The sequence below is a fragment of the Ursus americanus genome, chromosome 18 (genome assembly GCF_024610735.1).
Source record: "Ursus americanus isolate L20-20 chromosome 18, mUrsAme1.1.p, whole genome shotgun sequence".
Classification (NCBI taxonomy): Eukaryota; Metazoa; Chordata; class Mammalia; order Carnivora; family Ursidae; genus Ursus; species Ursus americanus.
In genome coordinates, this window is record NC_142144.1 from 41,323,793 (window position 1) to 41,545,144 (window position 221,352).

A 221,352-nucleotide genomic window follows, 5' to 3' on the forward strand; every position below is an offset into this window, starting at 1 on the left:
ACCCAATTTTTTTTTTAAAGCTTTTATTTATTTATTTGACAGAGACAGCCAGCGAGAGAGGGAACACAAGCAGGGGGAGTGGGAGAGGAAGAAGCAGACTCCTAGTGGAGGAGCCTGATGTGGGGCTCGATCCCAGAGCACCGGGATCACGCCCTGAGCCGAAGGCAGATGCTTAATGACTGCGCCACCCAGGCGCCCCGACAACCCAATTTTTTTAACGGGCAAAAGATTTTAACATATTTTGCACAAATGCATAAATGACCAATCACATAAAATCATGCCCAATAGGGGATGACAGAACTACAGTGGATATCACTGCACAGCTAAGAATAGCTAGTTAAAGGTTGATAAGTATCGGTGAGGCTGTGGAGCAACTGGAATTCTCATACAATGCTGATAAGAATATAAAGTATTACAGGGGCGCCTGGGTGGCACAGCGGTTAAAGCGTCTGCCTTCGGCTCAGGGCGTGATCCTGGTGTTCCGGGATCGAGCCCCACATCAGGCTCCTCCGCTATGAGCCTGCTTCTTCCTCTCCCACTCCCCCTGCTTGTGTTCCCTCTCTCGCTGGCTGTCTCTATCTCTGTCAAATAAATAAATAAAAAATCTTTAAAAAAAAAAAAAAGAATATAAAGTATTACAACCACTTTTGAAAATAGTTCAGCAGTCTCATCAAGTTCAGTACATGCCATATGATCCAGCAGTTTCACTATTAAATATTTCCCCAACTGAAAGGAAAACATGACCACGAAACTACTTGCACACAACTGTTCATAGAAGCTTTATTCATAAAAGTACCAAAATGCAAACAGTTCAAATGTCCCATCAATGAAAGAATGGGTAAAAAAATTATAGTAAGTATGCAGGAATAAAAAGGAGCAAATTACTGGGATCCTTGGGTGGCTCAATTGGTTAAACATCTGCCTTCAGCTCAGGTTATGATGGGGGGGGGACTCCCTGCTCAGCGGGGAGCCTGCTTCTCCCTCTGCCTGCTGCTACCTCTTGTGCGTGTGTGCGCTCGCTCTCATAAATAAAATCTTTTTTAAAAAAGGAACAAACTACTGAAATACATAACAAAATCTCAAAGACAGTACACTGAGCAAAAGAAACATACAAAAGAGCATGGTCCAGGGTACATTGTAGGGTCAACACAAACATGAAACTGAAAGTGAATGTCTGTTCCATTTTGCATCTTAGGACCTTCCTAGTCCCAGCCAGAAAGTACTTAACTGTATCACTCCATTCATGTGAAACTACAGCAGGCAAAACTAATCTATTGTGACAGCTTATCAGTGGCTGCCTTGGACCAAGATTGGATGATATTTTACTGCAAACGCCTCAAGGGAAATCTTGGGAGTGATAAAAATGTTCAGTAGCTTGATTGGGGTGATGGTTAAATAGGTGTAAACATTTATCAAAATCCAATAAACTAAAAAAAAAAAAATTGGAATTTAACCTACCTTGGATGTCTCTTCACATTGATAACCCATTACTACAACCATTCTTCACACTGATAACAGCATGATCCTTGTACAATCTCATGATCACTTCTGTTTAACAGCCTGCGTCATTTACAAAATCTTTGCAACACAGTTTATGTTCAACTCTAACCTCAGTTCTCACTTGCTAGTGCTTTCTTCTTTTGTTGGATCTATTACACTATTCCTTTGCTTCTCTGTCTTCATGGCTAGGCTACAGAACAGGATCATTATCTTTTTCATTCTTGTATCTCAGTGCATAGCATGGTATCAGGCACAGGGCACAGTTCCCAAAAAAATGTTAGTTAAATAAATGTAATGAGTATATGAAATATGATTTTCTTTGTCCTCTCCAAAGAGAATCACTCCCTGTAAATTAAGGAAATTGCTTTCTTTATATAATCAGAAACATTATTTCGCAGAAAGTCCTTCATAAAATTGAGCCTATGCACAATGTAGCTCTAAAATTTCAAAGACGTAAAGCAGTGATTTTCAATCCTTTCAAAGTAGTAATACCCTATCATTTGTTGTTTCTTTTTTTTTTTTTTTTTTATTTATTTATTCGACAGAGATAGAGACAGCCAGCGAGAGAGGGAACACAAGCAGGGGGAGTGGGAGAGGAAGAAGCAGGCTCATAGTGGAGGAGCCTGATGCGGGGCTCGATCCCAGAATGCTGGGATCACGCCCTGAGCCGAAGGCAGATGCTTAACCGCTGTGCCACCCAGGCGCCCCTATCATTTGTTGTTTCTGCAATTCTGCCTCACGATCTCATCTCTTGCTGAAATGTTCTTTTTAAATTAATAGCTTGATAAATGGCTAAGCAGTTTTCATCAGACCAATTAGGACAATAGTAAGTATCCATTTGTGGAGTGTGGACATTCAAGAAATCTGATCCATTATTTAGAAAAATCTTTCCTGAACTCAGAGTTGGCTCAAATTGGCACCTTCTGGCATTTGCTTGTGGGTGGGGAATGTGGAATGCTTTGAAAGCTGAATGGATTTGTCAAGTTTTAAAACTCCCTTATGGTTAGAGGAAAACAACATTCATTGTTGAAAAACACCATTGTTTGTTTTTTCTGCTTTTCTGTTCTTTGGAGCCTGAATCTGCAAAAACATTCACGCCCAGCATTTGCTTCATGCGCGTCTCCTAATATGTTTCTGGAGACATGAGTGATGTGAAAAACTTTTTATTGTGATTGGAATGTTTGGGACAAATCAAAAAAGTCTATTTTAATGCTTATGCTGTATTTTATGGAGAAAGACCAGATTTCTGTCATTCTAGGCTGAGAGTAGAGTTGATAGGAGTGTGGGTCCTGGAGGTGAGACTTCCAAGGCTCAAATCCCTGTTTTCCCATTTCATGGCTGCGTGACCTTGGACAAGGTATTTAACCTCTCTGCCCTGCTTCAATATCCTCATCTATTCAATAGGCATAAGAATAGACTGGGTCCAGGGGCGCCTGGGTGGCACAGTGGTTAAGCGTCTGACTTCGGCTCAGGGCGTGATCCCGGCGTTATGGGATCGAGCCCCACATCAGGCTCCTCCGCTATGAGCCTGCTTCTTCCTCCTCCACTCCCCCTGCTTGTGTTCCCTCTCTCGCTGGCTGTCTCTATCTCTGTCGAATAAATAAATAAAATCTTAAAAAAAAAAAAAAAGAATAGACTGGGTCCAGGGTAGTCACTGATATGCTGCCACAATAGATTAGTTTTGCCTGTTGTGTAGTTTCGCATGAACAGAATGATACAGGAAGTACTTCCAGGCTGGACTAGGGAGGTCCTGCGATTCAAACTGGAACAGATGTTCGCTCTTAGTTTTTTGAAGAATGAGTGGGTTAATACATGCAGAATGCTTGAAAGGGCAACAGGCACAGAGTAAGTGATCAGTAAAACTGAGTTCTCATTGTTACCATCATTATCCTCATTAAGCAACTGAATGTAGAGTTCCCATATCTGATTATTAAACCGCACCTCACAGCTGAGATTCCAGGAGATACCACTTCAGCAGCAAGATTATTTTATTAGCGAGAACCCTGCACTACCTCTTTGCACAGAACAGAGAGCATTGCCTGAGGAGAAGGTCATTCTAGGGCATGAAAGAGTGCACGTGAGGTACTATCCAGAAGCCTCGTCTTGTTCTTCTACTCCGTCCACTTCATGGCCGTTGCCACTACCAGGACCTCTCCTTTCTTGTTTACATTAACTCATCAGCTTCCTCCCTCTGGTCTTTTCACGCAGACTGCACCCTCCCCTCCCACGTCCCCACCCCGGATCAATCCATTTCTCCACAGAGGCAGAGTAATCTTTCTAATAGAATCTCATTCTTGATCTCACTCACTTGCTTTAAAAACACCCTCGGTGATAATCTTGGGCACAATATAAGGCCAGTACCCCGTGAAGCACAAGGGCGTTTGGGATCTGACCCAGTGAACCTCTCCACCCTTTGCTCTCACTACTCATCCTCTCTTCGTCTCCAGGCAAGCTGTATGGAGTTCCCCAACTCACCTTGCTCCCATCCTTGGCTGGTGCATGTGTTGCTCCCACTGCCTGGCATACGTACCCCTTCCCCTGGATGAACTTTACTTGCCAATATGGATTCACCTATGGCTGAGGCTGGGACCATGTCTGTGCACTAGCTCATTCCCAATTGCCTGGCACACACTATGTTTACTAAATACTCTGTTGAATTAATTACCTTCTATCCAGGACTCTTGTAGGTTTCTCTGCTGGGAGTTCTAGCACGGCACTTAACTCATTATTATGCATCATTATTATGGATTTGTCTCCCATTTGACTGAGCTTCCCAAGGCTGGTCCTTGTCTTATACGCCCTTGCATCCCCAGCTTCCTGCATGGTGCATGAAGCAGGAACTGAGTAAGTGCTGAAAGAATGAACACTATCCACATACCATTAATCTCAGGTTTAAAGTTCACTCAAATTCTGAAGCAAGGGGATGTGTGGACTCCCTTGGCAGTTCTTGGATGCCATCCCAATGATGCTACCGGCATTGTAAGCAACGGTTTGCATGTATTTGCATTTTTCTGGGTAGTGGGTCCATAGCCTTCATCAGATTCTCAAAGGGGTTTCTAATTCCCCTGAAAGGTAAGAATATATTTCCTTGGGGTGCCTGGGTGACTCAACCATTAAGCGTCTGCCTTCGGCTCAGGTCACGATCCCAGGGTCCTGAGATCGAACCCAGCATCGGGCTCCCTGCTTGGTGGGAAGCCTGCTTCTCCCTCTCACACTCTCCTTGCTGTGTTCCTTCTCTCGCTGTCTCTCTCTGTCAAAATAGATGAATAAAATCTTAAAAAAAAAAAAAAAGAATATATTTTCTTAAGAGTTGTTTTTAAGGGCACCTGGGTGGCTCAGTCAGTCACATGTCGGATTCTTGATTTCGGCTCAGGTCATGATCTCAGGGTCGTGGTATCAAGTCACACATCGGGCTCTGCAGTAATCATGGAGTCTGCTTGAGATTCTCTCTCCCTCTCTCTCTGCCCCTCCCCCTGCTGGCTCACTCTCTCGCTCTCAAATAAATAAATAAATAAAATCTTTTTTAAAAAAAAGACTTGTTTTTAAAAACCAGTTGTGAAATAAGAAGTTTGCGAGGTAGTTGGAGGAGTCAGTCCGTTTGACTCAGATGAGGCAGAGGGTTAGTGCCTCTGCAGACCGACCGTCTCCAGCAGCCTCTGCGGCTGGACTGTGCGGCGTTCCTAACTGACTGCAGCGGGCGTTCTCCTGGATGAATACCCGTCTGTGGTGTCCCCTCCCACACCTGTAGGAGGAGTTTGAGACTCATTTGCATGGCCTGCTGGGTTATAAAAGCATCAAGCATTTCAACGCCAGGGACTGGCCCCACACAATACTTGAACCCAGCTTTCAGGGTGTAGAGGCTGTTCGGTTCAGGCTGAGAACCTTCTTTGATCCACTTCGATGAGACATTTTCTCGGGCTTATCAATAGATCGGCAGTTTTTTCTGACCCAGACCCACACAATCAAGAGATGAAAACTTCTCTAAGAAGCTAAGAAAAAGCACGTTTTAAAAATAACTTGAGCAAATGAATTCATTCTGGCAAAAGCAAACCAGCTCTGTAAAATAAACTTCTTTAGAGTTTCTCAATAGCAGGTCCTAAAAACGTAAACAACCCCACGGTCGGCATGAGCCGAGCCACTCACGGAACAGAAAGTTTCTGGCCCAAATTCTGTCAGAATAAAGAACACCTTATAAAACTAGGAGTCCATGACCATCATGTGAGAACAAGATGAGGGGGGGTGCAGGGTGACCCAGCCCAAGGACAATGAGAAAGTCTCACGAGTAGACCCTCAAAATGCTGGCTTTCTAGCCCAAAGCTGAAACAATGAGGGACAGGGGGCTACAGCTTATGCCTCAGGCCCTTGCTCGGCCCTACCAAATCCCTGCCTTGCCCAGGGAAAACCAGAGTCTATGCACTCTCTTGAAATCAGAGGCAGCCCCTGCAAGTTTTACCAGTGTTCTCGTGACAAGATAATGGACCCACTGAAACTGTAATAACATGCTTGTCCAAAGGAGCCCAGACCATGAAGTTAAAACTTCATCCCCAGCCATAGTCTTTCAAGCATAATAATAATATGTTCTTTCTGATGAGACCCATACTGGTCCAATGAACTTAAGCTGAGTTTATCTGCACAAGAATAATAACTTGTTATAAATAATAAATATAGTGCTTCTCATTTTATATTTGTGTAACTCTCCTTCAAAACAAAGTATTTTCTCATTGCATGGTAGTAGTCTGGTCCTTTCTATGTAGGGAGCGCCATGCTAGAATTCATATCTTAGAATGGACAGAACTTGGAGAAATTCAGAGAAAAGGCACAGGGATCATTTTTTAAAACTAGAAAATGCAACTTATGGAAAAGCATTAAGAAAAACTTGCTATTATTTAATCACAGAGATGTGGGAAGTATTGGGGTAAACCTGAGCATCATATTTCAGGGTTACCAAGAATCATGGTCAAATTAGCAGCGTGTGTTGAGTCATGGCTATGTGCCAGGGGCTTTACGAGCAATTTCACATTGAACTCTCACAACGACCTCGTCAAGTGAACGTCCCCCCGTACGTGAGGAAAACACTGAAGCATAGGTTAAGTGATTGTCCAAATGTGATAGACATTTTTCACAGATATTCTGCTTTCCTCCCTCTCTTAACTCACCTGGAAGTTAAGTTGTACTTTCTCTTTTGGTGGAACCCAGGCACGAACACACAACTCTTCTTAACAAATGAAATTTGAGCAAGCAACATGTGCTGTTTCCGGACAGAAGGTTGGAGAGCCCACATGAGCTTTGCCTTCTTTCACTCTGCCACGGTGACTATTAACATTCTGGAAAGTGGCTGCTCCACAGCCTTGGTCCTTAGTGGGGGATACAGGAACAGAGCCCCCTCTCCCACCCTCATCAACCGAAGATGAGCGTGTTGCACAAGCAGGATTGAACTTGGAGGATTGTTTCTGTAGCAAAACCTGACTGCTACCCTGTCAGCCAGTTGATTGGAACTTGACCTGCCTCTCTTACCCACAGCTTATTCTGAGCTAGCGTGATGTGCTGCCTTCCAGGTAGAGAATGATGGCTCAGTGTATTTTTCTACTCAGTTTGAGGAGCAGGAAAAAATGGTCATTACCTCTAGTGACAAGAATTGAGATTCCCCAGGGGGCAGTCAAGATGTAAATAAGAGAACTGAGGAAGACCAGGGAACTTCCATTGAAGATTTACTCACAGGAGAAAAACAGTTCATGTCTTGATGCATTTCTTTCCAGGCATGTTTAATGAACGCTTCGCAGATATTTTCTCTAAGAGTCCTGCTTAAGGGAAAAGTGTGTTCTCTGCTTCATGGTCTCTCTCTGGGTTAGTCTGGCTCATTTTCCTATAGGACTCCCCACAATAACCTTCTCCTTTATTGGTCAGCACACAAGGTGGTCTTCATTTCCAGTCCACCAGGAACCCAAATATTGCTTTGGTTTCCCCCCAAAATCAGAGCCTGAAACAAGGACTTGAGTGCAGTTAGTTTAATTGGGAGGTGAGTCCAGGAGGCAGAAAAGCAGGATGACCAGACAAGAAGGAGGAAAAGCCATTAAAAGATGAATGGTCAACTGGCCACTTGAGGCTGGGATCTCTAAGTCATGTAAAGAGTGCCTCCCATAATTGTCCATCTCAAGGGTCAGAGGATGGAGCATTTGTTCACTGGCTCTCATTCTCTGTTGGTTGACCCTAGGGGCTTGAACTAGCCTCCCTGCACCACAGCCACTGTTGTCCCTCCGGGGCTGAGCAAGCTCCCGCAGCCGTGGAGAGACTTGAGGCAGACGGTGAAATTACCCCTGATGTGTGCCTGAGATCTGGGAAACCAGCCACCATAAAGGCCCTGGCACCGGGGCCACCAGGGATGTTTTCTATACCAAACCCCATCCCTAAACACTAGTCTCAGTTCTTCCAGAGCCGATGGATACAAGGTGATACCAAACTGGGACCAAGAACATCAGAGGCAGCCTGTGTGAGTCCTGGATACGTTTCCTAATGTCTAAAACGGGGGTAATCATACCTACCGTCCGCAGTCTTTGTAAGTATTTGCTAACCTGTAGAAATGCCCAGCGCAGGTCCTAGCACATTACAGGTGCTTGATAAATATGAGTCCCCCGCCGTCCATCTCCAGTAAATGCCGTAGGGCCGTCCTAGCTGAGGCAAAGGCCGTGAGGATCCTTCCAACTCTTCATTTGTGCTTTCCTTTTGGTTTTTGATGCTGACTACAATTCGAGCAGCGATGAGCCGCAACTTCAAATGGAAACCTAGCTTAGCATCTGCTGGATAAACAGAAAAGAACACAGGAAAGCAAAAAGGCAAGGAATAGGAATGAAAGTGTAAGATCGTTTTATAGAAAAGGAGAATTGTTCTTCTCGGAGATTGGGTAGAAATCTTGACGAGTTACCGAGCTGTCATAAATCCTCTTTGGTACAAAGTCGCAAAAGGGAAGAGAAAGAAAGGAGGAAGGGAAGAGGGAGGGATATCGAGAGGGTGAAGAGAAAAAATAAATACAAGGAGGGAAGGAGATTATGCATTCATCCCTGCAGAGACTCTGCTGAGCATTAGGCAATATGACTCGGGAAAAAGTGTAACTGAAACTTTTCTAAAAACCTTTCAGAGAGGTATTTTTCCTCAAAACAGCATCATCAGGGCTGTTCAATATCCAAGGCAAGTCTTTCATATTACTAGACGTGAAACACTATCATATGTGACACTGGCCGGAGGCCATTTAGAAATTCAATAATTATTCAACCCAAGGGGCGAAGCAGCATCTTAGGAGGAAATTAATATTGAGCAGTGTATCAAATCTCATTGGAATCTTGAGGAAATGGGGTCCTGAGCAGGTAAAACAGCTGGAAGCTAAAGTAGGTCAGGACAAGTGATCCCCTCATTTTTGTGTCTTGCGTTAATTATGATGTGAAAAGGAGGATCTTGTTTATTTTTTCTGCCAGGACGGCAGGGAGTGGTTTGGAGACGCTCCTTCTTCATTAACAGCCATCTTCAGTCAGACAATAGAACAGTTTACTTCTTCCATTTCTTTCCACAGATGTTCAAGGAGAGTTGAGAAGGCGCAAAAGACTTTGTTTTGCCAAACATGGCAACTGGGAGTTCAGGACTGACATATTGGCCATGGTAGTGGACACTGGTCACAAAGACGGTAAAGCCGCGTTTTTTCCCCCTTCAAGAGAAAGTCAAAGAGAGAGAGAGAAAGAAAGTCCATCCTCCTTATTTTCCTATTTGGAGGAGGGAAGGGGTGCAATCAAGTTGGAAGCATCCGTGACACACCAGCCTCTTCTCTGTCTTCCTGTCCCCTTCTGTATGAATCACTTGGAGAACACAACTTCTCAAGCTTATTGAACACACAGTGGCCTGATTTCCCTCTCTTAGAAAGGTGCTGAAGTCTCACTCTTAAGTTGATTTGGGGGATCAGAGCTGTCCTTACATGAGAATCAGAACTTAGAGTCTGATTCTCCTGGGAACTAACTCTCCTTAGATCATATCTACTGACCTATCTTAGGACAATTCCTGGAGGACACTTCTTCTCCATTACTCCGAGTCTGAGGCAGACCACAAGTGTACTACACCTGATGTGTGTCTGGCCAGAACAAAACTGAGCTTCTCTCTGGAGAAGAGTCACTTATTAAAGAGTCAAATGATTTGAAAAACAAACAAAATCCAAAAAAACACAGTCTGGTAGGGAGATCAGAAGGGACATGGGATCACTATGAAAAATACAAATAGATAGATTCAAAGAGCAGGAGGAAAGATCACAATCTCATTTAAATAAAACTAATTAAAAAAACAACTTAAGAAAGAACATTCATTCCACTCCTATAGGATGGAAGGCAGGCAATTGTCCAGAATGATTCCAAAGTGCATCACCTTGGTTAGCTGTGCTGGTACGATTTTGAACTGTTGTCACGGGTCTTTCCCAGTCTTCAAACCCTGTGACCTTTTCATGCCTCAGTTCCACTTCCACAAGATGGGATTGATAGAATGTGGATTTCAGAGGACATGATTATAGACATCTATAGACATCTATAGTGTCATTATAAATGGTAAGAATTATGCTAGCAGGAAAGATGCTTTAATATGTGGATTCTTGTCATGGTTTGAAATTGCTTAAAAAGTTTTACATAAGTATGTACTAGATATGTATAAAAGATGTATATAAATATCTTTATATATGCCATATACATTTACATGTTATATGTATCTTTTGTATACACACACACACCTTTTATTTATTTGTTTGTTTATTTATTTATTTAAAGACTTTATTTATTTATTTGACAGAGAGAGAGCCAGCCAGTGAGAGAGGGAACACAAGCAGGGGGAGTGGGAGAGGAAGAAGCAGGCTCCCAATGGAGGAGCCTGATGCGGGGCTCGATCCCAGAATGCTGGAATCACGCCCTGAGCCGAAGGCAGACGCTTAACGACTGTACCACCCAGGCGCCCCACACATCTTTTATTTAAATTGCTGTAATTTCAATGCTTAGGGGGAGGCATACACATTCATTTCCAGGACCCAGAGATGCCCTATACAACATTGAGACAATCTCTCCAGGATTACGGTCAGTCAGGGTTTTGAAAGCAAAGTCAAAGTGGGTAAGGAGAAAGCGTGCCTTACTGCTCAAGATTTGTTAAGTAGACAGTTGTGTTAACTTTCATTGCTTGGTATGAAAAGAAGGACTCTGAGAATGTCTGCTCTTTGTTAGCAAGCTGCCTGTAATAATTATGGTTAGCACACAATGCCAATGGGTAATCAGACTACCAAAAATTAATAAGAATACCCTCTCACAAATCTAATTTGAGTGAGCACTGCTCTCCAGAGCAACGTGATTGTGAGTCTATGTTGGTCAATGACTACGCAAACATGTTTTCTCCACTTTACTCTATTGCAATGTGTTATGATGTTACTATGGTGACGCTCTTACGATATCCCTTTGCTCTTTTGGTGCCCTCTCAGTGGAAGCTGTAATGAGGTGGTTTGGCAATGGAATCTTTCTGGGATTTTTCTCATACACCATTGAAGACCAGCATAGCTTTCCTCTTACAGGAAATGCATAAAGCATGAACTGAAAATGATAGAAAGTAATTTGCACTGACTTGGGCAAAGAATGTGAATGTTATTAATTCTATATCAAACTACCCAGAATATTCTCTTTTCGTTCCCAATTCTAGGAGATGACATCCCAGGGGACAGTAAGGCTTCTAGATTGAGTGTGGAATGTCACACATGCTGGGGGCTAGGGTCTCTTGCCCTCATGAGGGAGGAGCTATGTGAGGGTGATGCGAGAACTCTGTGTTGCAAAGAAAAAGAGAGCACATAGCATGTGACAAGCACTGTGCTAAGCACATTGACTGATCATTTACCCTATATTATTTTATATTTAGCCCATTTTATATTATTTACCTATATTATTTACCTCGTTTTATAAAATGAGGTAATAGACACAGCTAACGTGGGTCTTTCAGACTCTGAAGCCCATTCTGTTAATTACCATGCCACTGTCTCCCTAAAATACATCTTCCGTTTTTTTAAAGATCTTATTTATTTTTTCAAGCTAGAGAGAGAGTGAGAGCGAGAGCACGAGCAGGGAGACAGAGGGAGAGGGAGAAGCAGGCTCCCCATTGAGCAGGGAGCCTGACTCAGGGCTCCATCCTAGCGTCCTGGGATCATGACCTGAACCGAAGGCAGATACTTAACTAACTGAGCCACTCAGGTGCCCCAAATGCATTTTTCAGACGATCCTGTCTTCTCTCTTTTCCCTAGAAGACCTTGGAAGTGAGAACCATGAGTGCCTCCACCCAAATTCCTTAGACTTATTCCATAGCTACCTGGAGAGATTTATCTGAAACAGCTTGAAATCTCACAACTTTATCTTGGACAAGTACACCCGTGGGGCCTTTTCCACTGCTATATCGGAAGACGCAGCAGTAATGGTCATGAGACCTCAAATCAACATCCCAATCTTATTAGTTGTGTAATCTGGGGCAAGTCAATTCCTCCAGCCTTAGTTATTTCACGTCTGAAATGAAAATGGCGAAAATTATACTTGTCCAAAGGTGAGGAATAACCCAGTTTCTTTCATTATCTATTTTTGCTCACTTGAGAACCTTTGGGGGCTAAGGTACACACTGTGCTCTGGACCTAGCACGACAGATCCATGATTGCCTTTTTATAATGGGGCAAACAGAGCAGCCTCCCAAAACATTTTATCAGCAAGAAGTTCATTTTGTCTTCTACTTACTGCCTCTTGAGTTATAGCTTCAGACATTGCTTTGGCAGCTCCATCAGGTAAGCTTTCTCCATTAATAACCGAATGAAAATCATTACATTTCCTTTGATCCCTAGCCTAGCGCTTGGGATCCCAGCCTTTATCATCTAACTGCACATGTAGTCCCCATACCAACTAGATTAATCTTGGTTTCAGGACACATCTAGGATTTTTCTACCTTCCTGGACCTTTACAGGTTTTCTGTACCTGAAACAACTTTTCTAACTCCAACAATGTCCACTTTATTTATTTATTTAAGATTTTATTTATTTATTTATTTGAGAGAGAGACAGAGAGAGTGAGAGAGAAAGAACGTGAGCAGGGTGAGGGGCAGAGGGAGAAGCAGACTCCCCGCTTAGCAGGGAGCCTGATGCGGGGCTTGATCCCAGGACTCCGGGATCATGACTTGAGCTGAATTCAGACGCTGAGCCACTGACTGAGCAATGCAGGCACCCCAACGTCCACCATCTTTAGGTCCAGCTCAAATGCCGCATCCTCCCTGAAACTCCCCACTGTCAACTCCATCCAGAATCAATCTTGTTTCTATGCTCCACAGAAACATATTGGCCTCTTCTATACCTTCCCCCGCATAGTCTCCTTGTATTATTGCTAGCTGTAGTTCTCTAACTAGGCTGTAAGCATCTTGAGGGCCAGATCCCGGGCAGCCTATTGCTGCGTGATAGTGGCAGAGGAGCGTGAGGGTTCCAGCTATGGGTTTAAGTCACACTGCCAAGTCTAAAACCTGCCTACATGATGTCCTAGCTGAAGGACCTTGGGTAAGTTCCCTCATCTTTCTGGTCTGTAATTTCTTCACCTGTATTTACTTCATAGGGACCTTGTGAGAATTAAATGAGACATTCCATGTAAAGTACTTAGTATTTGCAATACCTATAATGAGTTCTCTTCATTAATTAATTCAATACATGTTAACAAAATACCGTAGACTGGATGGCTTACACAATAGACATTTATTTCTCACAGTTTGGGGGACTGGGAAGTCCAACATCATGGTGCCGTCCAAGTCGGTTCCTGGTGAGAGACTTGTTGATTTACAGATGGCCTCCTTCTCACCGTGTCCTCACAGGGTAGAGAGACAACAATCTCTCTTTTCTTGTTTCTCCATATAAAGCCACTAATCTCATCATGAGGGCACTACCCTTATCACTCCATCTAACCTTAATTACCTCTTAAAGGCTCCATCTCCAAATACCATCACATTGAGGGTTAGGGCTTCAACATAAGCATTTGGGGGTGGAGGGAGGTGGGATATAATTCAGTCCACAGCAAGCATCTATACATTTATCGAGCTAGTCCAAGGATGAAGTAATAAACAAAATAGATAAAAATCTATGTACTGTGGAATTTACATTCTAGTGGAAAGTAAGACCGTGTGGTAGACAGAATAATGCCTCCCCCCCAAATGTCCACATCTTATCTCCATAACCTGTGATCATGTTTCATTACATGGCAAGGAGGAATTAGGGTTGCAGACAGAGTTAAAGTCACTAATCAGCTGACTTTAACATAGGGAGATAATCCTGGATTATCTGAATGGGCTTGGTGTAATCCCAAGGGTCTTTATAAGTGGAAGAGGGAAGCGGAAAGGTCAGAGTGAGGAAAACGAAATCTCGGGTGCTGTTGGCAGTTTAGGAGATGGAGAAAGAGAACCACAGGCTGAGGGGTATGTGGGCAGCCTCTGGACACCAGTAAAAACAGGGAAACTGATTCTCTCTCTTCTATGGACTTCAAAGAGGAATGCAGCCCTGCTGACACCAATGAGACCTGTGTCAAATGTCTAACCTCCAGAACTATAATAAATTTGTATTGTTGTATGTTGTTAAGTTTGTGGTACTTTGTTACAGGAGCCATAGAAAACTAACACAGGCTGAAAACAGAAAATGAGTACAGCCATGTGTATATATATATATTATCAGATGGCAATAAATTCTGAGAAAATTGGAGTAGGGAATATGGATAGGGAGTATTAGAAAGGGAGGGTGAAAATAATTTTAAGTAGAGTTAAAAGAGGAGCCCAAGGAGGATTTGGAGTAGCAAGTAGATAAAATATGACACCACTTTTACTGGAATCACACTGGCTGCTTTATTGAGAATAGTACAAATGGGGGGGTGGGCAAGGTGGAAGCAGGGGTCCAGTTAGAAGGTTATTGCGATAACAGGTATTTGTGGCTTGGGCTGAGGGGGTGGAAAGAGGTCTGTCAGTGTTTGGATATCTTTCTAAGGTAAAGCCTATGAAATTTGCTGATAGATTAGAAGTGGAACAGGAAAGGAGATAAGTCAAAGATGATCCTATGATTTGGGGCTTTAAGCCAATGGAAGGTTGGAGAGGCCATTCACCAAGATGGGCAAGACAGCAGTGGAGAAAGTTTGAGGGAGAGGATGGGTGTAGGTTGGGTGGACTCTTGGTACCCGAATCCTTCCCTTCCCCTAGTCTTTCCCTTCAGATTGTTTTTCCCGACAAGTAAAGAACCATACACATTAGGAATAATAGCCAGTGGGAAACAGTAGCTTGTTCAATTTGTGATGGAGCCAGTTTGCTATGTAACACTCTGCAGAGCTCTAATAAAAGCTGGACTGGAGAATGAGGTGCAGCCCAGGACGCTCTAGGTGGAACGTTTGTGTCTTCCCCAAATCCGTCTGCTGAATCCTATCCCCTAGGGTGTTGGTATTGGGAGGTGGAGCTTCTGGGAGATGATCAGTCATGAGGGTGGATGCCTTATGAGTGGGATTAGTGTCTTTATAAAAGAGGCCTGAGAAAGCTCCCTGCCCGCTTCTGCCTTGTGAGGACACAGTGAAAAGTTGTCTATGAGAAAGCAAGCCCTCACCAAACACTGAATCTGCTGGCAGTTTGACCTTGGACTTCTCAGTCTCCAGAACTGTGAAAAATATCTTTCTGTTTTTGGGAAGCCCCCAAGGTTTGTTGTAGTAGCCTGACCAGACAAAAACACAGGGGGACCAAGGAGGGCTTGAATCTAAATGCTGGCCCTTCAGAGCACATTGTGAAGGTGAAGCCATCCTTCTCCAGCCCAGCAGGTCACAGGCAGAGAAGCTGGGCCAGAGAGTGGGCAAGAGCTGGGGCATTGTTCACCGCACTGACCCCACTCACTGATGAAAATTATCCAGGAAATATTGATGGCCCCCTCCCAATCACAAGATTTACCATTCCTCCCCAGGGAAGAAGCCACTAAGGGGCTGGAAGTGGGATGAACGTTCTCTCTTCCCATAGGCAAAGCTGAAACGCAAGGAGAGAGAGCCAGTTCCATTAATGTTTATTGATTAGAATTGAATGCCCTCTTCACCCTGCACATGCCCTGCTCATCTATAGCCTGGAGAGTGAGTCCTATCTCCAAGGGCAGAATTTGGATCTCAATGTTCCGCTTTAGTTTCTGAGCCAAGAAACCTTATTTTTCCTCTCTTGACAGGACGGAAAAGATCATGCCATGGGAATTGTTAGGCAGACAACAGACTTCCCAATTAGGGACTAGCGAGTGAAAAGGGAAGGACAATTAAAGGTAAACTGGGGTAATTAAGAGATACTTCCATCCTGATTGTTCTGGATGATGAAGAGCGTTCTGATTGCCATGAGGCCAAAAGGACAAAAGGAGCTTTAAAAGCAGTGACTAGGGTTTGAGGCAGTTTGGAAATGAAATTGCATTAATAATAAAGAGAATCATTACTTAATGGCTGTATATTTGTATCTGACTATTTCCCCCTCATGTTTGAGTTTCATATTTACAATCTCCAATATCTTTGCATTGCCCAAGTGACACAGAATTAAATGTAATCACTTAGTGTTTTAATCAGTCACTTAGTATTAATATTATTAGACCATGCCTATTTGACTATTAAATATTTCTTACACTATCAGAAATGACTTGATATTGAAGATGTGTGTGGTTTTAGAGGTTCTCATTTAGGAGTGGTGGAAACCACTTTTGGGGGGAGGATGTTAACCCCTTACATATCCTAATTTCTACTTACTGTATTTCCATACTTCCCGGGTGTCTGGGTGGCTCAGTCAGTTGAGCCTCTGCCTCCAGATCAAGCCCTGCGTTGGGCTCCCTGCTCAGTGGGGAGTCAGCTTCTCCCTCTTCCTCTGCCCTTCCCCCGCGCCCCCCACACCACTTGTGTGTACGCGCTCTCAAATATATATATATGTATAAATAATTTATAGTTTATAATATATATAATTTATATATTTATAAATATATAGAATTTATATATATTTATATCATATATATCATATATATTATAATATATATTTTATAATGCATATATATAATTTATAATATATAATTTATAATATATATAATTTCCATATCTCTTTAAAGTGTGTAGTCAGTATTGTAAAATGCAATACTTAGTCATTTGGTACTCTTTAAACAATATGTATTAAGGTGCTATAGGAAAATAAAAAGATGTGGAAGACATTATTTTCCTTAGGAAGCTTATATCTAGTGACTCCGACTATTAAGACTACTTTCTACGCCTAGTTACCCTTAAAACCACTGCAAGGTAGATAGTGCTCTCCCAATTTACAGAGGAAAATACTGGCTTAGAGGTCATAGAACAAAATCACGCAGTAGGAAGTCGCAGGGCGTGCCTGGGCTTCAAGGCTATGCTCTTTCCACTATTCCCAGGCTGTTCTAGTAAATCCTCCAGAATCTCAGTATTTTCCAATGATGAATGCTCCCCCTCTGTCAGTAGTTTCCAACATAGTCTTTTTCAGCAAGTCAGAAAATCTTGGAGAAGGTGGGTTTCCCCCTTTCTAGGTGCCTTGGCTGTGTGCGGACCCAGAGCGCGTCCTTTCTGATGCGTTCTCCCGCTCCGCCCTGGTGAGAGGGTCTCCGTCTTTTCCGCAAGGAGCGGAGCGCGCGTAGACGGCCCATTCCCCACCTCTGCAGGAGGCAAGAGGAGCCTCCAGGCGACCTGACTTCTCTTCCCCCACGAAGCTGCCATTCCGCGGGCGGCCGCCAGGGGTCCCCGCTCGGCGCCCCCGCGAGATAGCCGCGCGCCGGGCGCCTGTGGGGGCTACTTCGGAGCGGCGGCGGCTGGAGCTCGAGCCCCGCGCTCGCTCGCCCGCGCGCTCCGGGAGACCGCGCGTGCTGGCCCCTCGCCGCTCGTCCCGCGTCCGCCGCGTGGATCCGCAAGCGTCGCCCGTCCCGCCCCCGGCTCACCCGCCTCCTCTGGCGCCGGCTGCGGCTGACCCGGCGCAGGAGTCAACAGGGCCGCGGGCTGAAGGTAAAAGCCCACGGTGAGTGAGAGCCCGCGCGGGGCGAGGCGAGGCGAGGCGAGGTGGCGCCACCCGGCAGCTGCTGGCCCCCGGTGGCGCCCGGGCGGGCCGGGGAGCGGGGCGCACCTGGGGGCGGGCTCAGCTAGGGGCTGGGGGGGTGGGGGGGGGGCGACGGCTCCGAAGCTGGGACCCGCGTCAGACCCCTGCCCGCGCCTCGGCTCAGGCCGGCTGCTCGCGCTCCCTTCTCGGGCGGGAACGAGAGTCCAGTCCCCAGCCCGGGCTCCGGGGCCTTGATTGTGAAAGCTCTATCAGTCAAATGCATCTCCCCGCGGGCCACAAGTGCGTCCCGGAGCCGTCCCGAATCGCGGGTGACTGCCGCGTGCGTGTCGGACTGCGGGTGGCGGGAAGACAAACTTTTGCGAAAGTGCGCCTGGGCCGGAGCACCGCGCTCAGGGCGTGTGCGGAGGCTGGACGCGGGCTGCGCGGGGGAAGCCCGCTCCGCCGGCCCGCTCGCCCCGGGCTCTGGCGGAGCTTCGGGAGGGAGCGCGTGGGTGAAGGATGGACAAAACCCTGCTGACCCCTGGGGCCAACAACTGTCAAACATCTGGAATCCAGCCCCTCCCTTCCCAAGGAAGGTGAAAACCCCTCAACTTTCCTTTGATTGTCCTCCCTGCTTTGGGACCCCTCTCGGAATGGAAAAGGGCCGACCTCTGGTGCCTGGCAAGTGAGTACCGGAGACTCCCAAGCCCCTCAGGCTCCCCCTTCACCCACCTTCCTGACCACCTCCCAGATGTCCTCCCCGCAGGACCACGCCACAGAGCCCGTGGGGATCGTGACGAATGGCCTTTTGTTTCTCCGCGTCTCCCCTATTGTTTGCCTTTGCAACATCTGGCGGGGCTGGCGGAGAGCAGGACGCCCCCCGGGTCCTCCCCGCACTCCCCCACCCCCCGCCAGCCTCACGGCCGGCTCCCGCCGGGGATCCCGACCAGGGAAGGCGAGGAGCCGGACCCCAGCGCGGCCGCCGCACCCAGGCCCTGCGGTTAGAGGGCGGAGGGAAAGTTGCTGCTTCCCCGCCTCCTCGGCTGCCTGTGGCCCGCGCGGCGCGTTTCTCAGATCTGATCCCAGACGCGCCGCGAAGGGCGCAGCCGGAGAGAGGTGCCGCTTTCCCGAGAGTGGAAGCGGCCTTCCGCCCTTCACCAGGGTGTCCTTGGGTGGTTCCAGTGGATTTAAATCTCCGCCCGAAGGCCTGTGGCTGGGCCGCTTCCAGGCCAGCGGAACGGGATCGGGGCACTTTTGGTAGGCAGAAAGCCTGGGTTCTGGGGTCTGCGAGTTTCCAAGGGCTGGAGTACAGGCGAGAATGGAGAAAGAAATAACCCAAGAAGCCTCAAGACTGTCTAGCAAGAGTGGTTAGGTGGCTCCCTCCAGACTGAACGTGGAATTTTGACTTGGGGTAGGGCTCCAAGTTTAAATCCCAGGTCCCCTGTCAGCATTTAGAAAAAGCAAACCGGAGGACACTGCACAGGCGCCGCCGGGGCAGTGTTCACGCTTCCAGGCCCTTGCCAACCAGTGTCTTGGAACTGATTACGGGTTCCCCTTGGGGGTGCGCCTGTTAGATTCTACGTGACCCTGTTTCTGCGTCTTCCCTCACATATTAGATGCTTACACATCGTGCTTCTTCTTAGTGAGTGTAGATGGTTAAGGAAGTAGGGCAAAAGCAAAGTAGCTACTCTGAGAAGGCAGGGTTCCCCTGCGGTGCCTGGTGCCTGGACGGTCGTTTTGTCTGTGAGGGGAGGCCAACCCTGTGCACCTGTTAAAACCTCAACATGCTCGGCTTTACTTATAGTGGTGTTGCCAGCTTTTTCTGATGGAGGCCCAATCATCCAAGGAAGCTCAGTTACACTCTTTTTACCCTCTACCTTTTGATCCTTTCCCCAAGCCTGAAGAGGGAGGAAGCAAGCTTCCATCGGAACACCCGTGACCTGGGTACCCACTCAAACATTTTAAGTGGGAGCTCTGCACAGTTCTAGGGGTTTTCCCTTTACCTGACTTAACAGAAATTTGACTTCCATTCAAGAAATAAATAAAGTCGACTACTAAGTCAGGAAGGTGCACACAGAGCACTTTCTCTGGCGATTTCTGGGTATTACCGGTGGCACCAGCAAAAGAAAAACAGCAAAATCTTTGAAACACTGGAAGGCACTTTACAAACGTCTCATTATGAAAATGATGCCTAAGGAAGGATTCCTTTGAAATTCAGCAGCAGTAGCAGCAGGAGAGAAGCAACCAGGCAGACCTGGGTTGGTCAAGAAGTGCCCAAAGGCATCATTGACCAAGTGAGAGGGCAGTGTTTGTCCCAGTCTACCCCAGTAAGGAAAACAGGGTAATTGTAGTGGAAGATGAGCTTGTACAGTTTCTTTAATTTTAGAATTAACCTCCCCTCCCCCGAATCATTGTAGAAAAAATAGAAAACACAGAGAGGTAAAAATGAAGACAAAAGGAAGGGGGATTTTGTAAATGAGGCTCCAGTGAACGGTCTTATCCAATGATTTCCTTGGATAAATTTCTGGAGCTTAGTATAGCTAGGTTGGAAGAGTTAATGCACTTTTTAGGATATTTAAGATTGCCATATTGCCCTATAGGAAAGTTGTGCCACTTTACTGGCTGTCTAACAATATACAAGAGAATTGTTTTTTCTGTATCCTGCAGCCCACTCACACTCTATATTATAATCACTCTTTTTCATTTCTGCCAGATGGATGGGAGGTATCCTCCTGTCTTCTTTTGTATTTCTTTAACCGCAAATGAGATTAAACATTTTTCCTGTTGTCTGTTAGTAGTTCTTCCTTTATGACGATGTCAGTTTATGTCCTTCACCTGTTTTTTTCAATGGGAACGTTCTCCTTTTTCTGACTAGAGGTGCTCTTAATAAAAGCATACTGTTCTGACTTCTGACTCTGCCCTTGTAATCGGACAATCTTTATTGACTTGAAGTGCCTATTCTCTTCCCTCTAGCATAGCAAACATTTGGCAAGACTGCAACCATAAATTGCTGAAATAACTGACATGATCTCAGTAGAGTTATTAGGGAGACTATGCAAAAGCATTATTAGAAAAAATCTTGGGAAATACCAAGTGTATACTTTCTGCTTAGTAGCGCAAATGCCCCAACACCTTTACAGTTTATGGTGCCCTTTCCCCCCCATTTAGAACAACTCCTGATGAGTTGTTTTTACTAAATGGATTTTACTAACTCATTTTATTTGCATTCCTTCCACTGATAACCAGTATAATCCAATCCAAACTTTTAATTTTTGCCTGAAATTTGCCTCAGTTTTATAAGACTCTCTGTTTGGCTTTACCATTTGAGTCCTGTACTTGAACGAACTTTGTACAGTTCAGGAGCTTGCTTTTGAAACAATATAGCAGGAGAAGTTCCCCAAGGGTGGAACCAGGTACATTCATGCATTTGTATTTGTGAGGCCACAAATCTTTATGTTAACTCTTGCTTGAAGGTACGGAATTCTGAAATGGGGAGAAGGGGAGAGAGGAAGAAAGAAATTAATTTCGGCTGGATGATGGATTAATACAGATGAAGGATCACACAAGAAAATTTAAGTAAATAATCTACATAATCTGGATACAAAATAATTTCTAGAAAGGTAAACTATATTAAGGTGTCATATATTATTATAACTAGTTTATTTAACAGAAAGGGGTCTTCTAATTGGGAAAATCCAATGTGAAAATCAATGTGAAATATGACTGCAGGTACTTCATTTTAGGCATTTAAAAAAATACAGAAAAACAATGCAAGGCAGATATTATACTTTTCTGCCGCATTTTCCATGCCCTTGAAATCAGAGAGTAGCAGTACGGATGAACTGTGTTTTCTACATTAGAGTCATTGGCTCTCAAAGGTTGAATGAGAACTTAATGGCCATCGAATTCAACCGTCTGATATCACTGAGTATCTTCATTCTCTTAAAAAAAATAGAATGCCATCCTACAGACTGTATCATTTCAAACAAACCAAACTGAGAAGCAAATAGGACAGAAATTTCTTCTTCTTCTTCTTCTTATTTATTTATTTATTTATTTATTTATTTATTTATTTATTTTGAGGGCAGGGGGAGAAAGGGAGGGTTTTAACTGTATGAAAGTTTGTATAAGCTCCTTTAACATGCTCAGCTTTATAGAATAAACAGCCTTGGCAGCATGACAGTTAAATCACTGAGGTGTTACATTTTGCAACATTCTCTCATTCATATCCTCTACCATTGGCTGGGTAAAGTTCAAAGGTCCTTGAGCAAAGCAAGTACAAAATAACAAAAGGAAAGAGGAAGAAAAGAGTAGAACAGGGAGAGGATCTTATTCCCTTAAAACGAACTTCAGAATTTCTAACAAGACTATTGGTACCCAGGGGATGGTTGGCATCACCTCTTAGAAAGGTGGATATAGCTGATGTCTCAAGGCCAACTTTTTTTTTTTTTAAGATTTTATTTATTTATTTGACAGAGAGAGAGACAGCCAGCAAGAGAGGGAACACAAGCAGGGGGAGTGGGAGAGGAAGAAGCAGGCTTCCCAGTGGAGCAGGGAGCCCGATGTGGGGTTCGATCCCAGAACCCTGGGATCACATCCTGAGCCAAAGGCAGACACTTAACAACTGATCAAGGTCAACTTTAGAGAGAGTAAATATTACCTAAATCACTGCCACTCCAACGGTGGGCAGGCTTATAGGATTGCCCAATAATTCTTAAAAAGAAGATGAAGGAGATGTTGGAGAGAAAAGGAATTTTAATTCTCAAAAAAATACCTTATTTCTTCCTGAGCAGTGCTGCAAATTTCTGAAAGTAGTAGAAACACCTTCTGATTTCCACTCGGATGATTTCCCAGGCACAATGACTGTATTTTTTTTCTTTCAGAAAGTTGTCTATCCTATTGAAATATCTCCTCAGTTCTAGGTTGCTCAGCTGGGGGACCAGAGCTCCTGACCAGTTCATCCCATCCTCTTCCAACTCTTTCGAGTCTTCCTTTTCTTTCTCCTCTTCCTCCAAGCATTGCTCCAAGTACTGCAACTGCTGGTCGAGTCCAATTTGGATTTGTTTCAGGTAGTCCTTTTCCCAAGTGGATGTGAAGGTGTACTGACTGAAGATGTTGAAGGCCTGTATGGACATTTCATAGAAGGCCTCCTTGATGTACCTTTTGGCAGGCTGGGTGTGTGATAGGATCTCTTGGGGCAACTCAAAAGCTTTGGTTTCCCTGAGGCACTCTACAGGAAAGGAACTGCTCGTACTGCTCAGAAGTCTCAGATTTTGCCAGGTGACTTTCCTCAGGTGAAAATGCAGCAAGTTACAGTCCAGAGAGAGGATGCCAGTGACGAGCAGACCCACAAGGCATGCAGACTGCAAACACTTCCGAATCACATCAGGCTTAGTGCTCATTTTTCCCCCCCAAGCTAAAAATCCACCAGACTCAAGGTTGACAGTGATGTTTTAGGTCTTAAGTATTCCTTCGCGTGCCTTTTATACACCTGAGTAATCTTCAGTGGGGAGGAGTTTTCTCATTCCTCATTTTATGTTTCTCAGGGTTTCGGCCCCTTTCCTTTGCCTCTGAGATTTGTTTTGACTTTGGGTGACTAGCCTGACTTTGGAAACGCTAATCTTTTTCTCTAAAGTGAGCAAACCATTACCATTGCATTACCTGAGTTGTCTGGATGACCCATCCCAGTACTATAGGATTGTCATAACAAGATTGATGCAGAGTATTTCAGGAAGAACTGAAAGTTCTGACTCTATACATGCACTCATCCAACACTATTACACAAGAGAGCGATCCGTTAAAGATTTTTTTTTTTCTTGTATCTGGCCATGTAGCCAAACCTCTTCTCTCATTGAGTTAATCATAGACATTGGCCAAATGACTTTAATTATTTGATTGCAAGGCCACCAGAACATAACATAGCTTAGGTTTCTCTAATCTTGTTAAATTAAGCTTCTCTATTTGGATATTTTCTCTTTTTATTTTATTTTCCTGGGTCTCAAGATGAAAAACAGAGTTGGTCGATTGAGCATGGCACTTACTGTAAGCTTGCTTGTTTTCTGTTGTCATTAGAAAATGTTGATACCCTCCAACCATGCTTTCCTTTAGTTAAACCCAAACTAACGCTTCCATGGCTGCCTAACATTTCACACGCCTCTGATACCTGTCATAGAAATACTTACTACCTATATTACTCTATGCGTGCACTCTCTAAATTCTGATTTCGCAGATTTTATGAGGTGACTAACCTGGAAAAATGATTTGGAAAATGGGCCCTTTAATATTTTATAACTATAACATTATAAGTTGACACAACCTCTCTAGAGAGCAAAATGATGATATGTATCAAAAGTCTTAAAAATGTGCATGGTCTTTGACTCAGCAGTTCTTCCTCTAGGAATTTAAACCCAAGAAATAATGATGGACATCTTTAACAACTTAGCTGTCAGGAAGTTTATCACAGAAAAAAACGGAAAACAATTTAAATGTTCAGTAGTAGGTAGGTGGTTAAGTAATTCATCAGTAGAAAATTTCTATGTGAGCACTAAGTCTTAGGTTGTGGGAGTATGTTTGGTCACTTGGATAAATTCACTTTGTAGTTTCAAACCAAGCTTACAGGGGTAGTGTATAGAGTCTGATAGTATATTTGTGAAATACCTACATGTGCACATATGTACAGAAAGAAATCTAGAAGTATACATGCTACCAATATTTTCTCTGACTAGAAAAATATGCATTTGCAATGTGACCAATATATACTACTTTATTTACTTACACATTTCCATCCTAGGATACTTTCAAAAGAAATGTGAATTTACCCCAAGACTCAGTTCCCATTCCATAGAATAACATAGGATGTGTGGGCATTCGGTGTACCATTTTTACAACTTTTCAATAAAAATATATAAGTCTATATATACATATATTTATGATTAAACATACACACAGAGTCTATAAAGTACAAAGACCATACCTGCTTATATGGCTCACATAACTTCTTCCATCTAAAACTTGTTACCTTGTCCTAGGCAGAATTGCTTGTCCCTCTTTTGGGCTTTTAAATGCTTTGTCCCCCTTCATTATGGCTTTTCTAAAGTGCATAATTGTGTAAGTGTTGATTTCCCAACTTTGTATACTTCTCCCTCCCCTACCCACTTAGAATGCTTAGACTACTTTGCACTTATCTGAGACAGTTCAACCTTACTAACCGAACTAAGAGCTTTTTCAATTGAATTACTATGCTAAGAGCTTCTGTTCATAGGTGATGGAGGTCCCTCTTGAAGGTCCCTCTGTTTTCTGCCATGTGCAGTTTTGCCATTTTATCCTGCTCACCCCAAATTTCCTCCCTGTATAGTCATTCCATATCACATCCTCGTTTATTCAGAACTGTATTTTTAGCAAGTACCACATGCCAATCACTGGGCGGGTCTTGAGGATGGAGGAGTAAGGTGTAATCCATGATCTCAAGGAGTCCATGACTGACAAAGCAGGCACACTCTGAGTGTTTTAGGTAGCTGGAGTAATTCATAGGTCTTCCCTATAGCACGGAGCTCATCCCCATGTGGTGTAAATGTTAATTGATGCTGATGGTGACAAGATTCATGACCAAGAAAAAAGATGATTGACATGTATACCTTCCTGTCTTCCACTGTTAGCTGTTTAAAAGTTCTTATCTATGCCTGATTTTGCAAATAAAAATACAGAACACCCATGCAATATTTGGGAACTACCCATACTAAAAATATCACTCATCGTTTACCCCAAATTCAAGTTTAGCTGGGTGTCTTGTTATTTTACCTGGTAACCCTATCCACCATGCAAACTCCCACTGACCTCTTAGAGTAGAGCTCTGACAAGAAACCCTTCACAGGAAACCATTCCTCTGCTAGCTGTTCACCTCATGCAGAAGTGCATTCAGTTGCATAACACTGTGCTGGCTTGTGCATTTCCCTAAAAACTTGTGCACAGCATGCTCCCAAGGAGCACCTGTCATACTAAAAATAGTACATGTGCACGCACATGTACACACACACACACACACACACACACTGCTCTGATCAGAAACGTTATTAGATGATCAGTCATTGGTCTTGCCCCTGTTCTGTAAAAGCCATGCTATATGAGTATATCTCAAAATATCAGGAAAATTGAAAAGAATGACAGTGTAAGGAAGTGTTTTTATCCCGCAGTTTGTCTGTTACAACTGCTCCATCTGTCTTTACAGTCTGGGTGCTGCCATAGCTAATGATATTTCCATGATAGCTGCTCTTATTTCTCTAGCATGTCTTGAGATCATTTGTAGTGGTCAGGCTTTCCTCAGAGGGAAAGCTGATTAGCAGGGGCTGCCTTGTTGTTGACAGAACTATGTAAAGTCCATATGGATTACAAGGTGAACAATAACGGGCAAGACAAAATTTGTTGGACAAAATGGCGATGAGACATTTCAGTCTAGACAGGATTGCTGTGATTCAGCTCAGGAGCATCTCGTATTCTCTGGTAGGATTTATTGCTCTCCATGAAAAGGCAAGTTTCAAACCAAGGTGAGTGTAACATGTTGATCATCCATGTTACTCAGTGCATGAAAGTAGGTTGTTCCATTTGTGGGGTCAGAAGGTGATTGAGCCCAGTAGGGAGCTCTGAGATGGGGAGCCGTGCATCCCTCCGTGGCGGTGCCTTCCCCGGGGTTTGCAGACCGTGGTCACCACAAAGCTGTGTGCAGCTGTTTTAGCTCCAGACCAGCCCTGAAGCTCTAACTTGGTGTTTTGCTCATTCTCCCTGCCTCCTGCATTGGGGTCAGCCTCTCTCATGGTCTTCTAGTCCTCTTCTTGGCTGTTCTTTTACTGGTGTACCTGATGTAGAAATTGATAATGACTACATAAGTAATACATGGAAATGTCTTTATAGTAAACATTTAAACATTTTAGATAAAGGGAAAGCTCTGCTTGCCAGCTCCGCCTCATGCCACACCACTGTCCTCCCTGAGATAACTGGTGATTAGTTTGATATGTGTCCTTGTTTGATACCAGTCTCCCCACAAAACATGAAGTTCTGTGAGCACAGTGCAACAACTGGCTTGCTTGCTGTCCTCTCTGGAATGTCCAGCAAGACCCCCAGTGATCGAGAGAGACCCAGATCACCTCCTTGGATGATATGTGGCCCAGTAGTGGGGAGATTTGTGTCTACTTTTGCAAATTGCCAAACCAACGTTATAAAAGTTGTGATATGCTTTAAAGTTTAATCCTGTGAGTGTATCTCTGACTGTATGATATCATTTGCATATGATCTAAACAATCTACACTGCAAACATTTCGTGAATATGAGGCCCAGGATAAATGGCTCACTAGACCCGGATCAGACAGATCCAGGTGCCTTGGCACAAAGCACCTGGCATAAAGTAGGTGCTTAGTAATTATTTGTTGGATGACTGAAAGAATGAAACTAGGTCTCGATGACAGGGAAATTGTTTGGTGGTTTAGTTCTTTTGGGGTAGGGATATGGAGAGGACAAAGTCGGGCATTGGGGAAATTGACAAGTTCACAGAATGGTGGGTAGGAGCTCAACCACCACTGCTTTCTCTTTGCGATGCCCATGGCTGGTTAGGTCATGAGCACAGCCATACCTCTACTGTAGTGGTATCACATAGTTTTGTGCTGTTTGGGTGACTCACATATCTAACTGTCCAGACAGAGTTTTGTATCCATGGAATCTCTCACATGAAGACACTAAATATTTGTTGAATAAAAAACTGCCATGTGATTTCTTATGGTTCTCAAGTTTGCTGTGCAAGCAAAACTGCTGAGAGGTTCCAAGACCATTCCTTCCTCCTCCTTCCCCCAGCATCGCCACTTCCCTATTATATTAGATGCTCCCAGTAGCTTTGTTTTGTTTTTAATCATATCACTTTTAAGGAGGCTCTTTGGACAGACTTACCCTTGGTTCTTTTTTATAGGTCAGCTTCAGATGATGCACGTAGGAACTTGGGCACAGAAATAATTTTAGCTTTTAGAAAATGATCCCTGGCAAAAGGACATTTACCATGTGAAATTTAAGCAAATACATATCCATCACCAGTAAAACATACCCTCAGTTTTGGGATTACCAGAACAGATTCCACCTGTATCTTTGTTTCTCTTGGTCTGTTCGAACCCTAATGGGGCTTTCACTTTACTCACTGAGTAAATGTGGATTTCTTCCCAGAACACATCCAAGAGTGCCCATAGTCGGGGAAGAAACAGCAAGAGTGGAATGAGTGATGGACAGACATGTCCTCTTGTCTGGGATAAATATTTATTTATTTAAAAGATTTATTTATTTGAGAGAGAGAGAGAGAATGAGTGAGCAGAGGGGAGAGAAAGAATCCTTAAGCAGAATTCCTCCTGAGCGTGGAGCCTGATGTGGGGCTTAACGTGGGGCTCGACATGGGACTCAATCCCAGGACCCTGAAACCATGACCTGAGCTGAAATCCAAAATCAGGTGATTAACTGACTGAGCCACCCAGCGTCCCTATCTTGGATAAATATTTAAAAGTGGTTACCATTGCAGAGAGGACAGGGTCTTCTTTTAATTACTGTCAGCTTACATGAAGTCATAGGTTTCCTGACATTTATGAATAACAAAGAAAGTCATTATTATGGGAAAATTTAAGTGGACTTTTCTTAGACTGACGGAAGACTCACAGGCCCCAAATTTTAGGATTTCTTTAGGGTCTGAGCAATGCTTGGGTTTGGGGGTAGTGTCTAGGAATAATCTATTGGATCCAGGGGGAGTGGGGAAGGGTCTCTTCTTGCCAAGACCCCTGCCCCTTGGTAGTCTGTGAAGTGCAGAATCTAAATCATAGAATGTAGGGTTAGATGGACTCTTAGAGATTGGGACCAGAGGGGTGAATTGACTTGCCCAAGGTCACAGTGCTACTTAGGGCCAAAATCAGGCTGACATACAGGTCCTCGGACCTCATTGCCATCAATGTAAGCCTTTCACCAGCATGCAGAGAACTCTCTGCTCTCTGCCTCCACTGAGAGGAGCAGCCCACCTGCAGTCAAAGGAAAGGGGATTGTGGAGGCTGGAGGCTGTCACTGTCTTGAGGCTGGGAAGGGAGAACCAGAACTGAAGCTCTTTCTGGTACTTCACAGGGGCTTCTCAGCTCTGTGAGAAAGGCGATAGCAAAGGAGGAAACCCTGAGTTAAGTCTGCTATCCCTAGTATTTCTCAAGGTTTTTTAGAATTCTGTAGATAAAGACTGGTTTCCCAGATTCCTGGGTCAGTTCAGGCCTGGAGAAGTGGCTAGGAATGAGTTTTCTGAGAGATTCCCCCATGTCTGAAATTAATGTGTTTATGTATTCATTACTTATATATCCAGTGCTTAACACATAGCATATGTTCAATAAATATTTATTGAACAAATAGGTGTATGTTTCACTATTTTACCTTGTGACTTAATTTTAATTTAAATTGAATTTCAGATCATTTCAGCAACCTCTTCGTAGAACTGTATAGCTTTGAGCAAGTCACTTAAACTTTCTGTACTTCATCTGTAAATAGGGATAATGAGAAAGAACCTCATCAGCTGGTTGTGGAGATAGAAATTGCTGAGAATGGTGCCTGGTACATAGTAAGTGGTCAATAAATGATACACACCATCATCATTGTTGTCGTCATCGTTGTCATCTGTTGCCTACAGTGATAGACGCAATGACAAATTCTAAGAATACACGTGCAGAAAAGCCAGATGTAGTACCTGTCCTTGCAGAGGTTCCTGGAGGCAGTGATACCCGGGGTGAATCTTGAAAGGCGGGAACTGATAGAAGTTTGAATTAGGACAGTGATAGTGGGTATGGAAGGGAATTAGCTAGGAGGTAAGATTGGCAAGTGTTGGTAAATGATTGAGCATGGGAGGGTGAGGAAGTGGAACTAGACCAGGAAAAAGCCCAGTCTTCTAACTAGGTATATGGTTGTGCCATCAACTAAGAGGTAGCATATGAGAGGAAGACCATGCTTAGGGGAGCAACGGGTGCGTTTTGTTATGACGAGTTGCTCGGAGTTGTCTATGGGATAGCCAAGTGGAGATGTTCATTCAGCAGTTGGACGTGTGGGACTAAATGAGGACAGGAGACCAATCGAGATGGGAGAGATAGATTTGAAATTATTAGCGGAAACTGTAGGTGATAATTTAAAACCATAAGAATCAGTTGGTTTATCTAAGGAGAACATGTAAGGTAGGAAGTGAGTGTGAGTGAGTATCAGAACCCTAAGCATCACCTGTGTTTAAAGAGTGGGTAGTGGAAGAGGAAACTCACAAGGATGGTCACGGGGGTGTGAGGAGAATGAAGATGGAGTATTTTGACTCTTTATCTGTCTCTGCCTCTTTGTCCAGATGACGCCTCATAATCCTTCTCAATACAGCACTCTCAGACAGCCATTCCCAATTAAATTATTTGCCATTATTGATCTAGACCTAATCCCATGTTATAGATGAGCTATTTGAAGGTCAGAGAGGGGAATTAATTCATTTAAGCCTAAGGTCAAAGTCTTTGTGCTCTTCTAGCAGATGCCTTCCATGAAATGCATCTTGTTGCCAGGTATGTATCTGTGAGATCTTGGCAGATGTCAGCTGGATTGAAGTATGGTTTGGTTATTTCACTTCTACCATTTAGAGCTATAGGAGTTGGGTATATTGGTTTCCTATGACTGCCCTAGCAAATTTCCACAAACAGCATGGCTTAAAATAAGAAATTTATTCTCTCACAGTTCTGGAATCTAGAAGTCCAATATCAAAGTGTCATCATGGCCATTTCCCCTCCAAACCTTCTAGGGAAGAGTTGTCTTTTGCCACTTCCAGTGACTGCTGGTAATTCTTGTGTTCTTGGCTTGTTAGGTTCATCACTCTGGTGTCTGCCTGCACAGTCACATGACATCGTCCATGTATCTGTGTCCCTGTGTCTTCCAGACGTTGCCTTTAGGTATTTTTGGTAGCAGTCTGCATAGTTGTTATTAATAACAGAAGACGCTATTTATTTTCAGGTTACTAAGTATTGACTGTTCATATAAATTATCATTATTTCTCATATCCATAGTACAATGCAAATGTTATTACCCTTAATTTAAAGAGGAGGAAATGGAAGCTTGGAAATATTAAGGGACCTGCCTGAGATCACATAGCTAGAAACCTACAGAATCAGGATTCAAGCCCACGTTTCTCTGAGGCCATATTGTGTTTTTACAGGATCTAGGGTTGTAACAGGTTTGGCATAAAATCCACTGTGTGTATCTATGCATTAATAGCCTATTTCATTCCCAAAAGGATTTGAAGCAGCTTATAAATATATACAATACAAGGGAATACAAAGTATTTAAATAAATCAGAGTTGAGGGAAAACATGTGTAAAAAAGCAAGATAAAGTCAGTGGTACGGTTGGAACATAAGAATGCATGTCATAATGTCCAGTGTCATTATTGAAGAGGGTTGCAAATCTGTCCCTGGGCTTTCTAGAAGCAAAGAGGAAATGTGATCTGTTAAAGTAATCACAGTGTCCAAAAGATAAAACAAACCATCAGCAAAGCTAAATCCTTAGTAGAAACAAAGCTTTTCTTGGTACTAAGTCCTGGGAGGCATTTCTCCTGTGGGCCTTCAAGAAGAGAGTACTGTGGAATTTCCTGGGTAAAGACCCCAGCAACTGCCTTACAAGAGAGACTACCACCACATGCGTTGTGGGGGTGATTCTTGTAACCTCCCTCTGTGCAGGCAGATGTCACATGGCTCCTGTGCTGTTCCTTGGCAGGCGTCCTGTGGGGGCTTCTTGAGTTTTCTCATGTTGAGTTACCGAGTGGAGTTCTTTAGTTCAGCTGGACTGGAATAGCATGTCTTCACCATGGCTCAAAGTGGGGAAAAGTGTGTTCACTTGAGAATGTTGGCATTTTCAGGGACATTCAGTGTGGAGAGACTGCCCTGACATTTCCAGAGGCCCTGCCCAGATCCAATTCTGCATTTCCTATTATATGTTCAGAGGAACGTCTGGGAAACCTATTTGTAGGCACAGCTCTCCTCCAGTTAGTCAGAACTGGGAAAACAAGCTATTCTGTCAGAGTGACCCAGTGCCATAAACCAAAGTGAAGTGTGTACTGGATTTCCATATAGTCGTCAGCTTGGTTTGCTGTACTCTAACGGTGATGGTCTAGATATGGGAATCCAGGAAGTGGCTCGTAGTTTTACTCTGTGTTGAGGTGACTTGTTTCTCCTGAAAAAGCTTCTTCAGAAGTTGGATAGCTTATAATTCACACTTGATCTTAGCCAAAAGGCCGAGAAGCGATGGATAGCTTATAATTCAAAGCAACGATAGCCTTGTGTGATACCACGGATAATGAAATATTAGGACATATCTTTTTGAGATGATCAGTTTTGGAAACCTGGGTATTTTTCATTTAACAATAAGACTCACTGTGTGGAAAAGGCCAAATGAAATTGGGATTGCTTTATAACCATGCCTGCCAGGACAGGATAGTAACACTTATCTACAAATGTGATAATACAGATTCTCATGGATGGTCCATGGGACAATGAATGCTGGAATTATCTATTGCCTATATTGTCCATCCATTCATCCACCCATCTCTGAAGATATGATGCCTGAAACAAGGTAATAAAAAAGAAAAAAGAAAAGTTCATGTCCTCATAGAGTGTCTAGATTTCCAGACAATAGAGAATAAAATTATAGGGTGTTGTAAGTGCTATGAAAGAAATAAACATGACAAGAGGGTAATTGGGGAGGTGATGGCTGAACTGAGACTTGAAGGATGAAGAAAAGTCAACCATGTAAAGAGCTGGAGGGAGAGCATTTCAGGCAGAGAGAACTGGAAGTTCTAAAGCCCTGATGGAAAAGAACTGGGGATATTCAAGGAACACAAAGGAAGTTAGTTGGGTTGGAGTGAAGGGAATGGGGAGATTGGTACTAGGATAGGTTGGGATGGGGCAGGGCATGGCAGGCCATGAGGAAGTTCCAATTCTGTCCTAAGACCAGTGAAGACACATGAAAGAATTTTAAGCCAGAGAATGGTGTGATATGACTTGTGCTTTAGAGAGATTGCTTTGGGCACTCCTTGGGGGGAACATTCAGAGAAGGGGCAAGAGTGGAAGCAAGGAACCCAGGCTGAGAGTAGATATTTCAGTATGCCAGGTAAGAGCTGTGGTGGCCTAGATAAAAGTGAGAGCAGTAGAGATGGAGAGAAGACTGATTGGAGAGATGTTTTTAAGTTATTTGGGATGCATTGGGGCCCAGGTGAACAGCTGTGATCACCAAAGGCAGTTTTCCAGAAGCACCATTGATTATCCATCTACTCAAAAGGTCTTTACTGCATTAACCGGACAGTTTTTTGAGAACCAGTAAGTAATCTTATTTGGCATTACATGTTTAACTGATGGCCTTAAACTAGGTTAGGTCCCTTATACTTTGGACAACAAAATAAATAATTTACTTAATTGGACTTTGGTTGTGGTTGAAGCTTATATTTCTCAGGTTTCGCTTGAGACTTAAATTTCTGAGAGTGTCTCCTGATGTATTTCCTATGTGTACACAGGACAAATAGATATTACTGTACATTTTAACATTTAAATAAAATAATGTGTTTTTATGATCAGTTTAAACTATGGATTACTATCAATGGTCAAATATAATCACACAATTCTGAAGTTAAGAAAGTGATCCTAATCTGTCATTTACTCAATATAGATGAGAGCCTGTAGCTCACAACTTCAATTCTCACCAATTTGGTTTTGGTTTTTTTTTTTTTTTTTAAGTCTCAGAAATGTCTATTTGCATGAATGCTGTAGCACAAACTACCCTCCTTTTAAACACTGGTGCTTAATAGGCTGAATCAAGATGTTCTTAACACTGAAATCAAGCAATAGCAGGCTTTTCTTGTGTCACAGAAAAATTAAATCAATTAAGTGAATATTCTACATTTCAAGGCGTTCAACAACATTTTTCTTAAACTTTTGGCACCTTCAATGGTTTATCTAGAGTAGAACTTAGTCTACAAGATATCCTAGTTCTACATTATTTGCTTATTTTATAAGCTAGTGTCTGATTTGGCATACAATGATTAGAGTTGCTATTTTACAAATAATCTTTGAGTATTTAATAATTTTGCAAAAATGTCAAGACCTCCAGATGCTAGCTATTCTAACAAACACATCCAAGAAAGTAGAATGGATCAAACAGGATAGAAGCATTTCTTACCTATGTAAAGTTTACGCAGAGGTACTTGAGCTGTGGTTGGCCTTTTTCCAAGCAGTGGTCATGGACACAGAAACCTGTGTCTTGTAGCTCTGCCATCGTCCATGTGGCTTTCAAGGTTTCAGAGCTTATCTTCATCAAGCTGGGGCAGAATGGCAAGAGCTGGAGGGGTGTGCAGGAGATCCTTATACGAGCCAGGCTTGGAGGGCCACACATCTCCTCCAACCATATCCTGTTGGTGGGAACTTGGCCATATAGTCATAGTCACAGCTAAGTGCAAGCGATGCCGGGGAATGTAGCCTAGCTATGTGCCCAGGATGAGGAGGGAATAGTGCGATAAACAGCTAGCCCATCTCTGCCATGCTCTTGATCTAGTAGGAGAAACAGTCTAGAAGTCGAAATGTGTGGGCATGGTATGAGTTGGCTTAGGGGTTGGGCTGGCACATTGGAACACTTTGTAGACACTCAATAAAGATTTTCTGAAATCCCTAAGCAGCTTTCTAATGAGGTGATTTTCTTTTTTTACTGAACAGCAGCAGCAGCAGAAGTACTTTTGAGATAAAAGATTTGGGTGTTTTTTTTTTTTCAAAATTATTCAAACGAGAAATTATTAATTTGGGGGCTTTTAAAAAATCATGTTTTCCTTATAAGAAATACATTTTGATAGAAAGATACTGTCATTAACTTTCTTTAGAAAACAGAACCCATATAGCACTTACCTCCCCATGGGGACCAACATGTAGAAGAAGGTCCTCAGGGTCATGGCTGGGCATCAACCATGCGTCAAGCACAATGTTACTAAGTTTGCAGATAGCATTTCACTTTATCACCAAAAGAATCTGCAGGATTTCATTTTACGGTTTTTCTTAAAGTTATTTTTTATTTGTATAATTGAAGGTAATCTATTATTTAGGTGAAAATAAGTCTTGAGTATATCATGTTCTAGATGAATGATTTCTAAGAATCACTTCAGTGGTGAAAGGAGATGATCATTTCTAAATGCTGGATGGGTACCACATGACTTTGTCACTGGTCATTATTCAAAATATATTTGTTGAGTGCCTACTGTGTGTCAGACACTTTCCAGAAGCTGGAGCTTCCTCTGGCTCACAGATCCTTTCAGCCTTGGCCTCACCAGTAGATCCGAGGGGACTCGGCAGAACAGCCGTGGTAGCTGATAAAACAAAGCGCCAGGGGACAAACCATCCAGTGTCATCCCCTGTACTGAATGCCATTGTGTAGCCGCTTCCTGAAACAATGAAGAAATCAACTGAGACCTGGAAACTCTCCATCAAAACACAGTTTGTTTTGTTTGTTTGTTTGTTTTGCCAGTCCCAGTTGCTGTAAGCTGACTTACTCTAAACCAGTTTATATTTACAGAGCCCGTGTTGTGAGCGGCATGCTAAGGAATGCAAAGTGGATTAAGAGATGCCCAGTGAGGAGAAATTAAGCTCTGTGCAGAATATGACAAGTAACAAGACTGGGATGATGAATAAATGCTCTGTGAATTTGCAGATATACAAAGGACCCCTTTGGCTAGAAAGACAACAGGGAGAAGGAGGCAGTGAAGTCTAAATAGAAGATACTCTTGGGTCCCAGTTCTACCTCTTACTAGCTGTGTGACCGTGGGGAGTGTCTTATCTCGTGGAAATCTCCCTTTTTTTTTTTTTAAAGATTTTTTATTTATTCATTTGACAGAGATAGAGACAGCCAGTGAGAGAGGGAACACAAGCAGGGGGAGTGGGAGAGGAAGAAGCAGGCTCCCAGTGGAGGAGCCCGATGTGGGGCTCGATCCCAGAACGCTGGGATCACCCTGAGCCGAAGGCAGACGCTTAACGACTGAGCCACCCAGGTGCCCCGGAAGCCTCCCTTTCTTTACCTGCAAAAGAGGAACCGTAACACCTCCTCATAGACATGATGATAAAAATGTAAAGTGCTTAGCACTTTAGTGTCTGAAATATAGAAAACACTTAGTAAATAATATCAGTAAATGCAGTAAAAGAAACTCAGTAAACAGCTTTGTGTTTTGTTTGTCTATAAAGTAGAAATATTACCTCATAGGATTGTGGTCAAGATGAAATAAGATGACATAATTAAAGGGGCTGGCATAGTGCCTACCCTGTGGTAAACATTCTATAAATATTTACTATTACTATTATGGAAGGTGTAGATAGATGAGAGAAGGCATCTCAGACGTACAGAGGAGGCACATTGCCTGGTCTGCCAGGATTCTAGTACAAAGGCTTTGTTCAGGTGAGTAGATGGTTGATGGTCATAAAATGTATGAAGCATAAATGAAGAGCCTCTTAATTAGGGATACTGAAGGAAGATTCCAGGATTCCAGAAGAAAATCCAGTGAGTGATCTCTAAGTATTCTTCTGAGATTCTGTGCTATCTCCCAAGCTTCCAGCGATTTCTGAGAAAGACTACAGGCAATCAAACATCCATACAGTAGAATGCCAGGGTCACAGCCTGGAACACACCAGCAATAAGGCAGCGAACATACTCTTCTCTGTTTTGACAATAGCAACCATTCGCTGAAAGGAGAAACTGTTTTAGTTTTCATGTGGCAATCTGCCTAAGTATTTGATTTGACAAGTAAGGGAGGGAAGCAAAACCCATAAGTGTATTTGATGAAACACCATTTCCTGCTCATTTTTTTCCCCTTGAGTTTTGAGAGCTACAGTCAAGGAGAGGGAAAAGAGAAGAATAAGGGGGGAAAAACCCACCTCACTCTCCAGGAAATGAGTCTCCAGGCAGACCTGAGACACCTAAACAATATGTCACTTCACATACTTTGTGTGTGAGTGTGAGTCAGTAAGCGGGTTCTGGGTTTGCCGAAGTGCACCTGACGGCTGCTGCAGGAGAAGGGCTGCTCCCTCATGGCAGGAAGCATGGCTTCAAGCATTAGGCTCTGAAAAGGAGCTGGAGAGGTGTGCAGACGCCTGGCAGAGCTATTTCCGTGGCTTTGACCAGATTTGGAGTCCAATCTAGTGCATCGTTCCCAAAGTGTTCCATGAAATGTTCTGTGAGAAGTAAGTTGCTTTCCTGGGGACTTCTCCAGACCCTTGAAATGCCAAGCATGAAGTGTGAGTGTCCAAGGAGGGAAAGTATGAATTCTATACTCCACAAACTTACTGGAAAGTGATCATTTTTGATGTAGAATGTACATCTAGAGGCCTGAGCAGCCCCTTGGGCAAAGCTGATTCAGGATCAGAAACACCAGGCTAAATCATTTCTTTGTTCTTGCTCTTCCCAGGGGATCCAGATATAGACACAGATGTTTGCAGGCAGCTTTGCATTTCCAGGCGCCAAATGGGGGTCACTATCCAGGAGAGCACAGTCATTTGGAAGAACCTGATGGGGTATGGTAGGGAGAATAATGGCCCTCCAAAGATGTCCACATTCAAATCCCTAGAACCTGTGAATATGTTACCTTACATGTTAAAAGGGACTTTGCACATGTGGGTAGCTTAAAGGTACTGAGATAGGCCATCATCCTAGAGTATCAGGATGGGCCCAGTGTAATCAGAGGGAGGCAGGTGGGTGAGGTCTGAGGAGATGCAAGGGCAGAAGCAGAGGTCGGAGGAATGTGGGGCCATGAGTCAGGGAATGTAGGCAGCCTCTAGAAACTGGAAGAGGCAAAGAAATGGATTCTCTCTGGAGCCTCCAGAAGGAACACAGCCCTGCCACCCATTTTAGACTTCTTCTTTTTTTTTTTTTTAAGATTTCTGTTTTATTTATGAGAGAGAGTGCGTGCATGTGAGAGAGCACAAGCAGGGGGAGCAGCAGAAGGAGAGGGAGAAGCAGGCTCCTCGAGGAACAGGGAGCCTGATGCGGGGCTGGACGCCAGGACTCTGGGATTATGACCTGAGCCAAAGGCAGACACTTCACTGAGCCACCCAGGCATCCCCATTTTAGACTTCTGACCTGCAAACTGTAAAGGAATACATTTTTGTTGTTTTAAGCCACTAAGTTTGTCTTAGGTCATTTATTATAGCAGCTGCTGGAAACCAGTACATGGATATTGGTCTCACCTTTCCTGTGCTCGAAGGTGCATGGATAACATACCCCTGTACTTTTCTAAGACACTGGCACTTGAGGGGGAGCCTGCCACTTACCACTATCTGGCCAAGGGGATCCTGCTTTCTGGCTGTCCTTCCTCCAGCTCCCTACTCCCCAGGGGTCAAACATCACTCCAGCTCTTGGTGCCCTGCTCAGATATGCAGTGACCAATCATCGACAATCGATAAGAAGTGCTGCGACTCGCTGGTCACTGGTCAGTGATGTGTACCTGTTATTTGTGGACTGGAGAACTACCTGCCCAGTCTGTATTGCAAGTACTTACTAATATAATATTCTGTGATAACTGGAATCTGAACATGGTTGTTATTGGACTGGTGTTACTTAAACAAACCATGGTCATTGAAATGCATGCCTATTAGAACCATACAAAGATGAGGACTGCATATATTTAGATGATGCCATTAATCCTACAGTAAAATTGTTATAACTGGACTGGTGGGCAGCCAGGCTGTCATGAATCCACTGAATACCAAAGTCTGAATGTGGCTGATGCAAGGGTTAGGGATGTCAGTTAACTATGTATGAATTTGAAGTTGAGCAAAGGAGGGGCGCCTGGGTGGCTCAGTTGGTTAAGCTTCGGACTCTTGATTCGGGCTCAGGTCATGATCTCAGGGTCCTGGGATCAAGCCCTGTGTGAGGCTCTGCACTGGGCGTGGAGCCTGCTTGGGATTCTCTCTCTCCCTCTGCCCCTCCACCCCTCTCCTCCTCCTCTCTCTCTCTTTAAAAAAAAGAAAGGAAGGAAGGAATGAAGGAAGGAAGAAAAGAATGAGCAAAGGATAGTGCAGCACTATTTGTACCTTGTTTCTGATGATCTCGGTTCAGTTTTGTAGGAAACAGATTCTGAGATGCTGAGGTGGAGGTTTATTGGGGACTACTTATGGAACAAAGCCTGGCAGTGACATGCGGGCAGCAGAACTGGATAGAGGGAGAGGGTGACTATGATACAGGAGTGTGTGTGTGTCGGGGAGGGGGGGCCCTGGAACTGGGATGGCACTAAGGCAAGGAGGCTGGGTCTTTGTGTCCATCAGCCAGTCATTGGATGTGGGCTGCCCAAACTGCAGTAGATAAACTCCCTCCAGAGAGCGGGCTCTCTTTGTGTGTAATTCCTGGAGAGGCTCTCAGCTGAGAGCTGGCAGGCTCTGGTACTCCTGGCAATAAATGCGCCAGTTCTAAAGGGATCTGGGCAGCACACTACAGGGTCCACTACCCTGATTATTGTATGAATGTGGTGCCATCAGACAGCCAAACTTTAGAGGGGCCTGAGCACTATTTCTAGCAAGTCTCATGTCAGAATCTGGGGCAGAGTAAGCAGAAGAGACAGCTGCACAGGAGAGCTGATAGTTGTTGGAGGAGGAGGGCAGGGCCACCACCTTCCAGGCCAGAACTTCCCCTTCCCAGAGTAAAGAACAGAGTAAAGGCCTCCTGGGCCTGGATTGGCCTCCACTTGCATTTTCACTTATGACAACTTGTTAATTTGAGAGAAGTTGAAGGTCTTGTGTCTTGGTCTTCTCTTGGCCTTTTAGGGCATTTGGACTTTGAATTGGAGCAGAGGGAAGAAATAACAAAAACTTGAAATAGAAAGTTGCTGGGTTTGACATTATATAGTCAATTTTTTCTCTAGTAAAATATAGATATAACGAAAAGGTGAAGTTTTTTTTTTGATTCCCTGCCCCTCCTGTCTTAGACCCCATGCATATGCCAGCTTCTCTGCAGTCTGGTTACCCAAGTGATTTAGTCATAAAGAACTGGATGACTGGAGTCTGGCTCGCATTTTCCTGAGCTGGGAAGCAGTGGGGTCAGTACCTCTCATTCGCTGAAGTGACTGATCCACTCACACTTAAGGTTTTGGGGACTCCCCCCCCACAAAGGAGGGGTTGGCAGATCCCTGAAGTCAGTAGGGAGATGGTCAGGGTAATAATAGAGGACTTTGTCACGAAGAGCTGACAGCATGTTTTAAAATTGCTGATCTCAATGCTAAGGCTAAATGCCAGATTAAAAAAAAGATTAGTGCATACTTCATGTGATAGTCTCATTAGAGAGACTGAAGACGCCCCTGCCCGTAAGAATTCAGTTTTGACATCCTGGTGGACTGAGCGTTGGGAGGCTACCTGACACAGGCTGTTCATCTGGAGAACCAAGTCTGACATGTTGGGGGTAGCTGCCTGGAGAGGCTGAGTTAAGAAGGATGCTGAAGGCAGGAAGAGCCCCTGGCTGACTGGCTGATGACTGCCCTGACTTTGCACCTGTAGAGGGGGGAGGGGCAGGGAACCTGCTGTGTATTTGGCCATCTGGGGACTAGAGTTTCCACCAACAGTCCTCAGTTGGCTGAAGGATGTTTTTGTTTTTGTTTTTAAATGATACCTAATGCTTGTCTTTAACCCAGGGTGGGATGTATTACAGTTCTTGAGTTATTCAGAGGTAACGTGTTGAATGTAGGATGATAAGTTAAAGAGGTAATTGTCTAGTCTCTAGGCTTTTTTTTTTTAAAGACTCAATTTATTTGAGAGAGAGAAGGAGTGAGAGAGAGAGAGCACAAGAGCGCAAGTGCTTATGCAGTGGGGGAGGGGTAAGGGAGGGGTAGAAGCAACTCTCCAACACAACTGTGGCCTCGATCTCAGAAGCCTGGGATCATGACCTGAGCCAAAGGCAGATGCTTAACTGACTGAGCCACCCAGGTGCCCCTCTGGTCTCTGGACTTTAGGGGAATAGTAAAGAATAACTAAATCCCGGAACGAGGGTTTGGATGAGGAAGAGGTAGTGGAATTAGAATGTGTAAATAGTTTTTCATGTTGATACTGTGTAGGAGACACAGATCGGTGACTCCATCAGTATAGTTCTAGGTCCTATGTGTCTGGACCAGTTGATATAAAGGTTGTTTTGGTTTCAAATGGAGAATTCTCTCATCTCATTTGATCTAATAGCAGGCAATGAACTATGACAATAGAGCTTATAGCACTGTGCTTAGCCAATGATGCCTAGAGACTGAAGATCTGATTGGTAGGGAGAAGGATTGCATCTGTTTGGAAAAATAAGAGAGCTGAACTGGTGGCAGAAGAGTGAAGGACAAACAGGGTTAGGGTCCTCGTTCTTTATGTTGAGGGTGTGCTTCCCCTGAAAGAGCATCAGGACTATCTAGAGGTAAAATGTGAACTGTAATTTTAAAATTTCCCTTTGCCCAGCAACGTCTGTTTTTGTCAAGCAAAAAACAAAGGCTGCCCGAAAATGCCAATTCTCTGACACTTTCCCTTGCTGGAAGTATATTACTTTGCTTAACATGGAGTCCTTATCTCATAAATAGCATTAAAAAAGACTTTTTTTTTTTTAAGATCGTATTCCCATAATTGGAGTTTTAAATGAGGACTCTTTTCATCTGTTCAGGAAGGACACCTGTTTGTGCTTTCTGTAATTTAAATTGCATAATAAGGCAGCTTTGCAAAGGAACTTTGTGTTTCTTACAAGATACCTTATAGGTAGAAAGTCACCGTTTTCTCAGTATAGAGAACCTGAGACATAGAAAGAAACTAAAGAAGGTGAAACAGAGTCAGTTAAAGTGACTTTGATACCTCAGTTCTGGATTTTTGGTTTCTGGTATCCTCATTTTAATGGGGATTGTTAAAATCATTATTTGGAAGTTTTTAATAGTTCTGAGGTCTAGCCAAGAATGCCACAGCATTTAAGAACAAGATGCAGTTGTTAGGTGTAAAAGACAGAAATCTAAGTTGAGACTGTCTGCTTAAGACTAATTAAAAGGTTGATTTTTTTAGGTGAAAAATTCACAAACATTTAGAGATATCTGTATATTGTGAATCAGTTCAAAGTGAAACTGAATGGTAAAATTATAATTCTATCTAATATAAGACAACTCTGAAAGTTGTAAGCAATATCTAAAAAAAATTATGCTCCAAGTTGAAATCCTTCAGTTAGAATACACTGTTTTCCTGTACACACACACACACACACACACACACACACAAAGCCATTCATTTCCTGCTTTAACTTGTCCCTTGGAAGGTAGGATAGTGGCATAATATGACTCATTTCCCTCACAAACCGGATGTTGCCATTCTAATGAGAAATGGCATGGGTGGAAAGCAAATTGTCCTAGGAAACTGTTTGTTAAGTTGGACAGTGAATGGTAGAGTTATTCATCTGAAAATGTACATGGGATTAAATGTGATTACTATTCCAGTTATTAGATAAAGATGTCTTAACCTGACACATTTCCTTTCCATGTGCTTTAAATGAGGACCCTGAGTTCTTCTTGCTGGAATTATTAGAATAGTGATTCATTTACATGATTACTTGCTTCATAAGCCTATCATGTTAATAGGCTTGCTTTCTTAGTCATCCTTTGGAGAAGTTTCTTATTTGATTGTTGAATCATAAGGAGACAGCGTTCTTGGGTTCCAGCCTCATCCTCTGGCTTAGATGTGATTTTGCTTTGTTCCTTAGTCTTTTCATACATAAAAGAAATAAACTATTAGCAGTAATTCTGAGTTGTAAAAATAAATGCATTTGCCTATTTAAATCCCCAAGTAAAATCTTTATTTAATTTTTTCAAGCAAAATCTTTAAATTGTAAAATTCTCATACATTACTTATATTTTAATAAAAGGAGGAAAGCATACCCCAAATGAATTTAGGAATTTGATTAGGGTAAATCGGTCAGACAGTTTAGAATTTAAATTCATAATTCTTTTCTAGTCCATTTTCTGGATGGTAATTGATGCATATACAGTAATAAAAATCCTGTGCTAAGATCTTATTCTTTGAATCAGAGGGTTACATCCTGGCAGTCTATTTTGGTCCTTAGAGATGTTTTATTTGTTCATAGAAAGCACTGATTTTTCTTTAAAGTTGTCAACCTCTAGAAACACAGAGACTTCACATAAAAATTAGGATTGCCAGTTACTCTTGAAAAATCAGGGGCGCTTGGGTGGTGCCGTCAGTTAAGCTACCGATTCTTGGTTTCTGCTCAGGTTGTGAACCCAGAGTCTTGAGCCCCCCACCCTGAGGGGCTCGGCGCTCACAGCGAGTCTGCTTGAATTTTTCTCTCTCTCTCCCTCTGCCCCTCTTGCTCCTGCTCTCTCTCTCTCTAAGATAAATAAAGAAATCTTTTTTTAAAAAAAGAGAAGAAAAATCAGAAAATCCAGCAGTAGTAGGTTTTATCCCCACACGAGCAACAGCTGACAGCACTAACTACCCCCTTAAGTGGTGCATGTGCCCCAGCTCTATTTGTCTCGTCCTCCACCTGACAGCTCAACACATTTGAGTATGAGACCCTGATTCTACAAATCACAGTTTTCTCCCTTGGCCTAGATAGGAAAATTCTGGTATTGAGAATAAATAAGTTAGGCATTATTAAGTGGTATTTGTATTCAAAGAGATTAGCTGACTGTCCGAAGACTTAGGGTACTGCCTCCTTGAACTGTTCTTTCCTAAGAAGTGAGTTCTGACTTTTTTCTACTTGTTTGTCCAAAGATGCATTTGCAGATGGTTTACCAAGACTGTGGCATAACCAACCCTCCCCTCCCAACACACACACATCACACGCTTACCCTAGCAACTCCTCTAATTGATGGTCTAGCACAGCTCATAAGATTCCCAAAGCCAATTAAACAATGCTCACCCTGTACCTCCCAGTAGATTGGAGAGTAGCTTGGCAAACGCTGTGATTGATATGAAAAGCTACAACGTATTCTTAAGCACTTTTAGCACTGTTGTTACTCTATGAAGCACAAGCTTTCAACACAGTGGCCTTTTATCCTCTGTGCTTTCGGAGTGTGAGAACACCATGAAGGCTACAAGCTCCACAGCATTCCTCTGGGCTAGGAATAAAGGCGGGGGAGGGGAGAAAGGGGCGGGCAGCAGGGGAGTGACAGGTCGGGGAAGGGAGTTGGCAGCTGTCATCTGAATAGTATTTCCCTCTTTCATTATCCGGTTGTCCTGAACCTCCATCCATTCATATTCATGGTTTCCACTTCTCTGCACACAGCCAAGGCTAACTTGCCTTGCACATATTATTTCCTCGTCTGTCTGGGATTTTCATTTGGATTTCTAAGAATCATTGAACTGTTTCAGGAAAAGGATCAGCTAGTAGAAACTGGAGATGGTTGGTAGAGAATCTCCTGGGAGGAATTTATTTAAATATAACAAGTTAATGCCAAGTCTATGTAGTAAATTAAGTTTATGTTCACCGATCTTCCTTTATTTTCATTTCTTTCTTACTAATCTGGTGATTAGTTAGTTCCACATGTATGAATGCTATATTCATGTCATAAGAGAAAAAAAAATGAGGAAAACATTTTATATTCTAATTACCCAAGGAATACATATTTAGTAGAGAAAATAAAATTATAAAAATTCAGGAGAATACAAAGAAGAAATTTAAAATTACCCTATCTTACCATCCAATTATTGTTAACTTTTGAGTTTATTTCTTTTCAGTCAAACATGTATCTATATTTTTTAGGAAATTGAGATAATTTTAAACACGCTTTTTTATCATCTACTTGTGTGTAATACTAAAAATAATATATATTATATATAAAATTATATAATATATATTTATATAATTATATATAAAAAATATATATAAAATAATATATAAATATTTCCTTATCTTTAGATATTGTATTAAAGTTTTTAAAATATCTCTAGATTACATTATAGGGGTACTCTATGATTTATCTATTTTTAGTAAGTATAGGTTTAAGTTAAGTTTATTTAAGTTTTTCACATCCAAGCTTTGTGCACATCTATGATTTTTCCTTTGGAAAAATTCCCAGAAGTAATTTGTGGGTCAAAAGGTGTAATTGGGCCTTATGGTGACCCCCAGGAAGGTTGAAGGAACTGACTAAACCTTCCAATGGCATTTTATGAGAGTTCTAAAGAGGGAACTTTTCTGAGGATGTCTTTTTGGGAAGCTGCTCTCAATATCCTTTGACTGCTTTTACCTAGATTTTTTTTTTTTAACCCAGATATTTTTACTCTGTGAAAAAGACTAACCATTTAAGTTTTTTGGTTTATAGGAAAATATTTGGAAAAAGCCTAGTCCGTCTTAACCATCATCCTAATTAACATTTGTTTTCTATCATGAATGGGGGACAAACTCGTGTGTAAGAAAACATGAAAGTCAGCTGTGGAACACGTATTTGCTTTGAGAACTCTTGGGACCGAGAAAATAAAATACTAATGACAGCATAATGAGGCCATAGGGGTGCTGAAAATGTTAATTAAAGAATGATTTTAAAGTTCTCCAGAAGCCCAGGGAGAGTGTGTTTTGTAGGTCACTGTGTTGAGAAAGATGCCGTTCAGAATAGGTAAATTCCTTTACTGACAAACACTAATATGTTGTGACTCCCTGGGGTGACTTAAGTCAGAGTGGAATTTTAAAACACGTCCAATTACAGTTCCCCCTCTTATAAATGTAATGCACCATATTTATTGGAATCCTATTATTCTCTTGAGATGAAACACAGCTAACCACGCCCATATTTTTAAATATTTAGGCCATAGAGCTGAAATTTTAAACATATCTGGAGAGGTTTAGAAGTAGATATTGTACTGTCTATAATTCAGTGTTCCGATCTGCAACAAAAGAACTATAGGAACACAAGACCTGCCCTGACCAACTGAATTAGAACTTAAGGCTCTAGTCAAAAGAATCATATTGCATAAATAGCTCAAATATGGACAGGTGCTTCCTGGTGTTGTCTAATGAAACTTACAATTCCCTCTGAATTTAACAAGGTCTCTAACTCCTAGTAGTAAAACTGGATGTTGCTATAGTTGCCAGCTTGGCAAATGTGACCTCCTGTTGTCCACGGAGGAGGGCTAACCATGTGAAGATTACATGACTCGATTGTACAGACTGATGCCAGTGTGAGACCCCAGTTGGAAAACTCACTATATTTTGTCATAAAAGAAATGAAGGTTTTTTGTTTGCTTTTAGTGATTCTTAATCACTTAGAAAATCTATAAATTGGAGTAATGTTGATTGGGGCGCCTGGGAGGCTCAGTCGTTAAGCGTCTGCCTTCTGCTCAGGGTGTGATCCCGGAGTTCTGGGATCAAGCCCGCATCAGGCTCTTCTGCTGGGAGCCTGCTTCTTCCTCTCCCACTCCCCTTGCTTGTGTTCCCTCTCTCGCTGGCTGTCTCTATCTCTGTCAAATAAATAAATAAATAAAAATCTTTAAAAAAAAATTGGAGTAATGTCGAGGGATAAAGCTGTTACATGCCTTAGAAGAGAATCTATACTAATTATAATGATATGTTGACAAAATGATTGTTTTGTAAGAAATGTCCCATTGACGTCCTGGAAACTATAGCTACTGGTCTCCTGAGGACAGGAGACCTCCCATGAAAGAAGAAAGGAGTTCTGGATCTTTGTTTTTGTGTTACAATAAAGGGCACTCTGAAATTTCGTATGTCTAGAGTGAATATCCAAGATTAATCTTTCCTGATGGTTCTTTTGCTTGAATATCAAGCTCAATAAAGTACTTAACCCCAACAACACTAATAATATATGAAGCTGGTCCAGTACTTAAGAAAAATGAAGTTCAGACCCATGTAGATTTTTATACATCAACCAATAACAATTCCCCTGAATTTTATTCATTCAGCACATTCATGGATCCGTTCCTTCATTCCCTATTAACTCATACCTGAATTGAGTGTCAAATTGAGTGCGGCAGACACCTGGAGCCATAAGGTTGGGCTGTTAGGCTTCTTGCCCTCAAGGGGATCACAGCCCAGTGGCACAGAGAGAAGAATTCTAAGAGTGTGGTGAGTGCTGCCAGAGAAGTGTGCCTGATGTGTGCAGGCACAGGGATGGAATGGCTAACCCTGCCTCAAAGTCTGCTCTGTCTCCCTCCGCTTCATTCATTTTATTTAACTTCTGTTTTTTTTCTAGAGCCTGTCTACTCCAATTATGGCACACTCACCAGCACCCTCTGTCTCACAGGCAGTTTGTTAGAAATGCAGCATCTCAGACCCCATGCAGACCTATTGAATCGTGATTTGCGTATTTACAAGGTCCAAATTTTGTGACGTGATCAGAGTGCCTGTGTGAATGTCAGAGAGGTATCATTACCAACGTATGCTCTTAAAAGCGTGAGCAGAGAGAGCGCACTCTTAATCAATGAGTGTTGGAATAATTGAGTAATAATAGCTTCCTTTTGATGTGTGTATTGCTTGGCAGTGTGGCTACTAAATGACTCAAATATATGATCTTACTCGTTTCTCTGTATAACTCACTTCTCTGTATAACTTCAAAAAAAGAATACTTATCCCCAGTTCGTACATTGGAAAACAGAAGCTCACAGAGCTTAAGGGTTGTGTCCAAGGCCACGTGGCAAGTAACAGCTGAGCCAGAATGTAAACCCAGGACTGCTTGCTTCCAAAGTCTTGCTCCTGTCCCTGCAATACCTGCACAGACTCCCCAGTGCTGGAGACCTATACATGAATGTTTGCTTTACACTGTTTCCTTTTATCTGTCAGTTTCATGATAGAAATTTAGTCCACCAAGCGCAAACAGCTCTAAAACTGGAGTTAATTATTTTCTGGTCCAAATGCACTTAATAATTGCTCGAAACTTGCTAGCATGGAGCCCTGGGCAGCTGCCAGTTCTCAAAGGCGGTTTTGGTCAGTGGCTGAATCCCACTGGTCTGCTTATTTACCGTTTTAGATATTAGATGAATTACTTCTCTGAAAATCTTCAGGTAGACCCCACCTTGGGGGTCATTTGGGGGAATAATTAGGGGCAGATGACCTGTCAGAAACCTGGGCCTTAACAGACTATTTCTTTGCTATGGGATGTATTTTACTCAGGAAATGCTTATTGAATCAACTTTTAAAAGATTTTTTTTCTTTTAATTCATGGGGTCTGTTTTTCTTTTCAAGTTTTTTTTTTTTTCCTATTCAGTGAAAGGAGAAGTGTAACATTTTACAATCATTGTAATAAGTGTGAACATTATGAGGATATATGAAGACAAGTTAATAATCTCTCCTCTAATTTTCCTTCCCACTTCCTCCACAGACTGGCTTGTATTCTTACACACCTTTCTCCTTCCTCACACTCATGAACACAGATATGTGCACATGCAGGGTTTTCAATTTTACAGAAAATACTCTGCTCTGTGCTTTTAATATGTCATGGACATCCCTCTCTCTGCTCTCAAATCTCACCTGCAAAATTCATTTTTCTTCACTACAAGGATTCTCAATTTGAGCAGGGGAAATGAGATTATTTCAGTTTAGGTATCTCAGACTGGAGTTTAAGGAGCTATGCCTATAAAGGTGGTGATGCAAAATAAAAGGTGCTTTTAAAGTGTGAAAATGCCTATATTGATCTGTAAGAAATTATCTTTCTAATCTAGATTATTGAAAAAGAGCGGTTTATTTTGATATACATCTTTTTCTCTATTCTCCAAAACTAAGCAGCTTGAGTGATAGTGACTCTTTCTGGACAGAAAATATGCCTTATTCTGGCAAAATTATTGCAGCACCTAAAATGTTCTAAAAGTATGCTGTACATATTTCTATTGTTGTTTTATTATTATTATTATTTTCATTATGATAAGTGTACTCTTTAATCCCAAACACTTATTTCGTCGATCCCTCCACCCACCTCCTCTCTGGTAACAATCAATTTGTTCCCTATAGTTAAGAGTCTATTTCTTGGGGCTCCTGGGTGATTCAGTCGGTTAAGCGGCTGCCTTTGGCTCCGGTCATGATCCTGGGCTCCCTGCTCAGCAAGGAGCCTGCTTTTCCCTCTCCCTCTGCCACCTGCTCCCCCTGCTCGTGCTCTCTCTCTGTCAAATAAAGAAATAAAATCTTTTTTAAAAAGAGAGAGAGACTGTTTCTTGATGTGTGTGTCTCTCTTTTTCTTAAGTTCATTTGTTTTATTTCTTAAATTCCACATATGAGTGAGATCATATGGTATTTGTCTTTCTCCGACTGATTTATTTCACTTAGGATCATAATCTCTAGCTCCATCCATGTTGTTGCAAATGGCAAGATTTCATTCTTTTTTTATGGCTTAATAATATTCCAGTATATATATATATATATATATAATATCTTCTTTATCCATTCATCTATTGATGGACACATGGGCTGCTTCCATAGTTTGGCTATCATAAATAATGCTGCAGTAAACATAGGGGTGCATGTATCCCTTTGAATTAGTCTTTTTGTGTTTTTTTGGGTAAATACCCAGAAATGTGATTACTTGATCGTAGGGTAGTTCTATTTCTAATATTCTGAGGAACCTCCACACTGTTTTCCACAGTGGTTGCACTAATTTGCATTCCCACCAACAGTGCAAGAGGGTTTTTTTTTCTCCACATCCTCAGCAACATTTGTTTCTTGTGCTATTGATTTTGGCTATTCTGACAGGTGTGAGGTGATATTTTCTTGTAGCTTTGATTTGCATTTCCTGATGATGAGTGATGTTGAGCATCTTTTCTTGTGTCTGTTGGCCATTTGTATGTTTGTTTTGGAGAACTGTCCATATAGTTATGCGCTTATTTCTGGGTTTTCTATTCTGTTCTTTGTCTCTATTTTTAATTTATGCCAGTACCATACTGTTTTAATTGCTACTGCTTTGTAATATGATTTGAAATCTGGAATTGTGATACCTTCAGTTTTGTTCTTTTTCAAGATTGCTTTGGCTATTCGAAGTCTTCTATGGTTCCATACAAATTTTAGGATTTTTTGTTCTAGTTCTGTGAAAAATGCTGTTGGTAAGTTGATAGGGGTTGCATTAAATCTGAAGATTTCTTTGGGTAGTATAGACATTTTAACAATATTTGTCCTCTCAATCCATGAGCATGGAATGTCTATTGCTTTGCATGGTCTTAAATTTCTTTCAATAGTGTTTTATAGTTTTCAGAGTACCTGTCTTTCACTCTTTGGCAAAGTTTATTCCTAGATATTTTAGTGTTTTTGGTGCAGCTGTAAATGGTGCAATTTCTTAATTTCACTTTCTGCGGCTTCATTGGTGTATAGGAATGCAACACTTTTCTGTACATTGATGTTGCATCCTTCACTTCACTGAATTCATTTACCAGTTCTAGCAATTTTGGGGGGGGGGGAGTCTTTAGGGTTTTCTATATATAGTATCATGTCATTTGCAAATAGTGAGAGTTTTACTTCTTCCTCACCAATTTGGATGAATTTTATTTCTTTATGTTGTCTAATTGCTGTGGCTAGAACTTCCAGTACTACATTGAATAAAGGTGATGAGAGTGGACATCCTTGACTTGTTCCTGACCTTAAAAGAAAAGCTCTCAGTTTTTTACCATTGAGCATAATGTTGGCTGTGAGTTTTTCATATAAGGCCTTTCTTATGTTGAGGTATGTTCCTTCTAGACCTACTTTGCGGAGGGTTTTTATCATGAATGGAGTTGAACTTTGTCAAATGCTTTTTCTGCATCTGTTGAAATGATTATATGGTGTTTATCCTTTCTCTTATTGATGTGATGTTTCATGTTAATTGTTTTGTGAATATTGAACAACACTTGCATCCCAGGAATAAATTCTACTTAATTGCAATATATGGTTTTTTTAAATGTATTGTTGGATTCGGTTTGCTTGTTGTTGTTGAGGATTTTTACATCTATATTCTTGAGAAATTTTGGCCTATAGTTCTCCTTTTTTTGTGGTGTCTTTATCTGGTTTTGGTATTATGGTACTACTGGCTTCAGAGAATAAATTTGGAAGTTTTCCTTCCTCTTTTATTTTTTTGGAATAGTGTGAGAAGAATAGATATTAACTCTTTTTTAAATGTTTGGCAGTAGTGTAGCCATCTGGTCCTGGACTTCTGTTTGTTGAGAGTTTTTTGATGACTGATTCAATTTCATTGCTGGTAATTGATCTATTCAAATTTTTTATTCCTCCTGCTCTAGTTTTAGTAGATTATATGGTTCTAGAAATTTATCCATTTCTTCTAGGTGGTCCAAATAGGTCTTCATAATAATCTGCTATAATTGTATTTCTGTGGTGTTGGTTGTTATTTCTTCTCTTTCTCAGTGATTTTATTTATTTGGGTCCTCTCTCTCTCTCTCTCTTTGCCTTTATCTCTCTCTCTTTTTTTTTTTTAAGATTTTTATTTATTTATTTGACAGAAACAGACAGCCAGCAAGAGAGGGAACACAAGCAGGGGGAGTGGGAAAGGAAGAAGCAGGCTCATAGCGGAGGAGCCCAATGCGGGGCTCGATCCCAGGACCCCAGGTTCACGCCCTGAGCCGAAGGCAGACACTTAACAACTGAGCCACCCAGGCGCCCCCATCTCTCTCTTTTTTTATGAGTCTGGCGAGAGGTTTATCTGTTTTGCTGATCTTTACAAAGAACTAGCTCCTGGTTTCATTGATCTGTTCTGTTTTTTCCCCCCTTCAGTTTCTATATCATTTATTTCCCCTCTAGTCTTTATTATTGTCTTCCTTTTGCTGGTTTTAGGTTTTGTTTGTTGTTCTTTTTCTAGCTCTTTTAGGTGTAAGGTTATGTTGCTTGAGACTTTTCTTGCTTCTTGAGGTAGGCCTGTATTGCTGTCAACTTCCCTCTTAGGATCACTTTTGCTACATCCCAGACATTTTGGACCATTGTGTTTTCATTTTCATTTGTTTCCATGTAATTTTTTATTTCTTCTTTGATATCTTGGTTGGTCCATTCATTGTTTAGTAACATATTATTTAACCTCCATGTATTTGTGGTTTTTTCAGATTTTTTTCTTGTGGTTGATTTCTAGTTTCATAGCATTGTGGTCAGAAAACATACATGGTATGACTGATTTTTTTGAATTTGTTAAGACTTGTTTTGTGGTCTAATATGTGATCTCTTCTGGAGAATGTTTTATGTGTACTTGAAAAGAATGTGTTTTCTGCTCTTTTAAGATGGAATGTTCTGAATATATCTGTTAAATCCGTCTGATCCAGTCATTCAAAGTCACTGTTTCCTTGTCGATTTTCTGTTTGGATGATCTGTCCATCAGTGTAAGCGGGGTGTTAAAGTCCCTTGCTATTACTGTACTACTATCAGTTATTTCCTTTATGTTTGTTATTGTTTTATGTATTGGGTGCTCCCATATTAGGTGCATAAGTATTTATGGATTGTCCCCTTTATTATTATACAGTGTCCTTCTTTGTCTCTTGTTACAGTCTTTGTTTTAAAGTCGATTTTGTCCTATATAAGTATTGCTACCCTAGCTTTCTTTTGACATCCATTTGCATGATAAATGTTTCTCTATCCCCTCACTTTCAACCTGCAGGTGACTTTAGGTCTAAATTGAGTCTTTTGTAGGCAGCATATAGATAGATCTTGTTTTTTGTTTTTTTTTTTGCCTTTTTTTAATCCACTCTGTCACCTTATGTCTTCTGATTGGAGTGTTTAGTCCATTTACTTTCAAAGTCATTATTGATAGGTATGTATTTATTGCCATTTTGTTACTTGTTTGTTGTTGTTTCTGTAGATTTTCTCTGGTCCTTTATTTTCTTGCTCTGTTTCACGGTTTGTTGGCTTTTCTTAATAATATACCTTTCTCTTTATTCTTTGCATATCTATTACTGGTTTTTTATATTTGGTTACCATTAGGTTTGTATGTAACATCTTCTGCACATAGCAGCCTATATTAAGTTGATGGCCACTTAAAGAAAAAGAACAATTATAAAAACTAAAAACATGGAAGTGTGCTGTACTCATTTCTCCATGCCTGTTCCTGTGCTCTCTTGCACAACTTCAAAGACCCCACCACTTGAAAGGAAAAGATTATCTACCTTAATAAATAACATAAATATACTTCTGTTTTCTGTCTTTCTAACCTTCTGATTAATGTGGAATTGGCACCAAATCCCTCTGCATGAAGGCATCTGTTTTGTATTTTGACTCAGTGATAACCTCAAATGAATAGTTATAAATAATATATCTTGGGGCGCCTGGGCGGTGCAGTCAGTTAACCATCTGACTCTTGATTTCAGCTCACGTCATGATCTCAGGATCATGAGATCAAGCCCTGCAGTGGGCTCCACACTTGGCGTAGAGTCTGCTTGAGATTCTCCCCCCCCAACTCGTGCTCTCTCTTGCTCGCTAAAAAAAGTAAATCTTTAAAAAAATAATGTCTAGTTCTTTTTCGTTATGGACTACATGTTAATTTTTTTCATTCTATATAATTATCTTATTCTTGTGATGAAATAATATATAAACGATTTTAGAAGTGTAAAGTACTAGGAACACTTTTTTGCAATTATTATTACTTTTATTTTGATTTTCCTTTGCCCTGGTATACTTTATTTTCTAAATTAAAAAAAAATGGCTATATGATGTGCTATTTGGTGCTTTGATAAATAATCTTTTGGTTCTGGTTGTTGTTGTAGTTATTATAATCCACCTTCCAGATCAGTGATCCAGACGACAGGGCAGTAGAACTTACCCAGACAGAACCCACAAAAGAAAAAAGAATTTTAAAAAAGTGAAGATAGCTTAAGGGACCCAGGGGACACCATCAAGCATAATAATATTCACATTATAGGGATCCCAGAGGAGAAGAGAGAGAAAAGGGCAGAAAACTTTTTTTTTTTAAAGATTTCATTTATTTATTGGACAGAGAGAGAGATAGTGAGAGAGGGAACACCAGCAGGGGGAGTGGGAGAGGGAGAAGCACACTTCCCGCTGAGCAGGGAGCCTGACGCAGGGCTCAATCCCAGGACCCTGGGATCATGACCTGAGCTGAAGGCAGACACTTAATGACTGAGCCACCCAGGCGCCCTGAAAAGGGCAGAAAACTTATTTGAAAAAAATAATGGCTAAAAACTTCCTAACCTGTGGAAGGAAACATACGCATCCAGGTCCAGGAAGCACAGAAAGTTCCAAATAAGATAAGTCCAAAAAGATCCACACCAAGACACACTATCATTAAAAGGTAAAAAGTTAAAGAGAGAATCTTGAAAGCAGCAAGAGAAAACCAACTTGTTATGTACAAGGGAAATCCCATAAGATTATCTGCTGACTTCTTAGCAGAAACTTTGCAGGCCAGAAGGGAGTAGCATGACATATTCAAAGTGCTGAAAGGAAAAAATTTTCAATCAAGAATACTCTGCCCAGCAAGATTATCTATCAGAATTGAAGGAGAGATTGAGTTTTCCAGACAAGCAAAAGCTAAAGGAGTTCATCACCACTAACCTGACCTTTCAAGAAATGTTGAAGGACTTCTTTAAGCTAAAAAGAAAGAGCATTAATTAGTAACAAGAAAACATATGAAAGCATAAATCTCACTGGTAAAGGTAAATATACAGGGACTATAGTGGACTAATCACTTATAAAGCTAGTATGAAGGTTAAAAGACAAAAGTAGTAAAAATAACAATAACTACAATAATCAGTTAAGGAATACACAAAATTAAACAATGTAAAATGTGACATCAAAACATCACATGGAGACTATAAAAATAGAGTTTTAGAATGTATTCAAACTTAAGTTGCTATCAACTTTAAAGAGACTATGAATAGAATATATATATAAATATAAATATATATATATATATATTTATATTTATATGGGCTGTTCTGTAAGCCTCAGGGTAACCACAAAGCAAAATTCTATAGTAGATGCACAAAAGATAGTAGGAAAAGAATCTAACTAAACATAATACTAAAGAAACTCATCAGACCACAAGCAAAGAGAGCAAGAGAAGAAAGGAACAGAGAAAAACTATAAAACAGCCAGAAAACAATGAACAAAATAGCTATAAGTATATACCTGTCAATCCACCTACTAGTTTGCTTTTCTTTGCTTCTGAGTGGCCTCTCCTTGAGGTTCCCATTGTGCCCCCAGCATCTGATGGCATTTATAAAAAGTGATTCTACTTTCACATGGCTATATTTCACTGGAAGTAAAGGCATCGAGTTCTAGTGAAAAGAGTACTGGAAGGAGCGTCAAGAAACCTGGTTAGGTGGGCCCTGGAGCTATTGCACTGTGGGACCTTTAGGCAAATCATGTAATCTCTTTAGACTTCCTGTCCCACTCCTGACTGCCATCCCCCAAGTTGTACTAGCTTGATCAAGCACTTTCCCACTACATGCCTTTGCATACACCGTTTCTTCTACCCTGAATGCCCATTCTTGCCTCCCACCAGGCAAACTCCTACTCTTCTTTAAATGACCAAGTTCAAATTTCATCCCCTATGAGAAGCTTTTCTTGAGCCTCTCTCTTAAATACTGTTAGTAGCTTTTTCCATTATGAGCAAACTCAGAATTCTACAAACACTCAAGATAACACTTTTAATATGTCATTGTGATTGTGTTTATGTATGTGTGTGTGTAGGACTAAACCTCCCTTGCTAAACCATGAGCACCTACAGGGCAGGGACTGTCTCCCATTCATCTTTGTCTCCCCAGGACCTACTGATGGAGAGTAGGTCTTCTTTACCTGCTTGTTCACTGAAGGCATGGGCCTCAGTTTCCTGATCTGCAGTAAGGGGGTTGGGCCATATGGTATTAAAGCATTGCCATGGAATTCGACGTTTAGACAAAGACCTTGAACAAGGGGACCAGGTCTGCAGACACTCAGCTAGATGATACCTTGTGTGTACAGTGCAGAGGGGAAGCGTGTCAGTGGAATGAGAATGTTTGGCCAGATTGCCATCTCACAATGGTGGGCAAAAGAGGCAAATTACCTCTTTTGAGCTTTTGCTATGCTATAGGTCCTAATGTCTTATTATACTTTAAATAATCAATAATCATTGGGAGCTATTATAATAAATTCATAAAATGAAATGTTACTGTATTCTCTGCCTGAATCTTTATCAGGTTTGAATAATCCTTGCTTTGAATAATCCAGTGATAGTTTTGAATCTGGCCTGTTAGATTTGACTAATTAACTAAAAAGTGATGATTTTAAGAAATCAAAAGCTGGTTGAAATTTTTCACTAAGTTTTTTATGTTTCTCAGAAAATAAACCAATTTTGGGCCCCTTGACATGGGACTAGAAATGACTAGGAGAGTTGATTAGTCCCATTTCTAGATCCATTTATTTACCCACTGACTATCCACTCTCCCACTCATGAACAAATATTTACTGAAGGTTCTGGGCGCCAGGCATTACACCATGTGCTAGGCATCCAGAGGGCAGCAAAATAGTCCCGGCTGACAGGGAGCTCCCTGTCTGGTGCGGAAAGGAACAACAGGGTGGTTGGCTGATGTTCAGCTTATCCATTGTAATAAGAGTTATGATATGGGGGTCACAGAGAGAGGATCCCTAACTCAGGGACAGGGATAGCTCCCCCAGAAGGGGGTCTAATCTCAGATCTGAAGTTTGAGTAGGAGGGAGCCAAGGGCAGGGGTCAGGGAGGGCCCGGCAGACAGGGTGCAGCATGCTCAAAGGCCTAGCGGTCAGAGAGTGGTGCTCCTGGAGCTCCTAAGAGGTATATTCTGAGTTGGGTGTTGAGTTCAAAGGAGTGAGTATGGTGGCATTGAGTCCAGATCAGGGTGGGTCCTCTAGGCTGTGGTGAAGCACTTCCAATATGTTATGAAGGTAATGGAGAGCCCTTGAGGACTCTGAGCATGGGCCTTGATCAGATTTGTGCTTTAGAAAGATCACTCTGGGAATTCTGTCTGGAGGATGGGTGATGTTACTCCTAAATATTTTTTTTTTAAAGATTTTATTTATTTATTCGACAGAGAGAGACAGCCAGCGAGAGAGGGAACACAAGCAGGGGGCGTGGGAGAGGAAGAAGCAGGCTCATAGCGGAAGAGCCTGACGTGGGACTCGATCCCAGAACTCCGGGATCACGCCCTGAGCCGAAGGCAGACGCTTAACCGCTGTGCCACCCAGGCGCCCCACTCCTAAATAATTTTTGAAACAGTTGTGGATCTATTTTTTACTTTGTTCTCTAATACGTTTCTCTACCGACCTCACTTTCCAAGACTTAAAGGGGAGAGCGTAACTTGGGGAATCCCGCTGTTTGTCCCCATTTCTCAGGTTTTAATTATTTATACCACAAACAGAAACACAGAAAATAATATGGTATATACGAAATACACACTACCTAGATCTTGCAGAGGTAAACAGTTTATTGCACAAGCTTTAGGTCTCTTTTTTTATTAAAGAAATAAAACATTACAGATACACCTAGAGCTACACACGCATTCTTCCCTACACCTTTCATCTCCAGAGGTAACAACTATCCTGTAGTTGGCAAGCATTGATCCCTTGCATTTTTTTTCACTTTTACTATATAAATGACTCAATCCATAAGCAATATGAAACAGATTTGTAGGTCTTTTGAACACTTACATGACTGTTTTAGAGCTACATCTGTGTTGATAGTGTAGAGAATCTAGTCTGTATTCTTTGATAGGTGGACATTACTCGTATGATAACAGCCTTAATGCCTTCCTGGACAAAAAAGGAAGTAGATTCTTTTCTTATCAGGTGTGGCAGTTCCCCTTCCAGTGGCCTTTTCTCAGCCAGGGAGATTTGTGTTTTCACTTGCTGCTTTGGCACCCCTTGCCCCACCCATAGAGACAGAGTTTGCATTTATCTGCTGATTGGGGAAATCCACACCTCACCACCTCCAATGTAAGCAGAATTCTATACCAGCAATACAGTCTTCCTCTCTTCCCATGGTAAGAGGAGGAAGCTTAGTGTTTTGGGGGAAGTTTCAAGGCAAAAGTGGTTTGAGTTCAAGATGAGTTAACTCCACCACACTTGTTTTTTACTTAAGTCCATTTTACTGCCTTTAAGAGCGAGAGCCCACGATTAGCAGCTGCTGGGTACAGGTCTAGGGTCTGACAGAAGCCTTTGCAGAGGCACCTGCTGCTTTCAGAACTGCCTGGGAGTGAGGGAATCCCCCACGCAGAAGGCTTCTGTTGGATTTCTGTGCATAACTGAGAAAGCTTAAATGACAAGGAGAGAAAACCGCAAGGGACAGAGGGACGGCCCAGGAGAAGTAAAAGGGAATACTGTTGACAAAAGGCTGTACTAGGGCAAAAAGATACGTGTGAGTATGAAACCACAGAGAAAAGCTGAAAAACGAGCCCAAAATGGCTGGAAAGAAAATCTGGTGCCAACATCCAAATTTTCCAAAATGAGGATGGGAACCAAAGTTACCTAAAATCCCAACCAGACATGATCATTTGAAGCATCACGTCTCACCCTTGCAGTCTGTACAAGTTACCCATCCTTCCAGAATAAGTAGGAGCAATTTTGAGCCCCTGCCATGGGATGGTTATAACCCTACACTGGATCTCAGCCCTGGCCCGAGATAAGCCGGCACCGGCAGCCTTGAAATGTGTGTCTTGTAAGCCACACTGCCCCCTGTGAGCCGACCACAATGTCATGGTGTTCTGCTGGACATGCAAAGGAGTGTCCCGTCTGATTAAGTCAGGGCTACTCAGTGGGTGCATCGTGAACCCACGACAGATGTGACGCCCATCTTGAATCTCTGTGTAAAACGTTACGTCTGTAGAGTACCATGCTATCTGCTGAGGTTAGATTTCTAAATAACCTGACTTTTGCTGCTACTCCAGCAGCTGCCACACTGTAGAGCGAAATGCAGGAAGATTTTGTCTTTATTACACCTGATACTCTCCCTCTTCTGCCTCCCATCCCTCTCAAAGTGGATAGGAAACCAACTGATTTTGGCATTTGCAGACTTCCAGCCCCGGCTGATACAGAGCCAAGTGTAGGCAGCCCGTGTGAGGCTGAGAGACAGCAGGTGAATAACCTAGACCAGACTCAGAGGAAGCCAGTGTGCGTATTGACAGGCCTACGGACTGACCTGGCTTGGAAATCTCTGTCCAGTCTGAGACAGGTTAGCTCAATAGGTCATTTCTCCCATCTGGAAGTAGAGATGAATAGAGAGCAGTAAAAGCTAGAGCCCGCACGGAAGAGGCCATGAGGGAACCAACGTAAGGCAGAAACCAGGATGGAAGGTGGAGAAAAAGATACATAGCATCAGAGTGAGAAAGATAGACATGGAGAACCTGTGGAAATAGTTGAGTTATTTTAGCAGCAGAAACAAGAGTGACGATGACCAAACCCCTGCTCCTGCAGGTCCAGTGATCAAGCAGTCCCTAAGTAGCAGCTTAGAGTGGGAAGATAATTGATTGATGCACCAGACCAACGAGACCAAATGCATCTAGATAGTTTATTACGCATGGTACAAGCAGTATGAGCTTCATGTTCCCATCAGTTCTCCCCTCCCCTCTGTGTCCCACGGGTAGATGTGGATGGACATGGGCCCATGTGCACACAGGGTTCTGTTTCATAGGTGAGCAACACTGAACTTAGGAAACCTCCAGTTTTATGGGGGGACCTGTCCATCCTCCTTTCCAGAAACAGTGCCATTATATTTATTACCCTAGAATGCAAACAGATCTTTGGGCTGGGGATGTTCCCTGTCTTTACTATGCTAATCAGAAAACAAATGTGCCCTGTGATCTGGAGAGGGATACGATCTGTAGTTTCCTAGGCTGTTTGCTAAGGCAAACGTCCCAGAAAAGATAGTCTGGTATAAGACTTGTAGAAACACCATGGAGAATTGTCTCCCAACGCTAAGGACTCTTAGTTACCTTGGCTGTCACTCCAGTTTGCACAAGGCCAAATCCTACTTTATCTCCTGTTTAGATCCACATGAAATTCATGTTTCCCTTATTGCCTTTACATTTTTTTAAAAAGATTTTATTTATTTTAGAGAGCTCAAGGGCGGGGGGTGGGCAGAGGGAGTAAGTGAATCTCAAGCAGATTCCACGCTGAGCGTGGAGCCCAACACAGGGCTCAAGGGTCGGACACTCAACAGTTCGCCCCATTGCCTTTACATTCTTAAAAGCACCACTCCTCCCCCTACACTAGCCTGGGTGGCTTTCTGGCTTTCTGCTCCTCCCCTCTAGAAGACCACCACTAACATAAAGCTGGAAAATTAGCTTGTAGTCAGAACGTGGGGCACTGAGTGCCAGGTAAAAGTTATAATAGTATAAGAACCCCTGACTCTTGGATGCCACAGGACCAGCATCCAAACTCATTGTCTGTGCTTGGAGCGCTTGCTCTTATTATTCTCAGCACAAAGACCATTTGTAACTCTATGCTCTGTGTGTGTGTGTGTGTTTAATGGCTTCTCCCTCACCAGACTCTATGCTCCATTAAGATAAGAATCATGTCTGTTTTGTTCACTAGACCAAACCCGGCCTGACATAGCAGGCGCTCAAGAAATATTGATTGGGTAAATTAAATGTTTTTTTACCCTCTTACTGTAAAGAGGCTTGAACATCAGCTCAGCAAGTTTGTACTTATATGGTTAGCAATAGTTAATAGTATAGAGTAAGTGATATATAGGAGTATTTGCTATGACCCTTATTGTTATTAATATTTTATCAATATTTAGATTGGATGCCAGTGAGACATCCTGTTGAAACTGTCCACCTGGCAATGGGAAGCACTGGTTTAGACTTTAGATGAGTGGTCTGTTTAAAAATAGTGGCAAGGCCGGTTTTCCAGGGTAGTTGATGTGTTGTCAGAGTTTCCATTAACTGAGGTATAATGGTCACTGTCACTGAATGTGTCAGAGTCCAAGGCTCACTTATCCAAGGTGGGGACCTGGACCTGGCTGTGTGGATGTATTTACTGGCTCGTACCCTGCTGAGCCTCATGCCTGGATATGAGCCCCTACAGAAAAAACCAGAAATATGTGGAATCCTGGTGTGTGTGTGTGTGTGTGTGTGTGTGTGTGTGTGTGTGTGTGTGTGTGTAAGAGAGAGAAAGATGAGAGATGAGCAGGTGGAGTCAGAGGAGTTAATATGTGCAACTTGGAGTCCACAGGGCAGGTGCAGGGCTCTGGAGGTGGGCACACCTGCAGTGTAGCAGGAATAAGATCTGAAGCAAATAGAAGGACCCATCCTGGGGCCACTATCCGTGGAGACTTCATGGTGACCCTTTAATGTGGACGGGTTAGAGTGACTTCCAAATTGGAGGCTAACTTTGTAATAAAAAAGTAAGCTAAAATAGGTTAACTACTTTTTTGTTTAAAGTGGAAATGAGCTCAAAATAATGGACTTTAGTCTGCTCTCTGCTTACAGCTTCCCACCCATCAGCTTTGTGCAGGGAGAAATGTGCACTTCCTATGGTTTCCTGTCCCACCCAGGTTTCTGTTTTGTTTCTTTTGTTTTAATATTGGTCCATTATAACTAGAAGCACAGAGACTACCTTCTCACCCCCACCTGGTAGGCAGCAGACTTTCGAGGAAACCCAGGGAGGATCAAGGTCTTCTGGGCAGCACTTAACTAGCCCTTCCCCCTTGGTTCCTAACGAATGTTTATCTCTGAAGGAAGCCCTTATGAAGAACTCTGATCACTTCTATTTTCACCCATCCTTAGCTCCAGAAAACCTTAACAGGTTGTGCATTTTTAGAAAAGCATACGTTATCAAATGCAGGTAACATCTCTCACTTGGGGCACCCTTGCCCCTCAAAGACTTAGGCAGAATTTAATCTAAACTCCAGTTCCTGGCACTACACGTTCAACATGGCCCCTCACCCCTGCTCTGGCCACTCTTTTGCTTCTCTCCTCCCCTCATCCCTCCTCTGGCCCAGCTTTTGTTTCTCTGTCCCTGCTCCTGAATCGTGCAGTCTCCTCATTTCCCCTCAGAAGCCAACCTGGACTCTAAGTATTATTCTCTTGCTGTAGCTATAAGGAATCCAGTGGAAATCAACATTTTCCTAGGTCTGTAGTTTTATTAATGATTTCTTAAGAGATGGGGAGCAGAAGAGGGACCACCTCAACCATGACCAGCCCTCAGCCGTGTCCCCCTGCAACACGTCATGTTCTACCAGCTGTCCCTGTCCCCTCCAGCTGAACACAGGTCCCGGTCTTTATGACTTTCTTCTACCTACACGCATACCGAACATATCAACACGCACCCACACCCCACATTAAATGTAACTTTTGCTGCAAGAAATGAAAAGCATTTTTATAATTTGCTTTTGAAATTGACTCTTAAGTTACTCATTCAATTTTGATTGGCTCTGATTTCTCAGGAGTCATTCAGCCACGTGTTCTTAAAAAGGAAGAAAATTTAACCTACCAATTGTTTTTACATAGAATAAAATATCTTTGAATACTAGATTTAATAATGAAAGACATATATATGTTAATTTTTGTGTTTTTCTCTTTGTATTCTGGAGACAATAATCTCTTTTAAGCCTTCAGATCGTTATGTACACCCAGTAAGGAGATTAGACCATAGGCACTGGAACTCTGTGCAATGGATAAGACAGCTCTGGCAGGAGGCCTGTTCACAGGGCAAGACCCTCTAGGGAAAAAAAGGCATCTAGTCACCATCATGGCTGCTTCCTTCCTTGGCCTGGAGCAGCCCCATCAGGCCAATGCACAACACACTTACCCCTCGTGCCTTCTGGAATTATCATGAGCACAGTTTTCTTTGTTCTCATTACACATATTTTTGCAGAACTCAACAAACTTTAAAAACAGCCATGTGGTGCATTCTTCATATAGGGATTGTGTCTAGAACCTCAAGCAACCTTGAGAGAATGCTTCACTTGGGAGTGGATTTGGTCTAAAGTGTGGAGGGAGAGGAAAAGGCATCCTGGCAGGGGCACCAGCCTGGGCGAAGGTGTGAAGGCAGGGGCTCAGATGGACCCGGTCTGAAAGGCCTTGGAATCCATGCTGAACGTGTGGGACCTCACCTCATAGGCCGTGGGAAAGACTGGCATTCCAGGACCTGGCTCAAATAACAGACTCAGAGTAACAGCCGGTGAATATCACTGGTTCTTCTTTTCCTTTCTCAGCTTCCTCCTCTCCCTCCTTTCAGGCATTTTTTAACACCACTGTTTTTATTAACAGCTAGATAAACCCAGGTATCCAGGAAGGCCCAAAGGAGACTTGGTGTAAGCAGAACCAATGGAACAAACATCCAGACATTATTTTGAATCTTGAGTGACCACTGGGCTCCATGTATTTTATGTTTGGATTATTCAGTGTTTTTCCCATCCTTTAATGTTACGTCTCTTCAGCCAAATGATAAGGTTGAACAGGGTGGAAATTACAGGGTGGGGATCACGGTGGTGTTTGAGTATAAGCAATCGCTTCCATTCATGTTCAAGGGTTTGCAAGGGTTGTTCTTTTTTTCTTTTGTTTTATGTTTCTGTTTTTGCATTTTGTTCACCATGCTTTTTGCCTGTTTTCTTTTTTCCTGCCATCCAGTGGAAGGATAGCATTTTCTTTTCCTTTTGCTTTTCAGTTTGCATTTATTTATTTATTTATTTATTTATTTATTTATTTATTTTAAAGATTTTATTTATTTATTTGACAGAGATAGAGACAGCCAGCGAGAGAGGGAACACAAGCAGGGGGCGTGGGAGAGGAAGAAGCAGGCTCATAGCGGAGGAGCGTGATGTGGGGCTCGATCCCGTAACGCCAGGATCACGCCCTGAGCCGAAGGCAGACGCTTAACCGCTGTGCCACCAGGCGCCCCTTCAGTTTGCTTTTAAAAAGATTAGTAGCCTATGTTTAAAAATCAGATTTGCCACAAAACTGAATTTCCAGCTTTGTTGGAAGGTTGACCTACATGACACTGGATTTGTATTCGCACATGGCAACCATCTGTGAGGGTTGTCTTCTTTAGGTAGATACACTCACCAGTTTACCCCAGACCCCACTACACCCTATTGTCTCCCTGACCCCGAGAAGACATCAGTTACCATTTCATTTGAACTTTGCTTTCTTATACTTGCTGTTTACTCATTCATGTCATCTCACCTGCCCCCAGAGACATTTGAACTTGTTACCGTCTTTTAACTGGAGCATTTGGTGGATTTACTTTTGTTACCATTGCTGATATGTTTTAATTCATGTCTGCCAAAGTCTTTTGTGCTTCTTATTTGTCCCACGGTTTCTATGTTTCTTCTCTCCTTTCTTGTCTTCTTTTGGGTTTATTGGGTTTGTTGTCTCACTCTACTTTTTTTTTTTCTGTACCACTCTGAAAGTTATATTGTCTTTTTACTCTTTTAGTGTTTAACCTAGCATGTATCTTTACCTTGCCAAATTCTAAAGTGGAATGCTCAGTATCTTTACCCTCCTCTGAAGAAAACCCTTCCCGTGTATGCTCCACCAAGTCCTATGCTAAAAAAAAGTCTGCGTATTTTTTTAAGCCCACAAGGCATTGTTTCCTTTATTTTTTTAAATAGAGTCAATGTTTGTATTGATTTGCCTCTATATTTTCCATTTTCTGTCCTTTTAATTCTTATATCTTGGGATCTTCTATCTTACATCTTCTTATATCTTCCCAATTTCTTCTTCTGTCTCCACTTATGTGTATTATATCTATGATCAATTGTCTTTTGCCTGAATGACATTCTTTCAATTTCCTTTAATGAAGATCTGCTAATGGCACATTCTTTCTGGTTTTATTTGTCTGTAAAGGGCTCATTTGGGTATTCTTTTTTATCTTTCTCTCTCCTCTACTACTTTGGAAGTTATACATTCCTTTTTTTCTCCCTCATCCCCATTCTTGTTTCCCCTAAAATTACAATACGCAGGCTTACCTTTAAATTTTTAAAAAATAATTCAGAATCACTATTCTCATACCAAACAACACAAGGACCTTAGAATACTTTAATGTAATTATCCTTCCATATTATTGTACCTAGTATTTTAGTTCCAAGTTGTTTATAACTCCTCTACTCCTTAATCTTAAAAAAAAAATTTAAGCAGTAGGGGTGTTTATAAATTTACTACCATGTTTATTAGCTTCTTTGCTCATCATTGTTTACCTTTTTTCTCAGTTTATTTTACTTCATATTGAAATATATTGTTATTGTTTAATATTTTTTTTCAGGGAGTGTCAGTGAACTGGATATTCTCTTCCTTTTTTGTATGAATATGTTTTTATTTCAGCCCCATATTTGAGCAGTAATTTAGTTAGGGATAGAGTATTAGTTCTGACAATTATTTTCTCTTACCACTTTGAATGTATTATTCCATTATCTTCTGGCACTTCTGTCACTGATTAAAAGTCTGCTGCTAATCCGATTGCCATTATTAGGTTGGTAACCTAGCTTTTTCTCTGTGCTGCTTTCACAACTTTCTGTTTCACTCCAGTATTCTGCGTTTTACCACAGTGTGTCTAGGTGTGTGTGTCTGTGTGTTTGTATTTCTTTTGAATCCTGTGTGTTTCAGATGTTTCAAATGAAGAGCATAGACATTACTTTAATTCTGTTAAATTTTCAGCCATTATCATTTCAATACTGCTTCTCTCCCAATTTCCTACTCCTTCCTCCTGGAACTCCAATTAAATGCATATTTTATTTTCTCAATTTACTTTCCATGTCTTACAACCTCTCTTTCATATTTTTCTATCTCTGCTACTTTATGATTAATTTCTTCAGACCCATCTTCCATGATACTAATTCTCTTTTCAGCTGTTTCTAATATGCAACTTAACATTGCATTTTTAATATTTAGAATTCTATTCACTTCTTCTTCTTTTTTTTTTAATCTGGCCTTTCTTTTTTCGTAGAGGTTTTTTTTCTGACAGTTTTTATTCCTTCTTTTATTTAAAAAATACTTTAAACATAATTCATTTATGTACTCATCAGATTATTCTATTATCATCAGCTCTTGGAGCGCAAATTCTTCTGCTTATTGTGCCTGTGGCCTCTCCCTTTGACTGGTTTGTTTCTTTGTCTCATTTGTTCAACAGGGATTGTTTAATCTGAGGGAGTCCTGTGAGTCCTGACTTATGAAAATATTTCTACAGAGCAATTTGAGTTTACTTCTACAGAGATTTCTTTGGTCCTAGGAACATTTTTATGGTGATTTAGTAGCTCTGGATTCTTGCACAATATAAACAATGTAAATTTAGTCCACACACTTGTGCATGCCACAGACTTGGTGTCTTGTTTTTTCATTAGTTACATTTTTTTTTTTCACCAGGAGACTGGGGCAGAATACAGACTGACTTGCCTCTTCCCAGAGCTACTGGGGAGCAGTGGAAGTTAGTTCTAGCCCTGTTTTCAGGTATTTCCTCCTACCTTGTACAGGCCCAGGGCCACATCACCTGTCCTTACCTGGGCATTAAAATCCCAGCTGTAGGCTCCTAAGCAGCTGTCTCCAGATTCAGCTCACCTCTGGGTCATTGCAGCATTTGCTGTCATGCTTATTGCTTTGGCTTTGGATTCTGTCCTCATCTCTGGCCTGTCCGTTAAACAAAAACAAAAACAGTTATATTGTCTAGGTCTGTGAAGTACATTCTCAAGAGGTTCACACTGGATTATATTGTATATATGTTTAGAACTGAAGAAGGAGCTGGGTGAGTTCAGTATGACATTTATTTTTTATATAAATTAATCTGTTCGCAAACTAATTATTGATTACCTATCATGCACCTGGCTTTGTTATAGGTACTGGGGCACAATAATAAACAAACAAAAAGTCTTTGTCCCTTTATAGTTTACATTCTCAAGGGAAAGACAAAACAATAAATAAAATGGTACAGTAAAATCAGATGGAGCTATGAAGAAAACTAAAGCAGGATAATGGGAGAGAGAGACTGAGGATAGCAAAGGAAGCCTCTCTGAGGAGATGACATCTGACCAGAGGCTTACGTGAGGTGGTGAAGAGTCATGCTGATATCTGGGGTATCAGCCTGGGTCCCCCAAGAAGCAGAACCAAGTCATGGGTTAGCTGTGTAAGAGATTTATTAAGGGAACCCTGTGAACCAAACAGTGTTCAATACAAAATGAAACATGGGTCCCCTTCTTCATAAATAACATGTTAAGAATTTCAAGTCAGCTACAACAGAACATTCAACAAAGTGCAGGGCCCTTTTGAGTAAGTATGCTGCCCCAGCTGCAAAAGAAAATGGGGAGGGAGTTGGTGGGAGCCTGGGAGAGCCCTCAGATTGTGACACAAGCCTGACTCCAGGTAAAGAAGAGAGGGGGAGGAAGGAAGGTGGAGTGGAAGCACTCTAGAGTGTTTGGTAAGGCTGTCATAGAGTTCATGAGCCAAAGATACCTGTCAGGTGAAGTTTTCATCTCCCAGGAACAGGCTTGCCTTGGTATCCTTGCCATGCTCAGTCACTGACTAGGAGTTGCTTGTGGGAAGCTTGACTTTGGCACAAATGCACAGATGGATTTCAGAGCACAGCAGCTGTGCCTCCTGGCCAATTATGCTCCTTATGTGAGACATATCCTCATGGCAACCACACTGGGTAGAGACCTTTCCAGAAAGAGGAAACAGTGATTGCAAAGGGTCTTGTTATGAGTTGAATTGTATCTCTCCCAAATTTTTATATAGAAGTCCTAAGCCCTAGTACCTCAGAATGTGACTCGATTTGGAAATAGGGTCCTTTCAGTTATCATCACTTAAGGTGAGTCATATTGGAGTAGGAGAGACTCCTAATCCATTAAGACTGGTGATCTCTTAATAAGGGGGAAGTTTAGAGACAGACACACACACAGCAAGAGCACTATGTGAAGATAAAGTCAGAGACTGGGGTGATAGGTCTGCCGGCCCAAGAACATCAAAGATTGTCAGCAAACCACCAGCATCTAGGAGAGAGGCTTAGAATAGATCCTTGCATAGCTCCTTCAAAAGGAGCACACCCCTGCTAACACCTTGATTTTACACTTCTAGCCTCCTTGTCTCATGAGACAATACATTTATGATATTTAAGCCATTCAGGCTGTGGTACTTTGTTCTGGTAGCCCTAGCAACTTAATACGGACCTGAAATGAGAGCGAACTTGGTGTGTTATAGAAACGTCAAGGAGGCCAGTGTGGATAGAGCAGGGAAGTGGGAGAAAGAATTGTAGAGGAAGAAAAAGTATCCAGAGACCAGATCTGTAGATTATGTCCTTGTGAACCAACATAGCAAACTTGGTTTTATTCTGCCTGTAATAGGAAGACTTTACAGAGTTTAGAGAAGGGAGTGGCCTGGTATCATTTGCATTTGTTAAGTACCGTTCTGGCTATTGTCTGAAAGGGTAGAGGAGCACAAGTGGAGGCAGGGCACTGAATCAGGTCCAATGGTTCTGTCCAAGAAAGAGAGGATGGTGGCGTGGATGGGAGGAGTAACTGTGGGGGTGGGGAGAACTGAAGGATATGGTGGCAATGTGAAGGCAAACGCTGTAATTTACTGATGGATTGGATGAGCAGTTAGAGGGAAAGAGGAGGATTCAGAACAATGTCTCTTCTTTTTCTCACTCTTGGTGTATATTTTGTCTTTTGCTTTTGTTTGTTTGCCTACAGCAACTAAATAACTACCGTTGCTATTTTCTGAGATGGGAACAGTGGGTAAGGAGCTTGCCTGGAGTTCACAGGAATGAAAATTTGGATATCTGACATGTTTTGGAAGTCTCACATTGTTTTGCAACTTTCTTTTTAATTTTTGTGGACTAATCTTTCCATTTCAATGTAGAAATTTCGACCTCATTCTATCAGCTACCTAATGTTTCTTGTATGGATATGCCACTCTTGATTGAACTAGCTTCCTCTGAGTGGACTTTTGGATTGTTTTCCCCTTTCATGTGCAATTACAAATACTGATGCTTCAAAGCCACATTATTTACTCTTGCTACATAACAAAATACCCCAAAATTTGGTGGCTTAAAAACAACATGCATTATCTCACAGTTTCTCTGGGTCAGGCACGGTCAGGGCACGGCTTAGATGGGTTCTGTAGTTCAGGATCTCTCACAAGGCTGTAACCAAGGTGTAGTCTGGGGCTGCAGTCATCTGAAGGGTGGAATGTGGACGGATCTCCTTCTGAGCTTACTTAGTGGTTTTGGGCAGGATTCAGTTCCGGGTGGACTATTGGCCCAAGGGCCTTCATTCTTCACTGACTGTTGACTGAAAGACACCTTCGATTCATTGCCATGTGGGCTTCTCCAAAGAAGAGCTCACAACATGGCTTCATCAAAAGGAGCAGCGAGAGAGAGGGAAGGAATATGCAAGCAAGGTAGAAGTCAGGCTTTTATAACCGAAACTCAGAAGTGCTCCCCATCTCTATTGCTAAATCTTATTCTCTAGAAGTAAGTCACTAGGTCCAGCCCTCACTCAGATGGAAAGGATTATTCAAGGGACATAGATACCAAGAGGCAGAGATCATTAGGGGCCCTCTTAAAAATCTCCTTGCCCGGGATGCCTGGGTGGCTCAGTCGGTTAAGCGTCTGCCTTTGGCTCAGGTCATGCTCCCCAGGGTTCTGGGATTAAGCCCCATGTCAGGCTCCCTGCCAAGCGGGGAGTCTGCTTCTCCTTCTGCCCCTCCCACCCAAACACTCATGTTCTTTCCTTCTTTCTCTCTCTCTTTGTCTGAAATAAAGAAAATCTTAAAAAAAAAGTCTGCTTGCCATAATAGTCACTATATTTGTCTTTCGGTAGATTGTTATGGGTGATTTGCTGAGGGAAACATTATGCATATTTTTAAAAATTCAAGAAGAACATGAGATTTATTTTCAAAAGCTTCACTCCAGATTTCAAGGTTCATTTTGATAAGACTGTTTGCTATTGCCTGTGAAAGAGAGATTGTAGATCCTCAAAGAGCCATTGCCGGCTTTTTCATAAACATCTCTTCCCTTCCTGTCTTCCTTTTCTTGCCCCTCCAAAATTTCCCAGAACAGGAAATAACTGTGTGTCTTGTAACAGAAAGGATAGAGTGTTCTAACCAGCAGGCAAATGCCATCCCCGTGATCATGGCAACTAGTTTAGGGTATGCTGACCTGGGTTGTGCCATTTAAAAAAATGTCATTGCCTTCACTTATTTCCTGACTTGGGTGAGGTTTTTTTCAGCCAGCTTGGTGAGAGGGATGACAAAGGAAAAGCAGAGAGAGGTAGGTGGAGCTGATGAGGTCTAGGGAAACTCCACTTGAATCATTTCTTCTAACTCTCAGTCTGCAGAAGTTTCTGGTAGGCCACAGAATAATGAGGTGTACATTTATTTCTTTATTAGTCAGAAAGCACCTTTACTTACAAGGACCCTCTTATGTATAGTAGGATACGGTCAGAGGAAATGCAGATCATCATCAGAATTGCTTTGTCTCCCTCCTGCACAATCTGAGGTGGCTCTATAAAATTAAATACATCCGAAAGCCATTTTATAAAAATGAAATGATTGGTGTTCCAAGTGTCTATGGCTGTAATCAGGTCAGGTGCCCAGTTGGAAAGCTCAGGCTATGTTGGCATCTTCCCAAATGAATGCCAAGATACCTTCCTCTTGTGAACAAAATGGGGTCGGGGCAGAGCTGGAGAAAGTGCAGGAACTCTGATGATGTTGAGGGATCATCTTGATGGGGTCCATCCTCTGCTTTCCCAGTTTGTGACTAGCTCTTTGGGTGGAGAAGGGTCTGGAATCCCCTTGCACTCTGCCCCCACTTTCCACTTCTGGTCCCCATGTTGCCCCTAGAAGCCACGGTGTTCTCTCTGATGTGGATCAGTTTAGGGACCTCACTCTCAGGGCAGCAACTCCATCTCCGCTTGTGATGACAGCGTGGAAAGCTTTGCTTACTGGAAATCTTGAAGGTCAAGGCCCTGCCTCCTTCCTGTCTGGGCCCTCCTGTGAGCCTGGTGCTGAGCAAGCGAGGCTTACCGAAGGTGGAGTGACTCTGCGTCCCAGCACGACCCCACCTTCCCCTGCTGCCCTCCCCCTGATGCCTGTGTAGGTTGTGCTCACGTTTCACAAGATTACTGCACTAGATGAGAAAAACATGCATTTTATGCAGGACAGCGAGCCCGGTGGTGTGGACTGCATTCCCTGCAGAAAAGAGAATCCAAGTGCGGTGGCCTTTCAAAGCTGAAATAAATCAGGGCTCCTTGGCTCCACTGGCTTGGTCTGTTGGGTTTTGTTTTTTTCTAGAAGCCACGCAGGGTTAGGGCAATTTAGGGGAGATCAAATGAGGATCAGCTCACTCTATAATCACTCACAATCTCTGGAGTGGGGGAACAACCATCTTGTGATTTAAAATATAAATATTTGCAAATGGTTGTATCTCGATCAGTTATATAAAGATCTGCATTTGAGACTTGCTTAAGTGTTGGATTTTTTTCATCTTTTTTTAATATGACAGCCTTGTCTTTGTGGAACTCTGTTATTTTTCAGTCTTCAACTATATTAAGCCTTTGAATTTTTTTTTAATTGACTAAAGTTGGTGGAAGAAATGTTTGTGGTTATGCTTATTAGAGTTTTTATAGATTCTTACACCACCTTCTTCCAAAAGGAATTTGAGTCATCTGGCACTTATATAAAATCAAACACTACCTAAACTCAGGGAGCTGCCTTTTTTCCTTTTCTGTTAAAGAATAAAATGCCGTTGAAGGGAAATAGAGCAGGAGATAGTGGCAAGCACCTGTTTTGATCTCTGCTGGGCGGGTGCTGTTTTCCTAGGAGCGGTCACTGTGTTTCTGTTTTTCCTCCTCTTTCTTAGAGCAGAGAGGAAATCTCGAATGGAGGCTTTCTCAACAAGATGTATTGATGAATGCAGAATCTTAAATGAAAAAGAAGTCCGTGGATGTGGCTTCCTGGAGTCTGTGTTTGGACCAGAAATAAAGCGAGTCCTTACCACAGGGGTTTGGCTCAGCCCAGTGCCTGCGGCCATGGTTGTTTTCCACCAGTTGACTCTAGAGTGCACTTCTCTGGGCAGCCTTTGGAAGCTTTATAGGCTCCTTTTTTTTTTTTTTTTCCCTGTAGCTTTTATTGTTTTTAAGAAGAGTGGGTCACACTTACTTGTCATAAAGAATAGTGTGGGGGAAACAAAACTACCCAAAGAATAAAACAGGAAAAACAAAACCACTCCCCTAAATGAAAGAAAAAATATACCTCCATCCCACTTTTGTGCGGTAACTGTTTCCATGCAAGGTTGATTTAGAAGCTAGGAGAAGATTTTTCTCTTCGATTTTTGGTTGTCTTCTATTTTTAACATTTCTGGCACATCTGCGCATTGTGGTTATATAAGAAAATCAGAATTAAGATATTTGGTATTAAAAAAGCACCCATTGACTCAGGATGAGTTTTTCTGGCACTGCTGTGAGAAAGTTCAAATTCCCATCATAAAATAAGAGGCATAAATGTCTAATCAACGCAAGTTTTCTGGCCAGCTTCTCCATGTGGTCCCTGGAGAAGCTTCCTAAGTCAGGCTCCTGCCCTCCTGCAAGTCTCCTCTGCCTAGTGGCTGGAGGAAGGTGCGGAGCATTAGCTCTCATGGGGGAAAGCTCCTGCCGTTCCCAGCTACCGGGGCATGGCCAAGGTGGGTCAGCCTTTTTAATAATCATGGATGATTACTGAGTACCTCCAGAACGCCAGACCTTTCTGGCGTTCTTCATTGTCTCATTCCATCAATATCACAATCCTGCCAGGCGTAATCTCCTTGGAGTGTTTTTCTAAGAGAGGGAAAGCAGAAAGCCTGTAGGGTTCCCTGTCCAGAAGGGACGGGACACACATAAACGAGGGCATTCAGGAAAGCATTGTTAATGATAAGAATTAAAAGCCAGTGCTTATTACAGACTTACCTTGTCGCTGGTGCTCTCTCAAATGCTGTGTTTGGATAATGTCCTTTAACTCTCCTAGGAATACTATGTGATAGATCATTTCATCTCCCTTTTATAGAAGAGGATACTGAAGTTTAGTGAGGTTGCATAAGCTCAGGCAGGAGTCCACAGCTCTGAAAATGATAGATGTAGGAGTCAAACCCAGGCCGGCTGATCGCAGACGCATTTACATAACCACCAGCCTGTGTAACACAGTGGCCAACAGTGGGATGCAGGGGGTGGTTCACAGAACCAGGCTCCCCATCGGTGGTGTAGCTGGTGGGACAGTCAGGGGAAGGACCACACTCCTAATCCCCAGTGTGATTCAGGTCAGCCCTCCTTCTTCCTTAGGACGTTCTGTCATCCTTACTGCTGGACAGTCAGCGTTCCAGATGGCCACATTTCTGTCCTGCCCATTGTCCTCAGTAAAGGAGTATTGGTCCAGGGACTCCTCGATAGTCTAGGCCTGCTGTGTCGAACTCCCTGCCTTAGGGAGTTCTTACACGTTGGGATGCATCAGTCAGTACATCTGAAGGTGAGGGGTGGGACCTTAGGGTCTGCATTTTAAGGAAACACCCAGGTGATTTTGGTCTTCTGTCATTTCTGAGGGTCCCTAGGAGGTCCTGGGGGAACTTGATAGTCAGTGGACAGATGGTTCTGGATGAGTAGGTGTCGAACTTTTTCCTTCAGCAGCTACTCAGCCTCTACCAGAGTTCCCAGAGCTCGAGGCGGGGGATGGGTAATGAAAGGAGAAAGAACAAAGGGGAGGCAGTGCTGGGGGAAGAGTGTCGAACTCAAGCAGAGCGAGTGAAGCCCATAAATATTTGTTGAGAAGCAAGGGTTCCAATAAGCTTAATAAGAATGAGTAGAAACCAAGCCAGATTAGGGAAGGGTCAGGAGAGAAGGCGGAGCGGTGGGCTGACCCTTCACCTGAGGGGCAGCTCGTGTTTGAAGTCTGATTTGTTGGAACCACAGGGGCTGCCAAATTGGAAGGGGGGGGATGGAAAGGGGGGTTTGAGAATAATGAATGATTCAGACTGTTTTGGTACAGGGGAAGGGCTAAAAATTCAGAGCATTGTAGCAAGGGGGAGATAGGGTTACTTCCTAATAGTATGGTCAGGAGAGGCTGCCTGGAGGTGGTGGCCGTTGGCCAGGCCTTGAAGGCTGAAGGATGATGGCAGGTGGGCCAGCCAAGGAAAGGCCAGGGCAGAGATTTAGCCACCGACAGTGCAGTGGGCATTAGGGGTCTGGTGTGTTGTCTAATTGATAGATCCAAGCCTGAAGGTCCTCAGAGAGGTTTCTTGACTGTTGGGAGAGGATAGACTAAGAGTGAGGTCCTTCTCCTTGTTTCAACCACAGAAGACAGAGTTTTTACTTATTTTTCTGTAATTGGGTGCCATGTAAGGCTTTATTTGGGAGAAATGGACTGTGTTGCTTAAAATAAAAGCCTTAAAAACCACAAGGGAGATTAAAAATATATATACTTATGGTTTATGTTGAAGTATCAAAAGAGATAGTTAAGTTGGGGGCCCTTTTGAAGGGTAGTTAGGTGTCAGGTTTGCTTAACCATTGGAGAGACTCATGGCTTTGTGTAAAGAACATTGGCACTGGGATCGAGACTTTGCTTTCAGCCTCAGCCTGTCCTAACTGTGGGCCTCACCTCACTTTCCTGGCATTAGGCATGTCTGTTTCTGGGTTTGTATTTAATACATTAAGAGGTTGAATTGAATTTAGTGATTTTCGAAGGTTCTTCCTGCTATAAAATCCTATTAGCAATGATCTTGCTCACAGGTCTCCCAACATACACACAGGGTGGGTAACAGGATCATGCTTGAGGAAAAAGAATTCCTTCGTGCTGTGCAGGATGATTAAGGGACACAGGGTGGGGACCACGATGCCTGCAGCCACGTCCCAGTGTGAAGGGATACAAAGAGGACAAGGGTGGATGCAGCAGAAGCTTGGGGATGGGCACCAAAGTCACAGAAATGGAGTTTGCACTAAAGAAAGTGACAGGATACATTTTCTTCTTATACTAGGGGGAAAATTCCCCAAGCTGATTGACTTCTTCTCTTCTGCATTCTTTTTCCTTTGAGGAATATATTTTAAACTTATTTTTTAAACAAAGCACACAGGTAGAGACTTTTGTTAGCACCATGCAAAGATCTTTACAAAGATCTACTGTGAGTTTTTTTTAACATTCTTTTAAGGCTGGACATACTTCCAAAACAGCTGATGTTTTAATGAATGCTGGAAAGTGAAAATGCGTGAGCTGTTTAGATTGGCCTGGGGAACCACATGTCCAGTGGCTGCTGTTGACCTTTGTGTGAAGTATCTCTGTTTTCTTAAAAATTTTCTTTCATTGATCAAGCCTCATCATGATTCCGGGAGTGTGGCCCTCTCAGCTGGAGAAGGAGCTGTTTATCTGTGTCGTATTTGATTAGCAATAATTTAGAGACATAGTTGAACCAGAAAACTAAAGAGTTCCTGTTTGTGCTGGTCCTGCCTTAGGTACTAGCTCTGCAGTCAAGCCTAGGGTGTGATTCGGCCCTCACAAACGGATGGAGGGGCCAGACTCTTGAGTTCAGAAATACAGCATGGCGTGAGGTCACGGGGTGTGTGTGCGCGTACGTGGTATGTACAAGATGCAGACGTCACAGGACAGGGATGAGTGGCCTCTCTGCCTTACTCCTTCCTACTTTCTCCACCTCTTTCCCTTTACTTTATACCAGAGGGTAAAGTTAACCCAGAGAGAAGGTTGAGAAAACGTATTTGGCAAAGAAGCAGCTTTATTTGCGTAGAAGTTTCTACATTCCGCATGGAGAACACTGGTGATATTTTCCTGAACAGTAGCCACATACTGCATGGGACTGTGAAGACTAGTGCTCACTGACTGTTGGGGAAGGTTTGGAAACACCTCACAGAATCGGGGGAGGGGGGACACTCTGTTCTGAACCTTCTCACTATGCCTGCAGCTGGGCGGTAACTGGGACGGATGCTCCCTGTGACTGGGTCGTCTCTCTTGTCTGGGAAAACTCGTGAGAAGACTGTGCATGCATGTTATGTAGGCACAGACTTTCTGCAGATAAATTTTAAGTGCTATCCTGTATGAGGCTCTCCTTGAATTGACGTCACAATGAGTCTCTACGGAAAAACAGCTACCTTTCAAACCAGGCTGCACAACCTAATGTTGGGGTCTCCAAGGGGCCCCCAATAAACAAATAATACCCCTCTTCTCTGCATGGTAGCAGAAGAATTTAATTGAAACAACAACAGAACAGATACCAGCTTTTTTTGCATAGGGAAGACAAAGCTCTAGGTCTGTTAACCAAATGAGCCCGCGAAATCTAAAGCCCGGACTTACCCACTTTTCCCCATGTTGTGCTGGAGAGAGCAGGCTTCCTCCATTCCAAAAATTGGGGAAACAGCAAATGGCATACTCCTTGAAGGCAGGCAGCTCCCACGAGGTAAGGCTGAGCCAGTTGAGCACGCCCACTCGATTTTTCTCAAATTTACCATTTAAGGTAGTTGCTCCCTCCGCTTCCCCTAGAGCAACATTAGTGAAAAGAGAAAGGCCAGTTGTGTACTTAGGAAAAAGTCTTCCTCACGAAATCCAGAAGTGTGGGGGGCGGAGCACATGGGTGGTGCCCATGGTTAAGCGGTTAAGCGTCTGACTCTTGGTTTCAGCTCATGTCATGATCTCAAGGTTGTGAGATCGAGTCCTGTGTTGGGCTCCAAGCTCAGTGCTGAGTCTGCTTAAGAATCTCTCTCCCTCTGCCCCTCCCTCCACCTCTCTGTGTCTTTATCTCTCAAATAAATAAATAAATAAATATTTTTTAAAAAATCCAGAGGTGGGGAAACAGAACTCTCCTCCAAAATGTTCCAAGATTTTATACATTTTAGGGTTCGGTGCTCAGGTCCTACAAGAAATTACAGAACAGACCAGGTTATGGTTGGGATCCCTATTGGTCATGAAGCCACTGGAAACCTAGTAATATGAGAAATCTGGATTAATAAGTATAATACTTGACATTTGCCCAGCTTTACTACATTACCTCACTTAACCCCAAACACACTATGATATTGGTATTAGTGCTTTCATTTATCCAAAGAAGAAATTGAAGCACAAAGAGATAGTGTTTAACTGAGGAGGGTAATTGGTTAAGAAGCAGAATTTCGACTCAAGACCATATCTTTCTGACTCTAGAGGTAGGGTCTGGCACAGTCCTCCAAGTGGCCGGATCCTTTACAATTACTTGTTTGTTTCCATTTTATTTCAAACCTCTTTTTCACTTGCTGTGGAATGTTCAGGAGTGCAGAGAGGATGGCATCATTAATTATTTGTCTCAGTTTTATCTCTGTCTTACCCTGTTCACCCATCTGCTTTCACCAAGGCAAATTGAAAAGCTCCCAGGTAGATGGTTGTCTTTTCTCTCTTGAGAGTTTCTGGAGGTGCAGTTTGAATCTTCCAGCAGAATCACTCTAGCAGAGGTCACAGCTGAGTTATAACCTAATGTGTTGTAGTAAATGTATAGCGTTTTGCAGTTTTAAATGAGAAACATTTATACTCCATTCTAAAATGTGTTTGAGAGATTAGTGGGAGGGCATGAGGGGTACAATTTGCCCTGATATATTCACATTCATGAAGTAATATTGCACTAGATTTTATTATATGCAAAAATACTGGAACTCTTCCAATCTTAAGCGAAGTGCATCATAAATGTTGGGGAATATTGACTCATCATCAGATCACTTAGATTACTATTTTTTTTTGCCTGAGAATTAGAAGTCTATCCAAATTAAGCAAGAAGGAAGCATTTGATTTCTTTGTTTCCTCTTAGGCAGGGCTCCCATTGTCCCCCTTCTCTCGCCCTATTTCATAAACACATATTTGCGTTGAATGGAATCATTTTCCATTACTCATGTACTTTTTTCATGTTCTGTCAAAAGTTGTAGTTGCCTTTGTCACCGGTCCCCGTGTCAATACTGCATAATGGTTTTCTATTGCCAGAGTGCTTTCATAGGCAGTATCTCTTCAATTTCCACAATAATGTTGAGAGATAAGCACCATTATCTTTAAAGACAAAACAGGCTCGTCAAGGGTGTCTTGTCCAAAGACACAGCCAGTTAGAATCATTGCCAGGTTCAAGAAATGTATGTTTTCGGAGTGGCACATGACCGGTACATAGGGCTAAGTCTTTGTTTCTCTCACCCCTTTCCCTAACTTCCTTAGATAGGGCCTGTAAGTTCCTCCCTTTTTGTTTTGTTTGTTTGTTTTTTTTGTGACCTACCCGATGGTCTAAAGAGAGAGTCTTAATTAAGGTTAGAGTTTTGGAGTCAGCTTGGCTACTTAGAAATTCTACAACCTGGCACAAAGTTTTAATCTTGCTATGTCTCAAGTTTCTCTAAGTTTAAAATGTGGGGGATAATAGTGATACCTAACTCATGGGGTTGTTATAAAAAATAAACTAGATTGCAAAATAAGTAAATGTTAGTTATTGTTACTGTTATATAATCAGGTTGAATAGAATTTTAGACATTCTGAGATTTCAGTGGCTGTTTGGTCTCTCAAAAATCTGACTGTTAAAAAACTTGCATCATAATATGACTCAAAGCATGATAATGATGATAGCAGACGAGGTTCCTCAGTGCCTACTGTGTTCCAAACATTTTTGCATATACCCTCTTGAATTATCACAGGAACCCTGTAGATGCTGTGCTCTTACCTACTGGGTTATACTGCTCTAAATCTTGCCTGCGATTGGTGTCAATTTTACCCATCTCCCCAAGCTTAAAATAGTACTCTTTTGAAAATTAGAACTGTATTTTCCAGTTTCCAGTCTTTTGCCCATTCAGTGGTTCCAGATGTCATACACAAGTTCCCATAGTGCCAGGGATAAAAATTTTCCAGATCCTGAGAATCAAATTCACTTAGAATGGCTAAGAGTAAATAAGTCTGTTGACAGTTACAGGAACCAACTTCCTTGAATTTGAACATTTTTCCTTTAAAGCAGGACTTTCCCAAGAAAGAATTGTCGTATTCTGTCTCAAAGAGAAAGAAGGAAATAGTAATTGACAATGACCTTTATCCCAGTATCCCACAGAGGTTCTGAGTGACCTCACACCAGCTGGTATACACCTGTGCTTTAAAAAGTAAAGATACATTTTTTACTCGCCTTAATTTTTTCTTTTTTTGGGTTAAACAACAGAAATTTATTTTTCACAGTTCTGGAGGCTGGAAGTCTATGCCAGCATGGTTAGCTTCTGGTAAGAGCCTTCTTCCTGGCTTGTAGACAGCTGCCTTTTCACTGTGTCCTCACGTAGTAGAGAGAGTAAGCTCTGGTGTTTCTTCCTCTTCATATAAAGGTACTGATTCCACCACTGGGCTCCACCCCGATGATCTCATCTGAACCCAATTACCTCCCAAAGGCCCCACCTCCTAATACCATCACACTGGGGCTTAGAGCTTTACATATGCAGTGTTGGGGCACACACTCAGTCCATAGCAGAAGCATAATACAAATACGCAATATTTGAAATCAAAGTAGGGCTACCACTACAAATCTTACAGACATTAAAAGAATTATAAGAGAATATTATGAAACTTGATGTCAATAAATTCAACAAACAGATGAAATGGAAAGCTTACTTAAAAGGCACAACTTTCTGAAACTGACACAAAATGAATAAAAAATCTGAGTACAAATGGAAATATAGCTTAGTATTATACTATATGTTAAAAGTTAAGTTATTAATTTTTAAAAATTAAAAAAATCTGCCTCAGTATTTAAATTTCAGCTATTCGATCAGCTCTGTCTTTCCCTCCTTATTCTCCATCCCCCTGTTTTTACATGCCTTACGTATTGGGTTCTCAAATCCTATGTCTTTTTTTTTTTTTAACCATAAAAATATTTTATAGCTAGTCCAAAGATTTGGGAATAATAGAGGGGTTATTAACTTGGAGAAGTTCATTTTCCCCTTTAAAAAATTAATAAAATAACTAGGATATCTTTCATAAATATCCAGTGGGTCAACTGAGCATTTATCATATAATAATTTTACCTTCATTGTTTATTTTTAAAACTGTGGCAAGATTAGATCCACCCTGCCCAAGGTTGGATCAAAGATTTGCCGTCTTCCTCATAACAGAGAATCCGAACCAGTCTCTACTGGCCTCCAGAAGGCCTATATTTAAGAGAATATTATTATCTTTAAGAAAACACTTTTTTAAAAAGGCTGCCTTTTCCTCAGCAGAATGTGAGTATGTGGTGAATTAAACCACACCAAATAAATCCCACCCTCTCCTATCCTTCTACCCTTCTCGCCGATTCTCACCCACCAAGTGTCCTCTTCCCAACGGTGGAGATCCTATGTCTGTGGGATGGTGGGTCTGTACGGGTCTCTGCTGTGAGCCCCCGTGCATTGATCCATCACTGCTGTTGCTGTCTCTGCAGTCTAACAGGGTGATGTGCGATGTTCTCCTCTTTGGAATGTTTACTCCCATTTTTAATGCTAGCATGTCTACACTGGTGACTGAGTAAAGAAGTGAGTGAACCAGTGAGAGTGTTAACTTGAATGGATATTGAAGAGCCAGAAAATGACAGGGCATGAGAGAGAGAGGCCTGTGTAGGGCCACACCTGCTTAGACTGACTTCATCTCGTTCAGAAATAACATGGGCTTTCGGAAGCTCGGAAATCATGCATGGCTTTGAAGTTAAAATGAGGCCGCCTTGTTTCTCCCAGCTAATCCAGAATGCAATGATATGGCGGCCCAAAGTTGGGGAGGTAGATTAGTTGAAAAAAAAGGAAAGAAAGCTGCCTCTCAGACAGGAATCTCTCTAATTTGGGGTTGTCTTGTGAACAAAGATAGCACTTAATGAGTAGGCAGGAGTGAAACAGTTCAAAAGGTTGATGGAATCACATTTTTAGGCACGTCCTTTATTGGAGCCTGGGAAGGTCAGGTGATGTTCATTGTATGCGTACACATACAAACACACACATACGTTCCTCGAAAATAAAAACCCGATCTGGTTTTATTCGGCTTCTGGCGTGTCAGAGAAGAGTTCCATGCACTATTCTAGCCATATAGAGAAAAATGGTGGGAAGATGAGAGATCAGACTAGTCATTCTTCAATTCTGAAGAGCTGGAATTTTAGGTAACACGTGGGAAAGGAGCAGCGCATTTGAGAGAGAAGTGGGACAGATATCTTCGTCTTTGAGGAGGGGATACTTCAGAGCAGCACAGCAGCTTGTCATTGGACCTCAGTGAGTTGGCAGTGAGCTCACAGATGCAGGTGGGAGTCCCCAGATAACTAAAGCATAGGCGTTTCAATTTGTTTTCACTTTTGTGGTTTCACTTTGATGCGAAGGGTCCTTCATTTACTGTCCTCTATTCATTCATTCAGCAAATATTCAGTGAAGTTGGCTCTGTGCCAGGCACCATCCTAGCTCCTGGGACCCCAGCACTGGAAATGACATGGAACGTCCCACATGTGGGGCACTTCAGGGGCATTTCCCTTAGCTTCCTGGGGTGAATTGCCCTGTTGGTTGATCCTGCTGGAAGGAGTCCTCCACCGCATAGATGAGATTTCGAACGTCTTTCTCCCCAGTATAGAACTTCTTTCCCCCCAGCTAGTATCAGCTTTGGTTTCTCTCCTTTCTGTCCTGTACTACCAGCATCTCTGTAGAGGTGGTCACAGCTAGAGAAGATGGATCTCTTAAGGGTGGATGGGAGAATTGCTTCATTTCTTCCTCATCCTGGCAAGGACACTTTGAATTTTCAACTAATAAGGCAGAAGACATCAATAGGAAAAGAAAAATAAGAACTTTCCCTGCCAGGGTTGCCTAGTTACCTCGTCAACATTCCCTTGCAGCCCAGCCGAGTTCTCTCTGCATATTTTTATAGTGCACATGTTTTATTGCTATAATTGATCTATTAAGCAGAAAATATGGAGAACACATGGAGCTCCTGTCAATTTTATGCTGTTTATTTGGGTTTCCATTTTTCTCTTTCCATAAGACTTCAATCTTTATTGTCCTTTTCATTCCGAACTGGAGTAATCCTGTGAAGAAATCACATCCCTATCCATGTTGGTGCATTTAACTTTGTAGCTTCTAAAGCAAAAGCCAATGCACTAACCTCAAACTAGACAGCAAATTGTGGGCTTTTCAAAGGCAGACACAAGTTTTCGTTAGCTCTGTGTCTGTGATGCCTAGCCTTGAGTCTGGCACATAAAAAGTCTTTAGTAAATGTCCATTGACTGAATGAGCAATTGGCTTCGGAGTTTTATTGAGAACCAGCATTGTCCTGGATGCTATTCATAACATAAAATTTGATTATAGCTTCTACCCAGGGGGCAAAACATATGACTTGTTCTTTCCTTTCTGGAGACTGGACAAGGACAGAGAATAACAACTGTGCTGTTGCTAGTGTTACATTTTCATTAGTCAAAGAAGCTTTTCTGCATGAGGCTGCAGCACCATTAGCGGCATCCACATTCTGTCTGGCATTTATGGAAAGTTATTCACTGGATACCTCCAGGGTTCTGGGCACTGTGCTCTCCAAATCAATCCAGATCAATAGACCTGGACATTGTCACCATCTGTCAAGGCATTTATATTCAAAACAGTGAGTTTCCCCTCATTCTTCTTAAACACACACGCACACACACACAACTGAAGACTATGTTTATGAAGCAAACTGTCGACAAAACAACAAATGGGAAGTTTATTTTGTTACCCCTTTACCCAGCCAGTCAGGCAAGCCCTCCAACTCTGTGCTCCTCAAAGGGTATACTTCTGAGATTTTGTTAAAGTGCAGGCTTAGATCTGCTAGGTCTGGGGCGAAGCCTGAGTGCCTGCATTTCTTTCTTTCTTTTTTTTTTTTTATTAAAGATTTTATTTATTTATGTGACAGACAGACAGCCAGAGAGACAGGGAACATAGCAGGGGAGTGAGAGAGGAGGAGGAGCCCGATGTGGGACTCGATCCCGGAATGCCGGGATCACGCCCTGAGCCGAAGGCAGACGCTCAATGACTGCACTACCCAGGCGCCCCTGAGTGCCTGCATTTCTAACAAGCTCTCTTAGTGACCTAAAGTGTCATCCAAGGACAGTAGATTTGGCATCACCAGGGAGCTTGTTAGAAATGCAGATGCATTCTAGGCATCGTCCCAGACCTACTGGATCTGAACCTGCATTTTAACAAGATCCCACCTTAACATCTGAGAAGTGCAGCTCTAACCATTTAATAAGCTCACTGTATAAATTATGGGCAGGGGTCGTGATGGGGCTCTGAGTTGGTCAGTAAGGCCAGGTGAATTTCCTGTTCGTGTTTCATTTCAAAACTCTTCTGAGTATCTGCCCCGATACAGCATTTGACACTCAAAGAAAGACATAGATGTCTTTTGGTTCAGCCATTCAGTGGTATGATGAAATTGTTATTATCCATCCTGGATTGCGAATGTCTTTAAACATGGGGGCCCACCCACCAATCTATCCCATCTCCAGAGAACTTTATTCTAGGTGAAAAAGTTTGAGCAGAAGAGACATCCTCATGTTTGAGCATGTCAGAATGGTTAATGCATTTAGAACAAGCATTAGAGGAGATCAGAGTTTTTGTTTCTTTATCTGTAAAATGGAGATAAAAATACCACCTGTTCTAGCTTCCTTTAGTCTTGTTGTGAGGAGTTTTGAAATCTACATGTGAAGGAGCTTTGAAAACATAAAAATGTTCATGAGATTTTAAAGCAGCTTTAGTGAGAAAAAAAGTCACATTTGTTTCAGTGCCAGAGAGTTCTGTGTTCAAAATTTAGCCTTACCATCTACTAATTTTGTGATTTCTGCCAAATCATTTAATCTAGTTGAGTCTCAGTTTCTTTTTATGCTAAGTGGTCATAAAAGCATCCACCATGCAAGACTGTAGTGAGGATTAAAATGTTAATAACATACATAAAGGATCTGGTGGATAGTAGAGTTTAATAAATGGTAGCCTGGGTGGCTCAGTTGTTAAGCATCTGCCTTCGGCTCAGGTCATGATCCCAGAGTTCTGGGATCGAGCCCCGTGTCGGTCTCCCTGCTCAGCGGGAAGCCGCTTCTCCCTCTCCCATCCCCCTTCTTGGGTTCCCTCTCTCGCTGCCTCTCTCTCTCTGTCAAATAAATAAATAAATAAAATCTTAAAAATAAATGGTAGCCAGTAGTGGCACTCTAAGGGACATGATTAAGAAAGAATCCTCCAAAGATGATTTTTTCCCCTCCAGTAAGCCTTTTACGTTGAGGCAAAAAGAAGGAATGGCTTTAAAGCTGCTTAAAGTTTTGAATAAATGCCCAGCCAGTTCAACAGACTGGTATCTTCAAGTTCATTATCTAAGTGTCTCTGGAAGAAAAATCTCTAAACTTCATGTGAGGTTTTAGTATTTACTGAAATGTTTGTGCGTACCGGCCACTGCAGGGCTTTGTGACGAGGATTTGCTATGATTATTCTGTGTTGTTCACACCCTGTCATCGGAGCTGCTAGAGGGTCTTTCGGGGTGTGCACAGTAGCCTGCCAGGGTAAGGAGGAAGGTTTCACATTGGTGTCCATGCAAGCAGATACTCCAGGCCCCAGGGAAACAGCCCAACAAGTGATGCTGAGGGTCATGTAAGGCGACGAAAGAAGATTGTTCTGAGGACCATGGTAAACTGATGGCACCCTCATTATCAGAATAACAGAACGACGAGTCTTACTTGCTGGAGACATGAAGGGGCGGCATTTGGGCGGTTGCTGCTTTTCTGTCAGCAATTAAGCATTTAGACAGAGGGACTATTGTTTTTGTTTTTTTTTTTAAAGATTTTATTTATTTATATATTTGGAGAGAGAGAGGGCTCAAGGAGGGGGAGCGGCAGGCAGAGGGAGAAGCAGGCTCCCCTCCGAGCAAGGAGCCCGGCTGGGGACTCTGTCCTAGGACCCTGGGATCACGACCTGAGCCAAAGGCAGACACTTAACGGACTGAGCCACCCAGGTGCCCCGATGTTTTGTATTGTTTTGTTTAAGATTTTATTTATTTGCGAGAGAGTGTACACGTGGGGGGAGGGGCAGAGGAGAAGGGAGAGAGAGAATCTTGAGCAGACTCCGGGCTGAGCTGAGTGTAGAGCCAAGGTGGACTCCATCTCACCATCCCGAGACCATGACCTCAGGTGGAACCAAGAGTCTGACGCTTCACTGACTGAGCCACCCAGGCGCCCCACTATTGTCTATTTTAAAAGACAAAACAAACAAAAAAAACCAACAACCTTACCATCCTTTTTCTATCTTCCCAACCTCTAGCTCATATTTTAATTTTGGAAAAGCACTTTTAGGGCCCTCAGTTTTCTCCAACGTCTTTCCAGGCAGACTAAGCCTTTGGGAAGGTATTCTTTTCAGGGAGAGATGACCCCTTTCTTTCCCTAGGGTTTGCAGAGTTTGTGTGGTGATTTCCTTCGTGGTGATAGTTTGAAGCACCCAGGAGTGTGATTTCACAGACGGTCTCAGGCAGAGAGTGCCAAGGGACCTGCTTTTCCACATGGATCTCCATGGGGGTTGGGGGTTAGTGCTCAATACCGCGTGAGGAGGGAATAAAAAAACCCTCGTCAATGTGGCATTTCAGGGAAAACCTAATAGAAAGCGAGTGAGGTAAGAGGAAGGAAGTGAGCAGATGGGGACTGCAGAGTGTGGCCAAAGGGGGCACGCACCTGAATGATCAGCCTGTGAGAGGGAGCACGGATGTCTCGGGTGTTTTTGTTTTTATGTTTTTACCTGAATAACCTAAGGTTGACTGCATCACCGAGCCATGTTTGAGTGTGGAATAGCAAAACCCCATCTAAATAGGGCAGGTGCAGTACACTGGTATCAGCTCCAAGTTCATTGTAGCAGATTCCATGATGGGCTCTTCTGAATCTGGCCACATTTGGTGGCCGGCCCATTTTGCTAGGACTTGATCCACAAGTGGGTCAGTTTTCTCCTCTCTGTTTCCAAGTCACAGTACACAATCGTTACCTCCAGCCGATCTATACCTGTGGTCTTTAGGGAATTTGTGGAACCAGCAGGAAAGACAGGTTGAAGGGCATCACTTTTTAGAATATAAGGCTACGTGGAAAGAATATTTACTAGGAGTCAAGAAACTCGATTGCAATCCTAACTATGCCCATACTAGCTATGGGACGTTGTTAGGCAAGTAAGTTTACCTCTTAGAGACGCAGGGACAGTGGTAACTACTACAAATCTACTATAAACCACACCAGGCTTTTGTAAGGGTCAAATGAGATAATAAAGAAGAGAGCACTGAAAGCCAAAGCTACACTTTCCAAAATGGTAGCCATTAGCTGCAGGTAGCTATTTGGATTTCAATTAGTTAAAATTCAATAAAATGAAAAATTCAGTTCCTCAGTCACACTAGCCACACTTCAAGGGCCACATATGGCTAGTTGGTACCATATTGGACAACAAAGATATAGAACATTTGCGTTATCACAGAAAGTTTTGTTGTACACCTCTTCCTCAGAATTCTAGGGTATGATATCAAAGATGTAAAGGATAAAGTATTATAGGGGTGATAAATGCCATCGTAGTTAAGGATTCTTGGAAAGAAACAAAACCCACTCAAGTTAGCTGAAGTAAAACAGGAGATTTATTTATTTATTTATTTTAAAGATTTTGTTTATTTGAGAGAGCACTAGAGAGAGAGAGTGAGCACAATGGGGGGCAGAGGGAGAGTGAGAATCATGACCTCAGCCAAAGGCAGATGCTTAGCCGACTAAGCCACCCAGGCAACTGATCCACCAGGGATTTATTTGACTAATTCAGGGAAAACCTATGGATCTCAAGGGCTGGAATCACAGCTAGGCTTTAGAAATAACTGGAACCAATTCCTAGAAGATTACCAGGAACTCAAGAATCCACTCTCTTCACTGTTTCTCTTTTTTTCTTGTCTCCTTCTCCCTATAGCCACTTGTGCTCTTGAATGTTTCTCTGGATATCAGTGACATTTTCCTTCTCCTCTCCCCCCTCCTCCTCTTCCCCCCCTCCTCACTCTCCTTCCTTCCTCAGTCTTCTCTCCTCCCTCCCCTCTCAGCAGAGCAGCTTTCTTAACTGCACTGCATGTGGTCCAAATAGGGCTCAACCAGGCCCAGTTTTCATTGTTTCTCAGGAACAATGCCTGACAAAGGCTGGGCCCTGATCCCAAATTCCCCTGAGAGATATTCTTATTAGCCAGCCTGGTGTGATAGCCACCCCTGATCCAATCAGTTCTATTTAAGAGCATGGGGTAGCGATTCCATGCTTACTCAATAAAGGCAGTGGGGAGTGGGGCAGATGCTCTAAAAAGGAGCATATGTGGGATGGGGATGGCGCCTTGACTAACATGTTCACATTAACATCTTGGAGAGTCCATTAGTCTGTGACCACATAGGGAAGAGTTGCCAGAGATTTGACCAAGGCCATGAAGAAAAAGAGTTGTTTGTATGGTTTGAATCACCATTACAGATGCTCGGGGCCGGGGTGGGGAGGGGCATGTCCTTGACATCCTTATACCTGGGTGGAAGTAGGTACTGTCAGAAGCAAGGTGGAAACCAGATCTAAGCTCTTGTTGTTTCTTAAATGCGACCGGGTACTAAGAAGACCCTTTTCTCTTCAGCCTTTAGAAAGAAACATGAGGTTTTCTTGGAGCCTATTCAAGAGGAAGATGGAAGGGGCCGCCTAAAAGAGATTAAAAGCTGCAGACCGCAAGCCTGGGGCCAGACGGCTGGCAGTGGAAAACCCTGCTGGGTTGTGACCTCTCCCTGAAAAGTTCTAGGTGCCTTTTTGCTTCCTGCAAAAAAAAGGAAGAGAAGGAGAAGACCATGTCCATAGCCTTGAAGCAGGTGTTCAACAAGGACAAGACCTTCCGGCCCAAGAGGAAATTTGAACCTGGCACACAGAGATTTGAGCTCCACAAACGGGCTCAGGCATCCCTCAACTCAGGCGTGGACCTGAAGGCGGCTGTGCAGCTGCCCAGTGGGGAGGACCAGAACGACTGGGTGGCGGTGCACGTGGTGGACTTCTTCAATCGGATCAACCTCATCTATGGTACCATCTGTGAGTTCTGCACCGAGCAGACCTGCCCCGTGATGTCAGGGGGCCCCAAATACGAGTATCGGTGGCAGGATGACCTCAAGTACAAGAAGCCAACTGCCCTGCCAGCTCCCCAGTACATGAACCTTCTAATGGATTGGATCGAGGTCCAGATCAACAATGAGGACATATTTCCAACCTGTGTGGGTAAGTCCGTGACCAGCTTCTTGCTTATTTTGGTGCATCCCACCCAAGCCCAGTAAGTTTGCAGAGGCTTCTTCTCGTCTTTGAATGCTGGGGAACACCATATCAATGTTTCCCTAAATTCCACCATACCTGCAGTGTGTTTTTTCCATACCCAAGAACCTCCTTGAAATTAAAAAATTTGCAGACTACTTACAATTATTTTGTGGACCTCAGTGGTACACATACCACATGCTTGGGAACATTGCCTTGGTGAAATGTTAGATTTGATCTTGCTGGCTTCCTTAGGACTAGACTCCAAACTCACCCAGTTATCCTGGTAGAATTTTCATTTTTTGGCTAATTAACTAGTTAAAGTTACATTAAGTCTGGTGCATTTATTGGTATTCATCTCTCAGGTTAGGGAATCCTAGTGTGAGAATCCATGAGCTTATTTGGGGATCAAGCAAACAGGGGTTGGCATTCTTGGGAAATAAAGATTCTGGCATTCTGTTCTGCCCACTCCTGATCATTTTTTATTAATTCTAGGCTGTACTGTTAACTGTGGACACTTGTATAGGCTGCTGGACCCACTAGGACACTTGAAATGCAAATGCTTTCATTTGCTTGGTGCTCTGAGCCATAAAACTCTTCCAGGGGAAGGACCAAACCTTATCTCCCTTTTATATTTATTTATGCTGCTGATAATTGGATTTTCCATGCACTGACAGGCTGAATTGAAAATTCAGGGGTTTTGTTTTGTGTTTTTAAGCCTGAGATTCAATAGGAAGGAACAATCCCCTACTTCTACTCTTGTGTTTCCAGTGTCTAGCACAGTGCCCTGGAACCTTTGTAGGCACTCAGGAAATATTTGTGGAATGATTGAAAAAATACTTGTGCTGTTGGACAGTAGTATTAAAAAGCTCTGAGATGGTTTGGGATATAAAAGAAGCATTTGGAACACATTGTCGAAATCCCCTCTAGATGGGATGTGTGTGTCCCTATGTGGCATATGGGAAGTTGAGGTGGGGGGGGGTATGGAAGTGATTAAGCTAATACGGGGGGGGGGGGGGAGAAACGTGTATACGTTGATTAGGGCAGTATGTACATCTTGAAATATTCCGCACACAAACCAATTCGCTCAGAACCACTGTGCTGCCTTGACTTGTCCAGCTCTCTCATGCTCTTGCTCTGTGCTGTTCCTTGCTAAGGAAGGAGGTGGTGTGTGTGGTTGTGCAAACTCTCTTGGCTCACCAGCACAGGAGGAAGAAGGCAGGGTTCCAAAACGCCCCCAGCCATATAATAGGCAACTCAGGGGGATGGGACGTTCTTAGGTTCATATCTTTTTGTAATTTTTTGACTGTCAGAGGCGTCTTTTGTTGCTAGGAGGAATTTCCCCAACTGCCAGTGCTCAGTGCAGAACATGTGATAGCAATAAAGATAAATAAATGTGGGCAAGGATATGTCCTCTTTGTCTTTCCTCTTCTGTTTCTGCTCCTTGATGCTTTGAACTCTGGGCACTTCTGCTGTCTCTGGCAGCCGTGGTTACCACATAGAATTGGTGACCAGAAATAACATCGCAGAGCTATGGTGTGTTACTTGAGAGTAAGGAAGCTTCTGGCAGTCGGCTTGGAAACTAGGACATCATAGATGGTTTTAGACTTTACTTGGAGAAAATCAGCAGATGCCGCCATATCCCCGAGTCATTGACTTTGCTGTCTTTTTCCAGACATTTCCTGAGCCATTCAATGGGCTTGCAGAACATACTCACCTGGTCAGAATCCTCTGTTTCAGCTCTGCCCAACCTTTGCTTCATAGTACATAGTTCTGAGAGATCTTAATAGGTGCACCATGATTTTTTTTTCTTTCGTCCATGGAAAATAAGTTGGGAACTGCTGAATGAAAACAATTTCTTTACTGAAGGACTTTAATATGCTAATGTGCATTATAAATGTCCAAGAAAGGAATACTTTAGTATGTAGTATTTCCTAATTTGAACCTATATCTTTTTTTTTTTTTTTTAATGAAGCACCATTAGCATCTTTGGGGAAATGTTAATCAATAGAAGTTAGAGTTGTCAAACGTTTGTTTGTATCAGAATTATATGGGCCTTCTGTTCAAAATGCAAATTCTTTGGCCCTCCCCCTTAACAACTAAATCAGACTCTCTTAGATGAGACCTGAGAATCTGTACTTGTAATAAGCACCTGCCACTACTCTGTTTAACTGCCCAGATTGCTTTTCATTCCCTCCAGAAACAGTCCGTTTCTTACCTCCCTGGTTTTATCCATCTTGTTTTCTCCTTCTGGAATCCCCCATCTTCTCTAACTAGTGAATTTCTCCTGCATCCTTTATACCATGTCCTCTGTGAAGGCTTTCACCCATTAGAATGTAAGTCCCTTAAGGGTATGGAATGTCTTTTATTCATTTGACTATTCCAGTACTAAGTCTAGTCTTGGTGCCTTACAAGTTATTGAATGGATGGATAGACAGATCAATGGATGGAAGAATGGAGGAAAAAATCATCTCTATAAAGTCCCACCATGTCTGTAGTGCTGGTGGTCAAAAGTTAAACAGAAGCACTGAATCCCTTTTACAGCATCCTCAGTCTATCCTGCACTTTGCCTTCATAGAGGCTAATTTTCTCTGTTTAATTTTTCCAACGTGAAATGTTAGGGGTCAGTAAAAACCGCCAGCTTTACCCTGAAGGTCTTTATCAGCATCCTGTGCACGGCTGTCATTTGCCCTTGGATTATATTCTTGCTCTCTTTTGAAAAAACTTATCTTTAGGAGCCACTTTCTCTGTTAGAATTCATTTCCTCCTCTTCTTCCTCCCCCTGATTCCAGCTTACTTTTCTTCTTTTTGATCTTTGTTCTGCCGTGAGTCATTATCATGGAAATGATCAAGATGTCTGTCAGGATAAAGTAAAAGAAGAATTCTCTGCAAACAGCAGACCCCGGGTGGATGAGAAATGGGGAGCTCTGCTTAGCATTAGGGCTTTGAATCCCAGGCATATTTCTGTGTTCTTGCCTGGGAACTGGGAGGGGTTCAGACTTCACCTCCTCCCCACTGCGATCCAAGGAAACAGGACCGGAAAATACTGACAGATGTGAAGTCTTCACCCTCAGTTAGGTATTAAAGCATATGAACAGCTGTTGATCTCTGCCACTGACACATGGGGGGAAATAAAATCTTTCATCTGTTCCTGGATCCTAGTTTAACTAGGATACCCGTACTATTTTGAAGTCTAGCGTTCTCAGTTGGGAGCATACCAAACAGATGTGGCTCCCTTGTGAACCATAGTCTCTTCCACTCCGCCTTGATCCCCTTCAGCTTCCTTTGTGCAAAAGTCAACAGATGTCCCTGTGAAAGCTTCTAAGACAGCAGTAACTTCAGAAGCACAGACCACCTCCTCTTCCATTGTATCTCCTCAACCACTTTTAGAGATAACAACAGAAAAATAGCTACATCCTTCTTCTTTATTGTATTGCCTGTCTAGTTAACAATAATTTTTATGTCCTAGCCCTTAGCTTCTCTGTTTTTCTGTTATATAATAGGACGTAATATCTTAGTTCTAACACTCAGAAAAAAATGAGTGGAAAACTTAGAGCTCCTCCAACTCATGTTTTTAAAAAGTCTCTGAACGGGAGGAATAAGAACATTGAAAAATTAATTACATGATCTCACCTACCTTTATGGTTTTAGAATATCTGGGTGTCAGAGAAGGAGAGAGCAGGGAAGGAAAGTGAGACAGGCGAGGGAGGGGACTCACGTCTATTGAGCTTGCTAAGTGCCACTGTTAATCTTTCTTAATTCTTGCAATAACTAAATTAATTAAATATTCCATTTTACCAGTGAGGATGCTGACATTTAAATAGGCTTTCCCAAGGTCATACAGCTAATAAGTCATTCAGAAGTCAGAGTTTGGGCTCAAGAGTAGTGAAAAATCTATGCCCTTGCCCCCCCCCCCCCCCCATTCATTGCATGAATCATTATTTTGCAAATTTTCCTTCACATGGCTAAAGATTTCTCAATCAGTGGTTCTGGGAGGTTGTCTAGGATGGAGAAAATTTTACAAAGCCTAATTCTTGTTATAACTTTTAAGAAAGTGATTTTTTCTTTTTTTTTTGGTTTTTGTTTTATTTTGTTTTTGTTTGCTCCTATTTAAAAAAATCACCTCCGAAATGCCTGAAGCGTGTGTCCAGGCATTGTAACTGTTTCCATGTTCCATTCCAAGATCGGGGAAGGGATGACTTCACCTCATGAAAACACTTTGTGAGCCCATAATGACCGTTACTACCATTTGTTTGTTCGTTCGTTCATTCATTCATTCATTCATTCATTCATTCATTCAGTAAATGCTTGTCAAGCACCTGCTCAGAAGCAGGCCCTGTTTTAGACACTGAGAGAGCAAAGCAGAGTTCATGACCTTGAGCAGCTTCCATAATGTCCAGAATGTCTAGTTGCTCTGTACGGTTTTCTAAAACGAGTAGTTCGTTCAGTGGTCAAGTGCATTGTGGGAATAGTTGCATCCCTTTGGCAACCTTTCTGATGAGGCTACAGCTGAGTTTCGTCCTCTCTCAAGATATTGTGGCAGGAGATATGAGACTATAAAAATGTCCCTGGGGAGAGCTTTTCAGACATGAGGTGTCAGGGAACTGGGCTTATAATTAGCCTTTAAATTTTAACTTTTTATGTTCTTATTGTAGGTCTCCCTCATTTTTTGGCTTTGATATAAATCTGTATAACACTGGTAAGACAGAATGTACATCAACAAACTGTATTTACCGTGGGGTAGAGCTAGCACTGGACTCACAGACAGAGACTTGAATCGATTCAAGGAGCTCTGCCCTCACAAGGTGTTATGTGACGTTGGTAAACATGGAACTGCTGTTTGTAAACTGACGATAGTAATTCAATCTCACAGGACTGTTGTAAGGACTAAAGGAGGCAGTGTGATTAGAAACACCCAGCCGAGAGCCATAATCACCTCTAAGTGGTGCTGAGAAACAAGTGTATTCGTTGCTTTTCTCTCTGTGCATACAGTTCTGCATAACTACCAACCCAAATTCATGGAGACCACCAGGCAATTTCTGAACAGTATCCCTAGAATAATAAAATGCATTGTAAAAGACTCAACAAGATTTTTTAAAAGTTAGCAGTCTTCATTGCTGAATTGCTCTGTCGTGGCGTTGTAATCTCTCTACAGGTTGTCATCTCTCAAAGACTTTGGGAAATTTCAATGTTTTTTAAGGAGCTAGAGCAAAGCCTGGTTTGGGGATGAACGCCTAACTACTTAAGGAAAAGGCCATTTGGTTGGGTCTTCTCACTTGGTTTTCAGAAGACTGCCCATGTCCAATGTTAAAGCAGCTAACCTCAGCAGAGGGTGGGTACAGGTTAGTGGAGAAGAGGGGAGATAGCCTACCAGTCTCATCTGGGACAAGCTACTCAGTAAAATCAGTGTTGGGCAAGGTTACCTTAATTCGATCTCTTAAGAGGATGGGGAAAGTGTTCTCAGGCAGCTTAGTGCCAGGAATGGAGTTCCCAAGATAACTTGTGAGCTAGCAAGTCTTCCCAAGGCTCTGGAAACATGATTTGCCTTTGGGATCTAAGAGACTGCTTGGCTTTCTAAGAAGAATTTACTAGTTGGGAGGGCCTAATAATAAAGCTGCCATCTTTTGGACAGGTACCACCACCCTAAATACTTTACCTGTATTATGTCATTTAAAATGTAAAGCAACCCTCTGAGGCACATAGTATGATTCCAATTTCACTGATGAAAAAGGTGAAGTAACTTGGCCAGGGTCACACAGGCAGAGCTAGGATTCAGACCCCAGGTGGCCCAACTCCACAGACATGGTCTCAACTACTCCAGCATCCCATGTCTGTGATATTCTTATCATACAGTCAACACCACCCTTAATTTACCCTTGCCTGTTACATCAGATGTTAAATCCTCTCTGGGAAAAGTCCTAAGACAAACCCAACATGTGGGAATGTGAAATAGGGCCTGCATCTGATAGAAATTATACCGGGTCCTTACTGATGGGAACTCCAAGGTTCTGCTTTTTTTTTTTTTAATTTGAGAGAGAGAATGTGTGCGTGAGCAGGGGGAGGAGCGGAGGGGGAGGACAAGCAGACTCTGTGCTGAGTGTGGAGCCTGAGGTGGGGCTTGCTCCCAGGACCCTGAGATCATGACCTGAGCGGAAATCAAGAGTTGGATGTTTAACCGACTGAGCTACCCAAGTGCCCTTGGTTCTGCTCTTTTTAAGAACTTGCCTCCTTTGGGGTGCCTGGGAACCCAAGTTTGTTCAGTTGTATATTCATGGAAAATATGCAGACACAGCTGAATCCACTCTTCCACACCCCCAATGACCACTGGAGAATTGATGGTCTATTGTGGGTGGTCACCGTTCCCTGCCTTGTTAGCCCAATACTGCAGTGACTCGGTGGTTCTGTTAATGAGGACAGTGTTAAATAACCACCCACTCAACAAATCCCAAGAGATGCCTCTGAAGAATGGTGAGTGCCTCCCTGTGATAAGAAGCAGAGAAGAAGGGAAGTAGATACAGGGAGCTCAGAGGACCTAGAGACTGCCCTGCAAGGGAAGGCTAATTACTGTCCCAACCTGCACCAAGTTCTCCATTACCTGTGCCATGTAATTTTAATGCGGAAGATCTCAGGTGACAAGTTGTTACATCTCAGTATCAGTTGGGAAGGCAAAGAGGATATGTGATATTCAGTGGAAAACAGAGATGAAAAAAGCTGTATTGGGGTGGGGGTGGGGCATCTGCTGCTTTAACTTGGCTGGTGAGCGTAGACATGGCGTCCTTCCTTAGCCAGTGAAGGCTACGCTGTGGCGGTCAGAGCTGCACAGAGAAGCAGGTCGGCTCAGAGCCATGCTATAGGGATGTGGAAATACATCTGGAAGTGCAACAGGATGGACAAAAGTGACTTAACCAGAACTCTTGCCCAAAACAGAGTATGGAGTTGGAAGGAACAGTGGTACAAGCCACTTGGAGTAAGGACGAGACCCCTAAGCACATACTGGAATTCCCAACTGACTTCTACAGAGTACAGGTTTGTTTATCTGAGCAGGGGTCATCGGCAGAGCCCTGACACCAGAGGCCTTCCCTTTCTACCCTCCTGGCCAGTGCTCTACCTCCCTATAGATAGGGTATAGATACTTAAATAATGTCATTTTGAAGGGAGGTCCAATTATTGGCCTCCCCTAGATCTCCATGTGTAAAGAGTGATTCACTTCCTTTAAAATACCTTGTAGGTCTAGGGACATGTGTTGCCTGTAAGGCCTCTGCAGATGGGAACTTTCTGTCATTTTAGCTTTAATAACTCATGTTAAATGTATAGTCCAAGTGATAATTCTAGCCATGTTTTCCTTCATATAATCAGCTTTTCCATTAAGTCTTCTTCTAATATAATGGATGCTCTGGGAAAATGAGCCAGTTTGGAGCGGGGAATGGGGGAGAGGGGTGGGAAAAAGGAACAAAAGCATTAGTGTCTGTATGATGTGACTTTGAGTCCCAGTAATCAACTTTTACTGGTAAATTTTCAGTCTCTCTAAGTTTGTTTCTTCATCTATGAAATGCGTGTGACAGTAGCTTCTTCACGGGATTGTTGAGGGTATTAAATAACATGCTACATTTCAAACACTTAGCTCGGGGCTGGATATGCTTCAAATGTCGGTTCCCTCAGCATCACACAGTAGCAGGGTGATGAAATAGATGCGTCAGGCGAGTTGAGGTGAAAAAGGAAAGAAGCTTGGATAAGAATCCACGAATTAGGGGCGCCTGGGTGGCACAGCGGTTAAGCGTCTGCCTTCGGCTCAGGGCGTGATCCCGGCGTTCTGGGATCGAGCCCCACATCAGGCTCCTCCGCTATGAGCCTGCTTCTTCCTCTCCCACTCCCCCTGCTTGTGTTCCCTCTCTCGCTGGCTGTCTCTATCTCTGTCGAATAAATAAATAAAATCTTAAAAAAAAAAAAAAGAATCCACGGATTAGATCAAGCATTTGACTGTAGAGTTGATTATCCATGTTCCGTTCCTCTTCTGCTACATCTCGAGGAAGCAGAGGAAGAAGAGGTAAACTTGCGAGGGATGGGATTAACTTGGCTTGGCTTGACTGCCAGGACCAGGACCAGGTCCACAGGAGGACTTCAGAAGGTGCTTCACGTGCGTAGCCCGCGTGGCCTGCACCAAGCCAACTCCACCTTCTCGTATCCGCTGCACAGTGCGGCGCTCGGCCGAACCCTCTGCACAAAGTGGGCGCCTGGAGAACTGACCACGACTGGGCCAGCGTAGACTGACTGCTGCCATGTAGTTCCGACTGCAGAACAGATGGAGTCCTCAAAAATATGAAGGAGTTGAATTTTTTGTCACTTGGCTCACATTTTCATTTTTCAGAGAAAGTTCAATATTTAAAGAAAGCTTGTCAAAGAATCCTTTTATTATGTGAATACCTCTTTAGTGGCGTGTCTAATTGATTCTCGGGGCATGCCTCTGGAAGCAAAAGTGTTTGTCTTCATGGAGAGACAAAATGAATTGTTAGTGTTCTCGCAGGAAAAGGAGAACTCATCCTTCAAAAGAAGCAATAGGTTTTCGGTGTTTCTGTCTCACTCAGTCCAGGATCCCAAGAGTGGCGAGCAGTGATGATTTAAGGGAGAAGCCGCAGCCAACTGCCGAGTGTTTGTTTTGTTGCTTACCCCCTGAGTCCTGTCATCCGGGAAACTGCAGTGACAGGCTGAAGTGAGGGAGCCCTAATGCTTGGCATGACAGCACACTGAAGCCTCAGCATCTGCGGACGACCAAGAATTACTTGTGCGTGACTTCCTTCAACATCACCTTGGTTGCTGGGCCCAGCCGGGGAGTCCTACCATGGACCCTATAAGGAGCAGAGGGAGGGAAGTTGTTGAATATTGGGGATTTACCTGTTATGGCCCCCTCATCAAATATAAACCGTCAATATTTTGCCATCCCAAAATAGGAAGAAAAAGCCTAAAGCTGAGGGCACCTGTCTTCCCATGTCTTTGAAGAGAAATGTGAGCAAATATGTTAATGACATATACCAAGGTCCCTAGGAAACTATCTGTGGGCAGGAACTGTGAAAATACATGGGATGTGTTTTGATGGTTTTATTTCTGTGTTCCAAAAGTAGTATAGAGTGAATGGCTCATTATCGGTCCAGGTTCAAATCCGTCCCTCGCTTTATGGGCTCTGTGACTTGGCAAGCCCTGAACCTCTCTGAGTCCGTTTCCTCATCTGGAAAAAGGGGGCGGGGGTTGTAATGATGATATCCGCTTTGTAAGGTTATGAGAATTAAGTGTCATAATGCACAGGAAGCTCTTCATGAGTTCCCAGCAGAGAGTTAAGTGCTGAATAAATTTGAGCTTTGTTTCCTTTTTGCAGTGATATAAAAAGGGGAGACTTGTGATTTACTGCAGCTTCTAATGCCTGATTACAGAGGAGAATTTCTCCTGCAGCATTCTCTGCACACTTCTTTTCTAACTGAAGTAAAAATTGAGAAAAGTTATTGACTATATCATAATTATGGTAGTGATCTTGGAAAAAAATAATTTCCACATCCATTAGAATCCCAGTTAAGAATCAAAAGTTGAACACCAGCTGAAAACATTAGATTCCATTTTTTCTGTAGGGCAGCAAAATTCCAAAGTTTAGAATACAGTAGTAGTCATATTAACGAACATGTATTACCTGTTCTGGGCCAAACACCGTGCTTAGTTCTTTCTGGATATTTTTTTCTAATCCTCACAGAAGCTCTGGTTGGCTGTTATTATTATTATTATCCCCATTTTAAATGAGGAACCTGAGTTGACTCTCTCTCCCCAAAGTATGGACAGAGCTGGAAAGTCAAACTGGGTTGGTGTAGAGAACAGGTAATAACAAAAGGCGCGAGCCACCATGACCCTAGGATTGGACAAAGGAAGGGGAAGGGATTACAGGTGCCTGGGAGCCAGGGTGGCTCAGAGGGAGCTGGGAGCACAGAGCAAAGACCTGGTCCACAAGCCCTAGGGCCAAGAAGATGAGTCCAAAGGAGAGAGGGTGAGGAAAAGTGTCTGGGCATCTGTTACCCTCCTCCTGTCTCCCACCAGTGCTCCTCCTTGTCTTTGGCCCAGGAGCCTGGGGATCCTGTGTTGCAAAGAGTGGGGAATGGATCTGAGAACAAATAGGCAAGTCACTGGCTTATGGAGAAAACAGATAAATAGCAAATCAATGTATGATGGAATTTTAGGTAGTGCTTAAGTTCTGGGAAGACAACTGAATTTGGAACAGGGATTTGGGATGCTGCAAGATTTGAGACAGATGTAGAACAGTGGTTCTCAACCTTTTCTTTCTTTCTTTCCTTCTTTCTTTCTTTCTTTCTTTCTTTCTTTCTTTCTTTCTTTCTTTCTTTGTCTCAGAACACTTACATACTCTTAAAAATTATCAAAAATTCCAAAGGCCTTTTGTTTATGTGGGTTATATCTATCAATAATTACCATATTAGAAATTACAGGTAGGAAAGTTTACAAATATTTATTCATTGAAAAAATAATAAACTTATCACATATTAACATATATATTTTTCATGAAAAGTAATGGTTTCCCAAGACAAAAAAATAGAGTAAGAAGAGTGGCATTGTGTGTTGTTGTTGTTTTTTTTTTTTTTTTGTAACTCTCTTTAACGTCTCTTTAGAAGACAATTGGACTCTCCTATCTGCTTCTGCATTTCGATGAATTGTAATATGTTGTTTTAAGTTCAAGTCCAGGGTCACAGATAAATAGTTGAAATGTGATGATTTTGTGTGCCCCTGAAAAGATCCCCATGAAAGAACTCCCAGGGCTCCATATAATACTTTGACACAGATAAAGCAATGGGGAGGCCAGTCCTTTGCACCAACTAGGCACTTGACATTCTGGTTGAATGAACACAAATTAAAATTGCATTGTGGGTTTGCTGTTCCTTGTGACAGTGGTGACGTCATGATAGTATAAACCAGTTAGACAACACTGTTAGCGCCCCATTGATCAGTAGGACATAAACTTTGTGATATTTACCCAGCAGCGCTGATGGCCTTTCTCCCACTGTGTTCATAGTTATGTAGGCTCTCTCTTCAGACTTTTGTAGGACCAGATGCTAATTACTCTCTTGAAAAAAATGAACTTGCTGATTTCTTTAGCACTGTGTTCACACCAACCTAAAGAGCGTCTTCAAACCGACACTTAATTGGTGATTCTTGATGTGCATGTAGGCAGTATTTTTTAAAGGAGGGCACGTATTGCACGGTGCACTGGGTGTTATATGCAAGTAATAAATCGTGGAACATTGCATCAAAAACTGGGGATGTACTGTATGGTGACTAACATAATATAATACAAAAATATTGTTAAAAATAAAATTTGGGGGCGCCTGGGTGGCACAGCGGTTAAGCGTCTGCCTTCGGCTCAGGGCGTGATCCCGGCGTTATGGGATCGAGCCCCACATCAGGCTCTTCCGCTATGAGCCTGCTTCTTCCTCTCCCACTCCCCCTGCTTGTGTTCCCTCTCTCGCTGGCTGTCTCTATCTCTGTCGAATAAATAAATAAAATCTTAAAAAAAATAAAAATAAAAAAAATAAATAAAATTTGAATGGAATTGCTGTGAAATAATTATTGTGCCATACAATGAAGAGTGGTAGGCCACCACCAGTTATTCACCTTGCAAATGTCATGGAACAAGTATTCAAGTTCAGGGTAGTGTTCTGTCTGAATCAGAGAGGTCGTGAATTTCTTCTCACCATCAATGTATATATTCTTACAGAATGCCAGTATTAGCCAAGACCTAAGTCATACTTGTGAGCGATTATGGGAAAGAAATGGAATGAATGATCTAAGAAGTATTTGCACTTTTGGTTTATCTGTGACCTGCTCTTTCCATCAGCATAGATAATTAAATTCCGCATTAACTGAGCCCCATGACAAAGGACATTGTGCTGGAGACAACTGTTTGTCAGCTTTAGATAAACATGACCATAGTGCTTCAACCTGCAAGTGGACAGATATGAGACAGATTCTGTGCATAGACTAGTTTTTAACTGGGGTTTTTAAAATATCTCATGCCAGGGGTGCCTTTGTGGTGCAGTTGGTTAAGCCTCTGACTCTTGGTTTCAGCTCAGGTCGTGATCTCAGGGTCATGAGATCGAGCCCCACATTGGGCTCCACGCTCAGCTCCGTGAGGAGTCTGCTTGAGATTCTCTCTCCCCCTGCCCCTCCCACTTGTGCTCACGCCCACGCATGCGCTCTCTCTTTCTCTCTCTAAAATAAATAAATAAATCTTTAGAAAAATATCTTATGCCAAATGAAATGTGTTTTATTGCTTTGTCAGAGGCACATCTCACGTCTGCCTTCCTGAGTGGATGATGTCATCATTATCTAGCTTTGATTTTATGCACTTGCTGTAATAATGATGTATACCACTTACTGAGCATCTACAATACATTAGGTGCTTTACAAAGTTCACTTACTTTGAATAACCTTTTTAGAGAGGTGTTTTTTGCTTGTTTTCCAAATAAGGAAACTGTCTCAGGGCGGCACGGGTCACACAGCCTGTAAAGGCCTGTAGCAGTTCTTTTTGACTCCATTGTGTTTTTTCACTGTGATATGCACATTCTAGGCATGTGCACGCATGCCTTCGCATAAACTTATAGACATAAAGATATTCAAAGACTGAGTGAGAGAGAAAAAAATGAAAGGATAACCTAAAGATGAAAAAAGTGTGACTTCTCTATGACACCAAAGTGAGGCCTTTGCAGAAGAAATCCTGCATGGATAAAATAAAGTATTTCAAGTCATGGCGTTGAATGCTGGGATTTTGACACATAGTCACTGGCAACTTGGGACATTGATGTCAATGGGACTAACCTCCCATTAATTAATAAGGTGAGACAGGTGGTTCAGTGATTTTCACGTGTGTGGTGAGGGTTGATTGTGTGTGTGTGTGTGTGTGTGTGTGTGTGTGTGTGTGTGTGTGTAAAGATTAAAAGTCTCACTGGTTAGGAAGAAGAAGAGGAAAAAAAAAAAAGAAGAATATGAGGGTATGTCAGCTTGCAGTGCCCAGTGGTTTCACCCTGAATCACTGAGCAGACCAATATAGTACAGTCTTCAGCTTTCCGTTTTCATTGCCATGTGTGCAATCCCTGTGCTTCCCTTTGCCTTCCCTCTTTTGCTCCTTGGTTGGCTAACCCTCTTTCCTCTCCTGTAATGCTGGAAGACCTAGGTCATAAGGTTGCTGTGGGGTCTTAGGATAACACAGATGTGCGATAAATATCAACTACCATGATTCCTAATAATATTGCCAGTACCGTATCTCTGTAAAGTAGTTGCTGGGTCTTTCTCCCAGAAACTGCACATCCCAATTAAGGATTGAGGCTCCCAGAAGTAAAGACTCTAGAGGCCGCAAACCCCCTGACAGGCAGGGTCGGGGGCAGGTTGCTCTACCGCCTGCAGAGGTGGGCTTTTCGGCCATGGTTTCCCAGTCACCCCTCAGACAGTGGATACTTCGGGGCCCGTGAAATTTTTTTAGCCAGGAGAAAACATGTTGACTGTTAGAACAGCCCTGGAGTCTGGCTGCCTTTATCCGTCTGCGATGACTCACGGGGCTGACTGGACGCGCTGTTATTTCAGGTGGCACAGGTGTACATTTCACCCCCCGCAGCTCCCTGGCCTCCCCGCCGTGCTCTCCAGCGCCTGGCCTTTGAGCGAGGTCCATGGGGCACTCTGTCAGCTCAGGAGAAAGACAACCAAAAGCAGGGCTCGAGTTTTTCAGATATAATAGCGTAGCCTTTACCAAGACAGTTTGAAAGGGGTTATGATCAAAGTGAACCTCTTAAATTACCCAATAAGTAGATCTATAAGGATAGGTTTCTTGAAAAAGCTAGGTTTCAGAGCCAGGTTCAGGGTTATTAATTCAGTAGCTACTTATTAAGCCCCTACACATTCCAAGTACCGTATTCGTCCGTGGGATACAAAGACTGCTCCACCCGGTCCTTGTGCCTACCTCTCAGGGGCTCTTCCACACCTCTGAGAGCCCTCGGTTCCCATAGTTGGAGCATTTAACCTGCCAGAGGCTCTGACTTTCTTCCCAGGTTTTAGTGGCAGGCTGGTCTCTCCTAATCTTATTTATTAGGCCAACCCCACATCCCACATTCCAAGACCAGCAAGTGAATTCTTGCCTGGAGCTCTACCTGGTGCCCCAGTCACTTAAGACTGGCATCCCACCTTGTCTGCCCAGTTGTGCCCATACTGGAGTCACTTCTGGTGTCCAGAGTGATAACACGGTCCACGCTACTTGATGCCAGTCCCTTCCCATGCTGACCACCGGCCAGCCCAGTTCCTCTGCTAGTCCCCTGTCCTCTTGCCATAGCACTCTGCCATCTGCCGGGGCTCCATTGGTTGCCTCCTACTGGTTTGCCCCAAGCACCTGCCTCATCCTCATGGGTCTGTTAGGGGTCCTAAACTTCCTGCCACTGAAGAGGGCCTCCTACTACCACCTTAGAAGAAGCTCAGAAGCCAGCTACAACTTCAGGCTGGGCACCGTGCTTTGAGCAGGGAGAAATGAGGGCTCCCAGGCTGGGCAGGAATGGGGCTCTGACTCAGGCTCCGCTCTAGCTGATAGTGCCCTGACTTTACTGCTCAGGCTTTTTCTAAGGTTAATGCTCTGCTCCTCTCAGTGCCCTCAACTGTCTATGCAGTTACTGCTGCTGCTGTCTGTGAATGTGGCTTCCAACAGGTAAACAGCTGGCATCAAAATGTCTAAATGGTATTTCAATGAAATAAGAAAAGGAAAAATTCATCTGACATATTGCATGGGAGGGCCTTATCAAGGTGCTCCCTTCATCTCGTCCAGCAGTCCATCTCCTTAATTTAAGAAGTAGCAATGTGATTTCTGTTCTCCCATAGCTTCTCAGTGTGTTTTTGTTTTCGATAAGATTTAGCAAAGTAATTATCCCATGCTTTCAGAAGAAGGGTCCAGACTAAAAATACTTCGATACATTGTTTTAAATGACATTTAAAAAAAAAAAAACTGAAGTCTTTTTTCCTTGGAGAATAAGCAGTTTCAGATCTAAGACAGGCAGATGTTTCCCTAAGGATGATTCTCTATTGCATAGCTCACTGCTCATAAATAATGAGTTTGACAAATGCAGGCTGCATCAGTGGATTTCAGAAGGAAGGGCCCTGGTGACAGTGTTATGCACATTGTAGTAGCTGAAGGGAGATTTTTTTTTTTATCAGAAATGACTCTACTTTTCCCCCCCATCAAATGGATCATAGTCATCAATGACTAGTAGATAAATAGATCTCATGTAAATAAGTAAACAAATTTGATAAGAGAGCCATGGCTCCTTAACTGGCTCATGTCCAATAAAATAGGACAGTTGTCCTGTTGCTGTCAGCAGGGGCTTGAAACTCACTAAAAAGGAATAAAGTTAATGAATAATTAACACACACACACACAGTCTATAAGGTGGGTGGCTCAGAAGTGATACTTAAGGTGACACTGGATGGCAAGTGCCATTCAGCGAGGGCGAGAGGGTCAGGGAGGGAGGTGTTCTGGGCAGAAGGAGAGAGCCGTGTGTGGAGGCTCCCAGCTGAGAAAAGTGTGGCATCTCCGAAGGATAACAGGAGGCAGTTGTGAGTGCTGCATAGTGAGTGAGGCAGGAGTGACACACGAGGGGCTTGCCAGGGGTAGCAGGGCCTTGGAGGCCATGCATGAAAACGTGGAGGTACTGAGAAGAGCTCCGGGCTTTATTCTGCCGTCATAGGGAGCCTCTGATGACAGATAAGCCAATGTAAGACTTGAACGTTAAAAGGATTGCCCTGGCCACAAATGGGGGGGTGGCAAGAAGGGATGCCTGGAGACCAGCTGGGAGCCCCGTGCAGTGACGCAGATAAGAGATGGTGAGACCTTAAACTCAAGTGTGGGGAGAAATTGGTGAATTGGAGAGATTTAGGAGGGAGAATCAGTAATGGAATATATGGGGATAGAGCAGGGAACAGGAGTAAAGGGTAACTCCTAGATTTCTGGCTTGAGCATCTGAGTAGAGCCACTTGGTGAGATTGAGAATCTTGAAGGAGGAGTTTGGGGGGAGTTTGGCTGGAAGTTTGGATGAATTGATTTTGAGGTGCCTCTGAGACATCCAAGTGAGAATATGCACAGGGCTAGTGGATATACAGGTCTGAGACTCGGCAAAGAGGTGGGCCATGCAAAGGGCATTGAAGCCATAGGTGTGGCTTCACTTAAGAAGGGAGTTTAAAGTATAAAGAGAAAAGGCCTAGGATAGAGCCCTGAGGGACCCCATAGTTCATGGAGCGGCAGAGTCAGGGGTATGTTGGTAAAGGAGTTGGAGAAGTCAGAGTAAGGAAAACCAGGAGAGTCTGTCCAGAGGAAAACCAGAGCGGAGAGCAGGAGGGCTGCAAAGAGTAGCATGCTGAAAGGTTCAGATGAGCTCAGAAAAGCAGACCAGCACAATACAGGTCCATAGAGCGAGAAGGGAAGGCAGCAATCCAGGAGAGGCGAACACATTTTTAAGGCAGGCCCGTTCTCCTGAAGAGATTCTGATGGACATCAGTACCTAACAGAGCCTTGCCAGCTCCGCTTCCCAGTTCCAAAGCAGAGAACCTCTGCCTGCAGAGGGAGGAGTGAGGGACAGGAAGCCGCCATGCATCTCCGGAGAGGGTCAATGAACACTGTGGGTCTTGACTTCTCAGTTCCATTTCTTGCCTCATGGTGCTGCACTGCTCCTCCTGCCCTCGTTCCCTTCCACCAGATTGCTGGCATTTGCTATGCTCACTCAAGTGGTTTTCTCTTTGGTTCAATCCAAGGCCCTTGGGTAAACCAAGAACTCTGACCCGCGGAGAAAAGGCTGCTTGCCCTCTGCAGGCTCCGTTAGAGGTCACCCCAGGCGGTGATTGAGTAGCTCAGCAGGTTTACTGCCGTAGCCTGCAATGCCTAAACCGTGCGTTACGAATACCCTGCAACTTCCACATGCACGGAAAGGCTTCATTCTCATCTATAAATCACAGGGATTCTAAAGACCTTGACAATTCACAGCACAACCTCCCTCCATTGTTTTGCTTCCAGGAACTTTTTCAGACTTGATTAACTGGAAGGGTGGAGATGGGGCTTTGCAGACTCATTTTTGGTATTTTTGGCTGTATGAAGAAGTGAGAGAAACACCTCTCTTTTTAAGGCAGAAGACATGAGATTAACTTATCTCAGAGACTTTTTGCATCTCTGATTTCTCTGACAGTAAGTGAGGTTTGTACCCCCATTTCCACTGAACATCTGACAGCGATTTCACCTCTTTGTGGTTTAATTCACTGGGAGCCTCTTAGTTTAAAATCATCTTCCTGCTCGAGGTGGGCGAACCTAAGAGCTATGGCATGGGACAGACGTGGGTGGAAGTGTGTTTGGAGCTGAAAAAGAGGGGAGCTAGGGACTGGAGCGATTTCTGGTTTAAAATTTGGGGGAGGGTGCCTAGTTGAAAATCAGCAAATCTCATTTTAAAGAAATTTCCTCAGAGGAAAATGTTGCTTTTTCTTAAAGGAAAGAGAATATTCTCAAGGAAGAGAGGATGTCCCTGGACTGATTATTCTAGCATCATTCTCTTGTTCCTGGACGAATCAAGACTCAGTGTAATTGGGAAATATTTTTGTGTTTTTAGCTGAGGTTGGAAAACAGCTTTATTTCTCTCTTCCTACTTCACCTCATCCTGATGCCTTACTTTGGTACCCCCTTTCCCTGCACAAGAAGGCATAGAATCAAGGGGGCAGGGAAAGAATACCCTCTAGGGGCACTAACTAGTTCACACATAGCTTAGAGTTGAACCCACCCTAATATACAAGCTGGGAACTGTGCATTTTTCCCAACGCTGTTTTTGGATAGGAAGGGATAAAACTCGAAGACTTCAGGGTCCTCTCAAGTGCTAACATTCTCTTACGGAAAAGGATCGTCAATGACAGAACCCATTCTGCGGGCATGACAAGGGTCAGGAGTACGCAATCCTGGCTGGGATTCAGTTCAGATCCAAAGAGACTGAGTGAATGAATATCCACCATGTACTGGGCAAGGGCTAAGGCATTGCAAGGCACAGAAAGAACAGCAAAAAGTACTCCCTCTCCTTGAGCTTACCATCTCAAAGTGAGGAAAGAGTGAAACATAAAAGCTTTACCAATATGACAACTCAAAATAGAACCTTTTAGCGTACCAGTTATTCTAATACTTCACATGGCAACCATCCTATGATGGAGTTATTACTATCCCTACTAGCCAGGGAAAGAAATTCAGTTTACAGAAAGAAAGAAAGAAATCTTACAGAATAGCAAAAGAAGGAGAGCTCCTATCTGGCTGGGCGATCAGAATAAGTTTTCTAGAAATGACTGGGAGTGAATCTGTGGATCCACTGCTCTTTTCTGTGGCCGTTTTAATAATAGGCTGCCTTCCTCTTTGTAATTAGTTTCTCTCTCAGCATTGCAAGTCGCTGCGTTATTTTTCTGAAAATGGTAGCTGCTTGCCTGATGTCTTTTGCTTTTGTGAAGTGCGTTACCTAATGGATGTTGGCCTGTTTCTAATGTTACCTTTTTTTTCCAGGCTGGTGCTCAGTTCATTCCAGCCCTGAAAAGTTTATTTAGCTCTTCTCTCAACTGCCCAGCACTGTGATGTCCAAAAACTTTTAGCTCATCTATTCTGTGTGATACATCAGCCTGGTACTCTAGAGAGTTTGGGGGAATTTTTAGCATATTTATTTATCTCTTGGTACATGGAGCTGTGTTTATGCCTCATGTTGATGCGTTGTGTACAGTTTTTAATGGGAAAAGCACGACTTTACCGACCTTTTCTGAACAAATGAATTTACTTAAGGCTGCTTGGTGTCATTTGAAAAAAAAAAATGTTCTTTCTCTTCTTCCCCTGGGGCTGCCTCAGGAGTTTGCATTTGAGAATGACCAGATTCCCAGCTTTACACCTCCCCCACCCCATCACCCCGACCCCACACTTTAAAGACAGATGAAAAGGGAAGCAAAAGAAAGTGAGGGGCGTGGAGACTCAGGAGTTGTGTGGCTGTCAGTCATCCGTGCTGTACTTTGCTTTGCGGGGAAGATTTACATCCAAGTTCTCGTGTTCTCTCCATAGTAGTTAGCTTCTGTTGCCACTCGAGGTCAAGCTCTTCCTCCCAAGGGAAGTCTTGTCTTTCTAGACAAGATGAGGCTCTCATCTTGACGAGCTTTGGTGCCCTCTGTATTCTGTGAAGATTGGGGAAGGAACAGCCAAAAAGATTCCCTGTCTCCATTTTCTTTCTTGAATCTCCTTTCAGACGTGGTTATTGAGTCCCGAAGTCTGCTGGAAAGATCAGGAGTTAGATTTAACAACTAAAATAAAACCACACATCTCTAGTGAAGTGAAGAAAATACTGTTGTTGGTTTAACTTTTGATTCTTTGGTTGTGATTCATGGATTTGTTTGTTTATTTTTTAACTGTAGGGTGATTAGCATCTCCTCCTTTGGGAATACAGAGAATGTCCTCTCAGGGGTGGAAAACCATTTTCAAAAATGGAAGTTTCTCTTCTAAGAAAAAAAAAAGAAGAAGAAGAAAGGAAAAGTTGAACTTTTCCCCAATTGCAGAAGTCAGTTTCTCTAGCTGTGCGCAAAATCCCAGTGATTTACAAGTGGAGGAACCTGTTTAAGGAATGGCTAAATTAGCAGTGGCCAAATTCTTGGGGCTTAAGAGTCTCAGGTGAAATCTGATCCTTGACTGGGAAATTTTTTCTTTCCGGCAGGCAGGATGGCAACTTCACAAAACGTGAAACAGAATCCCTGTGGTTAATGTTCTGAAGGGGAGGGTTCAGAAGGTGAACGTGGTGGTAAGAAGCAGGCATTGTTGTGCCCACTTTCACAGAAAAGACTTAAAAACAACTACCCAGAAACCCTCACTTAATATTTGGCCCAATGAGCTTTTGTGTTTTATGATGACCTCTTTGAGGAATTTCCTGTCTCCTTTGAATCCCACCTGGCCACACTCTGCTTTTCTCTTGGCTTCAACTCTCCAGTTGTTTTAACTCTAAAATATATGGTATGATGTTTGTGGTACAGACGCACCATTTTCCTGGTTTGAAATCTTTCTTTATATTTTTCAAACAGACAAAGGTATAGAACTGGAAACAAAATGAGTAAAATTGGATCTGCATTAGCTACGGTGGTGGATGAAAGGCTGAGAGCCCCCCCCCCCAAGGTGAAGTACCTTCCTCACTCATGAAATGGAACCCTAAAGCTTCAAGGACCACCGTTTGCAAACCATTGCTTCATAAGAATTTGTCACTCAAAATTTTCCCTAAGGGTCTGCCTTTCTTCTTGTTGGGATCAGGAAGGATGACTCCGATGACCGAGAGAGCCTGCCTGCTTAAAAAGGGAGGAAGAGGTTGGAGAATCAGGTGCCAACCCCTCACAGTCTCAGCAACCTCTCCAGCCTTCCCCATTTACACCGAGAAGGTGTGCCTGGCCGAAGAGGTGGATAGTGGAAGTACCTGGTCAGGGGTTAGCAGTGTCTCCTTATTTATTCAGAAAAGTTGATCAGGCAGTGTAGTTTTAGGAAGTACCCTGGGAAGCTCCTACAAGGCAGTTGCTATCTGTGGGGCCCATTGGGGAACTCTGTTGCAGCAAAGGGGCCCAGAGAGCTTTGTTGAATTCACTTCTGGGCTGTGAACACTGATCTTTCTGTCTCAGACACTATCTTAGACCCTTGAAGCCTTAATATATTTTTTTTTTTTAAATGGGCTCTATGCCCATAATGGTCCCCGATGTGGGACTTGAACTCACAATCCTGAGATCAAGACCTGAGCTGAGATCAAGAGTCAGACACTTAACTGACTGAGCCACCCAGGCACCCCAAGCCTTAACACATTCTTACTCCTCCCTGATACCTGCTTTCACAGTAACTGTTAGAGATGTCATGTGTGCCTTTACCTGGCATTTGTGCTTATTCCTTGAATGGTGACCTTGAAACTCATGGTTATGAAACTTTAGACTCATGACCTTGAACATCACCTTGAAACTGGGTACCGTTCCACCCATGGTAAGCTGGCTCAAGCTTCCCATCCATGCATCAGCCACAGCATCCGTCTGCGTACTCCTTTACTCAGGTTCCTTGCTCCCTGGTGCCTGGCCCAGCCTCTTCTTTTTGCTGTTAACAAACTACCACAGCAAACGGAGAAAACAAACCATGTTCTACCTCCCAAGAGTATTTCCTCTGCTTATTTTGATAGTTTTAAGATATATTTTTCTCTTAACTGTTTCCTGGTCTCTGAGAAATTGCTCTGAATGGGATTAAAATATTTTTAGGAGAGATTTCCCGCCCATTCTCCTTTCGTATGACTTCAGGGATCAGGTCTCAGCTGATGTCTGCTGTGAGACACGATTACTCATTCTGCATATACCATCTCCTCCCATGGGGATATTTCCAAAGATCACACACTTCACTGTGGGGCTATGCAGTTCATTGGTGTGTTGACTGCTGTATCTAAGTGGGCTTTCCAAGTGGTTCATCTTACAACATTATTCTGAAGTCCTAACCTCAACCAAGACCTGTTCTTTGAAGTGAGTATAACAACAGTGTTCCCGTGGTTGGTGAGAAGCACTCGGAGTGTTACTCTTATTCTTTCCCTTGGTGCCCTGGCATCCATAGCGTGGGTCTAAAGCCAGAGTTTCTCCCTTTGGCTGTCATCACCAGATTAACCCATTTTGAATTCTTTAAGCCTCTGAAGTGTGTATGAATCAAGAACACAAACCTGAGTGTGATTGGAATGTCATGTTTATTTTCCTTAATTTAACTTATATCTGAGTACAGTCTTTTTTTCTACCAGGTGGTGGGACACGAAGACCCAGACATTGTTGAGGCTTTCTCTCCCTCCTTAGAGCTTGGCAGAGCTTCTAGGACTTGCCTTTGTGTCAAAGGCAGCTTAGCCAGTCCTTTATCTACCCTGGTTATCACTGAGATGCCCACTGTCCCAGCCCATGTGGTCCCCTTGAGTTGTTGCATTTGTGCCAGTCTTGGAGGATGGGAATCTTTGGCAGAGTTGGGAGCCCGGGCACCTACCATCTAGACATTTAAATACACCCTACAGCTGTCACCTTTGATGGAGTGCCGTCTCCCCCACCAAGGAGTCATCAATATGTTATCTTGAAACAGTTCCTTCTGTTCGGGCTTTGGGACTTCAGTGATAGAAATTTAGCATTTTTACTTTATTTTACCTTTTGCCTCTGCCACCACTCATTTTTCCACACAGACCAAACCTATCTTTTTCTGGCCAACTCTTACTTGTCCTCTGGGTCTTGGCTGTGATATTGCTGACCAAGTTAGAGGTGCTCATGTGGGCATCCCCTCTACCTGCCCATCCATTTTTCTACTACTTTGTACTCGAAGTGTGATTTACAATGGGATTGCATGGGAAATTGTAAAAAATGCAGAATCTTGGAACCAACCCAGGAACAGATTGCTGGAGTAGAATCTTTGTTTTAATAGCATCCCCAGGTAGCCCATATGCACGTCAAAGTGTGAGAAGCACAGACTTACGAGACAGTGAGCTTCTTGATCACAAGGACATTATTTTTTTCACCATCCTATCCCCTTTCACAGTGCCTACTCCATGGCAGCACCTCGGTAAATAGCTACTGAATGCATGAAGAGCCCATAATAATGATATAGACCAAATGGTTTGCAGTGGCTGCTATTAGAAGAGGGATTGTGCCCTAGAAGCTACTATACTGGACTAAGCTGGAGATGGAGGAGGTAGGTTAGGACACCACTCAGTGGAGCTGGAAATGGAGGACTTAGCTCAGATTAGGTAGCCAGGCCCACAGGTATGATAACCAACTAATAGACCAGGTGGGACCGGGTGAACTGGGTTGGAGAACCTATAAGAGAGCGTACCCAGGAGGGAAACAAAGCAGCAGAGGAGTGGGTAGGGCAACCTTGTAAGCGTTCCTGAAAGATGCGATGGGAGGTAAGTTTGGACAGGTAGACTGACCCAGTGGCATTCATTTGCCACCCCACGTTGAAGTGTAGATTCCAGCTAGATCAAAGACAAGGCAAAAAATATCTTTACTGTTCTGTTCATTCCTTTAATGCATTTGAACTTGAGGGTGGGGGAGAAGAGTCAACAGATTGAATTAAATCCATATCTCAAGTTCGTTAGGAATCCGAGATTTCGGTGGCAGCTTTTACACACATAGTTACTGTAAAGACATGACCACCTGGATTGGCATTAAGTCACCCTTAGAGTAACTAGGGCATAGAGGTGGCTGGCTATGAAAAAATTATGCTTGTCTGTGCAGACATTTCTCTTCAGACTGGTCACTCCAAAGGAATGTTTGATGTTGGCCACGTGGGAATGGTCTGTCAGGTAAAGTGGTTCAGTCTCGCTGGCATTTCCTTTTCCCTAGGAGATAACCAGATACTCTTTTGGGATGCTTGCCCATTGGTGCAGTATCAGCTACTGAAATTTCTCCTTTCGTAGAACATTATCTGTGTGGATTATACCAAGGAGGCTTAGCACTGGATCTGGGGTGGGGGAAAAAAATAGAAGCAGCCGTGTCTTAGGGCTGCATCAGGCCCTGAACTCTACTGCAGATGGGTAAGAAGTCAAGCCTTGGAGGCTTTCTGCACTCCCTGCCCTGGAATGTCTGCATCTGCTTTTAGGGGGGCATGTAGCACTCACTCTGCCTTTGCTTTTGGCAAACTTGGATGCCCTCTGCTGAATTTGGCATCTAGGATAATCCAGTGTGTGCTTGCAAATTCCATCTTGCCTACACAGGCATGGGGTTCTGCAAGAAAAATCAAGTGTCCTTGCCCATTCCATTCTCTTCCACCTCTCTGTGCTTGTAATGAATTCGGAGAGCTTGCTTTCAAAGCACTCATGGGGGAGGGGAGACGATTCTGATTGAAGCCAGGCCTCCCTGTCTGGGCGGTAGGAGACTGCAGAAAAGGAAATCGTGCAAGCTGGGAAAAAGAGTCCTGGGGAACCTGGAGCATCTCATTTTCCCCCTGAATTCTGAGGTGGTGGAGGGTGAGAGTGTCATGTATTACTCTGAGATCAAAATTCAGCTGAGCCCAGACTTCTTTTGAAGAAGCAGCAGCTGCTGCCTAGACATGAACTAGAGCTCCGTGACAGGCAATGGCGTTGACATTCTCAAGTCTGCTTCATAAATCCCCACAGGAGTGGAATTAGTGCCCAAATGAGAGATTCGCCTGGACCTCTGTGCGCATGAGCTCGGCCAATAGGTGTGGTATCTCAACCAATAAGGGCTTAAAAAGCTGTGCTCTGCAAGCCTGCTCCCCACCTCTCAACACAAGCACCTTCCTGTCCTGTTCATGCCTAGCAAGAAGGAAAACAAAACAACCACAAAACCTATCGACCTTCTTTCCTTCCTAAGTGATGCTTATAACTGAGAAAATTGGGTTTGAGTACCACTCAGTGTGGATGACTTTATTTATACCAAGTTAAACAGATCGAGAGTGTGTGCTCTGGTATCAACGCAGTAGAGGTTGGAAACCCACTGTTGCCACTTACTGACAAGTTACTTAACCTTACTAAGTCTTTGTGTCCTCATAGATAAGATGGGGATAATAATAGCACCTACCCCCTAAAATTTACTGAGAGGCTGAAATGAGACCTTTTATTTGAAGGCTTAGCACCATCCTTTGCTATGGGAAGGATTGAGTAAATATTGGACTATTTTTTTCCTTTTTTTTTTAAAGATTTTATTTATTTTTGAGAGAGAGAGCGTGCACACGAGCGATGGCGGGAGGGGTAGAGGAAGAAGCAGAGTCCCTGCTGAGCAAGGAGCCTGATGTGAATGAATCCCAGGATCCTGGGATAATGACCTGAGCTGAAGGCAGATACTTAACTGACTGAGCCACCCAAATGCCCTATTTTTTTTTTTTTCATAGAGAAGCAGATTGCTCTTTTCCTTCTGCTACATGAATCAGCATTGTGTTGTCTAATGGACAAGCCAGTTACCAGTCAGTCTTCCTCACTTAATTCTGTGCCTTTTCTAGCCCCACATTTTGAGCTGATTTGATTGATGAATGGGTGATAAAATGTATGCTTGAAATACATTAAGTTTGGAAATACCTTGGAGGGGGTGGTAGGAAAAAGAGAAATGAAGTGAGGAGAGGACTGGTGGAAGGGCCCTCAGGCTTTCTGATAGGCCCCCTGAACTCTGTCTCCCATCCCCACCCCAAGCACGTCCAGTTTTGTAAGGCCCACCATATTGGACTTCAAGTTATAAATATGGGTTTATAATTTATTATCAGCCATCCCGGAGTCCAGAAAAGGTCTAAAAGATACAAGTGTTTTCCTCTGGCATGAGGCTACTTAGATTCTTTATGTAATTTAATATGAGCATTCTTATGTTTTGCAACAAAGATATTAATGTGTTTGATTCTAAGGTGTTGCTCTTGGCCCTGCTGGGGGTGTTATGTAATAAGCAGTGTCTGTGCCAGTATGTTGCTATTCTAAATTCTGAAAAATCCCAAATTATAGTACTAAATCTGTCTCCGATGACTTTGAATAGGGTTTTTCTTTGACCAAAGCTAACTACAAAAGTCGTTTAAGTGAACAAACAATAAATTGGGGGTGGCAGGCAAGAAATTTATTTCAAGGATTATAGGCATATCTTATAGAAGCCCAGGGCATATGTGCAGCTGCCTTGACAAGGGGATAGAAGCAGGCCTGGGAGGTCTAGGAAGGTCTAGAGCCCTTGTTCTTAGGGGCACAAGGATGGCTGCCATTGACGTACCAGTTATAACCCTAAAGCCCCAATCTATGGCAGGTATTAGGAACTTGATATGTATGCATCAATTCATGGATTGGCTTTCCAGGCTGATATATTACTTGCTTGGTGGCCAGCACACATCGCACTTTTCTATTAGCCCGTCATCAGAATTTCCTTTGTAGAGTCTCTTTACAGTGGTCTTTCACTCTCAGGCTCTGCTGGGCTCCCAGGCTTCCGAGCAGCAGTCCTGTTAACTGAGAAGCCAGCGGTCCTTGTGCGGTTTGTGACGAGCCCCTGGGGTTCCTTCACTGGGTTTGACAGTGACAGGAATCGTTCAGAGTTGATCTTCCCCACAGTTGTGGGGTTTGATTTATGTAAAAATATATGAGAAATGAAGCAAAATGGGAGAAGGATAGCAAAAAGACATCCTGACTTGAAATGAGGCAAGCTACCTTGTTCCTCAGTCTTTCTTTGGACCTTTAGTTTGAGCTCCACCCACATTAGCTCTCTTTCCCAGGCCAGTAAGCCTTGGACATGGCTTCATTTGGTCATGACTATTGGGATGAGCCTCTAAATCAGCCAAATCATTTTTCTTCTAAGTGCATTATCTTTAGTCTTAGTGTCTTTAAGAAGCCATAGAAACTTCTGCAAATGTCCTTTTCCCATTTTCCTTCTGTTATCTAACAGCATCACACATGAGCATGAGGGATGTCAAGAGGCTAAGTCAATTTGAGTGATGATTATCTGTCAGGAAGCTGGGGCACTGGACAATCACACAGTACGTAGACATCCACCCTGCATTAGTGCAGGGATTAAAGGGTACAGACTCGGGAGCCAAGCCTCCAGATTCGTGTCCTAGTTCTACCGCTTACTAGCTATATAGCCTTCAGAAAGTTGCGCAACCTCCCTGTGTCCTTGTTTTTTCATTTGTCAAGTGAGCATACTGGCACCTATTTGCTGTGGTGGTTTGAGGAGTGAATGAGTTAATATATGCAAAATCACTTAGAAAGTACCTGGCATATAATAGGTTCTGGATAAATATTTGATACTTTCCTGTTACAAGCACTGAGTCTGAGTTAGACTCTTATTCATTAAACAAATACATATTTGGGGGTATTTTGTGTCTATGTGAAGGCACTGTCTTTGAGCAGACAAACAATTCATGTATCTTCTAGTCTTGTGGTAAAGACAGATACTGAACAAGTTATTACACATGTGATGGTGCAAACATTATGCTTTCTAAAGAGAACAGAAACCAGATAATAATAAATCCAACTTTATTGTCTTTTCTCTTTAAAAACTCCTACTAACTGCTTCATCCGTTGTCCAATGATCAGGGTCTAAGTAGAGGTGAGGGTGTTTTAGGACAACAGTCATACCAATGGTTGCTTGCTTGGGACAAGGAATGATTTCAATCATGGATAAGTCTTTTAAACGATAGTGATTACTTTTACTATCTTATGTGTAGGGCCAAAGATATCTATAGAACAGGTGAAATTGTTCATTTATTTACAATAATAATAATAGCCAGAAGAGTTGTAATGCTTAGTCATTTATTTTTCACCCTTGATTTTCATAACTGTGATTTAAGTCAGCAGGGCAGGATTTATGCCTGATTTACAGATGAGAAAACTGAAGCCCAGCGTCGTATAATGACCCCAGGTCACAGGCATGATCGGTGCCTGAAACATAACCAGCCCCAGTAATGTTTGTTGGATGGAATGGCATGCAGGCATCCTGCCTCCCCAGGTCATGGTCTTTCTGGTTCTCTATGCAGAACACAAGCAAAACCTCAACTCTAGTATATTCTATTTCATGCTTATTCGGTATTGTTAGGATGATTTATACTGCTCCTCTGCAGGTGACAATTGACGGCACTTTTTTTCCTGACCCCATCAACACCTGACATCTGTACATCTCCATCTTTTTTCTGTCTACAAACTCAGAACAGAGAAAACTGATTTTCAAGGCATATCTTTTAACATTTTATAAGTACATTTAATAATTTTTAAAAATCACAATACAATGTTTCCTGACAAATTGTTTCTGTAACTGCAATTTACAGGCAAAGTAGAATTAGTGGTATGCATGCTTCAACCGGTCCTTGAATTATCTCGTCCAGAGATGATCTTTTCAAAGCCATTAATATTCATTAGAAGTTGATCTCACAAGGATCGTCATACAAAAAGCTTACGAAGTACATCACTCCCCTGAAATTTTTGGCAAGGCATAAAACTACATATTGCAAAGGCGTGAAAACAGAACGATAAAATCTGTCTTCAGCTGTCTTTATTAAATATGACGCCTTGGTTACATTCCACTAATAGCTTTCGTTTCTTCAGGGGGCCTGATGTTAAGCTAGGTCAGACTACATCAGCAGAATTAAAGAAATGACACCAAGATAGGTGTTCAGCGTATTTCACCTACACCAAATGCCTCTGTTGTGAAAGTCTCCTGTTAGAGTAGGTAATAAAGTCGGACTGAATTTAATTTATGCCTGAAATGGCCGGTGCTTGATTTATCTTAATGCACAGAGATTAAATGAATGAACTCAGGAAGCGCTAGGAAATGAAAGCTCAAGGGTGAGTTGCGCAGCCAGCCATCTCTTTGGAAAGCAGGATGAGTCCTAGATTTGGTTTTTGTTTTTGTTTTAAAGATTTATTTATTTATTTATTTATTTGAGAGAGAGAGAGAGAGAGGTGGAGAGGGGCAGAGGGAGAGGGAGAGAGAGAGACTCTCAGAGTCCCCACTGAGTGCAGAGCCGACTTGGGGCCCCATCTCAGCACCCTGAGATCATGACCTGAGCCCAAATCAAGAGTCGGATGGACCCTTAACTGACTGAGCCACCCGGTGCCCCAGCCCTAGATTTGTAACCTGAACTGAATATTTAGTCATTATTTTCCTTTTGGAACTTAGTGCCCTGAGGGGAGGCAACATTCCTTCACTTATTCCTGCATTGACTGTTCACTTACTCAGCAAATATGGGTTGAGCCCCTACCAGGTTCCAGGCACTGTTTTGACTTTTACGGGATATACAGCAGAGAATAATAAAGACTCAGTCCTCACTCTCATTGAGCTTCTATTTGAATGGAAGGGGGAGGCAGACTATAATCCAATGTGTAAGATGTCAGGGCGTGATAAGCAAAGAACAGTAACTAGAGGTGACGGAGTGCTGTTTCACCCCACGAGAACAGAAAAGCCACTCTGAGAAAGTGAGATTGCAGCAACACTGAATGGCGTGGAAGATGGAGTCCCTGGACACCTGGGGAAAGCATGCTCCATTCAGGGGAAAGAGCAAATACCAAGGCCCTGAGGAGGGACCGTGTTTGGAATGGTCGAGCAACAGCAAGGAGGCCAGCCTGGCGGCAGTGGGAAAATGGGGACAACTGAAGGAAGTCACATTCTGTAAGGCCACAGTAAGGTTTTTGGATTTTATTCTGAGGGAGATGGGGAGGTAGGGAAGGGTTTTGAGCAGAGACATGAAGGAATCTACCTCGATTTCTAAGAAAATCATTATAGCCGCTGTGCTAGAGAACACTGTGTTTGAGAGTACTTTGTGTGAGCAAAAATGCTTGAGTTAAAAAAAGAAAAGATTTGAGTTAATTTCTGTTACTTTCAGGTAGCTCTTTGACTGCAAACCTCCACCCCTCATCTGTAAAATGGGAGAGTACCTCTCTTCCCAGTGAGGAAGGGTTGGGTGCAAGGTTATTTCACACGTATGCTAAAGGCTCACAGTACAGATAAAATTATTGTTGTCAAGCTCTGGGTATATGGTTGCTATTTTCTCTTCCTATTCTCTCACCCCAGGGAGTTGTGTACAAGATCATAAGAGATCCTATATGTAAAGTGCTTGGCAGGAGCTCAGTAAACATTGGCTCCCTTCACCATCTCTTTACAATTATAGTCCAAAGTACTGGCTTCTTTCTTCTCCCCTGGGGACACTAAGCAGTAGTTTAGAGGCTAAGAGGGTGTTCCTAAAAATCCCAGAGAAAACAACTATTGGCTCCTGGAGCCAGGGGCAGGGGGCTATGAACAGAGGAGCTGTAATCATGTTGCCCAAACCTAACTTGATCATTTCACTTAAAGGAGGGGTCTCTGTCTCTCTCTGTCTCCCTCTCCTTCACCCTCCCTCCCTCCCTCCCTTTCTCATTTATTTCAGGCTTTTGTGTTAAAATATCCTAGCACTAATAATTAAAGCAATAATGAGTGTCTCAAGTCTCAATAAAATCAAGAGTCTTTCACCCCCCCAACCCACCACAATTCCAATCTCCAGATGGAACTAAAGATAATAGTTTAGTGTGTATCTTTCTTTAGTTTTTCTCTTGTCTATTCAAACAACCGTAAACACTTTAACAGATCTATGGTTGTGCTTCTCTTCTGTTTTCTTTTATGAAAATAAAGAAAAGGAGCCTCCAGGGGTTCCATCAAACCCTTTACATTCTATCTAAAGTACTTAACAATGCATTCTCTAGGTAGGATCTCTATAGCTTTATCAGATTGCCAAAGTAGGCTAGCACCCCACACCAGCCCCAAATTAAGCACCAGTCATTTTAAACTTCCTAAAGTCCCAAAACATGATAACTAGGCCAGATGTTCTCTGAAATCCCTCTATTGCTATTTTACAAAATTTGCTCATGTTGACATTCGAGAAGAATTTTTTTTTGGATATGCTACTTACTGGATTGCTCTTTCCAACTGCTGTTTAAACATGCCTTTAATAAAATCTTGTCCTTCAGGATCATGAAGGGAGATCTTAATGCTTAATAGGAATACTTAATTTTTTCTCCCACAAGTATAGTTTATTAAATTCTAATTATTCAGAATTCAACAGCACTAATATATGCTACATAATAGTTGTATCACTCAGAATAGTATCCTAACCAAAATACCTTTTTGTCATAAAATAAGAGGACAAACATATATTTGTAAGTGCAAATATCGGCCAAGTTTGAATATAGATGACTCAGAGGTGACAGCGTATGAAAAGCATATCTAATCTCATTGTCTGCATGAGTTAGCTAAAGAAATAAGTGCATGAAACCCCACATTAAAAGCTATATGAGCCGTAGAATCCACTTATGTTGCAGTTTAGAGCCAGATGGGATGAAATTGTGTTTTCCTCAACAAGGCAGCACTTGAGGAAAGCAGACAGACATCTGTTTGGTCGTCCTTGGATGACATAGTGGCTTTCAGATCTCGAGCCAGACCCATTTGAATCAGCCAGGACCTTTTCCATTTGAAAGCGAGGAATGAGGATCTCTCTCACACAGTTAGCTGCTGGTGCTCTCCTAGCATGTTGGCTCGATTACGGCGAAGCTTAGACAGAGGTAAAGTGTACTCGCCCACCTCACTGGTGCTTTCACGATCCCGTCCAAAATGGATCGGCTAAGTTCTTTCATCGGAGGGGAATAACGCACTTGGGGAGAGAAGTCATGGATGGGAAAGCCCAGAGACCGTAGACCCCTGTCCTAATTTTTAAAATTTTTATTTTATAACTTGAAATAATTTTAGACTTAGAGGTAAGTGGCAGAAAATAGTACATGGAGTTTCCCCTATACCATTTACCTCACTTCTCATGTTAGCATAACCTTAGGGCGATTCTCAAAGCTAGGAAATTGGCCTTAAGTCACAATTTTTAATAACTTTTCTGAACACAAATAGTAAAATTTTGCTTTTAGCTTATGTTCAAGAAAAAAATGATATTCTATCTTTACACATTGTGCGCACACCTAAAGCCATCTTATAAAAATTCCTTCATTCCAAAGGACTTTAAAACCGTACAGTTTGGCTAAGCGGTCTTGAAGGATTTCTTCCTCACTTTGGTTAACAATTTTGAAGATCTCAATAGCAATTCTTACAAACAGCTGCTTGGAAGACCTACATATGTTTGACTTATTGGGGGGAAAGAACTTGTGACCGAGTCATTTCATGTTTACGTTGCTGATTTCAGTAGTGAGGCAGTACTTTGAAAATTATACCATGTGTAACCGGTTCTTTATCACCAAATCCAGGGCCATAGGGAGTATAACCTCAGTAGCAGGAGCCAAGAAAAACTGCCTTTCGTTCAAGACTCTGACATTTTAAACCGAATCCCCATATTAGCTTTGCTGGGGCAGGAGGTGGGTCTTGCCTTATGTGGGGAATCCTCAGGGTCATCCTGCTGCCCAGCCCTAGTTGAATGGAGGCCATGAGTTTCGGAACAGGCTCTCAGCAGCTGCAAACATCTGTAACAATCTGGTGTTAAGATAAATGAGCCCCAGGGGTCTGCAGCTGCTTGCGTCCACCAAGGCCTTGTGGCTGTAGACAGATGTTTCTGCTCCGAACACTGGGAAATGAATGTGCAGTCTTGCTGCCTCTTGTCAGGGATGGTGGTTATTCACATCGTGCTCCAAGGTCTTCTGAAGCCACTTAATGGTACCTGTAGAAGTTGGCATCTGTTGACAAGAGTAGACAAACATGGGCTTTGAAAAGCAAGTGCTTCCCTTGGGAAGCCGCAGTGAGAGAGATCGGATGTACTTCTCCATCAGAACCCACTCCAGTTTTATAGGGCGAGGCATAGTGTGGAGATGTCACGGGATACTTTGTTGCTCCCAAGCTAAAGGAAAGCTTGACTCCAGCCAATGCATATGTCAGTTTTCAAAATACATCTCAGATTCCAGCATTTGCCTTCTGTTCTTTGAGATACCTCAACGAAACCAAAGCTCTTTGGAAGACTGTTTTAAAATAGCCTCAGGAACTTGCTAAGGCTTGGATTTATTACTCTCTCCTCCACCCCAGACCCCTCCATGTGCCAAACCTGCTTCTCCTGCAGGGCTCCCTAGCTCACAATTCGGCCATGATCTCCTACTCAATTGCTCATGCCAGAAACCTAGAAAAATCCTTGCTTCCTTCTTCATTACCCACATTTTCAGTCTAACTTTAAATACTGTTGCTTGTACCCTCTAATGCATGTTGGACTTCTCCATTTCTTTCTTTGCTGTTTCTGTCATTATCTCTCAGCTGGAATACCACAGCACCTCCAATTTTAAGTCTTCCCACTTTATTCTTGCCCCCTCTTCAATCCATTCTCTCCAAAATAGCCTAGAGAAAGCTTTTAAAACAAACCTAGCCGTGTATATAACTGGCCCATTAGTGGGGATATTTGGTGTTGCAACCAGAATGTAACTTTATGCTTTGCCTCCTACTGTCCCTTTAAAAAATGCCCCCAGTGTGGTGGTCCTCCCTTTGTTCCTAGACAAAATTTTTTCAGGTTGTTCTAGTCACTCTTAGGTTGTAACAGTTTTACATCACTTTAAATCACATAAAAGCCCCAATTCAGTCATGAGAATGAATCCAATCCAAGTTAATAATAAGATTCCAAAAGGAAGACTCCTTCTCCTACCCCGGCCCCCTACTTCTTTGTGGTGCTAAGATTTCTGGTTGGACTGTTTGCCTCAGGGGAATGGAGCAAGGGAAATGTGGCAGGATTCTACTCCTGTTCTGTGACTTGCTTCTTATCCACTATGGACTGCTCTTGTAGGCTCTGCCAAGGTTGGGTGGTTTTGTGCTCTTCCTACTTGGTTAGGTGGCTTTGTGCTCTCTTGCCCTACACATGGCTGAAGTTAACTCTTTAGAAGAAGCCTTTCAAAGGAGAATCCATCTGAGTGGATGGTCCAGCTTCGTCTGCTCCTCGTCCAATGAGCTGTAGCCCTGGAGGGATGGTATCTCAATAGATAGGGCTGCCATGGGATATATACAGCAATGGGATGTGCATGGATCATTAGAATTAAACTGAGAAATAGACAGGGATGAGCTAATGACTTAGTGACTGGCTGGAAGAAACTAAGCTAACTGGTCTAAAGCTGTAACCCTTACTCCAGTCCTATCCCGAGACAATGCTGCATAAACCCTCGGCACTGATTGTCCTCATCCTTTTCCTATGATAGGAATAAGCATGTTGGCTTCTTTTTGATTTACAGCTATAAACCTAGAAGACTTGCTTTGGGGAAAGTCAGACTTGGTACTTTAATTTAGAAGAAAAGAAGGCAAGAGAGGAAAGAGAAGGAAAAGAAAAAAAACCCTAATAACTACAGAAATGAGAAGAAAACAGGCTCCTGATGTTTAGTGCTGAATGTTGCCTCATGGCACTGAAGTATAGAAAAAGAATACATATTAAGAGTGGGTTGTTGTATGATAGTAACCCTTTTGTATCCTCTTGAAAGGATGAGGGCTTCATCATGGAACCCTGCCACCTCCCTTCTTAGAAGTCATCTAGGAGTTTTTAAGATGTTGCTCTGGAAAAGAATCTCCAGGTGAGGAAAGGGACCTGGCTAAGCAGGCTGTCTCTGCCCCCCTGGAATTTTTCTTTTTTTAATATATTTTTAGAGATTGTATGTATGTATGTATGTATGTATGTATGTATGTATGTATGTATTTGAGAGAGAGAGTCAGAGATAGCAAGAGAGAGCACAAGAGGGGAGGAGAGGGAGAAGCAGGCTCCCCAGAGAGCAGGGAGATCAATGCAGGGCTCCGTGACCTGAGCCGAAGGCAGACACTTAACTGAAGCTGCCACCCAGGTGCCCCTGGAATTTTTTTTAAGATTTATTTATTTATTTGAGAGAGAGGGAGAGAGAGAAAGAGAGGGAGAGAGAAAGAGTGGGGCGAGGGGCAGAAGGAGAGGGAGAAAGAGAATCTGGAGCAAACTCTGAGCTGAGCACGGAGCCCAACATGGTCTGGATCTCACGACCCTGAGATCATGACCTGAGCTGAAACCAAGAGTCGGATGCTTAACTGACGGCACCACCCAAGCACCCCTCTGCCCCCTGGAATTTTGAGTTACCTCTACAGCCACTGCACTGGACATGAATAGGTATGCTGCTCCTCTTTGTTTTTATTTTATTTAAAATTTTTTTTTTATCCTAAGGGCAGATGTCAAGACAAAGCTGACTTTTTTTAAAGCAAACCTTGCCCCATATTATCCTGCCGCACACTACCTGAATTGTTTCATTTTACTTTGTTAGACTACATAAAAACAGCACCAGTAATAAATGATTTGGGGGTCAATAAGCATCCTCTTTTTTTCTAAATTAATGGACTTAATTTTTTTAGAGCAGTTTTAATCTTACAGGAAATTAAGCAGATAATACAGACTTCTCAGGGCGCCTGGGTAGTGCAGCCATTAAGCGTCTGCCTTCGGCTCAGGGCGTGATCCCGGTGTTATGGGATCGACCCCCACATCAGGCTCCTCCGCTGGAAGCCTGCTTCTTCCTCTCCCGCTCCCCCTGCTTGTGTTCCGTCTCTCGCTGGCTGTCTCTGTCAAATAAATAAATAAAATCTTAAAAAAAAAAAAAAATACAGACTTCTCATATGCCCCTTTTCTCCTCACAGTTTCTCCTGCATACATTTGTTACAATTGATGGACCAAAATTGATACATTATTATTAACTGAAGTCCCTAGTTTACACTAGGGGTCACTTTGTGTTAAGGGCTATGGGCTTTGACATGTGCATAATATCACGAACCCACCATAGCATACAGAATGGTTTCACTGCCCTAATGGTTTCACCTCCCCTGCACTTTGCCATTTCATCACTCCTTGGTATTTCTTTATTTACTTACTTATTTACATTTGTCATGCCTCATGTGTGAATCAAAACCCCTTTTGTTGGTTCATTTAGTAGAATTGGCCTGCTTCAAATTTTCAAACTCTGCCAAATCCTGAGAAAGATCAACAAGGAAATATACACAGACAATTTAAAAGTCTAAAAAATAGGCAGTGTGTTTGCTCTGATGATGGCTGTCCTGCTCCTCCAGGCTGCCGTGCCCATTCAAGGCCTCACACTGGTTTCTGATCCCCACATTATAACCCCAAAAGGTTGGTACAAATCTGCAAGCCCTTTGATGGAAAATTAGAGGGCAGCGATTCACCATGTAGATACTCCTTCCTAGAAATTTTGAACCTTATCTGGGACCAGGAGAGAGTTGGATCCCTCCACTGAAATAGTATCCTTCCTTCCAACCCCAGGACTTTCTTTCTCAGGTAACAGATTTCAGGCTGAAATAGCAATGTGCCTTTTCTCCAGAAGAGAAATATCTACCAGGAAAGAAGCCACTACCAGTTAGGGGAAGACCCCACCTGGTAGATTCAAGGCCCTATGGTTAATTTTGCCTGTGCTTAATTCCAGAAAGATACAAAATATGTATTTATCCCAAGAGCAACTGTGCTCTTAAAAGAATTTCCAGAAACTCAAGACAAAAAAATCCTCTTTTGTAAGCTATTTCCTAGTCAGGTGTATCTAAAACGCTTGTATCTGGTGACTGAAATTTGCCGGTTTCCAATATCCCCTTGCCATCACCTTCTTCAAACTATAGTCAGTACATTTGTACCATACTGACTGTACATGTAGGGATAAATGTTGCCATTGGATAAAGGAAGAGCTGAGAGAGACCTTGTGGAAAGTTGGCATCTTTTCTTCCCAAAGTGTCTCAGGGCAAAAATGTTCACTTTGAAATCAAATGACAGAATGATTAGGCAGGTGCCCTAGACCCTGAGAGCCCTCGGTAATTATCTGCTGGCTTCTGGTCCTTGGGTTGATTTCCTTTATGATCAAACTTTAAAAAAAAAAAAATCAAACTATTTCTTGTATTGTGGTAAAATACACACAACATGAAATTTACCATTTTCACTATTTTAAAGAATTAAATTCAGTGAATTCACTATGTTGTGCTTTCACAGTACTGTTCAACCATTACCACTGTCCATCTCCAGAACTTTTAATCACCCCAAACATAAACTGTGTACCCATTAACACCAACTCCCCATCCTTCCTTTCCCCCAGCCCCTAGTAACTCCTATTTTGCGCCTTTATGAATGTGACTATTTTAGGTACCTCATACAAATAAAATTAGTTTCCATTGAGTAATTCTATTGTATCCGGCTTATTTCACTGGTGTAATATTTTCAAGTTCTATCTATGTTGTAGCTGGTATCAGAATCTCATTCTAAATAATGTTTAAAGCTGAATACTATTTCCTTGTGTGTATAGACCACATTTTGTTTATCCATTCATCTGCAGATGGGCATTTGGGTTATTTCCACCTTTTGGCTACTGCGAATAATGCTGCCGTGAACACTTGGGTACAAATATCTGTTCGTGTCCCTGCTTTTCAATTCCTTTGGGTAGATACCTAGAAATGGAATTGCTGTGCCATATGATAAGTCCATGCTTAACTTGCTAAGGAACTACGGAACTCCCATCCACAGTGATTGTCGTCATTTTACGTTCCCACCCACAGCACACAAGGGTTCCGATTTCCTCACAACCTTGCCAACACTAGTTATTTTCTGTTTCTTTGATACAAGCCATCCTAGTGGGTGTGAAGTGGTATCTCATTGTGGTTACAATCAAACATTTTAAAGCAAGTCTTTCCGGGTGGTTGTGACTCCCTCTGAACTGGTGTCCCATAATTTAACCATTGTTGGACTCCACCTCTGGTCAAACAGCTTTGAGTTTAAACCCCAGTAGGAAATCAGCTCCATGAGGGAAAGGAATTTTAGGCTGTTTTGTTTACTAACATGGAATCCCCAATCCCTAAGACAGTAACTGGCGCATAATAAGAGCCTAATACCATCTGTTGAATGGATGAATTTGAGCTCCAGCTCTTACTAGCTATGTGGCCTGGCTTAAGGTGATAACTTGTCTCCATTTCCTCAACCATACTGTGGGAAAAAAGATAGTATCCTCTGCCAGGTGGCTTTCATGCTAAGCCAGGGCTTTGTAACAGGAAGAAAGGGGAAGTGCTGCAAAATCCATAAAGCCCGGAGCTCCCCAGAGCAAATGCACTCCCTGACAAGGATACTGGGGGACCAGAGCAGAGGCAGAACCAGGAGGCATGCTCTCAATGGGCCCAGCAGGCAGGAACTTAAACTAGAAGAGACACACTGAGGTCCCAGCAGGAGGAACAGTCAATGGAGATTAATGACCAGTGATTGATGGTGGGTTTTATAGCTATGGCTACCACATTCCTTCAAGATACATACATAGTGCACTGGGAAAATGAAGCTCCAGGGAACGAAATGTTAATGGAATGCTAATGCCCAACGTCAGGGAGAAAGTAGACTAAAGGAGGGGAAAGCAGGGGGATTGCCTTCCTTGCTCAGGTGTTGCTAGAAAATGCATCTCCCATCTGGGTGCAGAACTGGAGATTCTTGGGAATTCGAGCCTGCTGAACACTAAGTCCCAGTTTGATCTGTTATGTGTTTAGTGAATGGATGCTGGCTTGTGTCAAGAAGATTTCTCTTAGGAGGAGGGTAATTTTTACTTTGACCCCCAGTGTGGTTTGCCTGTTTTATCAACTCGGCAGAGCCTGCTGGGACATTTCAGAAGTAGTACATGCATTATTCCAGCGGTTGAGTCACCAATATATTAATCTATACAGCTTTTGTGGGATAGAAGGTCAACAGATGGGGGCGCCTGGGTGGCTCAGTCGTTAAGCGTCTGCCTTTGGCTCAGGGTGTGATCCCGACGTTATGGGATCGAGCCCCGCATCAGGCTCCTCCACTGTGAGCCTGCTTCTTCCTCTCCCACTCCCCCTGCTTGTGTTCCCTCTCTTGCTGGCTGTCTCTCTCTCTGTCAAATAAATAAAATCTTAAAAAAAAAAAAAAAAAAGAAGGTCAACAGATCCTCTCTGTGCATGCCACATTCTTACAGAGGATCAGACTAAATCCTGGCCCGAGATCAGCAGGATACCCTGAGGCACTGGTGAGCTCTAGGTGCTCCAGGTACCAGGCTCAGTGCACAGAAATAGCCTCTAGAAATGGAGAGGCCTGGGAGGACTCCGTGAAGGTACCACCTGAGGTAGGCTTAGGTCTTCAGATGGGTTGACAACCCGTGTGATGGGTTGTCAAAGAATGTGAAGTCCAAGTTTTAGGATCAGGGCCAAAATTGAGAGAAAAGACAAGAAAAGTTGAGCGGAAGCAATATTGGGAGCAAATGGGCATTCCAAGGATCCCATTGTCTTGTCAGAGATAGCTCCTGAAACTTTGTCCCACATTCCCATTGCCAGGACAGCACCCCTCCACACATCTGGGCGCCTCTGGTTTCATGCTCTGCAGGAGAAATGAGAATGACCAGTTTTCAGAGCAGAAGGAAGTCCACCTGGGTGGGAGCTAGCCTGGTGGGAGCATAGGACTTTCTTGCCTCCCCCTCCTCCAGCACTTCTCCAAGAAGAGGGAAAGGCAGGGTAGAGCACGGGCTTTCCTGCCCACCATGAGCTCAGAGCTCCCCATACTTCAAGGGCTCATGCTTTGGCCTGAATCCATGCAGACCACTGGAATTCCATCCAACAGTGAGTGTGAAAGATTCACTCCACACCTCTGAGTGAGTTGTTTCCTCTTCCTTTGATGGAGGACTCAGACCCTCTTTATAGTTAAACAAAACCTATAATTATAATCCTGTGGTAACGCTTCTGTAAACAGTAGCTTGAGTTGAAAAGACCAGCTCCTGAATCGTTGTGAGAAATGGCAGCAATCCTCAGCCTTGTCTGGGAATGGTTCCCTGATGTTCTGCTCTAAGCACTTTTTCTAAATTCACATGGTGAAATGCAGGGCACTTCCGCCTTTCCCAGACCTGGCAGATAACACAAAGAGGGGGCCAGGCTGGTAAGCGGTGTGGGAGATCTTTGGGGATAACATCGGTGTGTTTGTCTCTGGGAACCTCAACCATTCTATTCTTCTCCCTTCTTCCCATGCTTGCATATTTGTGGTTTCCTGAAGGTTAAATAATTGAAAATGACTGATTTTCTTTTAAATGTAATTTACATTCTACCTTTCATATTTTGTTTCTCCTTTATTTGTTGTCAAAACCAGAAAGAACATTCCTCTCCTCTAAAAGTGACTTCATTTTAAATTCCAGAGACATAAACTGGCCATTATTAGAAGTTTTAAAGATAAATATATGGCTGAGTGAAGTTTTACCTTTTCTTTTTAAGATTTATCTTGGAGAGAGAGAGACAGAATGAGTGAGAGAGCACACAAGCGGGAGGGGCCGAGAGAATCTCAAGCAAACTCCACGCTGAGTATGGAGCCTGATGTGGGGCTTGATCTCACGACCCTGATATCATAATCTGAGCCAAAACCAAAAGTTGGAGGCTTAACCCATTGCACCACCCAGGTGCCCCAAGTCTTCTTTTTAGCTGAAGCTTCTCCTTTTTGTCTTCTTGATCAATCCAGCCCCTCTCCTGTTCTGGTGGTCACCAGGGCCAGATACCAGATCCTCTTTCTCTTCCTCTTCCTCTTCTTCCTCCTCCTCCTTTTCTTCCTCCCCCCTGCCCCAGGACTATTCTCCCTTGTAACCTGTTTTCTCTAGGGAAGATTGAACATTTGATCAGAGATGCAGGGAGTCAATTAAGCAGGCCTTTTGGACAAAAGCTGCATTAAGTATCGTGAGCCACACACAGTGTCTTCGGAGAGTCTTCTTCCATCCAGAGGCTTATGGCACAATTGCAAGCTGCTGGCTCTTTCTGAGCAGAGTAAAGCCAGCAGGCTTCTGGAAGCTGCACACAATAATCTGAACCTTTCCTGGCTTGTCAGGCTGCAGTTCAGCACTTTGCCTTTCTCATTTTCCTGGGAGGCCCATGGGGCCACGTGAATGTTGATAGTGTCCACATAATACCAAAGAGCCTGCTGGAAATGTGAAAATGAAAGCAAGCCACTATATGTTTTGTGATGGCACTGACCAACACCCAGCTTCATAGCAGTTTTTATTGACTTGATAGTCTCTTTGCAATTTGTAGGTATAAGCCTGAAATGCATTTCCTTGTTAACGCATTCATTCCTTCAACAGACATTATGGTGTCTCTACTGTATGCCAGGCAATGGAATCAAGGACCGCATTGTTCCAGTAGGCCGTCCGAAAGAGGTAGCTTCATCATTGCCACCATTACCATCATTGTCAACATTCATTCTCTCAAAAAATATAGATGAAACACCTACTGTCTGCCAGGGCTGTGCCAGGCCTTGTGTGGGAAGCAGGATAGGCAGCGTCCATAGTCCCATGGAGCTCCTAGTTTAATGGTAGAAACATATAAATACAAGATAATCATAAAAAGTATTAAGTTCTCTGACAGGGGGAGCATGTGATATAGTTGACCTACCAGAAGGTCAACTTCTTATGATACAACCTGATGTTGTTTATTGATTGCTCCCTAAATGGCCAGCATGGGAAGATGTGCTTTATAAGTATCATGATTAACAATACACAAGAACCCTGCAAAGTAGATTTTATTATTTCCATTTTATAGATGGGAAACTGACATAAAGAGAGGTTGGACGAAATTCTCTTGGTCACAAGTACTAAGTGCCAGAACTCTGACTCCATCTTCTGTGCGCTATTCCCTGTGGTCCAGAAACATCTGCACGTTGTGCGCCAGGCCACTGGACAGGAGCAGGGGAAACTGGTAGAGCAGAGGGCTCACCTGTTATGTGGAATAATGGATGGAATGAAGTTTAGCCTCTGGAATTGTGGTTGCCCTGTTTCAAAATCTCCTATCAGATAGAAGATAGATTGCAAAATTCACCATATGTTTCTAGCTTTTGGCTTACCAGGTGTTTTTCTTTTGCTTTCCTTCCTTTGATGTTCCTTTAATGGTTTTAACTCCTCATTACTATATTAAGAGGATTTAACTTTTGGCATCTAGATGTGCCCTGTCCAACGGTATTGATGTTGGCAGGCAGCAAAGTTGCCAGGAATGAAGGGTGAGGCAGAAAGGGGTAGGGCGAGTTTCTTGGCAGATGTTGGGGGGTGGGGGGAGTTGAAGGGGAAGTATACCTTTGGAGGTGGCTATACAGATGAGAAGACATCTGTTCATGTGATCCCACCCCTCCTTGATACAGGTGACTGAACCAGGGTGGACACCTTACCTGAGCCAAGCCAACCAATAGGTTGGCCTGTGCCATGTGACTTGTGTGCCACCTAAAATGGGACCTGGGCCAATTAGAGCTCCTCTGTTATGATCTTTTTACTGTTAAAGATAAACTGAGGCATATTAAGATTTTTAAGAGTTTATTTGAGTAAAAATCCATTTGGATCAGGCAGCGCCAAACTGAAAGTGGTTAGAAGTTCTCCCCTGGCAGGAGCTAGGGGAAAGATTTTAATAGAGAAAAGGTGGAAGCAAAGCAAGGACATTATTTGATTGGTTAAAGCTTAAGTATTTGCTATATTTGGGAAAGCTTAGTTGGCTATGCGTGATTGGTTATCCTTAGGTTTTGATTTCTCAACCTTGCGGGCATTTCAGGCTTAGGATTTGGTTTGTTTGCATAGGCTTCAAAGGAATTAGAGCCACCTCAGCCTAATGGCCTCCTTGTTGAACTGATTGAACAGTACTCAGGTCCAGAGGGAAATGGTTAGAGCCCTTGAGTTGAAAAGTCTTGGGGGCCAGGCTGAGGCTGCCATTTGGACTCCCATGAATTGTCATATGAAGAGAGAGAAAAGTCTCACAGGAGACTAGCTCCAGGGGCAGAGAAATGAGACTCCATGGCCCGTGAGAGAAGATGAGCACCAGTCCCCACCCTTGGGTTCCCTCACCCAGCTCCACTGCTGTGCTTCATTTCCTGCTCTTGGGCGCCATGTTTTAACACAGCAGATCCCTCACTTCCTTAAATAGCATCATTAGGCTTCTGTTCTTTGCAATGGATAGATCAAAACACAAGTTCTCAAAGCAGGTGAAGCAATTTGTGCACAACTAAAGGGAACAGAGGAACCCCTTGATGACCTGCTCCTGGGTCTCAGATACTTCTTCCCTCTCCACAGAAGCCTAAGCTAGATATTTCATGTCATTGCCTCCTTAAAGAAAGGCTAAAAGAAAGGAAAGATATAAAAAAAACTCGCCCTATGTAAGTAATTATCTTTGTATATTTAATGTAACGCTGGGACCATTGTTATGCTCAGGCCACTGGCCACCCCTTTCACCCACCATTCCAAGAGCCTTCTCTAACTTGGCCTCTGTCCTAGACTCTGGGTAGATGAAAGTGAGTGACATAGTACCTGTTCTGGAGTTGTTCACAGTGTAACATGAGGAGAACAGCAAACAAGTAAAACACCATAAAATATGGGAGCTACAATAGCAGAAATATAAAAATATTCCTCTGAGAAGGGAATGACTATTTTCACCTGAGTCTATTGGAGAAGATTTCACCCAGGAGGTGATTTTTGAGCAGAGACTTGAAAGGCGAATAACTGTTTGCCTGGCAGTTGGGGAACGAAGGAGGGAGACAGGTCCTCCAGGCAAAGGGAACAGAATGCGCAAAGGCAGGGAGTTGTAAAATGCCCTGTGGAATTCATGGAGCCAGGAGAAAGTCAGTGCAGTTGAAAAAGTGGGTGTTTTAGGTGAATGGCAGGAATAAGGTTGGGTTGGGGCCAGATTTTGAAGAGCTGAATATACAATTAACAATGCAACTAATAATTACAGGAAGTATTATTCGTTATTCTCTACCAGGGCCAGAGTAATCCATTTATATGTATTGTTCTCATTTAGTTAAATGTCGAGGACATGTGTTGTGGGTAATGTCCAGGCAGTGGAAAGATTTTCAGGCTAGTTTTTCAGGATGAGGACTGTGGACACCATTTGGAGGAGAGACTGGCCTGAGGGACGATGAGCAGCAGGGAATGCAGGCAGTAAGCAGCCGCAAGTCCACAGGAGAAGCAAGTACCTGATCCAGGGCCCTGGCTGCAGGCCCCGCAGGAGAAGTTGGGCCTGAGACACACTTCCGGAGTAAAATTATTTAAATACGTGGAAGGAGAATGAAAAAGGACCATGAGCCTGATGTGAAGGATTTCCTTTTTAGGGGTGGAGGGAATAATGACAGCACTACCTGAGAGAGTCGGTTCACCAACAGGAAGGGGCAGGAGGGTGTGAGTTCATTGAGGGGGTGTCGTCAATTTCAGATCGAGTAAGCGATCAAGGTGGAGATCTGTTGGCAGTCAGAGGGGAGGCTGAGGCTTGGGAAAAGAATTAGGATGACTGGACAGTTCTGGGAGTTTTGATCACTCTGTCCTTGTGACCAGTGGAAGGGTTCAGAGAGGTGTGCAAGACTGTTTTCAAGATTTGTATTAATGGGAGGGTGGCCAGGCTGCAGCAGTAAGTACAGTTGGTGTATAATACTCTCTAAAACAGCCATCCAGTGGTGCCTGGGTGGCTCAGGTGGTTAAGTGTCTGCATTTGGCTTAGGTCGTGATCTCCAGGTCCTGGGATCGAGCGCCATATCAGGCTCCTGGCTCAGTGGGGAGTCTGCTTCTCCCTCTCCCTCTGCCTCTCCCTTCTGCTCGTGCTCTTTCTCTCTCAAATGAATAAATAAATTAAAAAAAATTAAAAAAAATAAAACAGCCATCCAAGAGTCAGGTTGTCTCTCTCAGCCAAGTCCCTGGAGCTCTACCTCCCACTCCTTAGTGCTTTCTGTTCCCTAGGAGGGCAACCAGGCAGGAGTGAGCTGGGGGGTGGGATGCTCCCAGGCGAGAGTGAGCGGGGCAGGGGTGGGGGAAGCCCAAATCTATAATATAATAGCCTCAACTGCATTTCCATCTGCCATTTTGTGCTGCATGGTCCTTGTCCCTTGTCCTGCCTCCGTGTGGCATACATATGCTTCTCTTTTAGTTAATGGCCTGTTAGCAGTTTCAGATGAGTTATTCCTTCTCCCTGTGATTATTAATTCAGAGCTCTGCTGGGATTTAGGATCAAGCACCTACCTGCCTCTTTTGCCAGAGTCTTTGGGAGCACTGTAAATTTTCATCTTGAGTTTATGAAAAAAAGATGGGAAGAATAGAATTTTCACGCATAATGAGAGCACATCTCACGTGGGCTTGGCTTCCTCAGAATTTTCCACCTATAACTAAAAATAACTTATTTGACCTCTACTTGAGAAACTTTCAGATATTTGAAAGAGTCTGTTTTCCCCCAAAGAATAGATTGACCCCCAAGAAATTGCCATTTTGCAGGTTTGAAAAATAGTTGAATATCAGCAGTTTCACGTGGTTCAGCCTGCTAGCAGCAGGGCATGTGAATGGTGGGGTGGAAGCAAGGGAAATTTTATGTACTGTGTGCGCAGTTTGTCAAACCACTCACAGGTGTCTCTTTTTGGCAATTCAGGTCATACACAACTTTAAAAAAGCATGAGGATATTTAATTATATGTAACTATGTATTTGTAGAAAGACTTGGCAGTATTACACAGTGAATATTTCTGCTTCCAAGATGTTTTCTGCCTCTCTGACAAGTTGAGCTTCCCCCTGCATCCAGAGCATGGTGGGGCACATGTGTGCTTGCTTCTCCACATGGCTCTTCTGGTCTCCATCACGACTTCCAAATTAGACTGTGTGGTGGTCCTGGTTTGAGATTCCCCATGTAGAGGGACTAAAAGACCCATAATAGCCATTGTGCACATCTTCTGTATCCTAGACTCTGCGCTAAATGCTTTATGTATATACTATCTTCTTCAGTTCCAAGCAACAACTTGAAGAAGTGAGAATTATCTTGGTTTTCATGAATAGGAAAACCGAGGCTTGAAGAGATGCCATAACTTGCCCAGAATTACCTAGGAGATGTTTGCTGTTGGTTAGTTCTTGCTCTGAGCTCTGAAACCTTCCAGCGCAAAGTTGATCTCCCTGAGGGAGGAAGGCAAGAGCTGAGTTGATGATCTCAACACTCAGCTTGGGAGGGGGGATGAGAAGGAGATCACACACTGTCTCCCTCTTTTACTCTGTGGCAATGGATTCTGTTTCTCAACAGTGGGCTGAAGATAACACATGAGCTCCTCCCAGGGATGCTACATGATTAAAGGCAAAATTGCTTTAATTTCTACTCAGATAGCTTAGAAGGGTGACCTTTTGAATAGGGAGGAGGTATGCCATAAAATTTATCTTTGCATTATTTATCAGAAGAGAGAAGAGGTCAGTAAGCCCTAGATGAGTGACCTGAAGTAGGAGTTTTCAATTGGGAGTGATTCTGTACCCCAGTGATTCTAGACATTTGGCAAAGTCTAGAGACATTTTTTAGTTGTCACGTGTGGGAGAGTGCTCCTGGCATCTATCAGGTGGATACTACTAAATACCCTACAATGCATAGGACAACCTCTCGCTACAAGTATCCAGCCCAAATGTGAATGGTGTTGAGGTACAGAAAGTCTGGTATAAAGTGCACTTGCTGGAAAGACAGTTCAACTAAAAGACCAAGTTGATTTCATGAACTGTCAAGTATTTCAGAAGCACTTATTTGCACATGAAAAATTACTGTAATTATAAATTACAAAATTTCAAATCATAACAACAATTCTCAGGAGGAAGTTCAGTGATTATTATTGTTATTTCCTGAGTGTTCTATAAATTTTTAAAAAGAATATTGTAATAAGGAAAGAGATACAGTCAAATTTCACAGACTTACACTCATCAAAGCAAGAAGAGGAAGTAATCAGAATTAGCGATAACTTCAAAATACTGAGGCATTGTTGGTTTATTCCCTTGTAATGTATTGCTTTATGTAATAATCAGTGGAGACCCTATTGACTTGCATTTATTTGGTTATTCTTTCTAATGTAAGTATTAGCTATAAAAAGGCTGTGGTTCAATGGAAGAAAAGCCTTGAATTAAATGAGATTGTTAATACAGTAGACCCTTGAACAATGTGGGAACTAGGGGTGCTGTCCTTGCCCCCCCACCACACACAGTAGAAAATCCTCATGTAACTTTTGCTCCCTGAAAACTCAACTACTAATGGCTTACTGTTGACCAGAAGCCTTACTGATAACATAAACAGCCAATTAACACATATTTTATATGTGTATTATATACTGTATTCTTGCAATAAAATAAGCTAGAGAAAAGAAAATGTTATTTAAGAAATCATAAGGAAGAGAAAACACATTTACGGTACTATACTGTCTTTATCTAAAACAATCCACCTGTAAGTGGACCCATGTCGTTCAAACATTTGTTTCAAGGATCAACTATATTATCAATCTTGACCCTTTTTGCAGTGATGGTGTTGGGGGGGCACTTCTCTAAGACTCATAGTCATAAGTCTCATCTTACGCCTACCTATGGGTTTTAGTTTTACTTTGGAGGAAGATATGAAATTGAAGAGGTCAGGGCCAATGTCTTCAATGGAGGAAAAGAAATCCATTTTTTGAGCTGGAAAATGTGAAAAAAATACTACTGTCTCTTACGTCATGGTATTTTTACTTCAATTACAGAGGTGGAGTTGAGTGAGATGTTAAGGAAAGTGCTAGAGAAGATCATTGATGTGTATAGGGGTTTTCAGCACCCATCTATATATTCTTGAGAGCCAGGGAAATGAATGACCCGTGCATTTTGCACATTTTTAGACCTACTTGTAACCATTAACTGTTCTTCATTATGGAGAACCACATAATTAACGAACTTGCTAACTAGTAGAACCATGGAAATTCTAGTCATTGGATAAGCAGCATGAGTACCAGGATCATTTAATAGAGGAATGGCAAGTGGGTTTCTTTGTGTTTATCTGTTGGTTATGGCTGTTTGTTGTATTGAGTTGAGAAGATTCTGAGGCCGGCCTAAGTTGAAAAGAGCGCTGTGGGGGATCAGCCATGTCTGCTTTGGAAATGTGGTAGGGAGCATGGTGATATGTAAGCCGTATATTTGACCACTCTGCTTTATATGTTTAACAGTGAAATACTATCCCTCAAAGCCCTCAATTTAAAAGTTCTCTGAATGTGTTTAAAAGTTCTTAGAGAATCTGTTTAAAAAAATTGAGAAAGCTGTATCTGCCCACCTTTTGTCATTTGCAACTGCCTTCCACAGACATTTAATTATGTGGTTAAAGTCAAGTGTGTAGATCTAATTTCATTCATTTTTAAAGCTAATGTAATATGCCAGATGCTATGACAACCAACACCTCTGTCTAGAAAATATCTGCTGTAAAGCAGATTTTTAGATCAGAGAATTTTAAAGATACATATCATTACCATATGCCTTTGGTGTTCATACTTGGGGATCTGATATTTATATAGTGTTATCTAACAAAAAATGTTGGGGAGCTATACATATGTTATGCAATGCATTCCCAAAGCCTGTATATCTCCTTTCCCACTGCCTTCACTCTATCACTCAGGGGGTTTTAAGAGAATATGATTTTTTGTTCCTTGGGAATAAAAGAAAATTAAATATTTTTATATGAATTTAAAATAAAGAACTCTTTTATGGGTTCATTGCTTTAGGTCAGTTATCCAATGCTTATTTTTTGTGTGTGGGGAACCTTCAAATTTAAAACAGTTCACTGCACATTTTTATGTGCAATATGTGTTACGTTCAGTACGTGCTGGCTAGCGACGGCCTGGGAATGATTTCGTTTTGGAGGATCCCTGCACCTCCCTATAGAAAAAGTGATATCAAGCATTTTTCCTTAGCACCCTTCTCCCCTCTTTGTGCATTTCTTTCTTCCCTGACCTCTTTTTATTTTGAACAATTCTTACATCTCTTTGTTATGAGACTGTCTTGTAGATGTTACCATCCTATGACAGAGGCTTTTCTCCTTCACAAAGTAAATTTGCTTGGATTGGGTCCAAAATACTATTTCCTTGTAAGTGGCCCAATGAGATGGTGAAAAGACCTTACCCAAGTATCAGGAGACTGCATTCCAATCTGACCTCTGTCTGGCCGTTTGGCCTTGCACAAGTCATTAAAAGTCTCTTCCTTTGTCCTCACGGTCACATGAAGAGAGTTAAAGCAGGTGGTAGCTACTTCTCACGCATTACCATTTTAAGCCTGTGATAGTCAAGTCTTAGGGCACTTAGGATGCTGACATTAACATCTTGTTCAGCAAAATATCAGGTTGCCTTGATGGTAACTGTATTTCATGGAAGCCACTGTCCTGTGAGTAGAGGGGTGGCTCATCTTTATTCACAGAATGGAGTAAATGCTGCCATGTTCAGTAAGGAAGGAGATTGGTGGTAGATGGTCAAGGAGACATATGGGAAACCACCCATGCAGTGGGAAGGAAACATGACTAGAAAGGAAGAAAAAAAAAAAACCCAAACAGGTAGGGATCAGGTAGGGTCCTTTGGCTGCAAGCTACAGAAATTGACTCTGACTAACCTGGGTGGGAAAAAGGATTTGTTACAGAATAGGTCATCTCAGAGTCAAGTGAGGATTCTAGGTATGTGTGAATCGGGGTGGGGAGGTTCGGGTAGGGAGGATAACAGACTGGCAAACTCACCCGAACCCCAGTAACTGAAGGGAAAGCAGTTCTCCCAGGGAGGAAACTATGAAAGAGGAAGGGGGAAAGGAAAGCTATCAAAAATAATGCAAGAAAGATAAATATTCCTACACAAGAAAAAAGTAAGAAGAGAATCAGATAACCTTAACCCTCTGTCGATGATACATCTTTTTGAAGCAAGAAAAAATGTGGCTTACTATTTTGGAGAAGGAAAAAAAATAGGGAGAATGTACCAGGAAAGGAAAGTGAAATAAATCAAACTAAATTCATTTATTCTTGAGCATATGTAGAGACCCCTACCTGCACCCCTTTGGTGGAGGTACCCAGGCACCTCTTGCTGGGGATCTGAAGGGAGAGACATGACCTTGTCCTGAAAGAGCTCCCAGTCCAGCAACACAGTGTTGTGAATTCCTCACTTTTACTGAATGCCCACTGGGTGCCAAGCTTTTTGCTGAGAGCTTTACAAGCTCATTAATCCTCCAAGTGTTCTCTGGGGCTAGTCCTATTGTTACCTTCATTGGTGAGATGCTGCAGAAGGGAGCCAGAGAAGTAGCTTGGAGTTCGGAAGCAGGCAGGGCAGAGCAGGTACTCAGCCCTGTCCCGTTCAACTCCCAGGTCTAGGGCTCTCGTTACTGCTCTATGTTGCCTGTTATTAGCAAACAGAAGAGGAAAAAGAAAACAGTAAGACAAAAGGAATTTATTTGACTCAGCGCAACCCTGCAGTTTCTCCAGTTAGTGACTAGTTCACTGAGCACGGTAATGAGTAGGGATGGAATCCCGTTCACTCCCTGCTGCAGCCTGCCGTAAATTTTAAGGACAGCCATGTGCAGTCTGCCCTGAAGTCGGCCGGCAACCGCTCCAAAGCAGAGCAGGACGGAACTTGCCTCTCTTGGTCTGGAGCATACCAGTTTATCAACGGTCTTTTCCCACTGAGCTGCTGCGAGAGGCCATCCTGACTTACTCCATGGATCACCTTTTTTCCTCCCAAAGTTCAGATTTCAAGTCTAAAATTTTTATCCTAAACCAGGATAAAAATGTTACTGTGTCTTTTGGGCCTTGACCTGTCGATCAGTGGTGAATGGAAATCTCAATGCGCATGAACATTTTCAAGCTAGATGAACCACTGGCTCTAGTCATTTGTCATGAGACATCCCACGTGTTAAAGTCTGGCTCCTGAAACACAAAACGTGAAACTGTGTTCTTTGCTTTTAAGGCGACAGGATTACTTCTCCTTTTTTATGTTTTATGACTATTTATTAAAAAGTGTGCTTTTATAATGGAAAAAAAAGTCATATGTTAAGAAAAAATGCCTCACGTGCTATGGGTAATCGAAAATCAATCCCTTTTCTGTCATCTACACCATTGTTTATAAAGAAGGCTATTGTAAGTAAGTGTGACTGTTGGATGCCCCCCCCCAAACTTAAATAACCAAGAGAAATGAAGTGTCCTCATATGAGGATGTGGTATGTCCTGCTTTCCTTCCTCACCACCATCCCCACCGCCCTTCTATGGCTTTTGGACCTTTTTCTTCAAGACATCCTCAGGACAGCGTTTATTCAATGGCTGGTGCAATACAGTGTTGCCTCCCTTTATCGCCCATTTGGGGCCACTGCTTCTGGTAGTTCTGTCTTTTGAAACTCTGGGCCTCTGCCTCTGTTTTCTTTTCCTTTAAAAAGTCATTGAAGTCCGGAGTGTCGGCAGTGACCTTTGGAAATGTTTTTACAGCTTACAGAGACTTCCTGACATGTTTTATTAGCTCTTGGTGGTAGCTTATAAAGTGAGTCTTAGCAAAGCTGCATAACGTGACAGATTAGAGCCACTTCCAAAATAACCACTCACCAGAGTTGCCTTGGAGGAGGCTTGACGACAGGCTATTTGGCTACCGCTTTCTGTCCAGTTCAGCAGGGCATGAGTGATTACTGCCTGAAGAAAGGGAGGTCATCCCTTTAGGAAATACAACAACCAGTATATTCTGCAAGAGCCTCAAATATGAGAGCCTCCTACCCCCGGGAAAAGAGAAATATCATTGCTCTAGGAATTGAGGAATGAGTTATTCTGAATGCTTTTGTTTTCTGCCTTCACAGAGGTGAAACAGAAGCCAGAGCTGGTCAACTGCCTTTTTAAGAGGAATGAAAGAAAACAACCCTCCTTTAGAGTTTACAAGTGTTAAACAAGATAGATGTCTGTTCTCTACTTTCTTCTACTTTAGCCAACGGGTATAGAGTCTGGCTGTAGGTTACCACAGATCTAGATTCAATGCTGCCTCTGCCATGGACCAGCTGGGTGATCCTGAGCAAGCGACCACTTAATTCTTGGTTCCCTCGTATAGAAAGTGGGGATGGTAATTGTAGGGTTATTGTGAGGGAGAAAATATGATGATGCATAGAAAGTGCTTAGCATAATGCTTGACATAAGACTCAAAAAGTATTAGCTATGAAATTATCTTATTAAGTTCTTTGGAAGACCATGCATAGCTGCTGTTTGTGGAACAGTATATCTGTGTGCCTCCCTCCACCCAGGTCCATCGTTGTGTGTGACTTGTTGGGACACGAGTAGCAATGGGACCCCATTCACATAGACTGCTGTGTGTGTGGTATCTTGGAACTGTGCAACACAGCAGCCCCCCTCCCCTCCGGTTCCCCCCCCCCCCGTCCCCACCCGCCAAGCCTCCTCACCCTTTACAAATAATCACCTGGCCTTACTTTTGGGAAACAAGTTACTCATAAATAGGTATACCAGAAAAAGCAAAAAAGCACCTAGACAGCATTTTAAACGTGTGGCAGGAATTTACTCGTACTTCCTGTTTTATGACAAACAGGCTGGGAACCTCCATTTCAGAAAGTTGGTAACAGCCAGATACCGAGGATCTGCCTCATGCGAAAATCCAGAGAAAGAGAAAAGAAGCTTAAAAAAAAAAAAAAAAAAAAAACCAAAACTGGGACCATTAGTTAAGCAGCCCCTTTTTCTCCTTTTTGTTGGAAGCATCTTTAGCTCATATCCAACAAGATTTTTAGGAGATTAGTAGATTGTAAAGCCTAAGAAGGAAAACCAGGGAAGGAGGACATCTTTCGAGTCTCGTTCTGTGTGACAGTTGATCAATCCATGTTAGGCCATTAATGGTTACCATGACGATTACCTTTATTTTATCGATGAGGAAGCCAAGATGACTCAGTCGTGCAAGTGATGCTGAAAGCATACAGCTAGCAAGGGGCAAAGCGCGGCACTGACTTTTGGCATTACAAAAGACACCCTGGTCTCTCCGCGACGTGAAAGGTTCCCAGGCATCAGTGCTGGAGTCAGTGGTCTGTGTGACAAAATGAGAAGGAGGAAAATACAGACATCATATCAAATGATATGTACTTATTTTTCAGTATATTCTGTGTAAAGGACTGTTTTTTATTCTGAGATTCTTTTCTGCTTATTTCTTTTTTGGTGTTGAACATGTCACTTCTTTTTTAAAAAAATGCCATTTCTTTTATGAAATGATAGAACTGGAGAGGCATTTTTATTTGTCCTTGTTGGCAGAGTAAAGAAGACAACTTGTGTTGATCCTTTTGCCCAGTTTTTAAAAATTGTGCTGAATTTTGAAACCCAGAATTCTGGTATTACTATATGACACTGTTTTGCTTCCCTCAAATACACGCAAATGTCTAAAGTGCCCCTGTTTGCACTCTCGGATACTCCTTGTAACCTATGGGCCTCGTATGGGATTATGGTCTAAAGTTTTCATTAACTGTAGTGATGCTCAAAAATTACTTGCTCCTAGGTATGATAAAGGCACATTTCCTTGCTGCTTTGTTCAGAGTCTGCCAAAAAATGGTTTCAATTAAAAATTCTCTGGGAAACACTAAAACTTCAGATTCCAGAACACTGCCCTCAGAGACTGATTCAGTAGTTCTGGGCAGGACCCCAAATTTGACTTTTTAGGACCCCTTTGGGGGGATGCTGTGCTCCTCATCTGGGAATGATACTTCCAGAAATGCTCATATAACGGCCTTGGATCTCACATGAGATGATCTCTTCTCCACATTGAGAATTCTTTGTTCTTCCCATGGAGGCATGGCATCACGTCAAGCTCAATTTTGTGAATTATATGAGATTTCTACATCCATTTCTGGTTAAAATATTAGAAAACAACCTTCTGATTTGCTTTAAGCACTTCCTTCCAAAATCGATTTAAGTAGAATTAATCTTAAAAAATATTTCCTAATTTCAAATCATTTTTACACGTGATTCAACAGGCAGTACCTCCCAGCCAAATCCCGGCCGCATCGGGAAGGTCTCCATCCTGTACGTGACATCAGTCAGTTGCCATGGAAGTGAAGCCTGTGCTATAATTCCCATCTCCATGCAGATTTCTCTTTAGTGCAAATCAACTGAGAAACACTTTTTTTTTCTTTTGGATCACACTCAGAGAGGATATTTAGTATAAACACTTACTTTTATTAAAATACTTTAATAATATATGGTTTCCAAACATTTTCTGCCATCACATTTTTCACACGAATAGTACACTTCCAACAATAACCTAAGTCATCGCATATGGGGATTACTGGCCCAGGAGACATGAATCAGAGTAGCTGGGGCCTAAGTATAACTTGAAAGGCCTTTCTCTGGAGATCGTTTCAGCCCTGCTACTACACTCCAGCATTCATTTATACCAATAAACTTCACAGAGATCAGCTATGCTGCCAATATCCAAAAAGAAGATCATCATTGAAGAAGTGCCCTTGATGACAGCAGCTGGCAGCATAACCTCTGAATAGAGATTTGCTCAGCCAAACGTCATTTTACCAAAGCTCCCATCTTCCCAAATAAGACCGCTCATAAGAAAGAAGTAGCTGTGGGGGCGCCTGGTGGCTCAGTTGGCGAAGCATCCAACTCTTGATTTCGGCTCAGGTCGTGACCTCAGAGTCATGAGACGGAGCCCTGTGTGGGGCCCCATGCTGGGCGTGGAGCCTGTATAAGATTCTCTCTTTCTGCCCCACCTCCCTCCTTTCTCACCTTCTCTAAAAAAAATTATAATAAAATTAAAAAAAAAGAAAGAAGTAGTGTGAGTAAAGGGTTCATGCCTCTGCTTCCCTGCTTCTTTGCTCTCTGTGCTTTTGACTCATCCATGCCTCAGAACTGCTCCAGGAGTCCCCCTGGCACCTCCAGCTGGGCAAGGAGCTCAGGTAGCGCTTCCCACTGATGACCTTGTCCCACCTGTTATTCTCACTGTAGTGACCAGGCCATCCCGGGTTTAGATCCCCTCTTTGCCACTTACCATGGGAACTTGGGCAGGTGGCATTCTGTTGCAACTCAGTTTCTTCATCTGTAAGTGGGCATCATTATTGGATATTCTACGTAGGGTTTATAGATAAGGTAACGCTTGTGAAATATTAGCACAATGTCAGGCACATAAATAATATTTGCGATTAAATTACTGAAATACTATTTAAAAAAATGATGAACATGTTTCTTCCACGTCCACTGCAAGTAACAACTTTGATTTTTGTTTGTTTGTTTGTTTGTTTTGTTTTGTGGATGCTTGGAGTGAAGTGTCATGACATTCTGAAGCCATAACCAGGTGTAATGGGGAAGGACTGTGGAGGTCAAATGGCTATGTCTGCCTCAATCAAATGGTGGGGCGGGGGCAGATGCCACACGTTGTGTCTCCCTGTGTTCTACCGTAGGGTGATAATGCATTCAAGCCCTCTGGAGAGATCGTCTACTATGTACTACCAATCGCTATTGTATTCATTGCATATACAGTAACAAAGACATGGCCCTGGGCTCATGGAGGTTACTGACTAGTACAGGAGCCAGATAATAACAAGTAAACCAGAACAAAAAGAGAGAGAACAGCTAGTGATAGGGAGCGTTGTGAAGAAAATGATCAGAGAATTTAAGCTGGAGGCAGGAATCTACATGAGAGTGGCCAGAGGAAGCATCTGAGAAGGGGGATGAGAAGAGAGGTGGGATATGTGTTCCAGGCAGCAGAAGCAGACTGTGTAAGGACCTGAAGTAGAAAAGACCTTGGCATGGTCAAGGAATTGCAAAGAAGCGCCTTCAACTGGAGTGGAATCGGAAAAGAGTAGAGCCAGGTCCCACAAAGCACTGTTCTCGAACCGGTGTGTATCCCCATCACCCTGGGAGCTTGTGAACATCCTGGTTGCTGGGCTTCCCATCTGGAGATCCAGCAGGTCTGGGGTGGGCCTGGGAATTTGCATACAGGTTGCTGTGGGTCTGGGACCACTCTTTGAGACCCCCTGATAGAAGGCTTTTTCAGGCCATGGTAAAGGGTTTGAATTTTACCTGAAGCATTAGTGAGAAGCCAACAAAGGATGTCAAGAGCCATAGCCTTTAATTATTATTTTTTAAATGATGACTTAGGTCATGATGTGGAGGATTAATTGGAGGTTATCCAGATTAACAGTGGGAGGCAATTTAGGAAGTTCTGGACCGTGGTCAGTGAAGAGCAGCGGCAGTGGAGAGGAGGAAGCATTCAAGGTGTATTTAGAAGGTGATGGCAACAGGATCTGCCTGAGGGTTGAATGTGAGTGTGAGGGCAAGAGAAGAGGAGGGTGTCGCCTGGGTTTGGGGCTTGAGAAGCAGGGAAGATGGTGAAGGCTTTTACCGAGGTAGGGAAGAGGGGCGTGTTCAGCAGGAAGAGGAAAGGAATTTGCTGGGCGTGTTTTAGACACGTGAAATTTGAAGAACCATCTCCAGGCTCAGTATTAGCATGTACAGATGCTTCAGCCCATGAATTGAAAATATTGAAGGTAGTAACCTCTTTAGGCCTAAAAGGATAACTATATGGGTGCTTGGGGACCGGCTCTTTAGTCTTCCCTCTCTGGGAACCAGGCGTGCTCGGTAATAAATTACTACTGCCTCTCTGGAAGTAGCATCCCCAAAAGTCGTTTTCAAGTAGGCCAGGCACCTTTGGAAACTAGATTAGCTCTTGGGTAGCTGGCGGTTAACACTATATCCTTCCCAAAGTGGAACTCCTGTGGGGCCAGACTGCTTTTCTTTTCAAGGTCTAGCCTAATGTGGGGCTTCTAAGCTTTGGCACTGCTGACATTCGGTTGGATAATTCTTTGCTGGGGGTGGGTAGGGGCCACCGTCCTGAGTGTTGTAAAATGTCTAGCAGCATCTACCGACCAGATGCTGGTAGCCCCTCTCCCTCCTAACTGTAATGACCCAAATGTCTGCAGACATTGCCAAATGTCCTCCAGGGGAGCAAAAGAGCCTAGCATGTTAACCTTGCATGGTACCCCTTGCCACAAGACAAACTACTCCTCATTTAATATTCCTCCTTTCTATCCCGGCCTTTCAAAACTCCCTTTCAAGGTGACTTTCAATCAGTCTGAAATGTTAATACAGGTCAGTGATTAAGGAGATGCTATAATGATTTTCTGGAGAGGACATCCCTGGCCTTAAAATGTTCCTGTTAATGTTGCTGATGCAAAGAACTTTAGGGCAGCCCATAGGAGGAAGAATTGGAGAATCTGATGATAAACATGATAATGATAATGGTAATAATAGTAACAATAATAGCAGCTGCTAATATTTATATAGAAATGTACCATAACACAGATTTAAATATTTAAAAAATATTAAGTCACTTCATCCTTACAGCAACACCATGACTTTGATAGTATTATCTTCCCCATTTTACAGATGAGGAAATGGAGCTGTAGAGACTTACCCAAGGTCACACAGTTAAGTAACAGCTGGGTTCAGACCCAGGCAGTCTGCAACCCTCCACCCACCCACTTCTATCCTCTAACTTTACTGTGTTTCCAAAGGAGGGTAAAATGATCTCCCTGCTAAGATGCATCATCTTTAATCCTCAACCATAGTTCTAAATTTACCAAGTCTCTTCAATAGCAAATTCCCACAATTGAGAGTATCTTAGAAATTGTGATTCGCATTGACAACACATATTTTAAGTAAACAATCATTCATGCATTTTCCGCCTTTCATTCTGTTTAAAGGAGACACCTGAGTTTCATTTTCTTAGCAAACACACATTAAGGCCACAGATTTCATTAAGTCATAGGTACTCATTTTCATGGGTTTGTAACATTATTTTTGGTACCCAGAAGCAAATTTGCCACATTTTGCTATTTCCAGATTGCATGGCGAAGCCAATACAAACAAAATTTCCATTACTGTGGCAACGGCAGACAGCTGTGAAATTAGAGGTGTGCTGAGTTCGCGTGATTTAGGAAGGATGAACGCTCACACCTTTCCCCAAACCCCTCCAGCAGCCAGGAGATTGCAGTGGGAAATGTGCTTGGATGAGGGATATAACATGAATCATGAGCTGATTCTTTGATTGCTGCCTTGGCCCCTGGAAAGATAAGCTCATGACATTTTCCTTCAAAACATGTTCTGAAATGCAATTCCTGTAGCTAATAAAATATCACTGGAACTCAGGCTGACTGGGCCTTAAGGGCCGTCAAGAATGTGATGACAACCGATACAGGGTTACACCTGACCCTGTTTGTGCTACATTTATAGATTTTGAAATTCCTTCGAAAAGAGCTTCCATCTGGTGAAATTTCTCTAAGGAGAGAAGTTTCTTGCACTTATACATTTTGCATCTGAAAAAAATATTCCTTCACGTTGTTTGAAAAGATAGAGAATTGCCATCAACATAGCAGTTCCTTCAATCCGCTTTAGGTTTTTTTGTTTTTGTTTTGTTTTTGTTGTGGGGTTTTGTTGGATTTTTTTGTTTGTTTGTTTTGTGTTTTTTGTTTGTTTGGTGTTTTTTGTTTTTGACTAGCCTTGCTTCTAGATCCAGACCATCAAATGGGTCATTGCTGTGGGGAGACATTTACTTGGGCTTTATGGAGTCGTTCCTCTCAGATGTGTCAATAATAATATTAAAATACTAAAAATGGCTGAGATATTTCAGGTACCTACCTAATATGCTCACCACTTCACGTGGCTAATTTAACCCCTCAAGCCTGTGAGATAGGAGCCATACTGCCCCCGATTCACAGATGAGAAATTATAAACTTAAAGAGAGGAGTCACTCGCCTGCGCCAGGTCACAAGTAACGCAGTGGCGGGGGGGGGGGGGCAGGACTTGAACTTTGCACACAATCCGGGGCACCCACCATCTTTTACGTGCTGCCTCCTGCCTGTGAACAGCATATGCCTAAGGAGACACAGTCACAGGATGGACTGTCCCTGGCTTCTTCCACATCTCTGTGCAGCAGTCTAGGTGTCCGGAGCTTACGAGCTTGAAAGCCTCCCCAAACATGACCATGGGGAAAGTGCTTGAGAACTTTCTTCCTTCCCAGGGTGCTTTGGGGCTTCTCTCAGCAGCTGCCACAGCCAACTGTCAAAGGGAGCAAGTGGGTGCTTGAGGCCATGCCAGGCCTGGCCAGCGCTGGGGCACGCTCTAAAGCTCTCAGCAAACAATTCGCTCTAAGTGCGCTTCCTCTGCCAGAACGCATTAGGGCAGTCAATATTGGCCTCTGTCTTTGCATGCTCAATAAGAGTTCTGTTCCTGGACTGGTCCTGCAGAAAGTATCTTCAAATATTCCTGAGGGATTTACAGCTATCAAGGTATGAAGTCTCCCAAAGGCTGTCCCTGCAAAGAGACCTAGAGAGCAGGTCATAGTGGAGCTGCAGAGATTGGTAGGGAGAGCAGAAAAGAGAGAGGGCAGTGAGCAGGAGAGAACCCCACGCTCTCAGTCTGTCACCACCCCACACCCCATTGAAGCCCCTTAGGAGCCCTTATAACACCGGGACAATACAGTTTCAAAACCACTGGTTGGTCCTGTCTTACCTTTTTTAACCTCCTGTCACTCTGTCGTCACCGTCTCATGGTGCCCAGCACAGGGTCTGACACTTATTGCTGAATACATTTTTTACTGAGTTGGTACGAATTGGGAAACAAAGTCGCCGTTCTTTCGTATGTCCTGCTTTGCTTTAAAAAGTGTTCTGTGAGTGTAAGCCTTCAGCGGGGTATGTTAAACCCCATGGAGGAAACTCAGCTATGAAAATGCCTTCAGGGAAACATGGCTTATAGACTCTCCTTTTTCTCCCTTCTCCTGTGGCCGTCCTGCTTCCTGCCCTGCGGTGGGCTGTGCAGCGGGAATTACACAGTTTGGGCTTGATGCTGATTTCTAGGGCAAGATGCCTATCTCCATGCCTTAATGGTCTCCAGATGCTCGTCCCGATTCCCCTCGACTGGGACTCCCTGAGCAACCCTTGTAATTGGTGAGACATGATCTGGGTTCCTAGCAGAGAGGTGGGGGAGCTGCTGGCTGAGAACCAGGCTCACGTTCCCAGGTCCGGGCTGGTGCCATGTGGCCAGAATGACTCCCCTCTGTATCAGATGCTACTTACTGGCTGAACAGCAGGTGGGCTGCGCTGGGAGGCACTTGGCAAGCCTGGGGGATGCTTCTGTCCGACACTCAGCTGTGCGAGAGAACTGTTAGAGGGAGGTTCTGTTGGAGAGAGCACTGCTGCAGGCGTGTCCCGATCCTGCAGCACATCCGCCCCCACTATTGTTTCCTCTGGAAGAATGGGAGTTGCTGCTAACAGTCTTTTTAATGAGACTGATTATAATCGCCAAGTGGCCAAATTTTTGTTTTCATCAGTTCAGGGAGGGGTGTGCAAGCTCATTGCCAACGTGAATGGGCTGAGACTGTTTGAGCTTTCGGGCTCTGAAATAACAGCATCTCCTAGCTGCATTCCTGCAGCTCACCCTAAATGCCGTGCGAGGTCAGCCGTCGTGCCGGGTCTTAGCTCGGGCACGTGTGCGCTCGGACCGGTCATGACAAACCATGGTAGCTTGTTCTCTGTTCATAGATTTTTAAGTTAGTGAACTTAGGCTTTATCCCTTGTCCACCCCTAAGGAGCTCTGTGATGGTGGCCAAGTCACTTCGTTCTATTAACATTTAGTTTTACCCATACATTTTAAAATGGAAAGCAAAAGACATAGTACCCGTGATGGTGGCTTCTACAGCTCAGTGTTTTGGAAATGTGAGCGTTCTTATTTTGAGGCAGAGACTTGGGTGTCTAGCGGTGGCTCCTCCACCTACTGGATGGGTTTCTATTTTCTTACCTCAAAATGGGGGTAATTATCCCTTGCTTTCAGGGAAGTCAAAATTTAATCAGGTCATGTCAACGTTTCCCAAAGTTTCTATTACATGAAAAGTATTCTGTGGCCAAGTAGGCTTAGGAAATACTGAGTTAAAAGGAAGCATGTTTCTTTACCGTAAAATTTCTCAGAACCTTTATGATGCTTGTATACACCAGGAAATTTCCTGGAAGGAGCCACAGTAAACAGCATTTTATTTAACTGTGATATCTTTTAAATTTTTTGGTAAGGAACATCTAGCCGGAGGAGAGCAAACTTTGAGGAATGCTAGATAATGCATTTTAACATCATGCCAACGTAGTCTAGCCCTTAAGGGTCATCACAGCCATGTATTAGATGCCCACTAGATTTTGGGTAGAGTACAGTATAAATCACAAATTAAGAATGCAGTCTGCTAGCGCCTTAGCAGGAAATGTATGTATGTGTGTATCTCCCAGACATTCTTCGGCTCGCTGGGTTCACAGAGTTGCTCTGTCCTGATTTAAAAGGAAAATAATACGTTTCCACAGATAGGTGCCCTTCCACACCCACATCCACATATAAACAGCCGGCTGGCCCTTCTAGACTTGCCTCAGGAGCCACCCCACAACCCAGTCTGTCAGCTTCTTTGACAACATATCTGGCCCTCTCTCATGGAATGCTCATGAATCAGTATTTATTTATCTAATTGCCTTGGAATCATTTGAGGCTGAGACGGAATTCCCAAACTTCCACTTACTGCCCATGTGACCCGAGATAAATTGTGTCCAAGTTTCTTCAGCTATAAAACTTGGACCCTGCCTGCCTCCCAAAGATCAGAATGAGTGGGAGGGATTCAATGAGGAACCTTATGAATGACAGCAGGTTCAGTAGCACTTCCTGTGCACCGGGCTGTGTTGTGAGAGCACCAACCCATAGAATTTTGTGTCATCCTTAGGGAGTGCTTTGAGTGAGGCTTTGTTATCACCTTCAAGACGCAGAGAGACTATGCACCTTGTCCAGGTGACCGTGTGCCAGGATGTGAGTGCGGGCAGGCTGGGCCCCACACCCACGCTCTTACTGCTTCACCTTCCTACCTTTCCTAGAAAGAACCTGAATCGTGCCCGGCCTGGGGTAGGTATATACTGACGAACACCTTCTTCTCCCTCCACATCTGTTCTCTCTTCTGAATCCGCTTGTTCTCCCCTCCCCCAGTACCTTCTTGCTTAATGAGCTTTTCCTTATTTAATGGTTTATATGTTTTACACTAAAGGTCATGGAAGTCTTGGAGCTTCATGATATTGCTGTGGGGCTTTCAACAGGTTGGGGGTGGGGGACTGCTAATTTCACATCCCTGGGAGAAGTGCAGTAAGCACCCTGTTTCTGCCAGTCCGCTCGGTAGGGAGTACCATTCTGAGTGGCCCCTGAGTATCCTTCATCTCTCACAGGACACTGGAGAACCACATGTCACTACTGGCTCACACTTATCAGGTTTTTATTATGTCCTGGGAAGGCAAAGTCCATGGAATTCTTGGTCTTGTCTTTCCTCAGCCCAGGTAGGAGCTACGGAACTATTTGTGTGAATAAGTATGATTTATCAGGTGGTTTTCTCTGCCCTAAGCCACGAGAGTGGAGTGGAGGAGTTGGGGGACGGTTGGCCTTGATCTTCTGAACAGTGCACATACTTTACAGCTTCTAGGTATAAAGAATGAGTCAGAGCATAAGAATAACTAGGAACACTTGAATCTGCTTGGTGTGTTATGGGGAGCCTGGGAATTCAGGCAGAGAAGCCCTTGTAGAAGGAGAATGGATCTGATATCTAAAGCAGTGGGTATCCACACAGCTGGGTGACTTTGAGCCCCTTTGCTTTTTTGGCTCCTTTAAAGACTCAACACATTTTAAGGCAATCCAGGTGTTCACTTAGTGTGAAGTGGCAGCAAGAATAGATAATAACATTTAGAGTACCGGGCCCTGTGCCGCGCTATCAACACGCACAATGTCACTTCATCACCTGTCCGACCTGTGAAAGAGCTGAGGCCCAGAAACGTGAAATAAGCTAGAACGAAGGGAAGTCAGAATTACGAATCCAGTGGTTTTTGACACCAGAGCTGCAGATTGAGAACACCCGCTCCTACCAGGTTATGCCTACCCCTTGCCACCTTAATATTACCTTCTCACGGGCTTGGAAATCCCAGAGCAACACCTGAAAGGAAACTGTCTTTAATTCCATCACAAACCAGGCGGTGCCGTGAGGGGCCCAGCCGGGGTGTGATGCCTGAGGTGGCCATTCCTCCCAGACCCCTGCCGTCTGCAGCTGGCTTGCTTTGCCTAAGCACTTGGCAGGATTCCAGGGACATGGAGGCTCCGGTCTGATCCGAGGATGTGCTGAAGAGGGAGGCAGCTTCTCAGTCATTTGGCGCAGATGGATTTGTAGCCCTCAGGACTCCAGGGAAGAGGTGTGAACCCTTCAACAATTTCTGGATCAACATGGGTTGAGGTGGCAACACCCAGAGGAGACAGCTGTCTATTTCTGTGGAAGATTGCACCGCAGAACCATAGAATGTTAGGTCTGGAAGGAACCTTAGAAATCACCTAGGCCAGGAATTTTCAAACTTTAATTTTGTCCAGTGAAATTCTGCACAGCACGTGAATATCAAAATGGATAGGGAGGTGGGAGAAGAGATCGCTTGTTTCTCCCGCCAGCTGGGGAGCACCTCAGTGGCGGCAGTAAAGCGTTTGAGACACGCTGATCTCAGCCAGACCTCCTGTTTGTCAGCTGAGGACCTGAAACCCTACAGAGCTTAACCAAGTTCCTCCAAAGGATCTTAGTCTTAATCAAGTTCCTCACTCGGATCTTAGTCTCCTGAGATGTGGTGTGAATTGGTATTCCCCAGATAATTTCGGGGTGACATTGGCTATACCTCTTCCCACCCCACAGCTTCGATTGAACTTCCCTAAGCAGCAGCAAAAAGTCCAGACATCTCTGACTGCTTGATCCCATTCAGGCTGTTCCAACTCTCTCTTGCTTTAACCAATCTCACAAGGGGTTTGAGAGATGATTATTAAATAGCAAGACTAGTTTAAGAGCCCTGGGCTAGAAGCAAGAACAAAGGTGATTGACAATGCTGGAGGGAAAAGGGAGTGGCAGTCAGAAGAGAAACCAGCTCCACTCCTCCTGCCATCCACACCAGAATCAACTTTAATGAGAGGATTAGTTTAATAGGGCATTTGCCTGGAAAGTCCCCAGTGAATTCAGCACTCAGAGTATGGAGAGCCCATCTCTTTTTGCACTCTGCTCTCCTGAACCTTGAAATTGGTCCAGAAGAGGAAAGAAGAACATATTTGGTTGAGAAAGCCTCTGCACTAAAGCTTCGCTCCTGGTGGTGACCCCTGGACCCATGGGGCATGGGATGGGGAGGCGTGAGGATTTGAACGCACCCTGCAAGCAGGGGTGACCCAGCTCGTCCCAGAAAGGCATGGGCAGGTTCTGTTGAATTAACACATCAGGAGTTTCACCTGGGTTAATGTTTCAACCATTGTGTCAATATATTTATGCCATTGTGTTTGAACATTCCATGACAGAATAAAACCATTTTTAGACATGTTTTGTTTTGTTTTGAAGTGAAGGAACGGCAGTAGGAATTAGTTGGATGCCCTTTGGTCTGTGTTGAAAAGTTTAAATTTTAAAAACCCAAAATAATACATTCAGACTAAAGACATGTCTAGACTTTATACCTTGAGAGCTTTGTAACTTTCTTATGGTCATTTCAAGGTCTGAGTCTCTTTCACTCCTGGTGTTTCCTGTACTGCGCAGTTTTTGATATTTGGGAGATTAACTGCTGGCAGGTTTCATTCAGAGCCGCCCCGGGCTAGGTGGCTTGGGAGACGGGCACATTTGGTGCCTTCTCCTACGGTTAGGAGTAAAGATCTAGAGCCAGGCTGCTTGGACTCACAGCCTGGCTCCTCCAACTCCTTGTGGTGTGACTTTGGGCAGGGAAGTTAATCTGTCTCTGCCCGATTCCACATCTGTGAAATGGGGATGACTGGTGTCTGCCTAATGGGGTGGTTGTGAGGACTTAGTGGTGTTATGCACAGGTCCTGGCCCAGAGTAAACCCTCAAGCAGTTAACTAGTATTGTTGCCACAATTAACATTCCCACAGCTGGCTTTCTAAGACCAGAATCTCTACAGGCACAGGATCTCAGAGGTGAAGGAGACCCAAACAGTTCCCAAAGGCTGCTTTAGAATCCCTGAAGGTGTTTTGAAAAATTACCTGTTCTCATGGCAGATCAGAAGGGGGGCTGGGAATCTGTCCTGTTAACAAATGTAGGTGATTGTCATGCGTAGCCAGTGATGGAAACCACCTTCTCTTGCCTGGATTCCCTCGCCAACAGCACTAGCACGTGGCCTCTATTTGAACACTTCTTTGCATGGGAAGCTCACCATCACCTGTAATAATGCATCTCACTTTTGGACACTTCTGGTGAAACGGAAGTTTGTCTTTGCATCGACCTAAAAAAGGAAGGGACTGCCTCTGGCCTTAAGGAGGTGGAAGACAGTAGTGGAAAAAGAACAGAGTTGGAAGTCAGAAAGAAATGGGCTTGAATTCCACTCCAGTACTTGTCAGCTTTGTGGCCCTGGGCAAATGGCTTGCTGTTTCCTTTTCCCTTTCTGTCTTCCAAATGACAGCCTTCCAGTATTTGAACTCTATCTTTCCAGTCTTCTCTTAGCCTCCCTGTGTGATAAGATCTCAATTTCTCTTATCACTTCAGTCGCATGTCCAGGCTCTGCCTTTGCCCAGTCATATTATACCCAAAGATGCATATAGTCCCCCCTGGGTCAGGGGACAAAGCAGAGCTGGCAGGGGCCAGGTGATTGAACCAGAAGGCCAAAGAGTGAGCCAGAGGCATGAACAGACTGCCACAGAAATCCCCAAGGTCATTCAGCTGGACTGACCTCCAGTTCTGATGCTTCTGGGTCTAAAAACTGACTGTGTCCCTTTGGGGCTGGGGCTGGGGCTGGGACTGGAGATGGATGTCATCATCCTGGCCACATCCTTGAAGGTGGTTATTAGGGAACGGATAGAGGCCAACTTTCCCTTCTGTTCAGTTGGTCCAGATGGTGGGACCAGAGCTTGTTGGAGGTCAGGAGAGCAGGAATATGGGCTATGCCTCTTTTACCTATACCCAGGTGGATGTAGAGGCCATCCCAGTATCTCTGCCCCACCCCAGCTCAGATACAGGGTGACCGTATGCCAACAGTGCCTTCTTTGTTCACTGCCATGCACGTGCTTTTCAGTCTGTAAGTTATGATTCCTCTACCCACTGTGTGGATCAGAAAGAGAAAGGCAAAGATTTTGAGGTCTGATTTCTGAAGATCCTTATTACTAGCCACATGTCTTCAGAACAGTTGTTTAACCTCTTTGAGCTCAGCTCCTTCATCTGTAAAATTGGGATACAAGTAATACCTACCTCATAGGATTGTGGGAAGGATTAGATGACATCTTATATACAAACACTTAGTACGTACTAAGTGATTGGTATGGGTTGGCATCTTGGGAGAAGGAGGTGCAACTGGGAATGATTGGTATCCCACCCCTCCACTGCCACCTGTGAGAGCAGCCTAAGGGCTGCAACCGCCCATCATTCCACCTCTCCAATACCCTGCACAGGACTTGGGGTTCCAATGAAAATGTGACCATCAACATGTCTGTCAAGTTGGCCAGTCCTGTTCTGAGCATCTTACAGAGGAAATGCAAGTGTCTTGGAGAACATTTCTCCCTTTCTTAAACTTTTATAGATCACGGTTCAGTGTTGCCTTTCAGTTTCATGAAGTTTCAACTTAGCATGAGAAATGTGGTGTGACCAGTGATGTGAACATCACCTGGGAATTTGATAGAAATGCAAAACCCAGACTCCACCCCAAACACACAGAAACTCTGGGGTGCAGCCCAGCAATCTGTTTTATTTATTTTAAAAAAGATTTTATCTATTTATTTGAGAGAGAGAGAGAGCATGCACAAGCAGGGTGAGGGGAAGAGGAGAGGGAGAGAGAGAAGCAGATTCCCCACTGAGCAGCGAGCTCAAGACGGGGCTCGATCCCAGGACCCCGAGATCATGACCTGAGCCAAAAGCAGATGCTTAACCAACTGAGCCACTCAGGTGCCCCCCAGAAATCTGTTTTAATGAGCCCTCCAGGTGCTTCTTACGGCCCCCATTTGAGAACATTGGTCTAAGTAATAGTGGCGTCCTGCTCCTTCTCCCCCTCCTCCCACTCCTGGAAGTCCTCACATCCGGATGACCAAGCCTGTGTCTCTAGCCATATATTTTCAGTACTTCCACAGTTTGAAGACAGCTCTTGAGAGAATGATTTATTATCTCATCCTGGGAGACTCATCTGTTCGTGCCCATGGCAGGTGTGATTGAAATCCAAGCCTGTACTAGAGAAGAGTCAGGGAACAGACATCTGTTTTGGATGTTCCAACCACCAGATCACTTGGCTTCCTCCACCTCTGAAGCTTCTTTCCTGGCCTCCTGACCACTAATAATGGTATATCTGATGGTAATGATAATAGCAAATATTTACCGAGCTCTACCTATTTTGCAAAATACCTTTCATTATTTTTTTTTCATTTAATCCTCATAATAACCCAGTGGGGTAGGTGTATGGTTAATATTATCCCCATGTCCCGCATGATGAAACTGAGCCTTACAGAGGCTCATTCACTTGCCCAAGATCATGTGGCTAGTCAGTGGCAGACGAGAGACTTGAACTCAAGTCTGTCTGATGCCAGATTCTGTGACTCCTCAATAAGCTTCCCTGCTGGGTTAAGCAGGCTATATCCCTGGGCTAGGAATATGCACAAGGAATACGCTAGGCCAGTGGTCTTTAAACTTTAACATGGATCATGATTTTGTGGAGTGCATCTTAAAATGTACTGATTGCTGAGCCCTAGTCCCAAAGAGTCAGATTCAGTGTCTATCAGTTGGGGTCTAGGAATTTTCATTTCTAGTAAGTTCCCAGGTTTGCAGTTACTGCTGGTCCAAAGACCACACTTTAAGAATCAGTGCTCTAGGCCAGTGTTTCTCAACCAGCACTACACATTAGAATCATCTGGAGAATTTCAGATTCAGTTGCTCTAGTGTGGGACATTGCCTTTTTTTTTTTTTTTTTTTGGTAACATGCTCCCCAGATAATTCTAATGTGTAGGCAGGGTTGAGAGAACCACTGCTATACTCAAAGGAAGACTATTAATTACTGTCTATGGCTTTAGTTCTTCAGTTCATGTCAGGGTTTCTCCAGCTGAGGTATTCACACTGCCAAGGAATTCACTGGTACGCCAGAGAATACCAATACTGCAGGATAAATAGAGCCCATTAATTTTATTTCAAGATTTACAGAAAACTTAATATTCTCTATAAAACAAGTGGATCTACTCTGGAGTAAAGTACAAAATGTGCATGAACTATTAATATAAATTCGGGGAGGGCCGCCTGGGTGGCTTAGTTGGTTAAGTGTCTGCCTTTGGCTCAGGTCCTGGTTCTGGGATCCTGGGATCGAGCCCCACATCCAGCTCCCTGCTCAGTGGGGAAGCTGCTTCTCCCTCTCCCTCTGCTTGTGCTCTCACACACACTTTCTCTCTCTCTCAAATAAATAAATAAAATCTTTAAAAAATATATATGTAAACTAAATACATATATAAACTATGGGGTTCAACCCATTCCTAAGAAACTAACCAGGGAAAATTGTCAGAGACTAATTGCTGAAGATATACTCAAAGAGAGTCACCCAAACATTATTTTGTCCTCATAATTGTTGAATCTGTGACAATTCATTGCTCAAAGAATATTTAATATGTACTCATGATATAATGTTAAGTGTAAAAAAGATACAATGTATTATATGATTTTAATCTTATTTTTTAAAAACAATATACCATATGCATACATACATACATGCATACATACGTACATATGCATATACATATGCAAAGAAAAAAGATGGGAAGGTAACACACCAAAATATTATCAGTGATTATTCCTTGGTGGGATTATGGGTGATAATGATATTTATACTTGACAGCATTTTCTAATTTTTAAACATTATTACTTTTCTGATTAGACCAAAAGAAATTAGGCAGTGAGCTTCTTTTAGAAATATATATTCCCAAATACCTGTCCGATAAATAAAACAGATTTATAAGTCAGAATTTTTTTCACAAAACTAGAAAACATTTAAAATTGCTAATTACCATTTCAAAGGGTGCTAATGTGTTTCAGCCCAGGAAAGTGAGAACTTCATCAAAACTTAGGAAAGGTAGTGCTGGGCAAGGGGACATGTGCTCTGCAAGGCGGCCCTGCTGGGACTCCTAGGAGCCTCTCAAGGTGCATGGGGGTGGCATGGGGTTAGAACTTTTGTCCTCTCCAGTGAGTAAGCTGGCTGACAGTGCTTCTGCGTGACATCACCAAAGCATCGCTGTAGTTAGTTAATGTAGGATAGACCAAATGTACCAAGAAGAGGGTTTGGCAATGTCTATGTAATACCATGCAAACACGCAGGCAGTGGGGAAAATCAAGTCTATGTAATTTGAGGACCACCGATCAAAGTTAACACAAGTCTATGTAATTTGAAGACCACCGATCAATGTTAACAAAGAAGAGACAGAGGGAGGAAACTCCTGTGTTGCAAAACACCAAGCCCGTTGCCTTCATTAACGCAGGACTCTATCTGTTGATGCTCTTCCTGGAGTTGCCTTCAGAAAACGAGCAAATGGTGCCTTCTGCACATATGTGTCAAACGGAACACTAGAAAGAGGACAGTTTCACTACAGAGAGGCTTGATAAGAAGGAATCTGAAAATATTACGTACTCAGGGACAGTGTCACTAGGGTAATCATTTTCCAATAGAGCCAATAGACGTTTTCTATGCAATCAAGCCTCACCTTGCCATATAAAACAAAACCATCTGCTTCCACAACAGCTGGGATCAGTGGCCCAAGTTAGAGGAGCAGGTGGTAAGCCAGTGGGCACCATTCTGGGGTGGCCCCTTGTGGAAAGAGCCCCTTCTCCCTGAAGGACAGAAGACCTGTCCCAAGGAAGGGCACCCAGCCAGAAGAGCCTACCATTTACTGCAGCCAAATTTGCAACCACATGCAGTGTTTTCTTTAAAGGATCGAGGCTGGGACAATAAATGAATGAAATGAATGGGACTGCCCAGGTGAATATAGTATCTCCCAGTTACAGGGAGCAGACCGCACTTAGCTGTTCCCATGAGGGGATTTCAGTTCAGTTGTGCCAGATCTTCTGAGTTTTTCCAAGAGAAGTCAGAATTCTTGATCTTTGTAGTATAGTTCCCAATTTCCAAATGTTGGCAGCATTTCAAAAATACTGTGTCGTCCAAAGAAAACATGCCTGCTGGCTGGTATTGGCCTGCAGCATCAGTTTCTTACCTCTGCTTTAGAACCTCAAATCCTGAAGAGACAATTGCTTGAGTCCCTTTGTCTTCTCACTACTCTTTCCACCTACCTCCACCAAATTCCAAAAGACAAATTTCCTGAACCCTCAGACTCTTCTTGTCAAAAGTCGTGTTTTATTAAGGACCTAAAACTGGCTAATGGCCTCACAGCAATGTATTTACTGTGAAGAGGTATTTTCTGGAAGAGGAACTTAACTTAAAAAATAATTTTAACAGAAGTGTCTTGGTTTTTGAGGGGTAGATGGTGTTTTATTTGAGAAGTGTGTGTGCTTTGGAGTGGGATGGATCTGGGTTGAAATTCCAGCTCTACCACCCATCATCTGTGTCTCTTGCTCAAGTGAATCAACCTCTCTTAGCTTCCCATTTTCTCATCTGCAAAGTGGGGGAAACAACTCATGGGTTTGTCAATTTGTTTAGAGTAATCAATGCTAGTAACATATGTTAATATCTGGTGCCATTAGGTGCTCAGGAAATGTAAGTTTCTCTTAGGAGCCAAAGTCATTGCAACTTTTCATTGCAAATATTATAAAATAGACTCATAGTGTTTTTACATATTTAATACTAGAATTTTTAAAACCCGCTTTCTTCAGAAGTCTCTTTGTAGTAAGCAGAATTGCAGTTGAGATGGGAGAAAAAGAAAACCGAGAGGATGAGGAGATGAACCTCAGGGCTGTCTGCCTGGGGGAGGTTCTAGTGTCAGTTCCCAAATTCACTTAGCTATCAGGTGACCTTAAGATTTATTGGTCCAATTGAACTCTTGCGCATTGCTGAATCTCTATAGCACATCCCCAAATAAATAAATGTTTGTTAGTTATGTAAATTGGTTAGTGAACAAATAAAGAGTGTATGTGGGAGTTTTATCTGGCAAGGATAACTAACATCAGAGATCGCCTGCTTCCCAGGCATGGGTCGTGTAGTCACATGGAACCTGCGCTCAGAAGAGCCCTGTGCTTAGTTTAACCCTCTGCTATCACCATCTTGAAATTCTTAATAAGTTTTGAACAAGGGGCTCTGCAAATTATGTAGCCAGTTCTGATCAGAGTTTCATCAGTAAATATAGAAATGTCAGTGCATGAACCAAAGGGTAAAAACTCGTGGTCCCTGGGCCGAATCAAATGTTCTTGGCCCACAGAGTGGAATTTTCTGTATGAATTAGATTTTCAGTTAAAAGAGTTTTAGATTTACCCAAAAGTTGCAAAAATAGTAGAGTACCCATGTATGCCTCACACAGTTTCTCATGTTGGTAACATCTTGCATTACATTTATATCTGTAATACATGTGTCACAACTAAGGAACTAACATCAGTACTGACGGTCAGCTAAACTCCACAGTATTCAGATGGTATGAGTCTTTCCCTAATGCCCCCTTTCTGTTCCTGGATTCCATCCAGGACACCACATTGCATTTAGCCATCATATCTCTTCATGCTCCTCTGGGCCATGACGCTTTCTCAAACTGTTCTCGTGTTGGATGACTTTGACAATTTTGAGCAGTATTTGTCAAACATTTTGTAGGACGCCCCTCAATTTTGTGTTTGCCTGATGTTTTTTTCTTGGTTAGACAGGGGTTATGTATTGTTTTTTTTTTTTAATGTTTTTTTATTATATTATGTTAGTCACCATATAGTACATGCCTGTTTTCTTTTTTTTTTTTTAAAGATTTTATTTATTTATTTGACAAAGATAGAGACAGCCAGCGAGAGAGGGAACACAAGCAGGGGGAGTGGGAGAGGAAGAAGCAGGCTCATAGCGGAGGAGCCTGATGTGGGGCTCGATCCCAGAACGCCGGGATCACGCCCTGAGCCGAAGGCAGATGCTTAACCGCTGTGCCACCCAGGCGCCCCAGTACATGCCTGGTTTCTGATGTAAAGTTCGATGATTCATTAGTTGCGTATAACACCCAGTGCACCATGCAATACGGGCCCTCCCTACTACCCATCACCAGTCTATCCCATTCCCCCACCCCCTCCCCTCTGAAGCCCTCAGTTTGTTTCTCAGAGTCCATAGTCTCTCATGCTTCATTCCCCCTTCTGATTACCCCCCCTTTCTTTATCCCTTTCTTCCCCTACCGATCTTCCTAGTTCTTATGTTCCATAGATGAGAGAAATCATATGATAATTGTCTTTCTCTGCTTGACTTATTTCACTGAGCATTATCTCCTCCAGTGCCGTCCATGTTGCAGCAAATGTTGAGAACTCGTTCTTTCTGATAGCTGAGTAATATTATGTGTTCTTGAGAGGAAGACTACAGAGGTCAAGTGACATTTGCATTACATCATATCAAAGATATATGTCATGCCAATGACTTATCATTGCTGACGTTAACCTTGATCACCCAGCCAATGTAGTGCTTGCCAGTTTTCTCCATGAAGTTGTTCTTTCTACCTTCCTTTCCATACTATACTCACTCTTTGGAAGAAAGTCGCCTAGCACACCCCACAGTTAACAGCGGGAAAGGGGGTTCTACCTCCTGCTGGGGGAAATATCTACATAAATTATTTGGAATTTCACTGCATGGGACATTTGTCTATTTTCCATTTACTTATTCAATCCTTTATTTATATCAGTCTGGACTTCTGGATATTTATTTTATACTTGGGTGATAATCCAGTACTCTTCCAGTATTTTGTTGCTCCAGTTCCAGCTTTGCTGGTTCAGGTTGCCTCCAGGGAGTGTTGCTCCCCTCCAAGTTTGTGATTTTATTGAAGATATCCTTTCTTTCTGGCACTACAAGGAATGCCAGGCCATCTTTTACAGCATTTCTCCAAGGAGCCCTGATTCCTTTTATTGAAGAATGGTATTAGAAACTAAGATCAGGGTGGTGGTGTACTCATTGGCTACCAATGAGTAGCCAAAAAAATTTTTAATTTTTAATGTAAATTTTTAAAAATTAAGTTGTCATCTTATCGAAAGTCCACTTTTCCAAGCTGAGTTAACTATGTGAACATAAATTACCTTAATAAATAAAATGATAATGTTTTTTAATTCATCGTCAACATTTAACTATGAGCAGATTTCAAATTGGAATCTAGACTACTAGAAGGTTCGGCAGTCCTGGACTGATATTTCTGCTCAACAGCAGTCAGCCCTGGCAGAGGGGCTCTTTTCCTTTCCCGCAGAAAGCTCTCTCAGGTTGTCACAGTACACACCGTTCCCTACTGTGTTACACCCAGCCCACTTTACTCTTTTATTTCTTTCTGACCCTTGAAGGCATCTGATTTTGTGATTCCTGCTTCAGACTGTATTCAGGTAGGGTAATTTACAGATGCACAGCTTAGTCTGTGAATTTAGCTGGACTTTGATCCCAGAGATTGAATAGTAGAGCTATTTTTCTGGTTTCATCCCTATCTCACTAGTTTACCCTCACTGGATTTTTTTTTAAGATTTTATTTAATTATTTATTTATTTATTTATTTGAGAGAGAGAGCTGGGGGGAGAGGGAAAGGGACAAGCAGACTCCCCGCTGAGTGCAGAGCCCAAAGCCCAATGGGGGACTCCAGGACCATGACCTGAGCTGAAGTCAGACACTTAACCCACTGAGCCACTCAGGCGCCTCTACCCCATTGGACCTTACATGCAAATACAAGGACTCAACCATTTCTTGCTCAGTCCCTGCCTTCACCCTCCAGCTCAGGTGTAGTCATCTGCATCCACCTGCCATTTTCCCCTCAGCTTCAGGCTCCATGGGTCTTTGCATGCAGTCTGCCCTGAACTTCTTTGGCAAGTTTCCTTTTCTTGGGCTCTTCCTGTCTGGAGAAGATACCCCTGACATTTACACCCCTGCCTCAGATTAACTTCCTCCTGGTCCCTGCTTCCTTTTGGCTCTACAAAAAGCACCCCTCAAATTGGGTTCCAATCATCATTCTGTCTGGATCCACCACCTTTTCCAAAAAGGATCCGTTACTTTGCTCTCTTGTCCCTCTCCCCTGCCTGCCCCCATCATGTATCTCAGGAGTATTTGTGAGTCAATCCTAGCTTATTTCCAACTTCGCTAAGTTGGGAAACTACCTGTCTGACAGCTTTCTAGTTAAATGAAAATAGGCACTTCAATACAACTAGACAATATGATTTGAGGAGGTGCTTCTTACGCAGTACGAGTGAAAACCTGGTAAGAAAATTAATTTCTTTCTGTGATCTGCCAAGTATAAAGAGATAAAAGTATCAACTTTAATTTTTTTAAAGATTTTATTTATTTATTTGTCAGAGCGAGAGAGAGCACGAGTACAAGCAGGGGAGTGGCAGGCAGAGGGAGAAGCAGACTTCCACTGAGCAGCGAGCCTGACGTGGGACTCGATCCCAGGACCCTGAGATCATGACCTGAGTTGAAGGCAGATGCTTAACTGACTGAGCCACCCAGGTGTCCCAAAGTATCAACTTTCACTACAGCCTTATAGCTTTGGACATAACAAGGTTAAGTGTGGGCCTATAGCAATTCCCTGGGGAAGCATTCCACAGAGCAAGAGTTTTCAGGCTGTGACGCAGGGCCACTGCTTGGGGATGGGAAAAGCAAGGGCAGCCCCAGCAGGTGAAGTCTTCACCACCCCCACTTTGTATGGTCATTTGTTCGTGTATTCACTCTACAGAGACTCATTGAGACCACCATGTTCTGGTGTTTATTTGATGCCAGGCATAACTGTGAACAAGAAAGGTAGAAGTACATTCCCTGATATTACAAAATTTTCATTCTAGTGGGAGACCCAAAAAATGGACAATTACAATACAATGTAGTAAGTATTGTCATGGAGGAAGCATAGGGTGTCATGATGTGCCTAACCTGACTGGGGTGAGGTGGACAAGGAGGATATCCTAGAGGATGTGAGGAATGTAGTTGAGCTTTGAATAACAAATGGAAGTCAGACAGACAAAAAGGGGAAGCTGAGGAAGAGGGTTTCCAGCTGCCAACTCTTCAATATGTGACATCTCCCAAAAGTGAGCCCAAGAGGACCTTAGTTCCAGAGGGCTGGAGTATTATATGTAAATTAGGAGGCTCCAGAGGTGATGATGGAGACATACATGGTTGAAACCATAGTGAGTCTTGCCTGCTCTGTTACATAGCTCTGACTTTACCTTAAAGCAGTGGGAAGCTGCTTTAGAGTTGAATGCAGAAAGACGGACGTGCTGGAAGATCATTTGCATGTTGGGAAGATCAATCTGCCTGCCGGGTGGAGCCTGGAAAAATCCCAGGGTAGAGTGGGGGAAGCTCCAGCACCAGGCAGGAGATGATGGTGGCTTGAGCTAGGGAAGTGGCAGTGGGGATGGAGAGAAAATTACAGGCTGGAAACTCTTCAGACAAGATTGGGTATTAATTGCCCTTCCCATAATGGGAGAAGGATTCTGCCGGTGACTAGAGAACAGTTTTGCTTGCAAAGACACTCATAACATATCAGCCACGACAAGGAGGCTGAGTCATTTTCAGACTCTGACTAGGGCTCTGATCCAAGAGCAGGTACTGCAGTCTAACTCTCCAGTCCTAATGAAGTTCATTAACGTGGGGTTCTCGGCTCCCTCCCATCTCATTTGGCCCATATGCTTTTCTGCAAACTCAGCACGTCTGAACTAGCTACGGTTTGTTTTTTTTACAGCTCTTATTGCCAATCCAGAGTGAATGAGTCTCTTCCTCGGGTTTTTCTGGGTCTGTCTCCGTCTCCTTCCTCCTCCGTGCCAGGCTGGCAGAGGGTGAAGGCAGACGGAGGGGCGGCAGAGAAGTGACACCGGGGAGCAGAGGGAAGTGTGACAGGCAGGCACATTATATTTACAGCCGCTCCTTTGGGTGGCTGAAACAGCACTTCCTCTGCCTGGCAAATGGCACGTCTGGAAGAATTAACAATCTATTTAGAACCTATAATCACATGCTCGTCTATCTTCCTTCAGTCCCACCACTGTGATTGCAGGTCAGAGGGCAACGCAGGGGGCGCTGGCGAAGGGCAGAGGGAGTTGGAGAACAGAGTAGTAGCCAGTTTATTTCTAACCATTTGCAGCTGTCAGCTTGTTTGGGGACTTTTTTTCTTTTTCTTTTTTTTTCTTTTTTAGGCAGAGGAACAAAGTCTCGCTACACAGGATTGTTTTCCTTGGCATGACGAACAGACACTTTCTTGAGGAACGCACTGAGATAACACAAAACATCTGCTTAGAGGAATCAGTCCTCTGCAGCTGACTCTTCATCAGTGAAAGTAGGAGGCTTCTTGACATAAATATATATGTGTATATCTATGCATTTTGCAGGAGGCAGGAGAATTGGAGGGGATGGGAAGCAGCGTAAGCGAAGAGGAGGAGGATGTGTATTTTTAAGAAACAGATCTGTGTTATTAGTTTTTCTCGTTGTTTGTTTTCCTTGTGATCCAATTGCATCTTGTTTTGCAAATGTTTTGGAAATGGTATGTTCTCAGCCACGATGCCAGAGGAGGTCTGTTTTCCTTTCCCACGTGTGTGGGATGTTGTTTTTATTCATGAACTATTGAGAGTGAGTGAATTTTATGACTTGTACAGGGAGTTTCATACGTGCACCCCTCAGTTACCGGCCTCCAAAGACAGAAAGGACAGCACAGGGGCCCTCAGACAAGAGGGACTGTTTTAAGGAGAAACGTGGGCATTTCTGGTTCTTATTCATGTGCCGTCAGAGGTCCCAAAAGGATTGGCCAGAACATTAGGTTTCGTTTTGTCTTGTGGAAACTCCTCAGACAACTCTCAGGATGTTCCCCAAATCCACTTTTCAGGAGCGTTCGCCCTTTGAAGAAAAGGTAACTTCCCCTTTCCTGTTTCATTTGCCCTTCCCCTCACATCCTCGGCTTTGATGAGGAAGAGCCCGAACTTCCTACCACAGTAACATTGGCTGTTACTTACTGAGGGCCTCCTGGGTGCCTGCTGGCACTGCTTCGTGTTTAAAATCACCATCTCACAGAGGCATTATTATCCCCATTTCTCGGGTCAGGGAACAAGCCTCTCAGAAGTTAGCACACTTCTTCAAGAACAAGCAGCACGGACATTCCACAGCTAGAGTGTGAACCCGAGGGTGATGGACGCCAGGGCCAGTGCTTAGCCACTGTCCTTAACCCTGGATCACACGTGCATTTGGGGAAGTAAGAACCAAACCTCCCTTTTCCACCTTCGTCTTTTAACAAGTTTTGCTTCCCTGGTTCTGCCATTTGGATTGAAGAGAGATGGAAGGAGCCACGAGAACAGCCTGTTGAATATTCTAGCAAGAGTGGAAAGAACATAGGCTCTGGAATTAGAGAGATTGGAATCCAGGTCCCTCTTCATCACAAACTACCTGTAAATCCCAAACCAGTCAATCCCCTTGCCTTTCTGAGCTTGGATTTCAGGGTTAGCATGTGGCCTAAGAGCTCAGCTCTCCATCCTGCCCATGGCAAGCATTGGTTACACACCCAGTATGCTAAGGCACTAAGGATCAGCTGTGAGGACCAGCAGGGAGGGTACAGTCTAGAAGAGGGGCTGGCCCTGAGTTGGGAGTTCCCACAGAGCAGTGTGGAATTACCATCTGGGCTCTGTGCTCAGGAAGGTTCAGCAGCAGATAGCAGATGTCAGACAACCTGAGGCTGGAAATGAAGGCAGCCTTTAGGCTGAGTTAAGAAAGTAGAGGCATTGACTAGGCAAATGACAGGCTTGTACACCTGCCAACGACTTGTGGGACCTGGGATGTTTGAGGCCAATTGTCTGGTGTCACTGGAGACTACCTCTTAGCCCTTACTCTCTACACCTCTGTGGTCTGTGTCCAACCCAGTGTGATCGTGGACCAGAGTCTCCTCTCCAAGCGTTGGGCATTATCTTCAAAAGAAAAGAGAGACGATGATGAGAACAGGAACGCACCGCAGCGAACACAGAAACTCCGCCCAGGCTCTTGTTTGAGTTTGGGATCTTTGTCTCCAGTCTGTGGCCCCGTCATCCCAACCATTTCTGCATTCTCTGAGGGACTCTTTCCCTTTGCAGCTTCCATAGCAGGATTTTCTTTCAGGGGTGTCCTCAAAGGAAGGATTGAATGGGGCATCTGCTTAGTGCAAGGGAGGGAAGAGGAGGAAGGAGGAAGAAAGAAAATGGATTGAAGCTCAGAAATTACTGGAATTTTTTATTAAATTTTGTTTGGGAGAAAGGAGATTTACCGAGTCAGAGATAAAAGGCGAATCCACATGGGGCCCCAGAGAAATGATTATATTCCATGCTCGATTTAGCTCTGGTACTGAATGTGGCTTACAGATCAGAAAGTTGTGGTTAGGCACAATCATAAACTCTGCAGGGCTCTGTCAGAGGCTGGTTCCCTGCCGGGCACCACATCTTCCCGCACAGCAGAGGCAGAGCTGGGGACTGCCTGTCAGGCCTTCAGGAGAGTCCAGGCCCTGCAAGCTCACCTCCCCCTCTGCCTTCATCCCAGCTCTCTGGCTCAGCCTTCTCCTTGGCCCAGTCATCCAGCAAACTCTAGCCTTGCTTTGAGTCTAATTGTTGAGCAAATTCCTGCCGGAACAGCACAGGAGTGATTGGTTTGGGGTTCTGACCTCTGCCCAGGCATTTTGCCTCAGCTCACTCTGGCACCTGAGCTCGGCCTGGGTCTGTTTTAGGTGCACCAACTTCATTCATTACTGACCCATTTGCTGAGACCAAGCTCCATTACATAACCCAAGACCATCCAGATCCAAAGTCGTGTGTGTATATGTGTGTGTGTCTGTCTGTCTGCCTATCACCGCTTTGGAGAGCACTCTTCTGAGCACATCTTCTCATTTTGGAACAACTTCTTAGAGTCTGAAATTTTCCAGCTTGAATCTGAGAGTCATGGGATGTGGCTCGGGGTGGGGTAGAGGTAGGGGATGAGACTCAATTAGTGATTGCAAATCACTTAAAGACCTTCTGATCAAAGGTTGTTTTCTATATCAATCAGTACATATCTGCCTGGGATTATGGTCACATGGTTTGTCTCAATTATAATAAGACTAGTCAAAGTTTAACTCCAGACACTTCAGACGTGCAGTGTACTTCAGGTAGGACTACTGGTTAATATCGTCTGCCATTAACTTTCTAATTGAGTGCAGTACCTGAAAATTAACGATCACTACCTGAAAAAATACATTGAAAGGCAAAGAAAGGAGGTTTTAATGATAAGAAAAGAGGAGTTTCAGGTTTTTTCTTCCCACCCCCTAGTTAAGATCAAAATGTTCTTATCACAGAGCTCTCCTTCCTTTTCACCAAAAGAGTGTGCAGCAGGCCATGCCAGGACCATATCAAGACCCTGGCGAAAGGCTATCATTTCTGCTGTTGGCTTTTTCCCTCCCCCAAAGACAAGATGATAAACTCACATCTTGACTAAATAAGATCACTGCTCCTTTATGATTCAATTTTGATGGATGACTCTTCCCCACCTAACCCTGTGCCAGGTACTTTTAAAGGCAGACTCAAAATATAAAACAATCCCTTTGTTCAGGGAACTTACAAGACATAAGTATAAGAAACTTGTAGAAAATAATGTAAGGCAGAACATAGCCACTCTGAGTTCTTTGTAAGTTCAGAATTGATGTGTTAATACCCAAACTGCCCTCCTGAAAAATAAATATGCAGGAGGAATTTAATCCCAAAGTATTTTTCGAAGAACATTGGGTCCATGGAATACTAAAAGTAGTGGTCCGCAAGAGAGTGCTTACTGTCTGCAAGGCATTAGGCAAAGCCTTTTATACATGTATTTAATCCTCATAATAACCTCACAAGCTACAGATAACATCAACCTCACTTCTTTCTACGTGGGGAAACTGAGGCTTAGAGGGACTAACCATTTGCATATGACTGCATTGTGAGTAGGAGGTAGAGTGAGATAGAAACAAACCCAGACTTTTGTTACAGGCTCTGTGTTTTAAACCAATAGATATTATGGGGGAAGAAGGGGGTTCAGAGTAAAATAGGACTTTTTGCTACAGGAATTCTTGGGTCCTTTCCTATGCAGAAATACTCTATGAAAGCAGCATTTTTGCAACTACATTTGATCTCATGACCCTCTTTTTTTTTTTTTTAGCCAAGGCTCTTCCAAATTAGTGAGATTTAAAACAAGCCTTGGGAAATACTAAAGGGGAGGGTCTGTAATATCTCACATACGCAGGAGAAGCAGAGGGACAGGAGGTTGGATGTGGTCCTGAGCTGGGTCAGTGGGGCCGTGTGTCCACGTAGACTGCCCTTTGCCCCGACCCGGCCAGTGTACAGCTCCCTCACGTGCAGGCCATCATGGTGACAAGCCCAGCATCCATTTGTGATGATTCATTAGCCTGTCATTCTCCCTACTGCTGGACTGTAGCTGTTTAAAGCAAGCAAACACACATTTTTCAGGCTCCTTCTATAAGCCAGTTCCTGGGCTAAGTGCAGGTCATAAAATGCTGATCTGTTCCCTACCACCTTGGAGCCCATAGTAACAGGGTGCAGAAGAAAAAAACCTGAGTTTTAGAGCCAAACCATTACCTCCCTTTAGCTGTAGGGACAGGAGCAAATACTTAATTGAACTAAGCCTCAGTTACTTTAAAAAAACAAAAACACAAAACCAAAAAACCTGCCAGGTGCCTGGGTGGCTCAGTCCGTTAAATGTCTGACACTTGATTTCAGCTCAGGTGAGAATCTCAGGGTCCTGGGATGGAGCCCCGCTTCAGCCTCCATGCCCAGCAGGGAGTCTGCTGGAGGATTTCTCTCTCTCTCCCCCTCCCCCACTCGCTCATGCACGCTCTCTAAATAAATAAATAAATAAATAAATAAATAAATAAATAAATCCGAAAACAAAAAAATAAAACTGTGACCATAATACCCCTGCTCAGAGTGTTCTGGGACACACTGCGTATCAAGCATCACCCAGGGCTCCCTTTCCTTTGGCTATTTAATGAAGACTGGATACTTAGCAGCACCGCAGAGACAAAAACCCTCAGACTGATCCAATTTCATGAGCTGGTCCCTCTGGGGCCTGTCAAGGAAGGGAGTGGATCAGCAGGGCCGAGTCTTGCCTTATCTTGCTGCCGTGAAGCCAGGTACACAGGGCGAGATAGTTCCAAAGAGGTGGACGTCCAGTTCTTTACCTCCCAAGGAGCGATCTCTTCTACTTCCCACCTTCTGAAGATTTATTTAAAGCACACACACAGACACGCATGCCACACAGACAGAAGCATACACGTACACACATGAAAATAGATATTCACACATACTCAACACACACTCACATATACACATACATATACATACACACAAACACACATGCACACATATATACACATACATATACATACACATGGACACACACATGAATCTGAACACCTGGAAGGCAGAAGAGAAGGGGAGAAAAGAGCTAACATACTATATAAACTACAGAAATGGCCCCTGAACCATAGATAATATCGAATGAATTTCCCAACTGCCATGTAGAATTCTTATTCTTTTTTTTTCTTTTTAAAGATTTTGTTTGAGAGAGAGAGCATGAGCAGGGAGGAGGGGCAGAGAGAGAGGGAGAGGGAGAAGCAGACTCCCCGCTGAGCAGGGAGCCCCATGCAGGGCTCGATCCTAGGACCTTGCGATCACAACCTGAGCCGAAGGCAGACACTCAACCGACTGAGCCACCCAAAGGCCCCAAGCTTTCTTATTCTTAACCCCATGCTCTGTGAACTGGGATTTTCTCTCTGGTTCCGCAGAGAGTGAGTTGGGTTTCCTGGGCTCCCTGGAACTCCCAGCCCAGGACTTCTCAGCTTCCAGAGTTGGCGTGAGGTGACTGGTGTGTGCTGAGCACATCCTAGCTGAACTGTTTGCACCGTTCACTTTTGAAGAATGAATTACATGTAAGGGAGGGAATGGTGGAACAGTCTGCTCCAACTTAGCAGCTAGAGTCAAGAGATGCTGAGCTTGGCATCTTACCTACAAGAGGAGTTCAGGTGAGAAACAACAAAAGTAGAATTTAGTCTAGAAGTTCCCACTAAGTACCTGTTACAGTACAGATACTAGTATAAGGACACTGCAAAGCAATTCAATTTTTTTTCTATCTTTTTTACAATGCAGAAGAGTGATGAAGTAACCTGCCGATACAGCACGTAAATTGTAGGACTAGGACTTTAAAACTAAGTCTTCCAGAATCTCAAAGCAGCTCCTCTTTGCTACTCTAATGATCATTTCTAGCCATAGCCCAAAAGGGAGAGAAAAGAGGCAAACCAAGTTTGAGAACAAAGGCAAGGCCAGAGACCAGGTACGGGATGGAAGGCAGAGCCAAGATTTCAGAGCTGAGCAGAACAGAGATGCGGGAAAGATGCAAACTGGGGACCATCTAGAGGAACCCAGCAATTGCCACGAACATCCTCAGTGTGCCTGAGTCTGCCTTACCTGCAGTCAGTGTGTGGGGCGTGGGGCTGATCAATCAGGTGAAGTGGTACAGCCGGGATGCCCCATGTTCCCTGGCAGCTGGTGAGCCTCCACTGAGACTGGAGGCAGGGGGAGTGAAAGGTAAACCCACCGCAGGGGGTTCAGGCCACCTGGAAAGGAAGGGCCACAGAGCTGAAGGTGTGTGACGCTGTGTGCAGAGCAGCATCTCAGGTTTTCAAGGTGGTCTAGACTTTGGAGTTGGACAGACCTGGCTCTGGACTGCTCCTCTACTATTAGCCACCTGGGTGACCTCGGGCAGCTACTTAATTTTCCCAAGTCTGTTTTCCCATCTTTGAGATGGAAACAATAATAGTACCTGTTTTCAAGGCTTGATCTCAGAATTCAATCAGCTAATCCATGTAAAGCTCTTGGCTCAGTCCCTGGAACATAGTAAGTGTTCAGTAAATGTTGGCTTTTTCTACTAGTCCCAGGTCCTAATGCATGGGCAGAGAAAACACATTTCTCCTTAAACGCAGTGGAGTGTATTAGCTAACCTCTTATTAAACCTTGAATCTGTGACCGCCACGCATATAGACTTTTTTCACACTTCTCTCACTTCCCACCACTTTCCGTTTTTTAAATCATATTTTTGTGCCACCAAGAGTAACCTTTGGGTACCTCGTTACACTTAGCAATTGAGCTGTGCCTCTATCCTTGGCAGAGAGAAAGTGTTCTACTCCAAACATAACCAGATCTTTTTGGTGTTTGGAACCAGGCTGGCTTGGTCCACATCCCAGCCCTGCCACTTTTTAGCTAAATAGCCTGGGGCAGGGTAATCTGTTCTTCAGAGTTTCAATGTTAGTCATCAGTGACAGATGAGTAGGAAAGCCTGCTTTGCAGATAGGTTGTAAAAGAAACATATGTCACCCTTGTTGTCACTGCGTGGGTTACGGGGCTCCCCTTCTGATGGGAACACACGTAGAGGGGATTCCGTCACCTCCCGGACTTGAGCGTCTCTGAAGACTCCAGACCCTTCCCCAGGCTGGCAGCTTTTTGCTGGCTGCTCCTTAGCATAGAACACCACCCATAATCTCTGTGAGGGGCTGCCCACTCCCCAGCTTTACCCCACCTCCGTCCCTAAATCCCAGCATCTGTTGCCCACACAGCTGCCAGGCTGTGCCCAAGTCTCTCCCTGGGTTCATTTGATAGGTCCCACTTTGTTTTTTGAAGAAAAGCCAGTATTGGTGCCGGGCCCCAGGGAGGCAGATCTTGCCTCTGCCAGCTGCCAGTCATGTTCTGTCTCTCTCATAGTGCCCTGGGGGTCCCAGGTGATCCCATTACAGAGTATCTCACCAGACAGCTGCCCTGGGACCCTGTAGAGGGATGCACAGGGACTAGGAGCCCACCCTGAGCACACTCTGCAATTCTGTGGAAGGGCTGGTAGCCATGTCTCCCTTTTCTTGATAAAGGTAATATATTCCTTGTAACAGAAGCTTAATGCTCCAGACCTTGCAATGCAGAGAGAAGTGGGGTCCTTCCCACTTACTGAGCTCTTCCTCTGTTCCAGGCACTGTCGAAGGATTTTACTCATGTTAACACCCTCCTACTCATGCAAGGAAGGCCTTATTATGACCCTTCTTTTATAGAGGAGAAAACAGGGTTGCCTGGGCACCACTTCTAATCCTCACAACCACTGGAATTTTTATCTGTATCTAATCCTCCCAACTGTTAGAATTTTTATTTACATGTGGAAGAACTGAAGCTCCAGGAGGTTAAATCTCTTGCCCATGGTCCTACAGCTGGAAAAGTTGCAGAGCAGGAATTCAAAGTCTGTTTAACTTACAACATGTCACCACTTAAGGACAGTGTAAATAACAAGAGTTTCAACAGTGTTCGAAAGGAAGAAAGGAAGTGGGCTTGTGGATTCTGCAGGCTTGCTCTGACCAGCTGGCAGTGGTGGTCATCAGACAGGAAATCTGGGTGCGTCCTCTGGCCCCATAACCCACTCTTCCCTTCCTTAAGGAGATGAAGTGGTAATAGGGTGGAGCTTGTTGCATTTGCCCACCTTGGAAACACTGAATCTCAGGAAAAATTCGGATCAGAATTTACACACGGGCAACCTGTAGGCCACATTAAGCTAGAAAGCTGTCTTGTTTGACCAGTGGTATTTTTTAAAACTTAAATTTATTGCTACTGTTTAAAAAAAAATGTAGCCAGTTCACATAGAACTTCAAATTCCTGAATTATCTTGAAAAATCAGAAGTTCTAAGAGCCCTGGGCCTCTGTCCCCGTCGGGCCACCGTTGGCTGGAGTTTTGCCACCGCTGTTCCCTTTGAGGAGAAGGTGCCTTCCAATTTGCTACAGTCACCGCGGCCCCCTGTTACTCTGTGTCAGGGAGCACCCGTCTCCCACTAGCATTGCCCCCCTCCTGCCAGTTCTCTTGTAAGAGGAAAATGAACCTTGTGCTGTATAAAGGGGGGGAGAGAGCAAGAAGGGAGAACACATATTTCTATGTAAAAATAAATATTTCATACTTATATATAAATAAAAGCAAATATTTATATGTAAATAAAACCAAATACATTGGGGCGCCTGGGTGGCACAGCGGTTAAGCGTCTGCCTTCAGCTCAGGGCGTGATCCCGGCATTCTGGGATCGAGCCCCACATCAGGCTCCTCTGCTATGAGCCTGCTTCTTCCTCTCCCACTCCCCCTGCTTGTGTTCCCTCTCTCGCTGGCTGTCTCTGTCTCTGTCAAATAAATAAATAAAATCTTTAAAAAAAAAAAAAAAACGAAATACATACATATGTATAAAACCAAAGAAACAAACCTGGCCCTCTCCATGCATTTTTTTTTTTTTTGGTCTCTTCCTTGTCATTGTTGGTATTTAAAAGTAACAGCATCATTAGCCACTGTTTCAGGCCGTGTCTAATGAGGCCGCAGACACAGCCAGGCATCTGCGGGCTGGCCTGGAGGCTCCCCAGCAGGACGGTCCTCCAGCCTCACATATGCACCCCCGGGCTTCTGGAGCTTTCCCATCACGACTTTGTTCTCTCTCTCTCTTTTTTATTTCTCATTCTTTTAGGTGTTCCCTTCCCAAAGAACTTCCTTCAGATCTGCAAGAAGATTCTGTGCCGCCTTTTCCGCGTCTTCGTCCACGTCTACATCCACCACTTCGACCGGGTCATTGTGATGGGTGCGGAGGCCCACGTCAACACCTGCTACAAGCACTTCTATTACTTCGTCACAGAGATGAACCTCATCGACCGCAAGGAGCTAGAGCCTTTGGTGAGTGTCCCCAGGCACTGCCACGAAGCTGCCCCCAGGAGCTCAGCCATTGGTCCCAGCACACTGCCAGACCCACGCAAAGGGCTCACTCGTGGGGGGCTGCTAGCCGGAGGACTGCAGCATTAGACGGGAGCTAGAGGTTGGCATAAGGGTCAGAAGATGCCAGGATGTCCACTGCCGCCACTTAAGAGTCTTACATTTCTCTCCAGGTGGTGGCAGAACATAGTGGGATCGTAATGGTTTGGGCCAGAGGGAGTAGCTTTAATTCTCAGCTCCAAAACCTGCCACCGATGTATATAATCTCTTAAACGAGCGTCTTTGATCTCTTACCTCATCTGTTCAAAGATCATCAGAAATGTTCTTTCGCTCGGGACACATATTTAGCACCTACTGTATGTCCACTGCGAGGCATGCAAAGTCAAGCAGAGCAGCCTTGGAGTAGCTCTGACTCCAGAGCGAGAGACAGAAGGAAGCCCTGGAGGAGAGTACAGTGTCTCAGGGACTTTGCTTTTCATACTGAATCTCCCGTGATGCAGTTTTAATGGGATACATTAAAATCCAGAACATTTGATTTAAAGAACTTTACCATGATTGTTTCGGTGAATGGGGGCTCCTTATAATGGCTTCATAAGGTATTTTTACAGTTGGACTCAATCTGTGCTTTGGAAGCCAAGGAACCTTACACCTCCCAGCATCTTTTGTAACATGTAGTGTCTTAATGTGGATGCCCTCATCACGACTGTTTCTCGTCCTCTCTGCTGAGTACTTTCTTAACCAGTATAATACAGTGCTTTATACTAAAATCATGCTTTTTTCTTGGAACATTGAAAGTGGCAGTTTTGCTAAATATAACTGACAGGGCAACTAACTTTCATCCAAGTGCATTTGAATAATGAGCAAAGCAGAGGCCAAGCTGTGGTCTTTTGCTAGTCCATCTTCCTTTCTCTTTATGTATGTGTTTTTTTAAATCCAGGTTTTATTGTTATTTATGTATGGTGAGGCCAACCGATCAGTAAAACAATAGCCATTGAAAAGATAGATTCTTATACTCATAGATCTGAAGAGAAGGGGGCACTCCATGTCACGGAGAGGGGGGCACGTGGGATGCCACCAGGGTTGGTCAGAGGCAAAGGGAGCAGGGAAAGTGTGGGCAGAAGCTTTATTGCGGTTTCTCTGGGAAGGAACAGGTGAGTCAGACTAAGCAGGATTAGAATTGAATTGAACTAATTTGAATCGTTTCAGGAGGCTCTAGGGATTAAGGGCTGTCTTAATTGTGTGGGACCTGGACCTAGGGTGATTAGGGGGGAAGGCAATAGTAGCCCTAAGGGTGAGAGGCATAGAGGAGGTGGTTAGGGCTGTGGGCCCTGGATTAATTAGTTTGTATTGACTGGGGAGTGACCAGCTGGAGGGCAAGCTGTTTACTACATCTAGGAGTTGGCTAGCCCTGGCAGGGGCAGTCCCTCCAGGGTCAGCAAGGTCATGATGTTAAAGAATCAAAATACAAAAAAGGAAAAAGACATGTTTAATATGGTACAGTATCTGTATCTGGCAAAGAAATTTATATATCACCTTTAGAGTTTCTCAGCCTGAAGTCTGTTATTGTGCTATGAAAGTACACGGCAAAAAATATTTTTGTTTGCATCACTAAGAGTTCGGGAACAAAGCAAGACTTTCTGGGCACAAATAAGATATATCAGTGACTAAGGAAGTACTTATTTTCTTCACTTTCTTTCACAGCAGCTTTCTAGAAAGTTATTGGGGGGCAGGAACCAAGTTGTCTCTGAATTCAGCTGGACAGTGTGGATAGGAGCTGAAGTGCTTCCCGGTCAAATTCTCGTACTCCGTCCTGTTTAAGGGCAGGCGTGGGTAAACAGTCACTACAAGGAGAAAAGGTGGTGCGTGCAGCTCAAGGGAGTTAAAAAACTGGAAAGAGTTGATAAAGCTAATTTTAGAAAATGTCAGGGACAAAGGAAAGAGTGACTAGGGGCCATGGAGACAAAGAGGGTGGAGAAACCATGAGGGGACTTACCTTCCCCCCAGGGTCCACCAGAAGGAAGAGGCTCTCCTACGCCCTCACTGTTTCTGTTTCACTGAGCGAAAGGAGCAGAAACATCGGATGGATAGAGCCAAAAGTCAGTTTCTTCTTTACATCCAGAAGCATAAAGGCCATTGTAAGGCAAAGCAGAGCCAATAGAGAAGGCCTTTCTTTGTCATCAGAAAACTCTCCATTATTTTCTATCACTGAAGAAGAGCCCCATGGATTCCAACACCTGGCAGTGCCAGGAGCTGGCTGGACGTCTAGAGTCACAGAAAGGCCCCAACAGCCCAGTATTCCAGATGAAAGCCCCTTTGGAGGCATGGGGAAAAACTGACTGGAGGAACCAAGAATTATTAACAGTGGAAGTGAGCAAGAACGGTTATCAGTTTTTCCCCTAGAACATTTTATTCTTTAAATCTGGCTTAAAAGGGTATCCTTCCTACCTTTCTGTTTTCTTAATTATAATTGCAAGGTGATTAATTTTAATGATTTTACATATTAACACGTTTTCCATACTTAATTGTCTGAAATTTTGTGTTCATTTTACACAAACCAAAACCTATGAAATAACAGAAAAAGATATTGAGACTGTTTTTAAGGACAATAATTACATAATGTTAGGCTCTGGGTACGTAGCATAGTCCAGTGTCCACTAAGAATAGTGTATTTGGATTGTTATTACTGAAATGAGCACTTTCAGTAGTTGATGGTGCTAGAATACCTAACTTCTTTTTTTTTTTTTTTTAAGATTTACTTATTTATTTAAGAGAGAGAGAGAGCAAATGTAGTGGGGAGGAGCAGAGGGAGGGAGAAAAAGAAACTCAAGCAGACTTCATGCTGAGCACAGAGCCCGACGTGGGGTTCCATCCCAGGACCCTGAGATCATGACCTGAGCCAAAACCAAGAGTCAGACGCTTAACCACCTGAGCCACCCAGGTGCCCCAGAATACCTAACTTCTAAGTCGACTATAGCAATGAACATATTAAAATCAGCCCTAGTTTGTCAAATCAACACATTTTTATTTGATTTGCATATATCAAATATCCTATATATGCAGCACAAGTTGTTCAGATGTTTTAAGGCATAAGAAAGATGCTTTCAAGAATTGACAGATGCAGGGGCGTCTGGGTGGCTCAGTCAGTTAAGCGTCTGCCTTTGGCTCGGGTCATGGTGTCAGGATCCTGAGATCGAGCCCCACAGCAGGCTCCCTGCTGAGTGGGGAGCCTGCTTTTCCCTCCCCTCCCCGCTCTTGCTCTCTCTTGCCATCACTGTTGCTATCTCTGCCTCTCAAATAAATGTAAAAAATAAAAAAAAAAAGAATTTACAGATACAGTCTAAAAAATGTAAAATAACGACACACTCATCTTCTGGAAGGATGATAAAGAAGTCAGGCATTCGGCTTCGCATTCTAGCATACATTCTTTAGAATCAAATGCAGCATAGGGCCAGAAGGGCAGCATTTGTCCAGCCAGTTTCCTTTAGAACGTCAGCATTCCCAGAGTTCCCACACCTCCGGTGGGACATTCCTGGTATCATGCCTTGGGACTGCACAGTGCAGAACTCAGAGAAGCCACCCCCTGTTTCTCTCTGCCAGGCTTCCGCCATGCACAGCCACCCTCCTCTGTTCCCCGTGCCTCCCCTGTAGCTTTTGTCTGATGTTGACTGAGTGTCCAGCACCCTGCTTGTGTGGAGAATCCAGCACACCACCAGGTAGGGATTCAGTCTCAGGCCTTACAAATAAGACTCACTCTCTGGGTTCAAACTCTTCATTTACTAACTTGCATTCTTGAGCGAGATAATTGGTTTTTCAAAGCCTCATTTTCCTCATTCATAGTATGGGTATAATACTTGAATTGATGTAAAAATTAAATGGAGTAGTCACATGGTAAGTGCTTAAGAAATGTTGGCTGTTAAATGATATCATGAATAATAAGTAGCTGGCATATAGTAAGCAGAGGGACCCCACTTCTCCGTTCCCAGCTCCCGTGGCCTTTTGCCATCGTAGCGATCCCCTAGGTAGCCTTGTAACAGACATAGTTTATCGTATTTGTATCCGTGTCTCTCGTGGGATGGACAGCTCTTTGAGGGCTGGGAGTTTGCAGGATGCAGGCTCGCATGCCGGTGTTGCCAAGTACATACTAAATGCTTAATGTGTTTTGAATTAAGAAGAGTACTTTGGGGATGAGGCACCTCCATTCGGAGGGATTACACACCAGTCGTTCCTCCCATCATGGAGCCACCTTCATCTCAGAACATGCCAGCAGACTGCCTCTTGTTCATTGTTGGAAATAAAGCTTTATCCTGTTGAATTAGCAGTAGAGATTAAAAGCAAAATCAGGCACAGAGCAGTGAAGGGATGCGTCATCAATCTTGGCCCTGACAGAGAAGGGCAGGACCCCAGCTTCCAGGCTGTTCTCTGTTTTAGATTCCAACTAGATCACCTGGAGGGTGTCGAACACTGTCACACTACTGTGTCCAGGCGACTAACCCTCCCCAATTTGGCACTAAAATCTTGTGTCCTGGGAAAATTCTCGGTCCTTGGCAAACTGGGACAGTTGGTCACCCTTTCAGGCCTCAGAGTGGGAATACAATTTGGAATTCAGAAGCTGGGAAGAAGTCACTCTGGCCAACCCAGTGAGGAAAGGGCTTGCCTCATGGCTCCCGCTGGGACCTGCTGGTCATCAGCAGCCTGGGAACCCATTTCATCTGGTCTCTAACGGGGAGGGGTAGATCGGAGCACAGACACAGACGACGATGCAGACGTGACAGATGAGCCATTTCTCATGTAAATGCAACAGCTGAAGATGAGTTGAACTCAAGCAAATTCACAGTTGGAGGAAACGAGCCCAAATGATGCTAGTAATTAGAAAATGGGCCAGGCCCTGATTGAATAAGCAGGCTGCTGTGGGCCCCTGGCAGCCTGGGAGTCAGCTGACAGAATTGAGCTAATCAGAATTATCATTAGCAAGCACAAATAACCAGCAGTGTTTTGTTGGCCTTTCACTAAACACAAAAGCAGACTCAGAGAGGGCTGTTAGCAGTGCAGTCACTGGTGAATAAAGAGCTGATGAGGGAGGAGGAGAGAGGCTGGGGAGGTGGGGAGGAAAGGCAGGAGGGGCTTGCTCACCCTCATGCACCTGCTGACCCCTGGGTGACCTTGGTCCAGGCCTACCCCTTCTGTCTCTAGGCTGTCATTTCCTTATTCCTAACGGTGAAGGTGATTGTTAAGGACCTACGTTGCAAAGGTCCTGCTGGGAAACCAAATGTTCTCACGGTGCTGCTCTTTTACCCTATGAGCGGAGCCCTTGGGCCATAGAATCTCTTCAATCAAATCAATGCTTCTTAATAGGGGCCTATGCACCAGCTGCATCAGAATCTTCTGGAGGTGATATTTTAAAATGTGACTCCCTGGGCCTTGCCACAGATACGCCAAATCAGAATTATTGAGGTTACTGCCTACTACCAAGCACCCTCAGTCTTCGTCTCAAACTTCATGCACATGTGAATCACCTGGGCATGTTGCCAAGCCGTAGATTCCAATTCGGTACACCTGGAATGGGATTGCGCGTGCAGTTTGCTCCCAGGTGATGTCAGTGCGGCTGGTTCCCAGACCACCCTCTGAGGGGCAAGATGCTACATGACTATTAATCTCAGATGTGAGAATTACTATTTTTAGCACTTCATCTCCTCTCCTTCTCTAGGATTGGAGGCTAGCTCCGTGAGGTGGGAAAGTAAAGCAAAGAGGAAAAATCTTAAGCATCAGTATTGGTCAAGAATATTCCTCAACATGTCGGTGTTGGAATGAATAAGTCATGGGACTAAAAGGCACAGCATAGGGAATATAGTCAATGATATTGTAATAGTGTTGTATGGTGCAGGTGGCGAGTGACCATAGGGTAACATAGAAACTCGACCATCACTATGTTGTACACCAGAAGCTAATGTGACATCGTGTATCAACTATACTGGAAAAAAAAGTTGGTCCTGCATAATGCTCAGTGAAAACAGACTTCTTTCCCTTTGGTCAAGTGAGTTTACAAAACACTACATCATCTCCAGCCCTGAAGACCCACCATGTATAATTGCAGATTAAAGGCTTTGAGAAGTCAGTGAAGTGAAGAATCTAGTTCGGTTTTGAGTAGCCCACCCAATTTAACCATGTTTGGCCCCCGAAATCTTTTTTCCTTTGGTTATCACTCATTGACATCTTATAAAGTGCATGATCCATGGAGCAAACTTTGGGCCACACTTCATCTTTGTGATATGTCTCTAGATTTTGAGTTTTCTCTCTCTGCCTCCTCCTGGGCCCCCACCACACCCACCAAGGCTGCATGGGGGATAGAAGAGAGAGGATGGAAAGACGGAGATGAGAAGGAGATGAAACTCCTCCTAGGGGAGGGCTTCACAGAAAGAAAAGAAACCCGGCCCTGTTCATTCTCACTCCTTGGTCCTCCTCCATCATTGTATGACACCCATCAGTAAGTTCTTAACATGTTCAAGCATGTTACCTTTACTTCAAACAAGTGTGGTTGGCAGTTTCTCCACATCTAAACCACATTCCTCTCCATCCCTCTCTGCCATTACTGCCATTCTGTTACACCAAAGCTCCCACTCCTCCCCCAACGAGGGGGCTAACGATTGTGATTCATGCATCTAATGATTTTAGGCTTTAGCTCCAAAACCACCCCACTAACAATCGATACCTTAGGACCAGGGTGCTTTGGAGACCAAAGATTTGGAAAGCCTTGTTCCACGAAGTCCTCACCAAAGCCCAACTAGGCCCAAGCATATGCTGACCTTCTATTCTCCTAAGAGGTGGCCAGGGCATACCTGCACTCCCCTTGGAGATCCTCAGGTGAGTGCACTATCCAAGAAGAGCCTGTAATGGCAAGATCGGATCAGGGCTGTAAAAAGAAGCAGAGCCTCTCCCATGAGCCAGAACTGTTTTCCCAAAGAGCCACTGTGGGCTTTTGAAAGGGCCTTTTCTTTTAAACATCATCTGTGCAAAGTCTTCTGGGATGCTGCTTGTCAGGCAGTTTCCTTGACTTGCAGCCAAATGGCTCGGACGTGGGCACAGGCATTAAAGAAGAGAGGGCTTCGGCCTGCGTGTCTGGCAGTTCAGCCTTCACTACAGTGATGCTTGCACTGTAATGTTACCACGGGAGTTGTCCAGCCCTGAGCAAGGCATGTAATGTCTGTGGGCCTCTGTTTTCCCATATGTCAAAGAGCCCATATCAAGACTCCCCCCAGCTTGAGTACTGAGATTATGATCTTTGACGTGGCATGTCCCCAGCCTTGTAATCTTTGGTCCAAGGTGGCCTATTCTTGCTTAGTGAGGCCTTCATGAGTTAAAGCCCACCATGCCAGCGGACGGGGTACACCCGGCATAGACCCTAGCTGGAGTTTGCTTTCCTGGGACTTTGTCAGTTTAGACAACATGGCGTGTGTGTGTGTGTGTGTGTCCAATGTGGCATCAGCTCAGAGTGGTTGTTCAGGGCAACCCAAATGCCCACAGCTGAGTGGGAGTGCTAGCCAGAGGCCATTTTAAGAGCCTTGGCAGACATGCTGTAAAGTGTCAATTTGAAAAATAGCACAGAATTGTGGGGTTATTTTCAATGAACTGCCTTGTGCTCAGTTACTGGGAATGTGGCAAAATCAGCCACATGTCTTTGTCAGTTCTATTTTTCATCCTTTCCTGATGTCCAGAGAGCTTTTCCTTCCAGTTTGTGGGATGATGACTAGTTTTAGTTTTTTGGGTTTCTTTTGGTTTTTTGTTTTGTTTTGTTTTGTTTTTGGTTGGGTCTGGGATCAGATGTGGTCTGGTTTATTTCAGGGCCTAAAATGCGCTCAGTTACAGTGGAAGATGATGCCCATGTGAAAATTGTCAGCACATAATATTGAGTAATAAAAACAAGATTCAGAATGTATTGGAAAACCACTCTAACCGTGTGTCCATCTATTAGTATGTCCATTAGAATCATCTAACCATAGATGAGAAAGGAAATATGGCAAAAGTGTCAAGAGCCATTCTTTCTTGGTGGAAATATGGGTAATGCTTCTTTTTTTAATATATATACTTATTTGGGTTTTTCAGGTTTTCTATCACAAACATGTATCACTTTTATAATAATCAGGAAAATCAAATCTTAGACTTTCAAAGGCCTTCCCAACAAAGACCAAAGCTGCTCGCAGTGGGCTCTGTGCCCAGGCAGCGGCTCTGCTATCTCTGGCCGTGCCCTCTGCTCCCCTCTTCGCAGAGCTGCTGTGACGGAAATGCTCAAAGGAGCAAGCTGGTGGTGGTGCAGACCGCATTGTCACTGTAGTTGAGGGTGGATTACACTATTACCGTGGACCAAACAATTAAGCTGTCCCTGGATATGGAGTGGTCCCTCCTGGAGTAGGGAGTTAAGCATCTTTGCAAACATTGAGTTGATGTTATCTTTACAATATGTACACAGTTTTCATTTTGAAGCCTCTGTTTTAAGAGGGCAGATCTCAGTGATTGCAAAGCCCATGATGAAGTCTGTGAATTATGTACATGTAACATATCCAGCCCTGTGGGGAAAGACATCTCACTGCAAAGGGTTCCATGCCCTTGACGAAAGGTTTTGGTTGGAGTTTTTCCCATTTGGATTCCTCTACTCAATTAGATCTGAAAGGATTTTTGAGTCTTCTTAATTTCCAAGTTTTAAAAAAGAACAAAAGGGATTCATTGAAAAGAGATTATTCTCGACCATGGAATGGTCTGTATAAACTTTATTAAACTAAAACATATGTATGTGTATAATAACTACAGATAATTTTCAGCTGAAATTATCATGTGGATCTTGAGTTAATTCCAATCCCTTCTTGCTAAAGTATTAGCAAAGCCCAAAAGCAGACGTAACTAAGTAACTAACACCGCCCTGGTCTCAATCAGATTTTTGTATTATCTTTTTTTTTCCCCCTCAGGATCATTCTCTTCTATCCACAGGAACCCATGCCCCATCCTGTTTTACACCACCCTGTATCTCTGGATTGATTCATTTGTATGAAGGTTGATATTCTCATCACAGTGAATTCCCAGTTGTGGTTTAACTTTTAAAGTACGTAGTCTTAAAACACCATTAGTATATTTCTAGGGGCTCCTGGCTGGCTCAGTAGAGCACGTGACTCTTCATCTTGGGGTCGTGAGTTTAAGCCCCTGTTGCACATAGAGAATACAAAATATACATATGTGTGTGTGTGTGTGTGTGTGTGTGTGTGTATTTCATAACTCTTGTTCTGTTCCAGTCTGCTATTACATACTTCTGCATGCTTACATGTCAGATTACCTTCCACTTCTACAAGTATGCCCTCTACGGCTGTCTAAGAATGCCTAGGCTTACAAGTCACTCTGCCTTCTCTCTTCACCTTGGCTGAGTGGGAATGGTTTTGACTGCCCCTGATGTTTAACAGAAGAGAGTCATTTCTAGACCATTCAGTAAACATTTATTACGTGCTGAACATGTGCTGAATATCAGGGTCCCTGCTTTCAAGGAATTCATTGGAAGTTTCCCTCCTACCCTGTCATTACTACAGCATCTCTCAAAGTATTTCCCCCAGAATCTTGCAGAAGATCTCCTAGAACTAGAGGATCTAAGGGATGTCAGAAGGTGTTATGTGAAAGGGGAGTTCCATGCTCAAACAATTTTGGGAAACAGTGAGTCAATAAAGCTATTCTGGTGTCTTTAATACCATAACGTGCATCCTAACCCTCCCAAGGAAAGCATGCAACATGCAGACTTATTTGATCAGGGAATTCTTTCTCTACAGAGCATTTTGTGTATCTAAAGCTCTGAAATACCCTCTGGGAAATACGAACTATGTGGTCTTATATCATCTACTTTCTCTATTATGAGCTCAGTTCTCTTCTGGCTGCTGAGCATCTGCTAAGAAGCATTTTTTAAAAACCTATATCGCAGACACTGCGCTGAGTGCCAGAGTGACAGTCACCCAAGATACATCTCCATCCTTTAAGAAACTCGTGATTTTAAAGACTCCTACCCTTCGATCCATTACTTAGAGCTGCACCATCCAATACAGTAGCCACTAACTACTTGTGGCTGCTTCAAGTTAAATTAATTAAAATCGAATTAAAATAAAAATTAGTTTCTTAATCTTCCTAGCCATATTTCAAGTGCTCAAAAGCCACGTGTGTCGACTGGCTAGGCCACTCCTCTCCTAGTTCACAGACGAAAAACAGATAAAAATTCAAAGTCATATGTTCGCTGTTCTCCCTAGGTCCAATGTCAGAGAGCAGCTCAGTACCTCAGGAGTGCTGTTGGCGTCTGGGGCACCAAATCATAATTACACTTCACTGTGTCTGCTGTATTGGAAATTGCTTCGGAACGTTAGTCACAGTAGGATTTAATTCATCTCTGTGAGCATTTATGTGAAAATGGGAATAGTCAGTATGGCTCGATGCCCATAGATAAGACTGCCAAAGTTTGGCTGCTATGTGTGGTCTAGACTAGCTCAAATTTCCTGGCCAGATAAGACTAGGTTCTTTGGCTCCAAAAGATGTCAAGTGAGTATTGGGATTTGAATGCAGGAAGGTTTTATTTATTGAAATATAACAGCGTATCTTCTCTTACCACCCACCTGTTCCATCACATAAAAGCATGAGGATAAGAGCATGGGCAGTCCCTATCCTAGGGACTTGTATAGTCTTAGGAATACCTCTTCCTGTGAAATAATTTTATGCATAAAGTTCAGAGATATCAGCTACCAACAAAGCCAGTTAGGCTATAGCGTAGTAGTAGAACATAGTCTGAATCAATATTAGTGCCATGCTGCTAGTGCTAGCAGATTCCTATTACATTGTGAATGTAATGTACCTGGGCCAATAAATAAAAATAAAAGCATACAGGTAGGTCTGGGTGAAGAAAGAAAAATGCAGACTACTCCAAAGAGAACTTCCTAGAGTTCCTTCAATGGGCCATGTCCTCTCACCGCCAGGCCAGAAATCCCCGTGAGCCCCCAGCGTCCCTGTCCTCCTGAGTCCTGCTCAGCCTGCAAGTTGTGGCTTCATCGTCCCTTCCTCAGAGAGACTTCCCTCACTCTACACCACGTTGGGTCCATGCATAACTGCTCCCTGAGCCCAAAGAGGGCAACCAAGTTGGAAGCCACCATATTGTTAAGGACCAGTATCAGAAGTGATAAGCCACCCCTTCCACCATTTTCTGTTCCTTAGAAGTGAGTCACTCAGTCCAACCCATACTTAGGAGAGGGAATTAATCTCTATTTCTCAAAGAGAAAAATATCAAAGACTTTTCTAGTGTATTTTTAAATCACTACAGAGACCATATTTTTTAATGGTTGGTATTTGCCTTTGGCCTGTCCATTTCCCTTTCTTCTTTCATTTCCCACATCCTGCAGCTCAGGTCTGCTGCCTCCCCCAGAGCGCTCATTCCTCTGGAAATCACCTGTCTCAGTGAAAACTCCCATGGCCATTACCTCAGAGTGGTAGCCTTCTCCTCCCCTTCCTAGCCAAGCTCCCTGAGGAAGACAGCCGAGCCAGTTGTCTCAGTAATCTGCCCTCCATCACTCCAGAAACTTGCCCTTTCTCCTGAAGTTGTATCCCGCAGCCCTGTGTGCTTATCTTTGAAACAGAGAAGAAGTGACAAATAATATAATTCATGTTAGAGAGAAACCTTAAAAACATTGTGCTGAGCAAAAGAAACCAGACATAAAAAGTACATACTGTTTGATCCCATTTATATCAAATTCTAGAGCAGTCTAAATTATTCGACAGTGTCAGAAAGCAGATGGATGGTTATGGGAGGCCAGGGGCGAGGGTAGGGCATTGACTGCAAAGAGGCAGGAGGGAATTTCCGAAGGTGATGGAAATGTTCCGTATCTTAACGTGGTGGTTACCTGGGAGCGTATCCCTATCAAAGTTCATCGAATTGTACATTTAATTAGAAGCATTTTATAAGACCAAATATACCTCAATAAACTTTATTTTTAAAGTATGCTTGGTAAATGCATTCAATATATTTTTACAACAACCTCAGTATTCACAAGAACAATGATTTAATAGGTCTTTGCTGAAAACTCTTGTCTCCCAGCTGCCTGCGTGGTTAACAAGACAAACTGAAAGGGGAAGTAGCAGCTTATCCCTAAGGGCCAATTAGAATATCTGCATTTTCATTGGTTATAATAACAGGAATAATTCACGTCACAGAGATGTGGCTCTCCCCTCCCTCTGGCAATCAGTTACGAATGGTTGTCATCCATTCTGCTGCATATCACCTGGAGAGCTTTCAGAAGACATCGCAGCCCTCAGTCCCCATCCCAGGCCTATTAAATCAGAATTTCCAAGGGTAGGGCCCACACAAAGTACAGCTCCCTAGGGCTCTCATGTGACACCATTGGTCAGCCCCAATGAGATCGCATATGGTGCTTCCCAGACTTTTCCCACACAAGAACATCTGGGGAGCTTGTGGAGGATAAATGCATGGGTTCTACCACTGGAATTTTTGACTCGGCAGTTCTGGGATGGGACTCATGAATCTGCATTTTTAATAAGCTCCCAGGTAATTTTGATGGAAGACATCCAGATATCACACTTTGTAACTAATACCATCTATTCCCCCAATTTCTGGGCAAAATTGGACTCCAACCAGATGCCTCAGCTGAAGAGTGGCCCTCCTCACCTTGATCTTGTAGATGGCATCTCGCCCCACGACTTTTGTTTGCTTAAGTGCAGACTCAGTTCCTGCCACCCCCTCCCTTCCCCCAGAGTCAACCCTACACCCCATACCCTGTCTAAACTATAATGGTGTTACTTTGCTGGCAGCAGTCACCACACCCTAGAAGCCCATCCCCCCCGACCTCACCACTTCAGCATGGCACCTCACGTGTGTCAGAGCTCTGCTCACACAGACCTCAGTGCTGCCAGGGCCCTGTTTTCCAGGCACGTGGCTAGGCTCTGGGGGTACGGTGACAGGTCAGTCCTGGTCCTTAGCGTGAGCCCTCCTATCCGTGTAGAGATATGAACAGTCTTAGTTTTCCCACTGATAAAACGAAGGGAGCATTGCCCAAACCAGTGGTTGGTAGCAACAAGTTCTGTGAACATGCAGGGTGAAGCCGGGGCGGGGGGCTGGGCCCTCACCTCCTCTTCAACCAGATCTGCCATATTTTTTCATTAGTGGCTTGTGTATCAGATTGCATTAGAAGAAATGGTTTCTGCTACTAAAATAAGTTGTAAATCCACTGGATTAGGAAAGCTTTTGATTTCCTTCCAGTTCTGGCACCTTGTAGATCCAGAATGACATAGCTTGTCCACTGCCTTTTTTTTTTTTACTTCATTTATTTGTAATAGTAAAAAATTTATAGTAGAGACTTAAATCTATGTCTTATTAAAGTATTTCGGCATAGGAAGAACTTTAAATGGCCTGTAATAACTATATACTTTGATATATATATCAAAACTATATAATTTGATATGTTCAGCTTCTGAGAATATAGTAATCTGAGGATAGGGAAATTTTTTTTAATAAAGCTGTGGACCAGGTGCTGTGGGAAGTGGGTTTATGTATTACCTCATTTAATCTGCACACAAGTCTATGAGATAAATACTGTTTTTATCTCCATTTTAGACAAGAGGAAAATCAGACAAGGTGGTAGAGTAATTTGTCCAATATCACACAGTCCTGTGGAGTCAGGAGTTGAACACAGGCAGTCTAACCCCAAAACAGAGACACGGCCTCTGCTGAGGCAGATTTTTGCTCAGGGACACACTTGGTCAAATGATTTCTGATGATCTGTAGCAGCTGGGAGATTTCCTGAGGTTCTAACCCTTGGAGAGAACAGCATTTGGCTGTGAGGCTGTTGTCAAGTCACGTCAGCTCTCTGAGCACGTGGAACGTGCTCTGTTTAGTGACTAATATGACGTGACAGTGTGTAAATAGCTGCTGTTAAGTGTAGGGCAACGAAAAAGCATGTGGCCTGCCTCCAGAAATGTAATGTCTGTAGATCAGATGACCCCAACGCGAAGCCTACAGAGGCCAGGCCCATAGCCGATGTGAGTTAGCAAGCAGGTAATAAGAAATAGGAAGCTCTGGGAGCCACCTCCATGCGACTCCAGCTAATGGTTTCACTGGGGGAGTTGGGACCCAGAGTTTCCAAATCAAAAGAAATTGGAACTCCAACATTTTAGGTGAACCGTTCTGAATTTTAAATGGTGGCACCTGATAAGAGCAGTTCTTGCACTTTATTTATTTCTTTTCATGTCTTAAACCTACTGGCCTAACCCATTCTTTCTGGGAGTGCAGTGTGCGTAAGAGCCATCATTTGGCACTCAGCCTTATATAGAGCCTGTGGGGGCAGGACTGGGTCTAGCCCATTACTTCCACAGTGCCTGCACATGAAGTGTTATTTTTAAGAGTTTTCCCTTATCTTGAAAGCCCAGCACTTCTAAGTACATGAAGTGAAGCATGGGGCGGGGGGAGTGCGTGCGCTTTGGGGGTGTACCTAGTTCGGATGAAGCAGAGGAGGCAGTGGTCATTGGACTGAGCTGGGGTCAGCTTCACACCATGCTGCTCCGTGCCCCATCGCCACCGCTGGTCTGCAGCGAGTGTAGAGACACGGGCACCAAGAGACACAGAGCACATCTGTTCCTTTGTCGCTGGCTTCACCCGACACGACCAGTGTCATTGCCAGTTGGCATTTAGATTGTCGACCCCATCGCTGCCAGGCCTGGACTGGAAAGCAGCTGTTATTATATACGTTCACTCTAAACAGTAGAGCCTTCAGAAACCCCGTCGCACATCTGCCCTGCTCTGGGGAGCTGGCAGAAGGTACCAAGCACTCACGGCCCACACTCAAGGCATTTTATCTTATTAATCTTTGAAAAACACTGGCAAATGGACAGGAGTCAAATAAGATATTTGACCGCATCCCACATAGGTTGGTTTTGGTTTTATGGCCTCAGGATTGAAGAGGTAGACTTTTCATGAAAGTTGGCACTCCTGTTCATATCTAAATTCCATTTTTAATAAAAGGCTTCTGATGTGGTTTTCGCTTTATTTGAAACTCACCCCTTCTTTGCCGGTGACAGCAGCCTTTATGCATATACTGCAGAGGAATCCTAATAGGTACTCACGGGTGCGGTTTTCTCCTTTGGTGTCACTGCTGTAAGATGTTCGAGTCGTAAGAGGTTCTCAAAGAATTACTCTTTATTTTGGTTTCTGTCGCTGGTACAAGGGTGCTTGGCATTCTGTATGAATAGATTATTCTAAATGGAAGAATTCTTCTAAACATTTTTTGTTACCAGTATTGACAGCAATGATAGAGGGGATTTAACGGCTGGACATGAGTGTGTTCTTGAAAGCGCACGCGCCTGCGTAAGTGTACGAACATACATACATGCACGAGCACACACAAACTACACACGAATGCTCATTTTTTTCAGTAAAGCTTCAAATCTTTCAAAACCCCTTCTCTGTGGGTTTTTTTTTCCATTTTGCTAATGAAATTGTATATAAGAATCTTCACTGAAGTTTTGAAATGCTATTTTCCAAAATTGATAGCTATGGGATTTTTGCTGTTTTGTTTTGCTTTATTTTAAATTGTGGTCAAATACATGTAATGTAAAATTTGCCCTCTTAACTATTTTAAGTGTACAGTTTAGTGCATGAAATACACTCACATTGTCGTGCAACCCACACCACCATCCATTTCCAGAACTCTGTTCATCTTGATGGGTATGGTTTTTCTTTTTTTTCTTTTCTTTTCTTTTTTCTTTCTTTTCCTTTCTCTTTTCTTTTCTTTTCTTCTCTTTTCTTTTCTTTTCTTTTCTTTTCTCTTCTTTTCACATATGAGTGCAAGTGAGGCCAGGAAAGGGAACCAAAAGTATGCCAAGAAAAAGGGCATCTGCTTTTATTTCTCTTTAACTGAGGCAGAATTGCTCTCCACCTTCAATACATTAGACAATTTCCCTCTTATCTTGAGAGCAAAAGACAGTGTGACGACAGTAGCATATAATCACCTCTATTTCTAAAAAGTCTAAAATTGCAGCTTTGTACTAAAGTATCAGCAGAACAAGTGAGGAAGGCGCCTTCAGACATAAAAATTGCTTTAGCACTCTGAAGCACATTCCCTTTAGGAAAAATCCATGTTATTTTCATGGTTCATTAATTGGGAATCGGAGACTAAGAAAAGAAAGGAGCTTGTCTCCTCCCATACTCTGAAAGCCATACCAGTTTGGTTCTAAGAGGCTGCAGGCACGTGCAGAGTTCATTCTTGTTTTAGTACATGTGTTTTCTTCCTGATGTAGCACCACTGCTCGCCCACAACAGGAGAACCATTGGACTATTTATGGCCAGGTCAACTTTACAAGCTTGGAAGCTTAGGGACCCATTTATAATCCCATGGGCCTTAATACTGTAGGGTCACACTGGCTGTGGTATCCTCAGGGTGCAGATCAGGGTGCAGTAAACTGTTTCTGAAAAGGTCCAGACACCGAACATTTTAGCTTGTGGGCCTTAAATGGTCTCTGTGACAACTGCTCACCTCTGCCTTTGAAGCAGGAAAGCAGCCAGAGACAATGCAGAAATGAATGGGCGTGACTATGTCCCACTACAACTTTACTGATGGACCTTGAAATTGGAGCTTTGTAGAATGTTCCTGTGTCATGGAATGTTCCTCTTCTTTTGTTTTTTTTTTTCCAATTATTTAAAAATGTAAAAACTATCTTTAGTTTATGGGCCATGCAAAACAGGTGTGGACTGGATTTGGCCTGTGCCCTGTTTCCAGTTCCCTGATGTAAAGGAAAAATGGGATTCTGAGGCCCAATGACAAGATCCAAATGACAGATCTCGGGGAAAATTCTCACTATGTGAGGTATTAACCATGGCAGGCCACCAGCCTCTGCAAGCTTCGGTTTCTCTATGGGAGAAGCATAGTGGCCACCCCATAGAGGTGAGAGTCAGTGACAAAGTGGGACAGCCATCGGGACACCAATATCAGCCCCTAAAACTCTCAGGAGGTTGAGCACGTGTTTCAACTGGCAATAGTCTAACTCCTAGCAAGCAATCTTATTTTGCTAAAATGAAGATTCAGTTGGTTTCATGTCCATTTATCTCATTAACCTAATATTTTGTTCCTTCCGAAGGATTGGGACTGCTAAGAAGCTACAAACTTCCTAAATTACAGGCTCTCTGAGGAAGAAAATCTCCCTGTGTTTTCATCAGACGCACAATAGAGGTCTTATTAAGTGATGGCAAGCTCTGTCCTGTGGCGAAGTCAGCTCAGCTGAATGACTTCTATGAATTCTTTGTTTTCCTGGGGGAGGTAAATTCTTCCTCCAGGGTCCCATGCCCTGAAAGTTCAGGGCACACCCGAAATGACAAATCCTGTTTCTTCAGGGTTTCTTGAGTGTCCTTAAGAGTTGGGCTTATTAAGCTGCTCTCAGAATAAGTAAGTCTGTGCCCGTAGCAGCCTAACCTAGACTTGGACCGGCCTCCCCTCCCCCTCGCCTCCCCCCCAACCCCCACCCGCGCCCCCATGAAAAGGCCAAGCGACAGAAGTAAACAAGAGAATTTCTTACCCTGTATTCCACCCACATCCAGTCTTCAAAGAGCTGCAACCTGATAGGTGGCCACTGGGCCATGTTGAAATCTGTCACAACCCTCTGAGGGAGTGGGTGCATTCAGCCACCCTTTGCTCATCCCCAAACCAGGGACAAAAGGAGCATCTGCCAGAAATCAGTCCAGCTGTGCTGACACAGGTAGGGTGTGGGAGGGAGGGAGTCAGACCCATATGTTGGTGTGGACCTCACGTCGGGCTGTGGAGGACATGGGCCAGCAGAGATGGGGAGGAGGGCAGGGCAGCTGCCAGCCGGAGAGGCCAGAGCTGTGCCTCACTGGGTTATAGGGAGCGTCACTTTGAGCAGGAATCAGATTGGATGCACGCACTGTCATGGTCAGGAGCTGATAGTGCGCCAGCAAGAACGATGGCATGGGGCGGACATGGTAGCTCCATCTACAGAATAAGTCAGGACGTTCAAATGCACGGAGTGGCAGAATGGGGCCCTGCGGGGCTTTGGCAAGGAGATCTGGAGAAATGCAGTGATGATGCAACATTTTGATTCATGTGCTTGCTCTCATGAAGCCTGGTAAGGCAGCCTGTCTCTCCATATGGAGTGTGTCCATAACCCACCTCCTGTGGTTAAATGAGAGAGTTTCAAAAATGTGCAGCTCTGCCTTTATGAGAATCAGTATAAATCAAGAGACTGAGTATGTTTACATAAAGTGACTTATTTTTAATGCTTGCAGGATTTGGGAAAAGAAGAGCAGTTTGATTCTTGTATCATATGAATAAATATTCTCTGTGGGTGGCGGGTCTGTGTGTTTATCTATCCATACATATGTATACATGTACTTGGAGGCGTGCATATATGTGCACACACACACACACACCCCTCCATTGGGGAACGCCCTCCGTGTCGGTAATGTGGGCTGCTGTTTAGGAACAGAATTAATCAAATAAATATTGTTCTTTCCTGTTTAGGGAGGTCTGGCCTGCCATGTTTCTATTTTTATTTCTTTTGGCTTATTTGCCACTCACATTCCTAAAAGAAAGCAGAAAGAACATTTTTAATTCCTGTGTGCTGGTTGGAACCCATGTATACTTTGAACTGGGAGAATTCTTTTAAAAATTCTGTAGTCTGGCTGCCCTGCCTGCCTTACAAGAATTCAGACTTTGGGATGCTAGCAGGGCCCAACTGTGGGCCTCCCATGAATGGTTCCACCAGCCACGTCCCTGTTCCATGGTCAGCGCTGGCTTTGTATGCCCCCTGACTCAAATAGACTCAGCTCAAAGTACATGCAGGTATGAAGGAAGATCTGTTCAGCACAGGGCCTTGCGATGTAGTGTAACTGGTCAGGAAGACCGGTTTTCAAGTTTCCACCTTGGCTACCCTCATTACTAGCAATGTGACTTTGACCAAAGTACTTAACCTCAGTTCCCTCATCTATAAGATGAGGATAATAGCACTAGCACTGCTGTAAGGACTGAATGAAATAAGGGCGCCTGGGTGGCTCAGTCATTAAGCAAATGCCTTTGGCCCAGGGCATGATCCCAGGATCCTGGAATCGAGCCCCGCATCGGGCTCCCTGCTCTGCTGGGAGCCTGCTTCTTCCTCTTCCACTCCCCCTGCTGTGTTCCGTCTCTCACTGGCTGTGTCTCTCTCTGTCAAATAAATAAATAAAATCTTTAAGAAAAAAAAAAAGGACTGAATGAAATAATGAAGGTCTGGCCAGCATCAAGCACAGCGTCTGGCATAGAAAATGTGCAGAAAGTGATGGATACTACTCTATTAGGAACACAATGTTATTGACGCATTGACGCTCTTAACACCATCACTCCATCTTGTTCACTCCATCTTTTGTGACCAGACTCACATTCATTCATTCATTCATTCATTCATTCATTCATTCATTCAAGGTAGTTATTATGTATGAAGCCTTGTTCCAAAAATAATTGAAGGTATCTGGTATCAGTCTCCCACTGGAATTCCTTCTCCCAGTTCCCATTAAAAAGACACAACTATGTTAAGAAAAATAGCTTTAAGAAAATGTTTAGGCCCAATGCTTGATCCTTGTGCAAGCCACCTGCTCTTTACTCCCTGGTCTTAAGCTGCCCTCCTGAACACAAGCTTCCTGCCCTGGAGAGAAGCTGCATCCTCCTGCTTCAAAGGCCCTGAGGGTGAATCAAGCAAGTGCTTGGAGCAGGAGAGGTCAGGGGGAGGGTGCCACAGAGATTCTCTGAGGTGGGCTCAAGGGCTGTGGTCCTAAGACAAGCAGCCTCCCTGTGCCCCGAGGGCAGGCAGGAGCTGCAACCCCCCGCCCCCCTTGTTTCCACTGTCAGCCGTCCAGCTTTCCCACAGGGAATGGGCAGCAGAGTAGCTGGGGTATTTTGCATTTGCTTGTTTTTCCTTTCTCCTGGTCTGGGGATTTCCCTTCATCAAGCAGCCTGCTGTTTCTCCTGGGCTCCCCCTGGACAATGCCCTTCAAGCAGAACTGCAGGGCACTGCATCCCCCGTCTGAGGGAGAGCTAGCTGCCAGACCACATTCTTAGCAACCAGCTTTACAGCCACTGAGATCCTCTTTCTCTCTTGCCTTTTCCTGAGTCCTGGTCTCTTTCTCTCAATCACTCTGTCTCCCACTGAGGCAGCGTGTAACCCTCACAGACCTGTAAGCAGAGCACGAAAGAGTCAACAGGAGCGTTCTGGGCAGGAGAAGGGCATGGGGCTGTCCATGCAGAAGAAACGAGTGTGCAAAGATACAGAAACAGCCAGAAGCAAGGTGTGTGCAAGGCAGGAGAGAAGGAAGAGGTAGATCTGAGATATGTGCAGTCTCTTTAACTTGCTGGGACTTTAGCCGGTAGGAGATGGAGGTGAGTGGAAGCACGTTTTATGCCTCTGTGGGTTTTCCACAGCGCCTTTCCAGCCAGTGCCGTTGATGATACCGGCGGGGACTAGAGCGTGTGCCGCACACTGGAATCACAGGAAATTCTGAGTTCTTCAAACTGGATGATTCGGAGACAACAGCGGACTTTGGTTCTTACAACCTAATGCCTTAGCACGATACCCCTTCCTCTTCTGAATGGACAGCCCCTAGAGCCACACCTGCCCATTCCTGGAATTCTTCCTCATAGTCAAGGTGCTGAAGAAACCTCACGGAGTCCTTCCCTGCCTACGGTCAGAAATGACCTCAGGCTGACCCACGCCATCTAGCTGACTTCAGTACTCGCGCTCCCTGTTCCTCCAGGAAAACTGCCAGTCCCGAAGGGACTTGCTTTTGCTACCAGTGGGTTAGATCTGGAGATACGGAAATAGCAAAGAAGCGGCTTGACGTCCAGTGTAGCAACAGGACCTGCGGGAAATGGGTGTTGGCAGGAGCTGAGGACCCTGGAGGGGCAGGCGGATTGCGGTGGCTCTGGTGAAATCTTGGCGCAGACGCCACCAGCACAGCCGTTGGGAACGGAGAAGGGAAAGGGGCAAGCCGCCTGAGAGAAATAGAATTTTCAAGACAGTTAACATTTTCCAAACACCCACTTTTGAGAGGAAGAAGAAAATAGCCAATAATGAAAGAAACAAATGGATAATAGGGATACAACTTGGAGGTTTTCAAGTCTCCGAAAAAAATGGCATTTGTAGGTTGAAAGTCACCGCAGAAAGCTTTCTTTCTGGTCCGGTCAACACCCGCAGAAGGCCCAGCCTCGCTGCGGGGAAGGAAATTCTTCCCGGTGGGTCCCCCATACCCTGCCCCTGCAGCCCAGCCAGAAACTTCAGGCTGCAGTTCAAGCCCCTGTTCCCAAGTCTCTCTGAGAGGAGACTGGGGGCTGATGAGAGGCGGGGCCTGGCCGTGCCCCAGCCCCGGGGGTGCGGGGGGCTCTGGGGGGCTGAGGGCGCACTGCGGGCCGTGGGCGCTGGGCCAGGGAGCAGTAGTCCCCACAGAGCGCCACACCTGCCTGCTTCATCCTGGTGGACGCACCGTTCTTCGGTGTTCTTTCAGCAACCACCCCCTTAACATAGCGCCTTGTAAATGGGTCGGTGAAGTTCCGGTACCCGAGAAGGCCAGTGCGTCCGTGTGTCTGTGCGCGTGCTTGTGCGTGTGTGCGCGCGAGTGTGAGTGTGTGTGTAGCGCTCCAGTGCTCTTAGCCAAGAGGCAATTTACTGCCCTCTTAGGGCCAAATCTAACACCAAGTTGTGTACTTCAAACTACTCCGTTTTAAGCCACTGGGTTTTTAATGGTGGCCGATGGGGGAGGGGCCGTTTACATAAAGGTCATTTCCAGAAAGTTTGTACCCAGTGTTCTCTCCTTACCACACTTCGGAGCCTTCTCCACCCACCTTCCTTTCATCTCTTTGTGCTCCCCTTTTTCCTCAGTTATTTCTTTATTTCCACTATTTCTTCCTCCTCTTTCTCCTTGTTTCTCAGAATTAGCAGAGTTGGGGAATTTCAAACAGTAGGCTTCAGGATGCGTTGTTACAGCACCTCTCTCCCTAGAACAACAAAAGGCCTCACTGCTTTTATTTCTCACCCCAGCGGAGGAATGGAAACAGCATGTTTTTAGTTTGTTGGCTTGTTCCTGAGTCCACCGGGTGCAAATCCTGATTCTCCCACTTGTTAGCTCTGTGAACATGGGCAAGTTACGTCAATTCTCTGAGCCTCCTTTTCCTCATCTGTATAATAGAAAAAGCAATGCCTACGTCACAGAGTTTTGAAAAGAAGTCCATGAAACAAACATAAGTGCCTCTACCATAATAGGTACTGAACACATTTTCCCCTCCACCACTCGTTTTACTGGGTCTGTAGACCTAATCATTGTTTTTTTTTTTTCTTCATTGGATTTTAGTCTAATTAACAAATATTTTTTCAGCACCTGGTAGGTGTCAGGGCTGGTGCACCAGGGCCCAGACGCAAGATGTGCTTCATCTCTTCAGTGGCAGCATTTGCTGGAGCCGGGAAAGGAATAAACTGTCACAGAACAATGCAGATGGGTGCTATGGGCACGGTGGGAAATCAGAAGAGGAGCACCCAAGACTCCTTGGGGACAGGGTGAGGAGGGAGGTGGGAGAAGGTGTCCCTGAAGAGGCCACACTGCACAAGAGCCTTGAAGGATGTTGGAGTTGGGAGAAAGGTGTTCTGGGAAAAGAAGAACGAACAAAAGCATATACATGAGAGGATTCTGGATGCCGTAAGTTCAGCAGGAGAGAAGGAGAGCTGGGGAGTGATGGGGCAGCAGAGAAGTTGGGGGTCCAGATCAAGAAGAGCATTGAACGCTAGGATTGGGACTTCATTTGAAAACTGTGCAGAGCCGTTGAAGGAGTATCGGCTAGGGAAAGCCAATAACACAGGATGGGTGTTAGCTGAAGCACACTGAGCCAACTCTGAGACATCCTTGTTTACACAAATTGCCTGTCTCAGATCAACACCAAGTGTGCAGAGCCCACAGGCCAGGCTGCTAGCTCTGCTGCTAATGATTTCGCCACCTCAGGCTACTCACTACTCTTGTGATCTGGGTTTTCAGTGTCTGAAGTGAAGGTCATATACTAGACAATACCCAAGCGTCCTCCCGGCTTCAACAGTAGTCTGTGATTCCGTGATCATGCTACCATTTTTTGGAGCTTGTTTTATGGTTTCTAACGTTAACTTAGTAAAATTGCTGTGACGACTGACACCTAGTATACGTCAATGTTTTCCCTTTATTTTATGTGGAAAGTAGATCACTAAAATGTGTGATGGGATGTATAGTAAGCTATGAGTCAGTTGGACACTGGTAGTCATGGCTGGGTCAGAAATTATTTGTGTGACCTAGAATAAGTCATTTTACTTCTCTTTGTGATCACCTACTCCCTGCCCTCTACTACCAGTTCTAAAAATGGGTAAACTGACAGATAAGAGTAAATTTAGACTTTTGGAGTTCATGCAGGTTTGTTCTACAGATATCAAACACTTGTTGCGATGGCTAAGAAATATCATCTCTATTTCAATTTGAAAGTGTTTAGATTAGAACAGAAGAGCTTGAATTCTTATGTAGATACGCTGGTTTCATCCACCACCCCCATTCCACACAAAAGTAGCCCAAAGTCATTTTAACTTTATTTTTAAAACTAAATATGATTTCAATTTGGAGGTTTGGTCTACTTCTATTTTTGTTGTTTTTTTTAAAATACTGGAGCTTATTTTCTTAGGAAAAAAAATACGTGTATTAAAAATATCTCAAACTCCAAGAGGATATGCAAAGGGCAAATGTCAAGAAGAGAACACACACATCATTTCATTCACCCAGAAATACACTCATCACAGTGGACTCATGTTTTGTTTATATTTTTCCCCCAAATAATTGTATCAAACCATATATACTGTTAAATGACTTGACCAAAATATTTCTCATCATACATTAATATACAACAAAGTTGTAAGGGTCTTCTCAGATTCAGGCAAAAATGAAATGGTGAATTCCAGTACTGGTAGAAAGTGATATGATATGTGTGTGCAAAGTGATGGGGTAACCCGAGCAGGGAGTCAATGAACCCTTTCTGGGAGCTGACAGTTGGATCTTGAAGGATGTCAATATTTGCCAGGCACAGAAGAGCAGAAAGCATTTCCCAGATAGAAGAAACAGCTAGAAAAACTACTAGAAACCTTGATAGACCCTGTCCTGTTGGGAACAGGGGAGGAGTCCAGCTGGCCTGGTGGGTGTGGTGTGTGAGTGGGTGGGGGTTCAACAGGAGGTGAGGGGAGGGTGCAAGTCTGTGTTATGAACAGCTTTGTTTGCCAGGCCCTGGAGTACGGAATTTGTTCTGTTGACAGTGGGGAACCAGGGACTTTACAAAATCAATTACTTCCTTACATTAAAGCAAATAATACGGAGTGAGCCAACCAAAACCCAGCTTTACTCTTTCCTTAAGGATGGATTTTTTTTAAATCCAGGTGCTTAAAAACATCTTCCTAGACAAGCCAAATACAATCTCTATGAACCTTTCTCAAAAAATTCTCATCACCTCTGCAGAAGCTTTCCAAGCCCCTTTTGGAGTTCTTTAGTGGTCTGCCTTAATACACGTTGTGTTTAGATCACTCCTACAATGGCAAATTCATTCTTAAAGAACAACCTGGGTAGATGTTGTTGCGGCCACTCGCCGCGATAGGAGGGAATGTGTTTGGTTCTGCTAGGTGCCTTGGGGAGGGCTTTGATGATGACGAAAGCTTTGGAAGCCAATATTAGCCACTTTTTGGTTTGGTTCCTCCCCCCCGCCCCCAGCACCAGTTATTTCTTAACCAGCTCGTTTGCGCCATCCAGTGGGAATGTGCTAGAATACAGCTTTGAAGGGTGGCTCTAACTGAGATGTTCTTGCTTGGGAAAGATCTGGGAATTCCTGGTCTGCTATTTCAACAGTTCTTTCCCTGAATGTTAGGACACTTCTCCATAAACAGCTTTTCTCCTTCATTTAGAGGTGAGAAAGTATTTGCAGTGAGGAAAGCACCAGTCCTGGCTTTTCACAGACTAACTCAGTGGCTTTAGATAAGCACCATGTCCTCTATCAAAGTGTTCCCTTGTGTGTGTGTGTGTGTTTAACTCTTCCATATTTCTAGTGTCTATAGTATTTTAGTGGCATAACTATTTTAGTATTTACCCAGTGCACCTGTAATTCCAAGTGGCATCCCTCTGGGTAATGAAAAAATATCTTCGACATTTTGAATATCCAGGAATTACTGCAACCATTTATAATGAATATATGTCAATTAATATATGTCAATATCATCTGAATGTATCTTCATAAGAATGTCTCAGAGGCTTTAAACCACAAATCACATGGTGTAAGTGGGAAGAGCTGGCCTTTGCCCTCAGCTAGACCTGAGTTTAAGTCCCACCCCTGCCACTCTCTGTGTGACTTTGAGAAGATACTCTCTGTCTCTGAGCCTGTTTCACTGAGCACGGCCAATGTCATCTCACAGGGTTAGCATGAGAGTTACGGGATGTAATATCTGCAGAGCTTCGAGAGGCACCAGGACTAAGGGAGAGCTGTGCTTCATTGGATGGAAGTGACTATAACTGGTCGGACTCTGCAGCCTCCCTGTTCTACAAGAGCAAATCACTTCCACTCTGAGGCCTGGATTCCTCTGCGTTAAATGGGGTCATAGTTCCTTCTCTCAGAGTTTTACAGATGCATTGACGTAACACCTCCCCCTGCCCCCACCAAACACCTCATAGGTGCTTCACAAATGCTAGTTCCTTTCTTTCCAAAAGTATTAACCCATTGCAAATAATAACAGAATTAGTTATAAGGCCAAACTGTGTTCATCCCGAGATCTCTCCCCCGCCAGTTGTCTCTCTTGCTATCTCAAATACTCACACACACATACACCTTTGCATTCCCACCTTATTTTCCCCATCTTTGTGGTCAAAAGTTAACCAAAAGCACGAGAACTTTTGGAAGCTTATCAAAGGGAGAGAAAATTCATTTTAAGATTGTCATCATTTCTTTCCAGTCCTCACACCAGGTGCATGGGTCCATATTTGAGCAGATGTGCATTTACCCCCCTCCCCCCCTCCCCCCCTCGTGGCCTGGCCCCTCAGAGGCTTCAGCCACAGCAACACCAGACCACGGAGGGCTCCACCTCGGCCACTCTTCCCCTCCTCCGCCCCCGGCTATCTAGTCCCCTTCTCCCCACCTCACATCATCAGACTCCTCCTTTAAATTTTGGGGTCCATCTAAGTGGATACATTACCAGGGAAGTCTTCTCAAGCCCCTTCTTGCCCCGGCATGAAGTGTTTGTTGCCATGTGTGTGCTTCTGAGGAGAAGGAATTAATATGTATTGAGTCCGGGCATATCTTAATATATTTAACCTTCCCGGTCACCTTCTCAGGTAGTCTCACAGTTCCATTTTACAGATGAGGAGACTGAGGGCCCATTCATAGCTTCATAAACAAACATCTATTGAATATCAGTTGTCAGGCACTGGGACTAGAGCAGACACAGTCCCTTCTTTTTGTGGCTCTTACAGCATCTGTCACGGGATGAATCTGGGAGGCAGGAATGAAGGAAAGAAGAGACTATTCGAGTTGTGAAGAAGGCTACTATGAAAGGCAGAAAAGAGGGATATGCCCTATCGCAGAGCTTAGGGAGGGGATCCCTAAAGAATAGGCATGTCTACTAAGACCCAAAGACTCAGGGAGGTCACACAGGTAGGTAGTGAGGGCAGAAATGGGCTCTGACTGTGGCTGGAATTTGGAGCTACCATACCTCATGGTCTCGCTTCCTCCAAATATTTGCATTTGTGTCTTTGTCTTTTAGTGTGTGATCTACGTTTCTTTCTCTCTGGTGGTTTGTAGCTCCTTGCGAACAGCAACCTTATCTCCCAGGCACCTGGTACATCCATAGTACGAGTCATGAGTAGAAGGAAGTGGTCATTTCGTGTTTCAATATATGTATCTGTATGTGAGTGCCTGTGTTTAATAATACCATAAGGATGCAAATGTGCCTAGAATATGCCATGTATATTCTGTCATTTCTTTAACCAACGCATTGATATGGTTTTCTAATACAGTCTCTAAGCACCTGGGCTCTCCTGTTCTCAAACTCCTTTTACTCCAGTGTTTTCTATACTATAGGCTGGGGTGATCCGGGGTGAGCATGTGAGAGAGGGGGCAGCAGGCATCAGCTCTGCAGGATGTGGGACTTGAAAGCAGCTCATTCATCTACATAAAATGGTGTTAAGTGTGTCCTCTCAGATGCGGTATGGCACTGGGCTCCTTCCCAGCCTGCTCTTGGAGCTGAAAGTGGAGTGGCCATCCTGTGCCGGGCGCTGTGTTGGGGCGGGGGACACAGAGGAGTGCATGTGTGGTGAGCCCATGAGTGTTCCTTTTCTTGACACGCGGTAGCTCACCATCCAGTAGGGCCCACAGACATGCCCACGGTCCATGCATACACACACAGACATACAAACCAGCTCACTGTAAGCCAGACTCCAGGCCGGAAACAGTGGAAGACGTGGCAGACTCCACGGTGGCTGGGGCAGGAACAGCAGAAGGCCCCCCAGGCGTCTTGAAAGTCCTCTTGCCTGAGCTGGGAAAATGAATGGCAATTAGCTAAGTTCAAGAGGGCAGGATATGGTTGGAGCAGGCCACAGGCAACGGTCTCACCAATGCAGCGGCCTGGAGAAAGAGAAAAGATGGCACACTGGAGATCTGCAAATGCTCCCAGGAGCCAGGCAGGTGATGGAGACGAGGGAAAGGCCAGGTGGGAGCATGTCAGACACATTGGTATATTCTTCATGCCCATTCAGAAAAGTCCTCTCTCCCACTTCTCTTGACTTATACCCACTTACGCTATCCTTCATTTTTCCATCTTCATTTGAAACATAGGTAAAGAGAAACTATTCTCTTCTATAGGAAAAATAGCGGCCTAAATCCGATGATCATATCAATGAGTAAGTGATACTTGGCTCCAGTTGCAGAGACAACTGGGAGTAGTGGGGACTAGGGCCAACTGGAGAGCACATTGTCCCTCTGAAGAGGACACGTTCTTCAACTCCAGCTGTCCAGTGGCTCCAAATCTTATGATTTTTCAAAAAAGTGAATATACCTGGAGTTTTGGCAAGTGAGCCAAGTTTTTTTGGTTTGTTGTTGTTACTGTTGTTGTTGTTGTTAACGTTGCTCGATTAAAACAAAAAATCAAAAAACCAAACCTACAGACCAAATGGAACACGTTTGCATGCTGAGCCTTATCCGTGGGCCGTGCTTGCAACTCCTTGTTCAAAGGCTCCAGAGGTCATGAGGGTGCTTTTAGAATCCTTCAACAAGTCATTGCTTATAGTTACTCCTAACCATCCTTCTCTCCCTGCTTTCCAGAAAGAGATGACGAGCAGGATGTGTCACTAACGCCCCACCTTACCCCCGGAACACAGAGGAAAGCTCTTTCCTCCTGGAGTCCTGAGCAGGGAGACCTCCCTGGCTGAAACGGCACACCTACTTCCAGGAGCAGGAGAGGTGGAGACAAGCGGTGATTCCTGAGAGACGTTCCCCATTCACCCCGTGTGCTCTTAACCCTCTGAGTGCTGCTAGCCACGACCTGTGGACCTGTCCGACCACAGCGTGCAAGAAGGACTGCCCCCTCGCCCCTTCTGGCTCTGAGTCACCCCGAGGAAGCGTCTGCACTTACGTGCATGTCGCAGCTCTGCCTGTGACCTGCGGCCTAAGCTTTACTGGAATTCAGGTTTTGAGACTGAGACACTCATTTGTACTTTGCCACTTCTGTCTTGTCAACTGGCCGACTTTTCTGTAGCGTGTTTTCTAAGTATTGGGTGAATTTTGGAACTCTGAGTGAGCGGCAGGTTTTTCTCTAACAAGCCTTCCTTTCAAAGCTCCCGCCCTGATCTGATTCTGTGGTTTAAATTCATGCAGGGCCGCGTAGCCACGAGAGATTGGAGACCCACCCCGCCTGCAGCCTCAACACAGTTTCCCTAAGAGGCAGTTTTTTCAGGGACCATTCCATGACCCCACACAAACCTTAACTACAGGGAGGAGACCGGTCGCTAGCAGAAAGCTGACGAGTTACCAGTTCACTCCGAACAGAATGTGTTTTTTGCAACCACGCCATTCCTTGTCTCTTCTGTTCAAGATATTTTCTTCCTGCTTCGCAGAGGAGAGGAAGAAAAGGAAGTTGTCAATGACCAAGAATGATCAGCAGAAGCCCTGAGCCAGATAGATTAGTGCAGCTTTGTTCTTGACCAAAGGCGAGGGAGTTGTGGCTGTCTTCACATAATACTAAAATTTCAGTGAAAAAAACAGAAGTGCAATTGGTTCTTCAGTGCACATAACTCAGGCAGCCAGCTCATTGGCTCTCTGAGCAACTCCATCCAGTCCAGCCTGTGTTTACTTTCTCTTCCCCTACACCCCACCCTCCTCGGCCGGATTGTGTTGTGGCACAAAATTAATTTCTGCCCCTCTGATTGTGCCACCGTTGCCAAGGTAACAGTGGTACCCGAGCTAACTTCCTTCTTCCATTTCTTCCCGGTTTTCCCATTCCAGTCAACGGAATAGCGCATTCTGCATGACATCCTGCCTTTTGAAACCCCAAGTGAGTCTTAGTTGAAGAAACGTTCGTTGCCTTCTCTGCTTCATTCACGAGCCTGGTGGCGGTCCTGAGAGCCTGTAACGAGGGGGTGATGATACTCCCAGCGATCTTTTGCATTTGACAAAATAGCAGTTGGTGGAGGGAAGTAGATAAGAATGTATCAGTGTAATTTTAATGTAACACCAATTAAAGAATAACTAAACAACTCCGATCTCGTTTCATTATATGTAATGTGTTAAAGCCATTCGCGGGGGCCACAAGAGCCTGGAAAGCATGAAATCTTTCTTTGTCCAAAGAAAGGGCTGACTGTCTGGGCACTGTGGCATCCTGCCCTGACCCAGCAAAGCGACCTTTGCTTCCCGTCTTGTCTGAGTCGTCTCATGGAATGCAAATGCTGCTACCTCTTTCCGTATTGTTGTGCTCTGGTCAGCAACAAACATACCCTTTCTCCTTTTTTGGCTTCCTGAGTAACTCTGAGAGAACAAGATAGGCAAAGATTCTTCTCAGCATCACTTTTGGCTGAAAGAATATCTGACTGTCCTAAGGATCCAGAGAACAAAGAAATAAGACCTGCTCTTCCCAAGCTATGCAATACGCGATAAGTACTGTGTGGGGATGTCGAGCGGAGGGACAGAGAGATGACAGCGTGGAGCCCACGTCCCAGGAGGAACTCCGAAACTCTGCCACCATGGAAAACTACAGGATTTTTGCATTAAAAAGTTGACCATGGTCCTGCATTTCAATGATGCCTAATCAAGCAGGATGCTGGACTCTGAAGACATTTGTTATTAATTCTTTTTGAGGTTCTTTTCTATTAACTGCGCATATGGAATTTCCATTCAATTTCAAAGACCAAATATTTTTTAAGCTTCTTGGCACAGTTTCCTCCTGGTTATATTTCTAATTGCATTCATCGACTCTTCTAGGAAATTTCTGGCAAACCACTCTTATTTTTTTAATTAGAGTATTCCTATTCCTGTGGAACTTTGTTTGGCAAATTCTAAAGAAAATTATCACAGATAATTTTTATCTCTTTGACCTGATGACATCCTAAGTACATCTCATTGCGAAGGGGGCATCTGAGCTCCTGGCAGTGCCTCAGCACCTCCAGCTGTCTGGGTCTGAGACTGACCTCCTGCTTCCTTCGCCCCACCTGGCGGGCTCGCCTGCCTTTCCTGCTACTTTTGTTTTAGCTGGGTAATACAAGCATCCGCTATCTTTTTTTATTTTGAGATGTTTCAAAGTGGAAATTTCAAAAAGAAAAGATGGCAATGAACATCCACGTCCCCTTATGTGCATCAGTTGCTAACATTTTTTTAATTGTTGACCTTTTTCCATTTGTTTTCTCTCTTTCTCTGTGAATATACATTCTTATTGCTGAACCATTTCAAAATATGTTGCAGACATCCTAAAACTTTAAAATACTTTGTCCATTGCCCCCAGAATGTTTACAGCTTTTGTTGTTGTGGTGACTGTTTATCCGGGATCCGGTTGGGAATCACACATGGCATTTGCTGTCATTCTTTTTAGTTAATGGGTTAGAGTTCTCCTGTTAGGTATGTGTGTGGTGTGGTGGTGGTGATGGGGTGTGTGTGTGTGTGTGTGTGTGTGTGTGTGTGATGACACTGACATTAAGGATTTCAGGCCGGTTTTCTGTAGAGTGTTCAACAATCTGGATTTTTTTTTCTGGTTGTTTCCTCTTTATTAGACTCAGTTAAACTTTTTTAGGAAAAATACTACATAAGTAATGTTTCCTTCCTATTGCATTTATCAGGACGCATATAATGTCTAGTCTCTTTTCATGATATGAAGCTTGACCAGTGGGTTCAGGTGTTGTCTGCCTGATCCATTCATTATAAAGGTAAATAATTCATTAGGAGGCTCTGAAATTCAGTATGCACACATTTCATAGACTTTGAGGCTGCGCAAATATGCATTCCTTTCTTAATATTCTCAGAGAGGTCCAGGGTCTCCAAAAGATTATAACCATTGCAGTTAAATGACATAGCAATGATAAAGGATTCATGACTTCCCATTTAACAGAGGGAAGGAGAAGAAAGGAGGGCACTACCTTAGTATGCTGGCTAATGTAGTCAGAGTTGAAATATGTATAATTTTTTTTCCTCCCATCCTCAGTGACTTCCTATTCAGATCCATGGTTTATTTTAGAGGGCATATATTTGCATCGAAGGTGATTCCTCAATGGTGTAAAAACTGGCGGCTTTTTTTTGGTTGGGGGAGGAATCTTAGATATTGCAGTGGGTTGTGGACCTTCAAAGGTCCATACTAGATATGAAGTGTCTATGTAGTATTAAAATATGATGAGGATGACTAAGAACAAAATTTCTTAAAAGGCTCCTTAGGAGGATGATAATGGAAAAAAAAAAAAAAACGGTTGAGAAATACTCATCTAGAGTCAGATTCTGCTTCTTAGGTGTTAATTCTCTCTTCCTGGGGTGTTTTCTCATATCTGAGGGCTAGGATGAATGGAAGCAACTTCAAGAGATTTCTTAATCCAGTCCTTCAACCCACATTTCCCGGTGAAAACCCCATGCTCCTCTCGAAACCTCAGGCGTAGACATTCCACAATAGCCTTCGGTATATGTCACTTCACAACATCTGAAATCCTTCCATTTAACCTGAGCCAGACTATGATCTTTGGGTTTCAGCACACCTTTCTTCCTGTCTCACAGTAAGGGAGATCCAAAGATTATCAAGGATAACAAGAAGCATAACAAATGAGAGCCTTATTTGCATATCCATTAAGTATTTGAAGACTGTTAGAAATGGCCTTCAGCCTCCTTTCCCTTCAGCTCTCCCAAGGGCAGAGTTCTCCTGGAAGCCTTGTTGCCCCATTGCTAACATTTCTGCACCTCCATTTGAACCCTTCCCCAGGCTTTCCATGTCACTGTGAATTATGGATGTAACCAACAGTGAATATGTAAGAAATTACCGTACGCTTTCTCCAAACTCTATCGTGGCTTTGCTAAGTCCTGACTAGCTTGTTAGACATTTATAAATTTTCTTTCCTATTTGTCCACACTAAATCCATATTTATATTCAACCATTTTGGTTTAGCTTCCTGAGTTGCCTTCATTTCTACCTTTAATAGGCCTCCTCAGATCATGCTGTTTCGTTTTAATCCCTTCTCTAATTGGCAAAGCGTTAAGAGACTTGGATGGAGTGCCTCTCGTCTTTTTGTGGTGATGTTGGCCAAGTCGTCATCTGGCCATTGATGAAAGTACATCATTCCCTGTGGTCTCTGACCTACCATCACTTCCACACCCCGTGGGTATCACACTGTGAGTCAAAGAAATATCATGGGACAAGTAGAGCCATGTCTTCAAGAAATGTGTACAAAGGCAAAATCACAAGGAGTCAGATGTGTCACTTGGGTAATACTGTTGTCATTTGTGTTTGGCTCATTTTGGCCCTTGAAAAAATAGGTGATTCTCTCCTAGAATTAGCCAAACAAAGTGTTTTGGAAACAGAAGGCTTTTTTTTCCTGCTTTAAAAAGTATGTCAACAACCAAAAACTTATAACTCGTTGTTTCATTCTGGGGGGTTATTAACTCTGGGTAGGAAGTTTTCAATAAATAAATAAGGATTTTTGTAACTTTTAGAGGGGAGAATCCATTTCTAATCTGACATGTAAGCTGTGTTACTTGCTTTTAGTGTTCTAATTTCAAGGTTTTCCTGTATCTTTTCTAATTGCATCAGAAAAAAATGTTTACTATATTTTAGTTCCATTTGTGATTAAACCAAGTGTTTGACGACAAGAACAAACTAACACAATTACATCAATTAGAAAAGCAAGAGGAAATGAAAGGGTATTTATGAAATCAGTTCGTGTGAGCTTAGGAATTCAGATGTCACAAATAAAGGACACATAACCATCACCTGTTCTGTCTTTTTTGTGTGTGCTCGATTAATTTCTTTCACAGATCTGGTTTTCATCTTGCAGTGGTCTTGGGACAGGTAAACTGAAAGAAAACGGTTAATTCTACACAAAGTAATTCAAAACATGTTTGAGAACACACATGTGTGTATTTGTATTCTAACGGAAGTCCCTTTATACTTTTCAGATTTTCCAGGAGGGTACGTGGGGCATGTAGTTTTCTCTCCACCTATGAATGCTGTACATCTTTTTGCTTGCAGTAGGATTCAACGTTAAATTTGTTGACAGCCTCACATGTACATATAATAGATCTTGACTAGAGAAATAGCTCATCAATCCAGGTAAATAAACCTGAGTTTTAACCTCAGGTTCGCCACTGCCTTCCTTGTGAGACCCTGAGTATTATATTTAATTGTTCTGTGCCTCGGATTTCTGAACTTCAATGGCTTATAGATTTGTTCCTATATGACTTACAATTATTTTTGCAAAAGAATATAAAGGTATTAACATATCTGGAAAGCAAATATATACATTCTATATATTTATATGTTATTAGTACACTTATAGCCACTTTAGAGTAATTGTGAGTGACTCCAGTAACAGGCACTGTTGCTCATAGCAACAATCGGATACTATGTCTGACAAAAGCTATTTGTGATGAGGTGATTTCTAGACAGAGGAGGTGAGGAATGAGGCTTCTGGAACCGCAGCACATATATAAAGAGTTCCTCTACTTCTCGGTTCCACTATCTGAAATGTACAAGGAGATGTGACAGAGAGGCAGCCTGTGGACCGGATGTGGCCTGCGGGCACATTTTGTTAGACTGACAGTTTGTTTTTCTTTTTTTTTAAAGATTTTATTTATTTATTCGACAGGATAGAGACAGCCAGCGAGAGAGGGAACACAAGCAGGGGGAGTGGGAGAGGAAGAAGCAGGCTCATAGCGGAGGAGCCTGATGTGGGGCTCGATCCCATAACGCCGGGATCACGCCCTGAGTCGAAGGCAGACGCTCAACCGCTGTGCCACCCAGGCGCCCCTGTTTTTTTTTTAACTAGCTGCCAGCATTTAAAGATTGAGGAATTTGATGCTTAAAAATCAGAATTTTTGGCTCCTTTTACAAAATCAGAAGATCTGGCAACACCAGGCTTTTGTTTTCATGTGACTGGAACTGGCTGAGAAGTGGCTGACCCATTTTGATGAGGCATGTTCTCTCCAATTTACCAATGTCCTCACCACTCCCTACTACATCCCAGACACGTGGCTGTCAGTTCCCCTTGTCCTCTCGGGCTGGTAGGTTTCCCTCGCTCCCGTTTCCTGCCACTCCCCCAAAGGCATTTCTGGTCGCAGCCCCTGCTACACCATGTCTAGAGAGGCCTTTAATTTTCAAGTTGATCCCTATACATACTGACTATATTATTATGTTCTTTCTAGTAACCTACATTGTATTCCTGATAATAAATGGTAAACTGTTTTAGAAGATAATAAATTCAGATCAGATGCCTTCAATCCCTCTACCCAATAACAGCAAAAATTGATACTCCCGTGGACATTAAGCTGATTACTACATCCATCCAATCTTTCAATTATTTTAAATTCTTAAGCTTCAACTCTGCTTCCAGGCAAACTTAATTGCTACATTGACCAGAAGGATAAAAATGTCACTGAAAAGCAGTGGTAGTGTCATTTATAACAATTATGTCTTTTATCCTATTTTTCTACTTCTCCATTGTGAAGTAGATTTCCGCAGAACACAGGGATTAATGGAAACTTCTCATCGTTTTAATGCAGCATGCCTCATCTAACTGAGTTTTCATGAACACAAAAACCAAGCACAAATTCCCAGTACTTAATAGATTAAGAACTAAACAAGGAAATCCGGTTCAATCTAAATAAACCTTGATTGAGCTTATAACTGTATTACTGCACACTAGATCAAGCTGAATACCTGCTCCAGAGGAAATCCTATCATACAATTGAGACATGACCTCACGTGGTATCAGATCAGCAAAGAGTAAGAGTCTAAGCGTTTTCGAGAACTATGTAGAACACAGAGGGGAAAAGGTAGCAACAGAATCCTATGTTTATTAACTCAGAAGAATGTTACAAATGACTATGCTCTGACTGGGCGTATATAGGTTTCTACAACGATGTATTTGATATTGCTAAAAACTGCATGTGGACTGCTAGCCACAAGTGGCAGCAGCATTTAGAAAATTCATGAACTGTGACTTGTTTATTTATCTAAAGGTTAATTATTTTACTTAGGGTTTGTCCTATCAGAAGTATAATCACATGAAGGTACAACAGAGATGCTTGGCCCACATGAGTCTGTGGTTAAGACAAAATCTTGACGATGCAGAGGCCTTTTCGACGGGATCAAGTCTAGTGGGGAATGTTCACATTGGCTGGAAGTGAGGAACTGGGCTGCCTAACCCTGCCCTGTTGGTGGATGAGAACCTAGCCCCTTCTCTGCTCAAAAACCCTGTAATGCTGCCCTTTGCACTCAGCTTAAAAGCTTCAGCTCCCCCTTTCTCCCTCCACTCCTGCACCCCGGGCTTCCCTGCTAGACTTGCTCATGTGGGGAACACTCACACTCATGGCCTCTGTCCTGGGTGTTCCCCTGCCTGGATGCTCTTCCCCCACTTAGGCTCATGGCCAATTTCTTCTTCCCCTTCAAGTTCTAGCTGGAGCACCATTTTCTCATTGAGGCCCCTGCTGATTGCACCTGCCCCCCAGGCTCCCCAGGACTCATGAGCTCCCTTTCTCTGCTCAAATTTTCCTTCTTCTAAAGCATTTATATAAATTATACATATATATGCACTATATATATATAAATATATATACACTATATATATAAATATATATACACTATATATATAAATATATATACACTATATATAAATATATATACATTATATAATTTATATTATATAATATGTATTTATTAGGTTTATTATTGTTTCTTGTCCACCCCCCATCCCATAGAATATAAATTTCATATCAGGGATCTCTATCCCTGTCACCTAGAAGAGAGTGTCTGGCATATAGTAGACACTCAATAAACCTTTGATAAATGAATGAACCAATGAATGAATGAATGGATGGATTTACATGACAGAAAGGTGTCTAATTAAGGGTTGCTATCAAAGAGAAATAAATTAAAAGCAATATATAATAATATTAATTTGATGATACACGAGAAAGTATACATTTATTAAGTGTATACTATAGACTAAGTAAACTCTAAGCATTTTACATGGATAATCTCATTTAATGCCCATGACAACCCCGTGGGGTTGACTATCCATGTTTATCTCTACAGTCAAGGTTATCCAAGTAATTTGCCCAAAGTTACAAGCAAGGTGATGGAGCTAGGATTTAACGGCCCTCAGGTGTGCTCCAGAGCCCTCACTCTTAGCCACCCTCGAGACATTGAGCTCTTCTTCAGATTGTCTTCTTCCTTATGGACACAGGCTCCGTGTGGTGGAGCAATTCAGCTTTCAATTTCCTTTTGGTCATTTGTCAGTGTGATGGCATCAGTGCTTCTGTGAGCAGTCCAACTGAGATCATAAAGTATTTCTATTCCCAAGATGTGCAGCATTCACAATCAGAGTGGACCCTGAGTCCGACATGAGGCGGGACAACGGATCTAATGGGGGGACACCAAGAAGGTCAGGATGGCTAGTCCACAAAGTGTTGTGTGGTGTGAGGGTAAGACCAGAGGCCAGGATGGGGTCTGTGAGTGGGCAGGAGAAAGGAAGACCATCTATGAGTCCAGGAGAAATCACTCACAGTGGGAGCAAGGTGCTTCTATGATCAATTAAAACGGTACTTAAGAAATTCCTAGGTCTTGCTCCCTGCTGTGAAATGGGGTGGGGAAAACATGATTTCACTCATCCTTAGGGGAAAACAAGCAGACTTTTAAGAATTAATAAACACTGAAAGCAGATCTTAGCTTTGACCATAAGAAGTTTGCAGAACTGAAAAAACTTTTTTTTAATTAAAGAATTTTAAAATTAAATAAAAAATTAAAAATATATTTAAAAAATAAAAAAGAAGTTTGTAGAACTATCCCGGTTAATTTTTGCTGATTTTCTTTCTCCACTAAAGAAATTAACTGGCATTAATTCTTCAGCTCTAATGTAAAATACGTGGTTATATGAACAATTAGAAAGATGTAACCAAGAGGCTAGAGAGCACTCCGTGTCTGTGAGCTTTATTAATGCATATATTCCATGGACTAATTTAGAAATGAATAGGAATCACATTACATTTGAAAAGCAGCATCCAGGGGCACCTGGGTGGCTCAGTCATTAAGCGTCTGCCTTCGGCTCAGGTCGTGATCCCGTGATCCCGATGCTCTGGGATCGAGCCCCATGGGAAGCCTGCTTCTCCCTCTCCCACTCCCCCTGCTTGTGTTCCCTCTCTTGCTGCCTCTCTCTGTGTCAAATAAGTAAATAAAATCTTAAAAAAAAAAAAAAAGAAAAGCAGCATCCATTCCATTCCACCTGACTCCTCCCAGGTCACCAGGATTATGCAGATGTAAATGTTCTCTAGTTCCTGGTTCCGCTGGGAGATCTTTAATATGTCAGGACATAATCCCAGTCTATGTCTTAAGGCTGAATGAAATAAATATGCTTTGAGGACATGAACGACGTGTACCTTCCCATTCCTACGGCTTCATGGACATCACCCACAAAATGATTCAACTACAGAATATAGAAGGAGGCAGCGTTTGTCAAGGGAGGGGCAGGTGGGGGAGGTGTTTTTTTGGTTTTTGTTTTTAAATAGTAAATCATTAGATTCACCAACTGTTGGACCGTGGAAGTTAAAGAGAAGTCATTCAAAAGGTGAGCCCCATTTCACACTTCTGACCTTGGCACGAGATTCCTGAGGTTGTGCAGATAACATAAGATATAGTTTTGTTATTATCAACTGGCAGAGCATTCTCTGGACTGTGACTTTGCCACAACCCTGGGAGCCTATGGGTTTGAAATAAAAGAAATAAAAAACTGCAAGTCCACAGAGTCCCTAAGAGCCATAAGCCAGTGATTGCCGTGTGGTCTGTTTGCATTCAGAAGAAAGATCATGCTGTCCTGGGCCCATGACATTTCATTGGAATTTGCATTATCCTTCCTAAGTGACTGCAAAGAGACCCTGTGCTACTTGGATAGAGAAATGTGAGAGGAAAATAGTAAAGCCCCTCCCCCAGTGCAAAGAAGGGAAAAGAAATGAGATGGTTTTTACACGAACCTCTTCTGCTACTCATAGATTCCCGGGGCGCTGTGTTGAAAAGAACTGGAGCAGAGAGATGCATGCGCTGAGATCTTTCATGGGAATTAGGAAGGCGTTTTGTGGGGAGAGGGGCTGGGACTTAATCTACTTGTCCCACGCACAGTGCTTAGTACTCGATGTATATTCCCCACCCCATTCTCGCAGCCGATCATCAAGGGAACTAGGTAACAACAGTTGCAGATTAAGACGGAGGGCGGCTGCCTGCAGGGGGGCAGCAGTGAGCTCACACAGGGACAGTCCTCACTCTCATGCACTGCGAGGCATCGTGCCAAGCGTTTGAATTGGAATATCTGAATTAATCCTCACCACCGTCCTGCGGGGTAGATACCATCATTACTATTCCCATTTTAGAGACGAGGAAACTGAGGTTGAGGAGTAAGTCTCTTATTCAAGGTCATGCATCTGACTAGTGGTGGAGCTGGGATCTGAACCCAGGCAGTCAGTCTCCAGAGCCTCTGCTGTTCATCACTATGTTACAGGCCCCTCTGAGGCACACGTTTTATTTATTAAAAAGGTATTCCTCCTTTTAGATTGCTCACTTGCTACCCTGGTGACAAAGCTGCTTTCACCTCGAGGATCACAAATAAGCAGGCCTTGAAAAGCCCAGGGGACCCTTGGGAAGCTGTCAGGATGAGGAAGTGACACCAGGTGAGACAAATGTTTCCTGTGCAGTGTAGAAAGTGTGAGTCTGGGGGAACCTGGGTGGCTCAGTCGGTTAAGCATCTGCCTTGAGCTCAGGTCATGATTCCAGTCCAGAATTGAGCCCCACATCCATCTGGGGAAGAAGGACTGACCGGGGAAGCTCAACAAGACCAGCCAGGGGTACCGGAGAGCTCTTGCCCCTTTAATGCAGAGTTCACACCTGCCAACTGTCCCACAAGACAGCTTTGTTCCTGACCAGACTTGGTCTTCCAGGGAAGACTAGTATATACCAAGGAGAGGAAAGTAAATATTTTCTCCTCAAATTTGGCAATAGGAATATGCTAGAAAACATGTGAGGAAGTTCCATCTGATTCAGTACACATTTGCATCCCTACTATGGCTGAACACTTAGTAGGTCGTCATTCAGCATCGCAACCTACTCACAGATGCTGTCATCAGATGGATTTCACAGGGGCAGGCGTACGAAAGCCTCAGCTCCCTTGCTTTGGCTTGGTGCATCTGTCTGTTTTTTCTCAACCCTTGGTTTAAAAGCCCTTCGAGAAGAATAATTTTTCCCACTTCTGTACAAATCTTTACCATTCATTCTTATACCAGGCATGTCAAGTAGCTACAAAGAAGTGGTTTGCATTAGGGCCGGATGGGAGACTCTAAGGACACAAAGAAGACACCGGCTAATTACTAGAGTTCAGATACAATTGATACGTGAATACAGAATGAAGAAAGCAGCTATGGGCAATGGGAGGCTTGCCAAAATAGACTAGTCTGGCTTGCAGCAGCAGAAAAAAAATTTTTAGGAAAAAAAAAAAAAAACTGTACCCTTTTCTCTACTGTTCTTAGAAAGATTGTCCTGAAGGGCAGACTCTTTATTGTCATGAAATTATGGGAAAAAAACAAAATAGCAAATAAGTTCCAGCAGTTTAGGGAAAAGATGTGCTCAAACTCTTCTTAGAAAGTGAGCCTCAAAGCCAAAGAGGCCCCTCTTCCTGCATTTCCATTCTTTTTGACCTTTGCATTTCTTCGGGCTCTCCTTGCTCATGCCCATCACTCTACAGAAGTGAGGGGAGGGTTTCCCTGTCTCTAGGATCTTCTCTCACCATTCACTTTTCACAGACTGAAGCCAGAGTGCCCCTTCTAAATCCCAGACCCGATCATGCCCCCTTGCTTGCCTTCCCCCAACAAGAATCCTTCTGAGGCAGCCCACTCCCACCAGAATGGACTTCTCTCTTTGGCAAGGCCCAAGGCAGGCTTCTCACTGGTTAGAAAGGATGGCCAACAGTCCTCTCACTCCTTAAATTTCTTTTTTTATTTTGTGGGCTAAAAAGTTTAAAATTAAACCATAGAGAATGTTACCATCTATCATCACCCTTATTTCATAGAAGAAAGGACATTTCAACACCAAAAGAATAGAGAAAGTAGATCTAAGAATAAACACCAGTCTGCGGGCTTCCCCTAAAGTACTTCCAGTTTGCCTTCCCTAGAGCCCTGGCTGATGTAACTGGGCTGGAATGCAGTTGTTTGAAATGGCTCTGTGCTGTTTTGTTCATTTGGTGGCAGTGCTGATGGTTTTCCCCCGGGGAGTCCTAAAGGTCTAGAGGCGCTCGATGTGCTTGGGCAGCCCAGCCCTTCCATACCTGGTCACTCTCCATGGGATCCTGCTTGCTCCTGGAAGAGGACGTCCCCTGGAGGGCAGGGAGACTCCCCAGGACAGTGTGGGGGGACAAGCACACGCCTCGCCGTGGCTGCTGCCACTGCCTCCACTGTGACCTGAAGACAGAACCCCTGTGACCACCCCTGCAGCTGAGAAATGGCATCGGGGTGTGTGTGCGCTTATGTATTGCACATTGCATGCACAGACACTCGGGTACTCGATACATTCTCTGTGTTTGTCCACTGAGAGGGTCTGATGACAGTGGCATGCCAGTGAACACATCTAGTGCCCGGATCTGAACGTGTGAATGCTAGTCTCTACTTAAAGGAACCAGGAATTCTTGGAGAAATGGTTGGTTACAGGGCTGGAGCAGAGAAAATCCAAGATGAGCATGGAACCATGAGCATCAAGACCTGGGAAAATGCTCACATGCTTTAAGGTAGAAAGTCCCCTTTTAGGAAACTATCTAAATGAAATATTCATAAATGCTGAAAAAAATTGAGTCATAGATATGTTCATTACTTCATTGTGTGTAATAAGGAAAATTGGAAGCAACCCAAATAACAAGCAATAGGGCAAATGACCAAAACCAGTTATGAATAGTCACTAAACTGGATGTCATAGAGATGTTAAGTTCATGAGGATGCTTCTATTATGTTAAGTTATAAATGCAATATCTAGATCCAGTATGAGTATGAGTCCTAACTGAGGTCTGGCTTTTCACTGCAGCCTCCTAGAAGAGAAGCCCTTCTGATCTACCTCACATATTCCAGCATCTCTCGGTCCCTTGAGGTAGAGCTGGCATTCTTGCTTCTTCAAGATCTTGACTCCTGCTCTCAAATACCATCTGCCCTTCAAGGTTTACACCATTTAGCCCTACATGTACAGCCCCACCCACCATCATCACCTGTATCATCCTCCAAACCTGCCCTAATTCACTGAAGACTTTGGCACCAGTTTCCCCCCGTTGCTCTCATTCCTCTCATAGGGATTTTCCTTGGCCACACGGTGCATCCAACAGCTTGGTTGCTCAGTTTACTTGACATCCCAATGCCAATGCTCTTCCCCTCTAATCTAATTTAGCAATCTCAACCCATGTCCTTGGACCTCATTACCATACTGCCCTGTTCCAGCTTTGAAATGTTGCACACGGGGCCCCTGGGTGGCTCAGTTGGTTAAGCGTCTGACTCTTGATTTCAGTTCAGGTCATGATCGCAGGGTGGTGAGATTGAGCTCCTAGTCGGGCTCTGTGCTGAACATGGAGCCTCTCTTCCTCTCCCCACCAGCCCCCATCACTCTCTCTCTCTCTCTCAAAAAAAAAAAAAAAAAAAAAGTTAAACCCTAAACCCCACTGTAAATCTATTCTTCCACTCTTTTCTTTGCAACCTCAATGTTCTGGTCGCTCTATTCTAATGCGTCCACTCTGTTTTCCCAGATGATTGGATAGCCATCAATTAGCAACCTCCTTATGACTTAGGTTAAGTGGAAGTTTTAAAATAGCAATTTAGAGGAGGGGAGCTTACTTATTGGCATAGAAGGAGACCCCTAGGCTTGCCTTGTCCCTGGGACACAGCTGGATAACTATCAAATCATTCTGAATACCCAAGAAATCAACCTGAGGACTGATAGAACAAACTCCACAGCTAGAGGGAGAGAGGAGGCCACATTACAGAAAGTGGAGGTGCAGAGATGTGGTTTGGGGGAGAAACAGATGGCAGGTGTCATGGAGGGGAGGGAACCCTGGTCTCAGAGAAAGGCGAGAGAGAGCTGAACACGGGGGATCACACAAGGAAAATACGTCCCTAACGCCAGTGACTGGGAAAGCAAGAGGAGCTGATTTTCCTGAGTTTTTGCCATCAGCAGGGCTTGAAGACTGGAGTTAGAAGGGTCAGTGGGCTTGGCTGGGATAGAGCCATGATGATGCTGCCCAATCCTGGGGTGAAGGCAGGCAAACAACCCTGGGGCAGAGGGCATGATCTGAGGATCACCTGAAGTGCATGGGGGGAGACCGTTCGCTCTTGTTGGAGCACATCTGCGGGAGGTGGCACTGGCAGAGTCACATCTCCTGGGACAGAGAAGCCAGCGGGCACCATTTCCCCCAGCCACCCCTCAGCATAGGTGCAGAGCCACCTGAGGTAAATAGCACAGCACTCACACTGGCTGCCTAAGCTCCTTGCACCAAGTCCCACCTCCCTGTGCTCTGCTGGGACTGCTTTTCTCTGGCAGGCATGTCTCAGTCCCAGTGCAGCAGGCCCCTTCCCCAGGAGACTGGCAGAAACCCCTGTACACACCTCATTTACTGAACAGAGAGTTCTGCCAGGCTTCAGTTCTAGTGAAACTAGAGTCAGGTCTCACTTAACAAGCAGACCAGAGTACAGCTAGTTAAAACTCCCCACACTCTGACCAAGGTCCAAACACGGCCCACAGCAGGCAAGGGGACCCTCTGCAGAGGACCAGCCTGAAAGATAGAGCAGCCAAAACACAGCAGCAGAGTGCACGCAGCACACCCCTGAGACACTCCTGGAAGTGCCAGGCCCTGGACACTATGTGACCCCTCCTTTGTAAAGCCATTACTGTCAGGAGCAGGAAACACAGCAGGCTTTTCTAGCACGCAGAAGTCAGAGACTTAGAAAAAATGCCAAGGGTGCGGGGGGGAAATTTATCCTAAATGAAAGAACAAGACAAGGTCATGGCCAGAGATCTAATTGAAACCAATATAAGTAATATGCCTGATGGAGAATTTAGAGCAACAATCATAAGGATACTCTCTGGGTTTAGGAAAAGAATGGAAGAATTTAGGCAGGCCCTTACCACAGAGACAAATGAGTTAAAAAACAATCAGTCGAAAATTTCAATCAGTCAGAAATGAAAAATGCAATAACAAAGATTTGAAACAGACTTGATGCAATGAATACAAGGATGGAAGAAATGGGAACAAATTAGTGACCTAGAAGATAAAACAATAGAAAATAATGAAGGTGAACAAAAGAAGGAAGAGTTATGCAACATGAGAATAGACTTAGGGAACTCTGTGACTCCATCAAAGGTAATAACATTTGTATCATAGGAGTCTCAGAAGAAGAAAGGGGGGGGACACACAACATTTATTTGAGGAAATAATAGCTAAAGATTTCCCCAATCTGGGGAAGGAAACAGACATCTAGATCCGGGAGGCACAGAGAACCCTCTTCAAAATCGACAAAAGCAGGCCCACATCAAGACATATTGTAATTAAATTTGCAAAATATAGTGATAAGGGAAAAAAATCCTAAAAACAGCAAGACAAAAGAAGTCCCTAACTTACAAGGGAAAACTAACAGGGCTGGCTACAGATCTGTCAACAGAAACTGCAAGCCAGAAGAGATGGCATGATATATTCAACATGCTGAATAGGAGAAATATACAGCCAGGAATACTCTATCCAGCAAGGTTATTATTCAGAATAGAAGGAGAGATAGTTTCCCAGACAAACAAAAACTGAAGGAGTTCATGACCACTAAACCAACCCTGCAAGAAATAGTAAAGGGACTCTTTTTTTTTTAACCTAGGAAATATTTATTGTACAAAATTTACATTTGTTGTATGTAGTGAAAAGCATAGCAAAACAACCTTTTGTTAATCCATTTTCTTTGAGATTTTCTGAGAAAAGTAAAGATTTATTTCCTAATATAGTCTCAGATAATATAACTTTTTATATAGTTGTTCAATAGTTGTATTGGTAATAAGTGTCTTGGGACATAGGCATAAAACTGCAAACAGATCAAAAAAGCACAGGGGCAAGACCACTGCCAAAGAGTAATCTCCATGAACCTGGCATTTTCCACTGCAAGGTAGATGCTGTGAGGTCATCACACTGTATACATGGTTTGATTATCTGAAGCCATTCATTAAGATACTTGAATATTTTAATGAATCTGAATCTTAATCCCATTTACAACTGCACCAAAAACCCTAAGATACTTAGAAATAAACCTAACCAAAGAGGTAAAAGATCTGTACTCTGAAAACTAATAAACATTGATGAAAGAAATTGAAGATGACATAAAGAAATGGAAAAACATTCCATGCTCATGGATTAAAAGAATAAATATTGTTAGAATATGTATACTACCCAAAGCAATCTATACATTCAATGAACTCCCTATCAAAATACCAACAGCATTTTTCACAGAGCCAGAACAAAGAATCCTAAAATTTGTATGGAACCACAAAAGACCTAGAAAAGCCAAAGTAATGTTGAAAAAGAAATGCAAAGCTGGAGGCATCACAATTTTGGACTTCAAGCTATATTACTAAGCTATAGTGGTCAAGGCAGTATGGTACTGGCACAAAAACAGACACATAGATCAATGGAACAGAATAGGAAACCCAGAAATGAGCCCATAACTATATGGTCAATTAATCTTCAATAAAGCGGGAAAGGCTAATGGAAAAAAGATTGTCTCTTCAACAAGGGGTGTTGTGAAAACTGGACAGCAAAATAGTGAAACTGAACCACTTTCTTATACCATACACAAAAATAGATTCAAAATAAAGACCTAAATGTGAGACAGGAAACCATCAAAACTCTAGAGGAGAACACAGGCAGTAACCTCTTTGACCTTGTCCATAGCAGCCTTTTACTGGCTATGTCTCCTGAGGCAAGGAAAACAAAAGCAAACATTAACTATTGGGAATTCATCAAAATAAGAAGCTTCTGCACAGCGAAGGAAACAACAAAACTAAAGGTAACGTATGGAATAGAAGAAGATATTTGCAAATTACATATCCGATACAGGGTTAGTATCCAAAATCTATAAAGAACTTATCAAACTCAGGGGTACCTGGGTGGCTCGGTCATTAAGCATCTGCCCTCAGCCCAGGGCATGATTCCAGGGTCCTGGGATCGAGCCCCGCATCAGGCTCCCTGCTCTGCTTCTTCCTCTCCCACTCCCCCTGCTTGTGTTCCCTCTCTCGCCGGCTGTCTCTCTCTCTGTGTCAAATGAATAAATAAAATCTTAAAAAAAAAAAAAAGAACTTATCAAACTCAGAACCCAAAAAACAAATAATCCGGTTAAGAAATGGGCAGAAGACATGAATGGACATTTTTCCAAAGAAGACATACAAATAACAGACACATGACAATCAGCCTCGCTCATCAGCAGGGAGAAGACGAGTTTCAAAACACTTTTCGTAAGGAATTCTATAGTGAAGATAGCCCATGAACCAGACCTTGCAGGGCATTTGAATTGAATCTAGGTATCTGATTAGTTTTTAACAGGTGCTTTCTTGCAGCTATTCAAAGGAACATACAATATGGTAATGCTTTGAAAACCAAAAACTTCTTCTTCTTTTTTTTTTTTTAATGATTTTTTATTATATTATGTTAGTCACCATACAGTACATCCCTGGTTTCCGATGTAAGGCTCGATGATTCATTAGTTGTGTATAACACCCAGTGCACCATGCAATACGTGCCCTCCTTACTACCCATCACCGGCCTATCCCATTCCCCCACCCCCCTCCCCTCTGAGGCCCTCAGTTTGTTTCTCATAGTCCATAGTCTCTCATGTTTCATTCCCCCTTCTGATTACCCCCCTTTCTTTATCCCTTTCTTCCCCTACCGATCATCCTAGTTCTTATGTTCCATAGATGAGAGAAATCATATGATAGTGTCTTTCTCTGCTTGACTTATTTCACTTAGCATTATCTCCTCCAGTGCCGTCCATGTTGTAGCAAATGTTGAGAACTCATTCTTTCTGATAGCTGAGTAATATTCCATTGTATATATGGACCACAACTTCTTAATCCAGTCATCTGTTGAAGGGCATCTCGGCTCCTTCCACGATTTAGCTATTGTGGACATTGCTGCTATGAACATTGGGGTGCATATGGCCCTTCTCTTTACTATGTCTGTATCTTTGGGGTAAACACCCAGTAGTGCAATGGCTGGATCATAGGGTAGCTCAATTTTTAACTTTTTAAGGGACCTCCACACTGTTTTCCAGAGTGGCTGTACCAATGTGCATTCCCACCAACAATGTAGGAGGGATCCCCTTTCTCCACATCCTCTCCAACAATTGTTGTTTCTTGCCTTGTCTATATTTGCCATTCTAACTGGCATAAGGTGGTATCTCAGTGTGGTTTTGATTTGAATTTCCTTGATGGCTAATGATTTTAAACATTTTTTCATGTGTCTGTTAGCCATTTGTATGTCTTCATTGGAAAAGTGTCTGTTCATATCTTCTGCCCATTTTTTGATTTGTTTATTTGTTTCTCGTGTATTGAGTTTGAGAAGTTCTTTGTAGATCTTAGATACCAGTCCTTTATCTGTAGTGTCATTTGCAAATATCTTCTCCCATTCCATGGGCTGCCACTTAGTTTTTCTGACTGTTTCCTTGGCTGTGCAGAAACTTTTAATCTTGATGAAGTCCCATAAATTCATTTTATCTTTTGTTTCTCTTGCCTTTGGGGATGTGTCATGAAAAAGGTTGCTTTGGCCGATGTCGTAGAGGTTGTTGCCTATGTTCTCCTCTAGAATTTTGATGGATTCCTGTCTCACATCGAGGTCTTTCATCCATTTGGAGTTTATTTTTGTGTATGGTGTGAGATAGTGGTCAAGTTTCATTCTCTTGCATGTAGCTGTCCAATTTTCCCAGCACCATTTATTGAAGAGACTGTCTTTTTCCCACCGGATGTTTTTTCCTGCTTTATCAAATATTAGTTGCCCAAAGAGCCGAGGGTCCATTTCTGGGCTCTCTATTCTGTTCCATTGGTCTATGTGTCTGTTTTTGTGCCAGTACCATGCTGTCTTTGTGATCACAGCTTTGTAGTACAGCTCGAAATCCGGCATTGTGATGCCCCCAGCTTTGTTTTTCCTTTTCAACAGTTCCTTGGCGATTCGGGGCCTTTTCTGGTTCCATACAAATTTAAGGACTATTTGTTCCAGTTCTTTGAAAAATGTCCTCGGTATTTTGATCGGGATAGCATTGAAAGTGTAGATTGCTCTGGGTAGCATGGACATTTTAACTATGTTAAATCTTCCAATCCATGAGCATGGAATATCTTTCCATCTTTTTATGTCTTCCTCAATGTCTTTCAAGAGTGATTTATAGTTTCTAGAATATAGGTCCTTTATGTCTCTGGTTAAGTTAATTCCAAGGTAACGTATGGTTTTTGGTGCTATTGTAAATGGGATGGATTCTCTAATTTCTCTTTCTTCAGTCTCGTTATTCGTGTACAGAAATGCAACTGATTTCTGAGCATTGATTTTGTATCCCGCCACTTTACTGAATTGCTCTATAACTTCTAATAGTTTGGGAGTGGCTTCTTTTGGGTTTTCCATATAGAGTATCATGTCATCTGCGAAGAGAGACATTTTGACTTCTTCT

The 221,352-nt window shown here is 43.4% G+C and overlaps 2 protein-coding genes across 2 annotated transcripts; one reads left to right on the forward strand and one right to left on the reverse strand.

The window, feature by feature from the left end:
- The first annotated feature begins 17,428 nt into the window (after window positions 1–17,428).
- MOB3B (MOB kinase activator 3B) lies at window positions 17,429–206,376 on the forward strand. Its single transcript, XM_045780494.2, has 4 exons — window positions 17,429–17,568; window positions 87,062–87,684; window positions 172,623–172,825; window positions 201,253–206,376. The coding sequence occupies exons 2-4, from the start codon at window positions 87,267–87,269 to the stop codon at window positions 201,280–201,282; spliced, it is 651 nt and encodes a 216-aa protein (XP_045636450.1). The 5' UTR covers window positions 17,429–17,568; window positions 87,062–87,266; the 3' UTR covers window positions 201,283–206,376.
- Window positions 22,362–23,040, reverse strand: IFNK (interferon kappa). Its single transcript, XM_045780495.2, has one exon. It carries the CDS (start codon window positions 22,986–22,988, stop codon window positions 22,362–22,364), a length of 627 nt encoding a protein of 208 aa, XP_045636451.1. The 5' UTR covers window positions 22,989–23,040.
- Window positions 206,377–221,352: the final 14,976 nt, after the last annotated feature.

What these genes read in the sequence shown, in the direction of transcription:
- IFNK (XM_045780495.2), bottom strand. Translation starts at nt 22,988, where the DNA reads ATGAGCACTAAGCCTGATGTGATTCGGAAGTGTTTGCAGTCTGCATGC.
- MOB3B (XM_045780494.2), top strand. Translation starts at nt 87,267, where the DNA reads ATGTCCATAGCCTTGAAGCAGGTGTTCAACAAGGACAAGACCTTCCGG. An exon ending in CATATTTCCAACCTGTGTGG is followed by an intron (nt 87,685 to 172,622) that starts GTAAGTCCGTGA and finishes TCATTCTTTTAG; the next exon opens with GTGTTCCCTTCCCAAAGAAC. An exon ending in GCAAGGAGCTAGAGCCTTTG is followed by an intron (nt 172,826 to 201,252) that starts GTGAGTGTCCCC and finishes CCTGCTTTCCAG; the next exon opens with AAAGAGATGACGAGCAGGAT.